Genomic DNA, 288,358 nt, shown 5'->3' with positions numbered 1-288,358 from the left:
ACATGTATTGCAAAGGCAACAGCTGTATGCCAGGCCATGCTTTCTCACCATTTGGTATGCTGCTTGTCGTAAGTATTCACCGATGAAAGAGGTTGTGAAATAAAAGAGCTAGTAGTAACTTACAATTTGCACTACTAACTCACTATACTGTGCTGTCCCATAACATTTTTGTAGAGGAGACCATGATACACTGTTATTCTCTTCAGAGTATGGAGGAAGGCCATGTGAATGAAATACAAAAATTGTATATAGCCTAGAAGGACTTTGTAGAAATAGTATATAGATGAGAGTTCTCTTTTTGTACTGAGTGAAGTGTAATAAGCCACTACCTGTGTGTTGCAGCCTGAGTGGTGAGTGTGGGTCTCCACTTGCTGATGGAGCACACTATCCCAAGTTGCAACCAGTTGAGGGAACTTTGCAGGACCACCAGAGAATACAGAAGCACACAACTTCAAGAATGTCAATAGAAGTAGAAAAGATATGAGAGAGACTAGTTGATTTTGAGTAAAGATCCATATTAAGAGTAATTGTCATGTAGTTGTGAATTGTAATTGTGTAAGTCTCTGGAAGAAAATACAGTGCTTATAGTAAAGTCAGTATCAGAAATAATTTACATAGCTAAAGATAGCAGAAACCCCACTCCCTTTCAGTGAAGCACTCAAACTTTGGAAAAGACGCACTGCAAGAAGTCAAGTTGAAACTGATCAGCAGGGCCAGCTCACAACTATTATTACAGGTGATCATCTATTCAGTGTTAGCCTAAAGCACATTCAACCCGCCAAAGACAAGGTGGTGTTACGTATGGTGAAGCATAGTAGCACCAGGGAACATGACAAACATGACAGATGTTGACCATTATGGCCAGGACAGAGTGTGGTAAGTGAATGAGAGCAGGTGAAGGGAATTTTGAAGAATGTAAACAGTTTTAAGTGACCAACTGACAAGGACAACCACTGACATTAGTTACAAATATACAAGACCTGTTGAACCATAAATAGTAGTCTTTGCTCACAAAGTAAGAAGAAGTCACTCACAGAAGGGAGAGTTAAGTTGTTTTTGACATGTAAAATTGCAAAGAAGATGGTGGCCACAAGTATTGGATGGCTGCAGTCAGTGCTGAAGACAGCATGCATAATTATGAGGCACACAGGTAGCTGATGATACTGCAGTGATGTTGAAAATGTGATCTATGAGTAGATGGTAATCTTGTAGGAAAAATACCTTATGAGTCTCCTAAGTAATAGCCAACATTCCAGTAAGAATGAGTCTGAAATTTCTTTACCTCCATACTATGGCCAATAACTCTTTCTTTGTTGTGGTATAATTTAACTCATGTTTGCTCAGTGTTCTGTAGGGAAATGCTAAGATATTGCTGTCTTCTAATGTCAGATCCCACTCTGCCTGGAACAATTCGCAAGCAAAACCATATTCGAATGCATCAGTACTAAATGTAAAAGGCTTATCCATTTCTGGATGTTCTAAAATAGGTGCCTCTGGCAACGCTAACTTAATATTATTGAATGCTTTTTGTTTAAGAAGTATTAATAGCCTTGGATTGTTCACAGGTTGCTCCCATATGTACCACCTATAAAATCCTGCTTCACCACGAAACAATCTCAATTGCTGATTGATACACATTCCTTTGCTTCCGGACACTCTCTGATAGCCCATATTCATTCTGGTTCAGGTTTTATCCCATTTATGTGTACCAGATGTCACACTCTTCTCTGCTGAAAAGTGATTTAGGATGCTTAATTGTAATACTTTTAATGTAAAACCTGTCCATAATTCTTGTTAACTGATTACAATGTTCATCCCATGTCTTTGATACTAGTAATATATCCTCTACATACATGATTAACTTTTTTAGCCTCTTCAGTTAACATACAGCTGGCAGTACATTACTTCTCTGTTTGTTCTATTGCAACATGAATTAGATTGTATTATATATATGACTGTCTATTGCCTTAATGGCCTAACAACAATAAAATCATTCTATTTTATTCTATTCTATTCTGTATGGATTTAAGTGCAATTACAGTTTCTTCTACACTGCAACCATGTGTCCAGTACGCTGGAAATTTTAGCTGCCTCCAGAATTTTTCCTCAGTGATACTTTTTTGGTACTCTGGGATACAATGAGGTGTTCTGTTCACTGCATCATGGTGGCCATTGCTGGTGACCTCTGTGCATATCTTCCAGAAATAAATGTAAGTACAAATGTTATACTCAGTTTTCTGTAATTATTTATCATAATTGTTGGTGTAAATAGATCAACAAATTATGTTACAATAACCTAACACTTAATTAAAATACTGTGCTTGTTTGAATTTTGACAGTAATTCATCAATACAGACTGGTCTGTTTCATTCCATTTTTATGTCATTATTCAACGTATGCATATTGAGGACTAACCTGACTCTGACAGTAGGTTTATGTACTACTACCAGGGGATTATTACGTATACTAAGATTATGCTCCATAACATCGTTTTCAAGCACTACTGTCTGTATATTCAGCAGCATAGGATAAAGTTTACAAAAAATGGAATCCTTTATCTTAAAGTATATATATGTCTCCAAGAACCCCTGTTTACCTGAAAACAGCTTTCCATACCATAACAATTTGGTATCAGTCCACTTCTTGTTTTATTAACAAATCTTATTCAAATGCTTTTAGCTTTATTTCCAAGTGTAACCAGAACTCTGTGCTTCTTGTAGCCACTAACCTTATCTCATATTTCCCATTACTTCTTACTCCACTATTCTTAAACAGTAGTGCATAACAATGATTGTTGTAATTGCATGTCAATTCTTTGGCTGTAAAATCTGAAATTACTTTATATGCATCAAGCCAAAAAACGCCGAGCAATAATTGAAAATTGACATAGTTGTTGATGTAGTTGTGGTCTTCAGTCCTGAGACTGGTTTGATGCAGCTCTCCATGCTACTCTAACCTGTGCAAGCTTCTTCATCTCCCATTACTCTCTGCAACCTACATCCTTCTGAATCTGCTTAGTGTATTCATCTCTTGGTCTCCCTCTATGATTTTTACCCTCCACGCTGCCCTCCAATGCTAAATTTGTGATCCCTTGATGCCTCAGAACATGTCCTACCAACCGGTCCCTTCTTCTTGTCAAGTTGTGCCACAAACTCCTCTTCTCCCCAAGTCTATTCAATACCTCCTCATTAGTTATGTGATCTACCCATCTAATCTTCAGCATTCTTCTGTAGCACCACATTTTGAAAACTTCTATCCTCTTCTTGTCCAAATTATTTATCATCCATGTTTCACTTCCATACATGGCTACACTCCATACACATACATTCAGAAACGACTTCCTGACACTTAAATCTATACTCAATGTTAACAAATTTCTCTTCTTCAGAAACGCTTTCCTTGCCATTGCCAGTCTACATTTTATATCCTCTCTACTTCGACCATCATCAGTTATTTTGCTCCCCAAATAGCAAAATTCATGTACTACTTTAAGTGTCTCATTTCCTAATCTAATTCCCTCAGCATTGCCTGACTTCATTCGACTACATTCCATTATCCTAATTTTGCTTTTGTTGATGTTCATCTTATATCCTCCCACTGTCCATTCCGTTCAACTGCTCTTCCAAGTCCTTTGCTGTTTCTGACATAATTACAATGTCATCGGCGAACCTCAAGGTTTTTATTTCTTCTCTATGGATTTTAATACCTACTCCGAATTTTTCTTCTGTTTCCTTTACTGCTTGCTCAATATACAGATTGAATAACATCGGGGAGAGGCTTCAACACTGTCTCACTCCCTTCCCAACCTCTGCTTCCCTTTCATGCCACTCGACTGCCATCTGGTTTCTGTACAAATTGTAAATAGCCTTTCGCTCCCTGTATTTTACCCCTGCCACCTTAAGAATTTAAAAGAGAGTATTCCAGTCAACATTGTCAAAAGCTTTCTCTAAGTCTACAAATGTTAGAAATGTAGGTTTGCCTTTCCTTAATCTATTTTATAAGATAAGTCGTAGGTCAGTATTACCTCACATGTTCCAACATTTCTACGGAATCCAAACTGATCTTCCCTGAGGTCGGCTTCTACCAGTTTTTCCATTAATCTGTAAAGAATTCGTGTTAGTATTTTGCAGCTGTGACTTATTAAACTGATAGTTCGGTAATTTTCACATCTGTCAATACCTGGTTTCTTTGGGATTGTAATTATTATATTCTTCTTGAAAAACACCAAGAAACCCTTTGCCTTCAAGATGTTACTTATGCTATTTGATGTTTTCCCTATAAAAGGTAATCTGCACCATTTCTTTTCCTGTTTGTGTTTTTCATTGGGGACAGTAGGGAACTCACTTACTTCTTCATCTATTTGCATAAAATGTTGTCAATGGTGTTGCGGTCAAATTTCTTGGGACATAGGGATAGAAAGGAAACAGTGGATCATGTGACAGAATGCTGCAAGTTTGTAGATTGTAGGATGTTGGGATGAAAATGTCAGTGAAAGAATCTTTTTGGTAAATTTTAAATTTATGGCTACTGTCTTGTGTCTTTAAGCTAATGTCCACAAAATATATCCTGGGGGCTCCTTTGTGATACAATTTTGACAGATTCTACATCATCTTTGCTGATGGTGGGTGCAGAGTGATACATGAATTGCCACAGTACTTAGCATCGGGTAGCATACACATCATCATGAGATGTGCAACTGGAATGAGTGGGAAGAGCAACACAAAGTGCTCTGACCAAATGACTATAATAAAAGTGAAGTGCTACAATGAAACATGTGATATGATGAAACACCATGGGCTGGTATAGATTAAGCATGTACTTGAAAGTTCACAGTCAACAGTCATTTGCACAAAGGGACATCGTTGCATGAAAAACTTTCATGATATGTTAAAATTGCTATGTCTTTGTGCAAAAGCACGCAAGCTTAAATCTATAGGATAGTGTATTTATAAGTACTGGATCATTCTATAGTTAGTAGTAATGCTTCAGTCACCACTTCAAGCTATTCACACTACTGGTCCAACACAGAAGGAAATTATGCTAACATCAATAGTAGTCTAGATGGTACTGAATTTGTCATCTAATAAATCAACGGTAGTATTAAGCAGATATTATGTAAGATGACGACACTAGAGAGAACACATTACATTACCATTATGAGTTACTTGTTAGACCTGGGGAAACCGTGAAATTTTCCGCTGCTGCAGTAAGGCCATAAATTGTAAACAATAAGAGACACTCTTTAACGAGAGTTGTACAAAAAAACCAGAGCAGACAAGGATCATAACCCTTAGTTTGAATACCAGAAGGACGCCAGTTATTGTTCCCTTTTGGGAAATGCAGTCAACAATGATTTAGTATAGAAAACTGTTGAGTGTGCAGTGAATTTCGACAAAGGCTGGCCAACCGATAATGGGTTCAACTGAGCTTGACATGACGAGGGCCTATAGAGAAAGGATGGATTAGCAGGAGTGAGAATCTGTCCTTAAGTGGTCGCACTTACATGTAAAAGCGAAAACGTCAACTAATAGCTACAAATGTTCAAAGCTATCTTGTTTGGAAACAGCAAGGCTCTGAACAGAACAAATAGCCTAATAACTTAGAATGGGTCAAGAAATATTCATATAGTAAGCATAACAGTTATATGTCAGTCCAATGAATTCAATCCTTTGTACACAAGCACCAACTGTATATACAAGCATAGCTAGACTCTGAACTGTGCGCATTTACACATTATAAATAACAGATAAGGCAGCCCTACAATGTAGACATAATATCAGATAATGGCATTGCACATTTATCATTATCACCAGTAGCAGGTAGCAGCACAAATTATTTAATATGCCATCATGATAAGTGTCTACATTGAGTGTGTCATTCCAGAAAATTACTACAGACATACACTTATACAGGAAGCGGTACGTAGTTAATAGTATATCATATTAATTTAATATATTGATTTTGTTGGCAATATTTCACTGAAAGTGTGATATAGACACAGTCTTGAATATAAAAAGTGTACATCTGTGCTTAATGGAATAGTAATTAGTATCAGTAGACGTGGAATCATAACATATGTAATTTAATTGTAGAATTATTAGTGCAGGAATGAGGTCCAGTTCCATTTACATTTACATCTACATTTACGTTTCATGTCATTTTCACTAAATTTCAACTGCACGCAACCTATCAAAGTATTTCAAAAAGAGCATTATCTGGTAATGATCTAACAGAGATCCAATTAGTTATCATTGGTAACTTCAGTGGACATGGTGGTGGGAGATGTGGTCTTGGCAGCTGCTGGAATATGCAAGGACCAGTTATGTTATGGCCATCAGGCAGAGAGAGCTGGTTTGGTTTTTCTGATTATGACCATCATAAAAGTTTAAATTATTAATGGAAAATGTCATATAAAGATGTGAAACAAATACTAACAAATAGATAGAGGAGCTGGCCAGTACTTACCTCAGCTCAGTACAGCCGATAGATACACAAAACTGAACTTTGTTCCTTCATCAGGGAGGAGAGATGGGAAAAAAGGGGAAGAAGGGAAAGTGGATTCAGTTACTCACAAACCAGGTTATGAAGCAACAGAAGAAAGGTAAGCATGGAGGGTAGCAAAGATGGAGGCATGGGTGTCAGAGGGAAGCCAAAGATATTCTACTGTAAGAGTTACAAAGCAAGGTTGAAGTAATGAAAATGGAGATTGTGAAGGATGGCAAGAAAGTAGGGACAAATCAGATGCCACTCAGACTGGCAACACGAATGTGCATTTCGTGGAACTGTTTCAGCGTCACGATTGGCCTCATCTTAATAGAGCCGTTGGGCATAATAACATGAGACTTGGGGGTGCGCTGATGACAGAAAGCATGGGTCACGTTTCGGTGGAGTCTATCAGCAGGACGGGTTTCACTGGACATGGCCTGCACCTCAACAGGTATGGGAAGGGGAGGTTGGCAAAGCTTATAGGTGACAGCATAGGTGGGGTTGGTTTGGATTACTCATGGGAAAATTCCTGCAGTAGTGGGTGTTAGAGCTGCACCTTTTTTTAGATTGAAGTCAGCTGACAGGTATTGCTGCTTAAGGGAAGTCTCTCTAACAAAGGAACCACTTTTGACAAAGCTTAGGTATCCGAGTAATGAGGGAATTAGTGTATTTCATCAAAATATGCAAGGTATTAGAGATAAAGTTAATGAACTGCTTATATATGTTGACTCTGAAATTATTGGTATATCTGAACAATACTTAAATAAGGAGATAATTCAGAGGCTTCCTTTACCATGATACAGGTTGGCTGGCAGCTTTTCGAGGAGCTTTTTGCAGTGTGGGGGAGTACCCATGTATGTGAAAAACGGCATCCCACTTGAGTCAATTGATGTTTCAAAGTACTGCATTGAAAAGGTGTTTGAATGTTGTGCAGGTGTGGTTAAATTTAACGGAGCTAAACTTCTAACTGTTGTTATTTATAGATCCCCAGACTCCGATTGCACAACATTTTTGCTAAAGCTAGAGGAAGTTCTTGGTTCACTTTATAGGAAACACAAAAAGTTAGTTATATGTGGTGACTTCAATATTAATTGTATAAGTGATTGTGCAAGGAAGAGGATACTGGTTAGACCTCCTTAATTCATATAATCTTATCAAACCATATTATTTCCAATGAGAGTGCAAGGGAACAGTAGAACGACCATAGACAACATTTTTGTTCATTCCTCATTACTAGAAGGTGTTAGCAAAAAGATGAATGGCCTTTCAGATCATGATGCACAAATTTTAACTCTAAAAGATTTTTGTGCTGCAACACGTGTTAAATATGGTCATCAGCTGTTTCAGAAAGATGATCCAGTTGCTGCAGAGACCTTTGTAAACCTTATCAAGGAACAAGAGTGGCAAGATGTTATAGTACTAATACAGTAAACGATAAATATAATGCTTTTCTGAAGACTTTTTTCATGCTCTTTGAAAGTTGCTTTCCATTAGAACATTCAAAGCAGGGTTCTAGCACAAACAGGCAGCCTGGGTGGCTGACTAGAGGGATAAGAGTATCTTGTAGAACAAAGTGGCAATTATATCAGAATGTTAGAAAAAGTCAAAATGTAAATGCAGCAGCCCATTACAAACAGTATTGTAAGGCGCTTAAAAATGTTATTAGAAAGGCAAAAAGTATGTGGTATGTAGATAGAATAGCTAAGTCTCAGGATAAAATTAAAACCATATGATCAGTCGTAAAGGAAGTGGCTGGTCTGCAGAGACAGGTCGAGGATATAGAATCAGTGCATAGTGGGAATGTCCGTGTTACTGATAAGTCGCATATATGTACAATATTTAATAATCACTTTTTGAATATAGCAGGTGAACTAAATAGAAACCTAGTCCCAACAGGGAATCATATAGTGCTCTTAAAAAAAAAGTGTTCTGAGACTGTTACCTGAAATGCTCCCCTATGATACTGACAAGAGGGAGATTGAGTTAATAATTAAATCACTAAAGACCAAGAACTCTCATGGATATGACGGGGTATCTAGCAGAATACTGAAGTATTGTTCTATGTATGTTAGCCCAGTACTTAGCCATATCTGTAACTTTTCCTTTAGGAGTGGTTGGTTTCCTGACCGATTAAAGTACTCGGTAGTGAAGCCACTTTTTAAAAAGGGAGACATTGATAATGTTGACAATTTTAGACCTATTTCTATGCCATCGGTGTTTGCTGAAGTTATCGAGAAGGTTGTATATACAAGGTTACTGGAGCATTTAAATTCACATAATTTGCCATCAAATGTTCAGTTTGGTTTTAGAAATGGTTTAACAATTGAACATGCTCAATTCTCTTTTCTCTGTGAGGTTTTGGACGGATTAAATAAAAGGTTGTGAACACTAGGTGTTTTCTTTCATTTAACGAAGGCTTTTGACTGTGTTGACCACAAAATATTACTGCAGAAGTTGGACCATTATGGAGTAAGGGAAGTAGCTTACAATTGGTTTGCCTCTTACTTTAAGAACAGAAAGCAGAAGATAATTCTCCACAATATTGACAGTGGTAGTGATGTTCAGTCCCAATGGGGCACTGTTAAGTGGGGCGTTCCCCAAGGGTCGGTGCTGGGGCCAGTGCTGTTTCTTATTTATATAAATGATACACCTTCTAGTATTACAGGTGATTCAAAAATATTTCTGTTTGCTGATGACACCAGCTTGATAGTGAAGGATCTTGTGTGTAATATTGAAACAGTACCAAATAATGTAGTTCATGAAATAAGTTTGTGGCTTGTAAAAAAATAATTTGATGCTAAATCACAGTGAGACTCAGTTTTTACAGTTTCTAACTCACAACTCAACAAGAACTGATATTTTGATCAGACAGAATGGACATACTATAAGCGAGATGGAACAGTTCAGGTTCCTAGGCGTTCGGATAGATAGTAAGCTGTTGTAGAAAGCCCATGTCCAGGATCTTGTTCAGAAACTAAATGCTGCTTTATTTACCATTAGAACAGTATCTGAAATAAGTGACACTTCAACATGAAAAGTAGTCTACTTCGCATATTTTCATACACTTATGTTATATGGTATTATTTTTGGGGGTAATTCTTCAGATTCAAAAAGGGTATTTTTGGCTCAGAAACAGGCTGTTCGAGCTATATGTGGTGTAAGTTCGAGAACCTCTTGTCGACCCCTATTTAGTAGTCTGGGAATTCTGACATTGCCCTCACAGTATACATTTTCTTTAATGTCGTTTGTTGTTAGCAATATTAGCCTATTCCCTAGAGTTAGCAGCTTTCACTCAGTTAATACTAGACAGAAAGCCAATCTGCATGTGGAATGCACTTCCTTGACTCTTGTGCAGAAAGGAGTGCAGTATTCTGCTGCATCCATTTTCAATAAGCTACCAGAAGAACTGAAAAATCTTTGCAGTAGCCCAAACTCTTTTCAGTCTAAACTGAAGAGTTTCCTCATGGCTCACTCCTATTCTGTCGAGGAGCTCCTGGAAGAGCTAAAAAATTAAGCAAATTCCACTGTTACATTGTTGATTTTCTTTATTTAAACTTACGACTTGTCACCTGAATATGTTTTTTTTATATTTCATTTTATCTGTTTCTAATATCATGTTATAATTTCATGTATTGACTCGTTCCATGACCATGGAGACTTCTCCTTAATTTGGTCCCACAGAACAATAAATAAATGAATAAATAAATAAATGAAGAATAAAACTCAACAGGAAGCTTGGGAGCAAACAGAAAACAACACATTTGCATGTTACAACTATCCCAGACTCAATTAGGGATGAGCTGTTTCACTCATTTAACAGTGCATAAGGTATATATAATTATACATGCAGTTGTTACGTATTACATGCTTAATATAAAAACATTCATGGGATACTTACATTTTGTGTTGTGGTGATCTTGATAGTGCTAACAGGACCGTAAAGAATAAGGAGGCACTTATAAATTCGCACCACAAGGTAATACAAATAGTCGGCATAATTTGAGGTGTGTGGAGTTTGGCAAACAGAAAGGGATCAATCAGTACACATAGGGATAGTAAAAAGCTAACGTAATTCACTTGGTTTTGTGTGAGTGTAATAGTAATTGTCATTTTTTTAGTTTTAAAATTTTCCAACAGATATAAATGGTTGCTTAAAATAAATGAACATCCAATTCTGTCAACATATTAGGTCGTTGCATTGCCTCTTTTTGTATGTGTCAATTCCACTGGGCATCGTGTGTAAAGCACGAATTTGGATATTCCTACAGACTTAATATTTTGGAGGCTGCTCTGTGATCCAATGTTGACACATTTTACGTCATCTTTGCTGATGATGGGTGCAGAGTGACACACGCATGGTTGCAATACTTAGAGTTGGGTACCAGACTCATCACCATGAGATGTGCAACTGGATAGAGTAGGCAGAGCAGCACCAGGTGCTGCAATGAAATATGTGATGTGACGTAACACAGTGGGCTGGTATAGATTATGCAAGTAAGGGAATGCTGAGAGTCAACAGTCATTTGCATAGAGGAACACCATTGCATAAAAAAACATTTCATCATAATATTAAAATTGCTATGTCTTTGTGTAAAAGTATGCAAGTTTAATTCTGTAGGATAATGTATTTATAAGTACTGGATCATTCTATAGTTAGTAGTAATGCTTCAGTCACCCCTTCAAGCTGTTTACACTACTGTTCAGAGACAGACAGAAATTCTGCATCAATGGTATGCTAAGTGGTACTGAATGTGTCATCTAAGAAATCAAATGTAGCATTAAGTGGAGATTTTGTAACATGGTGAGGCTAGAGAGAATAAATTACGATGTCGTTAAGATTTATCTGGGGAAAACCAGAGCAGCAAAGGAGCATAACCATTAGTTTGAACTGCAGAAGGATGCCAGGGATCTTTCCCTTTCCGGAAATGTGTTCAACATTGATTTAGTATAGAAAACTGTTGACTCTGCAATGTATTTCAACAAAGGGTGGGCAAACGGTAATGGATTCAACCGAGCTCAACAAGACAAGGGCCTATTGACTAAGAATGGATTAGGAGGAGTTAGAATCTGGCCTTAAGTGATAGGCATTTACATGTAAAAGCCAACAGGCTGGCTAACAGCTACAAATATCCAAAGCAGTGTTGTTTGGAAACACCAGGGCTCTGAACAGAACAAAAACTCGAATAACTTAGAATGAGATTAGAAATATTCATACAGTAAACGTAACGGTTATGTGTCAACCAACTAATGCAATCCTATGTTCACAAGCACCAACTGTAACTACAAACATAACTAGACTCTATACTGTAGGAATTTACACATTATACATAACAAATAAGGCAGATCTACAAGGTAGCCATAATATCATATAATAGCATTGTGCAGCAGTCATTATAAACAGTAACGACAGAAATTTCATTATTGTTATTATTTAATATGCTACGATGATAAGTGTTTATATCAATCGCCTCATACAAGAAAAATACTACAGACACCACACTTATATAGGAAGCGGTATGTAAATAATCATATGTCAAATTAATTTGACATGTTGATGTTACCGACACTATTTGATTGATGTGTGAAAAATACTCATTGTTGCCTATAAAAAGCATACATCTGTGCTTAAAGGAGTAATAATTAGTATGATTAGACATGGTATCAAATACTGTTTCATGTAACATACATAAATTAGTTATAGAATTACTAGTGCAGGAATGGGGTCCAATTCCATTTACATTTACAGGTTGTTTTCACTCTATGTCAAATGCACGAAATCTATCAAAGTGTTGCAATTGTGCATTATTTGGTAGGGATCCAATAGACACCCTATTAGTTATCTTTGGTGACTTTGGTGGTCATAGTGGGGGGAGATGTTGTGTTGGTAGCTGCTGGAAAATGCAAACAAAAGTTATGTTATGGCCATCAGACAGAGAGGGCTGGTTTAGTTTTTATGACATGAGATTGAATATTTGATTGTGACCATCATAAACTCATATTTTTTATGATTGGGAGTCCAGCCAACTCAGAGATTATGAACAGAGACTTGAGTTTATAGATTTGGCTGACAGAGCATGTGCATGTATTGCACTTTATATGGACTTTAGTTTATGCAGCTGAGAGTGGGGTTAGAAGACCTGGTGTATAAACACACTTACCATTTTAAGTGTATTAAGTGAAGACTACCATCACTCACATGCTGCCAGTTTTGTTGAAAATGGGACATTCTTACTAAATGACTCACTGCTTTGCTTCATTAAGGACCACAATTCAGCTCGAAGCCATGTCTTTCTGAATTAACCAGTTACATTAAACATAATTCCGGGGCATAGCGTATGTTATTACTGCAAATTTTTCTGATATGTTGCATGTAATAATGTTTAACTCACATTGTGTGTCTGCCCTCAATCGTTTGATGGCAAGATTACCAGTGCAGTGGACTGATTGGCCTCTATCACATTAAGGTGTTAAGAATGCTGTGTATGCCACAACCCTGAAAAACCTACGAGAAAAGATTTTGACTAACAGAGTCGTGCCTTGGGCCATACAGTTAAGTCATGAATGGGGTCTTTCTTGTCCGGAATGTGGTCTTAAATTTATTTAGTTCTGAATTTACAATCAAGAATGTGTTGTCTCTGTCCTGAGAGGTGTAGACAATTTTGAATAGGGGCATCGAGCTTAGAAAGATTCAGCAGTAGTAGTACACAGAGTTGCTAGTGATATTAAGCAGTGGAGGAGGGAAGATGATGGCACTATGAAAGTACATTGAATAAGTGTCATGAGCTTCAGCATCAGAGATCAACAGTGCAGAAATCAGCTACAACCATGAGAGCTTCAGCGTCGTCATCAACAGCAGATCTAGAATCGGCATAAATTAAAATCAATGTAGATGTTATGATTTAGTGTAAGTTAAATCAAATCAGAACCAAAATTGACAAAATTCCCAATGAAGAAGGCTGCGTGGATGAGAAAATAAATGATGTTAAAAAGATCAAGGGACCTAAATGTGGAAAAGATGCATGACCATTGAGGGGTGGTGTTAATTACTGTTTTCTAATGCAGAATACACTTTTGCAGAAAACACAAGATGTGATTCAGAATGTGTCTGAAAGGACTGTAAATTGCAAAATGGTCATTGGAAAAAATTCAGTGGGGTTTGGAGGAGACGAATTTGAAAGTAGATGTATTAGTGACGGATCAGGTCGCCACGTTAATAAATGCACCACGTGGTGGACCAGGATCTGAAATATGCTTTCCTAACAATGGAAAGTGCCATCTGACAGATCTTCTTGTAGCATGTAAAGACAGCTGCACTCCAGGAATTTCTGATGTGTGAAAAAGAAAACTAGTGGAAAAGCAGTTAGAAAGAAATGTGCAACAGTGGGAAAAACTGTTCAATGACTTGTTTAGCTAATATGAGGAATTTGAAAAATGTTTTGTAAATAAATCCTGGAGTGAGGCAAAACAGATGAAACTTCAGAACAAGTTCTTAAATGGACCAATTTACAGACATAGCAAAACATAAATGAGAAAGTTTTGTGTATGTGAAGTAGCTAAACCCATGCACAATGCTTGACTGCTGGATGTTCTAAATGAAATTAGAATGCTCAAGTGACAATTTCCAGAATCGATGCAATGGGACTTAATACACAGCCCAACCAACCCAGTAGCTAAATTCTTGGAATTTTTAGTGAAACTGGAAACCACAGGGTTTCACCAGCAGGCAAGGGAATGGGAACTACAATGTATATTTTAATTAGAACAAAAGGAATCAATACAATATATTTCACAGGAGTGTCAGTAATAATGGAAATAATTAATAAAGGGGGAACAATGAGGAAGAAATTTTAGACATCAAGACAAAGAGTAAAGGTCTAAACAACCAGCAATGCAAGGACAACATAACCACAATAGTAGAGCAGAAAACTAGATTTATCTGCATCTCAAGTCCAGAGATGTCAATTTAAAACAGCATGGTAAAGGACAAGATGGGTAGCATCATCATCATCATAATCATTTAAGACTGATTATACCTTTCAGCGTTCAGTCTGGAGCATAGTCCCCCTTATAAAATTCCTCCATGATCCCCTATTCCGTGCTAACATTGATGCCTCTTCTGATGTTAACCCTATTACTTCAAAATCATTCTTAACCGAATCCAGGTACCTTCTCCTTGGTCTGCCCCGACTCCTCCTACCCTCTACTGCTGAACCCATGAGTCTCTTGGGTAATCTTGCTTCTCCCATGCGTGTAATATGACCCCACCATCTAAGCCTATTCGCCCTGACTGCTACATCTGTAGAGTTCATTCCCAGTTTTTCTTTGATTTCCTCATTGTGGACACCCTCCTGCCATTGTTCCCATCTACTAGTACCTGCAATTATCCTAGCTAATTTCATATCCGTAACGTCAACCTTATTCATAAGGTACCCTGAATCCACCCAGCTTTCACTCCCATACAACAAAGTTGGTCAAAAGATTGAACGGTGCACAGATAACTTAGTCTTGGTACCAACTTCCTTCTTGCAGAAGAGAGTAGAACGTAGCTGAGCACTTACTGCATTAGCTCTGCTACACCTTGCTTCCAGTTCTTTCACTATGTTTCCATCCTGTGAGAATATGCATCCTAAGTACTTGAAACTATCCACCTGTTCTAACTTAGTTCCTCCTATTTGGCACTCAGTCCCTTTATATCTCTTTCCCACTGACATTACTTTCGTTTTGGAGATGCTAATCTTCATACCATAGTCCTTACATTTCTGATCTAGCTCTGAAATATTACTTTGCAAACTTTCAGTCAAATCTGCCATCACAACTAAGTCATCCGCATATGCAAGACTGCTTATTTTGTGTTCACCTATCTTAACCTCACCCAGCCAGTCTATTGTTTTCAACATATGATCCATATATAATATGAACAACAGTGGAGACAGGTTGCAGCCTTGTCTTACCTCTGAAACTACTCTGAACCATGAACTCAATTTACCATCAACTCTAACTGCTGCCTGACTATCCATGTAAAGACCCTTAATTGCTTGCAAAAGTTTGCCTCCTATTCCATAATCTCATAGAACAGACAATAACTTCATCCTAGGAACCCAGTCATATGCCTTTTCTAAATCTATAAAGCATAGATACAATTCCCTGTTCCACTCATAACAATTCTCCATTATTTGCGGTAAGTTAAAGATCTGGTCCTGACAACCTCTAAGAGGCCTAAACCCACACTGATTTTCATCCAATTGGTCCTCAACTAATACTCGCACTTTCCTTTCAACAGTACCTGAGAATATTTTACCCACAATGCTGACTAAAGAGATACCTCTGTAGTTGTTACAATCCTTTCTGTTTCCATGTTTAAAGATTGGTGTGATTACTGCTTTTGTCCAGTCTGATGGAACCTGTCCTAACTCCCAGGCCATTTCAGTTATCCTGTGTAGTCATTTAAGACCTGACATTCCACTGTATTTGATGAGTTCTGACTTAATTTCATCCACCCCAGCTACTTTATTGCACTGCAATCGATTGACCATTTTCACCACTTCCTCAAATGTGATCCTATTTCCATCCTCATTCCTACCTCATTGTACATCAAAACCTGAAACATTACTGATCGTATTTTCACCTACATTGAGCAACTCTTCAAAATATTCCCTCCATCTGCCCAAGGAATCCACAGGATTCACCAGCAGTTTTCCTGATCTGTCCAAAATACTTGACATTTCCTTCTTACTTCCCTTTCGAAGACGGCTAATTACACTCCAGAATGGTTTTCCAGCAGCTTGACCCATAGTCTCAAACCTGTTTCCAAAGTCTTCCCACGATTTCTTCTTGGATGCTGTAATTATCTGTTCGGCTTTGTTTCTTTCTTCAACATAACTTTCTCTGTCTACCTGAGTTCTAGTATGTAGCCATTTTTGATATGCCTTCTTTTTCCTTTTACAGGCTGCCTTGACTGTATCATTCCACCAAGCTGTTTGCTTCATCCTACCTTTACACACTACTGTTCCAAGACATTCTTTAGCCACTTCTAGTATTGTGTCCCTGTACCTTGTCCACTCCTTTTCCAATGACTGTAATTGACTACATTCAACCAACTGGTACCTTTTTGAGATCATTGTTATGTATTGTGCCTGATTTCCTTATCCTGAAGTTTCTCCACTCTTATCCTCCTACATATGGACCTGACCTGCACTTTCGGCCTCACAATACCAATTTCGCTGCAGATTAAATAATGATCAGTGTCATCAAAGAATCCCCTGAATACACGTGTGTCCCTCACAGCCTTCCTGAATTCCTACTCTGTTAATATATAGTCAATGACAGATCTGGTTCCCCTGTCTTCCCAAGTATACCGGTGAATGTTCTTATGTTTAAAAAAGGAGTTTGTGATTACTAAGCCCATACTGGCACAGAAATCCAAGAGTTGTTTCCCGTTCCTGTTGGCCTCCATATCCTCTCCAAATTTACCTAAACTAGATTTCTCTGCATCTCAGGTCCAGAGATGTCAATCTAAACCAGCATGGTGAAGGAAAAGATAGGTAGCAAATCTGAAAATATATGGTGAGTTACAAAGCAAGGTTGAAATAATGGGATGACAAGAAAGTAGGGACAAATCAGATGCAGAGTAATAGCAAGGAAAGAGAAATACATGGAAAAGATAAAGATGTATAAAATGACAAGAAAATCGGAGTAAAAGATTTATTTAATTCAGGGTATGATGAGGCTATTGGTAGAAAATATTGAAAAACAATATTGGTATCAGTTTCAAGACTAGAAGCTGATACAACCTTGGCAGAGATTGACGTAATCTCATCTCAGTTGATATATAATCCAACAGCAGTAATCACTGCAATGTCGGTTGTAGCTCAGTGGATGCGTCAATGGATGTTCAAGAAGGAAGTGGCAGTGGTTCATATGTTGTATTGACCGATGTAGATTAAGGTTGGTTTTGCGTTGACAGATGTAATTCATTCATTGTCAGAGGGAAGTCAGGAGGAGATTTTAGAGAATAAAGTAATGGGTGAGCATTGTGATAATGCTGGATTAGATGTGTCACAAGAGAAAATCAAAGCTTTCATTTCTATAGTGGATGGCTAGCCAATCATTTTACATTATGATAAAAGGTCAATGACAGTTATAAGCCAGACAAAGAGAACAGCTGGATCACAAAATTAATGCTGAGTAGTACATAAAGAAGGAAATGGAATACAGTTTTATGATTGGAGATCATATTTGAAAATTTTAAAATTGCTGTTACTGAAATTGTGGCAGAATAAATAGTTTAAGGTGGTGAAAGCACTTAACAGAAGGACACAAAAGTTAGTGCAAGAGAAGTGTATGATGAATATTTTTGTAAAAAATTGTGAAGTTGAAAAGATGTCCGTCAAATGTCTATGATGTGAATATCATGGGTCAGTCCCTAGAGCAAGGGGCGAGAACAGGTCCTAATTTGAGGAAATCGAGGGTTGCATTAATTCCAACGGAATACTCAGTTGTAGCTAGAAATATTTAAGCATATATGGAGCAGCTCACTACCAGATAATACACATTGTACAAAACTTTGGCAGATTGTGTGCAGAGGAAATGGAATGAAAACAGGCTGAAAATGTAAATGTAGATGTATATGTAAATGGAATTGGATCCCATTACTACAATAATAGTTCTACAATTAATTTAGATTTTTTACTTGAAACATTATTTGATACTGTGTCTACTGATACTAATTACTGTACCTTTAAACACATATCTATGCTTTTCATAGACAAGAATGTGTGGTTATCACACTTTCATTCAAATACCATTGACAAAATCAATGCAGTAAATTAATGTGTTATACTATTAATTACATACCACTTTCTTTATAAGTGAATGTGTGGAGTATTTTCTGGTATGGCTCAATTAATGTGCACACTCATTATCATGATTTTTTAAATAACAATAATGTAATTTCTGTTGCTACTCGTGATAATAACTACTGTGTAAAAGCATTATCAAATATTACGTCTACCTTGTAAGACTGCTATGTTTGTTATTTATAATGTGTAAAAGTGTACAGTGTACAGCCTAATTACGCCTGTAGTTACAGTTACTGCCTGTGTATATAGCATTGCATTCCAGAATGAGATTTTCACTCTGCAGCGGAGTGTGCGCTGATATGAAACTTCCTGGCAGATTAAAACTGTGTGCCCGACCGAGACTCGAACTCGGGACCTTTGCCTTTTGCGGGCAGGTGCTCCACCATCTGAGCTACCGAAGCACGACTTACGGCCGGTACTCACAACTTTATACTGGCAGAAGTAAAGCTGTGAGTACTGGCCGTGAGTCGTGCTTCGGTAGCTCAGATGGTAGAGCACTTGCCCGCGAAAGGCAAAGGTCCCGAGTTCGAGTCTCGGTCGGGCACACAGTTTTAATCTGCCAGGAAGTTTCAGCATTGCATTCCTTTGACAGACACATAACTCTTTGGCTTACTGCCTCAGTATCTCTCGACTCATACTAAGTTATTAGGGTGTTTGTTCTAGTCACAGCCTCGGCATTTCCAAACAGAACTGCTATGTACATATGTACCTTTTATCTGCCCTCCTGTCTTTTACACGCAAGTGCCTACTATTTAAGACTAGATGCTCACTCATGCTAATCCATTCTTTGGCCATAGGCCCTCGTCATGCCAAGCTCGGTGGAACCATTACCATTTACCAGGCTACACCCATATACTTAGCAACATCAACTGTTTCCTATAGTAATGCCATATTAAATGCATTTACCAAAAGAGAACCAAAGTAATGTCCTTCAGCAGTTCAAACTAATGGTTATGCTCTTATGCTCCTTTGCTACACTGGTCTTTCATACAACACTTGTTAAAGAGTGTCTTTTATTGTTTATGTTTAGTAGCCTTACTGCAGCAGTGGAACATTTACTTATTTCCCCAGTTTTACCAATAACTCTTAATGGCAGCATAATGTTTTCTCTCTAGTCTCATCATAATACAGAATCTCCACTCAATGCTACATTTGATTTATTTGATGACACATTCAGTACCACATATTATACCATTGATGTTAGCATACTTTCTATTTGTCTGACCAGTAGTGTATGTAGATTGAAGTGCCAAATGAAGCAATAGTAGTAAATATAGAATGATCCAGTACTTATAAATATACTATCCTATAGATTAAAAATTGAGTGACTCTGCATACCTTAGCACAATGAAGCAGTAACTTTACAAATTATCATGGAAGGTCTTTTATGCAACAGTGTACCTTTCTGCAAATTATTGTTGACACTCACTTTTCACTTATTTGAATAATTTATATCAGCCCATTACACATGTTTCATCATTGTGCTTAACTTTTATAATAACAAATTGTTCACAGCACCTGGAGTTCTCTACCCTTTCCAGCTGCACATCTCACGGTGATTAAGTCTGGTACCCAACAGTATGTACTGCAACAATGCCTGTGTCACTCTGCACCCAACATCAGCCAAAATGATGTAGGATCTGTCAAAATTGGATCTCAAAGCAGCCTCTACAATTCTATGTTTGAATGAATCCCCGAAGTCTGCGCACTGTACATCGTTCCCAGTGGAATTGACATGCTTGTTAGAGCCAATGCAAACCAGCTTAATGCTTTGACAGAACTAGATGTACATTTATTTTAACTAAACATTTATATCCCTTCATATATTTTAAACCTTACTTGATGACAATTACAGTTATACACATACAAAAACATTTTAATTACATTAGCTCCTCATCACCCCAACTTGAACTGATTGATTGCCCTTTCCCAACCTCCACATGCCTCGAATGATGCCAACTATTTGTAATACCTCCTGTCGTGAAATTTTAAGTTCCTCCTTATTCTTTCAATTCCTTTGAGCACTATTAAGATCACCATAACACAAGACATAAATATCCAATGAATATTTTTACATTAAACATGTATTACTTAATAATTTTATGCGTAATTTTATATCTGTTATTTACAGTAATGGTGAGTGAAACAACTCTTATGTGATGGAGTCTGGGGCAATTCTCACATACAAATGCAGCATTTTTTGTGCACTACCAAGCATCCCGTTCAACTTTATTCTTGCTATTCTGTGTTGTTCTTTTAATTTTAACTATTTTTTCATGTAACTTAACATCATGCTATACTTCATCATAAGATCAGTGCCCCACACAACATCTTTTATTGAGATGTTAGTGCAAGAAAAGTGTATGATGATTCTGTTTAAAAGACTGCGAAATTGAAAAGATGTCTGTGGAATGTCTATGATGTGAATATCAAGGGTCAAGCCTCAGAACAAGAACTGAGAAGAGGTCCTAGTTTGATAGAAATGGAGGGTCCCATTAATTGCAAAGGAGTACTCTTTGGAGCTACAAATATTTAAACATTAACAGGGATTTATGGCCACAAAATGTTGGTGAAGGTGATGTGATGTTTTCCTTATCGGCTGAGATAGTGGAGCTGTTATGTCAGAGGAATCAGATGAGTTGTTTTTGGAGGAGGATGAAAAGGGTGAGGTAAATAATTAAATTATATGTGTAGATGGTAAAGCAACTGAGAGTAATACAATGGAAGAAAAGACGAGTACATTAAACTCTGTCGAGAGCACTGAATCAGACTTTGAATGACGAAGTCAAAATAGATTGTAGTACAAAAAATCTAGACAGGTATACTAAAGATGAATGGTGTTTATGTAGTCAGAGTTACAGGCATCGGAAGGGTATGCCAGAGTTTGAAAAGGCTAAGATAAGGAATGAAATTGATAAGAGAACCAGGTGTGGAGAAATAAATTCATGAATTAATGGTAGGAGACAACAAGGCTCTACAGTTTTGCATGGGGAAAATGTAGACTGATGTAATTAATGAAATTTCAGTTCTAAAAACCAACTACATTCAAAGACAGATGAAGCTCATTAAAGTGGAGAGGAAGTTAGCTCAAATCAGAACCAGCATGCCACATGAGAAAATAAATGATGTTAAAAAGTCAATGAGGCTAAAAGTGGAAAAGATGCATTACTAATTTAGGGGTGGTGCTAGTAATTGTTTGCTGAAGCAGAATGCACTTTTGGAGGAAACTTGAGATGTACTTCATAATATGTCTAAGAGAACTGTAAATTGCAAAATGGTCTTTGGAAAAATCCAGTTAGGTTTGGAGATCAGCTTGAATGAGGTGTTAGTGTTAGTGTTAGTGTCGGATCAGGTCCCCATTATAATAAATGTACCATGTGGTGGACCAGGATCTTCAATATGTTTTCCAAACAATCGAAAGTCCCATCGATTTTCTTGCAGCATTTAAAGACAGTTGCACACCAGAAATGTCAAATGTGTGAAAAATAAAACTAGTGGAATGACAGAAGAAAGTGTGCAACAGTGGGAAAAATTGATGAATGACTTATTTATCAGTTATGAGGCACCTGAAAAATGTTTTGTGAATAAAGTCTAGAATGAATCACAATGGACAAAACTTTCTAACAAGTTCTTGGGTGAGCCAATTTACAGACACAGCAATACAATAATGAGAAAGTTTCATGAATGTGAAGAAACAAAACTGATGCACAAAACTTGACCACTGGGTGCTCTAACTGAAATTACAATAGCCGAGTGACGATTTCCAGAATAGATGCAATGGGATCTAGTACACAGCCCAAAAAAACTCAGTAGGCAAATTATTGGATTTATAGTGAAACTGGAAACTGCAGAGTTTCAACCGCAGGTGCGGGAATGGGAACCAAAATGTAAATTTTAATTAGGACAAAATGAATTAGTCCTATGTATTTCACAGGAACAGCATTAATTATGGAAATAATTAAGAAAGAGGGAATAATGATGAAGACAGTTTTAAACATCATGAAAAGGAACTAAGTTTTGAATGACCAACAATGCAAGGACAGCAGAACCACAACAGGAGAGCAGAAAACTAAATTACTCTGCATCTCAGGTCCAGAGATGCAGATCTAAGCCAGAATGTAAAAGGGAAAGATGGGTAGCGAATCTGAAAATATATAGTGAGTTAGAAAGCAAGGTTGAAATCCTGGAAATGTTAAAGGAGAGCAAGAAAGTAGGGAAAAATCAGAAGCAGAGTAACAACAAGGGAAGAAAAATACATGGGAAACATACATCAAATGACAATCAAATGGGAGTAAAAGATTTTTTGATTCAAGGGAGGAAGAGGCTAATGGTAAAAGACTTTGTAAGACAAAATCACTATCAGTTTTATGACCAGAAGCAGATACAACCTTGGTGGAGATTGAATGGAATCTTATTTCAATTCATATAAAATGCAGCAGCAGTAATCATTGTGATGTCAGTTGTAATTCAGTGAATCTACTTTTGAATGTTCAAGATGACAGTAATAGAGGTTCACATGTACTATTGATGGATGTAGAGAAAGTTGAATTTATGTCGACAACAGATGTAATTCATCCAATGTCAAAGAAAAGTGAGGAGGAGATTTTAGAGAATACAGTAGTGGATGAGGATTGTAATGCTGCTGGATTAAGATGTATCAGAAGAGAGAATCAAGGCATTCATTTCTGTAGTGGATGGTGGGCTAATTGTTTTATATGATGGTTAAAAGTCAATGAGGGGTTCTAAGTCGGACCCACAGACCAGTAAGAAATTATGAGGAAACTATTGTGTGAGATCATGAAATAATACTGAGAAGTACATAAAGGAGGAAGCAGAATACAGTTTTAAGATGAGAGATGGAAAATTTCAAAATCACTATTAATGTAATTGTGGAACAATAAGTAGGTTAAGGTGGTGAAAGCGCTTATTAGAAGGAGAGAAAAATTAGGACAAGAGAAGTGTATGATCAATTCTTATAAAAAGATTGTGAAATTGAAAAGATGTCCATGGAATGTCTATGATGTGAATATCAGGGGTCAGACCCTAGAGCAAGGGTGGAGAACAGATCCTAATTTGATGGAAATGGAGAATCTCTTTAATTCCAAAGGAGTACTCTAGTTTAGTTAGAAATGTTTTAGCATAAATGGAGTAGCTCACTACCAGATAATACACTTTTACAACCTTTGAAAGATTGTGTGTGGATGAAATAGAATGAAAATGCCCTGGAAATGTTTTACATTAAAACTTACTTGGTACTGTGTATACAGATACTAATTACTATTCTTTTAAGTACATGTCTAAGCTTTTCCTAGACAAGAATGTGTGTTTATTGCACTTTCATTCAAATACCACTGACAAAATCAATATTTCAATTAATCTGTTACACTATTAATCATGTACCACATCTTTTATATGTGTGTGTGGAGTAATTTCTGGTATGACAATTAATGTAAACACTTATTATCATAGCATATTAAATGATAATAACATAATTTGTGTTGCCACTCATGATGACTATTGTGGAATGCCATTGTCTGATATTATGTCTACCTTGTAATGCTGCTGTGTTTGTTATTTATAATGTGTAAATGCCTACAGTGTAGAGTCTAGTTACACGTGTAGTTGAAGTTGGTGCTGGTGTACATAGTATTGCATTCCTTCAACTGATATATAACTGTTCGGCTTACTGCATCAATCTTTCTTGTCTAATTCTAAGTTACTAGAGTGTTTGTTCTATTCAGGGCTTTGGCATTTCCAAACAACATTACTTTGGGCATATGTAGCTGTCCTCTTGTCTTTTACATTTAAGTGACTAACATTCAAGGCTACCTGCTCACTCCTGCAAATTCTTTGTACATAGGCGCTAATCATGCAGAGCTCAGTGGAAACCAATTACCATTTTCCAGGCTACATCCATATACAAACAATCTATGCTACATTTGATTTATTAAATGACATATTCAGTACCACCTAGCATACCACTGATGTTAGCATAATTTCTATCTGTGTCTGACCAGTAATGTCAGTGGTGAAATAAGCAGTACTACTAACTTAGAATGATGCAGTACTCATAAATACACTATTCTACAGATTTAAAATTAAGTGAATTTGCATCCTTTTGCACAAAGAAGTAGCAATTTTAAATACTATCATGAAAGGTTTCTTATGCAGTGGTGTTCATTTGTGCGAATTATTCTTGACTGTCAAACGTCACTTATTCGAATAATTTATACCAACCCAATTCACATGTTTCATCATAGCACTTTATTTCCATAATAGCCAGTCGGTCACAGCACCTGGCCTTGCTCTCCCTACTCTTTCCATTTGCACTTCTCATGGTGCTGAGACTGGTACCCAACACTTAAGTACTGCAACCATGCATGTGTTATCAACAGCAAAGATGATGTATAATCTGTCAAAATTGGTTCATTAAACAGTTCCCAGAATACTAAGTCCAAATGAATTCCCAAAGTTTATGCTGTGCACACCATTTCCAGCAGAACTGACACACATTGTAGGAGCCAATGCAAACTGCCTAATGCTTTGACAGAACTGGACGTTCATTTATTTTAAGCTAACATTTATATCCCTTGATAAATTTTAATCCTAACAAAATGACAATTACAGTTACACATACAAAAACAATTTCATTACATTAGCTTCTCATTATTGCTACTTGAACTGATTGACCTCTTACCCTTTCCAAACCTCCACATACCTCGAATTATGCCAACTGTTTGTTATACCTCCTGGTGCGAAATTGTAAGTTCCTCATTATTCTTTATATTCCTTTGTGCTCTGTTAAGATCATCATAATACAAGACACAAATATCCCATGAATATTTTTAAATTAAACATGTAATATTTAACAATTTTTTAATAATAATTGTATATCCATTATGTACAGTTATGGTGAGTAAAACAGTTCCTCTGTCACAGAGTCTGGGGTAATTGTAACATGCAAATGCATTGTTTGTTGTTCGCCACTGAGCATTTCGTTAAATTTTATTTTTGGTTTTCTAGCTTCTTCTCAAATTTTAACCATTTTTTCTTATAACTTAGCACTGTCCTAGACTTCATCAGTGCCAAACACATCATCTTTTATTAACTCTTTCACTATAAAGCAACTCATTATGAACTGAAATCAATGACTTTGCAGTTCAACTAACAAGGGAACCTCCCCATCACACCCCTCTCAGATTTTGTAATAAGTTGGCACAGTGGATAGGCCTTAAAAAACTGAGCACAGGTCAATCGAGAAAACAGGAAGAAGTTGTGTGGAACTATGAAAAAAAAAAAAAACTGAATAGTCCATTCGCAAGATATGCAACATCAAGGACAGTGTAAGCTCAGGAGCACTGTAGTCCCATGGATAGCGTCAGCAGCTGCGGAATGAGAGGTCCTTGGATCAAGTCTTCCCTCAAGTGAAAAGTTTAATATTTTATTTTCCGACAATTATTATCGGTCCGATGCGAGGTAATTGCGTCGTAGTATGGGGACGTTAAACCTAAACAAACATCGAAACACACGACGTCAGTCGACTACAGCGCACGGAAGAGAGAGTATTCCTGGTAACGAGGCTCCTTGGCTGGCAGTCGACTGCTCGCCACTTTGGACGAGAGTGCATTAAATAAGCGAGATGTATTCCGTGGGCAATATGAATCCAGCAAATATAGCTCGCAACTTCAATAACAAGGTCAATGAATATTTTCTGAACCCATACTACGGCGCAGTTACCTGGCATCGGACGGACAGATGGACTGATAATAATTGTCTGAAAACAAAAAATTACACTTTTCACTCAAGGGAAGACTTGAACCTACTACGTCTTGTTCCGAAGCTGCTCACGCTGACCACGGCCCTCCTGACACCGTAATTTCCTTGAGGCTGCATATCTTGCTCATGGACTACTCACTTTGTATATTTTTCTTATTTTTTTTGGAGTTCCACGCAGCTTCTTCCTGCTTTCTCGATTGATCTGTGTTCAGTTTTTCAAGGCCTATCCACTGTGCCAACTTATAACTAAATCTGAAGGGGGTGTGATGGGGAGGTTCCCTTGTAATATATCTTCTATTACCGACTTCCTCAACCCACTTTTTGCAAATCTAATTTTTACACCAGTGACAGTAACAATTCCCATTTTCTTGGTTTTTTGCCTATTTAACAAATTTTCTAAAATTGCTGACACCTTGCTCCCGATAAGTACATGTATTTTCTCATCACAATTATTGATTCCTATGCTCTTCCTCCAAACATTTTTTCCTTCATAGATTATTTTCTATGTCACTGTACTTCCAGTGCATACTTCTTGTCTGTCAAACAGTCTTCAGCCTTGTTATCTGGTTCCATTAATTCATCAAGTAATTCCTTCACTTCTGGTTCTCTGTCAGTTTCCCTACCTATCTTGGCCTTTTGAAAATTCCATATACCTATATGATGTCTGTCATTTTGACTACATAATCAATATTCCTCTTTTGTGTAATTGTCTAGATCTTTTGTACTCCCATCTAATTCGACTTTGTCATTCGAAGCCTGATTTGATCCTCTCGACAGAATGTAATGTACTCATCCTTTCTTCTATTGCATTACTCTCCATAGCTTTACCATGTACACAAAAAAAATAATTATTTACCTCATCCTTTTCATCTTCCTCCAACAACACTTCATCTGATTCCTCCAACCTAACAGTTTCACTAACTCATCTGATGAGGTGTTTGGTGGCTGCGGTGGTGGGCGATTTGCTCTTAGGAGCTGTTGGAAAATGCAAGGAATGGTTACTTTACGGCTATCAGATAGAGAGGACTGGTTTGGTTTTTCTGATGTGAGAGAGAATGTTTAATTATAACCATCATAAACTTGTATTTTTCGTGATATGGAATGGAGCCAGGTGATAAGATTGAGGTTGGTTGGTTTGTGGGATTGAAGGGACCAGACTGCTACATTCATCGGTCCCCTGTTCCAAAACCTTCAATCACCCACAAAGAATAAAAAACGAACAATAGACATGACAACAGATGACATAGGACAAGAAAGACGCAGACTGAGACAAGACAAAAGGAATTAAAATCACACAGAATGTGACAGTAGTTGGCCGACCATACGAGCAAAAAAAGGAAAAGCCAACCACCGAGAAACACACTAAGAAATCAGACTTAAATCGTAGGCCAGAGGCCAGAATCAATACAAAAAGGACAAACACTTAGATTAAGTGATAGAAGCTCCCCTGCCCGAATAATACACAAAACTAAGCCTGCCATAGCAGTGTCATCTTTTAAAAGGACAAGGAGCATATCAGGCAGCGCAAATGTCTGCCTGAGCACAGTTAAAAGGGGACAGGCCAACAAAATGTGGGCCACTGTCAAAGCCGACCCACAGCAACAGAGGCGGGTCCTCATGGCGCAGTAAATGCCTGTGTGTCAAGTGGATGTGGCCAATGCAGAGCCGACAAAGGACTACTGAGTCCCTACTAGTAGCGCGCATGGATGACCGCCACACATCCATCGCCTCCTTGATAGGACGCAGTTTGTTTGGTGTGGTCAGGTTGCGCCATTCAGTGTCCCAAAGTTCGAAAACTTTGCGGCGTAAGATCGCTCGCAAATCAGTCTCCGGGAGGCCAATGTCCAGCGATGGTTTACTGGTGGCCTGTTTGGCCAGGCGGTCAACATGTTCATTGCTGGGTATCCCAACATGGCCTTGGGTCTACAAAAAGACCACAGAGTGGCCGAATGGGCAAGAGTATGGAGGGACTCCTGGACAGCCATCACAAGATGAGAGCGAGGGAAGCATTGGTCGATAGCTCGTAAACTGCTCAGGGAGTCGCTACAGATAACAAACGACTCACCTGAGCAGGAGTGGATATACTCTAGAGCACAAAAGATGGCGACCAGCTCAGCAGTGAAAACGCTGCAGCCAGCCGGCAATGAATGTTGTTTGTGGTGGTCCCCTGGAGTGAGAGCGATAAGATTGAGAACAGAGACTTAAGACTGTATCTTTAGCTGATGGAGCATGTGATTGAATTTCATTATATATGGATTTTAGAAACCATATATAATGAAATACAATCACATGCTCCTTCAGCTGAAGTCTGCTTCTGATCGTGAGGTTAGAAGATCTGATGTATAAATGCACTTAGCAATTTGAGCATATTAAGTGGAGATTACCATCACTCGTGTGCAGTTAGTTAGGTTGGAAATAGCACATCCTTACTTGATGGAGCCACATTTTTATTTCATTAAGGACCACCATTCAGTAGGATGCTATATTGTTTTGATTAAATAAATTACATAAAATGTAAATCTGAATTGCAGCATACATTATTACTGCGATCTTCCTGATATTTTATCTTTAGTTATCTCTAACTCTTTTTACATGTCCTCCCTCATCCATTTGACAGCAGGATCACAGTATTTTGACTGATTGCTCACTACCATATCAGGGACCAGACAGTTTACGGCTCAACCCTGAGACATCTACGAGTGAAGCTTTTAAAGATCACCACGACCACCACCACCACGACCACCACCACTACCACGATTATCATCAGATGAAGTGTGACTTTCATATTTAAAACAGAATTAAGAAACAATTATTTCATGTAGACTTCACCCTGTTATTTAGGGTTGTGAATGGAGTCATCTGCTCTGGTGGCAAGATATGCAACAAGTTTCCACACAACATAAAGAAAGAAACTGGGAGTATCTACCAATTCAAAAGAAAATTAAAAAACATACCCAGTTACCAAACTTTCTACAAATTATCTGAATGCCCTAACATTAGGAGATGATAAGCTGTTGTCTATAAAGCAAGTATCAAAGTATGACTAAAAACTGCATAACAAGCAGTTATGTACTCTAAATAAAACACAGTAAATAAAGTTTTAGGTACATATTTCCTTTGAAATATACCATTATAATAAAGTAAATATTAAGCTACCAATATCAATAAGCAGCAGCAATATGGCACGACTGAGATGCCACCATCCTTTTGTTCAGAGAAGCATATTTCCTTCTGATTCAGGACATGTTATTAAATTTAAATGTTAAACATGGAAAGTGTTACACAGTGTAGTGATAAGTTAAAGCAGTATACGGATAAGGTTTCCACAATTTCTTTGACTTTTCTTAATTAACCTTTATCTTCACTCGTTTCATATCCCTGAAGGCTATCTTTCTTGATTGGCTCTATGAAACATGATGAAGAAATGAATGGAACTGGATTTACATTTATCCTCTAATTGTCTTTTGTGGATATGAGAAATCAATGAGCACCCCCCACCCCCCGATGACACCACTGGGCCTTGATTTTACTTAAAAATGCTACTGTAACCTGGTAATCACTTCCCAAAGAGTTTTGAGCTAGTTCTGATATTGCCTCTTTTGTGGCTATTAGCCAGCAATAAGATCTTTTTGGTCTTTGTAAAAGTTTTCTTCCCACGCAGACTGCTTGAAACTTCTTGCGTTCTCTGAATGCTTTTGTCCTCACATGTGGAGGAAACAATAGCTAGGCTGGAAACTTCAGAGTTTTAGGGGTCCATGTATCAATAATCAGTTTAAACTGGAAAAAACACATTTTGGAACTCTTAAAAGAACTGAGTTCAGGTGAATTTGCACTTCAAATCATTGCAAATCTTGGAGAGAGACAAATCAACACACTGATATATTTTGTGTATTTTCATTCAGTAAGATTATATGGGATAATGTTCTGGGTTAACTAATATTTGAGAAAGGAAGTGTTCATTGCTCAAAAACGTGACTGCAAGAATAATATGTGGTGTTTACCCATGATCAACTTATAGACATCTGTTTAAGGGATTAGGCATTTTGACTACTGCCTGAGAGTCTATTTATTCCCTCAAGATGTTTGTTGTAACTAGTCCACTGCAGCTGGATATTCATAATGATATACATAATTACAATATGATACACATAACTACAATATCAGAAGACAAAATTACATAAAATTATTCATTACTCCGCATTAGGCTTGTTCTTAGCACAAAAAACTTTGCTTAATGGTGCCACCAAAATTTTTGGTCTTTTTCCCTATGATGTAAAATATCCGACAGAGAGAAAAGTTACATTTGAAAATAAACAGAAAAAGATTCTTTACTTTATGTGAACTTGTAATGAGAATGTAGAATGACTTGTTACACATTATAATGATTAATTATACAAATGCTCCATGGAACATGTACCTAAATCAGTCTCCAAAGCAATGAAGCTATCAGAGACAAGTAGAATGAAACAAATAGATTTGGAGCATCACCTAGATCTTTGTACAGATTTAGAAAGCTTGACGGTGATCCACTGTTCTAGTCTAACCATAATATTACAACTGCAGACTGCAGCTCTCAAAATTGCCAACTCTTCTTGCACTACTATCAAATTGGCACCTAGTTTCAAGACAAGCTGCTTGTTTTCGAACACTTTGCTGCAGAAGAGACAGTCACTGTGTTTCTAGAAGTGACAATTAATGGTTGTCATGTATATTGCATTACAACATCCCATGCTGCCATTTCTGATGATTCTGTTGTAGTAGTAGTAGTAATCTGTGGATCATTTTTACAATGATATTGGGCATAACACGGTATTACAATTTAATAAAAGCAAATATATAGTACACATAACAGACATTTGCAAACTTACAGTACAGTATGGCAAGGATGCAACAGGTAGTTGGCTGTGGCCTTACAGTAGTAGCCACCTGAAATCCAGAAGTAAATTAGAGAAACCATGGAAAACCTGAATCACAATGGCTACATGAAGATTGGAGCCTCCATCCTTCTGCAACAAATTGTACACTTGTTTATTATAACACTCATGGTAATTGGTTAGAACGCTATGTTAAAGAAAGATAATGCACAAGGGATTTGAGCAAAACTGTTTGAGAATTAGATTTATGTTGGGGAAAATTAGTTACATAATTTAAGAGTAGCTTTTACGTTTAAATACTCCTCACATCACTATGACATTTATTTACGAGAGAATATGAATATTATTTATTGGTGAAGATTTTAAGACAGATGTAAATTCACTTGTCACAGAAACGGAGGTTAGGGTAGTTCACAGCTACTACACAGTCGTGATAAAATGAAGTAATAGTATTCAACTAGTAATTTTGTGGATACTTGCGTTATACTAAACTATAGTATAAATAGTACCGGCAACTGCACAAATCTACTGATATTTTCCTAAAACTAAATGCTAAAAGTTAGCTACAGCTTTGTTTTATTTATTTATTTAGTCCTTCAAATCCTATATGTATAGAATATATACAATGATATTGAACATGGTTAGGTATTTACAAGATAAAAATACAGTTTGTATTGCAATGCTAAGGACTAGATAGTCAGGTAATTTAGCACAGATTCTTAAATACAACAAACATCACAGGCAACATACAAAGTATAATATTAATAATGCATCTTTATTTTTGTTGTTTGGCTTTTAAATATTCTGTCAGACTGTAAAAGCAATGATCAATTAAATATGCCTTTACTTCAGCCTTAAAACTACAGAGTTTACCTATTGATTTAATATGTTTAGATAGATTATTGAAAATCTTTATCCCACTATGTAGTGTGCCTTTTTGCACAATGATGTTCTCACCTGTTTCACACGAAGGTCAGATTTTTGCCTTGTACTATGTGCATGTATATCTTCATTTTTTAATAAGATATCTGCGTGTCTATCAATACATTGTTTGATGAAAACTGATGTTTCGTAGATAAAAATGCAAGGAAGAGGAAGAACTAACAGTTTTTTGAATATGGGTCTGCACGATTTCGTATTGTTTACCCCTTCAATAATTCTTAGTATTCTCTTTTGCATACTGAAAAGTTTAATATTTGTTGTTGTATTGCCCCACAAGATTATGCCATATTTAATTACAGAATGCGCATAGGAGTAGTATACATTTAACAGGCTGGCTTTGCTGCAACAAGTTTTTAAGATCCGTATCATGTAACAGGTTTTGCTTAGTTTTCTTTGCAAATATTCAATATTACCTCCCATTTTGTGTTGTTCTGGAGCCAGAGTCCCAGAAATTTAGTGCTGTAAACACTTTCAAGAACTCTGTCCCTAAGTTCTATTTCTATGTTTGGGTGGTGTCTTCCTTTTACAATATAGAAGTTCAGTGCTACTGTCTTTTCTTTGTTTATAATTAGCTTGTTGTAGCTGAACCACTGTTCTACACTGTTCATTGTTTGTATAGCGGAGTCTTTTAGTTTTTCTTCTGTTTTGCCACTAATAAGGAAGTTTGTATCGTCTGCAAATTGGAGGGTAGTTTGGCAATACTTGTTGTACATAAGATCATTGACATTTTACAACGTCCATGCGACGTATTTTCTCCCTAACACATAGTGTTACTGTACTAAGTACAGATAAACTTGATGTACTGCAATAGCTGCAACTACGAAACTTGAAATAGCCGCGTCTAAACTAGAATTATGACTAACCAGAAAAGCAATTCAGTAATTAGAACCTTGAGTTACATTACAAACCTGTATTTTGCTGCAACCTCTATTCAAAACCAGTAATTAAGAAAAAAGTCGAATCTGCAGTGCTGAAAATTCAAAGGAAGAGTAACCTCCGTAAAATATAGAACAATTTCAATTCCAGCGCTTCGAACATTTCGCTCGTTTCTCGTCTCTCATTGGCTGCCGAAAACAGTCTTCTCATTGGCCTACGGGACTGACGCAGTGCCAACATATATAAATTGTAGTTGTTTCAAAGAAATTGCATTTTTTTGCGTGCACCGAGACGTAAAAAATGGACAAATCATGTAATATTTCAGGACACCCACTGAAGACGCCTTGTAAAAAAGGCGAAACGCATCTGGATGCATAAATAAAAATAAAAATTTCGAATTGCAGCATGCAAAAAAAAGGCATTTTCTTTGAAACAACTGCAATTTAGATACAGCTGCTGCGAAAACGACCACTGCAAGAAACTTGCCAACATCTCTGCTTGGAAAAAAGAAGTTCTTGACACTACCCTGATACAGACTATGACCCTAATATGAACTGGAAAACTGGCATGTTAGATTTTATTTCTGCCAAGCATCTGTTTTGCTCTTATTTAAGAGGAAATAGTGCCAAGTTTAAATATTCTTTGTTTTTATTACTTGCTGTAGTGTCCGTTCTTGTCACACAACTGAATATTAGCGTCCAAGCAGAGCTTGTTCTTGAAAAAACTTGTTCTTTAGCTGAGGTCCCGATAATCGCGACATAACCCGTAATTTTGCGTGACATAAACACAACAAATTCTATTCAAGTTTTCTTGATAGTGCAAAAATCGTTTAAAAAAGACAGCTACTAGTTTCATCAGTGTCTATTGTCGCAATAAAAGTGTAATTAAACATTTCTAAATCGTATTTAACTAACACATTTCGTATTGTTTACTAGTTAGATAGACGCGATCTAGGTCTAAATTTTCCGAGTTATAAACGTTTAAAAACCTGACCAAACACGCCTGATAACTTATATTCTCTAAAAGCAAAGTAATTACAAATTCATTCTTCTGTTTTTGCATCTCTAAATCAGTAGAAAAACAACAACCACCGCACATAAGATCTTTGTGTCGTTTTTTTTGCTTGCAGACATACAATCTCGCGACCTTGACAAATTTAAAACATTCTTTAAACTTAACTACTCTTTCGAAACTGACCATGAGTGAGAAATGTGGGAGCTGTTATAGGGTAGTAGTAGTAGTAGTAGTAGTAGTAGTAGTAGTTTTATTCATCCGTAGATCTCTTTTTACAAGGATATAGGACATGTCAAAGTATTTACAAGCTTAGATCAATTTACAATAAGCTAATTCGTATACACATTTATTTACAGACTTCTAGAGACAATCATTAGATTTTACTCCTGGTATACAATAATTTATTTACAAATAACTCATTAAATAATGTAATGCCACACTATTCACTCATATTTCACTATCAGTCACTGCACACACTATACACACATTGTTTCATAACACTTCACTCACTACATACACACACACACACACACACACACACACACACACACACACACACACACACACAGGTGATCCTTGGGCCATTTTATGTACTGCAAGTTCCCATTTGCTATCCTGAAAAACTGAGTCAGCATCCCTTCATAATGAGTGAGATGTTGAGCTCAGAAAGAGGAAGAGGTGTTAGTATTGTGCTATGCATAGCTTGAGGGGAGAGTGTCTCTAGAAAGGAAAAAAGAAGAAAAATAATAAAGTGAAGGTGTTATGTGGAATATTGGATGTTTTATAATCATCATTATTATTATTATTTGTTTGTATAACATTTTTTTATCAAACCCCTACTCTGCTTTATCTAAGTAATCCTTCAATGTATAAAATGTATTGCATAACAGGTACTTTTTAGTTGCCTTCTTAAATAAGTGTATTTTTGAAATTTCCTTAATCTCTTTTGGTAATTTATTGTACAGTTTTATTCCTTGGTAGAAAATGCTGTTTTGAGTTTTATGTTTATTTTTTCTTGGTAAATGTAAGTTGAGTCTATCTCTTGTTGCATGGTCATGGACAGAGCTGTTTGTGCAGTAATTGCCAATGTTACTTTTGATGTGTACAACTGACTGGTAAATGTGTTCACATGGAGCAGTTAAAATTCCCAGTGTTTTGAACAGATCTTTAAAATGAGCTCGACTACTATTTCTGGTTATTATTCTTATGGCTCTTTTCTGGAGTTTGAAAATTGTGTTCATATTTTGTGGATTTGTTCCCCAAAAAAGAATGCCATAGCTAAGAATTGAGTGTACATATGAATAATATGTAACTAAAAGACACTGCATGTTACACACAGATTATAGAATTCTAAGGGCATAACATGCTGATGACATTCTGTTTGCAAGTACCTTTGTGTGTTCGCACCACTTCAGCTGAGAGTCAATATTCATTCCTAGAAATTTTGCATTTGTTACACAGTCTATAGAGGTGCCATCTACATTTAATTTAACATTGTCATTTTTCCTCTTCAAACTGAAGTTCATGGCATTAGTTTTCTTTATGTTTAATGTCAATTTGTTGCTTATTGACCAATCGTAAACTTCCTTGAGAGTATGATTTGCTTTCTCGGTAAGTAGAGGGATTTGTTGCCAATCTTGTAGGAAATATTTTCACTGGGGGGGGATGCAGTGGGGAGAATGTTGGGAGAACAGAAGAGGCTCTCTCCTGGAACTGCAGAGTATGCAGTAGGAACATTTTGATTGGGGAGCAGGAAAGGAAAATCTGTGCCCTTCAGGCACAGTTGGAGGAAGCAAGGAAGGAACTGATAAGGATCAAGGGAAATAGGGGGGAGGAGGGTGGTTGGGAACTGGCAGCTGGTAGGAGGATAGGAAGAAAGAGAACGCGATCTGATAGTTTTATCATCAACACCAAAAATAGGTATTTGCCACTGCCAGAGTTAAGTGGAGAACAGCCTAAGGTAGAACGAGGAGCAGGAAATGTGCAGCACACTTCAACCGAGGCCAAGAAGCCTAGGAATGTACAAAGTGTTAGGAAGAAGAAAGTGCTGCTGCTAGGTAGTAGCCATGGGCGAGGTGTAGGCCCTCAGTTACAGGAAAGTTTAGGGGCAGCGTACCAGGCCACCAGTATCTTCAAACCAAATGCAGGGCTAAGTCATGTGATAGAGGACCTAGGGTCTTTATGTAAGGATTTTACAAAAGAGGACCATGTAGTGATAGTGGGTGGGGCGGGAAACAATTTGGACAGGTATGGGGCATATGAAATAGGTGGTGACCTGGACAAGATAGCTTCCCTGACTCATGGCACCAATGTACACTTTGTTGAGCTGTTCCGGCGTCGTGATCAGCCACGCCTTGATGGAGCTGTGAGGCGAATCAATGTGGGGCTGGGGATGGCTCTGAGGACGGCCAACTTTGCTCATGTTTCTCTGGTGCCCGTCGGGACTATCAACAGATGGGGTTTCACTAGGCATGGCCTACACCTAAACAGGACTGGGAAGGGAAGATTGGTACAGCTGATTTATGAAAGTATAGGGGGTGGATCTCAGGCCACACATGGTCAAATACCTGTTGTCATAGGTAGGAAAAGTAGGTCTTTTTTAGGATAAATCCAGACAACAGGTTCCCCTGCCTAAAGAGTATCTCTAGCAGTTCAAAAAATACTGAAACAATCACTCACAATACAGATTATAACACTTCAAAAATCACACATACCAGATGTCACAAAGAAAAACAAACCATCGGAAAGAGTAACATGGGGCATTTCACAGACTTAACAATCCTCCATCAAAACATGCAATCAATAAAAAATAAAATACAAGCATTAGAAGTTGAGCTCCAATCTTTGAACTGCACAGTAGTTTGTATTACTGAGCACTGGTGTAGAGACACAGAAATCCAACATGTAGTATTATCATTGTATGAAAGGGCAAACTCTTACTGCAGAACTACTTCAAGGGGTGGAGGATCATGCATTTATATCAGAAAAGGAACACAGTTCAAATCTAGACATGACCTCAGTACAGTAAGTGAAGACAAACACATTGAAATATCAGCTATTGAATTATCAGGGCTCGATATCACCAAGAAATTAATCATTTTGTGTGTGTATAGATCTCCCAGTGGTAGTGTGGACACTATTTTCAATAAATTAACAGAAGTTCTAGATAAAGTCTCAAGTACAAAGGTCAACATAATTCTGTGTGGGGACATAAACATCAACACTAATATCATAAATGAATCCAGCAGCACCTTCATAAATATCCTTCAAAGTTTTGGCATGTCCCTATTGGTCAATAGTGCAACAAGGGTTACTACAATGACTGCATCAGTAATTGACCATGTGGCCACAAATATAGACAGGGAAAAATGTGATGTAGCTGTAAAAGATCTCGGACTATCAGACCATCTCTGTCAAATAACAACAGTAAAATCAGGCATCGAATCATTCCCTAAACTACAAGCCTATAAACGACATCTATCAGAAATCAAAATAAAAGATTTTTCAAAAGAACTAGAAAAACAAAGCTGGGATGAAGTGTATAAGGAAACCAATGTGAATATGAAATTCTCCAAATTCTCCACATTGTTTAAATTGAACTTTGAAACAGCATTTCCAAAAGTATGCATGACTGTATCAACATCTCACAAAAACAGATGGATAACAGCAGGTATTAAGAAGTCCTCCCAAACACCTAAACACCTCAGTTCCATGAAAAAAATTCACAATGATACAGAATTCTTAAATTTCTATCATAGATACAAAAAGATTTATAGGAAGGTGCTGATTGCTGCAAAAAAGTCATTTAATGACAAAATAATATATAATGCAGAGAATAAAAGCAAAGCAGTCTGGGATGTTATAAAAAAGGAAACGGGGAGAGGCAAACAAACGCAGAATAACATACTGCTAAGGGAGGGGGATAAGGTAATAAATGATCCACAACACTTAGCAAACTATGTAAACGAGCATTTTTCAAGTATTGCAGAGAAGTTACAGCAAACATTCCCCAAAACAAATATAACACCTGCAAAAATTGTTGCACTAGATACAATGATGTTACTTCCAACCACAGAGAATGAAGTCAATAAAACTGTTCAAAAGCTAAAAAATAAAAAGTCAGAAGGCTTAGATGATGTACCAATGTGTGTACTGAAACAATGCATAGGGATTATACAAGGCCCATTAACAAATATAATAAATGAATCCTTCACATCAGGGACATTTCCAGAGCAGCTAAAACAGGCAAGAGTTGTACCTTTGCTTAAGAAAGGTAATGCAGAAGACATAGAAAATTACCGGCCCATTTCCCTGCTCTCAGCATTCTCAAAAATAATAGAAGCAATTATGAAAGACAGATTAATGAATTATCTGAATAAATACAATCTTTTAAGCAAATCACAGTTTGGTTTTCGAAGTGGCAAAAATACGGAGTCAGCCATAGTAGAATTCACAAAAGTTGTACTTAATGCTCTTGATAAAGATGAGTGTGTCACAGGCATATTTTTGGATCTTTCTAAGGCTTTTGATACAGTCGACCACAAGATTCTATTAAATAAATTAGAAGCATTAGGAATAAGAGGGGTAGCTAATGACTGGTTTCGATCATACCTAACAGATAGGGTACAAAGAGTAGAGATAACACATACTTCAAATAGATCTAAACATTTAGTAAAATACTTATCAGAACCAAAACATATTAATATAGGGGTTCCACAAGGTAGCATATTAGGACCAATACTATTCCTGATATACATCAATGACTTTCCCAGTAGTGTTACTCATGGTGAGAAAATTCTCTTCGCTGATGACAGCAATATTATAGTCACTGAGAGAACAAGAGAACTCCTTACCGAGAAAGCAAATGAAACTCTCAAGGAAGTTTACGATTGGTCAATAAGCAACAAATTGACATTAAACATAAAGAAAACTAATGCCATGAACTTCAGTTTGAAGAGGAAAAATGACAATGTTAAATTAAATGTAGATGGCACCTCTATAGACTGTGTAACAAATGCAAAATTTCTAGGAATGAATATTGACTCTCAGCTGAAGTGGTGCGAACACACAAAGGTACTTGCAAACAGAATGTCATCAGCATGTTATGCCCTTAGAATTCTATCATCTGTGTGTAACATGCAGTGTCTTTTAGTTACATATTATTCATATGTACACTCAATTCTTAGCTATGGCATTCTTTTTTGGGGAACAAATCCACAAAATATGAACACAATTTTCAAACTCTAGAAAAGAGCCATAAGAATAATAACCAGAAATAGTAGTCGAGCTCATTGTAAAGATCTGTTCAAAACACTGGGAATTTTAACTGCTCCATGTGAACACATTTACCAGTCAGTTGTACACATCAAAAGTAACATTGGCAATTACTGCACAAACAGCTCTGTCCATGACCATGCAACAAGAGATAGACTCAACTTACATTTACCAAGAAAAAATAAACATAAAACTCAAAACAGCATTTTCTACCAAGGAATAAAACTGTACAATAAATTACCAAAAGAGATTAAAGAAATTTCAAAAATACACTTATTTAAGAAGGCAGCTAAAACGTACCTGTTATGCAATACATTTTATACATTGAAGAATTACTTAGATAAAGCAGAGTAGGGGTTTGATAAAAAAATGTTATACAAACAAATAATAATAATAATGATGATTATAAAACATCCAATATTCCACATAACACCTTCACTTTATTATTTTTCTTCTTTTTTCCTTTCTAGAGACACTCTCCCCTCAAGCTATGCATAGCACAATACTAACACCTCTTCCTCTTTCTGAGCTCAACATCTCACTCATTATGAAGGGATGCTGACTCAGTTTTTCAGGATAGCAAATGGGAACTTGCAGTACATAAAATGGCCCAAGGATCACCTGTGTGTGTGTGTGTGTGTGTGTGTGTGTGTGTGTGTGTGTGTGTAGTGAGTGAAGTGTTATGAAACAATGTGTGTATAGTGTGTGCAGTGACTGATAGTGAAATATGAGTGAATAGTGTGGCATTACATTATTTAATGAGTTATTTGTAAATAAATTATTGTATACCAGGAGTAAAATCTAATGATTGTCTCTAACTAGAAGTCTGTAAATATATGTGTATACGAATTAGCTTATTGTAAATTGATCTAAGCTTGTAAATACTTTGACATGTCCTATATCCTTGTAAAAAGAGATCTACGGATGAATAAAACTACTACTACTATTACTGCTCTTGAAGGGCCGATCGTCCACACCATTTCGCCCAACAAATCACGTCTTGCGCAGTGCTGTCGTGACAAGCGTCCAACAAAAGTTCAGATACCGATAATGGGTAATCGGCGGTTAAATGTATCAGGAAACATATGACACAGTACACGAATATTGACTGTCCGTTGTCACTTTGTAGTGAGGAACGTCCTCAGCTGTGGGTAAGGAGATTAATTTGCAAATACGACAATGCTGTTTCTCAACCAGTCATGAATAAAAATGTTATTTTTTAGCTTCACGTTTCAGATATCTTCTGCGTCTTATCATTGTCAATAATTTACTAATTTACCATGAAACACGGAAAATGCGAATGATTTATATGGCAAAAACAAATTCCCACTCACTGTTAGAAAAAAAAACAAGAAACAAGATTGACCCATAAGAGAAAGAATTAACAGATGACTTAGTCTCACTGTCAGTCGGCTATAGGGTCTAAAAGAAAATTTACAAGCTAGTAATTTTAAGCGACAACTTTTCCAAACAAGAACGTCTTCAAAGAAAGCATATATGCCGACGAAATTCATTATAGTACTGGTACAGGCATATCCATGCCGGTCTTTTTTTCTCGCTGTTTCAGTTACTTTCAAGAGCGAAGGTAGAATTTATTTTTCTAGCAGTGAACTGTAATTTTTCGCACAAATTATAACGTACTTGGTGCAACCAGCACATTTATTTAGCATTGGGGGAGCTTCTTAAGTACTTTTCGTACTACATACCAGTAATGGGTTCTCATTTTCAAAAAAGAAAAGGCAACTACAGTTTCCAAGTTTGCAATGAATAAACCAGATGAACATGTAAAGAGCTTCTGCTTTAATTCGTCTGTTAGAATACCTGCCATAATCACGATTGTAACTTGATAGCTGATACATTTATCGATGCCTTTCAGAAAGCCAAGACAATTTTTGAAAGGAGCGCAGCTACATTACCCCTCGTGTGTATAAAAAGGCATGTAACACTACTCGCTGTGCTGTTATGCAAATCTGGCATGGACTCCCACTCCTCTCACTTTTTACTTTTATCATGCCCCGCAGATTTTCGATCGCCATGTGCCCCACCTAGTGTTTGGGCTCCACTTACCCTCACCCCCCCCCCCCCCCCCTCTTCCGCCCCCTGCATCCTCTGCCAATTTAAAAATTCCCTAGACTACTCCTTCATCTTGAAGACCCCCACACCATAAACTTGACACTGCCCACCCCCTAGCATTCTCTCCCCCCATTAACTGACTGTGCTACTCTGCTGTGCCTCTATCGCCACATCCCCCCAACTCCACACCTCCACATCTTCTCCCAATGAAAACCATAGAAAGGCAAGATACGGCATGATGAGATTAAAACAACAAAGCAGATTACCAACACATTAAAACTTATACCCTAGAAGCACTAGGTTGGAGGACATACAGGGACAAAGGACACGTGTTAAAACTTAGATCAAATGATAAAACCCACCCTCACGAATAAAACGTAAAACTATATTAGCCGATGAGGTGTTGTCAGATAAAATTAGCAGCAACGAGTCTGGTAACCCAACATTTCGTCACTGGGCAGCCAAAGTGGGACAATGCACCAGAATATGGGACACTGTCAACCGGGCAGGGCACCGTCACTCAGATGGGTCTTCGCGGCACAGGAGGTACTGTGGGTAGCCCAAGAGTGGCCAATGCAGAGCCAGCAGAGGACAACTAATTCCCTGCGAGAGGCCCAGGTGGAAGACCTCCACACATTCGTAGTCTCCTTAATGACACACAGTTTGTTGTGTGTACTGTTAGGTCATTGCGTCTCCCAAAGCTGAAAAACCCTGTGGCATAAGTCATAATGCAGGTCAGGTTCAGAGATCCCCTTCTCCAGAAGCAGATTCTGCGTACCCTGTTTGGCCAGCCTATCAGCAAGTACGTTACCTGGGATGCCGACGTGTCCTGGGGTCCACACAAATACCACTGAACAATGCGACGAGCCCAGGGCATAGATGGACTAATGGATGGACGCTACCAAAGGATGGTGAGGGTAGCACTGGTCGATAGCTTGTGGGCTGATCTAGGTGTTAGTACACAGAGAAACGATTCCCCGGGGCATGAACGGATAAACTGAAGTGCGCAAGAGTTGGCCACCAGCTCTGCAGTGAAGACACTGCAGTCATTGGGCAAGGCATGTTGTTCAAAATGGCCTCTGTGGACGTAGGTGAACCCAACATGACCATCAGCTATCGAGCCGTCGGTGTAAACCACTTCAGAGTCCCGGAACATGTCAAGAATCGTGCGGAAGTGACAGCAGAGAGCGGCAGGAGTAACTGAGTCCTTAGGGTCATGCGAAAGGTCCAGACGAAACTATGGCCTAGGGGTACACCATTGAGGTGTATGCGGACAGACCTGGATGGGAGGTGGTAAAGGGAAGGACTCCAGTTCAGACAGAAGGGATCACACATGAACCACAATTGCTAGCCCTGTCCTGGGCCACCGATGCAGGAGAGGAACTGTCATGGGTGGAAAAAGGAGATGGTAATTCACATACTAAGGAGGATTACGAATGTGTGCAACGTAAACGGCGAGCAGTTGTGCACGTTGGATCTGCAATGGAAGGTCTCCAACCTCCACCAGGAAAATGGTCACCAGACTGGTTCTAAAAGCTCCCGTCGCTAGACATATGCCACAGGGGTACACTTGGTCGAGCACATGCAATGCTGAGGGCGCTGCTGTACCATAAATCAGACTCCCATAGTCAAGGCGGGATTGAACAAGGGCTTTGTAGAGCTGCAGCAGAGTAGAACAATTTGTACCCCAGTTGATGTTGCTCAGGCAGCGGAGGGCATTGAGGTTCTGCCGGCGCTTCCGCTTAAGCTGACGAAGGTGGGGTAGCCAAGTCAATCAGGAGTCGAAAATCAGTTCTAAGAATCGATGTGTCTCCACTACAGAGAGTGGATCGTCATGAAGGTAAAGTTCTGGTTCCTGATGAACGGCACGATGCCAACAGAAGTGCATAACACACGACTTAGCAGCCAAAAACTGGAAGCCATAGGCCAGAGACCATGACTCTGCCTTGTGAATGGCTCCCTGTAGGAGCCGCTCAGCAACACTAGCGCTGGTGGAGCAGAACGAAATGCAGAAGTCGTCTGCATACAGAGAGGGTGAGACGGACGGCCTGTGTTGTGTCAAAACACACGAGTTACGCTCGCCCTTACTAGTGCTGAGCATCCTACCTGATAACTTAATAATAACACATGGTGGTTTCTGTAAATAAACAAGTATGATGTATTAAGAAAAAAATGTGTTGTAGATGATACGAGAGCGTCGACGAAAAAAACAGGTGGTGAGCGCTCGCGACTTCAGCGATGCAACAACTCGCCATCGCCGGGTACAGAGATGCTGCCTGAGCAATGCGCAGCAGCTGGCCGCTGTCGTAGAGAACCGACAGCAGCAACGAATAATTAATTAATTGTCAAAAGTTGGCCCTGCCTGTTTGTTAATTTTAAATGGTTCCTATGGTATGACATAAAGAGTTAGTTAGTTCCAATGTAGATCTCTCACCGACTAAGTGGACATATCGGTGTGCATCTAGGTCTGATAGTAGAGCGACCCACTGCATGGTGTAGTGAGGAACCGGAGCTGGCGGTTAAGGCTTGGGAGAGGGAAAGGAAACTTGATTGGTAGTAACAGTATTTTAATTTGGGTACAGTTCGCAGAGGCAGTGTGGCTATTTATTCTGTTAGGCCCCTGCTCATATACGTGGCTGTGACGGTTGTTTCCTCCCAATGCTGAGCAACGCAATATACAGAGATTTTGTGGGGTTTCTGAATAGTCTCTGGTGATGCACTGGTTTTGGCGAATTTAGGTGCACGAGCTATCAATTGATTATCGTCTTGTGGACAGTTCCGGTCGTAAAGTTTGCAGTGGTAAATTCAGCTTAAGCCTGGTTAGGGAGAGAAGTGGATTTGTAGGTGCTCAGTTTTTGGAATCAGTGGAACCTGTAGTGACCTATTTCTGACAATCGTTCCCTAGATGTGTACAGTGCTTCATAAACATTCCGAGAAGTGTTAATTTACGTGTTGTGATATAGTTATTCTTTGTCTTAGCTTTAGTTAGTTATTCCATGCTGTTCATGTCTACACAATTCATTCTTGTGTGTAGTGTGAAGTTATTGCTAAATATATGTGGGAATAAAGGAATTGTTTTCTCCAACACCCACAAACCGATTTCCTGTCCGTGTTGTACGATTAGTGGTCATGGGGCGCCCAGATGTAACTGGGTTGGTAGCCGGTTTGTTGAAGTGCTTTGGTAGTGGTTGATGTGTGTATCGATAAGGGAAAGCCTCAAACACATGTTCTAGTTGTTGTTTAAATACCCCTATCTTACAGTGGATCGAGAATTATCTCGAATAAATACGAACTGTTTCACAATATTGTGATAGAGTGCACCAGCAGTTGAGCGGATAAGCGACGAGAATATAAAGGAACCATTTTACAAGCAGCACGCAGCTAAACAAAAACTTGATTAGCCAAAGTGCCGAGTGGCCGAATTCAAGTAGGGAACTTACGGGTCGCGTATTGTCAACGCCTGAAGAGGTTCAGAATTGTTTTAAATTGTTACTTCAGGTTAGTTTTAAAATGGCGGTGGCTCTTAGGGTGTTTGTTGAATTTTGTTTATAGCTGAATTTCCGTGTTTTGATGGCCCTAGCACACTTACATGAATAAAAGTGTATTGAAATACCTAGAGACAATAAACTCAAGTTTTCTTGGGTTAAAAAAACATTATGTGTACTCAATTAGTATCTGGTGTGGGTATGTATATTTTATGAGAAAAGCAAAAGGTGAAATTCAGAGATCTTAATACTGCTTTGCAGGACACAAGTATAAGCTGGTATTTGTAAGGTTACCTCATCAAAAGTTCATTGATTGAGTGGATCCACGATAAATATATAGAAGGTACATATTCTAAACAGTTAAAATGATTTCATATATGGAAAGAGTGTCCTCAGTTAATGCAAGTAAAATTGAAGTTGTAATTCAATACGGAACAGTCATCGATTATACCTAAAACAAAGATTGGTAAATCGGTGGAGTACGTGAAATCGTGTTATTTACATTGCAACGCTGGGCGGAAAGAGATTTAGTGGTAGCATAAACTATTTTAATCCATATACATATCGGTAAAAACGTCTCAGTACAAACTGGTCATAACACAACGATATATGGAATAGTAATTTTGTAAGTAATTAAAAAGTTACCAGTCTTTTCCAGAGATAATGTACTGCGTTGTGAGAATTTCGTTGTGTGGGAGAACAACTGCAAACTAAATATGACATTTATGTCGACATGATATAAATAGGTACTATATTTAAAGAAATTTGTTGCTTTGATTTGACCAGTAGTTTAGATAACTAGACTTCTTATCTAAATCGGCCTATCTCGCAATTACTGCTTGATATTCGTGATCATTGTCATTAGAATGTTTGGATGGTCTATTCGTAGTGGAATCGTGTCATTGTTCGATCACGACGTTGTGTAAAGTAAGGGTGCTGTCTTTCATTATTCGATATTCGAGCCGGTTGCATAGTCAGTGGTTGAGGTTGCCGCAGTAGCAATTATACTAAGGTTCATCTGTCTTCAATTTGTTCCTTAAGAGTGCGATTATGGTATGAGCTAGACTTTGAGTAGTCACCAGGCGCTCCACTACGACTGGAATCTTCTAAAATAAGATAGCGATCCGCTGTCATAACATCGACTGTGAAATTAAAAACTGTACCTAATTAAAGCTGTAGTGGTCGATTGATTCGCCCAAGTATTTTGCGTGGCAGGAAGCCATGCATTAACGGCATAGCAACGTTGGTGCAGTACGATCCATTGTCGTTGTAAGTTCGATCTTGGGTATTGCCAGTCGGCGCGTTACAGTCTGTGGCGACCTTGGCGCAGGATGTGCCTAGTCTGAGGCCATCCTGAATAGCAAGACATAGTGAGAGAGGGTGCTGGATGACGGAAGTTTGTTCGTCGCACGTCGTTGTATTGTTAAAGGTTATTTTGAGGAGGTTTCCGCTGCTAGGAGACGGATTAAGTTGTGTACAGTTTTGCTAATCAGATTCAGCCGAGCCGAGCGGAAACCTAATCCAGACTTCGCTGCTGCTGAAGCAACGCTGCAGTGCAGACATCTCTTCAGCGAGACACCGCTTCAGCTGAGGCACTGCAGTAGCGGTATAGTCGGTACAGCTGAGCCGACACCGCAGACCAGACCTTGCTTCAGCCGAGATGTAGATACAGACACAACATCGAGCTGGAGGAGGCAGTAAAGCCTAAAATTGGAGTACTTTTTCTTTTATTAAGTTTTTTTTTCTTTGGTGGTAGTGATCAGTGTTGCGTTTTCGGAGGAACTATAAGACTTTTAGGACATGTTGTTATATACACAGGAACTGTGGTGTAGAGAGTGTTGAAGATCTTGGAAGGATAACTGTTGACATAGTTTGGTTATTTAAGTATACAAAAATGGATGGAAAATTATAAGACTTTTCGGAGCAACTTCTAGCTGGACAGAGGAAGTTTGGAGAAGAAATGAAAGAACTTAAGGAAAATACGAAAAGTACAAATAAGAGTTTAGTCGATTTGATAAGGGATGTTAATGAGTGGCGCGAAGAAGTAAGGAATGAGGTATTACATTTGATGCAAAAAGGATTAAGAAATGTCAGCACTTCCTGAGGAAATGGAAGAGTTGAAAGAGACTCAGCAAATGTCAGTAGGATTGGATATTAATGGTTTGAGTAAGGACCTTGACAGTCTAACAAGGGAATGGTCAGACTTGTCATGCCAAAACATGTATTGCTTATTTTAGCACTGTTATTTAACTGTGCAAAAGGTCCATATGCAAAATTGTAGCTGCTGACATGAACTGGAAGTCATCTAAAAAAAAATCACTAAAATGACTGTTTCCTGCTTGGCGCTTTCAGTGACGGCTGGCCACCCCTGGAAATGGCGAGTCGCGAGCGTTGTGCACATGGTTCTTATAGCGGCGTTCACTAAAGAGGAATATCGCTGCACGGTTTTGGTGGAAAGGGGAAACGAATATTCGTTTCTGTGGCATGCACGTCCTTTTAGTTTCTGGTGCGTAGTTCGAAACTGGTTAGAGATGTGAGAGATGTTCTGTACATGTTCATCTATACTCCGCAAGCCACTTTACGGTGAACATTCGAGCTCCCCTCACAGGTGATGGCGAACCCTGTAAATGTTTTGCTGCTTGCCATGCAGATATACCACAGACACCAAATGAAGCAATCAACAGAAAACACGCGTGAAGACTATGTGTTGTGCGACATGGTTGTTAAACTTCTAGACGAGCATGTAAATGGCGCAGACATGTGGCTAGAAACAACTGAAACACTCGATATTGCAGACTGTGAATCTACAGATGGCGAAGACACCGACGAAAGTTGCTCTCATGAAGACTCTTCGAGTGATAGAGCCACGTACCATCATGAATTATTTCTGAAAGTAACACCAGCAACTGCAATTACCTTATCAGACAAAGAAAAAGCGGCGACGTATTCGTTGAACGAAAGTGGTAAGAAACGCCTACGTGTCAGTACTGTTCAAAATAAGTATCGCATTGTGCGTACTGAACGTGAATTGTATAGATGGAAAAAGGAAGTCGACTGGAAATTGCGAAGGAGATAAATGCGCGACTTTTTGAGCAATTTACCGATGCCAGACAACAGTCATTTAGTGTCAGCGATACAACTTTGCGTGATTGGGCGATAAAGATTGCCATTGCGATAGGCGCTAAAGAATTTACAGCTTCTCAAAGTTGGATTAGTCGCTCCAGAAGATCACGTAAAATTGTGGCATGAAAAATAACAAAATTTGTATCGACAAACAGGTCGGAAAATAAAGTGACACAAATCGAAATGAGTGCACTCATCCATTCATACACTATAGTGCCCATAATTAGTCTGGATGGTTCATTGCTGCCTAAACTATATGTGTGTCTTCAAGAACCACCTGGACATTTGGACCACATGTCAAAATAACAATGTTCTACGCAAACAATCTTGTGGTAGACGCATCGAAGTCTGGAAAAATGGGAAATGAAAACGTTACACTTTTAATGCGTCATGCCTTTCTTCCGTTCTGTGGAAACAAATCTCCTTCTAGATTCGTGGTCAGGTCATAAAAGGTCTGATTCATTAAAAGCTGTATTTCGAGCCCACACTGACAAATAAGTAGAGATACTTCAGATTCCACCTGGCACGACGAACGTAATTCAACTTTTAGTCAGAGAATTTTTCTGTCAATGGAAGGCATTTTACAGAAAACTAACAGAGAAAATTATTATGTGCATAATCACTGTAATTTCCTGTCTATCAACGTGAAAATATTCTCAAGCTGCAATCAGTAGCACATTATCAATTTTCCTCCCCACGGATACAGAATTTGACTAAATATGCGTGGCACTCCTCGAAATACACTAATACTAGGACTGATTCATTCGTAACACCAGCCCAGTTTTGTCTACGGACATCTAACAACGTCTGTGATTCGTAGGGCAGTCATATGTCGTCTTTTCTTTTATGTTCTTGGTGCACAAAAAACCTATGTTTTGAACATTGTATCATTATTTAGCATTTTTGCTGTAATTACAAGAAATAAAATTTGGATGTGTTATAAAACGTATATTTATTTGTGTCTATTTCATAGCTATTTGGAAAGAATGTTGTAGATAACATATCAGCCATATTTGTCAACGATTGTTTAATTATCATACGATCGCTTTCACTGGGGGAATCGGCTCTCTCACTGCTATGGCAAGAGAGCGGCGCGTAGCTAACGCCACCTTGTCCCTAGATGGCGTTGGTATAACGTAGCGAGAGAGGTCAGGGTGGTACAAGAGGCAGTTATAAGCGCGGAAACCATGTGACAATAATGTCTTACTTCATAAAATTGTTTACAGACTTCCAGGTCATGTCAGCAGCTAAAATTCTGCATACAGACTTCTTGCAATGTTAACTCAGAGTGGTAAAAAAAGCAACACAGATTTCGACATGACAAGTCTGACCATTCCCTTGTAAGTAAGTCTGCGGATTACAAAATCAGCATCACACGGACTTGGATAGTAAGTAAGTTAAAGTCAATATTGGCTTCTCTGTCAGACGTTAGTGATATGATAGAGTGAAGCGATCCATGTGTGAGCCAGGCTGTATTCAGCAGGTAGATGTAACTTCAACTCCATGTAGTCGTGAGGCTAATTGGTTACAAGATAGTAGTGCAGATAGTAGTGTGATTCCTGAGTCATTAAATTCACAGCTGAACAATGGACAGGCCTGTGGAACCGAAACTACTAGTAGTGGCGATTTAGTGGAAGAAGTTCCAATGTTTAGGATATTAAGAGTAATGAGTCGAGGTGTTCGTCGATATAATAAGTTATCTATGGGTTGCAGCAAAAGATACAAAAGATAAAAGGTCAAAATTAGGTGGAGGCTGAGGGGTCCTTCAGAATCTTTTTCACGTAAGTACATTTTAGAACTACTGTGATGTGAAAAATTTGCAAAGTAAAGTGCCTATTTCAGAGCCTTGATTTGAAGGGAATATGTTTCAGCTTAGGTATTACATTAAGTTCTGGGTTATTTATTTTAGACATGAAGGCAACTAAACGACTGGTATGTGATACAATTAAATAATACTTACAAACATCTATGAAGCCTATATAAAATTTTCTTAAGCCTTTCCAAAGCTGAAACATCTTGTCTAGTGAATAGTGTGGGATGGCAAACAGTTTTCAGTTTTGGCTGGCTTTAAATATTACAGGGGGAGAGAGGTTGCTGAAATTAGCAGTCCCTCATTCAGTGGGTTCTTTAATACAGTATAGTTTTTTGTCTTAAGAGATTAAACAAATCATTGTTTGCTAGTACTGAGTGTGATCAGGTTCGAGTTCACATTTTTTTAAAGTGTTGACAACAGTCATCTAAACATGGTTCTTGCGAAGTTTTACACACTTCGAAGCCACCACAGTCTACACAGTCTCTTCTTTGCTTATCTGGTAGCACTCCATATTTACGACACAAATTCAAACAATTTTCTATGCTGGATAAACATGGAATTAGATTGTGAGAGAATGCGCTGAAGAAAGACAGCAACACCAGACAACCCACTCACTAAAGACATGAATCGCCCAGGTTTCCCTAGCAACTCACAAATACTTCACAGAGGTATGTAATTTAGAGAAACTATGGGAACAACGGGAAAACAGATAAAAATGGCAATCACAAATACATGATCACAACGCCCGCCACTGGAGTGCATGATCGATCTACGATGGCACTTTCGATATGTATCGTTTTGACCCATCGACTTCGATATGCAATCATTTTTCGAAATATCACTTTCTTTCGTGTAGGTTGGCTTTTCCTATCCTTCATAGTTTACAATTAAACTTTATATCTTTATCTGTCCATTACATGTAAACACAATTATCTTCTTTCAGGCTTTACTGCTGAGCAAAGACTTGACTGACATTGGTTGCAGGATTTGACTCTTGATATGAAATGCTAGAAACTTGTTCCTCACCTCAGTATATTTTCTGCATTGACATAACATATGGTTCATATCTCCCTGAGTAGTGTCATTACAGTCATCATATTAATATGATTAGGAACCTCAGATATTTTCAGCCGATGCAACTATCTAATGAAGCACCATCTGAAAGAAGCTGCATTAGATTTCAAAGTGGGGTAAATATTGGCAACATACCTTAAATGTTCCGAAATGTAATCCTGTGTACTTCAAGAAACTAAAAAACTCAGTATCCTGTGACTATAATATCAATGAGTCTCTGATTGTGTCGGCCAACTCACACAGATACCTGGGTGTCACTCATTGTAGGAATACGAAATTGAGTAATTACACGGGCTCAGTCATCGGTAAAGCAAGTTCTAGACTTCGGTTTGTTGGTAGAATACTGGGTAAGTGCAATCAGTGTACAAAGGAGAATACTTACAAATCACTCTTGTGACCAGTTCTAGACTATCACTCAAGTGCCTGGGATGTGTACTGAACAGGGCTAACAGGGGATGTTGAATGTATACAGAGAAGAAGGGTATGAATGGTCACAGGGCTGTTTTATCCATGTGAGTGCCACAGAGATACTGAAGATACTTTAAGATACTATCCCGAGAAAGTCTACTAAAAAAGTTTCATGAAACTGGCTTTAATGTACTATTTCTATTTGTTCATAGTCACCTCATTTGTGTAGTGAGCTTTGCGTCCATGTTTCCTGCCAGTATTTGAATGCCTGTTTCCTAATAAGTTGTCCATCTTCCATATAGAATAGCAGATGCAGATTCTTTCTCCAATACATGACAGCTTGAAGTAGCCTTTACATCCTGTAGGATTTTCACTTTAACACTGCCACCCGTGAAGGGTATACCTGAGCTTTCCAGCCCCATAATCAGAGGCGCATACCTTCTGGGCAGTCCTGCCAACAGAAGTGCCCTATCCATTTGTCAGCGATCTCAAACCCAATGTTTCTCAGTCAGTTCGATGTGGCTACTATTTTATTGACATATTCGTCTACACTCTTGCATTTGTCCAGCTGAGTGGTAAATAAATCACGTAATAATCCTATTTTCCTTGTAAGACCTCCATCCTCAAATGCACTTTGTAATTTGTCCCAGACTTCCTTCGTCATTGCAGCTTTTTCAACGCGAACATAATTCACTGGTTCAACTAGTAATATCAACTTCGATTTTACTTTCCTATCCTTACTTGAATAATTCTGATCTGTAGATTTCATTGTCCCATTCACCACATCCCATAGATCAACTAAACGTAAATACGCTTCTACTGCAAATTTCCACGTTGCGAAATTTGTGCCACGCTCATTTTAACAGTAACTTTTATCTTTCTTGATGAGAATAATAATATCAAAGAATAATACAATAGAGTTGCGTCCATCTTATAAGGATAGCTCGCACTTCATGCAAGTGTACTACTTGGAACTTTTCCAATACTATATCACTATTATATTATGTATATATTCCAGATGCATCGCTGGGCCCATAACCTGTTAGAGTCGACACAGGTGAATACGTAATAGCGAGTAAAACACATTTAGTGCCAGTAACTATATTTGCACTTCCCAGTAAAATATATTGAACACAACAACCAAGGAACATTTAATTACATATGCAAAATTCAGAGCGTACAATAGCACCAGAGAGGTCTGTTATTTTCCATATGATGCATTTTGCTGCCGTTTCACACGAGATATTTTGTTCACACAATTCCAACAGAACTGCGATGCAAATGTGACCAGACACGTTTGGCAGGATATATAGCTCATCATTTCTAAATAACTTATTCTCTTCATCATTCTGCATACACAGGTGACTAATTGTAGATTGAATAGCGTCCTTCAGTCATAACTCTGTTAATTTGGTATCTAAATTTCTAATAACTCCCTGCCGATGTGTTCAGCGTGCTTACTGATGTCTGTTTATGATGTGGTGGGTAGTCCTCTACAAACTAGTTTGCAGTCTCCCTTGTTGATAAATCAGTACAAATTCTGTTTTCCTCACTAACTTGAGATTTGTGATTTTCTGCTTGTCATCAGAATCTGAGGTAAATAGTACCTTCCCCAAGGCCAAAGGGTGGTATTTACCATTACCATTAAGTCCAACAACAAATACATAAAATAGCCTATTGCATCACTGTGACATCTATTATCTTTCTTTTGATCATTAATTAGCTTTGCATTTGTTTGTGAATGACCTTTCCTTGATATAAGCCTGTTACTCTTTTCTTGTTTACGTTGCATGCAACAGGGTGATACAATGAAAGTTTATTTTATTATTATATAATTAAACAATGATTTAGCACATGCATAAATTTTCTCTACTGTTGTTTAATTAATCTAAGATTAAACTATATTTTGCTTATACATATTTACCTTATTCAGGTAAAGACAGCTATTCTTTACATGTGTGTAAAGTGGGCCGCGCACTCACACATGTTTTGAAAACCGGTACTCCCGCTCAAGGGTCACTTTAAAATGTGCTCATAACAGTACAGGAGATACTGATATCATTCTGTTTAGAAAAATGCATATAATCATTTCATAAATAGCAAATAATCATAAGAAAGAGCCCATCGCTTCTACTACTACAGCACAAGCTTCTCTCGCAGCTAACTGAGAATTCATCAACTCCATGTTTTTTTTATTTTGTTGTGACTTTTCCCTGTGTGGTCTGAATGACGCAATGTCTTTCCCATCTTTGGAAAAAATTTCTTTTTCTGACAAGGTTGCTGATGTTTGGCACACCCCTGTTAGTTCACCATCGTATTGTGGGCTTTGCAATTCATCTGCTCAATGTTGGATGGACTTCTGTGAAATACATTACAAAAATAGAGTTAATTCAGTATCAATAATAAAGTAAAACAGAATATAAAATAACAAACAGGCAAATTGTGATCCATTTTGTTTAAAAATGTTAACATATCAGCCAGTGGTCATTCATTTCCTTTACTGGAAGAAGAACTTTCAGTACTTTTTCCTTTTCTCTACCTTTTTTGATGTGTGTCTTTTATAGTCCTCCATCTTTTCTTTGCAGTCTTCAACTATAAAACACAATACAGTCAAATAATTATGTATGTTAATATTCGTTACATGTCAAAATAATAGTAATTTTTAAGGTTACACCTATCTTATTTTTATTTTGTTTTTAGGTTTATGGCAACAGGGGGAAACATTCAGATCACTAGCATTTACATTCAGAATATCCCCTTCTTACATTGGTAAAATCATAGAAGGTGTGCTGCCAGTTCTATGTGAGAAGTTACTGCCATTCCTTTTGCCATCAATGTCATCTGACCAGTTGAAATCAAAATTTAAGGAACTAGAAGAAAAATGGCAATTTCCTAACCATGTTGGTGCCATCGCCAGAAAACATATGCGAATTTTTTTCCCCTGCACAGTCAGGCTCATTCAGAAAAACTACAAAACATTTTTTTCTCTACCGCCCTTTCTGCTGTGGTTAACGCGAACTACAAATTCATTTTCATTGATGTCAGGTCATATGGGAAAGAAGCTGACAGTGGAATTTTTGATAAAAGTAATATCAGGAAACTGTTTTCAAGTGGTAAGATGTTTCCTTCGCCTACTAAGCCGCTGGATTAGGACATAGTAGTGCCACATGTTTTTGTAGGTGACGAGGTATTTTGATTACATCCAAACATGATGAAACCTCTCTCTCTTCGAGTTGCTAGTACTGACAAAAAAAAAGCTATTTTTAACTACCATCTTTCACGAACTTGTAGAATTTCTGAAAATACCTTCACTCTGTTAAGTCTAAGTATTTTGCATAATTTATTTGCCAATCAGGCTGAAGCCAGAAATGACTGATAATTTGATTATTGTTGCTCGCTGTTTACACAGTTTACTTAGAGATGTATTCTTAGAGAAAAATAACGAGCCTCATTTTGAGTTAAACAGAAGTAAACCACTACTTACTGAAAATCTTGGACCATTAGCAAGCTGGTGGATTTTCTGTGCGAGATTCATTTGCAGAATACTTCAGCAGCCGTGCAGGTCCAAGGATAACACCGTAGCAAAGTGATCACGTTAACAGAACTCAGTAGGCTTTGAACTCCCTAGTGTTACTGAATAACCTTTAAAAATTTGTATGCACATTATAATAAATTGAACTTTTATAGCATACATGAGGTTTTGATATTCACATTGTGTACACTTTATTATAATAATAATAATTGAATATTATGTGGGATGATGGTACTTATTCTTGATTATTACAATATGCATATTTGCCTGACAACTAAGCAATAAACATTATGAATAAACAGAAGGTATATAGTACTTTCCTTGTTCTTTCCCCGAATTCCGCTATCTCTCTCCAAGCATTATCCTTCCCAGTATGGTCCTTGTATACTGGTAACGATACATCGTAGATACAAGGAAATTTAGAAACCATTTCTATCAGTTTCTCACCTTCTGCCACCGTGAACAGTACTTTTCCCTCAGACATACTGTCGTGTCCTCCTTTGTGGCTGTGTCTAGACTGCTCTCAGACCGGCTGGGTGTAGCGTCAGTTGCATGGAACTGACGCAACAAGGGACACAGTCCCGTGTCAACACCATCTGTAGCAGTACAGTGCATCAGGTGCTGCATAGGAATCCCACCTTAAAGCGACCAACTTTAAGAAATCTCAGTGTGAGACATTTTGTGGATGTGGGTGGGGACTGACGACAGGTGATTTGAGTGTCTTCATTGCACTGAAATTAGAAGTGAAATTTAAGTTATTAATGTATTAATTTACTTTTGAATTCATATTTGTGGTGTGAGTGACATTCTTTCATTAATTCTGCATTTTGATTTAGAATTCCATAAAAAATTTCACAAGTTCCCATGTTAAATTTTACAATGGGGACTGCATGTAGTGTTTCAAATTTAAGTGATGGTTTTTCCTATTTCACACGGCCATCATCAACGAAAATACTCGTTCGGTAGGTGCATTCATCCCTGGTAAACAGAGTAGACTCTGGGCGATGGCAAGATTTTATGTGTGGTATTTGCCGTTCGTTAAGATTTCGTACACCTTTAACCACCGTTGCTCTGTACTGTTCTAGATCTCTTCCCATCTCTTCATAACATCGTGGTCCACATAATGTGAGATGTAGCAAACTTTCACAAGTACACTACTGACCATTAAAATTGCTACACCACGAAGATGACGTGTTACAGACACGAAATTTAACCGACAGGAAGAAAATGCTGTGATATGCAAATGGTTAGCTTTTCAGAGCATTCACACAAGGTTGTCACCGGTGGCGACACCTACAACGTACTGACACAAGGAAAGTTTCCAACCAATTTCTCATACACAAAGAGCAGTTGACCGACGTTGCCTGGTGAAACGTTGTTCTGATGCCTCATGTAAGGAGGAGAAATGCGTACCATCACGTTTCCGACTTTGATAGAGGTCGGATTGTAGCCTATTGTGATTGTGGTTTATCGTATTGCGACATTGCTGCTCGCGTTGGTCGAGATCCAATGACTGTTAGTAGAATATGTTCAGGAGGGTAATTCGGAACACCGTGCATGGATCCCAACGGCCTCGTATCACTAGCAGTCGAGATGATAGGCATCTTATGTGCATGGCTGTAACGGATCGTGCAGCCACATCTCTATCCCTAAGTCAAAAGATGGGGACGTTTGCAAGCAACAACCATTTGCACGTACAGTTCGACGACGTTTGCAGCAGCATGAGCTATCAGCTCAGAGACCATGGCTGCGGTTACCCTTGACGCTGCATCACAGACAGAAACGCCTGCGATGTTGTACTCAGTGACGAACCTGGGTGCACCAATCCCAAAAGTAATTTTTTTGTATGAATCCAGGTTCTGTTTACAGCATCATAATGGCCGCATCCGTGTTTGGCGACATCATGGTGAACGCACATTGGAAGCATGTATTCGTCATCGCCATACTGGCATATCACCCGGCGTGATGGTATGGGGTGCCATTGGTTACACGTCTCGGTCACCTCTTGTTCACATTGACGGCTCTTTGAACAGTGAACGTTACATTTCAGATGTCTTACGACCCGTGGCTCTACCCTGAATTCAGTCCCTGCGAAAGCCTACATTTCAGGTGGATAATGCATGACCGCATGTTGCAGGTCCTGTACTGGCCTTTCTAGATGCAGAAAATGTTCGACTGGTGCCCTGGCCAGCACATTCTCCAGATCTCTCACCAATTGAAAACGTCTGGTCAATGGCCGATCAACTGGCTCATCACAATATGCAAGTCAACTACTCTTGATGAACTGTGGTATTGTGTTGAAGCTGCATGGGCAGCTGCATCTGTACACGCCATCCAAGCTCTGTTTGAGTCAATGCCCAGGCGTGTCAAAGCTGTTATTATGGCCAGCGGTGGTTGTTCTGGGTACTGATTTCTCAGGATCTATGCACCGAAATTGCATCAAAATATAATGACATGTCAGTTCTCGTATAATATATTTGTCTAATGAATACCCGTTTATCATCTGCATTTCTTCTTGGTGTAGCAATTTTAATGGCCAGTAGTGTAAGTTATCTTCTGCTATTGTTGTTGCTGTCGTAGGCATCTGCACCATTAACTAGCTGTTGGTAAGTGTGCTCTACGTCAGCCCATTTTAGACATTGTTTTAGCTCAGTCCAACGATATGTTTCGAATTCACTGTACTGATGAACATATTTCTGTAGGTACTGGATGCAGATGGGATAGAAGTAAATATATATAATATAGGATAAATTCTATTTACTTGTGCACTCTCCACAAGCTTTTGTATCTTATTTTGTATGCTCAGAGGAATATAATCGTTTTCCAGGTAGTTTGTCTATATATTTTTCAGAGCCATAAACAAATGAGAAACATCCCTTAAGCTAATTTTTGTCTCCTTCAATCATTTTCATGGAATCGTTAAATAATGCAGCTTGAACTAATACGAATTTTAGCTACAGCTCTGAGCATTCAGTAGAGAAGAATGCATGTAGTACAGCTGAACATTTTTCTTGCAATAAAAAGTAAACTTTCAATGGTACATACATTTGCAAGATTCTCTCAACTCCTGCAAAAGTGAGCCATCTTGTTTTACCAATTGTTTTACTATGTCCCAAATTTCTTTTGTACTATATCTCTGCCTCTTTGTAAAAATCTGTGAGAACTTCGTCATGTCTGTGTATATATGAAAGAATGAATATATCTTCATAGCAATATATTCGACATCCACTAGTAACAAACTTGATGATGTTTGTATAGCGTTGTATGCAATTTATGCCGAGCACCTCACACCAAGCTCTCTTCCGAAGTCCTCTAAGTCTTGTCAGCACAAAGTCCAGTCACTTTCTCTTGAAGCTGAAGTTTTGCAAGAATGTCTACTGAATTATATATAATGACTGCACTTACGCGATGTAAATTAAGGATATCTAATATTTTGACATTAATTCCAGTTGTAGGATGAACGTACTTCAGTTGCATTGGAAATATTTTCACGTCTTTATCGTTTGAAGTATCTGTACACGCACAGATAAATGGGAGATCATTAAGTTCTGTCTTCAGGCTGTCTAAAGAATACAGCGCAATCAAAATCTTTACAGTTGCCTAGCACTTAGTTTTGACACAGCGAAACTTCTTTTCAAATACTTTTTGAATTAATTTAGAAGTTCACTGATCTATAACTATGATTGTGACTTATCGCGTGGAAGGTCTACAAACACTTGCAAGTTCTTGATAGGCTTATATTACTCATCGGAAGTGTACTGCACCGTACTCAGGAAGATGTTGAACAGCTCTGTAAAAAAAAACTAACTCTTTTTGCAAGTCTTTCGTGGATTTACATCTTTGCTTTGTCGAGGTAGGCGGCATTTCTAAGTGAAACTTCATCAAACTGGCCAACACAGACAGACACAAGTTAACAATGTCGTGTCAACGTGCGGACTAATTTAAATCTCAAACAATCCCTTTTCACCGAAAGTCATGTTTGCAGATCGGTCCAACCTCAGTGGTTTAGCAGTGTTCGTTATTTTTTATGCTGTGTTGTATCACAAAACCCTTAATTCTATTTCATTTTCTTTTCTACCAATAAGTACCGTATTCCATGATGGCCTATGTAATTTGTTGTCAAGAACGCATGTTACATCTGCGTGAAATTCATTTGCCACCCACTGCCTAGTATGAGGCACGCGCAACTAGGTTGCTGGCACTAATGTCATCATTCACCCTCTCACATTCCCGTTCCAAGCAAAGCCAGGTGATTTCACCGGAATATCCCACACGTAACAGTTTAGTCGGTCAACTTTTCGAGGGAGCTGTACTGGTTCTAATGCTCTACTTCTTTCTCTTTCGTTTACTCTTGACAACGAATGCTATTGCATATAGTCAAACAGAGTGTCTGTATTGACAAGTCGATCGATACCTCCTAAGATGTATGGAAATTGATTGATTGATTGATTTATTCAGCAGCCATTTGATGTAATGCATTTGATACATGTTGTATCTTTACATATAGGCATTGTCATGTTTTACATTGAAGTTGAGAATACATTACAATTTCACATATACATCTTCAAATTGATACTATTATAAAAAGTGATAATGATACATGTTAAAATCCCATAGGTTAATAATCATTATAGTCTACAATTATACAAGTTTATAATCATACATTATTTATTCATACTTTTGCTGTAGTCGAAATATCCCTTTATTGAATGAAAAGGGTTTACTTATACAGCTTCAAATTAACAATATTATAAAAAGTTAATAATAACACATGTTAAAATCACCTAAGTTAGTAATCATGATAGTCTACAATTATACAAATTTATTATCATACCTTATTTATTCATACTTTTGCTGTAATCAAAGTATTCCTGTATAGTATAGAATGGGTTTTCTGTCAGTATTGGTTTAATACCTTTTTTAAATTCATTTATGCACTCTGCTTTTGTGATGACATTTGGTAGACAGTTATAGAGGCGCATTCCTATGTATGTAGTCCCTTTCTCATATCGGCTGGTCCGATGCTGAATTGCCCTTAGTTTCCAGCAATTCCGGGTTTCATATTGGTGTACCTGTTCGTTCGTTTGGTAGAGATTAATGTGTTTTTTAGTGAGTATTAGAATTCTGTAGATGTAGACATTTACTACCGTTAGGATATTTAGTTCTTTAAATTTTGGTTTGCAAGTGGCTCGCCACTTTTGTCTTCTCATTATGCGGATTGCCTTTTTTGGATAATAAGGATCTTTTTCATATTTGATGCACTCCCCCAAAGCTCAATTCCATAGGACATAATGGAATAGAATTGAGCAAAGTAATATTTTATCAGAGTTTCCATATTGACAATTTCACTTAGCTTCCTAATTGCAAAACAAACCGAGTTAAGCTTATGACATACAGCATTGATGTGCTCTGACCAAGACAGTTTGTCATCTATGTAGAGACCTAAAAATTTCGCACTTGTTACTTGTTCAAGACTGTTGTCATTGATTTTTAATCCTATCAAATTTTGTTTGGGTCTGTTATTTTTGAAACAGATAAAATTAGTTTTCTTGTAATTTGGTACTAATCTGTTGTTGCAGAACCAAGTATCAAGATAACAAAGAATCCCTTCAGTGTTTAGAGCACATTCTTCTAAGTTTGCACCCTTTATCACAATATTGGTATCATCAGCATAGAGGATGGCCTTATTTTGGATGCCACTGGGGAGATCATTTACATAAATCAAAAAGAGTAGTGGCCCAAGCACGCTTCCTTGTGGTACACCATGTGTAATTTTCTGTGTGTCAGAGTAAAATGTATTTCCTTTTTCATCAGATATTTCCACTTTCTGATATCTATTTGTCAAATATGAACTCAATAAGTCAAGTGCCGTGCCTCTGATCCCATAGAATTCTAATTTCTGCAGAAGCAATTCATGATTTACTAGGTCAAATGCTTTGGACAGGTCACAGAATATCCCTATTGTAGTTTCTTCCCTGTCAAAAGCATCTAGCACATAGTCAATAAGTTCCTTTGTAGCAGTAGTGGTGGACTTGTTTTTCTGGTAACCGTGTTGACTTCTGGATAATATTTTGTATGTTGTGAAGAACTTCATCAACCTGTTGTGCAGAATACGTTCAAAAATTTTTGCTATTATTGGTAAAATACTCACAGGCCTGTAGTTTTCTGGTTCTTTCACATCACCCTTTTTATATAGCGGTATTAATCTTGCTATTTTCAGGCTTTCTGGAAACACCCCCTCTGCCATTGATTCGTTGAATAATTTAGCAAGTGGCTTAGCTATAAAGGTAGAAGACAGTTTTACCAGCATATTTGAGCTCCCGTAAACATCCTGTGTCTTAGTGTTTTTCAGGTTGTTTATGACTCTAATTACTTCTGTTTCACTCGTAGGAAACAGGCAGATTGAATTACTTAATGTGATTAATGGAATGTGAAAATTACAAAAATGCGGGACACGTTAGGCGTTTTGCGGGACCTTTTTTTGTTAATTCCTCCAGTGCGGGATTAGAGGTTCCATTGATGGACGGTCCCGCAGAATGTGGAACAGTTGGCCGCCTTTAGCCTTATTTTAACACAAAAATATTCCACTCACAGTGACAGCAGATGTACTTTTGTGGGACGGTTGCCACGATAACGCAACATACAGCATAATTTGTTGGGCGCGACAGCGATCGTAATAGGTCGGTAGACAAATTGGTGCATATCTAAGTTCTTTAACAGCACAAAAGTTGATGGCAGAAATAAAATCCAACATGCCAGTTTTCCAGTTCATATCAGGATCGTGTCAACCACTCCTTTTTTCCAAGCATATATGTTGGCAATGCATCAGCTCCCTTAGCCAATGGGAGGACAGTTTTAGGTAGCCAGTGAGAGACGAGGAACGAAGGAAATATTCCGAGCGCTGGAATTGAAAGTGTTCGACGTTCTATACTGTGGTTATTCGTAGTTTCCAAGAATTTTCAGCTCAACAGATTCGACAATTTTTTTGAATGGAACTTGCGGCGAAATATAGGTTTGTAATGTAGCCTAAGATTCTAATTATTGAATTGCTTTCTCTGGTTAGCTGTGATTGTAGCTTAGACGTAACTATTTAATGTTTCGTATTGTCAGAAGTTAAGTGCGTTAACAGCTATTGTAATGTATTAAGTTAATCTGTAATTAGTAGATAATATTTATTAGTGAGAAAATACGCCGCATCGTCGTTGTATCCCACAGCTATAGATAAGTTTGAACATGTAGTTATACGAAAATATCAATAATTTTTTGTAATTGCAGGTACTAGTTTCGTATAACCCCAGTATTCACAAAAATACTAGTTGAATATCATCATATTACTTCGTTTTATCTCGATTGTGCAGTAGCTGTGAACTAACCTAACCACCGTTTCTGTGACATTAAACGATCTTAAAATCTAAATGAACAGTTTTCATATTCTCTCGTAAAATAACTTTCATTGTGGTGTGCATAATGTTTAAGCTTGAAAACTACTCTTAAATTATTGAACTGATTTGCCGCAAAATAATACTAATTTTCAAACAGTTTTGCACGAAAATCACTTACATGTTATCTTTCGTGATCATCCCAACTAAATACCATCAGTGTCATTATGAACAAATGTACAAACTGTTACAGGACGATGGAGACTCCAGTCTTGATACAGCCATCTTGATTTGAGTTTTCCATGGTTTCTCAAAATTAATTCAGGAAATTTCGGATGTTTCCTACCATATGGCCACAACGAACTACCAGTTCCATCCTTGTCATACTATACTCATAAGTATGCGAATTTCTGTGTATGTTAATTGCGTTATTTTTGCTTTTCTCACATGGTAATGCCATGTTATGTTCAGAGGTCATGGAAGAGTGTCACTTACGTAAATGCAGTGATTGTCACTTTTGCTACACAGAATTTGATAAACAGCCGCTTATCTTGGAACTAGATGCTGATTTGGCAGCAGTGCAGGAAGAGTTGGCAGTTTCGAGAGCTGCAGTCGGCTGTTGTAATATTAGGTCTGATCCAGACGCCTGGATTATCATCAAGCCTTCTAAATCAGTGCAAAGATCTAGGGGACTCTGCAAATCTGTTAGCTTCAGTCTAGCTGTCTCCAATGGATTCAGTTCTTTGGACACTGAATTACTTAGTTTCATGTTCCATGGATTATTTGTAAAATTAATTGTTATGATGTGGAACAAGCCAGTTTACATTCTCGTTACACATTCATATTATGCAAAGACACTTTTTCAGTTTGATTTCAAATTTCACTTTTCTGCCTGTTGGACATTTCATGTAAGAGGATAAGTGAAGAAAATTTTTGGAGGCACAGTTATACACTCCTTGTACTAGGGACAATCTTAATGTGGAGTAACCAATTAAATTTTTCTGTCTGGTACTGTAATTATGTACATCATTCCACCTGTTTTACTGCAGTGGATTAGTTACAACAAACTTCATGAGAGAATAAGTATACTATGAGGCAATAGTAAAAATGTGTAACTCCTCAAACAGATGTCTGGGACATGATCGTGGATGAGCATCACTAATTATTCTCACAGACTTTTTTGTGCAATGTAATGAACACTTTCTTTCTCAAAGATGAGTTATCCTCAAACATTATTCTATATGATATTAAATGAAAACACAGAAAATGTTAGCTTACTGATTTGTCTCTCACCAAGATTTGCAATGATTTGAAGTGAAGTGGAAATGTGGCAGAACTAAGTTGATTTAGAAGTTCCAAAATTGGTTTTTTCCAGTTTATTTCTCACCAAAATGGACACCTAAAAACTTTGAAGCTTCTAGCCAAGTTATTATTTCCTCCCCGCCTGAATGTCAGAACAAGTTAACAATCTGCAGAAAGTATACTGTAGCATTTTAAAGTTACATACAAGGTTCAATGATGCCATCTGTGATATATGCTCTTTAGGGAAGGTTCTTGGAAAAGATCATATGATAATAGGGGGTCCAGTCAACAGTTTGGATAGTAATACAGTAAAGAATGACAACAGGCACATTGTTGAAAATGCTTCTTACTAATGCGAAGATGGTCTCTCTCTTTGCATGTGGTGCACAAGTTGTTCTGCAGAATGAGTAAATGCAGAGCCTTTAAGATTGCTCACTGGAAATGGATCCGCAGTCCCTCATTTGGTTGCATCATACTAACCATTATTTACCTCTGACTACTTTTGGTAAGAGGCTACTTTCAGGTCTAATTGTTAGAAAACAACATCTAACCAGTGCAGTATCAGTTCTATTCCAGTGACTACCATTGTATTCTGTAGGTCATTTTTAGGATAACTTTACATGAATGACTGAGTTACAGAGTAAATATAGTTACCATTCAAACAGGTAAACCAAATACTGCTGTCTGGACAAAGCCAAGAAAGTTAATGAAGCAGGATTTAATGTATTTCCTCAAAACATGAGAAATTTTACTAAGAACTAATTTCTCAAACCTACACAGGATGGTAAGAGGATAGATGTAAATCCAGAAGAGATCCATTCATTTTTTTTGTCATGTTCCATAGATCCCATCAAGAAAGCCTTTACAGTTGTCGAATGAGGCAGGATATATGGTTTGTTAACAAGACAAGGAAATTGTAGAAACAAAACATCTCTATTGCTGTACCTCCAAATTATCATAACACTGCTTAACACTTTTCATGCTTATGTCGACTAAATTTAATTGAGTAGCTTAAATCAGAAAGAAATTTGCTTCTGTGAATAAAAGGCTGGTGCCATCTAAATTGCACTGTATAGCTGCTACTCATCTGGCATTGATAACTTAATGTTATGTATGTTAATGATATATTTCAATATGGTATGTGAGTCATTCTCCATCGTAACATTGGTTTGTTAATGACGGAGCATGACTTCTGAGTTTATGTATGTGACATAAAAGAATGATGAGCGAGACGTAGCAAGTATGCTTGATAATGGATTATGGCCGAAATTAGCTAATAGCACTACTTTGATATTAAAGGAAAATACAACCTATAGTGGACAATGTATTCTAATATTAATTAGTATGAAATTGGGTAATAAGATATTTTTCAATTATCTTCTGAATTGGCAGACACTCTAAGTTTCTTTATGTTGTATGGAAACTTGTTGAATCTCTTCCCATCAGAGTATGTAACTCTTCACAATTAAACAAGAAGGCAAAGTCTAATGAAAATTATTGCTTTTTAATTGTAATGTGATTGTGTAACTCACAGCTCAAATAATAATAATAATAATAATATGTTATTGTTGTTGTGGTCTTAAGGCCAGAGACTGGCTTGATGCAGCTCTCCATGCTACTCTATCCTGTGCAAGCTTCTTCATCTCCCAGTACCTACTGCAGCCTACATCCTTTTGAATCTGCTTAGTGTATTCATCTCTTGGTCTCCCTCTACGATTTTTACCCTCCACACTGCCCTCCAATACTAATCTCGTGGTCCCTTGATGCCTCAGAATATGCCCTACCAACCAATCCCTTCTATGTAGTCAAGTTGTGCCACAAATATCTGTACTCTCCAATTCTATCTAATACCTCCTTATTAGTTATGTGACCTACCCATTTAATCTTCAGCATTCTTCTGTAGCAGTACATTTCGAAAGCTTCTATTCTCTTCTGTCTAAACTATTTATTGTCCACGTTTCACTTCCATACATTGCTACACTCAATTCAAATACTTTCAGAAACGACTTCCTGACATTTAATTCTATACTCAATGACTCAATGTTAACAAATTTCTCTTCTTCAGAAACATTTTCCTTGCAATTGCCAGTCTACATTTTATATCCTCTTTACTTCGACCATCATCAGTTATTTTGCTCCCCAAATAGCAAAACTCATTTACTACTTTAGGCATCTCATTTCCTAATCTAATTCCCGCAGCATCATCCGATTTAATTTGACTACATTCCATTATCTTTGTTTTGCTTTTGTTGATGTTCATCTTATATCCTCCTTTCAAGAGACTGTCCATTCTGTTCAGCTGCTCTTCCAAGTCCTTTGCTGTCTGTGACAGAATTACAATGCCATCGGCAAAATTCAAAGTTTTTATTTCTTCTCCATGGATTTTAATTCCTACTTCAAATTTTTCTTTTGTTTCCTTTACTGCTTGCTCAATATACACATTGAATAACATCGGGGAGAGGCTACAACCCTGTCTCACTCCCTTCCCAACCACTGCTTTCCTTTCATGCCCCTCAGCTCTTACAACTGCCATCTGGTTTCTGCACAAATTGTAAATAGCATTTCGCTCCCTGTGTTTTACTCCTGCTTCCTTCAGAATTTTAAAGAGAGTAGTCCAGTCAAAAGCTTTCTCTAAGTCTACAAATGCTAGAAATGTAGGTTTGCCCTCCCTTAATCTAGCTTCTAACATAAATCTTAGGGTCACTATTGCCTCCTGTGTTCCAACATTTCTACGGATTCCAAACTGATCTTCCCCGAGGCTGACTTCTACTAGTTTTTCCATTCGTCTGTAAAGAATTCGTGTTAGTGTTTTACAGCCGTGGTTTATTAAACTGATACTTCGGTAATTTTCACATCTGTCAACACCTGCTATCTTTGGGATTGGAATTATTATATTCTTCTTGAAGTCTGAGGGTATTTCGCCTGTCTCATACATCTTGCTCACTAGATGGTAGAGTTTTATTAGGTCTGGCTCTCCCAAGGCTGTCAGTAGTTCTAATGGAATGTTGTCTACTCCCGGGGCCTTGTTTCGTCTCAGGTCTTCCAGTGCTCTGACAAACTCTTCATGCAGTATCATATCTCATATTGACCTACATTCTCTTCCATTTCTATAATATTGTCCTCAAGAACATTGCCTTTGTATAAACCCTCTATATACTCCTTCCACCTTTCTGCTTACCCTTTCTTGTTTAGCTCTTAATATTCATGCAAGTGGTTCCCTTTTCTCCAGAGGTCTCTTTAATTTTCCTGTTGGCAGTATCTATCTTACCCCTAGTGAGATAAGCCTCTACATCCTTACATTTGTCCTCTAGCCATCTCTGCTTAGCCATTTTGCACTTCCGGTAGATTTCATTTTTGAGACTTTTGTATTCCTTTTTGCCTGCTTCATTTACTGCATTTTTATATTTTTTCCTTTCATCAATTAAATTCAGTATTTCTTCTGTTGCCCAAGGATTTCTATCTGCCCTCATCTTTTTACCTACTTGATCCTCCGCTGCCTTCACTATTTCATCTGTAAAAGCTACCCATTCTTCTTCTACTGTATTTCTTTCCCCCATTCCTGTCAATTGTCCCCAAATGCTCTCCTTGAAACTCCGTACAACCTCTGGTTCTTTCTTTTTATCCAGGTCCCATCTCCTCAAATTCCCACCTTTTTGAAGTTTCTTCTGTTCTAATCTACAGTTCATAACCAATTTAAAACCTGGTTCCTGAATCTCTGTCTTACCATTATATAATCTCTGAGACCTTCCAGTATCTCCAGGTTTCTTCCATGTATACAACCTTCTTTTATGATTCTTGAACCAAGTGTTAGCTGTGATTAAGTTATGCTCTGTGCAAAATTCTACCAGGCGGCTTCCTCTTTCATTCCTTACTCCCCCTCCATATTCACCTACTATGTTTCATTCTCTGCCTTTTCCTACTATTGAGTTCCAGTCACCCATGACTATTAAATTTTCGTCGCCCTTAACTATCTGAGTAATTTCTTTTATCTCATCATACATTTCATCAATCTCTTCGTCATCTGCAGAGCTAGTTGGCATATAAAATTGTACTATGTGGTAGGTGTGGGCTTCATATCTATCTTGGCCACAATAATGCGTTCACTATGCTGTTTGTAGTAGCTTACCTGTATTCTTATTCATTATTAAACCTACTCTTGCATTACCCCTATTTGATTACGTATTTTTAACCCTGTATTCACCTGACCAGAAGTCTTGTTCCTCCTACCACCAAACTTCACTAATTCCCACTATATCTAAACTTTAACCTATCCATTTCCCTTTAAAATTTTCTACCCTACATGCCCGATTAAGGGGTCTGACATTCTACGCTTCAATCCATAGAACGCCAGTTTTCTTTCCCCTGATAACAATGTCCCCCTGAGTACTCCCCTTGCAGAGATCCTAATGGGGGAATATTTTACCTATGGAATATTTTACCCAGGAGGACACCATCATCATTTAACCATAAAGTAAAGCTACATGCCCTCTTGAAAAATTATGGCTGTAGTTTCCCCTTGCTTTCAGCCGTTCGCAGTACCAACACAGCAAGGCCGTTTTGGTTAGCGTTACAAGGCCACATCAGTCAATCATCCAGACCGTTGCCCCTGTAACTACTGAAAAGGCCGCTGCCCCTCTTCCAGAACCACATGTTTGTCTGGCCTCTCAACAGATACCCCTCCGTTGTGGTTGCACCTACAGTACGGCTATCTGTATCGCTGAGGCACGCAATCCTCCCACTAGCAGCAAGGTCCATGTTTCATGGGGAGGAATAATAATAATAATAATAATAATAATAATAATAAATTATTATTATATTTTTTTCTGTTCTCAGATGTTATGTCTGGTCAAAAAATGGAAAGTGACGCGGACCTTGATCAAGCGTGACTTCCTTTTAACTGTACGGTATGTGTTGCATTGCATTTAGGAACTTTCGGGTAATTGAACATGTATCAATAATTACAGATTTCTGTAGTTGTATATATAAGTTTGGATGTAGCTGTATTGCGTTTATGTACTGGTGGATATTGTGTGGCATGAATCCTGTAGTTGATAGTATAATTGGTATAATGTCAACTTCATCCTGATGCCACATGTCCTTTCAATTTTTTCTCTTGTTTTCTTTTGTATATTTGTTGTATTGGGTATGGATATTTTGATTAGTTGTGTTAATTGCTCCTTTTTATTGGTGAGTATGATGTCAGGTTTGTTATGTGGTGTTGTTTTATCAGTTATAATGGTTCTGTTCCAGTATAATTTCTATTCATCACATTTTTTGGTGCATACTTGTATGTGGGAACGTGTTGTTTTATAAGTTTATGTTGTAAGGCAAGCTGTTGATGTATTATTTTTGCTACATTGCCATGTCTGCTAGGGTACTCTGTATTTGCTAGTATTGTACATCTGCTTGTGATGTGGTCTACTGTTTCTATTTGTTGTTTGCAAAGTCTGCATTTATCTGTTGTGGTATTGGGATCTTTAATAATATGCTTGCTGTAATATGTGGTGTTTATTGTTTGATCCTGTATTGCAATCATGAATCCTTCAGTCTCACAGAATATATTGCCTTTTCTTAGCCATGTGTTGGATGTGTCTTGATCGATGTGTGGCTGTGTTAGATGATATGGGTGCTTGCCATGTAGTGTTTTCTTGTTCCAATTTACTTTCTTCGTACCTGTTGATGTTGTGTGATCTAAAAGGTTGTAGAAGTGGTTATGATATTGCAGTGGTGTAGCCGATGTATTTATATGAGTGATTGCTTTGTGTATTTTGCTAGTTTGTGCTTGTTCTATAAAGAATTTTCTTAAATTGTCTACCTGTCCATAATGTAGGTTTTTTTTGTCGATAAATCCCCTTCCTCCTTCCTTTCTGCTTAATGTGAGTCTTTCTGTTGCTGAATGTATGTGATGTATTCTATATTTGTGGCATTGTGATCGTGTAAGTGTATTGAGTGCTTCTAGGTCTGTGTTACTCCATTTCACTACTCCGAATGAGTAGGTCAATATTGGTATAGCATAAGTATTTATAGCTTTTGTCTTGTTTCTTGCTGTCAACTCTGTTTTCAGTATTTTTGTTAGTCTTTGTCTATGTTTTTCTTTTAGTTCTCCTTTAATATTTGTATTATCTATTCCTATTTTTTGTCTGTACCCTAGATATTTATAGGCATCTGTTTTTCCACCGCTTCTATGCAGTCGCTGTGGTCATCCAATAAGTAATCTTCTTGTTTAGTGTGTTTTTCCTTGACTATGCTATTTTTCTTAAATTTGTCTGTTCCAAAAGCCATATTCATATCATTGCTGAATACTTCTGTTATCTTTAGTAATTGGTTGAGTTGTTGATTTGTTGCTGCCAGTAGTTTTAGATCATCCATGTATAGCAAATGTGTGATTTTGTGTGGGTATGTTCCAGTAATATTGTATCCATAATTTGTATTATTTACCATGTTGGATAGTGGGTTCAGAGCAAGGCAGAACCAGAAAGGACGTAATGAGTCTCCTTGGTATATTCCACGCTTAATCTGTATTGGCTGTGATGTGATAGTATTTGAATTTGTTTGGATGTTTATTATTATTTTTATTCCTCTTGACTCTGTGATCTGATGTAAGACTTTCAAAGTTAAATACAGACTGAAATATTCCATGTCCTGAGCAGATTTTGATACCACCACCTTTCAAATTTTAGGCCTAAGCTTTTCCATTAAACCACCAGGCCCAGTGCAGTCTAGCTGAAGCTAATTTGGTTATCAGTGGCAAAAACTGTTCTTGAAGATGTATTCTTGTTGGAGTGTTACCACTGGTATTCGCTGCAACAGAGTACTTAACCAGGGTACCATTGCCGTGACTGTGACCTGTGAGTTGTATGTTCATAATTACCTCTCTTTCTGCACTCGTCACTCCTTGAAGTTGTATTCCTGCTATGCGTTAGCACTCGTAGCTATATTGAACTTCTTCACTGCCTGAAGGAAAACGCTGTAGTGCTGGAAAATTACGTTTGCCACCTACTGGCTACGAAATCTTGTAAGAATATCTTTTCAAGATTTTCCTGCATTTAACAGCCGCATAACACTTTTTACATATCAATTAAATATTCACACTTAAGCACTTAATAAACAAACTTGTCAACAGATGTATTGTTAGTATCACAAATCCAAGAAGTAATTAATTAATTCCCTACAGTCTTCTTTTGTTTTTCATTTTGGAATGGCAGCGATTGTCATCCTGACCTCTTCATGGCACTCCCAAGTCGTGACATGATAGTGTTAATGGCTCCTTCCCCACCAGTAAAACACTTGCCCTCCATCGCACCCTGTGGCTTTACTGTGCTTACATTTGGGTTTTGAATCTGCCTATAAATAAAAGATTCATCCACAGTATGCAGTCTTTCCTCTACCACTACTACCATAAATCAGGATTTCTGCATAACCATCTTCCATTGGCACAATAGAAAGGAAGTGAGACATGTTGCTACCTTCAATAGCAACATGTACCTCCACATTATCTACTTAGACACTACTCTTCCTGCTCATTTTTGCTGAATAAATACTTTATTTACTTGAAGTGCATAATCATAGAAAATAATTCCATACAGCAACAGCAAGTGAAAATATGCAAAAAAAGCTAACACACTTGTTTTTAGATCAATACAGTGAGAGATGCTATCGAGGACATAACACACTGAACTTAGCTTCTTGTTTAATTTATCTGCAGAAGCACTGCATTTTAACTTCTTAACCAATAGGACCCCAAGGAACTTTAAACACGACATGTTGTTCAGTGCATAAGTATATGTAGGTATATAATGAGACACTATAGGACAAGCACTGTTGCAAAAATTGTTAAAAATCTTAAATAAGAAATTCCCGCATGAAGAAGCATAAGAGAAGAGGGAATTTACCCAGTTTACATCTGGGAGAATGGCTAGGAAAACATCAGACATAAAATGATTACTAACAGAGTATATAAAGGAAGATACCATCAGTACAAAATAAGTCTGAGGTCTGAGATTACTGAACAACAATGGAGGCAAACACTCGTAAGTTGGTAGAGGAATAAAGAAGTGGAACCGTTTACCTATTTATATCTGCAATCCAATACAAGAATACATCATGAAATTTAAATACCTTAGTAACAAATTGCCACCAGCGCATTACAGACAATAGGATATGGCTAGTGTTAGTTTTACAGTGAATCATTGCATAATAATACTAGGATTATGTGAGCTAATGGTTTCTTTTTACTTCTCTGGCAACAGCTCTTTTTTTAAACAGATAAAAAATAAAGAAAGGAAAGGAGTAGGTGGGAAATCGTGTCTCCAAGCCAAACACGGCATTGCAATGGTGAAAGTTGAAACTTTGTGCCAGACCAGGAGGCAAACCAAGATGCTCAGGTTCTCCAGAAGAGTTGTTTTATCCATCCTGTCTGACTTAAACTCTCAACTTGTCACATCCTGCACTGCAGTATCTCTGCACTCGCACTGAAACATCTCATGAAACCATCATGCTTGATTATATTAACATGAGTAAGTGTTGTCTGCTGAGCCAGATGTCTGACTGACAGTAATTCTGCAGCATATATCTCTGGTTCAAGCTACTGAAACTTTCATTTATGGCGTATGGCATGTGATGCCACATTACAGTTCACACTTATATTTGGTACTTTGGTTGCTCAGTCTCTATTTTTACTGACAGACATTATTCATGCCTCCCCGTCTGTGTGCAAATATCAATACACCAAGGAACATGTGGTTTGCCATGTACGTAAATAAAGACCCTATGCATACAACAGTTCCTAAATAATTAGGTTTTTGGTGACAAATTTCCATGACAGTTTTGGCATCGCCTTTGAAATTTCTGAAGTAACCCTATGCAGCTCTTGTTTTTAATCTCGCAATCCAGTACCTGAGTCTCGGCTCTGGCACTGGCTGCAACAGTGCACAAGTGAAACTCGGGTGCTGTCTTAGTAATGTTAATCAACTCTCATCCACAGTTAAAAATGTTGTGTTTATCATAAACAGTTACAATGAGTCTTCACATTGACCATTGCTGGCAGTATTTTGCAAAATATCAATTTGAGTGTGTCCCCTCAAACTGATAATAGCATCACAGTAATAGTCTCACCAGACACTGCTAGAAGGCAGCAGCTTCTGCTAGCGGAACAGATTCATATGCTGGAGCAAGATGTAAGTGTTTTCCAGTGATTGCTCAAAGAAGTGACAAACAAAATGTTGCCTAACACCTGCTCAGAAGACAACAGCTACAGTAACAAGTGCTGTAGTACGTACGAATGAACTTCAGGCTGGTGTTGGTACCATGGGGAACTCAAGCGTGAAAGAGCATCTCTCCTTGCCCCTACAAATGACAATAGTGACTGGGTTTTACCCAGCTGGCCACTGTTCCTAGAAGCAATGCCTACCCTTCAACAATGACAAAACTGATGTTTGCATTTCTTTGCAACTTTTCAATGCTTTTGCGAACAAATGTGACCAACAAACAGCTGTTGCCAAATTAGTCAAGGGATCTGCTTTTACACCGAGCACTGGCAGTGTTGATATTTACAAAACTCAGGAGTGACAAAACATTCCAGGTACTTCTTGTGGGCCATGCTGATTATATGTCACAGTCACTTGTGTTCCATGCACATACTTCAGTGGGTCAGGATCAGATGTCAGAGTACTGCCAGTAATAAAGATGAACAAACATAAGCTGACTCTTGGCTTACAGGTGCTAATAACTCCAAAATTTCTACATTTGGGAAATGAACTGTGAGTGTGAGCCTAGGCTTCAGGTGACCATTACAGTGGAATTTCCTTCTAGCTGATGCCACATTCTTGGCATTCTTGGCATTCATTTCTTGCACCATTTTAACAAAGATATTTCCACATGGCAAGCACAAATCCGTATGGGATTTGAGGCAGTTTATGTATGGCTTGGTAAACCAAGCAGCTCGCATCCTCTGCACTACACCATGTCTCATGTCAAACCACATCATAGTGGGATTCACTGCTTTCCTGCACAAGATCCCTTGCCAACCAATGTAGATTCTAATGGTTGCAGGCCTCATGCCCATAACTACATCTCGAACGGTTCTCATATTTTAAAGTGTGCTTCATCAATAAAGGAAGGAAAAAGCAAACACTTCTACTGAATATAAACTGTCAAATTCCAAAATTTGTATGAAATACAGAGATTTTTCTCTGCCCCAGCTTGCATCAGCATCATGAGTTTCTCTGGTCATAGCTGCTACGGTTCAACCTACGCCTAGTTCTTTTATTTCACATAGTGCAAAATATCGCATTCAGACTACTCCCAGAGCTCCTGTAACTTTCAAGGCTCGCAAGCTATCATCATTACAACCTTGATCCACAGACAATATTGTGTTCTCAAACGTTACTGTGACTCAACATCATGCCCTTCGCACTAAGCCTATGACGAACGACTCCTTCATCTTCAACATCACAGCCTTTGCCACCACTGGACACTGTCCATAAATTACAGAAGCCATCACAAGTCTGTACCTGTGTCAGGTGCCACACTACAAATACTCCTAGGACACCAGCTCCACCCCACCAGTGGGGAGGGGGCGCGTGGTGGTGGGAGCTGTATGGCAACACTATTTACCAAATGCTAAGATAATTGCCGAAGGGATACAGCGTGTAACTCTTTTGTACTGTTGCCTTTGTGACCTGCCTTTGTCATACTTATGTGACTGATTTTTTTTGTCGTCTCATGTTGTATGTTTTCGTCTGTACGCAATAATAAATTGCAATATTTCACCTTTGGCTTAACTCTCCTGGGCTAATGTGTGACTCTGTCAGTTAAAAATGTGGAGTGTCAGTAGTAATGTATGCTGCATTCCAGATTTATGTTTTGCATAACTGATTTATTCAGCAAAATACAGCTTTCTACTGAATGGTGGTACTTAATGAAATAAAAATGTGAGTTTGTCCAGAAGAATGTCCCATTATCAACTTAACTAGCAGTACACAAGTGACGAATGCCTCCTTTTAGTATTCTCAAATTAGTAAGTGCGTTTATACACTAGTTCTTCCAAATCCAAGCCGTGATGCATAAACTAAAGTCCCTGTATAACAAATTACTGTCACATGTTCCAACAGTCAAAGTCACTCTCACAAGTCTGTTCATAATCTGTTTCTTGGCTGCACTGCTGATCAGGAAGAAAAAAAGTCTCCTATAGTTGTTAGCAAATGTCCACTCTCACATAAGAAAAAACCAAACCAGCCTTCTCTGTGTGGTGGCAATAACATAACCTTTTCCTGCATTTTCCAGCAGCTCCGAGGAGCACATCTCCCACCACTGTGTCCATCAGTGTCACCAAGCTTTAGCCAACTGAATGTCAAGTAGCTCCCCACCACATAATGCACTTTTTGCAATGCTTTGACACATCATTGTACTTGAAATAGAACGAAAATGAACTTGAGACACAAATGTAAATGGAATTGGACCACCATCAATACAAAAATAATTATGCACTTAATTTACATGTGTTACATGAAACAGTATTTGACACCATGTCTACAGACACTAATTATTATTCCATGAAACATAGATCTATGATTTAAAACAAATACTAACAAAGAGATAGAAGGGCTGGTCAGTAATTACCTCAGCTCAGTACAGCCGATAGATACACAAAAAACAACCGAAAATTTACGTTCCTAGCTTTCTTAATAAATTTTCCTTCATCAGGGAGGAGAGAGGAGAAAGAAAGGGAAGAGGGGAAAGTGGATTTAGTTACTCACAACCCAGGTTATGAAGCAACAGGGAAAGGAAAACAGGGAGGGTAGCAAGGATGGAGGCATGGTTGTCAGAGGGAAGCCAAAGATATTCTACTGTAAGTACTGTGCCAGCTTCAAACCAAAGAGGATGCATACAGAAGTAAAGAGGTATATAGTATAAAGATGTAGGATGAAAAGATGTATGAATGGCTAAAGAGGAAAGGGAAAGAGGAGAAGACTGAAGAGTAAATGGGAGTTAGGTTGTTTAACGTAGGTTCAGTCCAGGGGGATGACGGGATGAAAGGATGTGTTGGAGTGCAAATTCCCATCTCCGGAGTTCAGAGGGACTGGTGTTGGGTGGAAGAAGCCAAATGGCACATACGGTGTAGCAGGTTCCTAGGTCCCTAGAATTATGCTGAGATGTTGAGATGTCCAATACCCAGTAGCGGAGCATGCCCTCCAGCATAATTCTAGGGACCTAGGAACCTGCTACACCGTATGTGCCATTTGGCTTCTCCCACCCAACACCAGTCCCTTTGAACTGCGGAGATGGGAACTTGCACTCCACCATCAGATGCGGTCTGAAGAAGGTCCATCCACACTTCGACACGCTGTGCCTTCTGATCAGCAGTCAACATCCTTGGCACAAATTTTGTGGCGACACGATGCATGTCCAATTCATCAGTCAACATTCGTTAACATGTCCCATAACTAACACCCACTAAATCCACAAGGTCTCTAATGGTTCGACGTTGATCCACACAAACGAATTGTTGAAGTTGGGCAACAATGTTTGGCATTCTGCGGCTAACGGACCTTCCAGTGTGAGCATCATCTTCAACGTCTGTACAGCCTGCACTGTACTGAGCATGCCACTCAAACACACGTGTATGACTCCTGCTCTATCCCCCGAACACTTGTTGAATTATTGCAAGGATCTCCATAGCATTTTTCCTGTGATTTTGCACAGAATTTGATACACACACGCTGTTCTGTTCACAGATCCATCATAAAATCGCCACACACCAAACACGGAGTATTAAGAAAATCACTGTAGACGTGCAACATGTCGTCCTAACTGAATGCCACTCCACACACTGATTCATCAGATATGCAGCTCTCATCACCTAGCGGTGCAAAGATCTACTACTGCAACTTTCCAGTTGGCAGCACCAGTCCATAAAATTTTGTATTCCACCTCGTATTTGTGGAAGTGACTGGGAGACACCAGAACGTTTAAGATTGATTATGTAATAGTTAGACAGAGATTTAGGTATCAGATTTTAAACTGTGAGACATTTTCAGGGCCAGATGCAGACTCTGAGCACAATTTATTGGTTATGAATTGTAGATTAAAACTGAAGAAATGGGAAAAGGGTAGGAAATTAAGGAGATGGGAACTGGATAAATTGAAAGAACCAGAAGTTGTTGAGAGCTTCAGAGTGAGCATCAAGCAACGATTGACTAGAACAGGGGAAAGGAATAAAGTAGGAGACAAATGGGTAGCTTTAAGAGATAAAATAGTGAAGGCAGTACAGGATCAAATTGGAAAAAAAGACATGGCCTAATATAAATCCTTGGATAACACAATAGATATTAAATTTAATTGATGAAAGGAGACAACACATAAATGCAGACAATGAAGCAAGCTAAAGGGAATAAAAATGTCTAAAAAATAAGATTGACAGGGAGTGAGTGCAAAATGGCTAAGCAGGATGGCCAGAGGACAAATGCAAGGATTTAGATGGATCCACAGCTTTACTCTGCAAACCTTATGAGGTGCATGGCAGAGGGTACATCTAGTTGTACCAGTTATTAGGGTTTCTCACTATTCCATTCACGTATGGAGAGTGTGAAGAAGATTGTTTGAATGCCTCTGTGCATGCAGTAATTATTTTAATTTTATCCTCACACTCGTGTGAGCGAAATGTAAGGGGTTGTAGCATATCCCTAGAGTAATCATTTAAAGCCAGTTCTTGAAACTTTGTTAATAAACTGTATCAGGATAGTTTACGTCCGTCTTCAAGAGTCTGCCATTTCAGTTCCATCACCATCTTTGCATTAAAGAAACCTGTGACCATTTGTGCTGCCCTTCTTGTGCACGTTCAATATCCAGAATTAGTCCTGCATGATATTGGAGTTCCACTTCAAATCGCTATGTTTTATTTTTCGCTGATTGCATGTTTCAATGAAATTTTGTTAAGTGTATGAAATTAGTTGACCCAATGATTTATTTTCTTCGTTACACATACTAATAATGCCTTCTGGAGTGTCTGACTATCTGGTAAGTGCCTTGTCAAAAGTTTCTAAATTAATGGGACATTCTTTAGGCAGGGGAAGCTTTTTTGTTTTAATTGACCCTAAAACAAGCCATAGCTTGATGGGATGTCGCTATTTCCCTGTCCAATTGTATGTATACTGAATAGAGCTTTTAGCAGGTACAACTGTTAAATACAACATGTACATAAAGTCCGGTAACACTTCCAATCATTCTATTGCTACAACATTCTAATTATTTGACCGTGCCTTTTCTTGACAAGAAAATGAAATCTGCTGAAGCCATTTGAATTTCAACAATTACATTCAACTTGAATCTCAACAATTACATTCAACTAACTAAATTTTTTACAATAATTCTTCTCAACATACCTGAAATAATTTTTCTTACAGTTTGTGAATCAAATAATTACATTCCATAAATAAAAATACTTCTATCGAAGTTAAAAATTTTCTGTATTTGAACATGCGGTATTCAATATGGCTATTTCAGCATGTATGGGATGACTAACGGATTTTAATAGTTATCTTGATTCCTTTGGCAAATGACAGTAATAAAGTCTAGTTTTTGTTTTTGATCAGATCCTCAATAGATTCTTCATGACAAAGACTGAGAATGTCTTCATTCTGGGGCATAACAAAAGCCTTAGCAGTAGGCCTACTCACCAGTCTCCAACTTGTACTATATACGGTGTCAGTTGTGGGGATAAGCATGGCTACACAGATCCCAGACAGAAGGCAGTACCCCAGAAACTCCAGAAACAAAGCAGACTGACCTGTACCATAGCCACACTTATAGTTTAGGTTCAAAGGTGACGATTTGGTTGTGAGTTGGTGATGCCAATGAATGTGAATACAGAGTCTTACTAGTGAAATACTGATATGTAGGCTTGATGCCTAGATTAGGTTGAAAGGTGAAAGACTGATTTGAGTTGGTGAATCAGTACTGAAGGTTTCAGTTAATCCAATAGGTATGCCAGTTGATGGTGTGTGGTCTCGTCAGACCTTCAGTGAATTTTTACTGTGACTGATGGTTTAGGCCTACTGCCCAGTTTCTTGCCTTAACTCAGTCACTGTTTACAGAGATGGGCTGTGCTGTGTTTATTCCAACTGATTGGAGAAGTCAAATATTGTAGTTTTTGAGATTTATTAAACATTAGTTTGGCACCAACTCATCTGAGTGACTGGAAAGAGGTATATAAATATTGAGCAGTCAGTTTAACTGACCAGAGACAGGAGCTTATTCTTTCTTATTTCTCACCACTCCTTCCAAATACATCAACATCTATACTCTGCAAACCATGTGAAGTGCACTGCAGAGCATATGTCCCAGTTATTAGGGTTTCTTCCCATTCCATACATGTATGGAGCATGGGAAGCAGGATTGTTTGAATGCAATAATTATTCTAATCTTGTCCTCACCATCCCTATGTGAGCAAAACATAGAAGATTGCAGTATATTCCGAAAGTCATCACTTCGAGATGGTTCTTGAAACATTATTAGTAGACTTTCTTGGGATGGTTTACGTCTATCTTCAAGAGAGTTCCAGTTCAATTCCTTCAGTATTTCTGAGATGCTTCCATGGATCAGACAAACCTGTGACCATTTGTGCCACCCTTCTCTGGATACGTTCAATATTCCCTGTTAATGCTATACGGTATGGGTCCCAGACACTTGAGCAGTATACTACAACTGGTCGCGTAAGTGGTTAATAAGGAATCTCCTTAATAGATTGATTGCACTCCCCCAGTGTTCTGCCGTTAAACTGAAATCTATCACCTGCTTTACCCATCACTGAGCCTACACTCGGGTATTTGTGTGAGTTGGTCAATTCCAACAATCACTCACTGAAATTATAGTCACAGGCAACTATATTTCTTTGTTTCGTGAAGTGCACAATTTTACATTTCTGGACATTAAAAACATGTTGCCAACCCTTACACCATTTTGAAATATTATTGAGATCCAAATGAATATTTATGCAGCTTTTTTCAGACAGTAGTTAATTATGGATAACTGCACCATCTGCAGAAAGTTTGAGGTTTCTATTGATACACTCTATGTATGAGTATTTTCTCAGTGATGGCATGACAACATTAAGGGGACACTGCAAACGGTCAGTGGGTCTGTTGTTCACATACCACACTGGCGTCTCAATCTTCCATTTTGCTCTCGTGAAGTCCAATAAGCCACAATACAATATCTACCATAATGATAATACATAAAAGTGTATGTCTTTGCAAACTAAATCTCATAGATGAGATACAAGTTAATTCATTGTTTCACTCAATAAATGTCAACATGAAGGAGCGTTCAGGAATGTGCAACAGGTCAAATTATTCATTAGGTGACAGCAAAAGCCACTGCAGACAGCTTCTGTAGACTATACCAGTTAATTCTATATCATTCTTTTTATATAAAAAAAAGCTACTTTAGGGAGAAAAAAAGCCATTGCTAGTAATAGACACAAAGCAGTTACTATGAAATTCCTCCACTCCACTACTTGTAAACTCTCAGTTTAAAACATTACTAGGGCTAGAGTATGAGGTACAAGTTATGTAATGGACTTTGCATTAAAATAAATGTGAAAGAATAGTCCATTATGAAATATAGGTTCTCTTAACAAGGCAAAATGCGTTAGAATATCGTGCAAATGCAAACATTAGGCTACGTTACAGGTCAATCTGTTGGCATAAATTTTATTTGGTTTTCATATTTATTAGCTTCACGAATTCACTACAAAACCCTTAATTCTATTTCATTTTCTTTTCTACAAATAAGTACCGCATTCCAAGAGGTGTTTTATATTTCGCTTTCAAGAATGCATGTTACATCTGTGTGAAATTTATTCGATGCACAATGGGTAGCACGCAGCAGTATCCTGCTCCAAGCAAAGCCAGATGATTTCACCTGAACATCCCACACGTAACAGACTAATAGGTTAACTTTTCGCGGGAGGTGTACTGGCTAAAAAAATCTTATTCTGTATTTCTTTCTCTTTCGTTTGCATTTGACAACGAATGCTATTGCTGTATTGCATATAGTCAAACAGAGTGTCTGTATTGACAAGTCGATCGATACTTCCTACGAAGCAAGCAAATAAGCTGTGATTGATGGAATGTGAAAATTGCAAAATAGCGGGACATGTCGGGCGTTTTGCGGGCCTTTTTTTTGCTAATTCTTCCAGTGCGGGATTAGAGGTTCCATTGATGCACGGTCCCGCAGAATCTGGGACATTTGACCGCCTTTAGCCTTACATCATCACAAAAATATTCCACTCGCAGTGACAGCATATGAACTTTGGTGGGACGGTTACCACGACAACGCAAAATACGACATAATTTGTTGGGCGAAATAGTGTGCGTGATAGGTGGATAGACAAATTGGTGCATGTATAGGTCCTTTAACAGCACAAAAATTGATTGGCAGCAATGAAATCCAACATGCAGTTTTTCAGTACATGTCAGGATCGTGTCAACCACTCCTTTTTTCCAAGCATATATGTTGGCAATGCGTCAGCTCCCTTAGCCAATGGGAGGATAGTTTTAGGTAGCCAATGAGAGATGAGGAACTGAGGAAATATTCCGAGCGCTGGAATTGAAAGTGTTCGACGTTCTATACTGAGGTTATTCGTAGTTTCCTTGAATTTTCAGCTCAGCAGATTCGACAATATTTTTTGGATGGAACTTGCGGCGAAATATAGGTTTGTAATGTAGCCAAGATTCTAATTATTGAATTTCGTTCTCTGGTTAGCTGTAATTGTAGCTTAGACGTAACTATTTAATGTTTCGTAGTTACAGAAGTTCAGTGCGTTAACAGTTATTGTAATGTATTGAATTAATCTGTAGTTAGTAGATAATATTTATTAGTGAGAAAATACGCCGCATCGACATTGTATCCCACAGCTATAGCTAAGTTTTAGTGTTTAATTTTACGAAAATATCAATAATTTTGCGTAATAGCAGCTACAAGTTTTTTGTAACGTCAGTATTCACAAAACGAATAGTTGAATATTATCAAATTACTTTTTTTATCTCGATTGTGCAGTAGCTGTGAACTAACCTAACCACCGTTTCTGTGACAATAAACGATCTTAAAATCTAAATTAACAATTTTCATATTCTCTCGTAAAATAAGTTTCATTGTGGTGTGAATAATGTTTACGCTTAAAAACTACTCCTAAATTATGTAGCTGATTTGCCGTAAAATAATTCTTATTGTCAAACAGTTTTGCATAAAATTCCCTTACGTGTCATCTTTCATGATCATAGCATGGCAACCAAATACCATCAGTGTTATTATGAACAAATGTACGTACTGTTGTAGGAGGATGGATGCTCCAGTCTTCATACAGTCATCCTGATCCTAGTTTTCCATCATCTCTCAAAATTAATTCAGGAAATTCCGGATGCTTCCTACTATATGGCCACAGCCAACTACCTGTTCCATCCTTGTCATACTATATCTGTAAGTATGCAAATGTCTGTGTATGTTAATTGTTTTATTTTTGTTTTTCTTAACTTGTAATGCCATTTTATGTTCAGTATTCGTGTACGAGTGTCACTTCTGTAAATACAGTAATTGTCACTTTTGCTACACAGTATTTGATAAACAGTGGCTTATCTTGGAAGTAGATGCTGATTTGGCAGCAGTTCAGGAAGAGTTGGCAGTGCTTGATAATGAATTATGGCCAAAATTAGCTAATAGCACTATCTTAATAAAGCACAATACAGCTTATAATGTACAATGTTTTCTTTTATAAATTAGTAGAAAGTTGGGCAATGGGATATGTTTTTAATTTTCTTTTGAATTGGCAGACACTCCAAGTTTCTTTCTTTATGTTGTATGGAAATGCGTTGAATCTCTTGCCACCAGAGTACGGAACTATTGGCAATTAAACAAGAAGGCAAAGTCTACTGAAAAGAATTGTTTTTTAATTGTATTGTGATTGTGTAACTCACAGCTCAGCTAATAATAATAATAATAATAATAATAATAATAATAATAATAATAATAAAGACAGACTGAAATATTCCATGTTTTGATACCATGACCTTTCAAATTCTGGGCCTCAGCCTTGCCATTGAACCACCAGGCCCAGTGCTGTCTAGCTGACGCTAATTTGGTTATCGGTGGCAAAAACCATTCTTTAAGATGTATTCTTGTTGGAATGTAACTGCTGGAGAGTAGTTACCCAGGGTACTATTTCAATGAATGTGACATGCCAGTTGTATGTTCATAATTACCTCTACATTAAGTCTTTTCTTGCTGCACTCATGTCACTCCTTGAAGCTGTATTCCTGCTATGCGTTCGCACTTGTAGCTATATTGTATTTCTTCACCGCCTGAAGGAAAACTCTGTAGTAGTGCAAAATTATGTTTGCCACCTACTGGCTACAAAATCTCATAAAAACTTATTTTCAAAATCTTTCTGCATTTACCAGCCACATTACACTTTTTACATATCAATTAAATATTCACATTTAAGCACTTAATAAACAAACTTATCACAAATCCAAGAAGTAAGTAATTAATTAATTCCCTACAGTCTTCTTTTGTTGTTCATTTTGGAATGACAGCGATTGTCATCCTGACTTCTTCTTCTTTGGCTTCCATGGCACTCGCACCACGTAGAACTCATCTTAATATCTAAGATTTACAATCTTCATTTATCTTCGGCATTCATATTTTAGTATATCAGTTTTCTCTGAGTTGTTCATGACACCTTCAAGGGATAAATATTCACGTCAAGCAAGTACTACTGCACTCACCATACCATACATTGCTTCTGCTATGCTGTGTCACTGCATACATACTGTCTGCACAGATCACAGATTGGGGCATCCACAGTACATTTTTCACACAGCATAAAATGTTTATCGAAGACAAGACCATATTTCACCAGGGTGAGTGCCCTCAGTGGAACACAGGTCTTTGTCATGAATAACCCATGTTATAGTATGTTGTTGTTGTTGTCGTCTTCAGTCCTGAGACTGGTTTGATGCAGCTCTTCATGCTACTCTATCCTGTGCAAGCCGCTTCATCTCCCCCAGTACCTACTGCAACCTACATCCTTCTGAATCTGCTTGGTGTATTCATCTCTTGGTCTCCCTCTACGATTTTTAACCTCCACGCTGCCATCCAGTGCTAAATTGGTGATTCCTTGATGCCTCAGAACATGTCCTACCAACCGATCCCCTCTTCTTGTCAAGTTGTGCCACAAACTTCTCTTCTCCCCAATCCTATTCAACACCACCTCATTAGTTACGTGATCTACCCATCTAATCTTCAGCATTCTTCTGTAGCACTACATTTCAAAAGCTTCTATTCTCTTCTTGACCCAACTATTTATCGTCCATGTTTCACTTCCATACATGGCTGCACTCCATACAGATACTTTCAGAAACGACTTCCTGACATTTTAATATTATACTCGATGTTAACAAATTGCTCTTCTTCAGAAACGCTTACCTTGCCATTGCCAGTCTGTATTTTATATCTTCTCAACTTCTACCATCATCAGTTATTTTGCTCCCCAAATAGCAAAACTCCTTTACTACTTTAGGTATCTCATTTCCTATTCTAATACCCTCAACATCACCCGACTTAATTTGACTACATTCCTTTATCCTTGTTTTGCTTTTGTTGATGTTAATCTTATATCCTCCCTTCAAGACACTATCCATTCCGTTCAACTGCTCTTCCAAGTCCTTTTCTGTCTCTGGTAGAATTACAATGTCATCAGCGTACCTCAAAGTTTTTATTTATTCTCCATAGATTTTAATAACTTCTCTGAATTTTTGTTTTGTTTCCTTCATTGCTTGCTCAATATACAGATTGAACCTGCCTCCATAGTAATACAACTGAAAATGTGGTCATGAGGCATACATAGCCTTCAGTGGTTTCTATACAATTTTCCATTGCATTCCTCTGTAGTTTTGAAGTCCTGTCTGTGTACAAATTGTGTGAAACCACCAATGCCTGTGGCCACTTCTTCCAAGAAGGGATGGAGGAGAACGATGTAGAAGATGGCCAGCCAGTCTGGGGTACCAGGAGTAATTCAGTAATACTTTATTGACAAAATTAAGTTTTCTTTCATGTCCTGAAGTGGCACGCTACTACAAGCAAAAGTTCCCACAGTTCCTACGTGACAACCCAGCATGTCCTTCAAGGCAGAAACACTTCATTCTATGAGCTCCCTGCAGAATCCACTAGCGTACCACACACTGCATTTACCCAATAGAGAACATAATAAGCAAGTCAGGTGTGTGGTCGCTGGAGTATCTCTGACAGCATGGCACAGTGTAGGTGCTGTATTGGACTTCTGCCTTCAAACACAGCTGATGGCTTGTGCTCACACCCTCTGGCCCAACTCACCTTGAGTTATTTTGGTTATACTGACACAACAATGAACCACTGTGTCTCAAATATCCCATTCTTTTTGTTTTATTCATGCACACCCTGACTGACATGTCCCCTCCCCCCTCCCCCCACTTCCCCCTCATGGTAAGAATTTCTCTATTTGAGTACCAAGAATGTATTAAGTTTCAATGCTCCTCTTTTATGCCTGCACAGAGATGTCCAAATATGTCTGAATGTCTGTGGAGCAATGGGAGCCCATTCTTCGTCAAGATCTGCAACCAGAGAATGTTGTTGGATATTGGGCACTGGGGTCTGGAGCGAAGTTGACTTTCTAACTCATCCCAAAGGTCCCCTTTTGTTCAGATGGGAACTTTAGGCATCATTCCATGTCGGGAATGTTATAGTCCACAAACAATTGCTTCGCAAATGCTGCTTTATGGCAGGGTGCTTTGTCACGATGGTACATTCAATCACTGTCTCCAAACCCCTGCTCTACTGAATGCAAAGTACACAGCTCTGTAAAATGTCTTCATATCCTTCGACATAAAGCATTTTCTAAAGCTTTATAATCACAAGAAATGTCCCGATGCTGTAAAACACGCTCCTCCACAATTCACTGTTGGTCCTATACTTCATGATGGGTAACATTCTCCAGTCATTCACCAGACGTAACCTGTTTCATCAAATTGCCACCGGGCATACTGTGATGTTTAACTCCAGATCCCTTATTTCCAGTAATGTTGCTCTTAACACAATATTGAATGTTGCTTAGCACTGAGAATAGAAACGTGTGGCTTATCAGAAGCTGCTAAACCATTGTACACCATTATTTTTAACTTCCCACATACAAGTCATTGTGGTATCTGTGCTGCTGGTAGCATGTTGAAACTCATGAGTGACTCCTTTCATTAATTTCATACAGATTTCTTAAAGCTGCTCTCCACAGTGCTCAAAAGTCCCTATCCATCCGTAGATGAAGTCTGCCTGGTCTTGGTTTAGGTGTGGGTTGTTCCTTCACATTTCCACTTAACAATAACTCACCAACAGTCAACTTGGACAGCTTTAGAATAGTTGAAATGCACCTCATGGATATGTGGTTTAGGTGACATCCAAGGATAGTCCACATTGAAAGTCACTCCTCTTTCTGCCTCTAATTGTGCCACAGCATCGAATGGTAACATGTCTGATCATTGTAGTTATTCACTGGGCCAGTGAGACCTGGAGCTGCCGTCGGCATCAGTGCATGTGCCTGATAAGAGTTGAGTCACCTCGTCCCAGCCCCCTTTTGGTACTGCTGGCGTTTTGACTTGAGGATAAAGGTCTGCTGGGTGCAGTTTGCAACCAACCGGCAGTACACCGTGTGGTGCAGTTGGTAGCCATAGCCACAGCTCTGTTCTAAAATATTCATGTATTGCTATACAGAGTCGGCAGAAATCACAAGATTGTCTCAAGAGGAAGGTAATACAAGCAATCAAGGCAATAGGCAAATACGTGATCACCATTCGAAGGATATTCAATGAGAAAATTTCATGTTGCTTTGGTCTTGAAGCTGAACATTTCTTTCATGCAGTTCTCTACACTAGTATATCCTGTGTAACCCTCTTTATTACTACATGTACATACATATTCTGAGAACCATTGAAATGCATGGCATAGAGTACTTACCATGTACTACAGGTCAATGTTCCTTTCTATTCCATTCATGTATATCGTGCCCTTATTAATCTTTAATTAGTGGTATAATTATTCTAGTCTTGTCTTTGCACTCCCTGGAGGAGTGGCATATATTAGATGGCTTTTATAAGATAATTGTCAAGAATCGGCTAATTCAGCTTTCATCATTTTACTTGGTGCTCCCCATAATGCAGTCTACATCCATCAGAATCTGCATGCAGTAATCAAGCCTAGGTGACACTGCAGAATTTTGACCCTCACTTTATCCCACCGCTTTGCCCCTCCCAATTAGCAGACTGCCTACCTGATGTGTTCTAAGTAGGACTGTTGATATTTTTAAAAACATCGAGAATTCGATATATCAATATTTAAAAATATATCATTATCAGCCCTCGATATTTCAAAAAAAAAGTATCGATATATTGACGGAGAAAATATTGATATACTGGCCTATAAGAATATTGAATGCACACTGGTTTTAGAGCTATATATTTAAGTTTTGATTTCTTTAGGATTAAAGGAAATGACTAAAAATTCTTAATTCTGAACCAGAACTTTCCAACTATTATTAAGTATTGATTTATTATTAGATATTCTGTACTTCAGCAAGTCAGCAGCCTGCTTAAACACCTTAGAGCAGGGATTTAAAGGAAAATGAGCATGTTCACACTTGGCGATAACCACTTTGTAGTAATGGTAACTGCATAAGGTGTCTGATGGGTCTCTCATTGAGTTTTGTTGCACATTGGAATTGTCCTGAACACGTCATGTTGAGTTCCCTGGTTTTTTATTTGTGCAAATGCCAGCAACCTATCAATTGTAGTGTCAAAATTGCATGGTGAAGTTAAACATTGCAGTTTCTGTTGGTAGTGCCGAGCACCGTTACGTCAGCGTTTCTCCTCCCACATCTCCACCCATGGAAAAAACCAGTCTTGTCATTTAGATTTTTGTTCTATATTTTCAACAACTGTTTTTTGAAGAATGCCAATATGAAGAAATAGCACACTAGTGGCGTTAAAAAATGAACTGTGCTTTGGAGTCTTCATCAAACTGAGAAAGACTGGACGTGATGAAAGCTCAAAAAGTAGTAAGACTCATTGACATTGTGAAAGTAAAATTATGTTCTACTATAGTTTCAAAAGAATAACTTCAAATATTTACTGAAAAAAAACATGAAATAAAAATATGGGCACCTGATATTGCCATTTTGATATTGAAATATCAATGAAAAAATTATCTCCGATAAATATGGATATTTTTTGGAAAAAGTATTGATATATTGATATTTCATCAACAGCACTAGTTCTAAGAGAGTCACGTATGTATGGTCACTTCTCACTGCCCCAAATAAACACCAGCACAATACTGTAACAGTTCTGTGCAACATACCACCCAAAGCTATATGTATAGCTCCATGGGATCAGCTGTTCATTAACCCTGCTTTCACTTGTTTACATTTAGTTCTTCTTTTAAAGTTTAAGAGATCTGAAGTATCATGACTCTGGCTCCAGCCACGGTATCCAATTTATTTTTCTGTTGTTTATAACATAAATTCGTTACCTAGTGGGTATGCCATTTCTGGCGTGTGAGTGAGTTTGTAATATTTCACCTTATTTTGTTGGTGTTATTAACTATCCTGATATGTAACACCAGGTGTAATACTTGCAAGTATTTTGTGTTCTCTGAATTGGTTTACAGAACATACTGTCATGCAAAGCCAACTGTAATGCTCTTATGCCATACTGTTAATAATAGGCAATGTAACAAACAGAAATAGTTACCTATCCGGACAGCAAAATCACAACAAAAAATGTAATAACCATGTGTGTTGACCTAAGGAATAAGCATCAGACTTTCACTCGTTTCTTCAAATAAGTTATTAGTTCAGAGGTATGGCAAATAACAGTAGTTAGACTACTATTCTGCATCGATAACAATATATGTGGTTGGTGGTACAATATTATTCATCAGTCTAATTAGGCACACATACTGAAGCTGAGTAGGACAACCCATAAGATTGCAACTGCCTACATACCTAACAGACTTCACTGTAGATTTAGGTAAAATATGGTTCAGCAATACAAGAAAAGTTCAGCCGCTCGAAACGAAACTACAGTACCCAATTGCTTAAGCAAACAGACTGATTTCCTGAAAGCAAAAACAAATTTTGGACAGGGGTGGGTTCCTACATCAACATATTTGGTACTCAACATTTCATTGATTCACAATAAACTGTTTAACGCCACCATTTATCACCATTAATCATTAACTTAGTATTTCCTTTCACTAATACATAATGTGAAAGCAGCGAACAATTTATCTAATGTGGTCTTGAATCTGGCATAACCTCACGTAATCGTTTTAACACAGAAAATAATAGCAGTGTTTATTATGAAATTCTCAGTTATTCTTTCCATCAACTATTTCACTGATTTGCCAACAGTGTATTAAAGATTTCACAGTCTTGGCTGAATACAGGTCACTTGGCATTTTCATTTACCAGGTTAGGATCCTGCTTGGTTTATGAGCAGCATAAATTACCAGGTGGACGCAATTGTTAATTTGGATGATGGTTATTATTCTTAAAGCACATTTCAGCTTCCTGGCACACACTATAATACATAGCTAAAATGTCGTACCCTGTAAGATGTGATCAGCGACGGTGGTGTTGGTGGCAACAACTGCGTTAATATCAGAACAGCCAAGAGCAGTTACCCATGTCGTCTTATTTCCTCTTCATAGTGATGATCCATCTTATAATCAATAGCCCGTTTTTCTCCCCATACCAGGCCGTGATAAACTGCAGTTTCCAACCGAGGTAAGCTGCAACAATATGGTGCACTCCACACTATGCTGGTGCTGTACGTGCTCGATCACTGGCCACCTACTGACTTTGTTTGCACTCGCCAAAGCGCGCCCTACGTTTCCGCTACCACCTTTATCTACGCTTACACAGCTTTCCGTTCGTGACGCAACCACTCCATCTTTTATACTACACATATTGGGTACAGCCCTAAGTGAGTGCCAGTAACTATTACATACATAATTACATTGTAGCACCTTTTTATATTTAAAAATTATAACAAATAGATATCTTTACAATATTTAAAAGTAAATATGAACAATAATGTCACACATGCCCCTGTTTCAGTAATGTTTTAATGTATACTACCGTTAAGCATTACTGAAACAACCAAAGTTACGGTTGTTCATATTTGCTTGACTTCAAGACCTCAATTTTTTTATGTACCCTACATAAGCAATAAATCTCTTATACTAAATATCATACACTTTATAGTTACATAATAAATACACATAATCTCATGAAAAATAGAAATGGTTTCATACAAATACTGTACTTACATATCCACACAAGAAGTACCTATGATTACAAGAAATAACACACCTTCTGTCATATAAGAAAATATACATAATTACACAAAAAATACGTAGTCACATTGCAAATACACCTAGTACAGTGTAACATTACTTTAGCAAGAAACATCTATGTACCCTTCATGCGTTGTTTTACCTAAACTATATGCTTTCATACCTCTATTGCTGCTCCCAATATGGGTTACTATGGCAGTCTATTATTTCCACAAATTGCTGTTTCGCGCCTTTTGGCTGCCTCTATGTTTCAATGTACTGGCAGTCCCTTTTAACATTTTACTCCTCACATTTTAACTGACCAAGCAATTTCGTGTCACACCTGCTGTATACCTCATTTGCAGTGCTTTATCGGTGATACATTCTTATTTGCTTCATATAATTAGGCTCAATAACATTATATACATCCAATTTGTCTCAGAATCTGAAACTGACATAGTTGTAGTACATATAAAACACATTACATAAATTTTACACTTTTCTTTCAGGTGTCTAACATTATTAATTAAGAATTGTTTACCCATTTCTGACCACATATCTTTTAAGATCGATAATATTTCTGGTACCTAATGGTTTCTTCGTCTTCGGGTATATTAGGTAATAAGCATTTGGGTGCGGTATCACTTTTATTTCGAAAGGTCCTTGGTAAACATATTTGAATTTAGATATTTCATGGTTTGCCTCACTAGACTTCTTGTGTGTATTTACGAGTACCAGTTCACCTATATTGAACTTTACACATTTTTATCTCTCATCATGTCTTTTAGCTCCCATTTCTGCTTTCCTTCTCAACCCTTCTCTTGCCAAGTCCTTCTTTTTCTCTAAACTTAAGCCTTGGTTTGGAGGAAACTATTGTTTTGTCAATTACAGTCTTACTTTTGTAACCCAACATGATCTCTTCAAGGGTAAAACCAGTTGTCATGTTGTAATGAATTCATAATTTTCTCAAATTTTGGAATAAATTTTCCCTGTGTATGGTGACTTTGGTGACAGTATGTTCTGCATAGTCTACCTAATTCATGCATGTATCGTTCTATGGAACTGTTCTGGAAATGGTATGCTGATAGATGTGTTACTTGTATGTTCCTCTGTTCCATACCTGTTCCATACAGTCGAAGATCTTGTATGAAGCGTAGCACGACGTTAACACCTTTGATGAGACGATGGAAAATTCCCGCACTTTGAAGCCCAGCTTCAAGAGGTCACGTGTGGATTGTGGGGACCAGATTCCCCTCCAGCTCAGGGTGACTGTGGCTGAGGAGAAGACAACACCCTGGACGCCAGGACGAAGGCAGAGGACAGCATGCCTGATGGACGACGTGTTGTACTTCGCCGCCTTCAGCTGGTGACACCAGTCGAGCCGGAGGTAATCTCCGACTATCTGGGCGTCGACAATGCGGTACTCAAAACTTCTCCCAAGTATCCAATCCAAAGCACGAATATATACTGACACTGATGTGTTCAGTCCGAATGGCAACAGTTTATAGTGGTAACACCTTCTGGTGAAGAGAAAAGCGGTATACTTTCTCGATTTGACACTGAGCTGCACCTTCCAGCAGCTAGCAGTCGTGTCAAGGCTGGATAAATGGCTTACATTATAGAATTTCTGTAGCATATCGTCGAGAGATTCAGGATGATCAATTTCCTTTTTCACTATTTTATTCAGTATCCTTGCATCAATGACTATCCTCACTCCACCATCCCGTTTGGCCACAATAAAAAGCGGGTTACTGTATTCGCTATTACTATGCTCAATAATTCCCCATTCTAACATTTTGTCGATTTCTGCTTGAACTGCCTGTTTCTTTGCCGCAGGCACAGGATAAGGATGAACAAAAAACGGTTTGTGTGGTAGAATTTCCATTCTGTATTCAAAACCTTTTATTCTACCTGGTTCGTCCGAAAATACTGTACAATTTTCTTCCAAAATTTGTAACAGTTCCTCCTTTTGTCGTTGATTTAACTCAGGTATACTGTTTACTAGGTTCTTAATTTCTCCCAACATCTGTTCTGTACTCTTCATGCTTCTCATATGGTAAACTTCAAATAGTTCAGATAACCCTTTGTTATCTGTTTCTATCTCAATCATCATAGATGTAAAGTTCACTTCTAACTTCTCGTTCGTTTCCTCAAAACCGATATCCAAATTTACGTCCTCGTTGGTTATCCTAACTATCTCGTTAGCACAATTGATAATCACCTTTCGTTTGTGCAACCAATCCACACCTAGGAGTACTTCAGTACTAAGTTCTTCAATTACTAGAAAGTAATGTGAAAACGTTTGTCCTTTTATCTTAAAGTCGATCAAGGTTTGTTTCTTTACCGGTTTGTTTCTTTTCCCAGTAGCACATACAATACGTATTCCTTGGACAGTCATTACTACTATTCCAGGTTTGTTCTCTGTGTATTCATAAAACGACTTAGACAACGCACTGACCTGCGATCCTGTGTCTAATAATGCTCCTAACTTACAACCATATATCTCAATCGGTATAATGGTCTGTTTCTTAGGCTTCTCTTCTGTATCGCCTTGTCCTTCCCATAACAAGTCCTCATCCACCATTGCATCTTCCCACGAAATGGCGTTCATTTCCTTTGATTGTACGTCTGGCAGCTCTTTCTTCCTTTTGATCGGAAATTCCTTCACGATCTCCTCCTGCAATGCCGGACATATTCCATCATTCAGGTCTCTCTTGTCGTTTTTGGTTCCTTCATCTGTAAATTCTTTCTGTTCTACGTTAGCATCAGTTTTCAGCAACTTTCCGCATGAAAGGTTTTTGTTTTCTGTTCCTACTGCCTTTATACAACAAAGTTCTTCCGATAGTTTTCTTACTTCAATTTCGGAGTCACTCGAATAATTACTGTCTTTGACTACTTCCAAGGGAGCACTTTCTATATCACTTCCAGGCTCTAGCAAGAATGCTTGTCGTAACTTCTTGGTAAATCCAAGTCATTACTAGTCTCATAATCCATGCATTGTTGGATTCTTTAGAGAGTAGTAAGATCTTCCTCCTTATTTTCCTTTGCAGTTCTCAGGTCTTTACTAACACAGAGTTTGTTTTCATCCGAACTACTTCCTACATCTACGGCAATGACATCAGCTTGCACTTCAAATACACTGTAATCCTTGTGGAGTTCAATTAATCGCATGCATTCATTGTCTTTTAATTCAGGCTTATGGCTGACAGCAACACTTTCCTTCCTTCCATGGCCGCGGAATGACTCATCAGCAACATGTAAGATTCTATCTTTCAAATTGCAGCTAAGTACGGCTTCCTCCTTTTCAGCCACTCGTGTTCTTTGCACGGTGCTTTTTGTTTCGTTTAAATTGGCAGCTTGCGAACTCTGCACGGCTCCACTACAGAAACTTTCCTACCTTCCTGCTGAGTTCCCCGTTTAGCGCTACTTTGTGTATCTTTACATTGCTTCAGGCCGTCATACAAATTGCTCATTTGTATATGCCATTTACCTATTCCTTCGGACGAATTCTCCGTTTCCTTTGCCTCCCATTGTCTATCGCCTGCCTGAAAAATTCCTGCTGCGAGTGAAACTCCTTCCACCTGCTCGTCTACTACTTCAGCTGATTGCCTCGCCGGGTTCCTGACTGACTCTATTGCGTCCTCTGCCGTCCGAACTGCTTGAGAGAACTTGCATTCTGCCGTGGCTACTGGTAAATGCGCAGTAGCGCCATCACTGCGCTCTCACCTGTCAAATTGTGGCAGAATCTTCACGCCATCCGTTGCTGCGCGGCGACTGTTCCAGCTCGCTTTAGCACAGCGCTGCAGTACTTCTGCACTGCGATCATGATGTTGAAAACCTTTCTTGCATCTGGGCCATTTTTCTTTACCACGTCCATCCGACTCTTAACATTCGCGGACTCGTTTTTCGAGCAGCTTTCTGCTGAATAATTGCGCGATCCATTTCTTCTACCATGTCTATTAAAATGACCTCTTCCCCTTCACACCATATTGATTTGATAACGTTCGTTATCTCTTTTGTCATCATGATGCAATCTTTGGTTCCTATTCCCATTATTTCTATTCTGGCGGTTATTATTGTTTTCGTGCCAATGGTCCTCATCATTGACCTTTTCCAGAAATGCTGAGAATGATTTGTGGTTGCTACCCACATATCTCTTAGAATCTTCTGGCAACTTCTTCCAGAGTTCCCAAATAATTTCGGAATATGATCTGCGATTTCTTAAATGAGCTAACGTACTATACCAGGACTCACAAAATTCTTTCGTGGTCATTCGGTTGTTCCTTTCAAACATTTTGACCATTACAAACTCACGTCATAGGCTATTTTGTATGTTGTCGGACCAGTATTCGTCCAAAATTGTTGCCTAAACGTACTGAAGGACATTTCTTCAATACTCTGGTTTATGCCCCATCTTTTAGCATCTCCTGTTAATCCACTAATTAAGATGTTGATCTTTTCCTGATCGGTGGTATTTTCAGGAAAAACCCTATCACAGTTTTTTATGAAATCCACAGGGGATAATCCGCTGTGTTTTTTGTAAGGGCCGAATTTTTCTTCGCCCTCCAATACTTTGCTATGACTTACTCCGTTTACTATGTAAGAGATGTTGTTCTTAATTTGATTTGCAAGGTTGCTAACCTTCTCCTGAATGCAAGTCGTGTTATTACAGTATTTTGCCTGGCACAGTTCTATCTGTTTCTTTAGCCCTTTTTCAGTTTCTCAAACAGTATTTCTCAGTTGAGATATCTGTTCCTTATTCGTCTCAATGATGGTTTTCTTCGCTTGTGAAACCTCCTTTTTCACTTCAGCTTTAACCATAGGTTCGACATGCTCATCTATTTTCTCTACTTCTGTTTCAAACCTAGCATTGATTTCAACGATTTCAGTTTGAATGTTACTAACATCTTCCTTCAGATCCTTGTCACTTTTAATATTTATTAATTCCTCAGTAAGAAATCCTATTTTATTTTTTACCTTTTCTATATGTTCTGTTTGTTTTTTAAGCTGTCTATCTACATATTTTGTGTGTTCTCTAAATTGTTGTTTTGTGTGTTCTTTAAGCTGTTCATTCTGAGATTTAATTTGTTCAGTTTGCCTTTGAAGCTGTTGTTTTGTTTGAATTTTAAGCTGTTCACTTTGGGATTTGATTTGTTCACTGAAAGTTTTGGTCTGTCTCTGTATGTGCACATTAATGCTGTTCAACAAAGCATACCAATCTACTTGTGATTGTGCTTTTTGTTCTGTCATTTCCCTGATCCCTGTCTTCCTCTTCAGAATCTAACTTTTCTTTCTTTATCTGGGATGGATTTAACAACATAAGTCTCACCTTGAAGATATACCTGCTGAACCTCTTTTTCAACCAGTGAGAGAGATTCATTTATGTTTTGCTCACTATCACTGTATATAGAGCTTGTTTCACTATCATCCTCCTGATTCACTTCCATGTATTGCATTGCCTTATCTTTATCCATTTTTAACAATTTCTTAAACCACATGTATTGTTCCTAATGACTGTAACAGATCCGTGCCTCTTAACTTCCTGTACCTCTCTCAAAAGTCCTGGCACGCGGTGCCAAGTGTAATATTCCTCCTTATTTTGTGTGTGTTATTTACTGTCCTAATATGTAAAACCAGATGTAATACTTGTATGTATTTTGTGTTCATTGAATTGGTTTACAGAACATACTGTCATGCAAAGCCAACTGTAATATTCTTATGCCATACTGTTAATAATAAGCAATGTAACAAACAGAAATACAGTTACCTATCCAGACAGCAAAACCACAACAACAAATGTAATAACCATGTGTGTTGACCTAAGGAATAAGCATCAGACTTTAACTTGTTTCTTCAAATAAGTCATTAGTTCAGAGGTGTGGCAAATAACAGTAGTTAGACTACTATTCTGCACCGATAACAATATATGTGGTTGGTGGTACACTATTATTCACCATTCTAATTAGGCACACACACTGAAGCTGAGTAGGACAACCGATAAGATTGCAACTCCCTACATACCTAACAGACAGATAAAAGATGGTTCAGCAATACAAGAAAAGTTCAGCCACTCGAAACAAAACTACAGTACCCAATTGCGTAAGCAAACAGACTGATTTCATGAAAGCAAAAACAAATTTTGGACAGGGGTGGGTTTCTACATCAACATATTTGGTACTCAACATTTCATTGATTCACAATAAACTGTTTAACGCCACCATTTATCACCATTAATCATTAACTTAGTATTTCCTTTCACTAATACATAATGTGAAAGCAGCGAACAATTTATCTAATGTGGTCTCTGAATCTGGCATAACCTCACGTAATCATTTTAACACAGAAAATAATAGCAGTGTTTATTATGAAATTCTCAGTTATTCTTTCCATCAACTATTTCACTGATTTGCCAACAGTGTATTAAAGATTTCACAGTCTTGGCTGAATACAGGTCACTTGGCATTTTCATTTACCAGGTTAGGATCCTGCTTGGTTTATGAGCAGCATAAATTACCAGGTGGACGCAATTGTTAATTTGGATGATGGTTATTATTCTTAAAGCACATTTCAGCTTCCTGGCACACACTATAATACATAGCTAAAATGTCGTACCCTATAAGATGTGATCAGCGATGGTGGTGTTGGTGGCAACAACTGCGTTAATATCAGAACAGCCAAGAGCAGTTACCCATGTTGTCTTATTTCCTCTTCATAGTGATGATCCATCTTATAATCAATAGCCCGTTTTTCTCCCCATACCAGGCCGTGATAAACTGCAGTTTCCAACCGAGGTAAGCTGCAACAATATGGTGCACTCCACACTATGCTGGTGCTGTACGTGCTCGATCACTGGCCACCTACTGACTTTGTTTGCACTCGCCAAAGCGCGCCCTACGTTTCCGCTACCACCTTTATCTACGCTTACACAGCTTTCCGTTCGTGACGCAACTACTCCATCTTTTATACTACACATATCGGGTACAGCCCTAAGAGAGTGCATTACACACATAATTAAATTATAGCACCTTTTTACATTTAATAATTATAAAAAATAGATATCTTTACAATATTTAAAAGTAAATATTACACACTTTTTCTTAATGTGTACATTCACTTTAATCTTATCATTGAGTTTCAGTATCGATTTCGCTTCAAACAAGATCTCTACTTCTGCTTTAACAGTTTCCATAAACTATTTACAATTTTTTAAAAAAAGATATGAACAATAATGCACAACTTAGGTGAGAGTCCCAGTACTAGATTATGTGAATATAGACTTAATTTCTTTTCTAACAATTGGAATAAGTGAAGTATTTACTGTCAATAAGAAATAATGATGTACTCATCGAAGAAGTAGCCTTTTGTTTGCTGTCTGATATAATGTTTAATAAAGATATGCTGGCCCCAACTCCAGGCACTGGTCTGATCATCATGGTGCTTTACCAGGAACAGTATCTTACTGGAGTTGTTGTGCTGCTATCTTCCTCTGACTTTTGAACCACATAATCAGGCACTTACAAGAGGACTTGTAGTGTAACGAAGACTCCAAAGCACATTTCAACTTGGAATTTATTGTGAGAGGTTTAAGAAGGAATATCTGGAAATAGGCATATGTAGTAATTTACAGTTAAATGACTACACGAAACTAGTAATAGGAAAGGCAAATGCCAGACAGATTCATTGAAAGAAACCCAAGAAATCACAAAGGGTGTAGCTTAGCTTAGAAAACAGCAGAGATGTTGATCGCAGATAGGCGCAGCAAAAAGACTATCTCAATATAAGCTTTTGGCCAAGGCCTTTGTTGAAAATAGTGCGCGCGCGCGCCCACACACACACACACACAAGGCAAGGCTGCAGTCATGCTTGTGCAAATTGTATTTTTGTGTGTGTGTGTGTGTGTGTGTGTGTGTGTGTGTGTGTGTGTGTGTGTGTGTTGGCCGATAGCTTATGTTGTGATAGTCTTTTTGTTATGCCTATGTGCAACTCAGCATCTCCGCTATATGGTGTGTAGCAACTTTCGTTTTCATAATATTACTACATTCCATCCTGGATTTTCCATTGTTTGATTTTAGCTTAGAAAACATTCATTCAATCAGCACTGGAGGACTGCTTGTCAATTTGGGACCCACAGGCATCTACAAGGGAAGATGAGGACAAAGGACAGGTTGTCGGCTCTTAGCTCTCTAAAATCTACAACACACTTTTCTTATGCACTGCAGAATTCTCTTGCACGTATAGAAATAGTTGTTTGATTGTACTAAACCATGGTTTAATCTACATTGTTGCTATTATTATTGTTATTATGTACTATTCTGCCTAGTGGCACATTGACGTCAGTATATGGAGAATTTCTGACATCAATGTTCCCTGTCTTGAGCTTGTTCCTTTAGTTTGCTGCATCTCCTTTCATCTTTCATGTCATCCAGATATTGAATTTTTCTTCTTCCTCATCTTGTATTTCATTTGATTTCCCTCCAATGACATTGTATATGAGCTCCTCGTGTGTGAGTGTGTCCGATCCTGTTGAACTTCCTTTGAATAATTGTATACAGAATAGTTTTCTTCTCTACTGCTCTCCTCTGTGTATAATCGTTTGTCACCGAACTGCCCTCTTGATCTTCCGTATTATTCTCCAGCACTACACATTAAATTTTTCCAGATATTTTTTTTCTCAATTCCTCTCATGGTCCACGTCTCTGCTTCAAATAGCGCAGTGCTCCAAATTTCATTTATGCAGTGTGCATCCTTTGTCAGTGAGCTTCCCAAGCATTCCAGCTGCATCACGTTCTCAATTTTAGTCAGTTATCCTCAAAGGTTTTTCCCGGTTTGTAATCCCCATCACTTCTGATTGCTCAGTGTTGATTTCCATTCCATATTTTGTTCCAGTATGAACCAATTGGTTTTTGATTTTTGGTGAGCACTGCCAGATCATCTGGTGTTGAGGATTAGTTGTTCTATCCTGAAGTTTCCACATCTTTTCAAAGCTTTCCTCTCACCAGCCATTCTCCTTGCAGGTTGAAGAGACTCTGTGATTGACAACATCCTTCTCTTACTCCTCTTCCTATTTCCATATTGTTAGTTTCTTCATAGCTCAGTTGCATATTTATTATTTGCCTCACGTACTAGTTGAGACTTAGTCTCTGGTCTCTCCAGTGCATTCCTATCTCCTTACAGACCTTCATCAATTTTGTCCATTTGACTCTGTCAAAGGCCTTCTTCCAGGCTATACAAGAAGCACAATTTTTTTTTTCATTGACAGCCAAAACTTTAATAAAACCCTCAGTGTGCCAATGATGTCCCTGATTTCTTTTCATTTCCTAAATCCAAACTGATCCTCTCCTATTACTTCCTCAATTTTGTGTTCCATTTGCCTGTTGAGTAGTCTTGGAATGATCTTCACCATTTGTGAGATCAGACTAGTAGTCACTAAATTTCTTGGATTTTGGTTTCTTCTCAAGAGTAATCATTGTCATGTGCAGTTTTGTAAATTTTGTTGATGCGTTGCGTCATCAGCTTCAAACCTCTGTTTCTGATTTCTTTTAGCAAAACCACTGGTGTGTTGTCATTTCCTGTAGCTTTCCTCCCCTTTAAGTACTTAGTTGTCTTCTCTGTTTCCATTGTCAGTATGCTGGACCCTTTTTCATCTTTATCAGTAGCCTTCTCTGTCCCTATTTTGACATCTCCTGGACAATGTTCCTTACCATAAAGTTTTTACAATTTTCCCCATATTTTCAGCATGTGTATTTGTTCAGTAACTATATATCATTTACAGTTTTACTCTTTTGTTCTCGCTCGTCCCTCCCAGTTCCTTCATTTTCTGGTATATGATGTTGTACCTTCCTCTTCTTTGTAGTTGCATTAATTCATCACACATTTCTTCTGTGTACTTTTCCTTCATTTTGTTTCTTTCGTGAGTGCATTGTTAACTTTTCTGTATTTATCTTCATTAACATTTTTACACTTCCTCCTTGCCTACATCTTTTTCAGCATCTCAGTGGTGATCCAGCATTTCCTTACTCTCATTGTTTCGCTCGCAACATTTAACGTGTTCAACAAAACCAGAGTAACATTTTGCCACTGCACTTCTATGCTTGCATTTTCACCTCACACTTCACTAAATTGTTGATCCAAGAATTCTCTTACTGCTTTATTTTTCTCTCGGTGCTTTCTCAGGTCCCATCCCTGCTTTCTCCTCCCTCACTGTCCTATCCTCTTCAGCCTTGTACTGATACCTACAACCCAAAGGCCAAGATATTAACTGACATCAACAGGCAGCATAGTCTTGGTATCTTCTATGCTGCTCCAAAAACCTCTGTCAAGTATGCAGTTATCTGATATCTGTTAATCACCGGGGCTCTTCCGTATGTACAGTTTACTCTTCCTTTTCTTGTATTAAGTGTTCATCACCACCAAGTTGTTTCACTAACAGAATTCCACCAACATCCCTCCTCCTGTAATTTCTTCTTCCTAATCCATCTGTCCCATGACGTTTACGTCACTACCTTGCCCAACCACACTATTCCAGGCAACCATGACTATGGTGTTTACTCTTCCTCTGCTTCTGTGCAGATGATGTCTCCTATTCATAGTGCCTTTTTCTTCCTTTGTTGTCGTGGTCTGATATTGGCACGTACTCTTGAACTACTGCCCAGGAGGATCACCACTCTTTGGCGGGTTTGTGCTTGGCTACCTCGGGGCCCCAGCCTTTTCAGTATCTTTTCCCTTCCATGCTGCATGTCTATCCTCATCCTGTTCTTTTTCCCCTCCCATGGGGAGCATGCCTGGGCTGGTTTTGTAAGTGTATTCTGCATTTTTGGTAATCAATATCAGATTACTCTCCACTGTTTTTCATTGCTTTCTTCTTCCATCGTTCACCTCCTATTCTTCCTCCACTTTGGCATGTGAGGTTCTCTTTTCCTTCTTCCTCTCTGTGTGCTCCTGAAGGCTGGCCCATGCATCTTATGTGTAACAAGTGACTGGATAATGCATTATTCCCAGCTCCAGCCCCAGATCGACAGGTAGGGTTCACACGTACCCTCTGGTACAGGCCAGGCCCTGGGAGGGATTATTGCCTGAGCTGCAATCTTCCCAAATTGCCTATTTGTCCCTCTATCAGGTGTTCAGGGAGTGTGATCTGAAGTGTAAACAGTCACCTAAAGTGGGTGCAGCCCCTTCTGAAGGGGGTCCACAGTTGGAAGGAGCATGCTGGCAGAGATGCAGGAAATCGTGGGGGGATTTTCTGGCAATGAGCCAATCATCTTCACTGTCAACAGTTATGAAACGTAAACAAAATGAGGCTAACAATTCACAGACCCTCCCAGCTGCCCCACAGTTCCTTATGGTTTCATGTGCTGAAGACATCAGACATTCACCATTTACTATTCAGAAATGTGATGATGCAGTTCCTGGCCCTTTCTCTTGTACAAGCAATGACACTTTGCTTTTGGAAACTACATTTGACTGTCAAGCACAACAACTGCTTGCAGCTTGACTCCTCCATGGCCAAAGTTGTGTCAAGGCCCATCGAACACTGAATTCTTCACGTGGTGCTATTTGCACTAGGCTGCTCAATGGTCTGATGGAGGCAGAAATCCAAATGTACCACAAACATTGTCTTTCTCACATTTGATAGAGCGGTTCTTCCATCAAAGCTCGCAGTCAGACCATATATTGTGAACCTGATGTGCTGCTACCAGTGTCAACGCTACAACCACACTCGAGAGCCTGTCGACACCCAGCCAAATGTGTAACCTGTAGTAGGGATGCTCACAAGGGTGATTGTCCCTCTCCTTCTCCCCACTGCATCAACTGCACAATGGCGACCATGTGGCTTCCTCCTGCAGTTGTCCCCTGTACCTCGATGAGCGGACTGTCCAGCAGATAGGAGTGAAGGAAAAAGTGCCTTACTTGGTCACTTGCAAGATGTTGGCTAGTTGGAAATCCTGTGTTCTTGCGACGTCTCATTCCATGAAGGACATGGCCATGCAGACATGTGACCTCAAATTTAGCTCCGTGGTTGTGAAATCGCCCAGCATCATGGTAGCTTCCCCTCTCCTTCTCCAGCTGTGCAACATGCCACCAGACTATTGCCTCGCAGAGTGAAGTCACCAGCTACACAACTGGCATGCCTGAAAGAATAGAAGAATACTCCCCCTGAAAGTAAGTCTTCATGGGAGTATTCCTTCTGTTCTAAGTCCCTCCAGCCAACCAACATCTGAATCTTCCTCTGCCAACCGGAAAGGCCCAAAGAAGTCAAACAAAGGTAAATGGTCTTCTCCTTCGCCGACTCAAAAATCCCCTTCAACAGTGTCACCATGTGATACCCTTGTCTGGCCGACCTCCGTGTTGCTGGTGCATACTACTGATTTGTATGCCCTGGACTGTGCAGGCTGACAGAAGGAGAAAGCCGAAGCTTCTGTAGTCCTCACGGAGCTGGATCCTCCAGCCTCTGTGCCCTGCAGCAGCGAGTCTTCGAAGGCTGTCACTCAGTGGTAGGTGATGTTGCACCCCTTCATTTTTTCCTTGTCATTGCTCTCCTTCAGTGGAACTTCCATGGTCTTTGATCCAACAAAGAGTGTTTACAGCTGCTCTTAGTATTGCAGTGTCCACTTGTTCTCTGCCTTCAGGAAATAAAATTGCGTCCTCACGGCCTTTTGGAGCTCCTGCATTTTTTCCTGGTCCATTTTGACCTTCCCTCTCAGGGGGCGAGTCATGCTCCTTATATGGGATGACGTTTATGGTCAATCCATCTCCCTGACTACCCGGTATCAAGCTGTTGAAGTTTGCCTTTTCTTCCTCACTTTTCACATCCCTCCATCATTGGATGTCACCAGGGCAGACTTCCTTCAGCTTATTGGCAGCTACCTCATCCCTTTCTGCTGCTGCAAAGTGACTTTAATGCGCACCATCCCCTTTGGAGTTCTCCCAGAACCTGTCCGAGAGGTGACCTCTTGGCTGACTTCAATCAACTTAACCTCTTCTGTCTTAACATAGGAACACCCACATTCCTTTGAAACTTCAGACACACCTATTGCCATTTGGACCTTTCCTCGTGCACTGGTCCGCAGCTCGTTGTCTTGCGGTTGCGTTCTCGCTTCCATAGCATGGGGCCCCGGTTTGATTCCCAATGGGGTCTGGGATTTTCACCTGCCTCGAGATGAATGGGTGTTTGTGTTGTCCTCGTCAACTCATCATCATTCATGAAAGTGGCAAGATTGGACTGAGCAAGGGTTGGGCAATTTGTACGGGTGCTGATAGCTGTGGAGTTGAGTGTCCCACAAATCAAACATCGTCATTATCATCTTCTGCACTCCCCAGCTTGCCCATTGTCTCGAGTTGTCCATTCTCTCCGACACTTACTCGAGCAACTATCTCCCATGTGAGACGTGCTCTCCATATTTTTAACCATCATCCTACAATGGCCAACTGAATTCATTGTAAACAGTTGTCTGCACAGCGTTGTATTCTTCAGGATAGCAAAATTGCTAGCTGGATTTCATTCACTAGTTCTTTTAACAGTTCCACTCCCTCTTCTGTTCTGTGAGCCAACCTCCAACAGCTCTCTGGGACCAAATCCATTTCCCAATTTCTGGCCCAACAGTAGCAGACGATGTCATTGTGGATTCTATTGCTATCTCCAACTCCTTGGATGACCATTTTGTGGAGATTTTGAGCTCCTCCCCCTAACACGCAGTCTTCCTCCATCAGAAATGAGCGGAGAATGTGCGGACAACACCCTTCTCTTATCAGAATCGTGAATGCTAGAATGGCGCCTTTACTATTGAGGGAGCTTGATCATGCTCTAATTTCATCCCAATACTCTGCCCCATGACCAGATAGTGTTAACATTCAAGTGTTGCTGCAACTTTTTCTTTGGCGAGCACTTTCTGTTTCATATGTACAACCACATCTGGGCAGAGGACACCTGTCATACCCATACCCATACCCATACCCATACCCATACCTAAACCCATTAAGGACAAATACCTTCATGTTAGCTGCCATCCCATCTCTCTCACCAGCTGTGTTTGCAAGGTAATGGAACAAATGATTCATGCCTGGCTGCTATGGTGGCTTGAGTCTCGCAATTTACATACCACTGCATGGTGTGGATTTCGAGCGTACCATTCTGCAGTTGACCATTTTGTCACTTTGTTCACACGTGCCATTAATGGTTTTCTGTGGGAATCCCAGACTGTGGCCATGTTTTTCGATCTGTAAAAAGCCTATGATACCTGCTGGAGGACTGGTACCCTCCATACTCTTTACATGTGGGGCTTCCAATGCCTGCCTGCCCTGTTTTCTTCAGGAATTTTTAAGAGACTGGGTTTTCAATGTATGTGTCTGTTGTGCCTTGTGAGACACCTTTATCCAGGAAAATGGTGTGCCTCAGAGTTCCGTCCTGAACGTCGTTCTCCTTGCTATTGCCATTAGCCCTATAATGGCTTGTCTCCTGCTGGGCACCTCCGGCTTCCTGTTCATTGATGAAATTGCTATCTATTGCAGTTCTCCATGTACCTGTCTCATTGAGTGACGTCTTCAGCAGTGGCTTGATCATCTTTACGCATGGAGCATTGACAGTGACTTTCACTTTTCCACTGACAAAACAGTTTGTATGAATTCCTAGCTGCGCAGTTGGTTTCTTCCACCATCTTCACATCTTGGGTCTTTTGCTCTTTCGTTTGTTGAATCCCAGGGGCTCATGCTTGATAGGCAACCCACTCTATGTGGCCCCTCAATGGTACTTCCTGAGGAACAGATCGAACCACGGTCCTCCATTAGAACCAGTCCCTTGTCTGTTCAAAACTAGACTATGGGTGTTTCATTTATGTAGTTGCACATCCACCCCTCTTGTGCCATCTCAATACCATCCATCATTGTGATGTCTGTTTGGCCACTGGCGCCTTTTAGACTAGCCTGGTTGAGAGTCTGTATGCCGAAGCTGCCGCTGTTCTACTGCTGTGACTTTCTCCTCAACAGGTATGCTTGCTGATTGCCAGTATGGGGTGCATCCCTTTTCTCTGTTTCCTCCTGCAGTTAACTTTTGGCTCTTGCTCTGGCAATTTAACTTCATGTTACCCGGCAATTTAACTTCATGCTACCTGCAAACTTTCACGATGGTTGTAAATCCTTCACCTCCTTGGCTTCGTGCAGCAGCCTGAGTTCACCTTGGCCTTCATTAGCTTCCTAAGGACACTACTCCATCCTCACTCTATCACCTTCAGTTTTATGACCTTTCAGAACTTCATGATAGTATCTTTGTGTAAAGTGATGGCTCTCTGACTGACTGTGATGTCGGGTGTGCCTTCATCATTTTCACAGATGGGGTTGGTATCAGCTTCTGGAACACTTATCAGTATTTACACCAGAGCTCTTTGCCCTGTATCATGCCTTGCAGTACATCCAGCGACACAGGCTCTTCAATGGTGTCATCTTCTCTGCCTCTCTGTGCCCTTCAAAGTCTCTGTGTGCTGTACACAGTCTATCCCTAAATGTAATGGGTACAGGATAGCTGTCACTTGCTCAATCTTGATGGAGCCATTGTGATGTTTATGTGGGTTCCTGGTCACATTGGTCTGCAAGGAAACAAGGCTGCTGAGCATGCTACCAAGGCTGTAGTCCTTGTACCTCAGCCTGTTAGTTGTTACATTCCCTCCAATGATCTCTGTGTTGCTGTCTGTCAGCAGGTGGTGTCACTTTGGTGTCACCACTGGTCCTCCCTTCATGGAAGCAAGCTCTGGGTTATTAAGCCTCACCCAATGGCTTGGATGACCACCTCTCGGCCTTCTCACCGTGAGGAGATCATTTTAGTAGGTTGCTTATTAGGCACTGCCTTTTGTAGCCATCACCATTGTTAAGTGGCGCTCCCCCATCATTTGGTGCTCATTTGCACTCAACGTTTGATGGTCCGCCATTTCCTGATGGAATGCCCTTTTTTTTTTTAAACCACTTACATTCTTGTTTGTGTTTGCCATTTGAGTTATCAACCGTTTTAGCGAACGACATGAGGGCTGTTGACTCCATTTTACTTTTTATCCGTCATAGCAGTATGGTGAAGGTAATTTAATTTTTAATTCATGACCTCTGTTTCTCTATGGTGTGTTTTATAGAACTTTCTCCATTTTTTAGTTGTCTTCTCTTTCAGTGATTGGGTTTGACGTATAGTCATTTTTAACTCCTCTTTTTGTCTTCGCGTTCTACAGTTCTGATGGGTGCGCATATGACTCTAGTTGATTTTGCACCCTAAAACAAAACAAACTACATTTGAACTATCAGAATGTCCACTGGTTCTGCACTTGTTTCCACAAATGGTAAATGATCACTATGGCACACCACTTTAATCACACTTAGCACTATTTGAATCACTGTCACTATTGCTACACTGTGTTAAAAGCTTTTTCCACCTGAACAAAACATAACGTACTTACCTGACAGTATTTCACAACTATTTAACCACCTCACTTTGCTTAAACACATTATGTTCACATCACATTTCTCGATTTCTTTCTTCAGATTTTCCAGTTCCTCTGCTGTTTGAAGTGTTCTTATTAAAATGGTCATCTCTTTTGATGACACCTGAAATACTGCCAACCTGGAGATCTAAATTGGGAGGGGGCCACATATACCTCCAGAATTTTTTACTCTAGGAAATGCCATCATTATTCTCTGGAAACATAAAAAACATAGAGATCTTTAATTTCCTTACCACGTCACAGTGTCGTGGCTGAAGAACCAGACTGTGATTGGTTTCACCCTTGCACCTTTGATCTTGGTCAATTTAAAGTGTCGTGTACTTGGTGAATCGTGTCAGTATGGTGTCTGCCGCTGCCTGGTACCAGCCTACCCACATCACCAGCTGCCCACCCCGTACAAAATTGACATTAGCTTATAGAGTTGCCTCTTCTGCAATCTCTTCATCTCCTTTCTCACTTCTTTTGAGGTCTTCACTGTTATCCTGTCAAGGAAACCTTACAAGTGTGACCCATTACAAACACAATCGTCTCTTCCACTTCCTCGTACATGTCCTTATCAAGCTGCAGAGCAGTGAGTGTCCAACCTCCAGCAAGTGGATTCACCTACCATTTCCCCCCCTCTCCTCCCTCATGAGCACAACACAGATCTGGATGTACACCTTGCCAACATTTGCAGGACATCCGACCAGCACTACTCAATAACCACAGTAGTGTTACATACTTTTTGCCCAACTATAAACTAAACCATGCTTCATATATGGTTGCAAATGCATCTGTTGGAAATACAACATGCTATTTACTGTGCTAGAAGTGAAAGAATGAAATTTTCCATGAACATGTAGAGAGAGAGTGATACCATTCTGTAACATATTGACAGAATTGCTCAACAATACATCAAACTAGGTACTGCAGGATTGTGTTAATGCAATTCTAGGGCATTCAGAGTTTGATCTAGTGTCCAGTTTTAGTGCACATTTAGATGATATGTCACAAACATCTAGACAAAATACTGGTTCTGGATTACACTTGGCATCAAGTATCCCAAACATTTATCTTTCAGCTCACAATTCTTCAACATTTTTCATGTTGCTCAAACTTAAAAAATAGAAGACATTGAAATAATGTAATCCATTGATTAATATGATAAGAGATAAATTTCTGTGAGCAAATAATGTGATATTCAACATGTGGCACAAATAGTTTTATATCCTTTCGTTACCGATTCCTCTCCCCTAATGAAGAAGCTCAGGTTATGAAACTGATATACATATATACCTACATAATACATAAAATATATATTTGTTATTGAGAAAAAAACAATCTCCATGATAATAAGATCAGAAAGTGATGGCAAATACCAAAATATCCCTATTAGCATATAGACACCAAATACAGTCAAATTCTTTGAAACACCCCTGGACTATGTCAAATGGTTAGCTAGTATCCATGATGGTCTGATGAAGGGTCACTGCATTAGGAATGTTGCTGCATATGCTTATTGTCTTACGCGGACCCACAAATAATGGTCAGACATCAGCAGAACATGTAGACAGTACCACTAATCATCACTGACATATCCAACTGCTATCACTAACATTTTTTTTTTGTATCGTGTTTGACAGGAAGCATCTTAGTCGATCTGTGACCATATTTAGCAGTGGATGGAAGTACACTAGTCTCGCTCATCAACATAATTTTTATTAACATCTTATCATTACACATTTCAGGACTCCCCATTATCAGATTAGTCAAAATCCCAACAACAGTCCAACAGATCATCAGTACCCAAACTCAGTAACATTATCCTCTGCATTTCTGATAATGTGATTGAAATATGCTGAAGCCTCATCTTCAAATTTTCACTAGGCTAACCTGCAGGAAGTCTTTGAGTGCTTTCAATATATTTCTTGTAGATAGCTACCTACAATTTCAGCCTACATTTTAATCAGAAACTCCAACTGGTGTTTAATATGAATTGTTGTGACAAAAGGATTATCATCCACCCAAAAAATTGTTCACAAAAATTTGCTATCCCATTTATTTCAAATATTGGCTCATGTGTAAACAAGACAGAAGACACAAACTGTGGATTAGCAGTTGGTGGGACAGATCAATAGCAATAGTTCTCTCATGGCCTACTACTGGTGGGGAAAAGATACTGAAGACCATACACAAAACTGTTTGTTATGTACCCTCCATGTGGCATAATGAGATGTACAACATGGTACACCTGTCTCCGCCATGGTGACAACTGAATCCTCCACAATCTGATTTGTGCATTCATTTTTGTCACATCTGCTAGCAAGTCTTAGCCCAACTTGATGCACCATTTGTGTTGCTACTGATCTTATCTCAGTTATTTTATGATAAACAGCACTGAAGGTTGTCTTCTATCCAGAAGCACATTTTCATACAGCCTTGTGTACATTACCATTCACTTGGCCTCGCATAAAATCATATTTACCTGCTCGCAAAATGTATATCCCGATGGTTGACCAGAACATTTATCACATAGTTCACTAGTACCATGTAAGTGAAAGAATCAGTGCAGACTAATATAAAAAGTATACAAATGTCTTACTTATTTCCGTGTTCCATGCACCATAATTTCATTCTCTCATTATGATATGCAATGAACCAGTTTCAAAATTCTAGCACTAAAAATGGAAAGTATGACAGTGTACAGGCTGTCCAAATCATCTGTTAAATTTGTTACATCATTAAGTCGGTGGTTAACAATTTTTCATGGCTGAATACCACACTCCTTTCTGTACAACACAAAGGCTGAGAAGCCGATAAGTAAACTCAGTTCTGTTTTGAGCCTCTGTTGGCTTCCCTGTTTCATTTCTCAAAGCTACCAATTCATCTTCTACTGCATTTGTTTCCCTTGTTCTTGTCAATTGTTGCCTAATGGTCCCCATGAAACTCCCAAGAACCTCTGGTTCTTTCAACTTACACTGACCCCCATCTCCTCAATTTCCTACCTTTCTGCAGTTTCTTGATTCTTAATATACAGTCAACAGCCAATAAATTGTCTTCAGAGTTCACATCTGCCCCTGGGGAGTCTTCCAATTTACAATCTGTACCCGAAATCTCTTTCTTACCATTATATAATCAATCTGAAATCTTCCGGTGTCTCCAGGTCTCTTCTGTGTGTACAATGTTCTTTCATGGTTTTTAAGCCAAGTGTCAGTGATGGTTAAATTATGCTCTGTGAAAAATTCCGCCAGGCAGCTTCCTTTTTGATACCCCTAAAGTATGTTAATATTTTTCCAAAACACCCTGTAGATGGCATTAGTGTTAATGTTTATTTCCTGATTGATCATTTTTTAGGAAAAGGATATATTGGCACTTCACGAATTATTATAATTATTGGTGTCCATCAGAATTATTGCAAGTGTGATGCTCTGTTTTGTTTCTAGCTCAGGTTTCCAATTTTCACTATCAAAATTACTGGCACAATTATGAATAAATTGCTCCTGCGGAATATTTTTTATCTACATTTCATGACTTGTTAACATCATTGTTGGATGCTTCCTGTATTTAATATAAAAGAAAAACTGTATGATTTCAGATCATCAAGACAAAAAAATGAATAATCATACTAATACTTATTCTTGATTAATATTAATTATTTATGAATTCATATCATTATCGTAAAAATACTCTAGGTTTGGCAAAAAGCAGAAGTGTTGAGCTGTCGATAGGCACATGCAAAAGAAGGAAAACTTATTAGCTTTTGGAGTTATCGATTGATGAGCTACAGTAAAATACAAAAAGACCCACACTCTTACACACATTCATACGCATGCATATGTACCCACATGGTGCCAGCTAGACTGACAGTTCCAATGCTATTTTGCACCAGGTGACTGGCTGTGGTGGTGATAGTATTGGGTAGAGTGGGTACAGGGAGAGGCAGGCAGGAGGCACAAAGAGGGGCTGGGATGAGTGGTTAGCAGTTTGGAGGGAGGTGGCCAGATTGCCATTTAGGAATTTGGGAGGAGCAGTTGCCAAGTATATGGGTTGGTCCAATTATAACTGGTGTTGGGAAGCAACACATGCTGGAAGTCGCATGGGAATGCAATAAGGAAGAGGGTGTCAGGACAGAGAAAGGGCAAACTGTTGGATGGAGTGTGTGGGGACAGGAGGGTACCTGAGTTTGGGGTCAGGACAATTGCAGGAGCTGAGGATGTGTTGTAAGGATAGCTCCCATCTGTGCAGTTCAGAGAAGCTTGTGGCAGAGGAAAGGTTCCAGAGTGCATAGGTTGTGAAGCAGCCATTGAAACTGAGCATGTTGTGCCACTGGGCAGTCAATTATGTTCTTGACAGCAGACTGGTAGTGGCAATTCATCCTGGTAGACAATCGGTTGATAGCCATCCCAACATAACAGGCTGTACAGGGCTTGCAGAATAGTTGATGTATGAAATGGCTGCTTTCATAAATGGTCCAGCCTCTGATGGTGAGGATAAGCACTTGACAGGACTGGAGGTGCCTGGTGTGGGTGGATTGGGCAGGTCTTGCAGTTTGGTCTGCCACAGGAATATATTCTTGTGGCAAGGGCTTCAGAGTGGGGGTGGCATAGGAATGCACTAAGGTGGTGTTGTGTAAGTTGGGTGGCTGATGGAACACCACTTTAGGAAGTGCAGGAAGTATTTTGGGTAGGATGTCTCCCACTTCAGGAAAGAGTGAGAGATAATCATAGCTCTTGTGAAGGATATGATTCAGTTGTTTCATTCAAGACTGATATTGGCTGATGAGGGAGATGCACCTCTGTGGCTGAGTGGTGGTTGGTGGTTGGTGGTTGGTGGTTGGTGGTTGGTGGTTGGTGGTGGTGGTGGGGGGGGGGGGGAGGATTTGGGGTATATAAGGAAATGGCATGGGAAATCTGATTGTGGACTAGGTTTGGTGGTGGGGGAGGGTATTGCCTGTCTAAAGACCTTTCTGAGACCTTAAACGTAATGGGGAAAAGAATTCTTGTCACTACTGATGTGTTGTCCACAGGTGGTTAGGCTACATGGGTTGGATTTTTGTGGTGTGGAAGGTGGTGACATCAACAGTGACAAATAGGGGTTCAGGAGGTAGAGGGGCGAGGATGGTGGAAAGATGGTGAAGGAAGTGGTTAGTATCATTAATGTGAGAGGCTAGGTTTCTGGCTAGTGGGTGGAGATAGAATAGAATAGAATCTTTATTGTCACATGACATGTTATATACAATCATTCGATTGAAACATTGGTGACTCGTCAATGAATAATTCTATGCCTACCTAAGTATACCTACAACAACTACAACAAGATACATTAAAATAATGCATTGTGGATGCTCCTACAAGCACATAACAAGATAAGAAGATAATTACATGTTAGAGTTCTTCCTTTTTCTTAACATTTCCACAGTGGTTTGAAATCATTCTTTTAAAGTATTTATCATGTTTGTTTCTGGAGTTTATAAATATAGACATACTCCAAAGACCACATACTTTCTTAATAGTATTATATATGTTTACATCTAGATATTTAGATACATAGTTTATAAGTATGGACACATATAAAAAGAACATATACCTCCATTAAAAGGGAACATAAGCATACACATCGAACATAATGTAGAACAAACAGGAAAACCAAGCACATGAATATCTCCTACTTGCCTTCCTCGTTTATAAAATCATCCACACTGTAGTAGCATTTGCTTTTTAAATACTTTTCAATGTTTGCACAAGTGAATTCTAGCTTGCAGTCCTTCAACTTTGAACGGATTTTATTGCCAAGCTTCAAAGCCATATAATATGGCGTATTTTCAAATAATGTTAACCTGTGGCAAGGTAACATGTAATCTTGTTTGTGCCTTGTTCCATAAGAATGTGAAAATGAGTTTCCCTCAAAAAGATGTGGGTTTTTTAAACCAAAGAGAAGTGTTTCGTATATAAACATGGAAGGAACTGTCAGTAAGTCGAGGCTTGCAAATAAGGGTTTGCATGATTGTCTATTGTTTGTTCCAGTCATAGCTCTGATGATTTTTTTCTGTAGCTTGAACACTCTGAGGAGGCTTCCTTTTTCAACTCCCCAAAAAATTTACCCATATCTTACAAATGATATAAAATATGCATGATACACAATTTTCCTAACACTTAAGTCAGTTACTTTGTTCAGAACCCTCATTGCGTAAACAAAACTATTTAACCGTTTCAGTAAGCAATCCACATGATTAGTCCATGTCAAGTTTTTATTTATGGTCACTCCCAGAAATTTGACAGAATCTGCAGTTATCAGTTCTCTGCCTTCATAACTTAACTTTGTCACATATTCAACAGTTTTTTTGGTCCTGAATTGTACAATTTGTGTTTTTGTTAAGTTTAGTTTCATAGCATTATTATTTATCCAACTTTCTAGTTCTTGAAGAGTCTGTTTTGTTTTCTGTGTTAATTCTTCAGTGTTTTTGCAGCAGACTACTGCTGTTGAGTCATCTGCATACAGAATCGTATCTGAAGTTGTTGGTCAACATGAGCAGAAATTCTTCCAGAGGGACCACAATAGCTGTCTACAATGGGCCACCCAGGATTGTTGGATTTGGGGATTATGTGGAAGGTTGCTGTTGGCGTGAGGAGCAAGATGATTTTGGGTGTGCAAATATGTTCCATAAAAGAAAGAATGATGCCTGGATAAAGTTTGATGCTACATTCCACCTTTCAGACGAAAAACATACAAAATTTGTTTTGCTGCAAACAAAACAGTTGTATTCTTGCTTATTCCACCTCCACACAATTGTGCTCCGTTAAATAGAAAGTGGGCAAAGAGCAATGTCCCTGCAACCTAAAAGTGCACTGTTTGTGTATTCTTCTGGTCATGACAACATACAATAGTAGATTAACAGTGATTTATTTAGCTTATCACTCATTTCTGTAACTTTTTTGGAGACTGCTTTAAATTTATCTTTTTATCTGATTAGTATTTAGTGAATACACGTAATCCCGATCTCCATTTTTCTTCTACTGTCATCAAAGAATTTTCAACGTATCTGAAGTGCATGTACTGTATAAAGGGCCAGTTCAAGAACATTTTTCTGCACAAGTAACTTATCGTGCTCCTCCCCCCTTCCCTCACATTTGCCATTGTGCACTTTCATCCGTCTCATTTTCCACTACTAATTTTGATATACACTACATAAAAAGTTTTGCACTTGGGTTATGCTGTCAGCTTGGTGCCCCAGGCATCTGCTATTAGTTGTGGTACGTGCTGTACAGAATTCTTATAGCTATGATGCTGCTGGCACCTCTCCCAGTTTGGCACTCCAGCTCTCTGTTTGTGTCACCTGTGTCTTGAACTGGTCCTATCTGCATAGTATTTGTAACATAATTGTTAATAATTAATGGAAAATCTCATATAAATATGTGAAACAAATACTAACAAAGAGAGAGAGGGGCTGGCCAGTACTAACCTCAGCTCAGTACAGCCGATAGATACACAAAAAACAACCGAAAATTTACGTTCCTAGCTTTCGGAATAAATGTTCCTTCATCAGGGAGGAGAGAGGGGAAAGAAAGAGAAGGGAAAGTGGATTTAGTTACTCACAACCCAGGTTATGAAGCAACAGGGAAAGGAAAACAGGGAGGGTAGCAAGGATGGAGGCATGGCTGTCAGAGGGAAGCCAAAGATATTCTATTGTAAGTACTGTACCAGCTTCAAACCAAAGAGGATGCATACAGAAGTAAAGAGGTATATAGTATAAAGATGTAGGATGAAAAGATGTATGAATGGCTAAAGAGGAAAGGGAAAGAGGAGAAGACTGAAGAGTAAATTGGAGTGAGGTGGTTTAGCGTAGGTTCAGTCCAGGGGGATGGCGGGATGAAAGGATGTGTTGGAGTGTAAGTTCCCATGTGCGCAGTTCAGAGGGACTGGTGTTGGGTGGGAGAAGCCAAATGGCACATATGGTGTAGCAGGTTCCTAGGTCCCTAGAATTATGCTGGAGGGCATGCTCCACTACTGGGTATTGACATCTCCTAGGTGGACAGTTCGTCTGTGTCCGTTCATGCGCTCAGCCAGTTTAGTTGTTGTCATACCAATGTAAAAGGCTGTGCAGTGCAGGCATGTCAGCTGATAAATGACATGTGTAGTATCACATGTGGCCCTGCATTGAATTGTGTACGTTTTACCAGTAGTGGGTCTGGAGTAGATGGTTGTGGGGGTATGCATGGGGCAGGTTTTGCAGCGGGGTCGGTTACAGGGGTAGGAACCGCTGGGTAGAGAAGGTAGTCTGGGAATATTGTAGGGTTTAACAAGGATGTTACGGAGGTTAGGGGGGCGACGAAAGGCAACTCTGGGTCGTGTGGGGAGAATTTTGTCAAGGGATGATCTCATTTCAGGGGTTGACTTGAGAAAGTCATATCCCTGGTGGAGTAATTTATTGATGTATTCGAGGCCAGGATAATATTGGGTGACAAGGGGATGCTTCTGTGTGTTCTGAGGGTAGGAACATTGTTGTTGGACGGGGAGGAATGTATTGCCAACCTCTTCATGGGACGCATAGAGGAGGCTTTCCTGAAGACCCAACAGCTGCTTCCCCTGGCCTGGTATAGGTTTATAGATGACATCTTTGTGGTCTGGACTCATGGTGAAGAAACACTCCTTAATTTTCTCCATAACCTCAACTCCTTTTCGAAACTGAATTTCACCTGGTCCTTCTCCAAAAGCCAAGCCACCTTCCTTGGTGTTGACCTTCATCTTGTTGAAGCTCACATCCACACCTCTGTCCATATCAAACCCACAAACAAACAACAGTACCTTCACTTTGATAGCTGCCATCCATTCCACATTAGATGCTTCCTCCTTCCCTACAGCCTAGGTATTCGGGGCAAACGTATCTGCTCCAGTGACGAATCCCTCAACAATTACACCAATAACCTGACCAGTGCTTTCCTCTCCCGCAACTATCCTGCAGACCTTGTCCACAAACAGATCTCCCGAGCAATACATTCCTCCCCGTTCAACAACAATGTTCCTACCCTCAGACCGCACAGAAGCATCCCCCTTGTCACCCAATATTATCCTGGCCTCGAATACATCAATAAATTACTCCGTCAGGGATAGGACTTTCTCAAGTCAACCTCTGAAAAAATTCTCCCCACACCACCCAGAGTTGCCTTTCGTCGCCCCCCTATCCTCCGTAACATCCTTATTAAACCCTACAATATTCCCAGACTACCTTCTCTACCTAGCGGTTCCTACCCTGTAACCAACCCCGCTGCAAAACCTGCCCCATGCATCCTCCCACAACCACCTACTCCAGCCCCACTAGTGGTAAAACATACACAATTCAAGGCAGGGCCACGTGTGAAACTACACGTCATTTATCAGCTGACATGCCTGCACTGCACAGCCTTTTACATTGGTATGACAACAACTAAACTGGCTGAACGCATGAACGGACACAGACGAACTGTCCGCCTAGGAGACATCCAATACCCAGTAGTGGAGCATGCCCTCCAGCATAATTCTAGGGACCTAGGAACCTGCTACACCATATGTGCCATTTGGCTTCTCCCACCCAACACCAGTCCCTCTGAACTGCGCACATGGGAACTTACACTCAACACATCCTTTCATCCTGCCATCCCCTTGGACTGAACCTACGCTAAACCACCTCACTCCAATTTACTCTTCAGTCTTCTCCTCTTTCCCTTTCCTCTTTAGCCATTCATGCATCTTTTCATCCTACATCTTTATACTATATACCTCTTTACTTCTGTATGCATCCTCTTTGGTTTGAAGCTGGCACAGTACTTACAGTAGAATATCTTTGGCTTCCCTCTGACAACCATGCCTCCATCCTTGCTACCCTCCCTGTTTTCCTTTCTCTGTTGCTTCATAACCTGGGTTGTGAGTAACTAAATCCACTTTCCCTTCTTCCCTTTCTTTCCCCTATCTCCTCCCTGATGAAGGCACATTTATTCCGAAAGCTAGGAACGTAAATTTTCGGTTGTTTTTTGTGTATCTATCGGCTGTACTGGGCTGAGGTAAGTACTGGCCAGCCCCTCTATCTCTTTGTTAACATAATTGTTAGACATTTTCTGAATAGAGAATAAATATTTTAAAAATTAAGTTTGCAGAGATGGCCAGTTCGCAGATAACGTCATAGGACCCTCTAGTGAGTTTAAAGTGAGTATACAGCAATCATTTCCAACCTCTAATGATGTGTAATTATCTTAAACATATAAACTATATGATGATTGTTTTTCTTTCCTCCTTCCATTATTCTCACTGCATCATTTTATTGATCTACAATTTTCATAAAATAATACCACATAATGAGATAGTTAATTATAAACAGGCTGAGTATCTGGGGCAGTTATACAATGCTTCGTAAACCCAGCATTAACTACATACTCACTGACACCCCTACCTAGCTTGTTGAGGGCATGGATGAGCTTGCAAGCAGTATTACAGTCTTACAGGTTCCATAAACTCTACAGCCACCTCTGGAACAGGGCACTCAACCCGACAGCCTCAAGCTCTCGCCACACCTCATAGCTGCCCACTCTGGCCCATTCATCAGTGTCTGACTTCAGGGACCTGTCTTCAAAAGACGGTTAGTTGAAATGTCAATTAACAGTTCACTGAGTGGCCCTGGTGAATGTTGAAAACAGTTGTTGGTGCACAAAAAGCACACCTAAGGCACAGAAGGTATCAAAGTTGTTTATGAATAGTTGCAGACAGCTGTTACATCAATCTGTTTACTGTGCTACCTCTTACAAACTAAGAGATAATCATTGGGGCCCAAAACATCAACTTAAAGTACACACTAGAAGTCATAAATGAGGGAAAACTTAAGATGTGCAGTTGAAACACACTATCCAAAACATATACTAGAGTAGTAAATGTATCGAAGTATGGTTTTCACTAGGTTATAGCAGACAATGTGGTGAATTTTCTGATGTAAAAAACAATTTTTTTATGTTTTTATGCCAAATTATAACACTAAGGTATCATCATTAGTTATGCTGTATATCAAGGGAGATGACTCATGAAATGCATTTCATATGTAACTGTCAATACAATGCAGTTTGATGAAGTGTTTCTGTTACCTTGTACAACATTCAGTCAATTCATATTAGCTATACACCATATGGAACTATTGTTTTATCACTTAGTGCACTAATTTTCACTGACTGTGCATGTTATCAATAAGATACTGTGTATGTAACTATGTTCCTACATATTATCAGCCTACATATTATAGTTCACTATGGTTAATGTTTCCTGTAAGAAATTAGAACGTAACTGTGAGCATATGTACATATCACTTCAAGTCAGTAATGTACCATACATAAAAAATGTATTAAAATGTACTTTCTTGTACTCCACTTACATTAAAACTAAAGAGTGTTGTTTCCCTCAAAGGTCACAGTGTTACAAAATGTAAGGAGGAGAAAATTCAGATACAAGGGAATACAAAAATATTAGTTGCTACTTATTAGCACTTCATGACTGACAATGCTAATGTTGTTGTAATACACATAGTATACTATTGCATACAAAGTATAGATTGCTGAGTTTTTATATATGACTGTCATAAATGATCAGAGTGTCATATGATATACAACATGTATAATTTCATTTCATTTTATTTTATTATCATCTTTCTCTAAATCTTTGATGTGATTTAGGAATTGTCACAAGTTTAATTAACTTGCAAAGTACATGTAGTACAAACATAACAGAATGCCACTTAAATAGCTATTTTCTATGAATTTTTGAGAGTACAACATTTGTCATGAGCATGTACTTAAATGTTAAGACAATAATTTTACACGCATTCAAAGTACTCATCTACGTTATAGAAACTTTTTCTTAAAAGGTAATTTTCATGCTCTGTCTTAAATTTTACTTCACCTGTTATTTCCTTCATTTACACTGTTTACCCCAGAATACTATACCATAAGACACAATAGCAAAATACGCTAATCTAGCTCACTCTATGCTGCATACTCTACATATTATCCTCAATGTGAAACATGCCAGATTGAGCCTGTGGGGTAAATATTTGTTACGCTCTTTCCAGCTTATGTTTTGATCGATGTGCATGCCCAGTAACTTGATGGATTGCACGTTCTCCTTCTCTTGCCACTCAGTTTTAACAGGACGTTATTTCCTTCAGTTGCTTTGCCATATTGGTTATAATTTGTTTTAATTAAGTTAAATGTTAATTTGTTTGCCTTAAACCACTGGTGTATATATTTCAGGACTATGTTAGTTGTGGTGGATAGTTATTTTTATCATCACTTCTAATTATGCCCATGTCATCTCCAAACAACATAATTTTGGTAGCAATATTTATTTATTTATTTATTTTATCCATCTTTCAGCATTAACATGCAATCGATGTCGTCAGAAGAGTTACAGCTATTTGTACATGTATGTTTTACATTCCAAAATATTACATAGTATAAATATAGCAATGTTGTAAACTATTAGCTTACAACAGCCTCTACACCTAGATCCATACATAACAGTAAGCCATAATTTATCAGCATTAACATGCAATCAATGTTGTCAAAAGTATTATAGCTATTTGTACATAATGTTTCATATAACAAAAATATTACATGGAAAAAAATGAGTGTTGTACCCTATTAGCTTATAGCTAGCTGCCTCTACGTCCATAACTATACATAACAGTAAGCCTTAGTTTATCAATAAGTTAGATCATATTTACAACTATTCTGAAATTCTTCTACACTGTAGAAAGTATTTTTCTTCATCCCCACTTTGGTTTTAGTTTTGAAAATATCCATTGAAACCAATTGAGCCTGTACAGGTAAAGTGTTGAATAATTTTATGCCTATGTATTCATAGCTAGATTGGGTTTTCTTAAGCCTGGTTGTGGGTATATCAATCATATTTGTTTGTCGAGTATTGTGTTGATGAACTGATTTCCTTATAGTGTAGTGGTTTAAGTTTTCTTTTATGTTTAATGGGCAACAATATATGTAAAGAGGTGGGACTGTGAGAATTTTTAAGTCTCTAAAATAAGGTCTACATGAGCTCTTGTTGTCAGTGATTCCGTAAAAACGTCTAATTGCTTTCTTCTGCCAAGCGAAAATTTTTTAGGCTCCTGGAGAGTTACCCCATAAAAGAATGCCATATTGTAGATGGCAATGAAAGAACACACAGTATGACTGATGCAATAAATCTTGTGCAACACTTGTGTAGTTTGGCTAGTCGGTAGATAACTCGTGATAGCTTTCGACATACATAATCTGTATGTGTGTCCCAAGTTAATTTTGAGTCAATGTGTATTCCTAGTAGTTTAAAAGATGATAACTCCATGTTACTGTTTGATAAACTGTAGATTATCTTGACAGTCTTTTCATGGTTCATAGATAAGTCATTAGCTTTAAACCAGATATTAGATATTTTGAGACCCTCTTCACTTTCCTCCTTCAATATGTTTATATCCTTTCCAGAATTAGCTAATGTTGTGTCATCAGCATAGAGGATAGATTTACAGGGTAAGTTATTCGGAAAGTCATTTACAAACTATATAAATAGTAGAGGGCCAAGCACTGAGCCCTGAGGAACACCTCGTTTTATACTTAAGTCTGTAAATGTTGGTCATTATGCTTTACTATTTGTTTTCTATTGCTGAGGTATGATTCAATTAGTGAGAGTTCCAAGTGTTTGATTCCATAGCAACATACTTTATCTAACAATAATTTGTGGTTAACTGAGTCGAAAGCCTTACTCAAGTCAATTAGCATGGCTTCAGCAGATAATTCTGACTCAAATATGCTTAGTACAAAAGAGATAATGTTTTCAACTGCTTTGACTGTTGATAAGTTTGACCTGAATCCATACTGAGAATCATTTAATATATTATTGTCTGATAGGTGTATGCATATTTGCTGCAGTATACAATGTTCTATTATTTTTGAGAGAATAGGCACAAGTGAAATTGGTCTATAATTATTGATACAGGACTTGTCGCCCTTTTTGTATAATGGTATGACAACTGTTTTTTTGAGACATTCTGGAAAGTGTCCACTCGAGAGCATCCAGTTTATCAGTATGCAAAGAGGATATGATATGAGATCTAAAAGTTTTTTAATTACATAGTTTGACAGGCCAAACACATCTTCAGATCTAGAGTATCATAATTTAGAGGTTGCTTTAATTATATTCTCTCCATTTACAAGCTGACACTACGTTTGTAATGTTTTGTTGAAAATTTCTGCCAGATATGGGGTGAGAAATAGGTGTATGTGTTGAATTGGAATTCTGGTTGCTGTGGGTTCGAAGGCTGATTGGCAGAGTTGACAAAAAAAGTGATTGAAATCATCAGCAGTGACGTTAGCAGCATTTGTGTTGTCTTTGTAGTTTATATCCATACCTAGCTCTGCTTTTATCACTTTCCATGCAGCCTTACATTTATTGTGTGATTTTTAAATGAAATCACCATTTGCCTTACACTTGGCTATTTTAATTTCAGATCTGTATTTTCTTTTCGGGTTTTTGTAAGTTTCTTTATCTACTGCTCCCTTTTTGACCTTATCGTGACAAGTAATTTCCAATAGTGTCAGTTTTTGTAATTGGGGTGAAAACCACTTCTGTAAAGTTGAGTGGCTAGGTTTCCTAACTTTTTTGTTTTTTAACCAGTGGACAGCATGTGTGGAAGATTTCAGAAATGATTTTGAGGAATGTGCTGAAGGCTTCATCAACATCTCTGGAGGAATGTATAACAGTATTCCAATCTATAGACTTAAGTTCTTCTCTATACTTGCTAATATTTGTATCTGTAGATAGTCTGACACACTGAGTTTGTTCCTCGTCTTCTTTTGGTTTTTTAGTAATTAGTTTCACCCATATACCTCTATGGTCTGTCAGGTAATAGACATTAAATAAGCCTAGCTCAAAATCACATTTGTTATTAGATTGTCAAGACAGGAGGAGTGCCTTGTAGGACTTTCATTAGCACAAAAGAGATTATAGGATCTTAACATGTTTACTAAATTAACATTTCTGGCTGTCATTTTCCTAATGTCTATGTTTAGATCCCCAAAGATTAAAATTTTCTATTTAGTATATTTTTGTATACTGATCACAAGTTTTTCTAAACGTTCTATAAATTGTTCTACATTACTTTCAGGTGTGTGATATAAAGACACAGTTATGAGCTGTATACTAGGTATAATAAAAGCAGCTGCTTCAAAAGCACCTTTAATGCATAGGTCACTAACTTCAAGAACAGAAAATTTTAAGTATAGATCATTGCTAATATATATGGATGAACCCCCATAGGATTCACTGGGTCTGCAGAAGTATGTAGTTAATCTGAAACCTGACGGTACATACAGTTTTATATCCTCTTCCTTTAACCAATGTTCATTTATACATAAAATCATTCTTTTGGTACTTTTTAATAGTATACCAAGCTCATCAGCTTTATTTTTTCAGAGACCTGGCATTTAAGTGCAGAAATAAGACAGAGTTACAGTCGCAGGAGGGGAGGAGTACAGTATTATGGGGCAATGGAGAACATTTGTTTTTTTTCAGCTCTGGAATCTATGTTAGGTGGCAGTTGGACTTCCTTGGGCTAAACCATAAAAAATCTTCATTTCTATGCTTGGAAGTTTGTTTCACTTTACTGTCCACAAGTTTTACAGGAACATGTTTTCCCAAAACATTTGGTATCACTTCATCATGAGACAAAGATAATACTTTACTTACTGTGACTGGTCTATTCTTTTCTGCTACTCTTGAAGGTGATGGAGGAGGAGCTGGTACTGTTTCTGCTGTTGGTGAAGTTGGTTTAGTTGCTGCTGGTGGAGGAGTTGTTTCTGCTATTACTGGTAAAGGAGTTGGTTCTGCTACTGCTGGTGTGGGAGATGGTGCTGCTGCTATAGGGACTGGTTCTACTGCTGGAGGAGTTGCTTCTGCTGTTGCTGATGGTGTTTCTTCTGCTATTGCTGGTGAAGTAGTTTGTGCTGCTACTGCTGGTGAGGGAGATGGTGTTACTGCTGTAGAAGCTGGTTATAATGCTGGAGGAGTTACTTCTGTTGTTACTGAATGTGGTTCTTCTGACGCTGCTGTTGATTCTACTTCTGTTAGTATTGCTTCTTTAGGTACTTCTGCTGCATTTTCTGTTAGTGTATCTGATTCTGCATTAGTCACTCCTAGAGATACTTTCTGTGATGATGATACAGGTACCACTGATGATGTTATTGGTAAGTATTGCAGTCTTTGAATAATTTCCATCAGCTTTAATGTAACAAGTTGCTTTCCAAGGCCATTTAAGTGCAGCCCATGAGTAGTGTGGAATCTGCGTCCAATGGTATTAATATTAACAACAGAAACATTTCTATATTGTTTGCATATACTGGAAAAAAGTTCATTGGCGGCACTAATTTCCTTGTTTACACACGACCAGGACATCAAGTCGTACCGTTGTGGTTTATTTACGAGGATAACGTTTGTATGACTTAGTTCAGATAAGCACTTGTTTAATTCGCAGCAGGCTTTAGATGTATCATTTTGATAAATGTCATTAGATCCACCAAAGAGGACAACAAAATCTTTCAAAGACAGCTTTTTTATTTCTTCAGAAAAAAACTAGTTTTATTATTTCTGAGAGGGGCGCCCCAGGCATTACAAAGCTCATCGATTTCACGTTTGAAGCTTTATTTATGCGTGAGACAATACCGCGGCTGTGGCTACCGCCTAAAATGTAAAGTTTTGGAACATGGTCGGGAGTTTTAGACTGATGTTTTCTTTCGCACTCGCAACAGGTTACACCACTGTTTGTGTTTTTCCCGCACTTTCTACAAACATAAACAACAGAACTGTTATTAACAAAAGTTACAGTATCTTGAGGTAAAACACGAAGCCTCTTTGCTTCTTTTTCATACTGTTCGTGTTCGTGATGTTTTATAACTGAAAACTCTTCCAGTAGAGCACTGATAACTTTGTCTTTGGTGTTTCTCATATTAGGTTTTTGGCCTAAGTTGCCTTTGAAACAGCTATTGCAGAACCATAGTTTCCTTTTAGGACTGACATTAACACACGAATAATGAATATTTAGATTGTCATTTATATAAACCAAGAACAATAAGAGCCCAAGAACACTGCCCTGCAGGATGCCTATTTCCCCTTTTTTTGCATCTGAAACCCATTTTAGTTTCTGGTTATTGTGGTCCGAGATGATTTCTGTGACCTGAGTTTTGTTTTGAAGGTAAGATCCAAACCATTTACACACAACTCTGCTTACTCCTATTGCCTCCTCCTTGTTAAGCAAAATGTGGTGATTTACTGTATCAAAGTCTTTTGATAGACCTAAGTCAATTCCCACTACACATTTTTTGTTGTCAATATTCCTAACAATGTCATCAGTGTTGGCATGGTTGGCTGATTGTGTGCTGTGGCCTGAAAGGAAGCCATGTTGCATGCAGTTCAGAAGTTTGTATGTATCTAAGTAACTTATGAGCCTGATTTTTCACTAATGCCTCTAAAATTTTGGAAAATGTTTAGAGAATGGAAATTGGTCTGCAATTTTCTAAATTATATATGGATCTCCTATATTAAACAGCTGTCTAACCTTGAAGATTTTCAACCTCTGCAATGACAAATTGGCAATATGTACCAGGGGCTTTATAATTTGTTGGGTAACTTTTTCAATTACTGACACTTCATACACACCTGCAGACATTTTTGGTTTTAGACTATTTATCACCTTTACCAAATGCAAGAAATTAACATCTTCGAAACCAGCCAGTAGTATGTGTTAACTCCCACGAATGCAAATGAAATATTAAAGTTATTGCTTGATGACACAGGTACACTTAAACAATTGTTATTAATGTAATTTTCCAGAGTTTCGTCTTTTAATTCAACATTTTCACAATTTTTGAGTACTATTCCCTGATCCATGAGGCTATTACCTGTTTCCCTTTTTATTATTTCCCAAGTAGTTCTTGATTGATTGCCCGATTTTCTTATTAATATATCACTACTTAGTAATTTTGCTTTTACTATTAACTTTCTATATATATCTTTTTGTAGTTTATTACATGTTCTTCAAACTTGGGGTCAGTTAACTTTTTCATTTTAGAGTTAAGCATTTTCATTGTCCTGGATGAATTTCTAATACCTGTCGTAATCCAGGAATTAGTTTGTAAATACCTGTATGAGTTTGTTCTGACAAGATTTTTCAGAAAATGCATTTCAAACTTTAACATAAAGAGGGAAAAGAAAACATATGCAGAATTTGTGCTTGATTGTAACAATACTTTTGCCCATGATTGGTTAACCAGTGTATTTACGAAATGACTGCAACTGTTAGAGGAGAAATTTCTGTTGTACATTTTATGTGAAGCATCTTTAGTCACTGGGGCTGTGAGAATATCAAGGATTATTGCATTGTTGTTCGATACTCCTAGGCTGACAATAATTACATCTTTATCTGTAGTTCCTAGATTTCTGAAGAAATTATGAGACTTTCCGAAGAGTTTGTTACTCTTGTAGGGCTAGTGATGTACTGATGCAAGTTGAAGCTCTGTAGAACATTCAGGAACTGATCTTGCCTTTTCAGTTAACTAATGTGTTATGTATGCAAACTCTCTGTATCATTTTTCATTTGACTTGTGGACATAAAACAGCTATGTAGTCACCAGTATTAAGTGTGTGTCTGCATGGAATGTTGGAATTAGATTGTACATGTAGAACATGGTGTATAAATGCATCACATGTAAGTAATTCGTTGTACGTCTGTACACTATCAGCAGCAATACTTTCTGTATCATACTTTTAATTTCTATGTCTTTGGTGGATGTTATGCTGTATAATGCCATAGGCCATGTTAACTGTTTTAAAACACTTTGTTAGTAGGTGATGTATTACGTGAATTTTCATAAGCACTAATAGGTGATGTGTTATTAGGTGACTTTTCATTAGTACATACACCAAGTAGTATTGTATTGACAGTGAAATATGAAATGCATTTCACAGGTTATCTCCTTTTGTACACAGGATACCTCACAATGGTCTGAAGATTGAAACTGGTCATAATATCTCAGCAGCTCTTGATGGTGGAACTATGACATTATTTAAATAAAACAATAGAAAATCCAGAATGGAATGTGACAATATTATGAAAAGGATAGTTGCTACTCACCATATAGTGTAAATTCTGCGTCGCCGATAGGCACAAGAAAAGGACTGTCACAAAATTAGCTTTTGGGAAACAAAGCCTTTGTCCAAAATACGCTCTCTCTCTCTCTCTCTCTCTCTCTCTCTCTCTGCTGACACAGTCTCTGGCTTCAGCTCTGTCTCTGTCATCTATTTTTGGTGAAGGCCGCCTTGTTGGCCAAGAGCTTATTTTGTGACAGTCTTTTTGTTGTGCCCATCTGCGCCTTAGAATCTCTGCTGTACGGCAAGTAGCAACTATCCTTTTCATAATATTGTTACATTATTAAAATACATTTATTGTGGTTGGGTATTCCCTTTCCTTTTCAGACATCATTGGTAATTGTACCCTTTGTGTAAGCTGAGGCTGAATCTTGTAATGAAAGAATTGTGATAGCATCAGATATTTTGCAGTGTCAGACTCAGGGTGAGCTCACTGTCAGTAGTTAGAGAAGAAGAGATGTGAGAGTTGATCTACATCCACACTCTGCACAGCACTGTGGAGTTCATGAGAGAAGGTACTTCACACTGCTCCAGGTAACGGTAGTTCATTCCATTCCACTTGCATATGGTGAGTGGGAAAAATGCTTAACATCTCTTCAGCAAATTTGCATATCAAACTCTCATAAAACTGCTCAAATTTATGTCAAATGCAGACAGTACACACTGCAGTGAAGTGGCAACAATTTTCCAAAACAAATATGCTGCCAAAAGTTTTAGAACACACAATTGAAACATGTGCATGTTGGTTGACTATGGAGACCTATTATTCATGACTCATGCAAACTCCCAGAAATTCTCAAAGATACATGGTACCTTGAATCATGTAGATACATCTTGAAATTATGTAAAACATCAAGTAAAAGCAGAAATGTATGATGACATGAGCTTTACCCAGAATACTGAATGTTCAAATAACTTCTGGGACTGCACCCAGTAACATTATTGACAACCATAAATATTTCGACATTTTAATCTCCCATCATTTTTATGGGATGTGTACAGCAGTTTAAATCCTCAGTCATCAAAACTGTCACAGAAAATGAAGTTTGGCAAAAGAATGTCCTGGATTGCCAGTAGTGGTGTTAGCAGTTTTCAGTTTGAAGTGCAAATGGCTACAGGCGAAAGCAGTAGCAATCTACAGAGCTGAGGTGTTTCCACAGAGACAAATACCAAATTGCATTATGTGACTGGGTGAAGGAGATGCACAAATCAGCAATACTGAGCCCACTGCAGCTGCATGGGATCATCTTTTATTGACTATACTACAGCACCATCACACAACCAGTGGTGGTGGTGGTCATCAGATGTTATCAGTAGCAATATATTAACCAACAGCAGGTAAGCAAGGAGCTTTAATCCTGTCCCTCTGTTGTTTCACCAGGACGACAGCAAGATCCCAAGCATATTTCAGACAAATACATTCCATATCTATTTTTGAAACATGTAGTTTACAGCAGAGTATACAGCAAGGGTTCTTTTTTTTCTGCATTCATAATCCAAACCTACATGCATATATTTGAATAAAATCAGTCCAAAATATGTGGAGTTACGACAGAAAGAGGACCTTTAAGTTATGTGTGAAATGTTGGAATCTACATTTGCGAAGTAAATATATCTGACATGTGGTCTCAACATACACACAGAGGAAATACCAGAAGTCACCTTACATATATGTAAACATTCACAAATTCTGCATTAAGCCTAGATCCTGTCACCACCTACACAACTTTGCCAAAGACAGACAGAATAGTATTTTTTTTTTCCTTCTACTAAAAACGGAGAAATCTGTGAAGGTAATAAAGCATATCTAATGTGCCTCCACTTTGCTTGTACAATACACAGCCACATCCTGTCACCTGTTTTCCTTCCGGGTCATGTCGATGTATCCCACATGGTCTGATGACTAAGGCTGCTGCTACTGCCATTGACTGCTTAGTGTGTTTCCCATCTTGACCAGCTACTTCTGCAGGTGACACAGCTCTTCTAATATGTAGCCCCACATCTCCTGAATGCGCTTCATGATGCTATGTCTTACCACCTTTCAGCACTGCTCTGGCTCGTCATGTTGCTCAAGGGCAAGAATTTAACCAACTGCTATTGAAACTGTTTTCGGTCAAAAGACACACAGATTTGTGACAGTACTCCTGTCAGCATGTACAGAGGCTGCAAAAGCTTAGGCTACATATAAGTAACCCAAAAATGTGACATTTGGTTTGGCGTTTGGGTCCAATCACAAATAGTCACTAGAATCCTATCACAAATAAATAGAGATCACTGGTTAACAGTGAATTATTACAAATCAAAATTGGGCAATAATTATTAATGAAGAATTGTAAGCAAAAATGCACAACATGGGGGGTTACAAGATCAAAAATATTACACTGCTGATGGTTGGCTAATTAGAATGAACATGGAGGCAAAGTATGGGAATATTCAGTTGACTGACCGACTGATTTGTTCATCCGTAGAATTTAGTTTGCACACAGTTTTAATACAACACAAGTTTTCAAAACAGAGCACCCAACAATGTAGAGCAGAGGATTAAGTCTGGATGTAATTGCCAGAGTACAGCTGTGAGGGCACCATGAAAAACTAATGTTTAGCTTTTATAGCAATCTGTCAAAATGGAGACAAGCTTCTCAACTATATCATGGGGTTCCTTCAAATTAGCAATGGTTCATATACTGATATGCAAACACAAGTGTTGCACATCAGTGTGTTTCTGCAGCAGAGTAGCACTCTACAAGTCATACCACACCATTACACAGTGCCACCATGGTAAAACTTCCTCCCTGACTAAGCTGATGGAAGGATGTGTGAAATGGTCATGTGGTTTGCTGTGTTTCTTGTCCACTTTCAGAAGCTCCTGTAGACACGTATTGTGTTGGTCATGTCCAGTGACAAGTAAGTAGTCAACTCAAGTTCTTAAGTACATTCTTGTAATTTTTTTGTTTCTAAAAAGAACAAACACACACACAATTAGAACAGGAAATGTTGGCTCCCTTATTTGCTGATAATTGCAAGTTGAAGACAATGAAAGAGAACAAGGAGCCAAGAAATTTTGGGCAACTGGAATTACTTTTAAAAACATTGTAGTAGTGTACATCAAAAGAATCTCCTGTCAAGGGGCCGGCCGCGGTGGTCTCGCGGTTCTAGGCGCGGAGTCCGGAACCGTGCGACTGCTACGGTCGCAGGTTTGAATCCTGCCTCGGGCATGGATGTGTGTGATGTCCTTAGGTTAGTTAGGTTTAAGTAGTTCTAGGGGACTGATGACCACAGCAGTTGAGTCCCATAGTGCTCAGAGCCATTTTTCCTGTCAAGGAAATGGCCATTAGAGGCTGAGCATAAATGTATCTGAATGCAAGAATCCCATGGCCTCTGGAGAGCTTCTGCGAGTGGTTATGTTATCAGCTTTACATACAATTATTAATGCATATTTTGTAGAATAAATATACTTTATGATCCTAAGTCATTGACAACACACAATGGTCACGGTAGCACCTGATTCCAGAATAGCTGCATTAGGTAGGGTCTACGAACTACTCCAACGTGACCTTGTCCCCAAAACTTAACTCGTAACGAGATCCCTTCGAAGCAAATTGTCATAAAGATCGTACAACAATAAGAAATGTTACAGTTCATGCAATAATAACAGATATGACCATAATGTCTTGTTTTTTCTGTTCTATTTAAACTCCCACGTTCCATCGTTACCCTTTGATGAACAGATGGTTTTGGTTGCTCGACACCAACATTCAGTGGGAATGATACAGTGTTTTGTAATTGACTCTTCTAGTTTAGCCATCGCCCTCCACGAATGTATGTTAGGCGCAAGACAATTACACTTTTCTCTCCGATTCGCTATTAAAAGTTCGCGTAAAAGTTAACGTTTTTCTCCTTTTCATAAATTGTTTCAATACCGCGTCCCTCGTAGGATGCGTATAGCTTTATACCGGAATTGACCGCCCTGTAGGTGCTATCCGCGATTTCGTGTAACTAAATGCCCTTTTGTTACTTCGATCGTATATCGGAGTTATTTAAAACTCGCCCCTAAACTTTCTCACAACGCACAATTAGCTCGTCTTTACTTGTTTATTTCTAAGAGTAAACAAAAAAATTACGCCGTATCATCGGCTTCGTCGATATAAAGCAAGACACCTCAATATGCCCAATTTTACCTTTCTTATAGGTTCGTCTATCTTACTCATTAATTTACTACATATTATTTCCAATAACAATTAACAGGTATCGCCGTTATATTTTAATTGTATTCAAAAGCATGTTATTATTATGATCGAACACATCGCGCGGCAGCGTTTTTGACGATAGCCTTACACTTGCCCAGTTTTTATTCATGCAATATTATATATTAGTGGTATGCAGGAAATTGCGTATCTGTTAGAAATCACAGTGATTGAGAAGTCACAAATATCACGGTAACAACTTTACATTATCTAACTGCGATTTCAGTCGCAAGTAGCATTTCACAATAAACGCCGTGAGCCATCTGTTGGCCGAATTCCATACTGCTTTTTGCGATTTCAGTGACAAATCGCAACTAAGAGTCGCAAGTAGCAACCAAAAAGCGCAGATAACATTCTTTTCCTAGTGCTATCTGTTGAACGACGTACGTACTTTGTTATAAGAGCCTTCTGCCTCACGAGATTGGTGTGCGTATGAAGGATTTATTTCATTAGTGGTGCAGGTCCATTTTTGTTCATTTTGAAATACAGAGTCGTGAAGTTAAATGAGCGCTGAAAAGTCTACAGTTGAGATACCAGACATGTTCAAGCATATGGCTTCTTGCTAGAAATGAACCTTTATTAATGTTCGTTTGGATCATTAATTTCAGAAGCATTATAGACAGAAAAGTGGAGGTAATGGACTTGTACCAATATTGAAATAAGCCCTTCACATTATATGACGACATGCACATTCAGCATCAGTTATGATTGGTAAAACACAGCTGTGACTCTGAATGTATTATATTAATAAGAAGCAACATTGCCTTTTTCTCCTGAAAATATCAAGTAACGTAACAAATGTGATTCTGCTTCCAATATGACAATTTTGGTTAATACTCCACATGTCTACAGGACTTTGCAATGTTAACACAGCAGAACTCAGACATCTGTATAAGTGTAGTGAAATGAAAACAGCATTATTGAGTCATATGAATGCCTCACTAGGGATAAAAGTTTTGCCCTTGGTGTTCTACATGGCAACTTCACACGCGAACTTTTTGCCAACACTACAACCACGTACATAAGTAAGCTTTTCCTGTGTTACTTTCAAGTACTGAAAGCTATTCCTGATTTAACTGGAAGATCCGTACTCCCCACTTTCATATCAACTGCCTGAGCTATAGAATATGCATTTTGAGGCTATGTTACAGGTCAGTGTCACACCAAGATTGGGGGGGGGGGGGGGGGGGGGGGGGCGGCGGCGGCATGCCACTCTTCAACTAGTGTTTACCAGTGGCGGAAAATTACGGGTATAGGACGGCTTAAACATGTGGTAAATGAGATTTTCCATTATTCGCTGTATTTAACATTTATTATTCCTTTAAAATCGCATAACAACTTCAATAAAACAGTTTAATCACTCATCTACACACTTATTACAATTATGTCACTTTTAAACTGCAAATCCTCTAAGAGCTGTCTTGAATCTTCACGAGTCTCTCTCAATAGCCTTGATGTGGATAGATAGTTCTGACTCTTGATTACTGGTTGCTGTACCTGTGTCTGCAAATCACAAGGATTATTAAACAATTTTTGCTGTCACTAATTACAAGCAATATAATTGACAGAGTAGATTGCTAAAATTTGCTTCAATGAAAGCCACTCAATGTGGTATATTTCACATTTGCAGGAACGATCTCACTGAAGTAATTAAGTCCATCGAAACACTTAGAAACTAACCTCATGTCTGACGAAAACGGTCAAAAGACGCAGTGGCTATTTCTCCAGATCTGTTGACAATGATATTTTGATTTATCAATTTACTAAGTGACTGAAATGTAGTTCGGGTACATGCAAACATAACAATATGTTAGAATTCCTTTTCTAAACACGAACTATTACGCTACTGTATGGCTACTTACATATTAATTACACTATTAATATTTTCACAGTTGTTTCTTTAATACATAATTAAAGCCAATGGAAGAACAAACCTAAAACTTACTTACCAATGACAGATTTGTTGAGATGCAATTTTCTGTGTGGGCAGATGTAACTTTTTCATACGGTGGTAAGTAGCAGAAGTCACAAAAATAGCAATGGCGGAGGGATACGCGACCTACGTTCGTTAACTGCGACAAATCACAGTTAAGAATAGCAGATACTAAAAAGTAGCATTCACAGAAATCACTGATATCGGAAAATCGCAGTTTAGCCCATCACTATTATATATAAATATACAGACAGGGCCGAAAGATCGATCTCTCTACTGTAACCAATGGAGGCAAATACGCTATTCTACTTCCGTTACATCTACCTTGACTCGTATTGTTACATCGTTCGAATTTTGTACATCATACATTTCTAAATAAAGCTGCCCACAAACATTTTTCAGCTTAGTATTAAATTTAGCTTTCACATGTCACTCAACAATAATGAATGGGTAAGTCATAAAAACTTCGGTAGCATCAATATCCACACTTTTCTCGGCTCAAGTCAATGTACCGGGTGATAAGTGTGTCTAGGTGAGCACAATATTATTTTTGTGCAATGAAAACTGTGAAACATGAGCTATCACCGGCCTGCGTGGCCAAGCGGTTCTAGGGGCTGCAGTCTGGAACCGCGTGACCGCTACGGTCGCAGGTTCGAATCCTGCCTCGGGCATGGATGTGTGTGATGTCCTTAGGTTAGTCACGTTTAAGTAGTTCCATTTCCAGGGGACTGATGACCTCAGCAGTTGTCCCATGATGCTCAGAGCCATTTGACCCATGAGTTATCGAAGAACATTATCTAATATGATATTACTGAATGAAAATAATGGAAGTACTGTCAGAAAAACCAGTCAATAAGTTTGACATAAAGACTTGCAGTGACTGAATTGGAAAATGGCTGAAATGCATTGTTTAAGAGGTTTAACATTCCCCTGCCCCAGTTTTCCTGTCAAAACCAGAACGAATTTCAGTGACTGCAAGTGAGGCCACTGGATACTCAGCACAAGTTCAATCTTGAGAAGGAAACCGGTCATATCGTTTGCAAATCATCTTAATTTCCACTTTAACTGATTTGGGGAAACTGGAGAGAAACCTAAATCTTCTACAGCCAGAGTGGGATTGGGATATTCATCCTCCCAAAACACTTCCCAGAAGTGTAGGGATGCAGGGTAGAATGTTGACGTTTTGACAATATTCTCCAATCAGACGTTGGAGAGTTTCAGGAACCAGCCATGCATTGTTGTGTGCAGTGTTTATTTTTTTTCATTCCGCTGATGTGTATATCATACCACAAATTCAATACTGCAGAGTCTTTTAACATAATAGAATTTTAATAGGTCTATGCAAGGGTAATCATTTTGTATTGCACCACTTTTGGATGGTTAACCGAGGATTTTCTATTACATTGTTTACTTTATCAATTTTCAAGAACAGTATACAGATCGTTTTTACACAGCATGTTTTCAAAACACTTCAGTTTCCAAAGATGTGTCGTGTATCTACAATATATTATTAAGCGGTCTGCGAAACACAGGCCAGTTTCACCCAGTTGCCACAAAGTATTTATAAAAAAGTTTTACGTTACCAGAAGATGATTTTCGCTCTACTGCGGAATGTGTGCTGTTATGAAACTTCCTGGCACATTAAAACGGTGTTCCGGACCGAGACTCAAACTTGGGACCTTTGCCTTTCGCAGGCAAGTGCCTTACCGTCTGAGCTACCCAAGCATGACTCACGACCCACCCTCACAAGTGTAATTCCGCCAATTCCTCGTATCCTACCTTCCAGAACACTTACCCGCACAAGGCGAAGGTCCCGACTTCGTGTCTCCGTCCGGTACACAGTTTTAATCTGCCAGGAAGTTAAAAATTGTACGTTAATTGTCCGAACGGGCCCTACCGAGCAGTTACAGTCACTTCACAGTTTTCCATAGAATTTAGCTAATTGTGCCTGCTGATATTACAGAACTAAACAACTTCGAGATGTCTGCCGACAGACACGTCGTTGTAATGCTCGAGTTTCTCATAATCTCTTGTCGATTGCGACTGCCTCTCTTGTTAACATATTTTGCTTCCCCATTTTATATCACATCAATATTAATAACTTGTTGTATGATGCAGCACTCTCAGGAAAGTAATTTATGAAATCTTTCGAATCCGTGATTCTGATTTCAATCAGTAAATTAACATGTGGCCATTCGGTCCTCATTTCATCCAGCATCAAATCCATTTCCTGTTTTTTTTTTTTGTTTTTTTTCCGTTGCTTGCGAGCTGTAGGAAATACAACTACAACACACGTTTTTGTCAATGTTATTGATAGTGAGAGGTAGCTTCAATATATCGAAGGTTTGACAAACCAGTATTGTCAGGCCCCTTAATGCTGACTGTAAATGTTTAACTATAATTGCAACAGAATTAGTGTAATTTTTTCAGTATCTTCTGTTATTGCAGTAAACATTATGCCTTTTGACCAATGTTGAACTTTCACAAAATATGTTTATTTCTGCAATCAGAGAGACAGTAAAATCAGTGTGCTTCAGCAGCAGAACTTTGTAACTGCACAGATTCAACATCATTCATCCAGTTTCAAAGATAACTATGTAATAACTGTTACAAAAATATTCAAAATAGCGTTTTACTTGTGTACATACCTTCATCAAGAAATCCCAAATATGTAAACGTAAAACAGGTAAGTATAAAACATCTAAACACACTTTAGTTATGTCAATAGCGTAATCCCAGTTCTCATTTGTTGCTCGTTGGAAAACAAGCCTTTTGTTCGACAATATATGAGCGAAAATAGGTGTTCAATGTGTCGTAAAAGAAACTTAGTGTAGACAAGACTACAATATATAGCTATCACTTCCACTCGACTTGCGATCGTCTACCTACAATTTTAAAATTTAAATAACTCTTAATGATATATTAACTTACAATGTGATTGTAACTGACTTCATAAACCACATACGAAAGAGGGACACGAACCGCTACGTTGCTTAGCATGCGGCTATAACATAGAGTGCTGCGCGTCATCAAAACGGATCACTCACTCGAGACTGGTGGCAGGTATAGCTGTTCTACCACCGCTAAAAACGGTTTAGATATGTTGGTTATATTTTGTACATAGCAACGTATGTCCTAAAACCCACCAAATGTAAACTGGCCGGTGACTATAGTCCCCACTTCTCATAATATTTAAGGTGGTTTACTTATTTGGGAAGTAACACAAAAACAAAGGGCAAAAATGAAAGTAAAAGTTTACTATCAAGCTGTGATGTCAGACTAGTTAGCTCCAGAATCGAATGTGAAAGACTGCATAGTGGAGAACACATGCGAATCCCAAACCAGTGTTTTTTAAGCGAAAAGTGTTTCTGAGGAACCATTTACAGAGACGGGTATAGATTTGCTTTAAGTACAGAAACGAATTATTTTGAAGCACATTGAATGACTTCAAATTAATGTAAATAGCAGCGCGCTAGTTGGCGTCTCGTGCCACGCATAACTTTGGTGCGCCGCTCGTTGCGATAAACGGACGTGGTGTGGACCATAAAACGACGTGGCCACGCCACATCTCTGAATTGTTCCATTTGTTAATACAGTGGTAGCGCGGCGTATGGGGATCAACCGAGATTTGAACACGAATATCCCCCTCCTCAGTCCAACACCGCTATCCCGGGATGGACTATGATCGCGCGACGCGAAGGCAGTTTCTCGGGAAGTTGACAGTGCTGCGCTCTCTGAGAAATTGCGCAAACCTTCCGTACACGAAGGTCGTACTCGTCTTACGTACGTGCCCCAGAAGTTATTCGATTTATCTATGGCTCTAAAATAAACAAACTAATATGTAACATCACTCATTGGTCAAAGCCGCCGAGTTATATGCCAGTCTTCAGTGGACTCCACACGCCAAGCACCAGGCAGGCACGAAGAAGTGTGTTGACATAAGTTTTCAGCCAAAACCACCCTCAGAAAAGAAGAAAAGCACACATACACACGCATTGCTGTCTCCGGCTATTCTGGACAGGACCTTTTTAAAGCGATATGAAAAAGGGGATGAGATGATGCCCCCCCCCCCCCCCCCCCCCCCAAACAATCAGAGCGATTACGTAACCTTGTGTTCTGCAGGGAGGAGAGCGTTATTGAAGTGGCTCGGATGTCGGAGCGTTTGCGATTTGGAAGGCAATGGAAAACAGAAGAGAGAACACTAAGTAAGGCAAATCGAAAGTCAAATGGCAAAAATAAAACCACTACAATGAAAGTAAACAGTTCAACCATATTACGTGTGCATAAAACAAAATATTGCTCGAACGGATCCACTTACGAATGAATGTGATTCCTTTAAACTTTAGATTACAATCAGATCGATTAGTACTCCCATAAACAAATAAGACTGGCACTTTTTGTGAAAAACAGTCGAAACTGGACGCGGTCACGTCAAAGTGACGACACGAGGAAGTATCACCGCTGTGAACCAAATATATTTTGGCCTGCTTAAGATGGCAGACGTCTGCTTCAAGTTTATGACATAATAACTTTTTTGTTTTTTCCTTCATTCCATCCCCATGGTTTCCAATGTCTACGCAGCTTTACTCCCTGGAAAAGCGCCTTCTGCTAGCTAAAGCACACCAAGGCGATGGGGTGGTTTCCAATGCTATGTATTGATTATTGGCTCCGAGCATTATGGGACTTAACTATTGAGGTCATCAGTCCCCTAGAACTTAGAACTACTTAAACCTAACCAACCATAGGACTTCACACACAACCATGCCCAAGGCAGGATTTGACACCTGAGCCCGTAGCGGTCGCGCTGTTACAGACAGTAGCGCCTAGAACCGCTCGACTTATTGAAAATTGTTATCAAGCTGTCTACGATTGCAAGTCGGAAGTTTAAAAATTTAGTATGGGTAGCGAAATCCTAGAAAGACCAGTTTTTCGTTTCTTGTTTATAATGAAACGAAGCTAGTGCGCCAGGAAGATCCAAAAGCCACTAACGTAGGGAACTATGATTTGCAGGTGCGATATGGTAAACAAATTTTACTGTTGCTATTTTTAAACAGTAAAATTATGTGGTCTCATCAAGGATCTGGATACTGGGGGAAAAGGTTTGAAATTCATCTTTTTACTTTTATTCACATTTATGTCGGCTTCTACTAGAACTGATAGTTGACAACGAGGAGTTGAAATACAGTTTCCTTCACAATGAGAAATTGAAACAGAACAATCAGTTACCAAAAAGGCTCGTCAATGTAATCTTTTTAGGGAAAAAGGAACTGATAAGACTGAGGTCACAATGAGAATTAATGATTTCAATAGTGAGATTTATGTGGGATTTCTAAACACACTAACGGACATATTTCAATCTGGTGATCAATTAAGTACTAAGACATACAATGGAAGGTCAGTATGAGTGGACATTTTGTGATCTTTACACGAAAGTATCAGATAAATACCTTACAGCCTTCTTCAGACATTGCTAGGACCATCTTATTAATTAGGTACCTCAATAACCTCTAGTCCAACAAAGAGGTTAGTCTTGTTCAGTGGCCCTAAATCTCTGCATCCTTCTTCTCTTATTCCCCTTAAAAGATGCACGAACTTTCGGTTTTCATGTCCAGAAAGCTTCCATCAATATCCGATGCACTTCGTGGCATTGATGGATTTTGAACATGACTGTGAAAGCGGAGACTTCGAAAACTTGGCTGAAATGTATTTAGATGATTTTCTGGCGTGTTTAAGGATTTCAAAAATAAATTTTTAATAGAAGTGTTGTCGAACTTGCTGGAATTTTCATGTGTACCGTTCATCGCGCTCCAGTCCAAGATTGTTGAGATTTTATGTTGCAGTAACAAAATAGTGGACTTTCAGCACCAGCTGTATAAGGAAAGAGAACTTTGAACCTTTGTAATCGTCTGTTTTCGATAAAACTGGGGACAAACTTAAAACCAATAAAATAATGGATGAATCACTTGATAACTACTTACAAACACTGTATTTCGAAATTGTAGATAATGTAAGCAAATAAAAATTAGATACCCATCTTTTGCGAAATTGTAGTACTTTCCATTGATCAATCTATACAAAAACGAGCCTTTTTTATGAAAAAAAAAATTACCGAAAAAGTACTAGCATTTTATGGAGATCTATTAAATTTCACAAAGAAGGGTTGCTGTGCGTTCCGGTATATCGGAAGTATTACCGTTCATTTTCTCCCATTTGTACCCGACTAAAAATAATGTCAACATTTCAGGAGACCGTTGTTTTATGGAATATGAGATTTGAAGAGCCTTTTAGCGACCAAGCCCACCTCGGAATAATAGTCTAAAAACTGTGGAAGAAAAGTAGAGTTACTTCCTCAAAGAAACAGAAAGTCGTGAACGCAAATGCCAACATAAAATTTGAATATTTGTTTTCGATTCCGGCACAAGTCGCTGCTGTGTAAGAGTATTTTTGCTAATGTCCACAGTGATTTGATGAAAGAATTTGTACCAACTACTGCTGCAACATCTTTCATGTAACTGTGCAATAAACAAAATGCAGCTATATGGAACAATTTCTTTTTTTTCATCGCTACATCCCCCTCTCAAGAGAGTCCTGGCTATATATGGCAACTCTGCATAGAATGAACTTCCATGTTTTCTAGCAATTAATCTGCAGAGTAGCTTAACATAAATATGCCAGCTGACTGGGCTCATTCAACATCTGCTGAGTCATTCTTACTGTGCTACACAAGCCCAAATTGGCATGCATAAAGTAATACCCAAACCTCCAGATGTCACACATACATTCAGATCGGTACCAAATGTTTTGTGTCTATAGAGTATCAACCAAAACACTGGCTTAGTTTGTGCTGTGGTCCAATAGAAGATGTGTAAGAGGTAATTAAAGACAGCCGGCCGGAGTGGCCGTGCGGTTCAAGGCGCTACAGCCTGGAACCGAACGACCGCTACGGTCGCAGGTTCGAATCCTGCCTCGGGCATGGATATGTGTGATGTCCTTAGGTTAGTTAGGTTTAATTAGTTCTAAGTTCTAGACGACTGATGACCTCAGAAGTTAAGTCGGATAGTGCTCAGAGCCATTTGAAGCAATTAAAGATAACGCCTAGAACTACCGAGTATTGGGAAATGGTATCTGTGCGCTCTGGATCTCATCACTGGCAGGTGACCTGGTAGTTGGCCAGACCATTGTTCTGTAAAGTTTTCTTTCGCTGTCGAATGCAGAACATGTTACATCAATGCCCTCGCTGGGAATAGTTAAAAGTGATAGTGTATTGACTTGATGGAAGGAGGGTCATTGTTGGTTTTACTAAGTACATAATCAACTCTCAATTGTCTGTCTTACGTTTTCTGATACATTAGAAAAATATTGTTCACGTTTATCGTTGCCAAAAACTTATTTGTAATTAAAGTGGTTTAATCAAATATTACAAAAAAATAAAAAGCAAGACTGGAATTCTAGAAAAAAATAAATACAAACGGAAAACGTTTCAGAAATGAAACAAACGAACTCAACACAGAAATGCCATTAAAACAAAAATAACTATCTAAATGGAAAACTGATAGCGAAACGTAATGGAATTTAAAGCATACCTTATATCTACTATATATAATTGAACTGAATAAATTTTATTGTTAAAAACAATAAAGAAGGTCGGAATTCAAAATCTACTGATGACGTATTATTATTACAGATTAAGCATGGAAAGGTTACACGGGAGAACTTTTTTTTTTCTGACATTTAAAAGGGAGTTTTGGAATTTGTAGCAATGTTCTTTTGGCAGACTTCTTTCGCTACGTTATTTGAAAGTCGCAAATCTATAGCATATATTTGTACAGATAACAGCAACCCATCTCTAAAAATGTACCCTACAGGTTTGCAACTTTCGACTAACGAAGCGAAAGCAGACTGCCAAAAGAACATTGCTGCAACCTTCGAAACGTGCTTTATATATGTGGAAAAAAAGTTCTCTCATATAACAGTTTCACGCGTAATGTGTGGGGAAAAAAAAAGCAGTCGCTATCCGTGAGTTGCCAATTCATGACCTCTCATACTACGGTCTGACGCTCTACAAACTCGGCTACCAGAGATTGTAACATTCGGAACTCACAGATACGATTTTCTTATATACTGTAATTCTCGTGTTACTTTTAATTACCGCTTACGCCTCTTCTACTCGTCGACAGCACACAGCCCGCACTAAATCCGTGCCGGCCGCGGTGGTCTCGTGGTTCTAGGCGCGCAGTCCGGAACCGTGCGACTGCTACGGTCGCAGGTTCGAATCCTGCCTCGGGCATGGATGTGTGATGTCCTTAGGTTAGTTAGGTTTAAGTAGTTCTAAGTTCTAGGGGACTGATGACCACAGCAGTTGAGTCCTAAAGTGCTCAGAGCCATTTGAACCATTTTTACACTAAATCCGTGTTTTGGTTTATACACACAACGTTTGATACGGATCTAAGTGTCTGACATCTGGGGGGGGTTTGGGTGTAAGCTTCACCTCCACTGAGAAATATTTGCTTTCAGAGCTGCGAGGTCATGATAAATCCAGTTTCAAGACGTGGCCAAGACATTCTTGCAGAAAAAACAAAGAGTGGAATTAGAATTCAGATATCCCATGCTGTATCATTTCTTGTGACAAGCAATGGTATCTTTCTGCCAACATTTAGAAAAGAAAGAAATGCTTGAGTCTAAACAAAACAGCAAATGTCCGCACAAAGACCAACTTAAGTCTAGATGAGGGCTAGCGCCGGTTCCGCCGGCACTTATCTACTGCTCATATGCGCAATTTAATAACGCAAGAGTTTAGCTTAGCCAAGGGATGATTCTTTGAAACAAACAATGAGAGGCGAGAAGAGATGCAATGTGCACCGAAATTGAAGAGATTGTTTTGTTTGCCACTTTTTAGGTGAAGAGATTGTTTTGCTTGCCACTTTTTAGGTGTGTAAGTGGCTTACAAGAGAAATATTTTGTGATTATGACATCGAATGCTATAGACTGCTGCAGGTGCATTAATTGCAGAGGCATGAAAAAGTAATATGTGGTGGTGAAATGACCACGCAATGGATCTACGTGAGCACACTAAATGGATCCATGGAGAGAAGGGAGGTGGATCAATGTTTATTCACAATAGAGTCACACGTTCGATATATTAATAAACATTGATCCACCAACCTTCTCCCATGTTTTAATCAAAAACACTGAGCCACATATCTCCTCCCATGATTTAATTAAGAAGCACTGATTCACTTAGAGTGCTCGCACAGTAACACAGAGCAGAGAAATATTTCACCACTTTTTCGAATATGTCAGTTTGATACACTGTCCTTGGTTTGCAGATACTAATGCAGCTTAAATAGCTGGGACTCAAATAAGGTGCAATTAAATTTATAACTCTCGTTTACAACCTTCCAAATGTATTACTTCGAAACAAGTCTTCTGCCTGCTGCTTTCACATTGGCTACACAGTATTAACAGATGACACCGTCTTTTGTTCCCATCACACGAAGCGTTGAAAACATTCCAAGACGTAAAGTGGAAGTACGTCACGTTACTCAAGACTTTCATCCAAGGACCTGTGCGCATCCACAAAACATACTTCGATTTGCTTCCCGGAAATATTACTATCACTGCCGAGATTTATCATCAACAACTGAGATGTCTAGCAGGAGCAACCCGAGAACGACCAGGAAGACTGCTTTCAAAGCTTCTCCACGATAATACCTGCCCGCATTCTGTTAGTCTGATAAAAGATGTGATGTGTTGGGAAGTCATTCCGCACCCATCTCATTAATCGGATCTTGCGCCCTCAAATTGTCACCTTTTTCACTTTGTCGAACGACCTTCCTTTCTGCATGAAAATGCGCTCCAAACATAGCTCGAGGAGTTATTCGTCCCAAACTACATGGTTTCTACAGTCGCGGAATCAAAAGATTACCCCAGCGTAACAGTCCTAAATAGTGAAGAATATATTATTTATGACCGAAGTCTATGTTATGTTTATTAAACTAATGGACAAACACTACGAACTTAAGTACGTTAATTTCTCTCTCTTAATATTTTGCTACAGGTTTAACGTTTCTCTCACACTTTCGGCAACACTGAGATCAGGAAGGTAGCGCCCGTGACTTTAAATAAAGAAGCAGTGTAAACCCATTATCAGAGCTGCAACACCGACGGTCGTTTCGACGACAAATCGAAATTTGGATTCGTTTAGTTACCGCAAAGCAATGGATCGATAGGCACTGTTAAAGCGTGAACAAGTTCATCGCAAAAAAAATGCAACAGCGCCACGGACACTGGCGACAGTTCGCTTCGCGCGTTGCGACTAATACTGCTGAATACGGCATTGTCTGAGATTCTGCTTTGCAAAGCAGGTCATAAAGGAGCATATTATTTATTGTCAATTTGTAGAAGCATCTTGGGGCGGCGGTAAGGGGTGGGGGCATAGACCCCCCCACCCCAATGGTGCATCATATCAGGTGGCATACAATGACTTCTACCCCCATGAACCATGGACCTTGCCGTTGGTGGAGTGGCTTGCGTGCCTCAGCGATGCAGATGGCCGTACCGTAGGTGCAACTACAACAGAGATGTATCTGTTGAGAGGCCAGACAAACACGTGGTTCCTGATGAGGGGCAGCAGCATTTTCACTAGTTGCAGGGGCAACAGTCTGGATGATTGACTGACTTGGCCTTACAACACTAACCTAAACGGCCTTGCTGTGCTGGTACTGCGAACAGCTGAAAGCAAGGGGGAAACTACAGCCATAATTTTTCCCAAGGGCATGCAGCTTTACTGTATGGTTAAATGATGAATGAGTCCTCTTGGGTAAAAATATTCCGGAGGTAAAACAGTCCCCCATTCGGATCTCCGTATGGGAGACTATTTCTATGATATTTTTAAAAGTAATTCCCATCTCGCAAAAATTACAGATTCTTGAGCAATGCCGTGTGGAACTATGTTGATGTGGTTTCTTCTTTCTTCATGAATCTGGCTATCTAGCATGTTTTGATGTGTATGTCTGTCAATTTTTTCTGCTGTTTCCCCATCTTTTGTTGCCTTGGTGAAGTCAGAATATAACTGTAATTTATTCTCATTGATTCTTCCATTTTGTTCTGTAAGCCTGACATCTTTTGAGATATATTGTGTTAGAAATTTAGTCAGTATTAATTTTTTTTTCTTTGTTTATCCTCATGTAACTGATGAAACAGTTCTTTGTTTCTATTTCACTTGTAGCCTAGGAATAACAGGTCTACAAGAAATTAAAAATATGGTACAAACAGCATCCACAACAAAATTTTACAAAGTTTATCATTAAGAAATTTGAATCTTCTATTTTATTTCTAATGTCTGCATAGTCTTGAAATAATATAGAGCACCTTAAAAATGTCTAAAGAATTTATCATTAATTTTTTAACTTTGTAATATTACTTTGCACATAATAATTTGTTCTCTTTCATTGCCTTCAATTAATATGCGCTTATCAGCAGATAAGGCAGCAGAAATTTCCTATTCTAATCATGTGTGTGTGTTTTAGAGACAAAATAATCACAAGAATATACTGAAGGACTTGAGTTGACTACATTCTTGCCACTGGACACGACTAATCTGATACGCGTATACAAGAGCTCCTGAAAGTGGACCAGGACATACACCTAACTACCTGACCATTTCACATCTCCTTCCATCAGCTTAGTCGGGAAGGAAGTGTTACTAACCTGCTACCCTGTCATGGTGTGCCTTTACTTGTGGACTGCTAGTCTACCACAGAAACACACAAATATGGAGTGCTGTTGGGTGTGCAGTACAACACACGTTGCTAATTTTAGGGAACCCCGTGATTTAGGTATAAAGCTCTAGTCCATTTTAACAGACTGCAATAAAAGTATAAAACATGCTTAAGAATTTTTTATTTTTTGGGCCCTCACAGCTATACTCCAGCCAGTACCTCTCTCCCACCTTACAAAATTCACAGAAATTCTATTACATACTCTGTTGAAGTAGCACTCCTGGAAGAAATGATATTGAAAATACATGGCTTAATCACAGCCCAGGTGATTATATTTCCAGACTGAATGCTCTGCTCTGCTCTGCTATGCACTGTAGTGTATGCTGTTTTGAAGCTTTGTAGTGTATTAAAACTGTGTGCCGTAATAAATCTACAGATGAATAAATTTATCCATCAAGTATTCTCAGTCTTTGTCAGGATTTTAATTCTACATAGCCAACCACATTTTGGAGCTTTAAATTCCCTGTGTTGTGCATATTTTGTTTACAATTCTTCATTAATAATTATTGCCCACTTTTGATTTGTAATAATTCATTGTTACCAATTATATTCATTTATTTGTGATTGGGTGCTAGTGAGTTTATTTGTTATCAGATCCAAATGCAAAACCGAACCTCAGAATGTATTGCTTTAAAGCCTTTGCAGCCTCTGTGCATGCTGACAGGAGTACAACAACGATTCTGTGTGTCTTTTGACCGAAAACAACTTCAACAGCAGTTTGTTAAATATTGGCCCTAGAGCAACATAATGAGCCAGAACAGTGGTAAAGGGTGGTAAGGCACCATGTCACGCAACGCACTCAGGGGATGTAAGGGGCTAAATGTCAGAAGAGCTATGGCACCTGCAGAAACAGCTGGTCAAGATGGGAAACACACTGAGCAGTGACCGGCAGCAGCAGAGGACAATGTGAGGCACATCCTCAACATGACATACAAACACCACAGGTGACAGAGGATGTGGCTGCATATTGTACAAGCAAAATGGAGCCACGTCAGATATGCTTTGTTGGCTTCACAGATTTATCTGCTTTGAGTGGGACAAAACAGTACTACTCTCTTTACCTTTGGCACAGCTGTGTCAGAGGTGATAGGAAACTTGTTAATGCAGAATTTGTGCATGTTTACATATATGTAAGGTGACTTCTGTTATTTCCTTTGTGTAGATGTTGAGACCATGTGTCAGATATATTTACTTTGTAAATGTAGATCCTAACATTTCACATATAATTTAAATTTCCTGTTTATGTCCAAAACCCAGTTATTTTTAGATTGAATTTATCAGTACCTATGCATTATCATTATGCACTGCATATTTTTAGATGAATTCAGTGGGTGGTGTGGGTACTTATTGAATTGTCTGCTGTAAACTATATGTTTTATAAATAGATATGGAATGCATTTGCTTGAATTATGTTTGGGATCTTGTTGTCTCCCTGGTGAAACAACAGAGGAACAGGATTAAAGCTACTTGCTTACCTGTATTTGGTTAATATATCACTACTGATAACATCTGATGACCAGCACCACAGGTTGTGTGATGGTGCTGTTGCAGAGTTGATGGTCCCAGACAGTTGCAGTGGGCTCGGTGTGGCTGATTTGTGCAATTACTTCACCCAGTCAGATAATGCAATTTTGTATACATCTTTGCAGAAAAACCACAGCTTTGTAGATGGCTATTATTCTGGCTGTAGCCATTTGCCCTCCGCACCTGAAAGCTGGCAACACCACTTCCGGAAATCCGGGATATTCTTTTGCCGACCTTTTTATTCTCTCACAGTCTTAGAGACCGAGGATTTAAATTGCTGTACACATGCCATAAAAAGGATGAGAGATTCAAATGTCGAAATATTTGTGGGGTTCAATAATGTTACTGGCTGCAGTCCCATAAGTTATTTGGACATTCAGTATGCTGGGTAAAGCTCATGTAGTCATACATTTCTACTTTTACTTGATGTACTACATAATTTCAAGATATATCTATATGATTCAAGGTACCATGTATCTTTGAGAATTTTTGGGAGTTTACATGTGTCATGAAAAATGGGTCTCCATAGTTCACCAACATATGCATGTTGCAATTGTGTGTTCTACTACTTTTGGAAGCATATTGGTTTTGGAAAATTGTTGCCACTAAATTTCAGTGTAGGTACACACATAATTAAGACAATATTTCCACATTCTGCTTGTTTTAAGGGCATTTTCGAAAGTTAAATATCAAAATGTAGCTGCAGTTCTTAGGAAATCAGCTGCTGTGATGTAGTTGTTTTCTGCACAAATAATGTTCCTTAAGTTTCCCATCTTGAAGGCAGTGTGTATTGTCTGCATTTGACGTATATTTGAGCAATTTTATTAGAGTTTGATGTGGAAGTTTGCTGCTGAGGCATTTAAGCAATCTTCTCACTCACCATATGCAAATGGAATGGAATGAACTACCAGTACGTGAAGCACTGAGAAATACCATCTTCCATTAAGTCCGCAACGCTGTGCAAAGTGTGGATGTAGATCAACTCTCGCACCCCTTCTCCTGTAACAACTGACAATGAGCTCACCTTGAATCTGACACTGCAAGCTTCCGCTGCTGTCATAATTCTTTCATTACACGATTCATCCTCAGCTTACACAAAACGTACAATTACTGATGTTTATGTCTTTCTATGCCATCACTGAGTGGTCTGTTTAACTCAAAAGGAAAAAAAAGGGAATATGAAACCACAATAAATGTATTTTGATAATGTAACAGTATTATTAAAAGGATATGTGGTGCTCACCATACAGTGCTGATGCCGAGATGCAGATAGACGCAACAAAAAGACTACACAAAATAAGCTTTTGGTCAACAAGGCCTTTGTCAAAAATAGATGACAGACACGCACACACACAAATGCAGCTCATGCACACAGATCACAGTTTCTGGCATCTTCTGACAGCTGAAGTCAAAGACTGTCGTCATATGTGAGTGTGAGTCGAGTTTGTGTGCGCGCGTGTGTGTGTGTGTGGGGGGGGGGGGGGGGCATCTACTATTCACAAAAACCTTGTTGGCTGGAAGTTTATTTTGTGACAATCTTTTTGTTGTGCTTATTTGTGATTCAGTATCTACACTATAAGGTAAGTAGCAACTATTGTCCTCATAATATTGTTACATTCCCTCCTCGATTTTCCATTGTTTTATTAAATAATGTCACAGTTCTACTATCAAGAGCTGCTGAAAATTTACGACCAGTTTCAATCCTTAGGCCATGTGAGATATCCTGTGTACAAAGGGAGGTAACCTGTGAAATGCATTTTGTATTTCACTGTCAATACAATGAATCTTGGTGTATGTGCTTATGAAAATCCACATGGTAACATGTTACCTACTAACAAAGTGATATAAGACAGTTATCAAACAACATAACATCCATCACAAGTCATAGAAATTAAAAGTACAACACAGAAAGTATTGGAGCTGAGAGTGTACAGACATATAACCAACTACTTAAATACGATGCATTTATACAATGTTACCTGCTGTCAAATTTTGAAGTACCTTACATTGATAATAATAACGAAATGTAGCAGACACTGTCAATGTTCATTCTATGTATACAACTAATTCCAACATTTCAAGTAGATACACACCTTATACTGTTGACTATACAATTGTTTTACTTCCACAAGTCAAGCCAAAAATGATACAGACAGTTGACATACAGAAATATGTATGTTACGACCCCGATGACTAACATCCTTACATTATACATGATCTATATCATATGCTGCTCTGCTCATTTATGACAGTCGTAAATAAAAACTCAGCAATCAATACTTTGTATGCAATAGCATACTATTAGTATTACACCAACATTAGCATTGAGTCACGAGGTGCTAATAAGTAGTGACTGATGTTTATGTATTATCTTTTATTTGAATTTTCTGCTCCTTACATTTTATATGCATAATGTTTTTCTTACACTGTGACCTTTGAGGGAAACAACACACTTTTGTGTAAGTGGAGTACAAGAAAGTACATTTTTATGCATGATACGTTAGTAACTTGAAGTAATATGTATGTGTGCTCACAGTTAGGTTCTGATTCCTTACAGGAAACATTAACCGTAGTGAACTATAATATGTAGGCTGACAATGTGTAGGAACATAGTTACATACACAGTATCTTATTAATGATAACATGCACACTGTGAAAATTAATACACTAAGTGATAAAACAATAGTTCCATATGGTTTATAGCTAATATCAATTGACTGAATTTTGTACAATATAACAGAAACCCTTAATCAGATAGTATTGTATTGACAGTTACATATGAAATGCATTTCATGAGTTATCTCCCTTGATATACAGAATAACTAATGATGATATCCTGGTGGTCGAACAATGATGTTTTCTCAAATGCTTACAAGCTGTGTGGTACTGCCATCAGAAAATACACAATAAAAGTATTTTGTGTACAACAGTATTGTTATGTTCCCCTTATGCAGTATTCCCAGACATACTATGTCTGCTTGTGTCTGTGTATGTGTGGATGGATATGTGTGTGTGTGTGTGTGTGTGTGTGTGTGTGTGTGTGTGTGTGTGTGTGTGTGTGTAGCTGCTTGTGTGTGTGTGTGTGTGTGTGTGTGTGTGTGTGTACCTATCCTTTTTTCCCCCCTAAGGTAAGTCTTTCCGCTCCCAGGATTTGAATGACTCCTTACCCTCTCCCTTAAAACCCACATCCTTTCATCTTTCTTTTTCCTTCCCTCTTTCCTGACGAAGCAGCCGCCGGTTGCGAAAGCTCGAAATTCTGTGTGTGTGTTTGTGTGTTTTATTCATTGTGCCTATCTACCGGCGCTTTCCCGCTTGGTAAGTCTTGGAATCTTTGTTTTTAATATATTTTTCCCATGTGGAAGTTTCTTTCTATTTTATTTATATCATCACGAAGAATATTATTACATTATTTATGCACCACAATTGTGATTATGGCTTATAATGCCATTTTAAAATGATAGCTATAACAACATAAACTGCTTAAAGACCACTTCAACTAGATGTAAAAATATACTGTTCTTGAAATATTTTAGCTGCTACTTCTCCTCACTAAGAAATACATCCATGAATAGCTACTTCAAGAAAAATAGCATGTGTATCCACACATACCTTAAACAAGCTGAAGAAGATATGCAGACCGGCCTTGCATGTGTTATCAATGATCAATGCTTGCATTTTGATACACTTTATGGTGAGGTAGGAAGAGCTACAATTTTTGCAAAAAAATTTCTCTCTTTGTCAAATATTTAGTTAGACTGGTCTTCAAGCAATTTATGTTATTACAGCTACTTCTTGGGTAATCTGAAGGGAACTTTTAGAGTCTTGTGTGCTTGCATGACCTATGAGGAGAAAGTGGTGGACTGCTCAACTTCTTCCACATTGTAAATGGCATTGTCTCTAGAGCTATCAACCACACACTGTTCACAGCTTAAACTCCGTGTAGTGTGAGACTGCCCATTCTTTCAACACATAAACCTACTACAGTTTGTGTGTTCACTAGTATGCGTGAAGCCCATTAGCCTTTGTTGAACAATTATAACAACAGGACAGCTTGTTTGGGGAGATACTCGGATTTTCACAATTAGATGACAGTTGAAAATGTGGATACAGTTTTTGTTTATGATCAGTGTCGTCCAACTTTTAGAGCAGTGGTACTATCCTGTACTGAAACGTGTCCCGATTGTGCCAATCCCACACGATCTTCATTTGCAAACATAATGATAAATTCAAGAATCGCATTTTACTCTTCATATTTCCATCCTTGAAGAAAGAATAGTAATACATGAGAGAAAAGGAACTTACATTGTAATTGCAGTAACACAAAACTAACATGTCACCATTTGGAAGCTCTAGCGTATGAGAGGAATTAGTCAAAAGGAGTGTTCTATGAATAGCTCATCCCGTCCCATTTTACCATTTCCACCTTTTATTCCATCAACAGTTTATGTGACTGTTCTGGAATCTATGAATGCAGTGTTTCTGTGTAAGATTTTGTTCATGGATGAAGCATCATTTACAAATCATGAGAAAATAGATTTTCACAATATGCACTATCTGTCCACTAGAAAATCCACACAGGTTGAAAGAAATGGATAAGCAGTTACCTTGGTCACCCAGTATGCTGTGCAAACTTTATAGTAATCATATCATTGCTCCCTCTTTCACTGACAAGAATTTTAAATGTATCTGGCTATGTAGTCCCCAACAGAAGTTACTAGGAAACATCACAACTGAGATAAGGCAATCCATGTGTGGTACCAACATTACTTCCTGTTTCATCCAAATAACTACAGCTCTTAACAGATCCGGAACAATTAAGCAACATTTTGAGCACCTGATATGACTTTCATAATGATGTACACTCGAACCATAACCAAATTAAGAGATTACTTACTTTTGGAACAGTACGGCAGATGCTGTTATCTTGATACTAAGTTCCACACACTATGGGTTTGAAATACCCTTTGAAGCCATAGAAAAAGATATATAGATCCATTTAAAAATAACTAAGTTAGTGTCATAATTTGGCAGTAATAAACATTAAAAATTTCTTATGTATGTCAGAAAATTCACCACACCACTTGCTATAACTTAGTGAAAACCATACCTTGATATATTTTCTACTTTGGTGTATGTTTTGTATGGTGTGTTTTAGCTACTTCATCTTGTATTTTTCCTCATTTATGACTTATCCTGTGTAGCTGAGGTTGATGTTTTGAGGCCCAATAATGATATCTTAGTTTGTAACAGGTAGAACAGTAAACAGATTCATGTAGCAGCTATTTGTGCATATTCCAAAACTACTATGATACCTCCTGTTCCTGAGGTTTCTTTCTTTTTTTTTTTTTTACACCATTACTTTTTTCTATATTCTCCAGCTCATATCATTTGGTGAACTGTTAATCGACATTTAAACTTACTGGCTCTTGAGGACAGGTCCTTACAGTCAGACATTGATGACCCTGGAGGCAGCTGCACAGTTTGGAGAACTCGCAGGACTGCAATATCACCCGCAAGCTCGTCTGCGCTCTCAACAAGGTAGGTAGGAGGGTCAGTGAGTGTGTGGCTGTTGCCGGGCCTGCAAAGCACTGCAGAACTGCCCCATATACTTGGTGTTTTTGTAATTAACTGGCTCATTATGTGACATTATTTTATCAGAATTGTATATTAATAAAATGATGCAGTAGGAATAATGGAAGGGGGAAAGGTAACTACTCACTGTACAGTTTATATGTTTAAGGCAATTTCTCACCATTAGAGGTGAAAAAAGAGCTCTGTAAACACACTAGCAAGTACTATGACATCATTTGCAAACTTGCTGTCCCCATAAACTCAGTTACTTAAGAAAAACTTGTTCAAAACTGCTGTAAATTGTTAAAATATTTAATCTCTATTCAGATAATGTCTAACAATTATGTTACAAACACCATACAGAAAGGACCAGTTTAAGACACAAGTGACACAAACTGGGGCTGGGGGTGCCAAACAGAGGCACCACAACCACAACTACCAGCATTCTAGAGAGGACATATGACAACTAATAGCAGATGCTTGGGGCACCAAGCTGAGAGATGCAAGATTTGTATGTATAGTGTATTACAATTAGTAGTGGATACTGAAACAGATGAATGTGGATGATCAGAAATGTGGGAGAAAGTAGGGGAGGAAGGGAGATAATAAGTTGCTTGTGCAGAAAAATGTTCTTTAAACAGCCCTTCATACATGTATTTCATGTATTTTAGATAATTCATCAAGTCCGTGATGACGTACAAGAAAACTGGACGCAAGGATTAAGTGCAATTGCTTTTTGGTTACAATGATGTTGCTTTGGGCCCAGTTCTTGTCTAACGGAGCACAATTGCATTCTGTGGTGGAGGTGGAATGAACAATAATACAAGTATTTTATTTGCATTGAACAAATTTTGTATGTTTTTTGTCTGAAGGGGAGACTGCAGTATCAGACTTTATTCACACATCTTCTTCCTTTAACGGAGTCTATCTGCACACTTGAAATCATCTTCCATCTCATCGTAACAACACCTCATACATCAAGCTTCCACATAATCCACAAAACCTACAACGCTGGATGCCCCATTGAATCTGACTATTGTGATCTCTCTGCAAGAATTTCTGCTCTTGTTGACCAGTACCTCCAACAACTTGCCTGAAACCTAGCCTCTTACATTGACAATATTAACCACTTCCTTCACCAACTTTCTACCATCCCTATCTCTTTATCTTCTTAATCCCTACTAGTCATGGTTGATGTCACCACCCTACACACAACATCTGTCATGCCCATGACTTTGCCACGATCATACATTACCTCTCCCAATGTCCTTCAAGACTCCAAACCTCCCATCTCTTTCCTCATATACCTTACCAACTATATCCTGACCCACAGATACTTTTACTTTCAACAGAAAATTTACAAACTTATCCACAGCATAGCCACGGACACCTGCACGGAACCCACCTATGCCGACATATTTATGGGCCATCTAGCGGAAATCTTCCTAGTGTCCCAAAAGTTGCAATCCCTAGCTTGGCTCAGATTCATTGATGATATCTTCATAATCTGGACTCAGGAACATGACACCTAATCCACATTCTGTCACAACCTCAACAATATTTCTCCCATCTGCTTTGTCTGGTCCTCCTCATCTCCAATGGGCCATCTTTCTGAATTTTGACTTCTACCTTTCTGATGGGTCCATCCACCACTTTGTTCACATTAAACCCATTAACCACCAACAATTCTTGTATTTTGATAGCCGCCAAACCTTCCATACAACAAAAATCCATTCCATACAGAATACCCAACTGTGGACAACACATCGGTAGAGAAAATAACTCTTTTGCCCAGTACGTTTAAGGCCTCGCAAAGGCCTTTAGACAGGCAATACCCCCAAACCTAGTCCACAAACAGATTTCCCATGCCATATCCTTAAATGCCCCAAGGTCTCCCACCATTACCACCAAGAACCAGCCACAAAGGAGTGCCCCCTCATCAAACAATGGAATAACTGAATCATATCCTTCACAAGGGCTTTGATTATCGCTCACTCTGTCCTGAAGCTGGGAACATCCTACGAAAATCCCCCCGCACTTCCTAAAGTGTGTTCGATCACCCAACCAACCTACACATCATCTTAGTCCATTCCTATGCCACTTCCACTCTGAAGTCTTTACCACAGGGATATGATTCCTGTGGCAGACAAAAGTGCAAGATCTGCCATCTGCCCAATCCACCCTTACCAAGCACCTCCTACTCCAGTCCTGTCAAGCACTTATCCTCACCATCTGAGGCCAGGGCACCTATGAAAGCAGCTATGTCATATCAACTCTGCTGCGAGTTCTGCACAGCCTTTTATTTTGCGATGAATGCCAACCAATCATTCATCAGGATGAGTGGCCACTGCCAAACTACTGTCAAGAACATAGTTGAACAACCAGTGGCACACCATGCTCAATTTCAATGGCTGTTTCACAACCCAAGCCATCTGGAACCTTCCCTCCACCACCAGCTTCCCCGAATCCACAGATGGGAGTAATCCTTACAACACATCCTCTGCTGCTGTAATCATCCTGACCTGAATCTCGGGTAACCCACTATCCCCACAAACTCCATCCAACAGTTTGCCCTTCCTGTGTTCCTCTTCCTACCTTCTGCCTCCCTCTCCCTGTATCCGCCCCACCCAATACTATCCCCACCACAGCAAGCCCCTCTGGCACAATATAGCACTGGTATTGTCAGTCTAGCTGGCACAATGTGGGGACATAGGTATGTGTGTATCGGTTTGTGTTTATAATAGAGGGAAACATTTCACGTGGGAAAAATATATCTAAAAACAAAGTTGATGTGGCTTATCAAACAAAAGCGCTGGCAGGTCGATAGATACACAAACATACACACTAAATTCAAGCTTTCGCAACCAACGGCTTCTTCTTCAGGAAAGAGGGAAGGAGAAGGAAAGACGAAAGGATGTGGGTTTTAAGGGAGAGGGGAAGGAGTCATTCCAATCCCAGGTGCGGAAAGACTTACCTTAAGGGGAAAAAGGACAGGTATACATTTGCACACACACACATATCCATCGGCACATACACAGACACAAGCAGACATTTGTAAAGGCAAACAGTTTGGGCAGAGATGTCAGTCGAGGCGGAAGTACACATGCAAAGATGTTGTTGAAAGACAGGTGAGGTATGAGTGGCGGCAACTTGAAATTAGCGGAGGTAGAGGTCTGGCGGATAACGAGAAGAGAGGATATACTGAAGGGCAAGTTCCCATCTCCGGAGTTCTGACAGGTTGGTGTTAGTGGGAAGTATCCTGATAACCCAGACTGTGTAACACTGTGCCAAGGTGTGCTGGCCGTGCACCGAGGCATGTTTAGCCACAGAGTGATCCTCATTACCAACAAACACTGTCTGCCTGTGTCCATTCATGCGAATGGACAGTTTGTTGCTGGTCATTCCCACATAAAAAGCTTCATAGTGTAGGCAGTCAGTCGGTAAATCACGTGGGTGCTTTCACACGTGGCTCTGCCTTTGATCTTGTACACCTTCCGGGTTACAGGACTGGAGTAGGTGTTGGTAGGAGGGTGCATGGGACGGGTTTTACACCGGGGGGCGGTTACAAGGGTAGGAGTCAGAAGGTAGGGAAGGTGGTTTGGGGATTTCATAGGGATGAACCAAGAGGTTATGAAGGTTAGGTGGATGGCACCTAACACACGAGAAATGCAATATGGCTAAGCAGAAATGTGTAAAGAATAAATGGAAGAATTTAGAAGCATGTAGCACTAGGGGAAAGATAGATTATTACATACAGGAAAATTAAAAATGCATTTGGAGAAAAGAGAAGCAGCTGCATGACTATCAAGAGACCAGATGTGAAACCAGTTTTAGCAAAGAAGGGAAAGCCGAAAGGTGGGAGAAGTATGTAGAGGGCTTACACAAGAGAGATGTAATTGAGAGTAGTATTATAAAAATGGAAGAGGACATAGATAAAGATGAGACTGAGAAGAATTAGACAGAGCACTGATAGACCTAAGTCAAAACAAGGCCCCGGGAGTTGACCACATTCCTTGAAAACTACTGATAACCTTGGGAGAGCCAGCTATAACAAAATTCGTCCATCTGATGCGCAAGATGTACGAGGCAAGAGAAATACCCTCAGGCTGAAAAAAGAATATAATAATTCCAATTCCAAAGCGAGCAGGTGCAGACAGGTGTAAATATTACCAAGCTATCAGTTTAATAAGTCATAGTTCCAAAATATTAACATGAATTCCTTCCAGAAGAATGGACAAACTGTTAGAAGCCAACTGTGGAGAAGATCAGTTTAGAGTACAGGGAAAAGTATGAATCCATGATGCAATACAGATCCTACAACTTCTCTTAAAAGATAGGTTAAGGAAAGCCATACCTACAATTATAGCATTTATGGACTTAGAAAAAGCTTGTGACAGTGCTGACTGGAACACTCTCTTTGAAATTCTGAAGTTAGCACAGGTAACATACAGGGTGCAAAAGGCTATTTATAACTTATAGAGAAACCAGAAAGCAGTTGTAAGAGTTGAGGGGCATGAAAGGCAGGCATTGGTTGAGAAGGGAATGAGACAGGATTGTGACCAGTCCCCTATGTTATTAGATTTCTACATTACTGACAAGTAGTAAAGAGAACAAAAGAAAAAATTGGTGAAGCAGTTAACATTCAGGGAGAAGAAATAAAAAGTTTGAGGTTTCCTGATGACTTTGTAATTCTGTCAGAGGGAAGAAAAGAATTAGAAGGGCAGTTTAGTGCCTTGAAAGAAAGATAAAAGATGAACATCACCATAAGCAAGAAAAAGAATCATGGAATCTGGTGAAATTAAATCAGGTGATGCTCAGATGATTAGATTAGCAAAAGAGACACTTAAAGTAGTACATAAGGTAGATATTTGGGCAGGAAAATAAGTGATGATGGCTGAAGTAGACAGGATATAAAATGTAGACTGGCAATGGGAAGAAAAACATTTCTGAATAAGAGCAATTTGTTAACATTGAATACAGGCTTAAGTGTTAGGAACTCTTTTGTGGATGTGTTTGCCTGGAATATAGCAATGTATGGAAGTGAAACATGAACAATAAACAGTTTAGACAAGAAGAGAATAGAAAGTTATAAGATGTGGCTCTAGAGAAGAATGCTGAAAATTAGTTGGGTAGACAACATAATTAACAAAAAGATACTAAATAGAATTGGTGGGAAAAGAAATCTGTGGCACAACCTTACTAGAAGAAGAAATCAGTTGATAGTACACTTTCTCAGACATTGAGCGATCACCAATTTAGTACTACATAGAAGTGTGAGAGATAAAAATTGTAGAGGGAGACCAAGAGATGAATACAATAAGCACATTCAAAGGGAAGTAGGGCGCAGCAGTTATTTTGAGATGAAGAGACTTGCACAGAATATAGTAGCATCGAGCGCTGCATCAAACCAGTCGTTTAACTGAAGGCCACAACAACAAGTGGTACAACTCATCAGCACCACCAAGTATGCAGATGACCTGCTGGTGTTAGCCAAAAATCAAAGACAAATGCAACATGTAATGAACCAGCTGGTGGATACTATAAGAAAATACAGGATGAAAGTCAACACTGAACAATCAAACTGACGAAAATTGAGAATGTGATGCAACTGAAGTACTTGGAAAGCTTGTTGACAAAGGATGCCCAATGCACAAGTGAAATTTGAGCATGGATTGGTGTGGTTAAAACCACATTCAGCAAGAAGAGCACTTGGCTGACCAGCAAGTTGGGCATGGAATTAAGGAAGAAACTGAGGAATTGCTACATCTGGAGCATTGTGCTGTATGGAGCAGAGACATGGACCATGAGAAAAATTTAGAAAAAATACCTGAAAAGTTTTGAAATGCAATGCTGGAGAAGATCAAGAAGACAGATCAGAGACAAATGATTATATACTGAAAAGAGTAGTAGCGAAGGAAACTGTGCTGTATACAATTATTCAGAGGAAGTCCGACAGGATCAGACACATACTCACACGTAACAGGCAAATACAAAATTTCATAGGAGGGAAATCAAATGTAATACAGGATAAGGAAGAAGAATAATTCAATATCTGGATGACACGAAAGGTAAAAGGAGGTGCAGCACACTGTAGGAACATGCTCAAGACAGGTAACATTTGTGTCAGAAATTCTCCATACAGTGACACGGACGTGCCACTAGACATAATACAACATAACAACAACAATTAGAAATGTGTGTTGCAGATTTTAAGAGGGGTAACAGCCGCCCACCCATCCTTCATACTCTTCTTCCCTTGTAGATGCTCAAACTGACAAGCAGACCTCCAGTACTGGTCAAATGAATGTTTTCTGGGCTACCCCCTTTGTGGGTGGACTACACATTCTCAGGATTCTTTCAATGAATCCATCTGGCATTTGCCTTTCTATTACTAGTTTTATGAACTCAATCAACTTTAAATTACTACAGATGCATATTCCCAGATATTGCTTCTTAAACCTATTACAATAAATTCCAAGTTGAACTGTGCTTTGGAGTTTTCATTAAACTGTTGGTCTTCTTATAAATACTTGGTTAAGTAGTTCAAAGATCAGAGGAAGATAGCAGCACAGCACCTCCAGTAAGATACTGTTCTTGGTAAAGTACTATGGTGTTCGGACCAATGTTTGAGTTGAGGCCAGCATATCTTCGCTTAACATTATTTCAGACAGGAAACAAAAGAACATTGCTTGCTTAGATGAGTACATCATTATTTCTTATTGGCAGTTGACACTTGCCTTATTCCAATTGTGTAAGGAAGAAAAGAAATTAAGTTCATAATCACATGAGGTAGTATTCAGGCTGTCACCTAACTCACTCACATTAGAAATGGCACACTCACAAGGTAATGAATCCATATCACAAACGGCAGAAAGACAAATTAGAGACAATACCTGAAGTCAGAGTTGTCATATGCCAGAACTCTTAACCTTAAAAGAAGAACTAAATGTAAACAAGTGAACTGGGATTGGTGGACAGATGATCCAATGGAGCTATATGAACAGCTTCGTGTGGTACGCTGCAAAGGAGTTGTTGCAACATTCAGCCATTATTTATTTGGGACAGTGAGCAGTGGCTATGCACATGTCACTCACTTATAAAAGATCAAGTAGGCTGTCTGGTAATGGAGCAGAAGTATGGTCGTGGGGATAGGGTGAGGGTACAAATTCTAGAATGTCACCTAGGCTTGATTACAGCACGCAGGTTTGGATGGATGTAGGTTGCTTTGAGGAGAGCACCAAGGAAAGGATGAGAAAGCTGAATTGGCATATGCTTGAAAATTATCTTGTAAAGGCTAACTTACATAGTATCAATAACCACTATTAAGTGAAAAATCTCAGAATGTGCAACAACCCGCTGCCCTCCTCCTAATGTATCACTCCTCTAGGGGCTGCAAAGACAGGACTAGAGCAATTATAGCACTAATTATAGACTAACAATGGCACTACATACATGAATAGAATGGGAAGGACCATTGACCTGTAGTGCATGGTAAGTACACTCTGCCATGCACTTCAGTGGTCTGCAGAATGTAGTAATACAGAGGATAGACTAGTGTAGAGAACTGGATAAAACAAGTGTTCAAGATTCAAGACCAGAGCAGCATGAAATTTTCTTATTGAACATCTCTTGAATGCTGATCACTTATTTGCCTGTTGCCTCTATTGCTCGTATTAGCTTCCTCCTGGTACTTACATGACAATCTTGTCATTTCTGCTGGCTTTGTTCTAAAATATTCATGTATTGTTATACAGAGCTGTGGCTGTGGCTGCAAATGCACCAAATGGTGTACTGACTGTTGTTACATAAGGCACCAAGTGGACCGTGATCTTCAAGTCAAAAGGCTAGTAGTACTGATGTTGGCATCAACTCCACATGCCACTGACCTGGTGAGTAACTACGCTGATCAGCTCTGTTACCGTTGGGTGCTGCAGCACAATCAGAGGCAGAATTCTTCACAAGGGGAGATCACAGAGACTTCCAACATGGACTAGTCATTTGACATCACCTGAGTTACAAGTCCATTAGGGGCATTCCAACCCTTCTAAAGGTGGCCCCCAAGTCTACTGTTGGTGAGTTTTTGTTGAGTGGAAATGTGAAGCAACAACCACAGCTAAACCAATACCAGGCAGACCTCATGTACTGATGGATTGGGACTTTTGAGCACTGTGGAGAGTGGTTGTAAAAACACTGTATGAAAGTAACCAAAGAAATCGGTTGTCAGTTCCAAAGTGCTGCCAGCAGCACAGATACCACAATGACTTGTGTGTAGGGAGTTAAAAATAATGAGGTACAATAGTTTAGCAGCTCCTGATAAGTCACACCCTTCTATACTCAGTGCTAAGCAACACTTGATACAGTGTATAGAGTGACAATACTGTAAACCAGGGCTCTGGACTTACAGTTTAGGTCTGGCGAATGACTGGAGAATGTTACCCACCACAAAGTGTAGGACCAACAGTGAAGTATGGAGGAGGCAGCGTTATGACATCGAGATATTTCTTGTGATTAGAGTGTCGTCCCATTATTGTGCTTAAGAAAATGCTAAATGATGAAGGATTTTACAGAGCCTTGTATTGCGTACAGTAGAAGAAAAGTTCAGAGACAATGATTGTTTGTATCAGCATGACAAAGCACCCTGTCATAAAGCAGCATTTGTGAGGCAATTGTTTAAGGACTGTTACATTCCTGGAATGGACTGGCCTGTCCAAGGTTCCCATCTGAACAAAAGGGGATTTTTGGGATGAGTTATAAAGTCAAATTTGCTCCAGACCCCAGTGCCCAACACCCAACTACATTTTCTGGTTGTGGATCTTGAGGAAGAAGGGGCTCCCATTCCTCCACAGACATTTAGACATACTTAGACACCTCTGTGCAGGCATGAAAGAGGAGCAGCATGGTCAGGATATGAGAGGGGGTTGGAGAGGCGAGTTTTACAAAATTAAAGAATGAAACTCATTGAAATTTAATACATTCTTGGTACTCAGAGAAATGCTCACCTTAGCAGCCCGTCAAGGTGCAGCATGAAACAAATAGAATAGGACATGTGAGAGGTGGTGGTTCATGATTGTGTAGCTGGTGGCAGGTCAGGGTGAACTGGGCCAAAGGCAGAGTGCACACTACAACCACTGTTTGAAGGCTGAAGCCCAAGAGAGCATCTACACTGCGCTCTCCTCTCCAAGATGTTCCAGCAACCACAAACATGACCTGCTTCTTATGTTTTCTATTGGTTAAATGTATGGTGTGGCATGCTAGTTTATTCAGCAGAGAGCTGATGGAATTAACTGCTTCTGTCTTGAAGGACAGGTTGCATTGGCATGTTGGAACTGTGGAAACTTTTGCTTGTAGCATCTCGCAGCTTCAGGGCATGAAAAAAAAAAATTAATGTTGTCAATGAAGTGTTAATGAATTACTTCTGGTAGCTGGCCATCTTGTACATCCTTCTCCTCTCTCCCTCCTAGGACGGAGTGTCCACATGCATTTTTGGTTCCACACAATTTCTAGACAGACATGACTTAAATATTATGGGGAATGCCATGGCAAATTGAGAAGTAGATATCCTTGATGTTGGGAAGCACCTTAAATCACTTAATAAAAGTGAGGCCTGTGGTCGAGATCGTATATCGGTTAGGTTCCTTTCCAAGTATGCTAATACATTAATTCCTTACTTAGCAACTGGATACAAGTGCTCACTTTTCGAAAGATCAGTCCTAAAGGCCGGAAAGTTGCATAGGTCACACCAATACATAATAAAGGAATAGGAGTAATCTGCTGATTTACAAACCCATAACATTAAAATCAATTTGCTGTGGGATTTTGGAACATATACTGTGTTCAGATACTATGAATTACCTTGAACAAAGTTATTTATTGACAAATAGTGAATATGGATTAAGAAAATGTCATTCTCATTAGACAACTAACTCTTGATTCACAGTAATGAGTGCTATCAACAGTGGATGTGAAATTAATTCCGTATCTTTAGAATTCCAGGAGGCTTTCAACACCACGCCTCACAAATAACTCAGATTAAGTGCCTACACAGTATTGCCTCCATTGTGTGGCTGGACTAGTGATTTCCTGTCAGAAAGCTCAAAGTTCATAGTAACTGACAGAAAGCCTTCAAGTAAAATGGAAATGATATCTGGCATTCCTCAAGGAAGTGTTATAGGCCCTCTGCTATTCCTACAGTATATAAATGATGTAGGAGACCATCTGAGCAGATCCCTTGAATTGTTTGCAAATGATGCTGTTATTTACCATCTTGTTAAGTCATCAGATGATCAAAACCAAATGCAAAATGAATTAGACAAGATATATGTGCAGTTTGAAAAGTGACAATTCATTTTAAATAATGAAAAGTGTGGAGTCATCCACATGAGAACTGAAAGTAATCTACCAAATTTTGGTTACACAATAAATAACACAAAGATAAAGCCTGTGAATTCAAGTACATACTTAGGGATTACAATTATGAGGAACTTAAAGTAGAATGATCATATCTATAATGTCCTGGGGAAAATGAACAAAAGACTGTGGCTTATTGGCAAAACACTTACAAAATGGAACAGATCTACTAAAGAGACTGCCTACACTATGCTTGTCTGCCCTCTTCTGGAGTGCTGTAGCATGATATGCGATCTGCATCAGATAGGATTTGCAGAGAACACTGACAAAGTTCAAAGAAGTGCAGCTCATTTTGTATTATCTCAAAATAGAGGAGAGTGTGCTCCAGATATGATATGCAAATTGTGGGTGGCAATCATTAAAACAAATACATTTTTGCCCCAATCACCTCCATACCCGGTAAATGATGTATGCAAGCAACCGGTTGCTTGAAGTTTACTGCAATAAGCCTCGACCAGGTTTCAATACAATATACCACTAAGGGTATCTTCTTCAGAAAAGGTAAAGTTGCATTACATTAAAATTATAAGCTTATAATGTGTGCTGAACTGGTAAAGTTAAATTATGGATAAAGTCCTCCATGGAATACAGCTAAAAGTTTTACACAGGTTCAACTCGTTATAAGAGCAGACATTGAACACTGATTTATTGCTGCACATTTCCTGCATTGTGCATGCAAGGACCATGGCTTGTTTTCCTGACAGGGGGATTCGGATGTCAAAATCCTCTGTGATTTGTTTATGATGACATTATAACCCCACCAATCGGTGTCTGCCATTTTGTAGTGTGGCAGTGACATATTGTTGAGCAACTACAGCAGCATGTCAGTAAAGACCTGAAGATGACGAATGGCTGTATTGTTGAAATATTGTGCAGCTTTCACAACATTATCCAATGCAATGCCCATGAACCACTGAAGCATATCAGATTTTATTACTATGAAATCTTGAATAATTGCCTCATTGGATAAACAAAGTTAACTTGTAATAAAAAGCCATAAATTCAACTAAATACCTAAGTATTACAATTATGAACAACTTAAATTGAAAAGAACACATAGAAAATGTTGTAGGGAAGGCTAACCAAGGGCTGCGATTTATTGGCAGGACACTTAGAAAGTGTAACAGCCCTACTTAGGAGATTACCTACACTACGCTTGTCCGTCCTCCATTAGAATACTGCTGCGTGGTGTGGGATCCTTACCAGGCAGGACTGACGGAGTACATTGACAAAATTCAAAGAAAGGCAGCACGTTTTGTATTATCAAAATATGGGAGAGAGGGTCACAAAAATGATACAGCATTTGAGCTGGAAAACATTAAAAGAAAGACGATTTTTCGTTGCAACAGAATCTTCTCACAAAATTCCAGTCACCAACTTCCTCCTCCAAATGTGAAAATATTTTATTGACACCGACCTACATAGGGAAGAATAATCACCAAGATAAAATAAGGGAATTCAGAGCTTGTACGGAAAGATATAGGTGTTCATTCTTTCCATGCGCTATACGAGATTGGAATAATAGAGAATTGTGAAGGTGGTTCTATGAACCCTCTGCCAGACACTTAAATGTGATTTGCAGAGTATCCATGTAGATGTAGATACTAAAATGCATATTCAGGCCTTATTTACCAAGTACGAAGGTTTACTAATAACGACAAACGTTATTATAGCTTCTACTGCATTGTGGCGTCAGACTAGGGGCTTGAACCATGAGGTATTGAGGTGTTCAGCTGGTGCAGCTTTCCTATGATCATTTGAACTTGACAATAACAAACCACATTTAGAAAACACAGTTTATGATGTCAGCACCAGCAACGGTTGCTATATGCATGTAGGCATTGGGAGGGGGAAAATAAGGGTGGCACCACATGTATTGCAAAGGCAACAGCTGTATGCCAGGCCATGCATTCTCACCATTTGGTATGCTGCTTGTCGTAAGTGTTCACAGATGAAAGAGGTTGTGAAATAAAAGAGCTCTAGTAGTAACTTACAATTTGCACTAGTAACTCACTATACTGTGCTGTCCCATTACATTTTTGTAGAGGAGGCCATGATACACTGTTATTCTCTTCAGAGTATGGAGGAAGGCCATGTGAATGAAATACAAAAATTGTATATAGCCTAGAAGGACTTTGTAGAAATAGTATATAGATGAGAGTTCTCTTTTTGTACCGAGTGAAGTGTAATAAGCCACTACCTGTGTGTTGCAGCCTGAGTGGTGAGTGTGGGTCTCCACTTGCTGATGGAGCACACTATTCCATGTTGCCACCAGTTGAGGGAACTTTGCAGGACCACCAGAGAATACAGAAGCACACAACTTCAAGAATGTCAATAGAAGTAGAAAAGATATGAAAGAGACTAGTTGATTTTGAGTAAAGATCCATATTAAGAGCTATTGTCATGTAGTTGTGAATTGTAATTGTTTAAGTCTCTGGAAGAAAATACAGTGCTTAAAGCAAACTCAGTATCAGAAATAATTTACATGGCTAAAGATAGCAGAAACACCACTCCCTTTCAGTGAAGCACTCACACTGAGGAAAAGACGCACTGCAAGAAGTCAAGTTGGAACTGATCAGCAATGCCAGCTAACAACTATTATTACAGGTGATCATCTATTCAGTGTTAGCAAAAAGCACATTCAATCAGCCAAAGAGAAGATGGTGTTACAACTGGTGTTATGTACAGTGAAGCATAGTAGCACCAGGGAACATGACAAACATGACAGATGTTGACCATTATGGCCAGGAAAGTGTATGATAAGTGAATGAGAGCAGATGAAGGGAATTTTGAAGCATGTAAACAGTTTTAAGTGACCAACTGGCAAGGGCAACAACTGACATTAGTTACAAAACAACAAGACCTATTGAATCATAAATAGTGGTCTTTGCTCACAAAGTAAGAAGAATTCACTCACAGAAGGAAGAGTTAAGTTGTTTTTGACATGTAAAATTGCAAAGAAGAGTGGTGGCTGCAAATATTGGACGACTGCAATCAGTGCTGAAGACAGCAGGCATAATTATGAGGGACACAGGTAGCTGACGACACTGCAGTGATGTTGACAATGTGATCTATGAGTAGATGATAATCTTTTCGGAAAAACACCCAACTTATGAGTCTCCTAAGTAATAGCCGACTTCCCAGTAAGAATGACAGGGCTTGATGGTTGGTATAAATTATAGTTTTATATCTCCAAAACAGAGTCTGAAATTTCTTTATACTCCATATTATAGCCAATAACTCTTTCTTTGTTGTGGTATAATTTAACTCATGTTTGCTCAGTGCTCTGTTGGGAAATGCTAAAATATTGCGGTCTTCTAATGTCAGATCCCACTCTCCCTGAAACAATTCGCAAGAAATTCCATATTCCAATGCATCAGTACTAAATGTAAAAGGCTTATCCATTTGTGGATGTTCCAAAATAGGTGCATCTAGCAACTGTAACTTAATATTATTGAATGCTTCCAATTGTATTTTGGTTTTTGTTTAAGAAGTATCAATAGCCTTGGATTGTTCATAGGTTGCCCCCATATGTACCGCCTATAAAATCCTGCTACACCTTGAAACAATCTCAATTGCTAGTTGCTACATATTCCTTTGCTTCAGGACACTCTTTGATAGCACATCTTCATTCTGGTTCAGGTTTTATCCCATTTATGTGTACCAGATGTCACACTCTGCTTTGCTGAAAAGTGATTTAGAATGCTTAATTGTAATACTTTTAATGTAAAACCTATCCAAAATTCTTGTTAACAGATTACAATGTTCATCCCAAGTCTTTGATACTAGTAATATATTCTCTACATACATAATTAACTTTTTTAGCTTCTTCAGTTGCCACATACAGCCAGTGGGACGTTACTTTTCTGTTTGTACTATTGCAACATGTATTTATTGTATTATACGTATGACTTTGTCTATTGCCTCAATGGCCCAACAACAAGAAAATTATTCTAGTCTATTCTGTTTGGCTTTAAGTGCAATTACAGTTTCTTCCACTCTGTAACCATGTGTCCAGTATGCAGGAAATTTTAGCTGCCTCCAGAATTTTTCCTCAGTGATACTTTTTCGGTAATCTTGGCTACAATGAGGTGTTCTGTTCACTGCATCATGGTGGCCATTGCTCGTGACCTCTCTGCAATATCTTCCAGAAATAAACGTAAGTACAAAGGTTATACTCTGTTTTCTGTAATTATTTATCATCATTGTTGTTGTAAATAGATCAACAAATTATGTTACAATAACCTAACACTTAATTCTTAATTATTTCCAAGAGTAAACTATCAAGTTTAGTCAGCTGGACACAGGAAAATCTCTATTTGGATGATTAGTGACTAAAACCTACAATTACAGTGCTCATTTATGATGTCCATATACCATGCCATTATCAAAAACTATTTGAAATAATACAAAAATTTTGTTTGGACCTGAAGAGGTTAGTAGATCTTTACCTAAAGCTGCATGCAAAACTCTATTGAATGTGGCCAGTGAACTATTTCATCCAACTGGTAACACTTTAAATACAAACACCTTCATACAAAAATCTGTGTATTTTCTTCAATTTTTGTCAGTTATGACCTGCCAATACCCCAAGGTGAGATCTATGGAATTCAAATACTGTGCTTGTTTGAATTTTGACAATAATTCATCGATACAGTCTGGTCTGTCTCATTCCATTTTTATGTCGTTATTCAACGTATGCATGTCCAGGACTAACCTGACTCTGACGGTAGGTTTATGTACTACTACCAGGGGATTATTACATTTACTAAGACTATGTTCAATAATATCGTTTTTGAGCAATGCTGTTTGTATATTCAGCAGTACAGGATAAAGTTTACAAAAACCAGAATCCTTTATCTTAAAGCAATATATATGTCTCCAAGAACCCCTGGTTTATCTGAAAACAGCTTTCCATACCATAACAATTTGATATCAGTCCTCTTATTGAAACTTCCTGGCAGATTAAAACTGTGTGCCGGACCGAGACTCGAACTCGGGACCTTTACCTTTCGCGGGCAAGTGCTCTAATGACTGAGCTACCCAAGCACGACTCATGCCCCGTCCTCACAGCTTTAATTCTGCCAGTACCTCGTCTCCTACCTTCCAAACTTCACAGAAGCTCTCCTGCAAACCTTGGAGAACTAAAGCCGTGAGGACAGGGTGCGAGTCGTGCTTGGGTAGTTCAGTCATTAGAGCACTTGCCTGCAAAAGGCAAAGGTCCCGTGTTCAAGTCTCGGTCCGGCTTACAGTTTTAATCTGCCAGGAAGTTTCATATCAGCGCACACTCCGATGTAGAGTGAAAATTTCATTCTAGCCACCAACCTTATCTCATATTTTCCATTACTTATTACTCCACTATCCCTAAACAGTAGTGAATAACACTGATTGTTGCAATTAAATGTCAATTCTTTGGCTTTAAAATCTGAAATTACTTCATATGCATCAAGCCAATCAATGCCAAGCAATAACTGATAATTGACATTGGGCACTTCTAAAAGTGTTTGCAGAAACATAAAATTCCCCAGGATTAAAGGTAATCTTACATCTTGTTTGTACTGTTTTAGAAACTTTAATACTAATGATGTATACTCTAGTCAATGGAAGTGTATAATATACCATCTGGGGTCTTACATCATTAATAATGACTCTGAAGACATAAGATTTCACTTCATGAGTCAACATGCTCTCTTTTGATGGTTTATTTCTCCCAATACTATTGATTTAAAATTATTCACATTGTGTTCTAATTGTTGTTCTTCTAAAATCCACTCTTTCACTTGAACTGTTTGCATAAAAGAAACCAGCTTGGCACATTCTGGATCACAGTCCAGGTTCCAGGACATTGTCCATTTTCCACCACTATCACTGGTTATGACACTATAATTGCACTGTTCTGTGGATTACTATTGGTTACAGAATTTGGAACCAGTGTGTGCTTGTTTGAGTTTATGGATAAGTGCTAACTTTCTTGCCCCTTTTGTGGCTTATTTTTGACCATCCAACAAACATTCATTTCTATATTCTTTTGAAATCTATTGTTATTAGTGTCTGCTATATTTGTGTCATCATTTTGATTCATGCTTGATTCTCCATGACTAAAATCACCGTGCTCTTTGTTCATTGCATCTAGACTTTCCACAAATGTCAACAAATCATCTATTGTGGAGCATCCCCTGTACAAAATCTTCTTTTCAAAACCTATGTGAGGTGTATCTCCTCTATCGGATTATCTAAACATTTTGATTGTGTTAGATGTCATTCAATCCTAGGAACTGTTATAGTATTTGGTATTAAACAATTCTAACTTAACTTCTCTTGAATTCCCTGCAACCAGCATTTTTTCTTCAGCTTTTCCTGAAAATTGGCCCAGGATGCAAACTTGTCAGAATGGGTTATTCCTCATTCTGCCACATCATGTACTAAATTACTTAGTGCAAAGTCTATCCATTTTGTGTCTTACCATTTTTGTGGCAAGGATCTTGAAAATACATTCAGAAAGTATGTTGAGAGCACATCCCCATCTGGCTTGAACTTACGAAAATGCTTTGAGAAATTCATGGTACTCCCTAATTGCAACTCTTCTAATAGATTTAGGTTTTGGGTACTAATCGCTTGTTCTCCTGACTTTAGTGCTTTATCAGGGGCATCCCATAATTTTTAACTTCCCCTTTGCCTAGTAGTATCACCCCCACACGTGTAGATACTACTCAAATTTTCAGTCTTTTCTTGAAACCTTTGGTCTACTAAGCCTGTATGCTTTCCTCTAAACTAGTTGTAGATTCATTTGACACAACAGTGTCACCAGACCAGCATTTTGATATGTGTGCACACCTCAGATTCATTCCTTTACATCTTTATGTTATTGTTCCACAAATTCTCTGACCTTCACCACATTTCCATGAAGCTCCTTAACATATTCATCTAGTTCCTTCCACACTAAGATGTACTGTGATGAAATCTCTCTGTATATTTCTTCAGAAAAAATCATTTGTTGCAGTTCTGTAACATGATGACCTTGCTCCTTGATGACTGTGGTCACCTCTTCCTTCCGTAGCCTAAGAATTTCGTCAATAATTTTATGTAAATTTTGGATTTCCTCACTTAACTCAGTTATTACTCTTCTGTTACTTCTTTTCATTTCTTTGATCCTTTGGAAGTGTTGTAACGGTTTTTCATCTCTCATTCTAGCAGCTTCCTTCTCTCTCTTTCTAGCCTCATCCTGAAACACTAGGAGTCACAGGAGATTGACTGATTCCATTTTCCTTGTAATTTTAGGCATACACTAAGTCACCAGTTGAATAACGACTGAATCATTTTATGACATCTTTCACAAAATACTCACTTAAACAATACTGTGTTCCATAAAGATATGCCATTCCAAACAAATGGCACTATGAAAACTGCTCATCCAGAGTGGTGAGAGGAAACTGTGTCACAGTGTCAACAATCTGCATCACAGTGTCGCGGGACTGAATGGCACAGTAGTAGGCAGTTGCACAACATGCAGCTTCTTGTGTCACACCACAGCAGTTCATTGCACCCGTTCTTGGCTTAACGTGAGCAGCATCAGTGTCGCCACGGCTTTGTCAGCATCCTAACTGTGCACGCTGTCTTGCAGTACCGACTACAGCTATCCGATATTTGTAGCCACCTTCTTCTTAGTAGTTTTATGTATCAAAAACTCTGTCACTTCTGTCAGTGACTTCTTATTTGGCAACCAAAAATCACTCTTTATGGCTACTAGCCTCTTGTTATTTTGTAACTAATGTAGGAGGTTGCCCTTGGCAATGCCGTATCTCTTAAAATTGCCCACTTTAACCCTGTTTACATTCTTCAAAATTCTCTTCTTCTGCTCTCATTCACTTGCAGCAGTCTGTCTAACAGTCGACATATGTCACGTTTATTATGTACCCTGATGTTGCTGGGCTTCACCGTACTTAACGCCAGATGTAATGCTGCCTTCTCTTTGCTTGCTGGATTCCTGTATGTTAACACTGGAGTGATGGTCACCTGTAGTAATAGCTGTGATTTGGCTGCACTGGTCAGTTCTTCCTACTTGACTTCTTACAGTGCTTCTTTTCCAAAGTGTGAGCAGTTCACTGAAAGTGAGTGGGGTTTCTGCTATCTTTAGCACTGTAAATTATGTCCCAACAACGACTTTGCTTTAAGCACTATTTTCTTCCATAATTACACATTTACAATTCACAAGCACATGACAATAACTCTTAATCTGGACCTTCACTCAAAATTAACCAGTCTCTTTTGTGTCTTTGCCACTTCTACCGACGTTCTTGGAGTGGTCTACTTGCGTATTCTATGATGGCCCCTCCAAAGTACCCTCAAATGGCGGCACCATGCAATAGTGTGCTCCATTAGCAAATAGAGATGCCTGTTCATTGCTCAGGCTGCTACACACATAGGTAGCGCCTTATCTCACTTGATTCTGTACAAAGAGACACCTGTTGTCAGTGTACAGTTTCTGCAAAGCCCATCTAAGCTATATGTAATTCTTGTATTTTGTTCACGCAGCTATCCTCCATACTTTGACAAGCCTAAAGGTGTGCAATGGCCATTTCCATGGAAATGTTACCTGACACTGCTGTTCAACTATTCCCGTTATCTTACTGCTCCTACTGAAGGCAACATTAGAAAGATACCAACATAAAAATACAGGCATCGTAACACTTGTGCATTTCACTTCCACATTACTTCCTGGGCAGGAGGCTTCCCTTTTCCGTCACATTAATTCATATTCATTATGAATCATTACATCTAATGTATGTGATATCTTCATATCAATATCACTCTACAACTTCCACCTACATCTCTGCTCTACAGAAGTTGACAGCAGAATGCAATACGGAGGAGCGTGTGGTCAGCACATTGCTCTCCCAGCTGTTTTGTAGACTTTCCAGAAGAACCATTTACTTCACAATTGAGGAGCTCCTCAAGTGATATCTTGAGGCTGAGTGCACCCATACGAGTCCTTCAACAGAGGAAAAATCCTTGGCAGCACCAGGAACCAAATTCGGATCCTCTGCATGCAGTATTCTATGCTGACCACTCAACTATGGAGGCGTACAGCAGATTATAAGTGATGGCATCATCATGTTAATCATAATTCTTCATTAAATTACTGTGCCCGGTAAATTATCGTTGTGTAATCCCTCATCAGCACTAGCACTGAGTTCCAGTTTATTTATTTAATGTAAGACATATCACACATCTGTAAAACATGAAACAACACTTGCAAAATAGAAGACATTAGCTGAACACTGCAGAAGTAGGAGATATAAATTATAAGAGAAGGCAGAGAGAAGAAGGTTCAATACTTTCATCTCACAGTCTGCTAGGTCACACAGCAGCCTAACATTTCCAGGTGCAAATCGTAGCAGTGACTTTATGGTGCACCTCCAGACCAAGTGCCACTTACTTCCACTAGTAATCTGATGGACACAGCCAGGTTTGGGCAACATAAAGAATATGGCTTTCCTTTCAGGTCTTACATGCTAGTGTAGCATCTGTACCTGGTCTTGAAACGAAAACTCATTCCTACCCAAGCTTTAAAAATCAAATATCACTTCTCGGTATACCAATGGTTGTGGTTCCTTGTAGGTGTGGTGTAGAGTCACAAGGAGTGGAAAACACAAAGTAAAAATGAAATTGAACAAATACTATGACTAGTTAGTACACACTGTTTGTGCTAATGCACATCTTCCCAGCTACAAGGTTCTGGAAGAGATACAAAGCTCTATCAATTTTGAAATCCTCCTCTGTCTTGATTTGACTGTCCCTGCTCACAGTGTAGGTTACTACCACAGTGACCAGTTTCTTTACAATATATGCAGTAAGGGTCATGGGATGCACCAGCTGTATGTCCCGGTCACTTTCACCTCTGGCAGTTTAACTTATTTGTAAACACGTGGCACAGGTCATTACTGCCTGATGAAGTCAAAACAAATTGCTCAACTTTCTCACATAATAGCACAAGCTGAACTGCCTCGTACAAAGTGGAAGGTGATGCCACTTTGAATTCACCTCCAACCTGCAGATTGATACTGTTGGCAAACAAATCTATTGCTCTTGCCTCCACTTTCTCTCTTAATACACCATTTCCAGTGAGTCTGACTCCAAGGAATACAAAATTGTACAGATCCTGAACTATGAACATATCAACTCAAGCCTCTGTCTCAGGGTACAGAATTTATTTCTTGCCTAGCATGGAGAGCTGCATCAAACCAGTCTCAGGACTGAAGACCACAACAACAACAACAAGACAATCACCATGTATGTATCACTGAACACTGAACACTGCTGGTTTGGAAAAGAATAATCTGCCGGATAGCTTGAAGTCAGATTGGGAAGTTTATATTTGTAAGGTCCAATTACTAACATGTTGCAGATAATGGGGCTCTACAGTTCAGTATGGGGAAAATGCAGACTGATCTATTAAATGAAATTTCAGTTGTAAAAACCAACTACATTCAAAGACAGATGAAGGACATTAAAATGGATATAGACGGTGTAATTATGAGGAAGTTAGCTCAAATCGGAACCATAATGTACAAAATTAGAGATGAAGTATGCCTCATGGATGAGAAAACATGTGATTTTAAAAAGTCAATGAAGCTAAAAGTGGAAAAGGATTCATTACTAATTCAAGGGTGGTGTTAATAATTGTTTGCTGAAGCTGAATGCACTTTTGGGGGAAACACGAGATGTACTTCACAATATGTCTAAGAGAACTGTAAATTGGTCTTTGCAAAAACTCAGTTGGGTTTGGAGGAGATGAGCTTGAAAGTAGATGTGTTAGTGATGGATCGGGTCTTCACTATAATAAATCTACCATGTGGTGGACCAGAATCTTCAATATGCTTTCGTAACAAAGGAAAGAACCACCTGACAGATTCTCTTGCAGCAGGTAAAGACAGCTGCACACCAGGAATGTCTCATGTGTGAAAAATGAAACTAGTGGAAAGCAATTAAAAAGAAAATGTGCAACAGTAGGCAAAATTGTTAAATGACTTGTTTACCAGTTATGAGGCAGTTGAAAAATGTTTTGTAAATAGCTTCTGGAGTTAATCAGAACCGACAAAACTTCAAACAAGTTCTTAAATAAGCCAATTTATAGACACAGCAATAAAATAATGAGAAAGTTTCATGTATGTGAAATGACTAAACTGATGCACAAAACTTGACCACTGGATGTTCTAACTGAAATTACAATGGTCAAGTGACGATTTCCAGAACTGATGCAATGGGACTTAATACACACCACAACCAACCCAGTAGACAAATTCTTGGATATTTGTAGCTTCACCAGCAGGCAAGGGAATGGGAACTACAATGTAAATTTTACTTAAAACAAAATGAATCAATCCAAAATATTTCACAGGCACAGAAGTAAAAATGAAAAAGTTAACATAGGGAGAATAATGAGGAAGTAAATTTTAGACAACATGACAAGGAGTAAAGGTTTGAACAACCCACAAAACAATGGCAACATAGCCACAACAGGAGAGCTGAAAACTAGATTTCTCTGCATTTCAGGTCCAGATATGTCAATCTAAACCAGTATGGAAAAGGAGAAGATAGGTAGCAAATTCGAAAAATATAGTCAGTTAGAAAGGAAGGTTGAAAGTATGAAAATGGAGATTGTAGAGGAGGGCAATAAAGCAGGGACAAATCAGATCCAAAGTAATAGCAAGGAAAGAGAAATACATGGGAAATATGTATCAAATGACAAGAAAATCGGAGTAAAAGATGTATCTGATTCAGGGGATGATGAGGCTAATGATGGAAAACTTTTGAAAAACAATATCGGTATCGGTTTTGAGACCAGAGGCAGATACGACCTTGGCAGAGATTGACCGTAATCTCATCTCATTGAATCAGACTTTGAATGATGAAGTCGAAATAGATTGTAGTACAAAAGATCAAGACATAAATAAAATAGAAAGAAACTTCCACATGGGAAAAATATATTAAAATGTGCCTATCTACCGGCGCTTTCCCACTTGGTAAGTCTTGGAATCTTTGTTTTTAATAAAACATCTAGACAGGTATACTAAAGATGAATGGTGTTTATGTAGTCAGAATTACAGGCATCAGAAGCGTATTTCAGAGTTTGAAAAGGCTAAGATAAGGAATGAAACTGATAACAGAACTAGGTGTGGCGGAATTACTTCACGAGTTAATGAAAGGAGATAACAAGGCTCAAGACTCTTTGACAGAGGAGATGAATATAGTGCAGGTGCACAAAAATAGAAAAGAATCCATGAAGAGAAAAATGTTTGGAGGATGAAGAAACAGAAACTATTCAGCCAGTCTTAGAAATCGATGTTTCATCTACATCTACATCTACATGACTACTCTGCAATTCACATTTAAGTGCTTGGCAGAGGGTTCATCGAACCACAATCATACTATCTCTCTACTATTCCACTCCCGAACAGCGAGCGGGAAAAACGAACACCTAAACCTTTCTGTTCGAGCTCTGATTTCTCTTATTTTATTTTGATGATCATTCCTACCTATGTAGGTTGGGCCCAACAAAATATTTTCGCATTCGGAAGAGAAAGTTGGTGACTGAAATTTCGTAAAAAGGTCTCGCCGCGACGAAAAACGTCTATGCTGTAATGACTTCCATCCCAACTCGTGTATCATATCTGCCACACTCTCTCCCCTATAACGCGATAATACAAAACGAGCTGCCCTTTTTTGCACCCTTTCGATGTCCTCCGTCAATCCCACCTGGTAAGGATCCCACACCGCGCAGCAATATTCTAACAGAGGACGAACGAGTGTAGTGTAAGCTGTCTCTTTAGTGGACTTGTTGCATCTTCTAAGTGTCCTGCCAATGAAACGCAACCTTTGGCTCGCCTTCCCGACAATATTATCTATGTGGTCCTTCCAACTGAAGTTGTTCGTAATTTTAACACCCAGGTACTTAGTTGAATTGACAGCCTTGAGAATTGTACTATTTATCGAGTAATCGAATTCCAACGGATTTCTTTTGGAACTCATGTGGATCATCTCACACTTTTCGTTATTTAGCGTCAACTGCCACCTGACACACCATACAGCAATCTTTTCTAAATCGCTTTGCAACTGATACTGGTCTTCGGATGACCTTACTAGACGGTAAATTACAGCATCATCTGCGAACAGTCTAAGAGAACTGCTCAGATTGTCACCCAGGTCATTTATATAGATCAGGAACAGTAGAGGTCCCAGGACGCTTCCCTGGGGAACACCTGATATCACTTCAGTTTTACTCGATGATTTGCCGTCTATTACTACGAACTGCGACCTTCCTGACAGGAAATGACGAATCCAGTCGCACAACTGAGACGATACCCCATAGCTCCGCAGCTTGATTAGAAGTCGCTTGTGAGGAACGGTGTCAAAAGCTTTCCGGAAATCTAGAAATACGGAATCAACTTGAGATCCCCTGTCGATAGCGGCCATTACTTCGTGCGAATAAAGAGCTAGCTGCGTTGCACAAGAGCGATGTTTTCTGAAGCCATGCTGATTACGTGTCAATAGATCATTCCCTTCAAGGTGATTCATAATGTTTGAATACAGTATATGCTCCAAAACCCTACTGCAAACCGACGTCAATGATATAGGTCTGTAGTTAAATGGATTACTCCTACTACCCTTCTTGAACACTGGTGCGACCTGCGCAATTTTCCAATCTGTAGGTACAGATCTATCGGTGAGCGAGCGGTTGTATATGAGTGCTAAGTAGGGAGCTATAGTATCAGCGTAATCTGAAAGGAACCTAATCGGTATACAATCTGGACCTGAAGACTTGCCCGTATCAAGCGATTTGAGTTGCTTCGCAACCCCTAAGGTATCTACTTCTAAGAAACTCATGCTAGCAGATGTTCGTGTTTCAAATTCTGGAATATTCCATTCGTCTTCCCTGGTGAAGGAATTTCGGAAAACTGCGTTCAATAACTCCGCTTTAGCGGCACAGTCGTCGATAACAGTTGTGACAAGAAAATACGTACACTTACAGGTTCTGAGAGCAAGGTATTGTCAATGTTCAAAATTTGTTACATAGGCTAATGACCAAGATATTGGTAATTATTTATGTCACTGGTGTAAAAACTAGAACTGCAACTGTTGGGTTCGGCATACCCGTAGCAAAAGAAATGTTAGAAGAATTGCAAAGTCATTGATTTCAGTTTACAATGATTTGCTTTATTGTGAAAATATTAATAAAAGATGCTGTGTTGAGCACTGATTTTATGATGAAGTATAGGATAGTACTAAGTTATAAGAAAAAATGGTTAAAATTCGAACAAGAAGGCAGAAATGAAGAATAGAATTCAACAGGAAGCTTGGTTGCAAACAAAAAACAACACATTTGCATGTTATAACTATACCAGAGTCAATTAGAGATGGGCTGTTTCACTCATTTAACAGTGCATAATATACCAGGTGATCGAAAAGTCAGTATAAGTATGAAAACTGAATAAATCATGGAATAATGTAGATAGAGAGGTACAAATTGACACACATGCTTGGAATGACATGGGATTTTATTAGAACCAAAAAAACACAAATGTTCAAAAAATGTCCTACAGATGGCGCTTCATCTGATCAGAATAGCAATAATTAGCATAACAAAGTAAGACAAAGCAAAGATGCTGTTCTTTACAGGAAATGCTCAATATGGTCACCATCATTCCTCAACAATAGCTGTAGTCGAGGAATAATGTTGTGAACAGCACTGTAAAGGGTGTCCATAGTTACGGTGAGGCATTGACGTCGGATGTTGTCTTTCAGCATCCCTAGAGATGTGGGTCGATCACTTGCGACTTAAGGTAATCCCAAAGCCAATAATCACACGGACTGAGGTCTGGGGACCTGGGAGGCCAAGTATGACAAAAGTTGCGGCTGAGCACATGATCATCACCAAACGACATGCGCAAGAGATCTTTCACACATCTAGCAATATGGGGTGTTTTCTTTCTTTCTAATAAAACCTCATGTCATTCCAAGCATGTGTGTCAGTTTTTACCTCTCTATCTACATTATTCCATAGTTTATTAAGTTTTCAAATTTATACTGACCTTTTGATCACCCCGTATATACAATTATACATGAAGTTATTAAGTATTACATGCTTAATATAGAAACATTCGTGGGATAATTACGATTTGTCTTATGGTGATTCTGATAGTGCTAACAGGACTGTAAAGAATAAGGAGGCACTTATAAATTCGCACCAGAAGGTATTACAAATAGTCGGCATAATTTGAGGAGTGTGTAGATTGGCGAAAAGCAAGAGGTTAATCAGTACAAGTAGGGATAATGAGAAGCTAATGTAACTCACTTGTTTTTGTGTGTGTATAATAGTAATTGTCATTTTTTTAGTTTTAAAAACTTTCAACAGATATAAATGGTTACTTAAAATAAATGAAAATCCAATTCTATCAATGCATTAGTTGCATTGCCTCTTTTATGTGTCAATTCCACTGCAGATGGTGTGTAAAACACGAATTTTGAGGATTCCTACAGACTTAGTATTCTGGAGGCTGCTTTGTGATCCAATTTTGACACAGTCTACATCATCTTTGCTGACAGTGGGTGCAGAGTAACACACACATGGTTGCAGTACCTAGCATTGGGTACCACACTCATCACCATAGGATGTGCAACTGGAAAGAGTAGGCAGAGCAACACCAAGTGCTACAATGAAATATGTGATGTGACGTAACACAATGGGCTGGTATAGATTTTGCAAGTAAGGGAATGCTGAGAGTCAACAGTCATTTGCATAGAGGAACACCATTGCATAAAAAACATTTCATCATAATATTAAAATTGCTATGTCTTAGTGTAAAAGTATGCAAGTTTAATTCTGTAGGATAGTGTATTTATAAGTACTGGATCATTCTGCAGTTAGTACAAATGCTTGGCACCACTTTAGTCTATTTGCACTACTGGTCAGGCACAGACACAAATAATGCTAACATCACTGGTGCGCTAGGTGGTACTGAATGTGTCCTCTAACAAATCAAATGTAGCATTAAGTGGAAAATTTGTGACATGGTGAGGCTGGAGAGAAAACATTATGCTGTCATCAGGATTTATCTGGGGAAAAGTGGGAAATATTTCACTGCTGCAGTAAGGCACAGAAATGTAAACAATAAAATACACACGTTAACGAGTTTTGTATGGATCACAAGAGCAGCAAAAGGAGCATAACCATTACTTTGAACTGCAAAAGGATGCCAGGGATCTTTCCCTTTCCGGAAATGTGTTCAACATCGATTCAGTATAGGAAACTGTTGACTGTAATATGTATTTCGACAAAGGGTGGGCAAACAGTAATGGGTTCAACAGAGCTCAATAAGACGAGGACCTATTGACTAAGGGTGGATTAGGAGGAGTGAAAATCTGGCCATAAGTGGTAGGCATTTACATGTAAAAGCCAACAGCCTGGCTTACAGCTACAAATGTCCAAAGCTGTGTTGTTTGGAAACACCAAGGCTCTGGACAGAACAAATACTCAAATAACTTAGAATGAGACTAGAAATATTCATACAGTAAACATAACGGTTATATGTCAGCCAACAAATGCAATCCTATGTACACAAACACCAACTGCAACTACAAGCATAACTAGGCTCTATACTATAGGAATTTACGCATTATACATAACAAATAAGGCAAACATACAAGGTAGAAATATATCAAATAATAGCATCGCACAGCAGTCATCATCACGAGTAGCAACAGAAATTTCATTATTATTATTTAATATGCTACGAAGATAAGTGTTTATATTAATTGTTTCATACAAGAAAAATACTACAGACAACACACTTATACAGGAATTAGTACGTAGATAATTATATGCCAAATTAATTTGACATATAATGTTGTCGACAGTATTTGATTGAATGTGTGAAATTTACACACTGTTGCCTATGAAACACATACATCTGTTCTTAAAGGAGTAGTAATTAGTATGATCAGACATAGTATCAAATACTGTTTCATGTAACGTATATAAATTAGATGTAGTATTATTAGTGCAGCAATGGGGTCCAATTCCATTTACATTTACAGGTTGTTTTCATTCCATTTCAACTGCATGAAATCCATCAAAGTGTGCAAAAAGTGCATTATGTGGTAGGGATCTAACAGAAACCCCATTAGTTATCTTTGGTGAGTTTGGTGGACGTGGTTGGGGGAGAGGTGTGTTAGGAGTTGCTGGAAAATGCAAGCACAAGTTATGTCATGGCCATCAGACAGAGAGGGCTGGTTTGGTTTTTCTGACATGAGACTGAATATTTGATGATGACCATGATAAACCTGTATTTTTATGACTGGGAGTCCAGCCAACTCAGAGATCACAAACAGAGACTTGAGTTTATGACTGGCTAACAGAGCATGTGCATGTATTGCACTTTATATGGACTTTAGTTTATGGAGCTGAGAGTGGGGTTAGAAGAGCTGGTGTATGAACACACTTAGCAATTTAAGCATATTAAATGAAGACTACCATCATTCACATGCTGCCAGCAATGTTGAAAATCGGACATTCTTACTAAATGACTCACTGCTTTGCTTCATTAAGGACCACAACTCAGCACGAAGCCATGTCTTTCTGAATTAACCAGTTACATTAAACATAATTCCGGGCATAGCATATGTTATTACTGTAATTTTTCTGATATGTTGCATGTAATAATGTTTAACTCACATAGTGTGTCTGCCCTCAATCATTTGATGGCAGGATTACCATTGCAGTGGACAGATTGGCCTCTATCACATTAGTGTGTTAAGAACGCTGTGTATGCCACAACCCTGAAAATCCTACGAGCCAAGATTTTGACTAACAGAGTCGTGCTTTGAGCCATACAGTTAAGTCACAAACGGGGTCTTTCTTGTCCGGAATGTGGTCTTAAATTTATTTAGTTCTGAATTTACAATCAAGAACGTGTTGTGTCTGTCCTGAGAGGTGTAGGCAATTTTGTATAGGGGCATCGAGCTTAGAAAGATTCAGCAGCAGCAGCAGTAGTAGTAGTACACAGAGTTGCTAGTGATATTAAGCAGTGGAGGAGGGAAGATGACAGCACAATGAAAGAGCACTGAACAAGGGTCATCAGCTTCAGCATCAGAGATCAACAGTGCAGAAATCAGTTACTACCATGAGAGCTTCAGCATTGCCATCAGCAGCATATCCAGAATTGCCAGAAATTAAAATTAATGTAGATGTTATGATTGAGAGGAAGTTAAATAAAATCAGAACCAAAATTGACAAAATTCCCAATGAAGAAGGCTGCGTGGATGAGAAAATAAATGATGTTAAAAAGATCAAGGGACCTAAAAGTGGAAAAGATGCATGACCATTGAGGGGTGGTGTTAATTACTGTTTTCTAACGCAGAATGCACTTTTACGGAAAACACAATATGTGATTCAGAATGTGTCTGAAAGGACTGTAAATTGCAAAATGGTCATTGGAAAAAATTCAGTGGGGTTTGGAGGAGACGAGTTTGAAAGTAGATATATTAGTGACGTATCAGGTCGCCACGTTAATAAATGCACCATGTGGTGGACCAGGATCTTAAATATGCTTTCCTAACAATGGAAAGTGCCATCTGACATTTTCTTGTAGCATGTAAAGACAGCTGCACACCAGGAATTTCTGATGTGTGAAAAATAAAACTAGTGGAAAAGCAGTTAGAAAGAAATGTGCAACAGTGGGAAAAACTGTTCAATGACTTGTTTAGCTAATATGAGGAATTTGAAAAATGTTTTGTAAATAAATCCTGGAGTGAGGCAAAACAGATGAAACTTCAGAACAAGTTCTTAAATGGACCAATTTACAGACATGGCAACACATAAATGAGAAAGTTTTATGTATGTGAAGTAGCTAAACCCATGCACAACGCTTGACTGCTGGATGTTCTAACTGAAATTAGAATGCTCAAGTGACAATTTTCAGCCCAACCAACCCAGTAGCTAAATTCTTGGAATTTTTAGTGAAACTGGAAACCACAGGGTTTCACCAGCAGGCAAGGGAATGGGAACTACAATGTTTATTTTAATTAGAACAAAAGGAATCAATACAATATATTTCACAGGAGCATAAGTAATTGTGGAAATAATTAATAAATGGGGAATAATGAGGAAGGTATTTTAAACATCAGGACAAAGAGTAAAGGTCTAAACAACCAGCAATGCAAGGACAACATAACCACAACAGTAGAGCAGAAAACTAGATTTATCTGCATCTCAAGTCCAGAGATGTCAATCTAAACCAGCATGGTAAAGGACAAGGTGGGTAGCAAATCCGAAAAACAATAGCGAGTTACAAAGCAAGGTTGAAATAATGAAAATGGGATGACAAGAAGGTAGGGACAAATCAGATGCAGAGTAACAGCAAGGAAAGAGAAATACATGGAAAAGATGTATCAAATGACAAGAAAATCAGAGTAAAAGATTTATTTGATTCAGGGTATGATGAGGCTATTGGTAGAAAATATTGAAAAACAATATTGGTATCAGTTTCGAGACTAGAAGCTGATACAACCTTGGCAGAGATTGACGTAATCTCATCTCAGTTGATATATAATCCAACAGCAGTAATCACTGCAATGTCGGTTGTAGCTCAGTGGATGTGTCAATGGATGTTCAAGAAGGAAGTGGCAGTGGTTCATATGTTGTATTGACCGATGTAGATTAAGGTTGGATTTACATTGACAAATGTAATTCATTCATTGTCAGAGGGAAGTCAGGAGGAGATTTTAGAGAATAAAGTAATGGGTGAGCATTGTGATACTGCTGGATTAGATGTGTCACAAGCGAAAATCAAAGCTTTCATATCTATAGTGGATGGGGAGCCGATCATTTTAGATGATGATAAAAAGTCAATGACAGTTATAAGCCAGACAAAGAGAACAGCTGGATCACAAAATTAATGCTGAGTAGTACATAAAGGAGGAAATGGAACACAGTTTTATGATTGGAGATCATATTTGAAAATTTTAAAATTGCTGTCACTGAAATTGTGGCACAATAAATAGTTTAACGTGGTGAAAGCACTTAACAGAAGGATGCAAAAGTTAGCGCAAAAGAAGTGTATGATGAACATTTAAAAAAAAAATTGTGAAGTTGAAAAGATGTCCGTCAAATGTCTATGATGTGAATATCATGGGTCAGTCCCTAGAGCAAGGGGCGAGAACAGGTCCTAATTTGAGGAAATCGAGGGTTGCATTAATTCCAACGGAATACTCAGTTGTAGCTAGAAATATTTAAGCATATATGGAGCAGCTCACTACCAGATAATACACATTGTACAACACTGACAGATTGTGTGCAGAGGAAATGGAATGAAAACAAGCTGAAAATGTAAATGTAGACGTATATGTAAATGAAATTGGATCCCATTACTACAATAATAGTTCTACAATTAATTTAGATTTTTTACTTGAAACATTATTTGATACTATGTCTACTGATACTAATTACTATACCTTTAAACACATATCTATGCTTTTCATACACAAGAATGTGTGGTTATCACACTTTCATTCAAATACCATTGACAAAACCAATGCATTAAATTAATGTGTTATACTATTAATTTCATACCACTTTCTTTATAAGTGAATGTGTGGAGTATTTTCTGGTATGGCTCAATTAATGTGCACACTCATTATCATGATATTTTAAATAACAATAATGTAATTTCTGTTGCTACTCGTGATAATAACTACTGTGTAAAAGCATTATCAAATATTATGTCTGCCTTGTAAGACTGCTATGTTTGTTATTTATAATGTGTAAAAGCATACAGTGTACAGTCTAATTACGCCTGTAGTTACAGTTACTGCATGTGTACATAGCATTGCATTCCTTCGACTGACATTTAACCCTTTGGATTACTGCCTCAGTATCTCTCATCTCATTCTAAGTTATTAGAGTGTTTGTTCTGTGTTTGTTCTAGTCATGGCCTCGGCATTTCCAAACAGAACTGCTATGTACATATGTACATTTTAGGTGCCCTCCTGTCCTTTACACGTAAGTACCTACCATTTAAGACTAGATGCTCACTCCTGCTAATCCATTCTTTGGCCATAGGCCCTCATCATGCCAAGCTCGGTGGAACCATTACCATTTACCAGGCTACACCCATATACTTAGCAACATCAACTGTTTTCCTATAGAAATGCCATGTTAAATGCATTTACCAAAAGAGAACCAAAGTTATGTTCTTCAGCAGTTCAAACTAATGGTTATGCTCTTATGCTCCTTTGCTACACTGGTCTTTCATACACCACTTCTTAAGGAGTGTCTTTTATTGTTTATGTTTAGTGGCTTTACTGCAGCAGTGGAATATTTACTTATTTCCCCAGTTTTACCAATAACTCTTAATGGCAGCATAATGTTTTCTCTCTAGCCTCATCATAATACAGAATCTCCACTCAATGCTACATTTGATTTATTTGAAGACACATTCAGTACCACATATTATACCATTGATGTTAGCATACTTTCCGTTTGTCTGACCAGTAGTGTAAGTAGATTGAAGTGCCGAATGAAGCAATAGTAGTAAATATAGAATGATCCAGTACTTATAAATATACTATCCTATAGATTAAAAATTGAGTGACTCTGCATACCTTAGCACAATGAAGCAGTAACTTTACATATTATCATGGAAGGTCTTTATGCAACAGTGCACCTTTCCGCAAATTATTGTTGACACTCACTTGTCACTTATTTGAATAATTTATATCAGTCCATTACACATGTTTCATCATTGTGCTTAACTTTTATAATAACCAATTGTTCACAGCACCTAGAGTTGCTCTACCCTTTCCAGCTGCACATCTCAAGGTGATTAAGTCTAGTACCCAACAAAAAGTACTGCAACCATGCCTGTGTCACTCTGCACCCAACATCAGCCAAAATGATGTAGGATCTGTCAAAATTGGATCTCAAAGCAGCCTCTACAATTCTAAGTCTGAATGAATCCCCAAAGTCTGTGCTCTGTACATCGTTCCCAGTGGAACTGACATGCTTGTTAGAGCCAATGCAAACCAGCTTAATGCTTTGACAGAACTAGATGTACATTTATTTTAACTAAACATTTATATCCCTTGATATATTTTAAACCTAACTCTATGACAATTACAGTTATACACATACAAAAACATTTTAATTACATTAGCTCCTCATCACCCCAACTTGAACTGATTGATTGCCCTTTCCCAACCTCCACATGCCTCGAATGATGCCAACTATTTGTAATACCTCCTGGCGTGAAATTTAAGTTCCTCCTTATTCTTTCAATTCCTTTGAGTACTATTAAGATCACCATAACACAAGACATAAATATCCAATGAATATTTTTACATTAAACATATATTACTTAATAATTTTATGCATAATTTTATATCTGTTACATACAGTAATGGTGAGTGAAACGGCTCATATGCGATCGAGTCTGGGGCAATTCTCACATACAAATGCAGCATTTCTTTTTCACTACCAAGCATCCCATTCAATTTTATTCTTGCTATTCTATGTTTTTCTTTGAATTTTAACCACTTTTTCATGTAACTTAACATCATGTTATACTTCATCATAAAATCAGTGCCCCACACAACATCTTTTATTGAGATGTTAGTGCAAGAGAAGTGTATGACGAATTCTTATAAAAAAATTGTGAAATTGAAAAGATGTTCGTGGAATGTCTATGATGTGAATATCAGGGGTCAGACCCTAGAGCAAGGGTGGAGAACAGATCCTAATTTGATGGAAATGGAGAATCCCTTTAATTCCAAAGGAGTACTCTAGTTTAATTAGAAATATTTAAGCATAATTGGAGTAGCTCACTACCAGAGAATACACTTTTACAACCTTTGAAAGATTGTGTGTGGATGAAATAGAATAAAAATGCCCTGGAAATGTAAATGTAGGTGTAAATGTAAATGGTATTGGACCCCTTAACTGCAATAATAATTCTACAACTAACTTACATATTTTACATTAAAACTTACTTGGTACTGTGTATACATATACTAATTACTATTCTTTTAAGTACATGTCTAAGCTTTTCATAGACAAGAATGTGTGTTTACTGCACTTTCATTCAAATACTAGTGACAAAATCAATATTTCAATTAATCTGCTACACTATTAATCATGTACCACATCTTTTATATGTGTGTGTGGAGTAATTTCTGGTATGACAATTAATGTAAACACTTATTATCATAGCATATTAAATGATAATAACATAATTTGTGTTGCCACTCATGACGACTATTGTGGAATGCCATTGTCTGATATTATGTCTACCTTGTAATGCTGCTGTGTTTGTTATTTATAATGTGTAAATGCCTACAGTGTAGAGTCTAGTTACACGTGTAGTTGAAGTTAGTGATATATAACTGTTTGGCTTACTGCATCAATCTTTCTTGTCTAATTCTAAGTTACTAGAGTGTTTGTTCTATTCAGGGCTTTGGCATTTCCAAACAACATTACTTTGGGCATATGTAGCTGTCCTCTTGTCTTTTACATTTAAGTGACTAACATTCAAGGCTACCTGCTCACTCCTGCAAAGTCTTTGTACATAGGCGCTAATCATGCAGAGCTCAGTGGAAACCAATTACCATTTTCCAGGCTACATCCATATACACAGCAGCATCAACTGTCTCCTATACATTTCCTACAAGATAACTGTCCTTGACGTCCTTGAGCAGTTCAAACTAACTGTTACGCTCCTTTGCCACTCTGGTCTTTCATACAACACTTGTTAAGGAGTGTTTTACTGTTCATAACTTTTAATGACAGCATAATGTTCTCTCTCTAGGCTCATCATGTTACAGCATCTCCACTCTATGCTACATTTGATTTATTAAATGACGTATTCAGTACCACCTAGCATACCACTGATGTTAGCATAATTTCTATCTGTGTCTGACCAGTAATGTCAGTGGTGAAATAAGCAGTACTACTAACTTAGAATGATACAGTACTCATAAATACACTATTCTACAGATTTAAAATTAAGTGAATTTGCATCCTTTTGCACAAAGAAGTAGCAATTTTAAATACTATCATGAAAGGTTTCTTATGCAGTGGTGTTCATTTGTGCGAATTATTCTTGACTGTCAAACGTCACTTATTCGAATAATTTATACCAGCCCAATTCACATGTTTCATCATAGCACTTTATTTCCATAATAGCCAGTCGGTCACAGCACCTGGCCTTGCTCTCCCTACTCTTTCCATTTGCACTTCTCATGGTGCTGAGACTGGTACCCAACACTTAAGTACTGCAACCATGCATGTGTTATCAACAGCAAAGATGATGTAGAATCTGTCAAAATTGGTTCATTAAACAGTTCCCAGAATACTAAGTCCAAATGAATTCCCAAAGTTTATGCTGTGCACACCGTTTCCAGCAGAACTGACACACATTGGAGCCAATGCAAACTGCCTAATGCTTTGACAGAACTGGATGTTCATTTATTTTAAGCTAACATTTATATCCCTTGATAAATTTTAATCCTAACAAAATGACAATTACAGTTACACACATACAAAAACAATTTCATTACATTAGCTTCTCATTATTGCTACTTGAACTGATTGACCTCTTGCCCTTTCCAAACCTCCACATACCTCAAATTATGCCAACTGTTTGTTATACCTCCTGGTGAGAAATTGTAAGTTCCTCATTATTCTTTATATTCCTTTGAGCTCTGTTAAGATCACCATAACACAAGACACAAATATCCAATGAATATTTTTAAATTAAACATGTAATATTTAATAATTTTATAATAATAATTGTATATCCATTATGTACAGTTATGGTGAGTAAAACAGTTCCTCTGTCACAGAGTCTGGGGTAATTGTAACATGCAAATGCATTGTTTGTTGTTCGCCACCGAGCATTTCGTTAAATTTTATTTTTGGTTTTCTAGCTTCTTCTCAAATTTTAACCATTTTTTCTTATAACTTAGCACTGTCCTAGACTTCCAGTGCCAAACACATCATCTTTTATTAACTCTTTCACTATAAAGCAACTCATTATGAACTGAAATCAATGACTTTGCAGTTCAACTAACAAGGGAACCTCCCCATCACACCCCTCTCAGATTTTGTAATAAGTTGGCACAGTGGATAGGCCTTAAAAAACTGAGCACAGGTCAATCGAGAAAACAGGAAGAAGTTGTGTGGAACTATGAAAAAAAAAAAAAAAACTGAATAGTCCATTAGCAAGATATGCAACATCAAGGACAGTGTAAGCTCAGGAGCACTGTAGTCCCATGGATAGCGTCAGCAGCTGCGGAATGAGAGGTCCTTGGATCAAGTCTTCCCTCAAGTGAAAAGTTTAATATTTTATTTTCAGACAGTTATTATCTGTCTGCCCGTCCGTCCGATGCGAAGTAATTGCGTCGTAGTATGGGGACGTTAAACCTAAACAAACATCGAAACACACGACGTCAGTCGACTACAGCGCACGGAAGAGAGAGTATTCCTGGTAACGAGGCTCCTTGGCTGGCAGTTGACTGCTCGCCACTTTGGACGAGAGTGCATTAAATACGCGAGATGTATTCTGCGGGCAATATGAATCCAGCAAATATAGCTCACAATCAATAACAAGGTCAATGAATATTTTCTGAACCCATACTACGGCACAGTTACCTCACATCGGACGGACAGATGGACTGATAATAATTGTCTGAAAAAAAAAAATTAAACTTTTCACTCAAGGGAAGACTTGAACCTACTACGTCTTGTTCCGCAGCTGCTCACGCTGACCACGGCCCTCCTGACACCGTAATTTCCTTGAGGCTGTATGTCTTGCTCATGGACTACTCAGTTTGTATATTTTGCTTATTTTTTTCGTAGTTCCACGCAGCTTCTTCCTGCTTTCTCGATTGATCTGTGTTCAGTTTTTCAAGGCCTATCCACTGTGCCAACTTATAACTAAATCTGAAGGGGGTATGATGGGGAGGTTCCCTTGTAATATATCTTCTATTACTGACTTCCTCAACCCACTTTATGCAAATCTAATTTTTACACCAGTGACAGTAACAATTATCAATTTCTTGGTTTTTTGCCTATTTAACAAATTTTCTAAAATTGCTGACACCTTGCTCCTGATAAGTGCATGTATTTTCTCATCACAATTATTGATTCCTATGCTCTTCCTCCAAACATTTTTCCCTTCATAAATTATTTTCTATGTCTCTGTACTTCCAGTGCATACTTCTTGTCTGTCAAACAGTCTTCAGCCTTGTTATCTGGTTCCATTAATTCATCAAGTAATTCCTTCACTTCTGGTTCTCTGATCAGTTTCCCTACCTATCTTGGCCTTTTGAAAATTCCATATACCTGTATGATGTCTGTAATTTTGACTACATAATCAATATTCCTCTATTGTGTAATTGTCTAGATCTTTTGTACTCCCATCTAATTCGACTTTGTCATTCGAAGCCTGATTTGATCCTCTCGACAGAATGTAATGTACTCATCCTTTCTTCTATTGCATTACTCTCCATAGCTTTACCATGTACACAAAAAAAATAATTATTTACCTCATCCTTTTCATCTTCCTCCAACAACACTTCATCTGATTCCTCCAACCTAACAGTTTCACTAACTCATCTGATGAGGTGTTTGGTGGCTGCGGTGGTGGGCGATTTGCTCTTAGGAGCTGTTGGAAAATGCAAGGAATGGTTACTTTACGGCTATCAGATAGAGAGGACTGGTTTGGTTTTTCTGATGTGAGAGAGAATGTTTAATTATAACCATCATAAACTTGTATTTTTCGTGATATGGAATGGAGCCAGGTGATAAGATTGAGGTTGGTTGGTTTGTGGGATTGAAGGGACCAGACTGCTACATTCATCGGTCCCCTGTTCCAAAACCTTCAATCACCCACAAAGAATAAAAAACGAACAATAGACATGACAACAGATGACATAGGACAAGAAAGACGCAGACTGAGACAAGACAAAAGGAATTAAAATCACACAGAATGTGACAGTAGTTGGCCGACCATAGGAGCAAAAAAAGGAAAAGCCAACCACCGAGAAACACACTAAGAAATCAGACTTAAATCGTAGGCCAAAGGCCAGAATCAATACAAAAAGGACAAACACTTAGATTAAGTGATAGAAGCTCCCCTGCCCGAATAATACACAAAACTAAGCCTGCCATAGCAGTGTCATCTTTTAAAAGGACAAGGAGCGTATCAGGCAGCGCAAATGTCTGCCTGAGCACAGTTAAAAGGGGACAGGCCAACAAAATGTGGGCTACTGTCAAAGCCGACCCGCAGCGACAGAGGCAGGTCCTCATGGCGCAGTAAATGGCTGTGTGTCAAGTGGATGTGGCCAATGCAGAGCCGACGAAGGACTACTGAGTCCCTACTAGTAGCGTGCATGGATGACCGCCACACATTCATCGTCTCCTTGATAGGACGGAGTTTGTTTGGTGTGGTCAGGTTGCGCCATTCAGTGTCCCAAAGTTAGAAAACTTTGTGGCGTAAGATCGCTCGCAAATCAGTCTCCGGGAGGCCAATGTCCAGCGATGGTTTACTGGTGGCCTGTTTGGCCAGGCGGTCAACATGTTCATTGCTGGGTATCCCAACATGGCCTGGGGTCTACACAAAGACCACAGAGTGGCCGAATGGGCAAGAGTATGGAGGGACTCCTGGACAGCCATCACAAGATGAGAGCGAGGGAAGCATTGGTCGATAGCTCGTAAACTGCTCATGGAGTCGCTACAGATAACAAAGGACTCACCTGAGCAGGAGTGGGTATACTCTAGGGCACAAAAGATGGTGACCAGCTCAGCAGTGAAAACTGCTGCTGCCAGCCGGCAATGAATGTTGTTTGTGGTGGTCCCCTGGAGTGAGAGCGATAAGATTGAGAACAGAGACTTAAGACTGTATCTTTAGCTGATGGAGCATGTGATTAAATTTCATTATATATGGATTTTAGAAACCATATATAATGAAATACAATCACATGCTCCTTCAGCTAAAGTCTGCTTCTGATCGTGAGGTTAGAAGATCTGATGTATAAACGCACTTAGCAATTTCAGCATATCAAGTGGAGATTATCATCACTCGTGTGCAGTTAGTTAGGTTGGAAATAGCACATCCTTACTTGATGGAGCCACATTTTTATTTCATTAAGAACCACCATTCAGTAGGATGCTATATCGTTTTAATTAAATAAATTACATAAAATATAAATCTGAATTGCTGCATACATTATTACTGCGATCTTCCTGATATTTTATCTTTAGTTATCTCTAACTCTCTTTACATGTCCTCCCTCATCCATTTGACAGCAGGATCACAGTGTTTTGACTGATTGCTCACTACCATATCAGGGACCAGACAGTTTACGGCTCAACCCTGAGACATCTACGAGTGAAGCTTTTAAAGATCACCACGACCACCACCACCACGACCACCACCACTACCACGATTATCATCAGATGAAGTGTGACTTTCATATTTAAAACAGAATTAAGAAACAATTATTTCATGTAGACTTCACCCTGTTATTTAGGGTTGTGAATGGAGTCATCTGCTCTGGTGGCAAGATATGCAACAAGTTTCCACGCAACATAAAGAAAGAAACTGGGAGTATCTACCAATTCAAAAGAAAATTAAAAAACATACCCAGTTACCAAACTTTCTACAAATTTTCTGAATGCCTTAACACTGGGAAATGATAGGCTGTTGCCTATAAAGCAATTATCAAAGTATGACTAAAAACTGCATAACAAGCAGTTATGTACTCTAAATAAATCACAGTAAATAAAGTTTTAGGTAGATATTTCCTTTGAAATATACCATTCTAATAAAGTAAATATTAAGCTACCAATATCAATAAGCAGCAGCAATATGGCACGACTGCGATGCCACCATCCTTTTGTTCAGAGAAGCATATTTCCTTCTGATTCAGGACATGCTATTAAATTTAAATGTTAAACATGGAAAGTGTTACACAGTGTAGTGATAAGTTAAAGCAGTATACAGATAAGGTTTCCACAATTTCTTTGACTTTTCTTAATTAACCTTTATCTTCGCTCGTTTCATATCCCTGAAGGCTATCTTTCTTGATGGGCTCTATGAAACATGATGAAGAAATGAATGGAACTGGATTTACGTTTATCCTCTAATTGTCTTTTGTGGATATGAGAAATCAATGAACACCCCCCACCCCCTGATGACAACACTGGGCCTTGATTTTACTTAAATATGCTATTGTAACCTGGTAATCACTTCCCAAAGAGTTTTGAGCTAGTTCTGATATTGCCTCTTTTGTGGCTATTAGCCAGCAATAAGATCTTTTTGGTCTTTGTAAAAGTTTTCTTCCCACGCAGACTGCTTGAAACTTCTTGCGTTCTCTGAATGCTTTTGTCCTCACATGTGGAGGAAACAATAGCTAGACTGGAAACTTCACAGTTTTAGGGGTCCATGTATCAATAATCAGTTTAAACTGGAAAAAACACATTTTGGAACTCTTAAAAGAACTGAGTTCAGGTGCATTTGCACTTCAAATCATTGCAAATCTTGGACAGAGACAAATCAGCATGCTGATATATTTTGTGCATTTTCATTCAGCAAGATCGTATGGGATAATGTTCTGAGGTAACTAATATTTGAGAAAGGAAGTGTTCATTGCTCAAAAACGTGACTGCAAGAATAATATGTGGTGTTCACCCATGATCAACTTATAGACATCTGTTTAAGGGATTAGGCATTTTGACTACTGCCTGACAGTCTATTTATTCCCTCAAGATGTTTGTTGTAACTAGTCCACTGCAGCTGGATATTCATAATGATATACATAATTACAATATGATACACATAACTACAATATCAGAAGACAAAATTACATAAAATTATTCATTACTCCGCATTAGGCTTGTTCTTAGCACAAAAAACTTTGCTTAATGGTGCCACCAAAATTTTTGGTATTTTTCGCTATGATGTAAAATATCCGACAGAGAGAAAAGTTACATTTGAAAATAAACAGAAAAAGATTCTTTACTTAATGTGAACTTGTAACAAGAAAGTAGAATGACTTGTTCCACATTATAATGATTAATTATACAAATGCTCCATGGAACATGTACCTAAATCAGTCTCCAAAGCAATGAAGCTATCAGAGACAAGTAGAATGAAACAAATAGATTTGGAGCATCACCTAGATCTTTGTACAGATTTAGAAGGCTTGACGGTGATCCACTGTTCTAGTCTAACCATAATATTACAACTGCAGACTGCAGCTCTCAAAATTGCCAACTCTTCTTGCACTACTATCAAATTAGCACCTAGTTTCAAGACAAGCTGCTTGTTTTTCGAACACTTTGCAGTAGAAGAGACAGTCACTGTGTTTCCAGAAGTGACAATTAATGGTTGTCATTTATATTGCATTACAACATCCCATGCTGCCATTCCTGATGAATCTGTAGTTGTAGTAATAGTAGTAGTAGTAGTAGTAGTAGTAGTAGAGGAAGAAGAAGAAGAAGAAGAAGAAGAAGAAGAAATAGTGGTGGTGGTGGTAGTAGTAGTAGTAGTAGTAGTAGTAGTAGTAGTAGTAGTAGTTTTAGTCACTCATGGATCATTTTTACAAGGATATTGGACATAACACGATATTACAATTTAAGAAAAATAAAGTAGTACACATATACAGACATTTGCATACTTACAGTACAGTATGGCAAGGATGCAACAGGTAGTTGGGTGTGGCCTTACAGTAGCAACCACTTGAAATAAATTAGAGAAACCACGGAAAACCTGAATACGATGGGTATATGAAGATTGGAGCCTCCATCCTTCTGCAACAATTTGTACACTTGTTTATTATAACACTCATGGTAATTGGTTAGACAGCTATGTTACAGAAAGATAATCCACAAGGGATTTGTGCAAAACTGTTTGAAAATTGGAATTATTTTGGGGAAAATTAGTTACATAATTTAAGAGTAGCTTTTAAGTTTAAATACTATTTGCATCACAATGAAATTTATTTTACGAGAGAATATGAATAGTATTTATTGGTGAAGATTTTAAGACTGATGTAAATTCTCTCGTCACAGAAACGGAGGTTAGGTTAGTTCACAGCTAATAAACAGTCGCGATAAAATGAAATAATCTGATGGTATTCAACTACTAGTTCTGTGGATACTGGCGTTATATTAAACTTTAGTATATATATATATTACCGGCAACCGCACAGAACTACCGGTATTTTCCTAAAACTAAATTTTAAAAGTTAGCTACAGCTTTGTTTTACAACGTCGATGTGACGTATTTTCTCCCTTACACATATAATCTACTAAGTACAGATAAACGTGATGTATTGCAATAGCTGTAACTATGAAACTTTAAATAGCCGCGTCTAAACTCTTAATTGTGACTAACCAGAAAAGCAATTCAGTAATTAGAACCTTGAGTTACATTACAAACCTATATTTCGCAGCAACCTCTATTCAAAACCAGTAATTAAGAAAAATGTCGAATCTGCCGTGCAGAAAATTCAAAGGAAGGGTAGCCCGGAGTAACCTTTGTAAAACGTGGAACAATTTCAATTCCAGCGCTTCGAACATTTCACTAGTTCCTCGTCTCTCATTGGCTGCTGAAAACAGTCTTCCCATTGGCTACGGGACTGACGCAGTGCCAACATATATAAATTGTAGTTGTTTCAAAGAAATTGCATTTCTTGCATGCTGCACATCGAAATTTTTATTTTTATTTATACACCCAGACGTAAAAATAGGACAGATCATGTAATATTTCAGAACACTCACTGAAGATACCTTGTAAAAAAGCCGAAACGCATCTGGGTGCATAAATAAAAATAAAAATTTCGATGTCCTGCATGCAAAAAAGGCATTTCCTTCGAAACAACTGCAATTTATTTACAGCTGCTGCAAAAACGACCACTACAAGAAACGTGCCAACATATATGCTTGAAAAAAAGTAGTTGCTGACACAGGCTGTGACCCTGATATGAACTGGAAAACTGGCGTGTTAGATTTTATTTCTGCCAAGCATCTGTTTTGCTCTTGAAGGGCCTACACACGCACTAATTTATTGTCCGGGCGATCATCCACATCACTTCGCCCAACAAATCATGTCTTGCGCAGCGCTGTCGTGACAAGCGTCCAATATAAGTTCTGATACCGGTAATGGGTAATTGGCGGTTAAATGTATCAGGAGAGATATGACACAGTACATGAATATTGACTGTCCGTTGGCACTTTGTAGTGAGGACCGTCCTCAGCTGTGGGTAAGGAGATTAATTTGCAAATACAATGCTGTTTCTCAACCAGTCATGAATAAATGTTGTTATTTAGTTTCACGTTTCAGATAGCTTCTGCGACTTATCATTGTCAATAATTTACTAATACCATGAAACACGGAAAATGCGAATGATTATATGGCAAAAACAAACTCCCACTCACTGTTTAAAAAAAATTTAAAAAAGAACACGAAAAAAGACCGATCCATAAGAGAAAGAATTAACAGATGACTTAGTCTCACTGTCAGTCGGCTATAGGGTCTAAAAAAAATTTACAAGTTAGTAATTTTAAGCGACAACTTTACCAAACAAGAACGTCTTCAAAAAAAAAAAAAAAAAAGCACATATGACGACGAAATTCATTATGGTACTGGTACAGGCATATCCGTGCCGGTGTTTTTTTCTCGTTGTTTCAGTTACTTTCAAGAGCGAAGGTAGAATTTAGTTTTCTAGCAGTGAACTAATTTTTCGCACAAAGTATAACATACTTCATGCAACCAGCACATTTATTTAGCATTGAGGGAGCTTAAGTACTTTTCGTACTACATACCAGTAGCAGGTTCTCACTTTCCAAGAAAGAAAAGGCAGCAACAGTTTCCTAATTTACAATGAATAAACCAGATGAACATGTAAAGAGCATCTACTTTAATTCGTCTGTTAGAATCGCTGCCGTAATCACGATCGTACCTTGATAACAGATACATTTATTGATGCCTTGGAAAAAGCCAAGGTATATTTTTGAAAGGAGCACATCTACATTACCTTTTGTGATGTGTATAAAAAAGTGATGTAACATTACTCTCTGCGCTCTTATGCAAATCTGGCATGCACTCCCGCTCCTCTCTCCTTTATTATTATTATTATTATTATTATTATTATTATTATTATTATTATTATTTTTTTATCATGCCCCACAGGTCCTTGAATGCCATGTGCCCCATCCAGTGTTTGGGCTCCACTTACCCTCCCTCCACCATCCCCGCCCCCTGCATCCACTGCCAACTTAAAAATTACCCAGACTACTCCATCTTGAAGACCCATATACCATAAACTCGACACTACCTACCCTGTAGCTTTCCCTCCCCCCATTCACTGACTGTGTTACTCTGCTGTACCTCTATCTCCACATCCCCCCAACTCCACACCTCCACATCTTCTCCCAATGAAACTTTAACTGCTTTCCTTTACCCAACCAAGAAATCCATCCAAACAGATCTAATAGATCCCTACCACCATCCCATTGTCAGGGCAATATTCCCTTCCAGTCCTCTCCACCCACTTCCTAAGTCTCAATGTTGATTCTGAGCACTCCCTCCCACTTCACTCTTCCCCAGTCCTTCCTCCAAACATCCACCCACAGATCTGTTTTTATATTTTAATTAATCATCAAATCTACCTTTAATATATTAACTTACACAGCTGATAATCTGTCTTTTTATTGTTCAAAATGTTTACTCATAACCATTTCTAATCTTTCTTCTTCTGATCTAAAATGTGTCCCCAGATCTTAAAATTATAGGAGACATCATTTATGCAATGTATGTAAATAAATACTCCTCCTCCCCCTCCACCCGAATCATCAGTCTTCCTATTTATTTCTGTTTCTTCTTCTATCATATCTCCAGGTAAGTCCTCCCTCCACACAGATCTTCAATGTACTCTTTCCACCTATTCACTCTCTCCTCTACATTTAACAGTGGAATTCCCATGAACTATTTCTTCTGTTACCCACGTTTTCTTTGCAGTTATCTTCCTAGCACCTATGTTTTTTTTCTCTGACTTCTGTGATTGCCAATTTTAGAGATGTCCATTTCTCTTCAACTGAGCTGCCAACTTAGCTATTCAGTATTACAGTATTTATAGCCTCAGAGAACTTCAAGCATATCTCTTCATTCCTTAGTACTTTTGTATCCTACTTCTTTGTGCATTGATTCTTCCTGACTGGTCTCTTAAACTTCAGCCTACTCTTCATCATCACCAAATTGTGATCTGAGTGTATATCTGCCCCCAGGTACGTTACAGTCCAATATCCAATTCTGGAATCTTTGCTTGTCCATGATGTAATATAACTGAAAGATTCCTGTAGCACCCAGCCTTTACCAAGTGTATCTCCTTCTCTTGTGATTCTTGAGCAGAGTGTTCACTGTTACCATCAGAAATTTATGCCAGAACTCATTCAGTCTTTCTCCTCTCTCATTCCTATTAACAAGCCCATTTTCTTCCATAACCTGTTCTTCTGCTCCTTCATCTACAACTGCATTCCAGTCTCTCATGACTATTGATTTTCATCTCCTTTTACATACTGAATTATCCATTCAATATCCTCATATACTTTCTCTATCTCATCATCTTCTGCTTGCAACATCGGCAGGTATATGTTGCTGTTGGTCTGCTGTCGATTCTGATGAGAATAACCCTATCACTGAACTGTCCATAGTAACTCATCCTCTATCCTACTCTCATTATTCCATTTTCTGCTGCTGTTGATATTACCCTATGCTCGTCTGACAAGAAACGCTTTTCTTCTTTCCATTTCACTTAACTGAACCCATGATAGCTATATTGAGCATTGGCTCTTATCTTTTCATATTTTCAAGCTTCCCTACCTCATTCAAACTTCTGAGATTCCCTGCCCCAACTTGTAGAAACATTATCCTTTTGTAGGTTATTCAATCTTTTCCTCTTGGTCACTTCTCCATTCGTAGTCCCCTCACAGAGACATAAATTGGGGGACTATTCTAGAATCATTTGCCAATGGAGAATCATTATGACACTTTGTGAGTTGCAGGCCACATATCGTGTGGGCATACATTACCTGTCTTTGATGGGATGGTTTCCATTGACCTTTGAATCCACATGCCACTAATCGTTGTTTCTGATTTGCTTTACCATGATGTATTTCCTGAACACCTGTAAGTAACGCTGCAGATTTCAGGAATAATTTTACACAATAACTGAATTAGAGATCTTGCTATGTTCTGTTAATAGCTAGAAAACTTGATACATTGAAGAGCTGCTCCTCACAGCTTCTCTTATCACTGTACCAGTATTCTTTTTCATTGAGTGTAACTTAATGTGCTTTAGCAGCTTAGAAAAGCATCTCTCACCAAGCCTTCAATAATTCCAGAAAGCATCTATTCCAATTCCTTCACTAATGTGGGTAAGTTAATTTCTTTCTTTGATAAAATAGTTTCTTTTCCCACAGCTTTCTGTAGCCGCTTCAGTCCTTGTCAGTTCTAAACTAATCAATGTAAATACAAATTGCATGTACAGCCTCTCAGTGTATGTTTAAATGAAATTCATAATGGGACCCTGAAATGGTACAGTTCAGGCTTGTTTTGTTAAACCAAACAATAAGTTAAAGCAAGAACTATTCTTTTTAGAAGGCATTCCTGTTCCCTAAATTTTGTGAACACCAAATAGAAATAAATGTCTTGTTGTATTATTTTAAGGAAGAATAGGGAAGGAACATGTACACATAATGGTGAAAGAATAAGTGTACATAGGTCAGCCAAAATAGTATAAACACCTCATCTACAATACAATACATTCATCCTGTATTTTCCATTACTTCATTTACAATATGCATTTTTTATCTCAACAGTAAAGCCTATCTCAAATAGAATGATATGTTATGAGCTTACTTTCAGGCTTCATCAAGTGCTAGACCACTTCCCTGCATGGAGCATGCCATGTTTTTGTGTGACAGCTCTAATATTGCTTGGAGGTCTCTAGGGCATGCAGTCGGGTTGACTGGTCATTGTAGAACGAAGTTTCGACAGCGTAACGTGCCATCATCATCAGGTTACTCCTGTTGACTGATGTCCTAGGCCGAAGGGTGGTGTGGTATATATACCTGTCGCCTCTCCCCTCCACTGACTCCGCGTATGGACCTAGGGATGTGCAGACCGTGGTGGTGGGGGTAGATTGCGCTGACGAGATGACTGATGGGCGTCAGTACACATGCCGCCTTCGGCGGGTGTGGTGACCCATTTCCACTGCTCCTGCAGAACTTTTATTGCTGGATTCCACGTTTGGCTGAGTTAAATCCGTTGTCGTTGTTAATAAGGTTCTCATGCAGCCAGATTTCAATTGCTTCTTTGTATACACAGTCCCAAAAGCGGGGTGCGTTGTGCAGGACTTCCGTGTTCTTGTATTTCATGCGATGATTTTTCTTGAGGCAATGTACTGCGATTGCAGATTTTGTAGACTGTTGGAGATTGGTGTGTCGTTTGTGTTCAGTACACCTTTCCTCGAACGTGTGAATGATTTGCCCCACCTATAGTTTCCCACACTTGCACGGTATGAAATAAACTCAAGATTTCCGGAGTCCTAAATCGTCCTTCACTGTCCCTACAAGGGACTTGCTCTTTGGCAGTACACACGTTTGATGTTATGACGTCCTAGAATCCTGCCTATTTTACCAGATACGTTGCCCGCATATGGTATGTAGGCTGTCGCTTTCAGTGGATCATCATCAGGGGCCGGCTGTGGTGTGGTTTTCTGCTTGAAGGTGCGTCGAATTTGGCGGTCACTATAGCCGTTCTTCTGGAAGGTGGTCTAGTTCTGGTTTTAAGCTTCCTTCATCGGAGATCACACGAGCTCTGTGAACCAATGTCTTTACTACTTCTTCCCTTTGTGGCGGGTGATGACAGCTGGAGGTGTGAAGGTACAGATCCGTGTGGGTTGTCTTCCGGTAGTCGCTGTGTCCCAGTGTTCCATCAGGCTTTTTCCGTACCAGAATATCCAAGAGTGGTAGCTGCTCGTTTTTCTCCACCTCCATGGTGAACTGAATTTGGGTGTGGATAGAGTTCAGATGTTGTAGGAACAGTTGGAGCTTCTCTTCCCCGTGAGGCCAAATGACGAAAGTGTCATCAACATATCTGTAGAAGACTGTTGGTTTTAGTGGTGCTGATTCTAACGCTTTCTCCTCAAATTCTTCCATGTACATGTTGGCCACCACAGGTGACCGAGGGATACCCATAGGTACGCCGTCTGTCTGTACGTGGTAAAGTCCGTCAAAAAGAAAATATGTTGACGTGAGCACAAAGTTGAATACTTTCGTGAATGTGGCCCCATATTTCTTCTCAATAAGATTCAGCAAATCCTTGGGTGGAACTCTCGTGAAAAGTGATACAACATCGAAACTGACCGTAAGATCTGAGCTGGCCAACTTGAGTTTCCCCATACGTTCCACAAACTGAGCCGAGTTTTTGATGTGGTGCTCACATTTGCCAACCAATGGACTCAATACTGCGGTCAAGTGTTTGGCAAGCTGGTATGTTGATGCTCCTATAGTGCTCACTATCGGTCTCAGAGGAGTGCCAATCTCATGTACCTTTGGAAGTCCATAGAGTCTTGGTGGTGCAGCAGCACGTGGCCGAAGTTTCTTCGCTGTCTCGTCTGTAAAGGTACTTCGAAGAAGTTCAATCGTCTTGCGCTGTATCCGACTGGTTGGATCCATCATCATCTTCCTGTGAGCAGGGTCGCCAAGATCTTGTACATTTCCTCTTTGTATTCTGCTGCCGTTAGTAGAACGGTTATGTTCCCCTTATCCGTTGGGAGGACGACAATGTCTGAACCATCATGCAGAGAATGCAGCACGGCCCTTTACCGTCTGGAGGTGTTGTGTTACGGCAGCGCAGCCCTGGCGAGTGTGCGGCACGTTTCTCATCGTAACTCTTCCACTGCGTCCGGTGGCAGCTTGGAGGCGACTTGTTCCACTCCGCTGATGATTTCTGTGACAGGGGTTGCTGCTGGTGTTGGAGCAAAGTTTAAGCCTTTTTCTAGGGCAGACAACACAGCGTTGTCGATGGTTTTCCCTGTATGATTCGTAACTGTGCATTTAGTCTCCTGTTTGGGCTGTTTTGATGTAAGCCAATCAAATTTGATGCACGGTTATGGTGAATGAGACAGATTTTCTGTTACTGCCTCTGGAAGAAAGTCAGTGTGTACACAAAATGTCTGCTGTGGAGGACCTTATCTGAGATGTGGAGGCAGACTTGCCTGTCGCTATTCGAGGTGCAGTCATGTGTAAGTTATGGCTCATGTCAGCACCAACGCCTCTCGCAAGGGTTCTGAGGGCATCCACAGTTCATACAGGTGGCTGGCAGAGTTGGTGAAGACTGCTGGCCTCGCGGGGGTGATGGAGGGGGTTCCAAGCAGAGCTCGCAATTTGCGCCATTGTTCCCAGAGTTGATACGGGTCTCCAAGTGTTTGTAGCAAAGCTGCTGAATCTACTGCCCTCCAGGAAATTTCTTGCACTCAAATTATACTTTGGTTTGAGAGCTGGCTGAAACCCATAGTGGAAAGCTCTGAGGTATATAGTGATTTGTGGAATGTATATCAGAAAGATTAGAGGCCATGGGATGGGGAGTGTTGACTGGAGTTGACGAAAATATTGTCTCTGTTGAGGTCAAAGTTCAGTGTGACAGTGAAGTTACCTGGTCGCATGTAACAGGTGTAGGTGAAACCAAGTTAATCGTTGGATATTTTTACCAGACACTTGATTCCAGTGTGACAGTTCTAGAGTCATTCAAAGAATGTCTATCGTCAGTAGTGCACAAATACTCCAGATCAAGCAATATTACACTACCGGTTATTGAAACTGCTACACCAAGAAGAAATACAGATGATAAACGGATATTCATTGGACAAATATATTATACTAGAACTGACATGTGATTACATTTTCACACAATTTGGGTGCATAGATCCTGAGAAATCAGTACCCAGAACAACCACCTCTAGCCGTAATAACGGTCTTGATATGCCTGGGCATTGAGTGAAACAGAGCTTGGATGGCGTGTACAGGTACAGCTGCCCATGCACCTTCAACACGATACCACAGTTCATCAAGAGTAGTGACTGGCGTATTGTGATGAGCCGGTTGCTCAGCCACCATTGACCAGACGTTTTCAATCGGTGAGAGATCTGGAGAACGTGCTGGCAAAGGCAGCAGTCGAACATTTTCTGTATCCAGAAAGGCCCGAACAGGACCTGCAACATGCGGTCATGCATTATACTGCTGAAATGTAGGGTTTAGCAGGGATCAAATGAAGGGTAGAGCCACGGCTCGTAACACAATTGAAATGTAACATCCACTGTTTGAAGTGCCGTCAATGCGAACAGGAGGTGACAGAGATGTGTAACCAATGGCACCCCATACCATTGCACCAGGTGATACGCCAGTATTGCGATTACGAATACACGCTTCCAATGTGCGTTCACCACGATGCCACCAAACACAGATGCGACCATCATGATGCTGTAAACAGAACCAGGATTTATCCGAAAAAAAAGGACGTTTTGCCATTCAGGCACCTAGGTTTGTCGTTGAGAACACAATCGCAGACGCTGCTGTCTGTGATGCTGCGTCACATGGTCTCCGAGCTGATAGTCCATGCTGCTGCAAACGTCGTCGAACTGTTCTTGCAGATGGTTATTGTCTTGCAAACGTCGCCATCTGTTGACTTGGGGATTGAGACATAGCTGCACGATCCATTACAGCCATGCGGATAAGATGCCTATCATCTAGACTGCTAGTGATATGAAGCCGTTGGGATCCAGCATGGCGTTCCGTATTATCCTCCTGAACCCACCGATTCCTTATTCTGCTAACAGTCATTGGATCTCATCCAACGCGAGCAGCAATGTCGCGATACGATAAACTGCAATCACGATAGGCTACAATCCGACCTTTATCAAAGTCGTAAATGTGATGGTACGCATTTCTTCTCCTTACACGAGGCATCACAACAATGTTTCACCAGGCAACGACGGTCAACTGCCATTTGTGTATGAGAAATCGGTTTGAAACTTTCCTCATGTCAGCACGTTGTAGGCGTCGCCACTGGTGCAAACCTTGTATGAATGCTCTGAAAAGCTAATCATTTGCATAACACAGCATCTTCTTCCCGTCAGTTAAATTTCGCGTCTGAAGCACATCATCTTCGTGGTGTAGCAATTTTAATGGCCAGTAGTGTAGTTGGAGGTGACTTTAGGCTACCAAGTACAGACTGGTATGTGTATGGATTCATTAGGGGGAGGGGGGGGGGGGCACAGAGAGAAAACTGTGTGAAATGCTTTCAAATGTGTTTCTGAAAACTGTCTTTAATGGCTATCATGGAAACCCACACAGAGTGGAAATATATCAGACCTTGTAACTACAAATAAGCTGGACCTTATTGACAATGCAGTATAGAAAGAGGGACTAGCAATCATGATGTCATTATAGCATCTATGGTTACAAAAGTCAATAAATCAGCCAAGAAAGCTAGGTGAGTATTTCTGCTAGACAGAGCAGATAAGCATTTGTTATCGTCCCACTTAGACAGTGAACTGACATCAATTTATCCAATAAGATGGGCATAGAAAAATTATGGGCAAAGTTTAAGAAGACTGTAAATCGTGGTGTGAAGAGTTATGTGCCGAGTAAGTGAATAAAGGATGGAAAAGACCCACAAAATCGTTAAAAACGAAATTCGGAAAATGCTGAGGAAGCAGGGGCTGTTGCACTCTCGGTTCAAAAGAGAATGCATGAATGATGACAAGCAAAGGTTAGTAGAGACTCGTGCATCTGAGAAAAGATATGGGCACAAAGCATAGAACTACAACAACCATCATAGCTAAGCAAAAAACGTGACAGAGAACCAAAGAAAATTCTGGCCCTATATGAAATTGGTAAGTGGATCTAAGGCTTCCATTCACCCCCTTGTTGCCTAGTTTGGTGTGGTAGTTGATAACAAAAGAAAAGCCAAAGTTTTAAATTTCATGTTCAAGAAATTATTCACAAGCATCCCTGATGTAGAGAAACAACTGAGCAATTTGAAAGCAAATAAATCACTGGTATCCCAGTTGGATTTTACAGTGTACCCTATGGTGTTGGCCCCTTACCTAGCTTGTATTTATCATGAATCTCTCACCCGGCACCAAGTCCCAAGCAACAAGAAAAAGTGCAGGCAACTCCAGTATATAAGAATAATAAAAGAATGGACAACAGAATTACAGGTCAATATTGCTAACTTTGGTTTGCTGCAGAATCCTTGAACATATTCTCCGCTTGAATATAATAAACTTTCTTGAGACTTTCTTGAGACTGAGAAGTATGCCCACGAATCAGCATGGTTGTAGAAAGCATCGCTCGTGCAAACTCAGCTTGGCCTTTTCTCACATGACATACTGTGACTTATGGGTGAAGGCCAACAGGCAGATTCCATGTTTCTAGATTTCCAAAAAGCATTTGACCCAGTGCTCCATCACATACTGTTAATGAAGGTAAGAGCGTATGGAACAAGTTCACAGATATGTGAGTGGCTCAAAGACTTTCTAAGTGATAGAACCCAGTATGTTGTCCTTGATGGCGAGTGTTCATCAGACATAAGAGTATCACGAGTGCACCCGAGAAATGTGATAGGGCCACTGTAGTTCTCTATATACATAAATGATTTGGCAGACAAGGATATGCAGCAATCTGCAATTGTTTGCTGATGATGCTGTGGTGTTCCGGCAAGGTGCTGAAGTTGAGTGACTGTAGGAAGATACAAACAACTTGGACAAAATTTCTAGTTGGTGTGATGAATGAAAAATGTGGAAAAACTTAAGTTAATGCAGAACAAACCTGTAATGTTCGGATATAGTATTAGTAGTGTCTTGCTTGCCACAGTCAAGTCATTTAAATATCTGGGCATAACATTGCAGAGCAATATGAAATGGAATGAGTATGTGGTAGGGAAGGTGCATTATTGAATTTAGTTTAGTGGGAGAATTTTAGGAAAGTGTGGTTCACCTATAAAGGAGACTGCATATAGGACACTGGTGTGATCCATTCTTGAGTACTGTGAGAGTGTTTGGAATCTTTATCGGGTCGGACTGAAGGAAGATATTGTAGCAATGCAGAGGTGGGCTGCTAGATTTGTTATTGATAGGCTCAAACAACATGTAAGATTTAAGAAGATACTTTGGGAACTCAAATTGGAATCTCTGAGGGAAGGTGGCTTTCTTTTCAATAAACACTACTGAGAAAATTTAGAAAACTGGCATTGAAAGGTGACTGTTGAAAGATTCTACTGCTGCCCACATACATGCACGTAAGGGCCATGGAGATGAGATAAGATAAGAGAAATTAGGGCTCGTACAGAGGAACATACACAGTCATTTTCCCTTGTTCTATTTGCGAATGAAACAGGAAAGGAAATGACTAATAGTGGTACGAGGTAATCATTGCCATGCGCTGTATGGTGGCATGCAGAGTGTCAATGTAAATGTAAACGTATGAGGGCATTTGTAAACTAAGGTTACAAGGCATGTACCTTAGTATGGAATGTCCACTGGGGAAGTTCGTACCACTGCCATGAAGCAGAAAGCCGGTGGAAGGAACGAGCATTCCCAACAATCAGTAGCTAGTTGATTAGCATTGTGCTGACTGTTGGAAATGAGTGTTCTCATTCCGGCTCCTGCCAAGTGCGATGCGCATGCTGTAATTCGCTACCTAAATGTTAAGGGCATGAAAACCACTGCAATTCATCGCAAAATTGTTTCAGTTTATGGAGCGGATGTAATGTTAAGGCAGCATGTGATGGAATGGGTATGGAATTTCAATCTTGTATGGACAGAAATTCACAATGAAGACAGCAGCAGAAGGCTGTCTGTTGTGACTGATGATGTGGTGCAGAAAATTGAAGAACATCTCGCTGATGGCCGTTCAACAATTGATGACCTGCATGCAGCAGTTTGTCCAAACATTTCACGAACTGTTGTTCATGAAATCGTAACTTATCAACTACATTATTGCAAGTCGTGTGCACGATGTGTGCCCAAGATGCTTACCGAAAGCACACAAAATCAACAGTCAGTGACACAAATTTCTTGACTGGTTTGAGACTAAAGGCGAGGCTTTTCTCAACCCTGTAGTGACAGGATATGACATCTAGGCTTATCATCGTACTCCAGAGAGCAAATGACTATAATGCAGTGGCACCATACTCATTCTCCTTCAGCCAAAAAATTCAAATCTCAGCAAACTGTGAGGAAAAACATTGGTGTCAGTGGTTTGAGACAGGAAAGGGGTTCTGCTCATTGATTTTTTGGAAAGAGGTGAATCAATAAATGCTGCAAGATGTGAGCCCATGAAGAAACTCTGCAGAGCCATAGAAAACAAACGTCACAGGATGCTGACAATGGGAGTCTGTTTCTTTCATAACAATGTGTGTTCACACACTGATCAAGCAACACAAGAGTTGTGGACTTAATTTGGTTGGGGTGTTTTATGCCGCCCTTCTCACAGACCTGATCTCACGGTTAGTGACTATCATGTATTCATTAAATTGAAGGAACATGGTTGTGGAAAACACTTTTCCAATGACAACAAGGAGAAAATCGAAGTGACCAACTGGCTGAAAAAGATGGCGGGAGACATTTATGAACCTGGAGTGAAAACACTTGTTCTATGGATGACAAAATGTATTGAGGTAAATGGTGATTATAAGGAAAAATAATCCAAGACCTATACTACAATTCATGAAAATTTTATGAAAATAAATAACTTTTTTTTGTACTCAAAAAATTCTTGTAACTTTGCTTTCTAGATTAGCCTCATAATTTTAACATGCAAATTAGCATTCGCTGATCGCTACTGAACACCATGCTGAATTTTATTCTTTCTTTTCTACCCTCTAGTTCAAATCTTAAACATTTTTTTCTTATAACACAGTTTTATACTTCATCATAAAATCAGTGCCCAACACATATTTTGTTAGCCCCTTCACAATAAAGCAACTCATTCAAAACTGAAATCTGTCGCTTTAAAATTCTACTAGCATTCCTCCTGTTACGGCCTTGCTCAACCATCTTTTGCAGTTCCAATTTTTACACCAGTGACTGGAAAAATTAACAATTTCATGTTCTTATGTCTATTTAAAAAAAGAAATTCTGACACAGCTGACACATTGATCCCAGTATTGATAAGCACATATATTTTCTCGTCGCAAACATAGATTTCTATGATTGGCAATACATTTTCAGTTCCCTTAATAGATCATTTTCTATGCTTTCCTCTTTAAGTGCATTAATTTTGTCTGTCAAACAATCCTGAGCCTTGTTATCTCCTTCCATTAATTTATTAAGTAATTCCTGCACCCTAGGTTCTCCTTTTTTCTTATTAAGTTCCCTACCTGTCTCGGCCTTTTCAAAATCCCACATACCTGTATAACGTCTGTCATTTTGGGTAAGTAATCTCCACTCCTCTATAGTGTAATCATCTAGATCTTTTGTGCTCCAATCTAACTCGACAGTATGACTCGGCAAACACTGTGACCTAGTTTACATCACATTATATGTGCAGTGATGCTAAGCTGATTCTGTGTATATTTTGTGATGGTGCCACTATGGCTTTATTGTATTAGGATAACATAAAACTGATATGAAGATGGTCATTGTTGACTGAAACCAGTAGTCCAATTGATTGTGCTAATTGACAAAAATAAAAATTGATTTATTCTAATACCTTTACTTGTGTCGTAGATGCAATCAATTTTAGTAAAGTTGTTTACTATGCATGAAATGCACCTTGTTTAGTTAGGAAAAAAAGAATTAGGTGCCCTTCTAAATGCAGCAATTTCAGAACAACTCGACTCTACAAATGGTAGTGCATATAAACAAACCGTATCAAACAAATAGTTTCCAAACTCACAGTGCATGGAAAGCACAGAAGTCTACCGCCAGAAGATTAGAGGTTCGTGTAATAAAGTAAATGAACTCTATGTCAACGTGCAAGACAACAGAAGTACAGATCATGCCCACATAGTGTGCTTCACAGAGCATCACATACTGTTCGGGAATGGAAAGACTCGTATAACCTGAGTATGATCTTAGTTCTTTATACTGCAGAAAACAAAGAAAAGGAGGTGGTGTTGCTATTTTCATAGAAATCTGTGTAAACTGTAATGCTATCTATGAACACACTTTTTGTTTAGAGCAACTCTTCAAAGCACATGCCACTGAGTATTCTGTAAGCAATTCTACTATCTTAATTGTAGCAATATACAGGGCACCCTCAGGCAATCTCAACCTTTTTTTGAAGTAGCCTGACTTTCTCTTACATCACCTATTTAATTCTAAAAGAGATGTCGTACTTCAATAGACAGTGTATTTGTAGAGCACGTAAATCTGGACAGTAAAATACTGAATGGCCCCTCGGATCAGAGACTCACCATTCAAAATATGATTACTTGCCACAATAAAATTGAGCTCCAATGGAAGGTAGTCAGGCCCGTAAATGATTAAACAATTAAAGCCTTTAAGTTATGCCTCCAAAATGTAAACTAGAATCACATATATGGTGAAACAGATGTCAGTTCCAAATATAATGTGTTTAGCAGTGAAATTGCATCATTTGAAGTTTCCTTCCCCAAAAAATATTTATAGGAATTGACCTGAAGAAATCACAAGAAAATTGTGGATCACTGATGGGATAAGGATATCCTGCAAACACAAATGTGAATGGTACATCACAGCAAAACAGTCAAGAAATCCTCACCACATAAATCTTTATACAAAGTACTGTAAAATATTAAGCAAAGCAATTAAACACTCAAAAAGTTCATATTTTAACACCAAAATCAACCAATCCTTTAATAAATTCAAACTAATCTCAGACATAGTCAGGAACAAAACAGGTGTCAGCAGTGCTCATAAAAATGTAGACTTTGTTTTAAATATTGATAATGAACATATAAGCAATCAAGAGAGTTGCAAAATCTTCAATGACCATTTCATAAGTGCTGCTACACAAATAGGCTGCAATGTCTCTTTAGAGAGTCCTATGAATATACTGAAACACCAGTTTCCCAGTTCATTAAGTGAAATAAGTATTTCTCCCATAACCAGAAATGAGGTAAAGAAAACCATTGCATCATTAAAAAGCAAAGGCTCATCCAGTGTAGATAATATTTCCTGTAAACTGCTGAAAGCCTGCTGTGATCAACTGTCCATAGTTTTAGCCCACATATTTAATGCCTCTACATATCAGGGTGTCTTCCCCAATGGAATGAAGTTTACTACAGTGAAGCTTCTCCACACAAAGGGGTCCACTACATCTCACTATTGTCCTATCTCTCTTTTGGATGGTCTTGCAAAAGTCCTCGAAAAATTACTTCATTCCAGAATGTGGTCCCTCAAAAATTTTAATGTTGTCAGTAATAGTTTGGTTTCTGAGAAGGTATGTCCACTACTGCCGCAATATTTTCATTTACAAATGACATATTGGAATCCCTTAATAAAAAAAAAAAAATGAAGTCAGTCAGGATCTTTTGCGATCTCTCCGAGGCTTTCTACTGTGTGGATCACAAAATACTTGTTGACAAAGCAACTATGACATCGGAGGGATTGTGGGAAAGTGGCTACTATCTTTCCTAAATGATGAGAAGCAGAAGGTAATTCTTGATAGGAGCAGCATAGCAGGTAAGGGAGGAGGCGGAGTCCGACTGTGGCACTGTACTCCGTGGAGTCCCTAAGGATCAGACCTCGGACCACTGCTGTTCCCTATTTAAATAAATGACCTACCTTGTCATACAAAACATGCAAGTTTACTATGTTTGCTGATGATATTAGTATCGTGATGAACAACAAACAGTCCACTGACATAGAAGCCGAAGCCAACAAATTACTTTGAGAACTCTTAACCTGGTTTGGAGCAAATTCACTGACAGCAAAACCAGTTACATCCACTTCAGCTTTGACCACAAAGTCCCACAAGAAATTCCTATCTTACATGACAGTTGGCAAATACAAAGAGTAAATTGCACCAAATTCTTAGGTCTGGTCATAGACAGTAAGGTCAGCTTTCAACATCATATCCTCCAAACCGTGAAACGTTTGTCCTGTGCTACTTTTGCCATTACGACAATCTCAAAACCTGGAGACGTCAGTGTCACAAAATCTACTTACATTGGGTACTTGCTCTCCATCATGTGCTATGGCACTATCTTCTGGGGCAATCCACATTCATCAAACAAAATCTTGTTGCAGCACAAAAAAGTGGTCCAAATATTGTGCAGAGTACACTGGAAAGTCTCCTGCTGAATCTGTTCAAGAAGCTCAGGATACCTGCGATGAAATCCCAATATATTTACTCCATCATGAGTTTCACCGTTGGCAATACTGCCCATTATGAAACCAACGAAATGTTCCACAATCACAAAATCAGGAGGAAGGCTCATATCCATTGTGAACGTAACAATCTTAACTCACGTGCAGAAAGGGTACGGTACTCCCGTGTTAAAATTTTTAATTCACTGCCAAGCTTCATCAGCATCTACGTAGTAACAAAGCATCATTTAAACATAAATTAAAGACACATTTATTTGAGAAAGCCTTTTATTCGTTCAATGAATTTTTCAACATAGAAGCATAAGATTTGGATATACCTTAATTATTTTTTTCTGTTGTAATTTTATATTATGTACTTTCCCTGAAACTGTTTTCGTCCTATGCCTGTTTTTGTAAAGTAAACACTATGTTGTATGAAAATAGACCTGTACATTCTTTAAATCATTCCACATCCATGGGTCTCATATGCATTAGAAAACCTAAGGAATAAGTATATAAATAAAATATATATCCACAACTTCACATATCAACAGTTGCAGTTGATCCCTAAGTCTTCAGTTCTCAATGGTTCACACATAACAAAGCGGCTTGATAAATTAATATCAAAACAAAATTTGAAAATAAGTTACAAAAATCATTGTACGTATGTGGCGCAGATTTGTCCTGCATAACGTTCAATGTACAAACATTTGTAAATTCACAAGTTATGCACCAACTCCTGGTAGGTTCTGAAATATAATCAGGCAGCTACTGGTTTTGGTATATAAAATCGGTAGGGTCAGACAAGGTAACTGGATACGATATTGAAAAGTTTTCACTTTGGTTTGAAGTAATTTCTAGCTTGCTAAATTTAAATGACTATTTTTGTAATTTTCACAGATAATAGACCTGAAATGCAACTCTAGCAGTGGATTTGTTAATCTGTTGATTCTAATGGACAGAATAAGTTTACATTTACCCTGTGCGGCCCGTGCGCAAAAATATAAGGCTAAGCTTCCCCCCCTCCCCTTTTGTTTTAACAGTGCCAAACACAAATTCGTCAAGTGGTTGTAGTGTGTCAGATAAATCAGTCAGGAAGCACACTAAATTAAGGTTATTTCATACACCCATTTCCACTAATCTTATACTGACATGACTAGCATGACCACCAAATATCAACACACACTTCGATTGAGTAATTAGTGATTTGTTTGACATATTTGTTTGTGATGGACAAAAGCTGTGATGAATTACTCATAAAACTTGTGCTGTATATACTCATTTGGAGAAGCAGCATGAAGGTTCCCAGGGTAAGTATTACCCCAAGCCCAGACTCATTACACTGTAGGCAAAGAATGATTTCTCATTATCTTTTGGCCCACATGTTTAATAGAATTATTCAGTTCATTGTATAAGGCACAAACTACAAATGGATCTAGCATTCTTTCTGGACTCTTGAAAGTGCTAAGGTTTCTTCAAATAAATAGAGAGATTGTGTTTTGTAAAGGTCTGATTCAAGTCCTCACCAGCATGACAATCTTCAAATGGAATCTTCCATGTGTACTGGTTAACATAGTGTTGTACCAATGACCTAAGTTCCTCTGCCGCATTTAAATTTCTGCACACGAAGGTAAAGACTTGGCCAGTGTAGCATCAGTATTTGTAGGGAGAGTTTAATGCTCGCCAAGATATAATTTATCCAGTGATACGCCTAAAGAAGAAATAAGAATAAAATAATGCAAGGGTTGTATAACGGGTCAGATTTAACTTCTGTTTATTCTTTAATTGTTGACCCTCAGAAAAACGTCATTTCCACCCTATAGACTGATTTTTGGGACAACAGTCTGCTTCTACTTCCCTAAATGTTTTAACCTTATTCACATCATCATGTGTAGCCCTTGATACATTATTTACGGAGAAACCAGCATCTGAACACTTTTTGATATAGCTCCGTAGCATTTTTCAAGATCTGATATGGAATACCATAATCCTACTTTCTGCACTCTCCATTTAGTATCTGTACCCAACTACTGCAATTCATAATTTTTAGAGGGCAAATTTAATATGCAATGGTTCTTATTTAGCTTGAAATCACGCACTTTCATTGTTATAATCTAATTTGGGAATGATAAAATATTGTGTGTTTAACTTGCCAATAAATAAAGGGAAAAAATACAATATCCTTCCTTTCTGGAGCTGTTACACACATCCACATAAAAAGCTTAACTATTAACAAAATTTAACAATAAAAAGAGAAAGGGAAGTGATGTCAGGATACAAAATGATGGCTGAAACTATGCAGTCTACAATTGCAACAAATGTCTCTACAGCAAAATTTTATGCCTGCTGTTTCCAATTACCGCTAGTTTACAAATACCCTATCTGACCCTACCTCAGTCAGTAAATGTTTTTTCTCATTTGTTTCATTCCTTTGTCTACAAAGAAAATAGTTCTATAAGCCTACTCTTCCCATTAAGGGCTAGTCAAATGAGTTCACACATTGGAGGAAGGCAAGGGCTTGTTCAAAAAGAGCAAGCTACAGTAGTGATCAGCAACTCTTTCTGTAATGCAAATACACTAAGGCAGTGGCTATTAGACCATATATTCATTTTTTTTAAAACTGAGTTACAGACTAAATGCTGCTTTGCACATAAAGGGGGTATATTGAAACAACTATAAGAAAACATTTTCGGACTTTGAAATTGTATTGATGACACATATACTAAGAAACTCGCTGCAGAATTTGCTTCACTAGACTTTTTTTCCTTGACTGATGCCCGAAGGAATCTAAAAAGTGAATAGAAGTTGTGGTTGAATTGGTTCAATGTCAAACTGACGACACTACGCCTACTCAAATTAACCAAACACTGGATACAACAGAAAATATGAATGTGAGATTATCTATCATTCTTCTTAAATGAGAACTTATCAAATTGTTTAAAAAATTAATAAAATAGTAATGACCAGGAGGTGCTATTCTTATGTATTGTCTTCCGACATTTGCATCAATTAACCACTACAAAGCTTTACAGGATTTTGTTTAATTCACCAGCAACATTTTGGTAGTGCTTAGCCATTGCTTTGCACATAGTTGATGTACTACATATACATCAAATTAGTTGTCGGAAGTTCGTGGTAATACTTTCTGGGGACTGAGGAAAACTATTATTTTTTCAGCAACATAATATTATGTGGTGAGGAAAATAAAGCAATGACGTAAGCTTCGTTTCATGTTATCAACAAATATTTTATTTTCTAATACAACAAAGCATACATACAGCTCGTTTATATGCTTCTAATCTTCTTTATTTCTTTGTACACGGAATCCTTCTGAACTGTAAGAGAAACAAATTATTAGAAAATGAAAATCCCAGGGCATCCCCAGTGTAACAGACAGTGAAATACATACTGTATGGATCAAAATATATTAATTCCATTTTGTCCGCTAAGCGTTCTCTTATTCTCCTTATTTTATGCCCACTTACGACGCTTTCCAGGAGCACCATAACGTGCCTGGCAAAGAGACAAATACATCATTTTAAGAAGGGAACTGCTATTTCACTAAATTATCCAGCGAAACAAAAGTGTCTTAATCCTGTTAACTGCATCTAAAATCGAATGCTTTCGACTGCTTACTTGCTCTTTACTTTCTTCAAAAGAACGTTTGTCAGGTACATATTATCAAATCAGACACACATTCTAAACAGCACACATTGCGGATATTTATCTCCAACCTCCAAAACGTTGTTTATTTTCTACGTGCAGTGTGCACCTATCGCACGTTGCGCCAAACGGCCAAAGTTTACATCACAACTTCGAGCCTTCGACCATAGATACTATCTTCGACCATAAATATCTATAGCATCTATGGTTGAAGCATCACAAATAATTACTGAATGGCTCAGTGTAGCCAAAGAGGTAACATGCAGGCCGGTTTGAATCTCGCTTCTACACAGACGTCTAGCATAGACCACATATAACATAAATACATATTTCATGTACAAAAACCATATGTTACTATTGCTATCTGTCCTTATTGTGATAGGCACGCTCGATTTTCTGATACACGAATATTTATATAAATGTAATTTTGCTTCAAACTCCGAATATGTTGAAGATGAAACTTCCTGGCAGCTTAAAACTGTGTTGAAGATTCTTGCCGAACGTGGCTCAGTAGATAAATTCTCCAATTTATCTACTAAAATTGAGATGGCTTATGAAAAGAAACAAATCCTCTTTTTGTAGATGTTTCAGGAGGCTATGACAACGTATTACTACAAGTCATACTGCAAAAATTGTTAAATGTGGATGTATCTTCTGACGGTGTCAGGCATCAAACCATTTTTAAATGAGCGTTTTCGATACGATATCGAACTACACGCCCTAAGAACTATATGTTACACCAAAGATCTAGATACTGTTTTTTCCATCAGTCCTTTTCCCTTGCGAAAACCAAACTGCGATTTTGGAGGAAGTTTCCTCCTTTCAAGCCACAATTCCAGTTTAGTTTTAATTACTTCTCAAGTATTTTACCGAGATGAGATGATAGTGCTATTAGTCTAAATAATTTATCATCACGGAGATCAGCATTTGTTTTTGCGGTTGGTAATATAATTTGTGTTGTCCAATCAGGGATGAATTCTTCCTTCAACCATAAAATCCCAGGGGAAGATTGAGGAATGTACTTGAATAATTTCTGCAGCTGTGCGTATGTAACTGGCTGGCATAGGAACTGTAGCCAGCAGTTAGAACAGTGAAAAGTTGGTGCACTGTTGGTGGACACGGTCTATCCGTGAATGCTTTCAAACAAGTCCCACGTATCTGAATGCAGGATTTTCGTGCGAAAATCAATGTCTTAGTTCTTTATACTGTGCCACGCCCCAAATGTTTTCGACTGTTTATCATGCTCACACTGTAAGTTCGCTAATGAGATTCCCCCTGAAGTTACTAATATATATTGCTGAACTAACACAGAGCTTCTTGAGAGCGTTACTTGGCTTTTATTGTTTAACTGCATCCACAAAACACAATCAAATTAGCAGTCACACAAAAACTCACAAAACAATTCCAGAAACCAAAACAAAGTGGTCAAATACATAAACTAAGAATAATCAAGGAACAAAAGGGGTTCCGTGCGCAGTCATACTCCGCTGCGTTGGAACGCCTCGGATTTTAGCGCGACCACTCGAAATCACTGTCATTCGACACACAGCATCCTTGCTTAAAGTGCAGAGCACCTGGGACATATGGGTACTTGAAGCGTACCCGCCGACCTGCTCTTGTATGTCTATGCGGCACTCACTCGGGCGATGTCTGCTGACTGAATGGTGGAGGTACAAGAGAAATTGTTTACTCTGATATCCTCGGTGCTGGCTTGACTCTTTCTATTGGCATCACTGTTGACTTCCCATTGTAGGAGATTTCGATCGTATGCCTGCTTCGGCGCAAAATTTCGTAAGGCGCCAAATACAGATGTTGTAATGGTGGTTTGACGATGTATAATCTCAACATAATCTGGGTACAACTGCTCAAGTCTTTGTGCATGAAAGTTGGTTGATGTCCATTCCTAGTGCGTGTAATTGTGCTCATATGCGACACTTGTCGTAACTGCACAATGAGTGTAGATGATGTGTCAAATTCTCCTGTCGTAGGGCTCATGTCTTCTATAAAGTCCGCTGGAACGTGGATATTCTGGCCATACACCATTTCTGCGGTAGATGTGCCTAAGTCAGGCTTGTAAGCAGTCCATAAACCGAGCAATACCAAAGGCAGAGCCTATGTCCATTTACGTTCATGACACATAAGAGCTGCTTTTAAAGTCCAATGCCATCGTTCGACCATATCATTACTCTTGCGGTGATAACTGGTAGTTTTGAGATGGTCCATTCCACACAGCTTGGCTAACTGTTGCAATAAAGTTGACTCAAACTGTCCGCCTCTATCTGTCGTTACATGTACAGAACACCCAAAATGCACTATCCACACGCACATGAAGGCCTTTGCTGTCGTTTCTGCTGAAATGTCCACTATCGGAACGGCTTCTGTCCGACGGGTATATCGATCAATTACTGCAAGAAGGTAGCGAAAACCATCTAGGCCGTAATGGTCCCACCAAGTCAAGATAGTCTGTTGTCACAAATGGGTGCTTTCTACCTGTAGAGACATCGCACGAAACTTCGAGGATCGAGTTCGGTAATCTAATTTGCACTAGATGGAGACCTGTATTCTCATTCAAGAGGAAATGCTGCAACTCTGCATCCTTCTCTTGTGCCATTTCCAACTCGCGACACATAATAGTTTGGGATAAGCCATTTATTTGGGAAAGATAATCTGCTGCAAAATTGACTGACCTTGCTATATTCTGTATGTCGGTTGTGAATTGAGCTATAAATTCAACCTGTCTGCGTTGCCTTGGAGAACTGTGTTTGCCTCGCTGTTTGAAAACAAACGTTAAGAGTTTATGGTCTGTGAAAACGGTGAAATCTTTGGGCTCTACTGACGTTCTGAAATATTTGATTGCCTCAAAAACCGCCAGCAATTCCCGATCATATCCACCCCAATTTCTTTGCCACGCATTTAATTTTTTGGAAAAAATGCCAAAGGCTGCCACACAAAAGTAACATATTTTTGCAGGACTGCGCCGATGACTACATGACTTGCATCGACAACAATTGCCAAAGGTGTGGTCGGATCAGGGAGTGCTAGAAGCGTTGTGTCAACTATACATTGCTTCACTGCCTCGAACGAGCGTTGCATTTCCATGGACCACTGAATTCTGTGATTACCTTTAGCGCTGGTACATGCGAGTACTGCTGTCAATGGCTCCTGTTTCTCCGCCGTCCCTGGTAAGTACCACCTGTAGAAATTTACCATTCCTAGAAATCTTCGTAATTCTTGGCATGTGGTCGGGGGTGATACATTCTGTAACGCTTACACCTTCTCCGGCGTTGGAGTAATTCCTGCTGCGGTAACTAAATACCCTAGGACACACTTCTTGCAGTTAATGGTCGCACCATAATCACCTAGAGGTGAAAAACCTGTGTCAGATGATTCTTATGCTCAGTTGTAGTTTTAGATACTACATGCAATAACTGCATGCATGCAGTGGTGCCTCCGATATTATAAACACGAAAATTAGCAAACAAGAGATAGTGACCACAAGAATGGAAGGGACTCGATCACGTACAAAACTTGGACGGCAGGAAGACGAAAGCAGCGGAGTTCAAGCAACTCTAATTGAAAGTTCATCCGTGCCGTCTCGTAACAGCAGCGAGTCGGAAACAGATTTAATGTCATGGGTGGTTCAACATTTACCACCGTTTTGGTCACAGAACCTAAAAGTTTGGTTTGCACAGGCAGAAGGAAATTTCCTGTATAGTGGAATAACATGAAATCAAAGTTCGCCTATGTGGTAAGTCAGTTGGTCCGAAACTACGCATCTATGGTTTACGATATAATTGACAGCCCACCATCTGAAAACTGTTTTCAACACCTGAAGTCAGCGTTAATGCAACGGGTTTCCTAGTCGGTCGAGCAACAAATCGAAGAGATGGGAGGAAAGACGCCTTTGCAATATCTCTGACGCCTGAGAAGCCTCGCAGCGGACACAGAAATGCCAGACTCAATGCTGCAAGTGCTGTGGACAAGTCACCTACCTGTATCAGTGTAAACCATCGTACATTCACGCATGGAATCAAATTGAGATAATCTGGCTGACCTAGTACAGTAAACAATTTCACTTCCGCTACCTCCAGTCACAGAACTTCCACGATATTATACAGTAGCGTCAACTGAAATGGCCACAGCAACACAGTGGAAGTACCATATAGATATACAGGACGACTTGCAACAGTTGTCAAATGCAGTACAGCAACTGTCATGCCAAGCAGAGACATTAACGGCGCAGCATGAGCAAACGGTAATTGACGATAAAGAGAAAAAAATTCAGAGACTACTGAAAACGTTTTCTCAATCACCAGCTAGGAACAACAGCCCTAGCCCACGTCGACGTCAATTTTGTTGATATCAGGGGTGTTTTGGTGAACGTGCAACACGATGCTCACAATCGTGCAATTGCTCAAACTTCTCAAGAGGCTGGCAATAGGTGCGACCGGCTGCGGGAGGTATTTACAGCGCCAACAAAACAGTTCATTCTCGCACAGACTCTTTGTGGCAGACAAACATCCACGGTGCAAGTTTCTCATAGACACGGGACGGATGGCTCCTCACACCCACACAAGATTTTAAATGTTGGTGTGAAGCCCATGCCCTCACAGTTTTCTGCAGCAAACAACTCGGTGATTAAGACATTTGGTGAAATAATTGTGCCGTTAGATTTCAGACTGGAAAAGAGATATCAGTGGCAATTTATTGTAGCTGATGTAGCAGAACCAATAATAGGAGCAGACTTCCTCGCGAATTTCAGCTTGCCGCCTGATGTCAGGAGTGGCTGTCTGATGGACAATACTTCCGGTTGCAGCACAAGAGGCACCCAGGCACCTTATCCCACGAAACAGGTGCGAGAAGCATTCGTCACAAATGAGTTTACTCTTTTCTGAGATTGTTACACCACAATATAAGAAGAAAGATGTGAAACATAATACACAACAATTCATCAAAACCATACCAGGTCCACCAACGTCTGCACGGCCATGGAAATTACCCCCTGACCGCCTAGTAATAGCAAAACAAGGATTTGAGAAATTGTTGAAGGAAAACATGATCCGTCCGTCTGACAGCCAGTGGGCTTTGCCGTTGCATTCTCGAGAGAGATAAAACGTAGAGACCCTGCGGCGATTTCCGGGCACTAAACACAAGGACAATACCAGATAAGTACCCGGTACCGAATTTACAGGAGTTTAACATTTGCTAGCAGGATTACATGTGTTCAATGTAGTAGATTGTGCGAGAACTTATATGCAAATTCCAGTGGCGGCAGACGACGTCCCAAAGACAGCTATAACTACCCCGTTTGGCCTTTTTGAACACATGTATATGCCTTTTGGACTTAAAAATGCAGCCCAGACATGGCAAAAGTTTATCGACGAGGTTTTGCGTGGCCTGCATTTTTGTTTCGCTTACATTGACGACATTATAGTATTTTCTAAAACTACAGCCGAGCATAAGGATCATCTGACACAGGTTTTCAACGTCTCAGTGATTATGGTGTGACCATTAATTGCAAGAAGTGTGTCCTAGGACAAAACCAAGCGACCTTTTTAGGGTACTTAGTTACCACAGCAGGAATTACTCCAACGCCAGAGAATGTGGAAGTGTTACAGAAAATATCACCCCCGACCACATGACAAGAATTACGAAGATTTCTAGGAAAGGTAAATTTCTACAGGTGGCACTCACCAGGGATGGCGGAGAAACATGAGCCATTGACAGTAGAACTCGCAGGTACGAACGCTAAAGGTAAGCACAGAATTCAGTGGTCTATGGAAAAGCAACGCTCGTTCGAGGCAGTAAAACAAGGTGTAGTTGACGCAACGCTTCTAGCACATCCTCATCCGACCACAGCTTTGGCATATGTTGTCGATGCAAGTCAGGTAGCCATAGGTGCAGTCCTGCAACAATGTGTTACTTGTGAGTTGCAGCCTTTGGAATTTTTTTCCAAAAAATTGAATGCGCAGCAAAGAAATTGGAGTGCATATGATCGTGAGATGATAATGTTATTATTCTAAATAATTTTTCATCACAGGGATTAGCGTTTGTTTTAGCGGTTGGTAATATAATTTGTGTTGTCCAATCAGGAATTCATTCTTCCTTCATCCATAATATCCTTGGGGAAGAATGAGTAATGTTCTTGAATAGTTTCTGCAGCTGTGCACATTTAACTGGCTGGCATAAGAAGTGTAGTCACCAGTTAGAACAGTGAAAAGTTGGTGCACTGTTGGTGGACACAGTCTATCAATGAATGCTTCTAAACAAGACCCACTTATCTAATGCAGGATTTTCCTGCTGGCGAAAATCAACGTCTTAGTTTTTTTTATACAGTGCCACACCCCAAATGTATTCAACTGTTTATTCATGCTCACACTGTAAGTTCGCTAATGAGACCTCCCCCCCCCCCCCTGCCTTTTTCCGCCTGAGTTTTACAAATTCCAGGATAATTGCCTAGAGAAAAAAATCTTCCATAAATATTAAGTGCAAGTCGTCTTCTGACAATTTCCTTAGAGCTGTCTGCATTCCACCATGATGAAAGGTCTGTTATTCACAGCCCACCAACTTTTTCTTTGGGATTAAATGTCCCTCTGCACCCAGTGTTGCATTTCTTAGGTCATAACACAGATTTTTCACACTGATGAATACACAACTTTATGTGCTTTTTGAAGTTGGTTGGTCTTGTACACTTCCTGTTGAGTGTGTTTGGCAATGCTAGGAGAGCACTGTGTAATGTCTAGTGCTGTTTGTCTTTTAAAGAGTATTAAGGTGGATGAGTCATCATTTATTGCAATTAGTTGGCTATCTGTTTTGCTATCAATAAGTTGGCACCTTCTCTGTCTGTGTAAGCACTGACCCAATTCTTGCAGTGGGAGCTGAAATAACCAGATATAACAACTAGCATATTTGATAGACAGAAGACTTTATTCTGTGTTTCAGCTTCTTTTGTATTACTTTGTGGATTATAATCAGACATTATAGAAAAAGTATATGAGATGCAAAGAATTTTAATAGCTCCTGCTTGTGAATTTGAATTGTATGACTGTAGATCTACATTAGTATACGGTATCCTGTTATGAACCAAAATTGTCGCACCACCTTTGCCATCTAATCTATCAGGTATTGTCAAAGTATATACTTTGAAAGTTATAGGCAGAGAAGGTTGGAACCACATTTCTGATAAGCAGGTCACCATAATCTTTTGTCAATGAAGTTCATTTTCCAGGCTGATTTTGTGGGGCATAGCAGATCTTGCATTCCACTGTAAAACTCTTACATCCCTGATTTTGTATGTAGTGATCTAGTTAGTTTCCTGCTGAAAAACTTTATCTGGAAAGGATTATTAGATAACAATTCATTATCATCTTGGGGAGTATGTTGTACTTGATAAGGATTATATCCAATATGAGTTCCAGTTAATTTTCTGGGGTCAAATCTTACTTCCTGCTTTATGTACCTATTTGGATTATTATTACACTTGGAAGAATTGACTTTTGTTTTCCAAGTCTGCGTTTTTGTCTAATCAAAATTTTGTTGCCTGTTGGTGTTGTAGTTAGGTTAGGTTAGGTTAGTGTTGTTTAACACCCCGTCGACAATGAGGTTATTAGAGACGGAGTGCAAGCTCAGGTTAGGGAAGGATGGGGAAGGAAATCGGCCGTGCCCTTTCAAAGGAACCCTCCCAGCATTTGCCTGAAACGATTTAGGGAAATCACGAAAAACCTAAATCAGGATGGCTGGAGACGGGATTGAACCATCATTCTCCCGAATGCGGGTCCAGTGTGTTAACCACTGCGTCACCTCGCTCGTTGGTGTTGTAGTAACTGGTGGGTTGCTGGTGATGCAGTGGATGGAACTTCACTTCAGAAGATTTGATTTACATGCTACCATTGTTATGTTCAAAACTCCACTTATAATATTACACTGTCAAATTAATTAAAAAACAGGAGAAATGCCACAGAGTTTAAAGACGTGTGATAAAATTGTAATTTTGAGGAGAGGTCCATATAAACAGCTGCCAGCGGGCTCATATGGATGCACAGAGCTGATATTATCTATAAGCAGCACCATGTGGCAGATTGCAGTACAACCAGTGAGAGAAAACAGCTGACTCTACCCATAAAAAATTGTTTTGCGGCCTTCAAGCTGCCAGATTCTCACACGCACAGAGTTAGAGTGGAGGTAGACTCCATGTGACTGGAGTATTGTTTGTGGTCGGTTCTTCAATCTTTTGCAAATTGTTGCAGTTCTGGTATCTGTTTCATGTTTATGCTTCATCGTTGATTGTAAGACAAACATTTTACTTATACAAAATCACCTTTGCTTGTAGAAGTGGTAAAGAATTACAGTCAGTTGAAACATGAAGCTTATAACTGCCATTTATTCAGATGTCCAGTGAATCAGAATCTGATTTTCTGTCGAGTGACGAGGAGTGGGAAGTGTTACATTGTAAAATATAAAAAATAAATAAATAAATTTAACATTTTAGTGTGCAGTGTCATATGAGAGAGCAGTTAAGTGAAAAATTCAGGAACTGTACCTACTATAAGTATCAGGCAGCTGTTTCCACTACAGCACATTCTGATGTCTTTGTGGTTCACTGGCCACTAAGTGGCAAGTTTTATAGAGAGATGGCAGACAGATTTAACATTGGTTTTGATTCTTTGCACCATGTGATAGAAAGACTGACTTACATTGTTAGTGGTTTAGGAGTTGACATTAAAAAGTGGCCGTCTGCTGAGGAAAGGGCACAAATTGAGGCCAATTTCTAGGGGAATAGGATGCCTGGTACGATTGGGGCAATCGATGGGACACACATTAGAACAGACAGTCCTCTACAAGATGCACAGTCATATCTGAATTGGAAAAATTATCTTCCATGCAACTACAAATATGAAGGACATTTCATAAATAATTCACACAGATTTTTTTTTACTTACACTTTTTTTCAATATCTATTTATAGTCCTTCAATATTGTCTCCCTGCTTCTCTATGACTGAATCCTAACGTCTCAGAATCTCTATTATTCCACCCAGGACACCACTTCTGTTCATCTGTTGAACGGCTCGGCTAACTGTGGTAGAAAGCTCTTCCAAAGACAGATAACAACTTTCATGCACCGTTTTTTTCAACTTCAGAAACAAGTCAAAGTCTGGTGGACTCGTGTCCAGTCTGTAGGGAGGATACGGCAACACTTCCCATCCGTATTTGTGCGTTTTCTGGGCTGCTACATTGCCGATATGTAGACCAGCATCGTGGAGGATGACTGGCCAGCCTCGAGCAACTGAGATCAGATTTTGTGCTTTTGTTCTACACAGGTTTTGCATGGATTTACAATAATACACATCTGTAACACTTGTTCCATGTGGGACTCTGTCATGATCATTCCTTTGTAATCATAATAAAAAATAATAATTTGCTTGAGCTTTGACTGAGTGTGTGCCAAGTTTTTTGGACGTGGAGAATCTGAAGCTCTGCACTCACTGGACTGCGATTTCAACTTTGCTTAAAAGTTCACGTTTCATCAATAGTGACAATTCAACACAAGGATTCTTGACCTTCACGGTAAAATCATTGTTTGAGCAAGGTTGCAATGACCAGGTGTTTCTGCTTCTCTTCAGCAGTCAGTGTGGGACCCATCTCGCAGAAATTTTTCTCTCCTTCAAATCGTCTATCAGAATATGGTAATGATGCTGGGGGGAATTCATGTGGCTTCAGTGAGTTCCTCACAAGTTGCACTGCCACTTTTTTCTGGAGCATCTGCCACAAGTTTCATGCTTTGTACATCCATTGATTTTTTTGACCACCACGAATACAATTAATCCGATGTGAAACTTTACCCACCACAAACTTCACTTAATACACTGTGAATTACTGTCAGGTTTTTACTGTGTTAAGTTTCAATCTCGATGTAAGACCTCCGGTCTTCAACACTAATAGTACCCGAGAGCCCTGTAGGATTCATTTTTACCTCTCAAAAATTTATGTAAAAACAAAAAAGAAAAAAAAATTAAAAAAAGAAACAATAACACATACTTTTTCCTCAAGTTCCCAACTACAACTGACATAATTTTCATTGTTGTTGCATCAAAAATTGATAGTAATATCAACCTGTGCATTATTTGTTAAATGTCCCTTGCGGTAAGTGATTATGATTAATCAGGGTCGTTTAAAGTGGAGTTACAATTTGGTTCTTGTGATGAACAAGAGTGGAATGTTAAAAAAATCTCTCATTGGTCTGGAGAGAAGGGATACTGTTTAACAGAACTTCCATATTCTCTGCCATAAATTATATATAAAAAATATAACATGAACACTGTTGTTAAATTATTTAACAACAGTATCTTACCCTCTGGCACATCTTCCTCACACTGTACGCAGTTGCTGCTGCCACACATACCAGCTGCTGATACACCACTATGTGTGGGAATCTCAGCAAAAATAGGATGAAAGATGGTTAAGCAGAGCAATCACTAAATACGGCTTTCTACATTTTCATAGTTGCACATGTGCAGTAATGCGTGTTTCATAGCATTTGAAAATAGCTCTCAGGCAGCTGCTAGAACAGAGCTGAGGTCACCAAAATTGTAATGCTAGTCAAATTACATACATCACTTTTTTAAAGAAGGGAGGAGGGAGGAGGGGGCAGCTCATAAAATCACAGTTCCATGTTTAAGCACCAGTACTGCAACATTATATTTAACTAAAAGAACCACCAATATCTACTAATTTTTATGCCTGTAGTGAATTTTGTCCAACACCTATATCTGAATTTAGTACTGTAATTGATCATTTGACGCAGGTCCTGTGCCACAGATCTCAAGCACTTGGAATGTGTTTCTGCTAGGAGAGCAAATGTATGTATGTGTAGTTGGATCTGTAAAATCAATGACTGTGCAATATTGATGGAAGCGATACACTGTATAATCTGGATAGTCATCAGACTGAAAGCTAATAAATATTGGAGTGACCAACATAAAAGCATTCTTACATAATTAAGAGACAACAGAGAAAATTACCATAAGGAAACCTTGAGAAAGTAAAGAACATGGGAAACACAATGCAACTTTAAGAAAGCAGTGCAGCAAGTGACAAGTAGAAATCTCACTTGCATACATGTAGTCGCCTAGCTATCTTGCAACATCAGGGTTTTGTAATGCCTAATTTGTGTCTCATGAGAGCACATATGATCTCCAATTGCAGCTTGAAAATTACAGCTGTAAATACTTCACTTGTACTGTTCGAGTACCAGGGGATACCTTTTGGCATAGCAAGTGTTCCACTTACGTGGATGATATAATTGTCACTGGAACAAATATGGATGAATACAAAAAAAAGTTTGAGCATGATTTTCAAGTGAGTAACAGAAAACTGCATCAGATGCAATAGAAATAAATGTGAAGTGTTCAAAAACAATACCAAGAATACCAAAGCCACATTATTTGTACAGGTGGAATCCAACCATCCGAGGCAGGTTTGAAAGCAATAAAAACTTTGTCTCATCCAAAGAATATTCAGGAAGTAGAATCTTTCATTGAAAAAGTAAATTACTACAACAAATTCATGACAGGATTTGCTGAAATCACCGAACAACTGAATCAACTTAAAAAGAAAACTGCATAATTCAAATTGAACAAGCGAGAAGGTGCAGCATTTTTAAAGCTGAAGAAAGAAACTTACCGTAATCGATTAATGAGGAGAATATGTGTACTGAAGGATAGATTCTACCTTAACCTAGGTGGAACAGAGATGACCTATAGAAACAGAATGATTCGTGCACTGTCCTGTTGCTTATCAATACTGGCCTGCATGAACTCTGTGGTTTGGGCTCTGCACTTCTGCTCCACATTCTTGTATCTCAGCAATTTGGAAAAATTACTCATAACAATTCCACAGTAACCCTTCTTTCATTGTAGTTTCAAGACTTGTGACTTGGGAGTCTGTTCGAACTTCCTTCCTCTTTTCACACTGTTTTTTTTTCCCTTAATTAATTACTCTCATGCTAAGAGATATACCCAGTTGCCCTGCTTTGAGGACTCCCCAATACCACTGACCCAGCCGTGGACACAGTAACTGCTTCATCTGTGCTGTAAAATTCCGGGCATTTCTTAGACACAGGTGCTATATCAGTTCCACCTGTACTGTACAATAATCCTGTAACTTCCCAGCCACAGGCATTATAACAGCCTTACCTGTGCTGTACTTAATTTTTGTCCAGTCACAGGTGCTATAGGAGCTGCACCTGTCTCATACAATAAAAAATCCCTTTAATTTCTCTACTTTCACCTCTCTCCCAACCACTGGCAGATTTTTTTCTGCTTGTCACATTTTTTATTCAGTCAACTATTGCTGGTGGATCTAGCACTATCTGTCCTTTCCCAAACACTACACCATCTAACTCTGACATTACTGAATAAAGTAGGGAAAGGATATAGGGAATGAGACGAGTGAAATTATAGAAGTTCGTGCTGATACTTACATATCTAGTTCTCCCTGTCAAATCACTGCTCGCAGTCTTTTGCCACCGACGTACTGCGTATTTTCTCAGTCCTCGACAATTCGTCAGTCTCCAGACATCTCGCTCTGACAGCGAATGTAACAGATGCAGCAGAATCGTCCCCACTGGGCACCAAAATGTAGTCAGGGACAGCTGCACGCAAACTGGAGTTAACGTGCACAGTATTCTGACGAGCGGTGGACACGTACACAGTTCTTTACCTACTCATTTGACTTCACTCCTCCAGAAACGTGAACAGGATTTTAATTATTCCATCCAGCTAGTTCAGTCACTACAGTACATTACCTCAGTCACTACAGTACATTACCTTCTTCACATAATATTCAGTAACCAGCGGCAGCCACAGTAACGGCCAGCAAGACAGAGATGAGCTGCTTACTCGGCAGAGCGACAACCCGGTCTGCCAACTCGGCAACTGTGATGCAGACCCTACACGGGTCTCCGTACGACTGTGGAACGAGGTTGGCCGGGAGCAAGTTCAGTCGTAGTGGTAGGCTGTGGCATCCCAGCGGCCCGGGGCGCCCGGCTGCAGTGGACCGACAACTGGCGAGAGGGGTCCGGTGTCTCGCCAGTGTCGGCTGCTTGAGCTGTGCCGGCAGGCAGACGTCACTTGTTCGCAGCAGAGTTACGGTGCCAGTGCTGACACGCAGACTGCGTGTCACTTACTGTCCAGCTGGCCGACAGTGACGGGCAGTTCCCGTGTCCGCAAATACTGCTCCTCAGTGCCAATCCACAGTAACTGTGGTGTTTCTCGGTTACGTAGGAAGTTCCGGAGTGTGTTGACGTATGGAAGGTGTGGTGTAACTGGCAGTATTTTCACCGAGCTGCTCCAGTTTTGTGACGTCCGGTGCTTGCGGTCTGACGACACAGGAGCGGGTCACACAGTTCGACGAGCGATGCCTGCCGTCCGGCTCCGGCCTCGTCACAGTTCTGCGATCTGACTTCTGCTTTGACTTCCCTTATAGTTTTGTTCCATTACAGAAGTTTCACATCAGCAATTAAATGTATGCCAAAAATTTCTCAAATAATATGTCAAGTCGATCACTGTGGATGATTGGCAGTGTAATCGAAACAGCAGAAATATGTAGTATACAATAAGACTGTCTTACGGGACAGTCAAAATACATCAAAACCAACTCCAAAAATTCTGCATCATGAAAAATAATGGGAAACACAAAAATGAAAACAAATGAAACTTAGTTTGACTGCCTCCCAAACTGGCAGCAGATGGGGTGAAACTGGACCATTGCCTCCTGAAGCACCAATATGAAGGCAAAACTAAATCGAAGCCCTGAATTTCTTAAGTATGTAAGCCCATACAAAAACACATTTGACAAAATAGTTAAACTAGCAAAACGTACTGTGAATGATAACTTCATTTCAGATGCGAAAAACAAATCAAAAGCTGTTTGGTCTGTTATAAGAATTGAAGTTGGCAGTGAGGCAGAGAGAAAATGCCTTTGTAAAATAGTGATAAATGGTAGAGCTGTTACAGAACCCAGTGCCATTTGTGAATCATTCAATGACTTTTTCATAAACTTTAACAAATTTGGTGACTACTCACCACCAAAAACAAAGCCTAATATGACAGACAGCAATTGCCCATGTTTTAAATTTTCTCATGTTTTTATCTCAGATGTCTTCAAAATCATAATGTCCCTAAAAAATTCAAAATCTGTGGGGTGGGATGAGGTCCCCACTAAAATAATAAAAATAGTCCATGTTACAGTATTGCATATCCACTCTCTTTCATAATCAACCAATCTTTTGATGAGGGATGTTTCCCAGATCGATTAAAATATGCAAAAGTTCAGTCCATACATAAAAAGGCAAACAAGATGAATTGAGCAACTATAGGTCAATCTCACTGTTACCAATTTTCTCAGAAATATTTGAAAGAGCTGTATGTGATCAGATCGAAAATCACAATTCATCTAACAGCATTATCTTAGTCAATCAATATGGTTTCAGAAAAGGCTGCAGCACAATCCATGCAATAAATGAATTAGTCACAAAAGTCAGCAGATGTCTTGATGATAGAATGCGTGTGTCAGGCATCTTTTGTGACCTGTCCGAAGCCTTCGACACAGTAAATCGTGACCTGCCTCTCCAAAAATTGGCACGCTATGGTTTTCAAGGCAAATCTCTTAGCTGGATGTCATCATACTTGGCAAACAGAAAACAAAGAGTACTTATTAACATCAACAGCAAGTAATTTCTCTCTGGCTGGAAACACACTCATTTATGTGTTCCACAAGATTCAATATTAGGGCCACTACTTTTTCTGTATTATATTAATGATATGCCATGTCAGGTCCAGTCTGATACTATCCTCTATGCAGATGACTCAACAACTGTAGTCTGTTGTAAAAATGAGGTAGACCTAATTTGTCATATAAAACAAACACTTGGGAAGTGGAGGCATGGGTCAAAAACAATAACTTGACATTAAATTTTACAAAAACAGGAATTGTTCATTTCACCACAAAACAATCTGCACAGGCTATAAGTGAAATAAGGTACATGGACAAAAAATTAAAGGCTGCAGACTGTGTCAAATTCCTTGGTGTGTTAGTCAATAAAAACAGTTAGGGGGTCACCATGTGGACAACATACTGGGTCGACTGAATAGCCTTGTATATATTATGAATATCTTGTATAGTATTACTGATTTAGCTGTAAGAAAAACTGTATATAATGCATATTTTGTTTCAGTCATTAGGTACAGTATAATTTTCAGGTGGTTTGAAAAAACAAATTTACTTAGAGTTTTTAGACCACAAAAAAGAATCATCCGAGTGATGGTGAGAGCAAAACCAAAGCAACATTGTAAACCTTTATTTGTAAAACTAGGTCTAATGTGCATTGCAAGCATGTACATCTCATGAAACTCTCACTTTCACAAAAAGAAACCCACAACTTTTTGAGGGCAACTGCTTCTTGCATCAGTATGATACTAGATATAGGATAAGCTACATGTTACCTACCCACTGATTAAAATCATATGAAAAAAGCCACATACTATAGGGGCATGAAATTTGTAAATAAAATATGGAAAGATATGGATGACCCAAATGTAAAAGGTACCAAAAGAGACCTGGAAAAATATCTGAAAGATAAATGTTACTATAGTGTAGAAAATTTTGTGAATGACACAACAATGCATTATAACTGTAATTAAAATATCACTTTGAAAATGTTACACCATATGTATTATTAGTTTATTGTCTACTTTTAGTATTATAAAACTGACAAGTCACCTATGTCACAATCTTTGATTGTATAAGGCAGGTTATGTGACACTGAAAATGGAAAAGGAAAATCTGATAAACTTTTCTTGCAACATGTAGAAAGAGTTGCACACTAGAAATGCATTATGTGCAAGAAATAAAACTAGTGCAAATGCAGAGGGAAATGTGCAACAGTGGGCAAAATTGTTGACTGACTTGTTTACCAGATATGAGGTATTTGAAAACATATTTTGTGAACAAATTTTGGAGTCAGGCGAAACAGATGAAACTTCAGAACATGTACTAAAATGAGCCAGTTTACAGACATGGCAATACAAAGATGATAATGTTTTGTGTATGCGAAGTGGGTAAACTATTGCACAAAACTTGACCTCAGGGTGTTCTAACTGAAATAACAACACTCAACTGATGACTTCCTGAATAGATGCAATGGGAATTAGAACACAACCAAACCAACTCAGTAGGCAAATTCTTAGAATTTATAGTGAAACTGGAAACCACAGGGTTTCACCAGCAGGCAAGGGAATGGGAACTACAATGTACATTTTAATTAGAACAAAAGGAATCAATCCAATATATTCCACAGGCTCAGCAGTAATTATGAAAATAATTAATAAAGGGGGAAGAATGAGCAAGAAACTTTTAGACATCATGACAGCGAGTAAAGATTGGAATGACCAGCAATGCAAGGACAGAATAACCACAACAAGACAGCAGAAAACCAGATTGCTCTGCATACAGGGCCAGAGATGTTGATCTAAACTAGCATGGAAAAGGACAAGATGGGTAGCAAATCCGAGAATATATAGCAAGTTAGAAAACAAAGTTGAACTTATGAAAATGGAGATTGTAAAGAAGTAAAATAAAGTAGGGAAAAATCAGATGCAGAGTAACAGCAAGGAAAGAGAAATACATGGGAAATATGTATCAAATGACAAGAAAATCAGAGTAAAAGATTTACTTAATTCAGGGGACGATGAGGCTGATAGAAAACTTATGAAAAATAAATAAATAAATAAATAAAAATTAAAATACCTCTTTGAAGATGTTACACCATATATATTATTAGTTTATTGCCTATTTTTAGTGTTATTATATATAGTGTAAAACTGACAAGTCACCGATTTCACAATCTTTGATTGTATAAGGCATGTTATGTGATAATAAAAATTGAATTGAATTGAACAGGATGAAAACGGATCCTGATGTACTTCAGGAACAGAACCAGCAAATATACGAATTGAGTAGATATCTACCAAACAGGAGATTGATGAGCATTCATCAAAATGTGGTTCGCTAAAGCCCATCCTCAAAGTAACTGTGGAGGAAATGCTATATTTGAATTTCTTTACATTTTTATAGAATTTCTGTGCATATAAAGAAGTACCATGACTTTCAGTTTTGTTTTCAGTTATTGTTTATTTCCTCATTCACATATATAACAATATTATTGTTCAGAGTTACTGCTTTCTGTGTCATGTTAATAAGGATATTGGCTGTTTCAGGTATTAAAGCTAGTGTAGCCGCTGGCCAAAAGATGTATTAAAGTATTTCACTAAAAAGTTATGCTGGACATGTAAACACTGATATAATTGTCTCAGCGTTATGTATACGGCACAAATATTTACAAAAGACCTCCAACATGTATACTAAAAATCACTGGCTTGACTATGAAGATACAAATAATGAAAAATTATGGGAAGGAGACTGACAGCAGCAAAGTACAGTAATCCAGCATAATAAAAATTCCAAAGACAACAAATAGAGAATGCAAAAAATGTTTGAAATATATTTACTGAATACTTCAGTATACCTTTCCAAGAAACAAATGGTGAATTTGTTCAGTGATGATTAGAAGTAGGGTGTAAATAAGCACAAAACTTTCTCATAGCCCATCATTGTCATCACAACCACACGTGTCTTCACCCCACTTGATCACTCTGACCTTCACATTTAAGAACATCAAATACTCATAGTATCATAGGGATGGCAAACACAATTTATTGGCACCACTTATGGAATGCATAATTTCTTCTACCTATGATGAATACGGAATGCCTACATAGCATTTATATCATTGCTGCTAACAAAAACTGACATCACACTATTCTCATTTTATTTATCTTTCTCCATTCTTTCCTGTATGCAGCTCTCATATTTTCTATTTTCTTTTTCCCCAGCAAATCATTTGCAGCAGATTCCACTGCCCACAGTATTCCCGGTAATCTTTCCAATACCCAATTTTGCAAATCGTTGTTGCAGTACTATTTACCTGTTGGATCAAGCATGTGAGATACGTCACTTTCTTGGAACTCAATCACAACACCTCACTCTGGAATGACAGTTACCACTGCTAGGACTCGTGATGTTATGGTAGGATGCTCTCAGCGTGACAGGTGATCTTTTCGATCAAACTACACTACAGACAAACAAATGTGATGAGACGAGACCCGAAAAGCATTCTGTCACATGACATGCATATGCACCAGTAAATTAACACTATAAAATCAAGGCTAAACAACAACTAATTTCACTGGCAAGTCCTTTCTTTAAGTGAAACTGTATGTGATTAATAAATGCTAAGAGTGGGAAATGAACTGGCTCACAGGAACTTAATGACACACACATTGGCCACCTTAAGTGGGCCTGCAAAGCTTAATACGGTAACCTTTAGAAATAAAAGCTCAGATTGCCCGTAGAGGACATATTGACATGGATTAACTGTAATCATAAGAAAATTAAACACTTGCTAGTAATAGCTAATGAACTAACAATCTGCAAATACATCAATATTATGCAAAAGCAGAGCACATGCTTAGTAAGAGGCATCAAATGAAATCAAACACACATAACATCACACATAACGTCTTACTGTACCAAGAGCGATCACAATCACAGTTAACTAAGCGCTCTTAATAATAAGAGTACTTAACTGGGTGGTTGATGCTGGGGCGATTTTGTGAAGATGTCAGACCATCACTTCGCAAGATCTTAACAGTGTGTCCCTCCAAGAAAGTGGGCACATCCACAGCTCACGAGGTTGCCAGAGAATCCAAAGAGTTGGACAACTCCTGCCGCCTCCAGTATAACCGTGTGACAACCACCGCCCGGCCTCAGGCATGCACTCTTTGCTTCTACTGTCAGCCAATCACCAAGTTGCGCACCGCTGCCTTCCGTTCTCAAAGCATTGTTCTCATTACTCATGGTTGTGGTGAGGTTAGGAAATGAGTTTAAATACAGGGCTACAAAATGTTTCATCTGCAGTTCAGTCATTGAATCAAATGAAATCAGCTGTCTACAATCCCGCCATTCCTTGCGGCTGCATTAGACATTAAGAGCATTTGTGAAATAACTTTCATTATTTGTGTGTCAGCTATAACTGAGCACACAATCTAACATAACAGTCGCGACACTCACTGCTGTAAAAGTTGTTACCGTTTGACAGCTGGAGAGACACTAGCACTCCAAGCGGTGAGAAAGGAGAACGTCAGAAGCATTGTAAGCTTAATGTTTGTATCACTTCCCATTCCTATGTGATTTATGAAATATTAGAATTATTTTTCTGCCTCCAAGACCTGTGTAATATCAGATAACACAGATGTTTCTAAAGTGATTCTAAAATAAGAGCAAATAGGGATAAAAATCATGAATCCAATGGCAAGCTACAACACATTGTGAAGAAACACTTGTGACATTGGATAGAACTGCAGCTTACCACATAGATATCAAAGGAATACAAACACACAGATTCACACGTAAGGAGCACAGACATGTACATCTATGTCATTCCTTATTTGTCGTTCCTTAGGTCTACTGTGTTTTAGTCTTTGTTGCCTGTTGCCACAAGTAAGACCTTCATCTAATTTATTATTCTAAGTCGGACAAGCACCTGCCAAATATTGGGAGAATTATGCTGTGCATGTGAACCTCAAGTCCTCAAAGCCAATAACAATGTCAGAAGTGCTGCCATATGTTGATTGTGCCATCAGACACTTTTTTATCCAATGACATATTCTCTAGTTTATTATTATCAGAGAAATGCTCTACCTTCTGTTTTAAAAGGTGGCATTTGTTGTCACTTATCCCACATTTTATTCATATGCCTTCCACATACCTCTGTAATGTATGCACTAATGGAAACATAAAACATTTTGACAAAACCCGTAAGCCTGAGTGCTGTAATATAATGAAATAGGAGCAAACAGTTTATTTTCATCTTTCCACCTTGCAGCACATTTCTCCTTCATTGGCATGCTAATCTGGCTTAACGACAAGTCAAGGGCATCTTTTATTTAAATAATGGGATCCTATAGTCTTCAAAATTTGTTTGTCGTTTTTCACTTGATCCCTCTGATACAGTTTCTGTTGCTGTCTGTACACTTTCCTTGTCCTGTAATAGTTTTGCACTATGTCTAGCAATCTGCACACTCCGACACTTCACATGATTTTGCAAGACACGAAAAACTGCACGTAATCTAACCACTTCACCATCAAAACAGGTTTCTGTTGACAAATCAGATAAACTTGGCACTGATATATGGAGAGTTGAGCTGGCTGCTTCTGTGCCACAGGAGTGTTTTACAGTTTTAGGCGGATTGCCGAATCTTTGTGGCAGTTTCCTCTTCATCATCAGTTGATGTGGTTTATTAGGGATGTCAAACAGTGTAGGCATTGCACTCCACACAAGTTTATTACTGTCTGCATTCATGAACTGGTTTTGTTCGAAGTGTAGCAAACAAAACACAATGTTATTATATAGGTAAACAGGGTATATTTTCATAAGATCTTCTCATCTGCTATTCACTAGCCATTTTATGCTCCTAAAACAAAACATTAATAATTAATACACAAGCAGTTTGCAGGCGAATCCTGACGCCGCCCTTTAGTGACATGAGGGTGTCTACGTCTCACTGTCCTTAGGAAATCTAAAAAAGGCAGATGTGGTATCTTCTTGTTGTTGTTGCACAAGTTTATTGCTCTAGATGCCCCTGGTTGTAAAAAAAAATACCATTGTACAAACCAAAATAAACACATACTACATGCTTTCCCTTTCATGATCACGCAGAACTCAACAGATTTACTTACTGACTGCTTGGAGCACTGCTGGCACAGTAGGCAACAAAATCGAGGTGAAGTGTCGTGACTGTTAGACTGTGTCGAGCAGTAGCTGGCTGTGAATGGGGGTGACACAGATAGATCTAAGTGTATTATTATGTATTGATTTGAAATTTACTGTTATTTGTAATGGTTATTACCGTTCCGCTGCCTTGTGAAATACTGGAACATTGCAACCTGAAAGTACTACCAGCTTCCAAATAACAAAGCCAGTGCTAACATTAAACTGCTGTTGGTTGGTAATTATGCTATTATAGTAGTGTGTGCCTATTTTTAATTTGGAACAACACTAGCAGATGGATCAAAATTGATTTCTCCTCTTCAGGACCCTCTGTACTCCCCCAACCCCCTTTGCTTAAGGCCTCGCTTTGGGTAACGCTTCTCAAACCACCATTCACAATATTTTCCCGTGACCTGTTACAACTGTGACGTCACGTTCATCAAAACGAGGCACACGAAGAAGATGTGTTGAAAGCACTTTGTTGTTACAAAATGTTGCACAGTCTTTGGCACATTCTACTGTCAGCAGACACCTGTGTGCGCACTGTGCTTTGTTGCTGTAAATGGCACATTTTGTTTACAACTCAAGTTTTATTTTGGTGTTACTCTGTCATTTAAATTTCATTGCTCTAGTGTTATTCTGCAGTACCAGGCTAAAGTAAAATTCTTTGTCGAATTCTCTCTTCTGATCAGCGAGACTTCCAAAAATTTAACTGAAAATGGAAATAATGAAAAATTCCCGGTTTTTCACCAGATTTCCCCCTATTGTCCTGTGGCATATACAACCTGCCCGACATAAAAATTGATAGAACTCAGTCAAATAGTAGGAACATCTTAAATTGTTGCATTCTATTCTAATTAGAACAGGCCTAGCCACACAGCACTCTGGCTGCCATCCCAGATAGCCCAGTGGTGTGTGGTGGGGGCTGGTGAGGAGTGGAAGCAGGGGGGGGGGGGGGGGGGGTGCATGGCGGGGAACACAAACAGAGAGGCCGACGGAGCATGACAGTTGCTGAGCAGTCTGCTAACAATAGTGCTTGCATCAAAATACGTGTATGTCTGCACTAGGGAAGTATAGCTTTCACACATAAAAGTCCCACCATGGGGCTCGCCAGCCTTTGGCGGGTTCGTGCTCGGCTACCACAGGGCCCCAGCTATTGCAGCATTTTTCCCCTTCCGTGCTGTGTGTCTGTCCTCTCGCTATTTTTTTTCCCCTCCCTTGGGGAAGATGTCCGAGATGTTATTGGGAATATTCCGAATTAGTCTGTCGCTAGTGTAAGAACAGTCTCACCTATTTTTTCACTCCCTTTTTCCTTTTTTTGTTTCTCTTCTCCTCTCGTTCCTCCGCTTTTCAGGTTCCTCTCTTTCTTCTTCCTCCCCGCGTGCTCCTGAAGGCCGCCCCATGCATCTGACACATAACAGGTGGCTGGGTAACATGTAATTCCCAGCCCCAGGTTGACAGGTAGGGTTTGCACCTACAGCTCGGTTCAGGCAAATCCGTTTATTATTCAGAAAGGTGTTGATGCAACTGCCAGACCTGTGAAATACTGCTCTCGTTTATGGAATGGTACTTTGCTCTTGCAGACTACTTCTGATTCTCAAGCGCAACAATTGCTCGCTGCCTCGCTTCTCCGCGGCTACCCTGTTTGTGTCGAGGCACACAGAACTTTGAATTCTTCGCACGGTGTCATTTACAGCAGATGCTCGACGGTCTAACCAAGACCAAAATCCGATCTTACCTCTATGATCAGGGTGTCATTGCCATCCATCGTGTAATGCTAAAGGTAGATTCTTCCTTAGTGCCCACCTGCACTCTTTTCCGCACCTTTGATAAAGTGGTGCTGCCATTCGAGATCAAAGCAGGCTATAAAATTATCACAGTCCGGACATACATTCCGAACCCGACGCGCTGCTACCATTGCCACACTAGAATGTCTAGTCGACACCCGACCAAATCTGTAACCTGTCGTAGGGATGCACTTGAGGGCAACTGTCTGCCTCCTTCTCCCCGCTGTATCGACTGCAATGGGGGCCACGCCACCTCCTCTCGGGACTGCCCAGTGTATCTCGACGAGCGGGCTGTCCGAGAGGTCCGAGTAAAGGAAAAAGTGACTTATCCATTCGCTCGCAAGTTACTGGCTAGTCCCAAACCCTGTGTTCTCCCATCTGGCACCTACAGTTTTCATTACCCCACTCTCTGTGAAGGACACGGCCACGCAGACGCTGAAATTCAGCTCTGAGGTTGTGAAATCACTCACTGTCAATGTAGCATCAGCATCCCCTCGTTCACCTGTGCAACAAACAATCAAACTCTCACCTCGAGGGGCAAAGCCGCCAGCTACACAACAGGTAGGCCGGAAAGGAGAAAAGGAGTACTCCTGTGTAGACTTCCTCTGTCGCTCCAGCCAAGCAACACCCTGGTCTTCCTCTAACCGGAAAGGCTCAAAGAAGTTCACTAGAGGCAAACAGTCTTCTCCTTTGCCAACTCAAAGATCCTCTTCGACGGCCTCTGTATCACTGGTGCACACCACCAACCGTTTTTCAGCATTGGACTCCACAAACTGACCTCACAAGCAAGCCGATGCTCGTGTGGACCCCACGGAGCAGGATCCTCCTGCTTCTGTGCCCTGTGCCCTGTAGCAGCGGGTCTGAACTGGCTGACTCTCCTCCATCTCTTCATTGTGACCATCCTCAAATGCTGCTCGTATGGGATGACATTCACTGTCCATCCATCTCCCTGAATACCCATCTTCAATCTGTTGCAGTTCACCTTTTCCTTCCCCACCTGACTTTTTCCCTCTGTACCATTTACATCTCTCCGTCATTCGATGCCACCAGGCCAGACTTACTTAAGCTTGTTGGGCAGCTACCTCCCCTGTTTTTGCTGCTCGGTGACTTTAAAGTGCATAATCCCCTTTGGGGTTCTCCCAGGACCTGTTAGAGAGGTGCCCTCTTGAGTGACCTACTTAAGCAACTGCCTTAACACTGAAGAACTCACTTTCCTTTCTGACGCCTCGCACGCCTATTCCCATTTGGACCTATCATTTTGCACTGTCCATCTTGCCCATTGTCTTGAGTGGTCCATTCTTTCTTACACCAACTCGAGCCGTCATTTCCCACGTGTTATCCATTTTCTGACTCCTACCGCATCCGTGTGCACACCAAAATGGCAGCTTACTAAGGCTGAGTGGCAGCTTTACTCCTCCGTGGCGTTCTTCGAAGAACAAGATTTCCCCAGTTGTGATGACCAGGGGGCATATCTCACAAATGATATCCTTACTGCTGCAGAACGTTACATTCCTAGCACTTCCTCTTTACCACATAGTGTCCCAGACCCTCGGTGGACTGAGGCACCCTGCAACGCAATTTGTGCACGGATAAGTGCTCTCCGTGTTTTTAACCGTCGTCCTACAATGGCAAACTGCATTCATTATAAACAGATGCGTGCAAAGTGTTGTCGCATTCCTTGGGATAGCAAAAGAGCTAGCTGGATTTCACTCACTATTTCTTTTAACAGTTCTACCCCTTCCTCTGTCACATGGACCAACCTCCGACAGCTCTCTGGGACCGAGATCCATTCCCCAATTTCCGGCCTGACAGTAGCAGACAATGTTATCTTGGACCCTATTGCCATCTTCGACACCTCAGGCCACCATTTTGCGGAAGTTTTCGAGTTCTGCACCCTGTCACCCTGCCTTCCTCCATCAGAAACAAGCGGAGGAGGCTCGGGTAATACCCTTCTCTTTTCTGAATTGTTAGTGCTACAATGCCGCCTTTACTATGAGGGAGCTAGGTCATGCTCTCAGTTCATCCCGATCCTTCGCCCCAGGACCAGACACCATCCACATTCAGATGTTGCAGCACTTTCTGCTTAACATGTAAAACCGCATCTGGGCAGGGGGCACATTTCCCGGACACTGGTGTGAAGCCACCACCATACCCATACCCAAGCCCAGTAAGAACAAAAACCTTCCTTCTAGCTACTGCCCCATCTCTCTTGCAAGGCGATGGAATGTATGATTCATGCCTGGCTGGTATGGTGGCTCGAGTCTTGCAATTTGCTGACGAATACACAGTATGGATTTCAAGGGCGACATTCTGCAGTTGACCATCTCGTTGCTTTGTCCAACAATGTCATGAATGATTCTCTGTGGAAATCCCAGACTGTGGCCATGTTTTTCAATTTGAAGAAGGTTCTACAACACCTGCTGGAGAACATATCCTCCACACTCTTTATATGTGGGGCTTCTGTGGCCGCCTGCCCTGTTTTCTGTGGGCATTTTTACAAGGCCGAGTTTTCAAGGTGCATGTGGGTTCAGCCTTGTTGGACACCTTTATCCAGGAAAATGTGGTGCCTCAGGGTTTTCCTGAGTGTTTTCCTCTTTGCTATTGCCATTAATCCTATAACAGCCTGTCTCCCACCGGATATCTCGGGCTCCCTTTCTGTTGATGATTTTGGCATCTATTGCAGTTCTCCACATACCTTTCTGACTGAGAAGCATCTTCAGTGAAATCTTCATCATCTTTACTCCTGGAGCATCGGCAATGGCTTTTGCTTCTCCACTGACAAAACAGTCTGTATGAGTTTCTGGCGGCACAAGTGGTTTCTCCCACCATCTTTACATCTTGGGACTGTTGCCCTTCCGTTCATTGAAACTATAACAATTCCTGGGCTTTATGCTTGATAGGAAACTCTTTTGGTTCTTCCAAGTGTCGTACCTGGCAGTCTGCTGTATGCAGTTCCTCAATGTCCTACGTGTCCTCAATGATACTTCCTGGCGTGCCAATCGAACCACCCTCCTCCGTTTGTATCGGTCCCTTGTCCATTCGAAACTTGATTACAGGTGTTTCAATTATGCGTCTGCACACCCATCCCTCTTACACCGTCTCAACACTATCCACCACGGTGGCATCCGTTTGGCCACGGGCTACTTTTACATCAGCCCGGTTGTGAGTCTGTATGCTGAAGCTGCTGAACTACCACTGTCCTACCACCGTGACTTTCTCCTCAGCAGATATGCGTGCCATTTGTCTAACATGCACGGTCAACCCTCCTACACCTCCTTCTTTGATGATTCTTTTGATCGCCAATATGGAACACGTCCCTCTTCTCTGCTGCCTCCTGGAGTCTGCTTTAGGCACTTGCTACAGCAGCTTAACTCTGCACTACTTGCAACTTCCCCAATGGGTGTGAACCCTTCACCATCTTGACTTTGTGAAGTGGCTCATATTGACCTCAGCCTTCATTCCCTTCCTAAAGACACAACTCCAGCCTCGTTCTATCACCTTCAGCTGCCCGATCTTCGCACGGAACTTTGCTGTAGTACCTTTGTATACACTGACGGCTCTCAGACTGACCGTGTGTCAGGTGTGCCTTTGTCATTGGCATCCGTGTCTTTTGATATCGGTATCTACAGTGTCTAAAGCTGAGCTCTTCACCTCGTATCAGGCCATGGAGTACACCTGGTGACACAACCTTTTCAATTGTGTCCTCTGCTCAGACTCACTCAGCACTCTTCAAAGTCTATGTGCACTGTACACCGCCCATCCCGTAGTGCAGCAGGTCCAGGAAAAGTGTCACTTGGTCACTCTTGTCGGAGCCAGTGTGATGTTCCTGTGGGTTGCCGGTCCTGTCGGTCTGCTGGGAAACAAGGCTGCTGGCGCTGCTGCCAAGGCTGCAGTCCTCATACCACAGCCCACAAGTTCCTATATTCCCTCCAATGACCTCCGTGTTGCCGTCTGTCAGGAGGTGGTGTCCCTTTAGCATCACCAAAGGTCCTTCCTTCACAAGAATAAGTCCAGCTTATTAAGCCTCTCCCAGCAGCTTGGATGACCTCCTCTCGGCCCTCCCATCAGGAGGTCATTTTAACGAGGCTGCGTATTGGGCACTGCCTTTTTAACCATTGTCATTTGCTAAGTAGCACTACCCCACCATTTTATACACATTGTGCCCAAGTTTTAACTGTCTACCAGTTCCTGATGGAATGCTCATTTTTTAACCGTTTATGTTCCGGCTTGGGTTTTCCGTCTGATTTATCGGCCTTTTTAGCAAATTACGTGCAGGCTGTTGACTGCATTTTACTCTTTATCTGCCAAAGCAATATGGCAAAGGCCATTTAATTTTCAGTTTTGGACCTCTGTTTCTGTTTAGTGTCTTTTTTAGCCCTCTCTATGTGCCTGTTTTAGCTGTCTTTTATTATGTCAACTGGGACTGACTTATAGTCGTTTTTTACCTCCTCTCTGTCTTCGTGTTCTATAGTTTTGATTTGGGCACTTATGACCCCAGTTGTTTTTTGCACCCTAAAGCAGAACAAAAGCAAAACAAGTAAAAGTCATAATAAGCATGATTTAAATTACATAGCTATGGAAAATAAGGTACTAGCTACTGTTTGGAGTATTCAAAAATTCCAATCATTTATTTGGGGATCAAGATTAATTATTTACACTGTCCATCACGTTTTAGCATTCTGGACAGAGTGTAGATTATTGCACAACTATTTAACGAAGTGAGCTTTGTTTTTACAGAATTGCAAATATATGCACTGAAAAGATTACCAACTGGTGTCATTTTTTCGCCTGATTTCACTTCAAGTTTTATTAAGAATGAGGCTAGAACATTAGCCGTAAGAATGAAGCAGGAACTAAAACGAGATGAACATTTTAGCATTAAATTTCAGCAATGCAACCAGGCATTGTTGATACCAGCTGAGGCGGTGTTATGGACGATAATTGACAGTACCTTGTTCTGGAGATTAAGTAATATTGTATCTGGTTAGTAGGGTGCAGCCTGAACCAGTCACTTCGATTAAATATCTAGGAGTAACGTTGCAAAGTGATACGAAATGGAATGAGCACATCAGGTCAGTAGTAGGAAAGGCAACTGCTTGACTTCATTTTATTGGCAAAATTTTGAAAAAGTATAGATCATTCATAAAGGAAGACACTGAAGTAATTCGGAGACAGGCTGCTAGATTTGTTAGTGGTAGATTTGATAAGCAATATCACAGAGATGCTTCAAGAACTCAAATGGAAATCCCTGGAGGGAAAACAATGGTCTTTCCACAAGGCACTGTTGCACAAATTTAGAGAACCGGCATTAGAGGCCAACTGCAGATTGATTCTACTGCCAACAACACACATTTCGCATACAGACCATGAAGATGAGATGTAAGAAGTTAGGGTTTACACACAGACTTATAGGCAGCTCTTTTTCCTCACTCTACTTGAGAGTGGAATAGGAGAGGAAGTGACTAGTAGTTGTACAAGGTACCCCCTGCCATGCACCATATGATGATTTGTGGAGTGTGTATGTAAATGTGGACTGGGTTCAGTTCCCATCATCCCCTTCATTTGTTTTTATCATGGGGTCTATCACAAAACTTTGGTTACATTACTGAGAGTTGTTCTCAAACAAGTATTGGTCTCGATGACTTAGTACATGTACTTTTCAACAGTTATTGACTTTGAAATCACTGGTGTGCTCTGTTTTCACTGACACTATTGAAGGCAGACAGAATTTTTTAGGCAGCATATTCTCATGTGCAGTAGCTACAAGGTTCATTGCTCTCTAGTTAATTCATTACGTACATTACAAAATAGAAGGGTATCCTTTTTCTCTATAAATCATTGATAAGGGAGAAAATAAAGTGTAACCAAGTGGCATGAAATCTATAAACAGTTTGTACAGGAGCAACAGTAGCAAAATCAGAGATTACCTAGAATGCACATTTTGGTGCTATTTATGACAACATATAAAAAAAGTTTTGGTGATGAGTGCAGTTGCTGATGGCGAAGAACATCTGTGGAAAAGTGTGTTATGCGAAAGCCTTCCAGGTACCAGGAAATAGAAGTGAAGCTGAAATATAGATGTCTACAACAATTGAACCAATAAAGCAAGGTCCATTTATTGTTTCATATAGTGGTAAAGAAAAATGAATAGGCAATTGTGAAAAATATGGAGTTTAAGAATAATGATGCATCAATGATAAGTGAAGTTGGAATGAAGTAATAATGAGAAGTAATGAGAAATGTATTAGGTACGGCACTAATGGTTAGGGAGACTGTCTTTGCAGTACCCCTCACAACTGTGGTGAATGCACCCCTCCAGTTAATTGTTGGGAGAGGAAGTATATGACGGAAATTACAGGCATGTAGTTATTTTTTACACACCGTGTCTATTATTATAGTTCCAGTTTTGAAACATTGTAGAAAGAGAACCAGTGTTCACAATGATGTCAAATTTGAATAGCATATTATTGGTGCAGGAGGAGACATCGTGGTGGGAAAAAAAAGGAAAATTTGAGCAATGGATGGTGCTGGAAGTATCAGAACACGAACATCACAAGACAAGCAGAACACGGCTCATCCTCAGTTTGCACCTGAGACGTGACTGTCTCCGTGAAGGATCATGTACTGCTGCTAAAACTTTTTCACAACAACAGTGAGTGCGTCCCAGTGGCAATGCAGATGTTTTGAACACTCAGGTGTGGAAAAAAGGCATCATTCCAATGCCTGCTCAGTGTATGGAAAAAATTATTACAAAATTAGAAAGGACAGGTTCTTCCGAAGTGCAGTGTTGTACAGGGAGGAAAGCAGTCGATATGATGTCTGTGGACACAACACTGCAGGAGGGATTGGCAAGTGGTGGTGATCAAAATGTGCAGTGCACTGGAAATGGCCCGATCATTGGACATCCCTGGCAGTGCGTCGTACAAAATCCTATGAAACATACTGCATTGCTAGCTGTACAAAATCACTTGTGTTCAGGACCTGCTTCTTGCTGAGCTGCAAGTAAGACAAATGTTCATTCTGTAATTTCTTGCTCATGTTAGTGTGGACAGCTAGTGGCCACAGAACATTCTGTGTACAGATGAAGCACATTTTCATCCCCAAGAATGTGTCAACACGCAGAACTGCAGAATATGGGCAACGGAAAATCCGCACATATATCAACTGGTACCATTTTATTCTGGTGTGTGTTGATGGCATCCTTTATCGTAGGGCCATATTTTCTCAAGGAGATGAGTCCTGCTGGTCCTGGTCCTGTTTGCCCGTACTGTCATTGGCAAATGCGATGAGAGTCTTTTGTGCACCAACATCATTCCAAACCTCCAATAGTGTGGATGTGTGGGTAGAATCATTTTTATGCAAGATGACGCTCCTCTGAACATTGCACAGCCAGTGAAGTGGCTGCTGCAGAGGGACTTTGTAAACGCTAGAATTCTCAGCCGGCACTTCCCTACAGCCTGCCAGTCCAGATCACCCGATCTTAACTGTGTGACTTCTGGTTGTCAGATCATCTGAAAGATGTATTCAGTGCTACAATTATAAATGTAGCTGAAATGAAGCACGCATTGTACAATGCATTCCAAACGTGACTTCCAAAGAGACTCCGTTCTGTTGTGGAATGTGCTGTTTCTCAATTTCACCTTGTGGCAGAAATCAGTGGAGAGCATAGTGAACACATCTTGCACCAGTCTCACAACTATTAGAAACTGATGCCATTTTGCTGTTCATGCAGTTTTTTGGCCATCTGGTAGTAAAATTTTCATTACTTTTCTTTCTCTCTCTCTCTCTCTCTCTCTCTCTCTCTCTCTCTCTCTCTTTTTTTTTTTTTTTTACTTGACTTTCCTCCTGCATCAGTAATATGCTGTTGATATTTGACATCATTATGAGTAGTGGTTCTCTTTATACAGTGCTTTCAAACTGGAACTTGGGGTGAAACGTACGGTACACTTCGGGTAGTTGTGCGTGTGTATGTATGTGACATCCACGTTAGATCTGTTACTCGAAGTCAAATGTTACATTTTTGCTTATTATTGTAGATAATTACAGTTGCCATTCTAAAAGTTCTCACGATCTAGTCAGCTATTCTGTTTCAAGGCCGTGTACGCACTTGATTTCGTCAAACTTCTTCTTCCTCCAGGGCAACATTGACAGAATAAAACTTCACTGCTCAGCACTAGTGAAATAATCAGTTTACTTCTTTCTTCAGTGATTCTTCTATATTTGAGAAACCGAAGTTAAACATACAACAGATCAATTTTATAATAATGTTCTGAACAATGAAAATCACATAACTCAACATACACTGAAGCATTTCAAGCAATGTTTACTGTCAGAGTAAGTTAGTTTAAAGACAGTCTTCATTTGTTGTGGTCCTTGAAAATGTCGGTCTGAGGAGTTCACCGCACCTTCCATATGTACCATCAAAGCACCATACGTCATCTGCAGCAAATGAACTTTTTTTTCATATTTTGTTGAGGGTTTTGGCCACTGTGTGTCCATATAGTGTACCATCTGCCATGTGCCATCTGCACATACAGATACGAAGGTGCACCCAGTGAACATTGTTCCCCTTCGTTTATGCTACATCGTGTTAACATAGGACATGCTCATTTTCAGCTAACATTATGTGAAGAAGCTTCTTTGCTGTACTTAGAAGCCAACCCAAATCCTTTATCACTCCAGTTTTGTTTTGTTGTCTTACACTATATTATGTATACTCAAGTTCATTTCCTCTAAATTATTTTAATAACTTCACCTCTAGAGGCTATAGCTTTGCTTATCACAGCTGTACAGAAATATATTTCCTGAAAATACTTAATTTTATTCTACAGTTCTTTCCACAACAATTAAGACACTCATCAATATTCACAAGGATAGTTTTTTAGTGTCAATATTTTCCTCAATCTAAGAGTCCTGCCTGTTAATACCAATCTCATATATCGCTGTGTCTCACTGCCCGATTATTTGTTGTTACCCTGGCACATGTTAGCACATCATTTCCTTTACTACTATCTGATCCTGTGACTCGTTCTCCTCTCAAGAGTGACTGACAGACTAAATTGTGCCAACAAAAATATCTTTCTGATTGTCAATGTCTTATCATGAACTCTTTATTCTCCGGGACATCTGTGTATACACATTAACAAGTTGTCTTACAGTTTCATCTTCAGAGCACTGATAAAGTAATCTCAACAGACACCTATTGAAAAGAATAAAGAAAGGAAAGTTTAACATGTGAAGAAAAAATACAGTTAATCATAATTTGTTATCATCATTGTACTATTCATCTGTGCTACACCTACCCTAGAAGAATAATACAAACTTCTTTATTCTATAGGATGTTGATGAAGCATAAAAAAATAGTCCTATTAGAAAAAAATTAAAAAAGTTTTGTATGACAAATGTATTACGCTATAAACTTACAACATGTTTACAAAATTTTTCTTCAATGCTTATACTAATTGGGATTTGTGAATTCATTCACAAAAAATGACTTTCTCTGTTGTTGATGTTAATTTGAGTATATATTTGTTTGTACCTGGTAAGATAGTGCTCCACAAATCTTATTCTAAGTATAATTCATACAGGACAAGAGCCCAATACACACAAAATAAATATGGGATGGTGCATCTCTTAATCATATAACCCTTTATCTTGCCCATTGGATGGATCTACCAGAAATGCCATCTTAGAGTGAGGAATATTGATTATTTTGTAAAGTTCCTCATAATGATGAAAAAATTTTCCAGTTTCCTTTTTCAAATTGTGGCTCTGATGATGTGATTCTGCTAGTACTCCCTCCTTTATTGTTTTGCTAGAGTTCTCACTTAATTACTGGTGTAACTTATAGATAAAAAAGTAACAGTGAAACCGACTTCTGGACCCTCTGTTCTAGTTAACATATTCATGAGTGGTAATTGCGAAAGTGCTTCAGGTACTGTATTTAATGACCTTCTAATATAATGTACCTCTACAGGAAACTCCTGCAAAAATAATACCCATCTCATTAGTCTACTGTGAAGGAGTTTGCTCTCCATTAAGAAACTCAAAGCCTGGTGGTCGGTGTATATTACTATTTTTGAACACCATATGAGAATTTGAAACTTTTTTAAGCTCCATACAATAACTAGCAATTCCTTTCCCACAGCTGTATAAAGCATTTGACTCAGTGTCACATGACATACTCACCAAAAAGTTAAAATACTATGGCATTGAAGATGATACACTCCGTCTATTCAAATCTTGTCCAAGCAATAGGTTACAACTTGTATATGCAAATAAGCAGAGGTCAGAAATACTCCCTATAGAAAGAGGAATACCCCAATGCTCTGTTCTTGGACCTTTTCTGTTCATTGTCTATGTTAATGACTTCTTGAATTACATACCATGTAAGAACATACTATATGCTGACGATATGACATTAATAAGTTCAGGAGAGAACTTACAGAGTGTACTGGACAAAAATAGAGAAATGATGAAAATGGCTAATTACTGGTGTCAGGCTAACCAGCTGTGCATAAATCAAACAAAAGCAGAAGAAATAATATTTAATCTCAAAGTAACTAAAAATGAAAACAAAACAGTGAAATTACTTGGACTAATCATAGACCAAAAGCTCTCATGGGAAGGACAAACCGATTATCTATGTAGTAAACTAGCACAAGTACTTTTCTTATTGTATATATTGAGAAACAGTGTGAGCAAGCAATTGCTACTTCACTCATACTATGCTTTTTTTCATTCCCTGGGGTAACTCCCCAGGGGCTGAATGTATTTTCAGATGGCAGAAGAAAGCAATCAGGTGCATGTACATATATAACTGTTTAATATATGCCAGAGAAAATCTGAAAACATTGAACATGAGATGTGATGTGCATGCACACAGTACAAGAAACAGTCGCCTGCTGGACTTGCCTTCCACAAGACTTGCTGTAGTCCATAATAACTATAAGTACCTCAGCATAAAATTTTTCAATAAGTTACCATGCTCAGCTCGTACAGTACAACTAAGTAAATATAAGAATACATTGCAAACCTGGCTAAAAAACAACGAATTCTATGCAACTGAAGAATTCTTAGAAACTACATCAAAATATATGTTTTACCTAAGTTATGAAGAAAATGTTTTGATATTATATGAGCTTGTTATTTACTGTGATTCTTTTCTTACGTGTGTATTTAATTGTTATATAAAACATTGTTTTACATAATGATGAAGAAAAGGTCTTTAGTTCCTTGAATATCGTACTGAAACTAAAACGCTCTGTAAACTTTGACGAAGCCAATTGTATGAAAAATACTGAAAGAATAATAATAAATAATAAATAATAATAATAATAATAATAATAATAATAATAATAATAATAATAAATAATAAATAATAAATAAATAATAAATAATAAATAATAAATAAATAATAAATAATAAAAATATTCTATTCTATTCTATTCTAATTCATTATTATTAAGACTTCAGCTAGCAAAGCTATAGTATTGTGTTCTCCTTGTGCTGGATCCCATTCCCCCTGAAATGGTTCACAACCTAATCCATATTCTGGAGCACCTGTTGCTAACTTTAAAGATTGATGCAATTTTGGGTGCCTAAGTTATTTAGCATCTAATAAGGAATATTTAATTATGTTAAAGGCTTTAGCCCTTTCCTCATCCCATTTCTATTAGTTCTTTGTTTAAGCAATGACAATAAGTGTGGATCATTCATGGACTCATCTTTTACGAAATGCCAGTAGAATCCGACCAAACCCATAAATGAACATGACTGCTTGCCATTTCTTGGCTCTGGGCAATCTTCAATTGCTTGTATTCTTTCAGGGTAAGGTTGTATCCCTTTTACTCCAACTATATGACCTAAAAATTGCAGTTAATTTCTACCAAAGTGAAACTTTGCAAAGTTAATTGTAATACTGTGGTTGCATACCCATGGTAACGTTTGAGTTAATAATTCACAATGTTCCTCCCATGATTTTGATATTAACAGCAAATTGTTTACGTATTTTATTAAATTTTGAACTTAGTCATCTCCTAGTGCACTGTCAAATTCTATTATGAAAACAGATACTGATGTATTCAAACCAATTGGAAGCACTTGTAGCAGGTAAGACTTCCCTTCAAACAGAAATGCTGTTTATGATCTTGAAGTTTAATGCAATTTCACTTGCCAGTACCTGCCTTTGAGATACATTGAACTAAAGAAATCGGCTTGCTCAAGTCTGGGTAGTGATTCACCTATTCGTACTGGTCAGTCTCTTTTTGTTTCGTTGTGTTTGTTTAATGTGTGAGCATCTAATACTAAGTACACCCCACCAATAGCTTTCTTTACTACCAATAATGGATTATTGTATACACTTAGACTACATTCAGTGATCTCCTTTTCGGTCATTCTTTGTCTCTCTTCCTGTGCGTACTTCCATAAACTCATTGGAATAGCATGTTTCTTACAAGAAATGCCCTATTATCTTTTATTTTAAACTTACAGACATAATATCCTATTGCTCCTGACTTATCAGAGAAAACTTTATTTTTAATTGGTTCAAATGGCTCTGAGCACTATGGGACTTAACTGCTGAGGTCATCAGTCCCCTAGAACTTAGAACTACTTAAACCTAACTAACCTAAGGACATCACACACACCCATGCCCGAGGCAGGATTCGAACCTGCGGCTGTAGCGGCAGCGCGATTCCAGACTATTGCCCCTAGAACTGCTTGGCCACTCCGGCTGGCTATTTTTAATTAATATATTATAGAATTCCTGCTGTTGTTCTTTTGCCAGAATATCTAATTTAGAAGACTTTAACTGTAAACTTTTGTGGATCTCAACCATTTTGTTTACAGCATTCTCCACTACTAGTGTTTTAGCAGCAGCTATCAAATGTATCTTGGTTATCTCTTTTAAATCCTGACTAATTTCTTTTGTTTTACTCTTAAATGGTACATTGCAAGAAATAGTTCTTTTCCTCCACAGTACTCTTTTAGTATCAAAATCAAGTCACACTTTATGTTGTAACAGTAAACCAAGTCTGAGTAATAAATGCAAATTTAAATGAGGGATGATTAATAAGTTCTGGTATAACACATAACAGTTTGCTATAATCAGTAATCTTGTTTCTTCTTGTATATGTTTATCTTTACAATCTGTTATGCCTGTTACATAAACATCAGTTACTGATAGTATTGGACATTTCTGTTTACTACGAATCAAAGACATAAATTCCTCTGACATTATTGATATCTCACTACCTGGATCGAAGTGAATTCCTACCTCCATTTCAGAATTGTTCCCACAATTATACATTTTACTTGTTTCCCCTCTACTGATGTTTCTTCTTTTTAGAAGCTACTTGAGTGTGGGAAACCCCAACAACTGCAGAGGCCAGCCTTCTGCCAGTTACATACAGGGTTCTCTACGAGTTGAACAGCAAGCAGATCATTTGATTGGTGAATATCAAGCAGGCTTTTGGAAATGAAGATCATGTGCTCACCGAATTTGGTGTCTGAAGACAATATTAAGGATAAGTTGAAGTATTGACATGTACATCATCTTTGTAGACTTTCAGAAGGCATGTGATTCTGTTGAAGGGCAAACCATTTTGGCCACATGAGAAGAGTTATGGGTACTATTCTTCTAAATTCCCACAGACACATTATCTAAAGTGAAGCTTCCTGGTGAAATGTCTGACCCTTTTGAAGTACGCACAGGAGTTCAACAAGGAATGGCCTCTCCAAGCTTGTGTTTTGTATTGTGTTAGACAAATTCATCAGAGAATGAGGGAAAGAAATCAATGCTATAAACATTGGGATCTCGGGATAAGAAATCAAAGTGAAGTTACACGCTATAGTACAAAAGAGGGCCTCAATTATCATAAAAGATAATCCATTCTGGAAAATGTGCATAAAAATATCGAAAATTCCCACTGCAGATGAATGGGACAATGCCATATGTATCTTCTTTTAAATATCTTGAGGGAATCATTGTACCACCTGGACTGACAGTAAAATCGCTTTAGAAAGAGCCACCAAACTTCAGAAAGAATACAGAATAATACGGAATCACTACAGTAACTGAGTGATACCCCATAATACAACACATTGGCATTATGAGGTACATGTTACCCAAACCGCCTCTGAAACTACATCTCGAAGAGGCTATTGAGAAATAGATGAAATTGCAAAAGAAGAGGGAAAAATATGCCACCGACTATCGAACATAGTAAATGGATTAAAAGAAAAACTGCTGACCTATACATGGCAATAGAAAAGTTCACAGACAGAATATGCAGAAGACGCTCGAAGTTCTATGGTCATATCTGCAGAACGGACAACACTAGATTACTCAGTATAATAAAGTCAATAAACTAAAAATCATTCAATTAGAAGAAGTTAAGCACGACTTATGAGAAATAAGTGCCACAGAAGATACCACAGAGAATGGTTCAAATGGCTCTGAGCACTATGGGACTCAACTGCTGTGGTTATCAGTCCCCTAGAACTTAGAACTACTTAAACCTAACTAACCTAAGGACATCACACACATCCATGCCCGAGGCAGGATTCGAACCTGCGACCGTAGCAGTCGCACGGTTCCGGACTGCGCGCCTAGAACTGCGAGACCACCGCGGCCGGCCACAGAGAATGCAAAGCATTTGGAATCCTAGTTGCAAATCACACATTCTCAGAGAAAGCCCCTGGGCTGGAGTGGCCAAAATGCTGACACGAAAGCAGTCAGGCAATTGTGCCGTAGCCTACGTGACAGCTGTGCACAGGTTTGACATGTGCAGGCAGGGTCAGCCACACGGTTCACACGTGCACAGATTGTGTGTAATAGGGCCGACCAGTGGGTAGCCTAGACAGCTCCATTTACGTGACTCAAACTCGCACTGTCACCAATATTTCTGACTACGATTTCAAGACACTACTACGAGACGTCGTATTTCACCGTTTGACCGATACTAACATTGCCGACTATAAAGCATCCGACACCGGGAAGAAGACTGTACGATGGAATTTTATTTATAGTGTGTTTACATTATAGTAGGAAGGATACACAACTAAAATTATGTGTGATGTTTGGGTATATACAGTCAATCCTGAGGTGCACATAGTAAGAAATTTCCTGTACAGAGCTACCGTCTGGAAGAAACAACAACTCTAACCCGGTCAAACCGAGCTGGGACGAGATATGAGAGGTACGTCATTCCGTGCTGCTCCCATTCTACGTCACAGGAGCGGCCGACGAGGACGGTGTATCAGACGTGCGGGCCGGAGTGACAGTGAAATGCTCTGTGTGGCAAACCGGTCATCACGGGACTAGTGACGCACCCTCGTGTTGTCACGTCGGAAGATAACAGCAGTGTCCCACAACCAGTCTCGATAGGCCAGAGTCGTGTCGCTTCCGATTCAGTCACGTGCCCATAGACATTTTCCTTCCATTCTCCTGACAGACATTCAAATGCTATTTCTAAATTAGGAATTGCTGTGTAATCTTTCCTTATACACAGAACGTAGGTGACACTACTCCTACTTATTCCGTGCAGTTGCGCCAAAATACTTTATTTAAGCACAGAGGAAACTTCGAGCTCATTTGACGACTGTCACTTGCCACCTCTGTGGCGTAACAGTTCTAACACCCAGCTGTACACATCCGTCAAGTCAGGGTGAGCCGCGGTGTCTCACAGATTCTGTTCCCCTGGCAGTGTCGTTCCTTTCTGTCCCCACAGGCCCTGTACAGGGTAGCAGTGCATTTGCGTACCACACGGGGAGATGTGAGTGACCGAGTGCTCCCGTACGAGTGCTCGTGTGGCCTAACAGTTAAAGTGGCTGCTTTGAGGGTAAGTGGAAGTGGCTGCTTTGAGGGTAACTGGAAATCTGGGTTTCAACCCAACATATCATTTAATGTCACTGTGTCTTCACTTGCAATGCAGCAAGCTAGAACGAAAGCTGCTCCTGTCTCTCCTCTACTGATAGATCAACATTTATTTTCTTACACTGATGTTTCTCACAGAAAACGTTTACCTACATCTATATCTATATCTACGCTCCACAAGCCACCACACAGTGCACGGTGGAGGGTATTTCTGATCCCACTATCGGTTTCATTCTTTCTGTTCCATTCACAAAATGCGTGGGGGAAGAATGACTGTGGGTAAACATCAGTACCAGCTCTAATTTCTCCAATTTTCTCATCCCGATCATTTCGTCAGACGTACGTGCAAGTAAATAAAAAGTTGTCCGAAACTTCACAGAATGAGCTCTCTGTGAAATTCGACAGTAAACCTCTCCATGTGTCACGACAACTCTCTCGTAGCATATGCCACCGGAGTTTGTCGAACGTCTGCACAGTGCTCTCACACCTAATGAACAACAGTCCCGTGACAAAACACACTACGCTCTCTCGGACCTCCTCTCACAGTCTATTAATACAACCCGGTACAGGTCCCAGGATCACATGTAGTACATGAGAATCAGTTACATAAAGTGTCAAACAAGCCACTTCTTTCGTAGAGGAATTGCATTCTCTCAATGAAAGTCACCCTGACTTCTGCTTATCCTAATATTACTTCTATAAAGTCTTTTCGCTTTAGGTCACTTCGGACAGTTACTTGTACACATTGTACAGCAGTTACTGTTTCCAGTAATTTGTTGCCAACAGTGCAATCTGTCACTATTTGATTTCTCCACGTATTTATGTGCAATCCAGTACAATTACTTGTGCTCAAAGAACTTTCTGCCTCCTCCACCTAGAGCCTCAGATAATGTGCAGAATGAGTGGCTTATGAGGTTTCTACATTTACATCTGTACTCTGCAAACCACTGTGAACTGCACAGCATGGGGTACATCGCATTGCACCAGTTATTAGGGTTTCTTGGCATTCCGTTCACGTATGGAGAGCAGGAAGATCTAAATGGCTCTGTGTGTGCTGTAATTATTCTAATCTGGTCTTCACAATCCCTAAGTGAGTGATAAACAGGGGATCATAGTATATTCCTAGAGTAATTATTTAAAGCCAGTTCCTGAATCTTTACATGTAGGCTTTTTTTGGGACAGTTTACGTACATCCGTCCCCCCCGAAACTGCCCCCGGAGCAAATACCCCGGTTTTCCCCCGCCCTCTAGTTCCGCACCTGTTGGGCATAGGTGAATCTGGCAGCTTAGGGGCACCATTTTTCGGATAGTATCTGACTGCTTGCTGCTATTGCTTATACAGCTAACTACAACATTTATGTAGCTAGAAGCGGGAGAAGGTACTACTCATACGCGACTCAACTGCATATGCGCATAAGCTCTCTCGCAACCGCTCAAAAGAATCTAATGTAAACAGTTGTGACGTCACGTTCATTGGAGGCAATCTGTTGTTATGAAACACTGCATAGTCTTCCTAAAGCCTCTGACACATTTTGCTGTTGGCAGACACTTGTCTGAGCAGTGTTTTGTTCTTGTATATGGTGCATTTCCTTTGCAACTTAAGTTTTACGTTCGTGTTTTATTGCTGCAGTATTATTCTGCAGTAGCGATATACGGTAATATTCTTTGCTAGAGTATTCGTTCTTACCAGTCAAAGTTTCAAAAATTTAACTTATAACTAAAACAATGAAAAATTCCCGGAATTCTAGAAAATTCCCGGGTTTTTCCCGGATCTCCAGGTTGTCCCGGGTCGTATACACCCTGTTGTAAATTGGAACAGTTACATTCAAAGAGGGTGCATGTGTTTTCTTGGCTTACAAGTTTGGAAAGAAGAATAAAAATTACTTCTTGATACATACATATTCCACAAGCCACCATATGGCACATGATCATACCAATACTAGTCAGTTCCCTTCTTTACATGAATGCATGGTGTGTGTTCTTTTGGACATGAGACCTAATTTCTCATACCTTATCTTCATTGTCCTTATGCAAAATTATTGTCAGCGGCAGAAAAATTGATTTACAATTAGCGTCAAATGCTGGTTCTCTAAAGTTCCTCAATAATGTCACTCAAAAAGGATGCCGCCTTCCCTCCAGGAATTCCCCTTCCAGTTACTGAAGCATCTGCGAAATACTTGCTTGTCGTTCAAACCTACCAGCAATAAACCTAGTAGCCTGCCTGCAAATTGCTTCAATTTTTCTACATTTAGAGCCAGCTGCTGTTCATCACACTGAGTAGAAATTTTGTCCAAGCCATTGCAGTGTTACATGGCTTTATGCTTAATTACAGGCTTACTATTTTATCAGTTGATTTGTTTTCACCACATAATGCCCGCTGTTTACGTCCTTCTTCGTTGCTGAGCGATATACCACTTTTCGTTCTGATGCCGCAACTCTTCCTTTCCTATATCTTTACTACCTTTTATCTATATAAATGATGAACTATTGATTTTGCCATTTAACAACTTTTTAATAACTGTGGAAGTATTACAGTCATTGGGTCCCACCTAACCTGTCACCCGCCTATACATTTTACGTGAACCTTTTTAAGACTCGATCGATCTGTTTACAAAGAGAAAGCAGAATATCTCTTCCTCTGACGTTGTCCAACAACGACCTAAGAAGCTCGACGCTCTCACAGCACAGGCTCTTCCACGGCTCGCGGTAGTTTGCAGCATTTGTTTTATTCCTTGCCCACTTGCCCCTACATCGAACTTTCATGGTGATCATTGGGCAACGTCTTCCATGTTATCTGTAACATAAATAAACTTTCTTCCCACAGTATTTCTGAAAACCCAAAAACAAACTTTAAGAACATAATAATAATAACTGTTCTTACAATTATATCTAAAAACAAAGATGACGTGACTTACCAAACGAAAGCACTGGCAGGTCGATAGACACACAAACAAACACAAACATACACACAAAATTCAAGCTTTCGCAACCAACGGTTGCTTCGTCACGAAAGAGGGAAGGAGAGGGAAAGACGAAAGGATGTGGGTTTTAACAGAGAGGGTAAGGAGTCATTCCAATCCCGGGAGTGGAAAGACTTACCTTAGGAGAAAAAAGGACAGGTATACACTCGCACACACACACATATCCATCTGCACATACACAGACACAAGCAGACATTTTCATGTCATAATTGAATTTTGTGTGTATGTTTGTGTGTCTATCGATCTGCCAGTGCTTTCATTTGGTAAGTCACATCATCTTTGTTTTTAGATATATTTTTCCCACGTGGAATGTTTCCCTCTATTATGTTCTTACAATTATTCGCATAAGTCTTGGTCGATTTAATGAGGGGTGGGACAGGCCTAAGCCTTGTGACACCACATCATCTTGTACCTTCCTACAGTCACTCAACTTCAACACCTTCCAGTACAGTATAGCATTGTCACCAAACAACTACCCCACAAACCATTTACATACAAAGAAAATAATAGTGAACGTTTCACACTTCCCTTGTCTCTGATGAACACTCATCATTGATGATGATGTACTGAGTCCTATTCCTTAAGAAGTTTGTGAGACACTCACATGTCTGGGAAGCTATTCTGTATGCTCATACTTTCATTAACAGTCTGCTGTGGGCAACATGTCAAATGCTTTTCTAAAATTTACAAATATGGAGTCTACCTGTTGCCCTTCATTCATAGTTCGTGAACACAAGAAGAGGACAAGCTGAGTAGGTCATGCTTTCTAAAACCATGCTGATTAATGGTCTCAAAGAAATTTGTTTTATTCAAAGAGAGAATTTGTTCAAGGATTCTGCAGCAAACCGATGTTAACCACTTGCTCCGGACATGGCACTGGGCGAGAGATCCACGATAAATGAAAACTAAGTAAGGGGTCGATGCCGGAGCCTACTGTTTGTAAAACTGAACTGGGTTCCATTCTGACCTGGTGATTCATCTGTTTTCAGCTTTTTCAGTTGTGTCTCTACACCAGGGATCTTCGCTATTACGTTGTCCGTATGCAAGTCTGACGGTCAAATAACAGTATATTTGTACGATTCTCCTTCACGAACGATTTTTTAAAATGAAAAACTGTGACTTTCATTTTGCTATCTTCAATTGCCACACCAGACCATTCAACGAGCCTGCTCGGTAATTTTTCATAGATTCGGGATTTTCTCGGTTCTCGGCCAGATCTTTTGATGAAGTATGATGCTGGTAGTAGTTGTACGCTTCGTGCACAGGTTTTTACACAGATGCACGACACTCTATTAACCTTTTCTTGTCATCACTGCAGCTCTCTTTTCACCTGGAGCACAACTGCCTCTGCTTCCCCAGCATTTTTCTAATTTCATAGCAAAACCATGGTTGATCTTTTCCATCCTTAATCCACTTACCACACACATACTTTACCAGACTGCAATTTACAGTATGTTTAAACTTTGTCCATAATTCCTCTATGTCCACCATAACAGAACTAAGTGATGTCAGTTTGCTGTCGGCCCTTTCTAACAGAAACACTCTACCAGCCTTCTTGACTTATTTATTAACTTTCATAATCACAGTCACTGTGATAACAACACGATCAGTAGCTTCTTTCTCTATACTGATGCCATCCTTAAGACCTGGCCCATTTGCAGCTACGAGGACTAAGATTTTTTCGTGGCATGAGGGTTGCTGAACTAGCTGCTCAAGACAGTTTTCAAAAAACTGTGTTCAAAAGTACTTTGTAAGACTGTCTGTCTGCACTTCCTGCAGTGAACCCATAGACGTACCAGGCCACAGTCACTGGTTAAAGTTGCCTCCACCTAGTGTTGTGGCGTTTAGGTATGTACGTGCCTCAGACTTTTTTTCCTCAGTCTCACTACAACGGATGGGACGTTTGCCTGCCGGCCCCAGATGTGAGGAGCTGGCCACAGTTTGCAAACAGCTGAATGCGATTTCGGCTACGGTCAGTCACCTTCCGGCTGCTGCCTCGTTTGTAGCAGTGGCGGAGAATCTGGTGCATCACACGGGACACCTTGGGTGTCACTCATTTTGCCCACCCTGCTGCCAAAGTACCTTCCTAGTGTACCCAATGCGGCAGATCCACCGTCACAGCAGGGTGAGTGGCAGACAGTAACGCACTTGCGTCGCCAATGTGGAGGCCGGCTGTCTAGCCTCGCCCATTCACCCTGTGAGTGAACAGACGGCCATTTCATAAGCAGGGTCCGAGCAGGCACAGGTGGGCAGGGGCTTAATAGCTATCGGGAGCTCCAATGTTAGCGGCTTTGTGGAGCCCTGTTCAGAACCGGAAAAAAAGTCAACGTGCACTCGGTACGTCTGCTGGAAGGCCTCATCTGAGACATGCAGGAGGCCACACCTGCAGCTGGCGAGCACGCAGGGTGCAGTAGTCTGCAAGTTGTGGCTCACATCCACACTGATGACACATGTCGCTCGGGTACTGAGGCTGTCCTCAGCTCGACAAGAAGAAAGAGACATTGCATTTTAGATCTTCCTTCGGTCATTACTGTTTTCATTCTCATAGAGAATGTCTGCTCCTGGGCAGTCGAGACACTGACAAGCTGCGATGTTAAAACGTTAAATTCCCCGCCGCCGGCAGGTAACAGCATTTACTCACTGTCGCACCTTGCCGATTACTCGCACTGCATGGGTCTCTGTTTACCTCCGCACAGATACGAAACGAAATGACTGTGCACAGTACGTGTTTCACGTTTTATTCCCTACCTGATACTACTTTTCTGTTTTGTCACCATCATCTTTCCTTCTTGTAAATAAACAATGAGAAATGTCGTTTGCCTAAATGACACGTAACACTACAGCATCTCTCTTCTTGTACCACTGGAGGTACACAGTGTCAGATTTAGGTTAGGATGCAGACAGGGGATACTTACCGAGTAAGTCAGCACGTGCAGATAAGTTACCTGCAGAGTGGTGAGATGCGGACAGCTGGCAGACAGAGCCTCCGAGGCCCCGGGTGAAACATCCTTGTCCGGGATCACAGTCCACAGGTGTGGCACGGAGGAAAATGTTGTGACGGCCTCCTCTTCGGTCGTTTTGTAACTGCGTGTAGAGCATGAGATTTGACTTCAGTTTCAATTGTACGAGTAGAACATTCTCAGAAATAACATTAAATATGGCACTATCAACACAATTAGATCCGTTGCCGGCCCAGTACGGTATGAGAGGGAAATTAAGATCTCTTCACTTTTCACACTGTGTAACAAACTCATTTGTAACGGCTCACCTGAGCTAATGAACATACAAGAATATTCCCATTAAAACATTACTACACACACACACACACACACACACACACACACACACACACACACACACACACAAAAAAAAAAAAAAAAAAACAAAAAAAAAAAAAAAACAGGAAGCACTCCCCACAATTAGACGATATTTGGTGACACTTTCACAGTATAACCTACACCAAAAGATTTTCCATTGCTTATCACTAACAAATGTTCTTTGTCATACTGGGATAACCACAGCTGCAGATGCAGCAGCAATGTGCAGAATTCAGGCTTGCCTATGTGTGTTTTATTGTATACAAACAGTCCATTTTCAAATGGTGTTGTTAGCAGAATTTAGCAGAATTTTGTAGAAATAAGATGGTTGTAATACACAGTCATCTAAAAACAACATTAGCGCACCCAAAAAAAAAAAAAAAAAACGCGTCATAACAGAGGTGGTACACAAAAATAATGCAAACAACCCACTGTTCGCCGGCTGCGGTGGTCTCGCGGTTCTAGGCGCTCAGTCCGGAACCATGCGACTGCTACGGTCGCAGGTTCGAATCCTGCCTCGGCATGTGTGTGATGTCCTTAGGTTAGTTAGTTTTAAGTAGTTCTAAGTTCTAGGGGACTGATGACCACAGATGTTAAGTCCCATAGTGCTCAGAGCCATTTGAACTGTTTGAACCCACTGTTCAAACTGGGAGACACTCGATCTAGAAACTGTTAAAGAAAATATTTTCTTCGAATAATTGACAATGCTATTAATGGTGATGCATTAGTGTTACATATGTTGTTTTCTATACTTCATCTTTAGGTTTAATCTCACACCTCAAATGTATCACATCAATATATGGCTTGATGTGTATTAATACGACCAGTGGGCTTTTTGCAATCATTTTTGTGTTGTGGCTTCCTCCAATTTCTCCCATACAGTTTTGCTTGTTTTTAGTATTGGTTATGACATGAGTTATGTTACTGTATTTTATTTTAGATGTGTCACTGTACTTTATTTTAGACACATTATGCTACTGCTGTTTTAATTTAATAAACTGAATGGTGGAATGGCCTTATTTCTCCTACTTATGCTCATGCATTTTATTGTCGTGCGACTTCAAAATTAATTTGTAAGTCACTTTATTCATTAAACCAAACAATTCAAAATCCACGTAGGAATATCAACAACATAGGAAGGACTCCACTAGCTGTCAGATACATCCACCTACAAACCTTGCCCTAGTGGCCTTATTCCAGAAATCCAGCAGGATCTCCAGTCTCTCCTTGAACCCTTAGGCCCGTCCCAGAGCTCTCCCTGGAGTCCATCTCTCTGCTCACCCTACCCCCCCCCCCCTCCCACTCTTCTACCTTCAACAAGTCCATAAACTCAACCACCCAGGACGCCCCAATGTGCTGGTCGCTGTGCCCCTACTGAGAGAGAAACTCTGCTCTCATAGTCCGACACCTTCAGCCTATTACCCAGAACCTACCCTCCTACACAAAAGATACTAACCATTTCCTCCACTGTCTCTCCACAGTTCCTGTCCCTTTACCACACTGTGCCCTGCTCATCACTATTGCCCTTTACACTAACATCCCTAACACGTATGGCCTCGCAGCTAATCAGCACTACCTTTCCCAATGCCCGACAGATTCCAAACTGACAACCTCCTTCCTAGCCACGCTGACCGACTGTATCCTCAGCCACAATTAATTCTCCTCTGAAGGCATTACCTACAAACAAATCCAGGGCACGGCTAGGGGCACCCGTGTGGCCCCATCCTGTGCTAACCTATTTGTGGGCGATCTAGAGGAATCCTTCCTAAACACCCAGAATCCTAAACCCCTCACCAGGTTCAGATTCACTGATGACATCTTTGTGATCTAGATTGAGGGTGAGGACACCCCATCCTCATTCCTCCAGAACATTAACAGCTTCTCCCCCATTTGCTTCATCTGGTCCTACTCGACCCAACAAAGCCCCTTTCTAGATGTTGACCTCCACCTCAAACATGGCTATATCAGTACCTCTGTCCATATCAAACCTATTAATCACATGCAATACCTGCACTTTGACAGCTGCCACCCATTCTACACCAGAAGTCCCTTCCCTACAGCCTAGCCACACGTTGTCGTCACATCTGCCGTGATGAGCGGACCCTCTCGAAATATACCGAAGGTCTTACGGAGGCCTCGACAGACTGTAATTATCCTCCCGACCTCGACAGAAACAAATCTGCCATGCCTCATCTTTCGAGTCCCCCACAACCTTCCAATGTCTCACTGTCCGGCCACACAGGATCGTTCCCCTCGTAACCCATTACCGTCCAGGACCGGAGCAACCGAATCAAATTCTCCGCCAAGGTTTCGACTACCACTCGCCGTGCCCTGAAATGAGAGATGTTCTACCCACTGTCCTTCCCACCCCTCCTACAGTGGTATCCTGCCATCCGCCAAACCTACACAATATACTCGTCCATCCCTAAACGACCCCTGCTCCGAACACCTTCCTGTAACAGACCTAGATGCAAAACCTGTCCCGTACATCTTCCCTCCACTACCTACTCCAGTCCAATCACATACATCACCATTCCCATCAGAGGCAGGGCTACCAGTGAAACCAGCCATGTAATCTACGAGCTAAGCTGCAACCACTGTGCCGCTTTCTTTGTGGGCACGTCAACCGATAAACTGTCTGTCCGCACGAATGGCCACCGACAGACTGTGGCCGAGAAACGAGTGGACCACCCTATTGCTGACCACGCTGTCAAACATGATATTCTCCATTTCAATGACTGCTTCACAGCCTGTACCACACAGATCCTTCCCACCAACACCAGCTTTCCTGAATTGCGCAGGTGGGATCGTTCCCTGCAATATATCCTACGTTGCCATAACCCTACTGGCCTCAACCTTGGTTAGTCATTTTTCTCACCCATCCAGCTCACTTTCCAACAGGCTTTTTGTTGTGTCTATCTATGACTCAGCATCGCTGCTATACAGTGAGCAGCAACTATCCTTATTTGTTTTATGAAGAGAGCATGTCAGAGTCAAGCATGCTGACATTTGCATTAAATGAATGCTACAGTTTTTTCAGATATAACCATCCAGATATGGTATGTCACAAGAAATTAGTATTCTTTTGGGGGGTCTTCTTTCTTCTAGATCAAATAACAGCTCAAAATGTTCAAGAAAAGAAAGAACCTAGAACAATTTAATTCAGAGATGAATTATCAGTGTTGGGTTGTCCTGCCCCTTATAACAGTGAAGCCCATCATCAGTCACTGAAGCTTCAAACAATATTAATTCAATGCAAATACATAAAGAGAATATGAATACTGATTCAGCAGAAATATGACACAATCTGTTTTTGAAACTTGCAGCAGTATTAAAACTGCCTGCCAGAATGCCGTTCGAACCCTCACTGTCTGGGCACACCTCACGAATCGTCACCTGCGCTCACAGCTTTGCTCCTGCCACTATACCTCACGAATCGTCACCTGCACTCACAGCTTTGCTCCTGCCACTATACCTCTCGTAAGTCCCAAGTTTTACACAAGCTCTCCTACATAACTTTAGGCCGGGAATAATCCTCTATCCTACGGCTGAGCCATTTCTCTGAAATTCCCTTTCTTTCATGAGTGTGGTCTCACAAAGTATCCACCACAATTTTGTAAGCTCTGAAAGTAGGAGAGAGGAAATGCCAAAAGTGAAGCTGTGGGTACAAGTCGTGAGGTGGGCCCAGATAACCCAGTCGGTAAGTCTACTGCCCACAAAAGACATTCTGAGTTCAGGTTCTTCTCTGGTGCACAGTTTCAATCGTCCGGGAAGTTCCAAAATGACACCATCTCGATGTTCGTACTGCCTCAAATTGGAATTAAAAAAAAGACTGATGCCATCTTCTTCATACAGCCCCAATCACTGCCCAGTGAGGGGGGAGGGGGGGGGGATAACACCCTCATTAACGATTTCCCACATTTGTGCATGTGAATCCTGCCTTCTGGGTGACATCACAACCGACATCAGTTGCAACAATTTCAAACAAAAGTCACCTGGCTGGCACTAAGCTCAGATGCCATACACAGGAAGCAGACATCTCTCCCAGCAAACTGTCATCTTCTGATGAAGAAGACACTGTTACTCTTCAAAACTTACCTTCGATCTGACATAGTCCGAACACCGTCAGTCCTAGATACCTGAAAATGGCCGAGTACAAAATGTGTCATATTTCAAACAATAAAGTCATTCTATTTTTGAAGCACAGCTCTTTTATTGGTGACCAATCTAGTCTTTATGCGGTACTACTGTCGAGTAACACTGAATTGTCTTCTTACCCGACAACGTACTTCTTGTCGACCCACAAGTGAGCATCCTGGGCCAGAATTTTCCAGCGAGGGCACACCTCTTGTAAAACATCAACGTTTTCACTGAAGCTAAAGTACGAGAAAATCTCCAGCATCAGTTCGTCTGGAAGGTCATCAATAGTGGTGCCTGTGCCGGCAAGTTCTGAAGTGCTTCTTCCCGTTCGTAATGGAGTATCTCCTTCTGAGTGTCTCCTGTTATTCAGTTCAAGTTTTGAAACCGGCAGCACATCTGACATGTTGGCCCCATGCACAGTAGACTGGCATGCTCTGATGTTTCCAATGGCAAACCACAGGAGCTCATGGCAATAATCTGTAACTACCAAAACAGATACCGCAAAACATAGTATAACTTCATATTTTAAAACGTACACAGAAATGCTGTGCAACATAACTCCAAATGAGGTTGTATTACATTCATTCAACATAAATACACAGTGGTACTGGTTACACCAATTGGACATACCATTTCTTTTCCTGTCATACACTGAGGACTCACCAGTCAATGTACAATTTGGCTCTGAGGCTTTTTACTTACCGAAGATTAAAGCTTAACTGTTATATCTGCTGTAAGGGTGTGACCACTTCACTCATGCAAGTTCTGCAGAAAAAAAAAATAAATAAAATAAAATAGAAATTTTTAAAAGATCTAGGAATGTAAAATGAGACAGGACACACATTAACAAAAGACAAAGAAGCTGTAGAAACTAGGTCTGTATACTACATTAACAGCAAACTATCACTATACTGCTTAATACTGCCCATAAATATGGCAGCTAAAATAAATGAAGTAAAATAGACAGAAAGCTCTACTTTGAAACACACTGCTGCTTCCTTAATTATACTTAAAGGCATTGGTTGTTGGTAGTTTAATACTTATCTGGTTACACCAGTAATTTTTGCAGAAAATAATTTCCTAGATTTGTTTGTACACTGAGGTGACAAAAGTCACAAGATACCTACCAATATCATATCAGACATCTTTTGGCCGGAGCAGTTCAGCAACTCGACACAGCACGGACTCGACAAGTCCTGCTGTGTTGAGTTCCCTGCAGAAATACTGAGTCTTGCTGCCGGTATAGCTGTCCGCAATTGCGAAAGTGTTGTTGGTTCAGGATTTTAATTGCGAAAGTGTTGTTGGTTCAGGATTTTGTGCACGAACCTATCTCTCAATTACATCCCGTAAATGTTCGTCGGGATTCGTGTCGAGTGATCAGGGTGACCAAATCGTTTGCTCGAACTGCCCAGAATTGTTCTTCAAACTAATTGTGAACAATTGTCACCCAATGACATGGCGCATTGTCATCCACAAAATTTCCATCATTGTTTGGGAACCTGAAGTCTACGAATGGCTGCAAGTGGTCTTTATTGTCTTTGTTGTCTCACATGACTAGTTTTGGTGGCACATTACTGCCATCCTCACGCCCCACCGCTGCCAAAAGAGTATTAGATTTCCTTGGCGTATTTCTTGTAGAGTCCTGGTTACTAGTACATCTGGGTTAGCTTTCCTCAGGAGTGTCTACTTGACACTGTGTTGTCTCCAATGCCCAAGTAGCTCAACATAACCAGGACCCAATCCCTTTCATGTAAACACAGCCTACTCCATTACAAAACCACCACCAGCTCGCACATTGCCTTGTCGACAGCTCGAGGTCTTTGTGAGGTCTGCATCACACTCAAACCCTACCGTAAGCTCTTACCAGCTGAAATCAGGACTCATCTGATCAGGCCTCATTTCTCCAGTCATCTAGGGTACAACTGATATGATCACGAGCCCAGGAGAGGTCCTGCCAGCCACGATGTGATAGCAAAGGCACTCGCATCTGTCATCTGCTGCTGTAGCCCATTAATGCCAAATTTCACCGCACTTTCCAGACTGAAACATTTGTCATAAGCCCCATATTGATTTCTGCAGTTATTTTTGGCAGTGTGGTTTGTCTGTTAGCACTGACAACTCTACGCAAATTCCACTGCTCCTCATCCTCAAGTTGAGGCTGTCAGCCACTGCATTAACTGCAATGAGAAGTAATGCCTGAAATTTGATATTCTCAGCACACACTTGACACTGTGGATACTGGAACATTGAATTCCATAATGATTTCCAAAATGAAATGTTCCACATGTCTAGTTCCAACTAGCATTCCACATTCAAAGTCTGTTAATTTCTGTCATGCCGACTTAATCCCATCGGAAACTTTTTCACATCAATCACCTCAGTACAAATGATGGCAAAGCCCCTTTTATGCCTGGTGTACATGATCCTATTGCCATCTGTACATGTGCACATCGCTATCCCTTCACTTTTGTCACCTATGTGTAGTCATGTTTACAAAATGTAATTCACTGTCATGCAACCTTACAATGAATCAAGCCGGTTGCAATCTAGCCCAACTAAGAAAAAGCTTTTTTACTTCAAAAATAAATAAATAAAATAAAATAACAAAACAAAATAAAATAAAAACCCAATAAAAGACAAATGTACTTAATATACAAAATGTTGTGTAGTTAGCTTTACACAGATTGAAAAGAGCCATGATATTTACAGCAATAAGACTATTTTATTAATATTGTTTTATGACTTTTCTTGCAATATAAGATACACAATTAAATAATGTTTACACTTCCCCAAAAAGAAAACTTTAATCTGAACTACAATCATAATGAACGAAGAGTACAAATAAGTCCTTTTTGAAGCATGTAAATATTTATAGCTCTTCACTAATTTCTCAGCTCTTTTCTCTCCTAAATTATTTCTTAATTTTTACCAAACAAGTCCATCAGTGGAGAGGATTCTCTCAATGGATGCAGTGCAGTCAAGGCAAGAAATGAGGCTTTTCACAAAAGTAATGTATACTGTTGGGAAAACAGTCAGAACCAGCAATTCTAAAATGATGTAACACTTCGTTAATCCACTCCGAATGCATCTCTCTACAAGCCAATTTTCCTGCATTTCTTCTTGTTCAGCAGTTAATTTTCTCACTCTGAATCTTACATCGACCTTATTAGCAAGGTACTGAAAGAGTTCTTGTGCTTGCTCCTTTCGTTTCATTATTACGTTCTTAAAGAGTTCCAGGTCAGGACTTTCTGAGAGATCAATCCACAATTTGAGAGCCTGTGCTTTTTTTGTGTCGTCTGTTCGTGAAAGGTATAGAACTTGACAAACTACAGACAGTTTTCAGAGAAGATGAGTGGTATTTTTATAAATTACAACATTATCCAAAAGTGGAAAAACCAGGATGGAATGTGACAATATTATGAAAAGGGCAGTAAATAGTGGAGATTCTGAGTCACGAATCATCATTTGCTCAGGGTCTTTGTCCCACATGAATGTGGGATCAGCCTTGTTACTACGGATTTGGCAACATTAGTGTCAGAAGGAGGCCGCAAACCCTTCCTGTCACCACAGATGATGAGTCACAAATAGACTCAACAAAAAGACTGGCAGAAAGTAAGCTTTCGGCCAACAAGGCTCGGCTTTCTTCGGAAACACACACACACACAATGACCACAGTATCTCACTGCTGAGGCCTAAGTGGGCAGAGACCCGGGTCATGTGTGTATGAGGCATGTTTGTGTGAAATTTTGTATGTGTTTTCTGACAAAGGTCTTGTCAGTCTTTTTGTTGTTCCCATCTGCAACTTAGCATTTACACTATGTGGTCAGAAGCAACAATCTTTTTCATAATACTGACAACATTATCCAATACTTTGCTAATGTTACTAGCGGCTTCTACAGAGTGTTCTGTTACAATTTTTACATATTTAGAGAATTATCAATAAAGGTGCATAGGCAATCATCACAGGAATTCCACCCAGTAGAATTTCCAATGTTCGGTTACAATTTTTACATATTTAGAAAATTATCAATAAAGGTGCACAGGCAATGATGCCAAGAATACCACCTAGTAGAATGTGGTATCTAGTGTGTTTAAAGTGAACTATTTAGGGTCAAAATGAAACAATCCCCCAAAAAACTCCTAACGACAACCCACTAGGATGGTTTTTTTTAAAGCAAAATGCTCAAGTTTTACTCAACCCTGCAATGAACATTGCTGTTTGCCATTTATCTAATAGAACTTTTCTATCCTCAATTATTCTTCTTCTTCTTGTGGCTTCACAACCTCATGTGGGTTTTTACGTTCTTAATAGTTTCTGTCCATTCTCCTCTCTCCTTTACTTTCTGTCTGCATCCTCTGATTCCTAGGACTCTGATGTTCTCATCTACATTATCGAGCCATCATTTATGTGGTTTGCCTTTTAATCTTCTGCCTTTTGCTTTCCACTGGAAGACTTCCTTTGTAGTTCTCGTTTCATCCATCCCTGGGACATGTGCCAGCCAGGCTATTCTTTTACTTTTAATTAGAGCTTCAATGTCAGCTCCTCACATGAAACAATCCAACTCAGAATTGGTGCTCACTTTTCAAGCACCATCATTATTTTGGATACCTCCATAAGTCTTCCATGGTATTCTTTGTTTAAATACCACGCGTTGTCGTTTGTCAGTGTCGGTTAGCGTCTGTACTTCACATCCGTGTGTAAACACTGGCCTAATCATAACCGTTTATATAATCATTTTAAGCTGTCTGTTTACCACCCTAGATGTCTTTAGCTTCTTAAAGGTATGGTAACACCTATTGCAACTTAAAATGAGGACTTTTATTTCAGTGAACTTGGAATTTACTTTATTAACATTAGCCCACAAGATATTCAAAATCCTCTACACATTGAAAATTAAAACCTGTTGCTGACCAGCTGTCCAGGTTATTGTCCCCTGTTCTATGGAATTTCATATATTTAGTTCTTGAGTCATTTATTTTTGGCCCCCTATGTGGTGTGCAGCTACTTGAAGTTTCACCATTACTCTCTCCAGTGACATTCTTTGTCTACTAATAACTGCAACGACATCAGTATGCGCGATCCTTCTGTCTGAGCGTCTAGATATTTGCAATTTTCAAATTACTGAATCAAAGGTCAAACTGAAAAGCACTGAGGAAAGACACTGAAACAACATTGATTCCGCATCCACTCTCACCATTGCCTCAGAACCTGTCAAGGTTGCCTTAAAAAACAAAATATATTTAGATAGTATGCCAAGCAGTTTTATATATTCTAACATTTCTTTGCTAATTAGACTATTGAAGACTTGCTTGAAGTCTGGGTACATATTTGTGAGTTGCCTATTATATGGTACAAACATTCAACAGGCAAGATCACATAAAAGATGTGTTAAAACTTTGCTGTTACCTTCAGGTCTGCAATAAAGTGCATATACGTAATATATGTCTCGCAATACGAGTTAAGACACAATACTTGAGATAAAAGTTTTACTTTGGCATTACAGAAACTGGAAGTGGAAATGCACATTTGCATGTTGTTGTTGTTGTTGTTGTTGTGGTCTTCAGCCGAGAAACTGTTTTGATGCAGCTCTCCATGTGACTCTATCCTGCGCAAGCTTCTTCATTTCCAAGTACCTACTGCACCCTACATCCTTATGAATCTGATAAGTGTATTCATCTCTTAGTCTCCATCTACGAATTTTACCTTCCTTCCTGCCCTCCAATATTTAAATAGGCGACCCCTTGATGGCTCAGAACATGTCCTACCAACCAATCCTTTCTTCTAGTAAAGTTGTGCAACAAATTCCTGTTCTCCCCAATTCTGTTCAGTACCTCCTTATTAGTTTCGTGATCTACCCATCTAATCTTCAGCATTCTTCTGTAGCACCACATATTGAAAGCTTCTATTCTCTTCTTGTCCAAACTATTTATCGTACATGTTTCACTTCCATACATGGCTACGCTCCATACAAAAACTTTCAGAAATGACTTCCTGCCACTTAAATCTATACTCAATGTTAACAAATTTCTCTCCTTCAGAAATGCTTTCGTTGACATTGCCAGTCTACATTTTATATCCTCTCTACTTCGACCATCACTGCAGTTATTTTGCTCCGCAAATAGCAAAACTCATCTACTACTTTAAGTGTCTCATTTCCTAATCTAATTCCCTCAGCATCGCCTGATTTAATTTGACTACATTCCATTATCCTTTTTTGCTTTTGTTGCTGTCTGTCTTATAGCCTCCTTTCAAGACACTGTCCATTCTGTTCAACTGCTCTTCCAGGTCCTTTGCTGTCTCTGACAGAATTACAATGTCATCAGCTAATCTGAAAATTTTCATTTCTTGTCCGTGGATTTTAATTCCTACTCCAAATTCTTCTTTTGTTTTGTTAGTTAGTTAGTTTCGTTTAATACTTGCTCAATGTATAGATTGAATAACATCAGAAACTGGCTAAAACCCTGTCTCTCTCCCTTCTCAACTACTGCTTCCCTTTCGTGTCCCTCAACTCTTATAACTGCCATATGGTTTCTGTACAAATTGCAAATAGCCTTTTGCTCTGTGCATTTCACCCCTGCCACCTTCAGAATTTGAAAGAGAGAAGTCAAATCAACATTGTCAAAAGCCTGTGGAATTCAAACTGATCTTCCCCGAAGTCGACTTCTACCAGTTTTTCCATTCGTCTGTACAGAATTCATGTTAGTATTTTGCAGCCATCAGTTACAGCGATTTTGCACTTCCTGTCGATCTTATTTTTGAGATGTTTGTACTCCATTTCACCTGCTTCATTTACTTACAATTTTATATTTTATCTTTTCATCAATTAAATTCAATATTTCTTCTGGTACCCAAGGATTTCTACTAGCCCTCATCTTTTTACCTATTTGATCCACTGCTGCCTTCACTACTTCATCTCTCAAAGCTATCTATTCTTTTCAACTGCATTTCTTTTCCCCATTCTTGTCAATCATTCCCTGATGCGCTCTCTAATACTCTCTACAACCTCTGGTTCTCTCAGTTTATCCAGGTCCCATTTCCTTGAATTCCCACCTTTTTGCAGTTTCTTCAACTTTAATCTACAGTTCATAACTAATAATTGCAGGCAGAGTACAAATATGCCCCTGGAAATGTATGACAATTTAAAACCTGGTTCCTAAATCTCTCTCTTACCTTTATATAATCTATGTGAAACCTTCCAGTGTCTCCAGGCTTCTTCCATGTATACAATTTTCTTTTGTGATTCTTTAACCAAGTGTTAGCTGTGATTAAGTTATGTTCTGTACAAAATTCTACCAGGCGGCTTCCTCTTTCATTTCTTCCCCCTAATCCATATTCACCTACTATCTTTCCTTCTCTTCCTTTTCCTACTGTCAAATACCAGTCCCCCATGACTATCAAATTTTCGTCTCCCTTCACTATCTGAATAATTTCTTTTATCTAATCATACATTTCTTCTATCTCTTTCTCATCTGTGGGGCTAGTTGGTATATAAGCTTGTACTACTGTGGTAGGTGCAGGCTTCCTGTCTATCTGTGTGACAATAATGCATTCACTATGCTGTTTGTGGTAGCTCACCTGCACTCTTTTTTTTTTTTTTTTTTTTTTTTTTATTCAGTATTGAATCTACTCCTGCATTACCCCTATTTGATTTTGTATCTGTAGCCCTGTTTTCACCTGACCAGAAGTCTTGTTTTCCTGCCACCAAACTTCACTAATTCCCACTATGTCTAACTTTAACCTATCTATTACCCTTTCTAAATTTTCTAATCTACCTGCCTGATTAAGGAATCTTACATTCCATGCTCTGATCCGTAAAACGCCAGTTTTCTTCCTCCTGATACTGACATCATCCTGAGAACTCCCCACCTGGAGATCTGAGTGGGGGACAATTTTACCTCCAGAATATTTTACCTAAGAGGATGCCATCATCATTTACCCATACAGAAAAGCTGCATACACCCGGGCAAAATTACGGCTGTAGTTTCCCCTTGCTTTCAGCTATTCACAGTACCAGCACAGCAAGGCCATTTTGGTTAATGTCACAAGGCCGGATCAGTCAGTCATCCAGACTTTAGCCCCTGCAACTACTGAAAAGGCTGCTGCCCCTCTTCAGGAATCACACGTTTGTCTGGCCTCTTAACAGATACTCCTCCATTGTGGTTGCGCCTATGGTATGGCTATCTGTGTTGCTGAGTCACGCAAGCCTCCCCACCAATGGCGTAGTCCACGGTTCATATTTTAATACCTTAAAAATATTTTTATAAATATAATAGAGGGAAACATTCCACGTGGAAAAAAATATATTTAAAAACAAAGAGATATGACTTACCAAACAAAAGTGCTGGCAGGTCGATAGACACACACAAACAAACACAAACATACACACAAAATTCAAGCTTTCACAACCAACGGTTGCTTCTTCAGGAAAGAGGGAAGGAGAGGGAAAGACGAAAGGATGTGGGTTTTAAGGGAGCGGGTAAGGAGTCATTCCAATCCCGGGAGCGGAAAGACTTACCTTAAGGGGAAAAAAGAACAGGTATACACTCGCACGCACACACATATCCATCCGCACATACGCAGACACAAAAAATATTTTTGTTTTACGTGTACATGTTACAATGAACTTCATGCCAAGTTGTCACGTGGATAAAAATCCGTAAATTATAAAAGCTTTGTCAAAACTAAAATGTTTAAAAACATAAAGCACCTTTTGCAATAGGTCATGTGCTCATAGATGCTTATTACATCACAAAAACACAGTACACAGTATTGCATCTGTTTATATAAGTGGAGGATTGGGAACATCTATCCCCGGGCAACAACAATGCAAAACTTGCAGTGTATAGGTTTGGTAGATACCGACATGATATGTAAAAATCTTCCCAGGTAGACAATTTAAGCCTTGATGTTTAATATTCACAAACACCTATGTATAACAGCACAGAAAGCACATATTGTGTAGCAAGCCTCATGAGACAAGAAAGATCCACAGTTCAAGCACGACACATATAGAACTGTCCTTTAGCTGGACAGAGTTTTACCTCAAAAACTTGCTATAGATAGGTGCAAGTCATATTCTGCTGTGTCCGACTGTACGTACGTAGCTGTTATACTATAATATGCAGTAGGTAACTGTAGGATTACAACTAAAGAAAAGAACATAGAAGTGAGCAAAAAACCTTAGCACATTAAAACATACCAGTTCAGTCATTTAATATAAGGAGTCTCAACAGAACTTTACACTGGGTAACATAAGGGATACCGACAATAAAACAATGCATATGGCAATTTGCTAAGGTGGCAGATAACACAGAAATAAGAAAACAGAAACACTCTGCCAGAGCTGAGCATGACACTTATGCCAGCTGGCAACAGGGCACACTGTACAGTGGCCAGCTGCGGCTGCCGATGTGACGCAGGACCACAAGGAGAGGTCGGCCAAACTAATTTGGAAAAGCACAGTGGGCGGGTTTCGGGCCACCCGTGTTGCCATCGGTGCGTGGATAGGCCTTCTTCAGAATTAACCCGGGCGACGGGTCCCCTGCTTAATAATGTCCCCATTAGTGGAGGAACTTCTCCAATCGGCTCACAAAAGAAAGATTCTGTAAAGTAAAAAACTTGATTACCGGGCATCAGAATCAGAGAGAGGACTTGAGGGCAAGTGACTCTGGAATGCCTGTAGTCCTAATGACCTTCCATAAAAATATTCACAAAATAAAATACAGCAGTTTCAAGTTGAACTTCAATCTTTAAGTTGTACAGTAATTTCCACCACAGAACAACCGTACAGAGATGCAGAAATCCAACAAGTAACATCATCCTCACACGAAATGACAAGCACTTACTGTAGCACTTCCTTAAACAGTGGACGATTAAGGATAGATCTCAGAAGGAATCGCAGATTAAAATTGGACACGACTTCACCGCAGCTAGTGACGAGACATGTTTTCGAATGTCAGGTACCAAACTAACAGAGACTGGCATTTGCAAAAAGGAATACTCATTCTTTGAGTGAACCGATGAACTACGGGAAATATTGACACCGTCTGTAATAAGTTGACTGAAGTTCCAGACTAAGTTCAAACCCCAAGAATGTAGACATAATTATAAATGTGAATCTCACAGATGAAAGTTGTAGCAATCTCATAAATACTCTTCACAGTTCTGACAGGTTTCCAGTAACAGATCAGTCAACAGCAGAACGAGGGTAACGGGAACCTCAGGACCAGTAATGGACCACGCGGTCACCACCTCACCATCCTTCAGAGTTGAGCTGGGCACGAGGGGCCGGTCAGGCGTGCCCGGTGCACACTGGGTCAACTCGGCTGCCAGCCACCACCCACCACCGTTGTGCGCAAAAATCACCAGTCATTCAGTTTAACCCCAGTGCAGAATCGCTTCCCTGTCACTCTGTAACAGTTTACACTCCAACCGTCTTCACTCCACTCGCGGACAGTCGACACGGCTACGAAAGAAAACGTTGTATTTGAACGTGTTTATTGTTTTACTATTAAAGTGACTGTGTTTTTCTGGCATTCTCAGTCGTGTGTGTTACTACACAAGTGACAACAAGTAAGGTCTGTTATTCACGCATTTTGTGCAAAAATGTAGCCACAGATAAGTCCTCGGAGGTCATTCTTCAGAGTTTACTCCGGCTGCAAATGTGCGTACCGGTGGTGTTTTGAAATGCAGCAAATGGGGGAATGCGATCACGCGTGATGGGGTGTCGACAGGTCCGTTAACGAGGGCTCGAACTTTGCTAGTGTACACATGTACATTCCATACCTGCTATGAAACTGTCAACATGCGGGACTTGTATGAAAAATACCTTCAGCAGTTCTTTACAGCCTCCACCGTAGATGTTTTTTTTTTTTTTTTGTCACGTATCTCCCCACAAATGTATCACTTGTCACAGAAGTCAGTCTGCCTAAAGGATGTGTATTCTGGCATTTGACGAAATATTTTATTTGCTAATTCCTATTACTGTAGTGTACTCATTCGATATCTGTCACAGAGGAGTTTTATAGATACACACTACAATCCCGTCAATCCTGTCGCACTCGGGTTGCATTACTGCTGAATCTCAGGAATCTTATGCCAATAGTAAAATTAGAGATGCTATTGTACGTGCTGCCCCTGATTAGGGGGTTCACCAAATAGCACTGCAGTCTGAAGATCCGTCTGAGAATAAATACTCGAGATAATGCAAGCATTTGAGGTATCTAATGCTACTCGCCGTCAATTAGATTCTCGGTCCGACATAGTCACTGTCAGTTCAGACAGCGACAGGAATACGCATTACGGTACGCATTCGAAAGACGTCGTGGCAGTGCACCGTGGCCGACTACCACACTCCGTGGCAGTGGCACAAAAATGCACGCGTGCCTCCTGCCCTCCTTATTTTGTTTGGCATGATTCAGTGGTGTAACCAGGTGGGGGAGGAATGGGGGGTGGGGAGGTATATCACTCACAGGGGGCCACTTGGTGAGGAGCAATAAATGGTCTCCGAGACAAACAAGCTCTTCTGGAAAATATATTATTATTAGAGTAAATTCTATATTTTACATTACTATCTGTATGCGAATAAAGTGCTGTGCCTTGGGCACTGACCGGTTCGGGGAGGGGTCAGGCAAATAAAGTGCTGTGCCCCAAGTGGCAGTTACGTTCACTACGCCACTGACACGAGTGACCATCTCGTCTGTGATGTAGGGCATCACACTGCCTTTGTAATACTAAAGGTCACGTTGCATATGTGTGCAATGCTCAGTCATCTTTAGCGTGCAAAGAGTCCTGTTGTTGTAACTTATCAGTATTGTACTCCTTACTTACTTTTGGGTTCTGCAAATTCCAACGCCGTGCATGACTTATCTATGTGGGAGAATTGTTGGTGCCATCAGATTGTGTGAGTAAAGTCGTTATTGAGCTCTAGCATGTGGCAGTGATGTGCATCACATCGTGTATAAACAGTGTGAAGAATTTAGCAGAAAGATTATTACAAGTTGAAAGTGTTATATCGCAATATAAAAGAAAAGTGTTTCAGTTATTTTGCAAAAAGGCACACGGAATTGATTACGAGATTTATGAATGGCACAGTGTCATGATTGTGAATCAGTAACTATAGTGGAGAAATATATTGATAGCAGCATGTGAATGTAAATCTAAATGTAAATGTGAGTGTGGAAATGCCGTGTAGCAGTGGTTACTTCAGTGTGGATCTGAAACTAACTTAACACGAGACTGGCCGCACATAGCCACTGTTGGAGAAGTGTGTTATGTACTAGAGGGCAAAACAAGACAGTAATTTGACTTGTAGTCTTATTATTTCAAGGTGGTATTTTTCATTCTTTAACTGAGTGACGAATATTGAAAACACATAGGAGACCTGTATTTGTTTCAGGAGAACTGTCAAGTGACAAACTCAACTCCTAGTGTGTCAAAATATACATTATCGACCCGAAAATATCATTAAAAGGAATCTTCATTTAAGTTTTCCTTCCTCCCCTTGTCTTTCTCAGTGTCCAATCCAGACATTGTTGTTGTTGTTGTCTTCAGTCCTGAGACTGGTTTGATGCAGCTCTCCATGCTACTCTATCCTGTGCAAGCTGCTTCATCTCCCAGTACATACTGCAACCTACATCCTTCTGAATCTGCTTAGTGTACTCATCTCTCGGTCTCCCTCTACGATTTTTACCCTCCACGCTGCCCTCCAATGCTAAATTTGTGATCCCTTGATGCCTCAAAACATGTCCTACCAACTGATCCCTTCTTCTAGTCAAGTTGTGCCACAAACTTCTCTTCTCCCCAATCCTATTCAATACCTCCTCATTAGTTACGTGATCTATCCACCTTATCTTCAGTATTCTTCTGTAGCACCACATTTCGAAAGCTTCTATTCTCTTCTTGTCCAAACTAGTTATCGTCCATGTTTCACTTCCATACATGGCTACACTCCAAACAAATACTTTCAGAAACGACTTCCTGATACATAAATCTATATTCGATGTTAACAAATTTCTCTTCTTCAGAAACGCTTTCCTTGCCATTGCCAGTCTACATTTTATATCCTCTCTACTTCGACCATCATCAGTTATTTTACTTCCTAAATAGCAAAACTCCTTTACTACTTTAAGTGTCTCATTTCCTAATCTAATTCCCTCAGCATCACCCGATTTAATTTGACTACATTCCATTATCCTCGTTTTGCTTTTGTTAATGTTCATCTTATATCCTCCTTTCAAGACACTGTCCATTCCGTTCAACTGCTCTTCCAAGTCCTTTGCCGTCTCTGACAGAATTACAATGTCATCGGCGAACCTCAAAGTTTTTACTTCTTCTCCATGAATTTTAATACCTACTCCAAATTTTTCTTTTGTTTCCTTTACTGCTTGCTCAATATACAGATTGAATAACATCGGGGAGAGGCTACAACCCTGTCTCACTCCTTTCCCAACCACTGCTTCCCTTTCATGCCCCTCGACTCTTATGACTGCCATCTGGTTTCTGTACAAATTATAAATAGCCTTTCGCTCCCTGTATTTTACCCCTGCCACCTTTAGAATTTGAAAAAGAGTATTCCAGTCAACATTGTCAAAAGCTTTCTCTAAGTCTACAAATGCTAGAAACGTAGGTTTGCCTTTTCTTAATCTTTCTTCTAAGATAAGTCGTAAGGTCAGTATTGCCTCACGTGTTCCAACATTTCGACGGAATCCAAACTGATCCTCCCCGAGGTCTGCATCTACCAGTTTTTCCATTCGTCTGTAAAGAATTCGCGTTAGTATTTTGCAGCCGTGGCTTATTAAACTGATAGTTCGGTAATTTTCACATCTGTCAGCACCTGCTTTCTTTGGGATTGGAATTATTATATTCTTCTTGAAGTCTGAGGGTATTTCGCCTGTCTCATACATCTTGCTCACCAGCTGGTAGAGTTTTGTCATGACTGGCTCTTCCAAGGCCGTCAGTAGTTCTAATGGAATGTGGTCTACTCCGGGGGCCTTGTTTCGACTCAGGTCTTTCAGTGCTCTGTCAAACTCTTCACGCAGTATCGTATCTCCCATTTCGTCTTCATCTACATCCTCTTCTATTTCCATAATATTGTCCTCAAGTACATCGCCCTTGTATAAACCTTCTATATACTCCTTCCATCTTTCTGCCTTCCCTTCTTTGCTTAGAACTGGGCTGCCATCTGAGCTCTTGATATTCATACACGTGGTTCTCTTCTCTCCAAAGGTCTCTTTAATTTTCCTGTAGGCAGTATCTATCTTACCCCTAGTGAGATAAGCTTCTACATCCTTACATTTGTCCTCTAGCCATCCCTGTTTAGCCATTTTGCACTTCCTGTCGATCTCATTTTTGAGACGTTTGTATTCCTTTTTGCCTGCTTCATTTACTGCATTTTTATATTTTCTCCTTTCATCAATTAAATTCAATATTTCTTCTGTTACCCAAGGATTTCTAGCAGCCCTCGTCTTTGTACCTACTTTATCCTCTGCTGCCTTCACTACTACATCCCTCAGAGCTACCCATTCTTCTTCTACTGTATTTCTTTCCCCTATTCCTGTCAATTGTTCCCTTATGCTCTCTCTGAAACTCTGTACAACCTCTGGTTCTTTCAGTTTATCCAGGTCCCATCTCCTTAATTTCTCACATTTTTGCAGTTTCTTCAGTTTTAATCTACAGGTCATAACCAATAGATTGTGGTCAGAGTCCACATCTGCCCCTGGAAATGTCTTACAACTTAAAACCTGGTTCCTAAATCTCTGTCTTACCATTATATAATCTATCTGATACCTTTTAGTATCTCCAGGGTTCCTCCACGTATACAACCTTCTTTCATGATTCTTAAACCAAGTGTTAGCTATGATTAAGTTGTGCTCTGTGCAAAATTCTACTAGGCGGCTTCCTCTTTCATTTCTTAGCCCCAATCCATATTCCCCTACTATGTTTCCTTCTCTCCCTTTTCCTACACTCGAATTCCAGTCACCCATTACTATTAAATTTTCATCTCCCTTCACTATCTGAATAATTTCTTTTATTTCATCGTACATTTCTTCAATTTCTTCATCATCTGCAGAGCTAGTTGGCATATAAACTTGTACTACTGTAGTAGGTGTGGGCTTCGTATCTATCTTGGCCACAATAATGCGTTCACTATGCTGTTTGTAGTAGCTTACCTGCACTCCTATTTTTTTTATTCATTATTAAACCTACTCCTGCATTACCCCTATTTGATTTTGTGTTTATAACCCTGTAGTCACCTGACCAGAAGTCTTGTCCCTCCTGCCACCGAACCTCACTAATTCCCACTATATCTAACTTTAACCTATCCATTTCCCTTTTTAAATTTTCTAACCTACCTGCCCGATTAAGGGATCTGACATTCCACGCTCCGATCCGTAGAATGCCAGTTTTCTTTCTCCTGATAACGACATCCTCCTGAGTAGTCCCCGCCCGGAGATCCGAATGGGGGACTATTTTACCTCCGGAATATTTTACCCAAGAGGATGCCATCATCATTTAATCATACAGTAAGGCTGCATGTCCTCGGGAAAAATTACGGCTGTAGTTTCCCCTTGCTTTCAGCCGTTCGCAGTACCAGCACAGCAAGGCCGTTTTGGTTAATGTTGCAAGGCCAGATCAGTCAATCATCCAGACTGTTGCCCCTGCAACTACTGAAAAGGCTGCTGCCCCTCTTCAGGAACCACACGTTTGTCTGGCCTCTCAACAGATACCCCTCCGTTGTGGTTGCACCTACGGTACGGCCATCTGTATCGCTGAGGCACGCAAGCCTCCCCACCAAGGGCAAGGTCCATGGTTCATGGGGGGAGGATCCAGACAGACTGTAATATTACTGTAATCCAGACATTAATATTACAGTAATGGTAATACGCATGAACCCTATCACCCATTAGCTTGGAGCTGAAACAACTAAACTGTGTTGCGGGAAGTGTTTATCCATTTTCATTGCTGTCACACTCTTTGCACTGTACAACTTTATTTAGGATATAACTGTTATTTTTCCCTGCAGTAATGGAAGGTCTTTCAAAAATTGCTTGTTTTGAGTCATAAATCACGGTCGTGGCAGGTCAGAGAGAACGCCTTCTCGTTATTTGACCATAGTCTTTCCATTCAGTTTATTAAAAATTGTTTAGCTCTACTTATAAAATTCTTTAATTTGCTTTATCGTAGCAGGCAGTCCAATAAAAAAATATTTTTGGTATATAACTTACACTTTTTTGACAGTGTCTCTGTGAAAGTCACTCACGTCCTTGTTTTGTAGCTATGAATCTGGTTGTTCAATGTTGAAAATTCCTGATGAGTTTTCAGAAAGTACACATATTTGTATGTGTTTAACCTACAAAGTGCCATTATTTTAGATTCTTTGGATATTTTTCTGCATGGTTCTCTACTGTGAACTCCTTTTATTATGAGAATCATCTCATTTTTGGGTCTATAGAGCAAAAGCTGAATCTCATCTACCAATAATCCTTAAATGCCTTAGCAACTCAACTAGTAGTCAAACTTCCCAGACACACACAGCATTCAAAGCGTAGCTCCTCTTCTGAGTGTCCATCACTAGTTTTTTATAATCAGGCTTACAATCATGATTACTCCAGTATACTTACTAGGACACAGAAATTCTTTTTCATTTTCTGCTGTATAGTCCAAGAAATTAAATGCAGTGCTGCAGAGTTCACTTTTTGTTGTACTTTCTGCCTCACTAATTCCTGAAGTCAGTCTTCCAAACCATACAATGAGTTCTCAGTGCTTACTCCTTCATTAAATTCTTCACTTGGCTCTAACACCTTTACCCATTCTCAAGTATGTGAGATTTGATTTTTTGAAGACATCAAGACTAATCGTGTATTTCTACACACTGCTCACTTATTTAGTTTCTTACTAAGTCACACTGTTTATTTACTTCAATCTGTAATTCCTTAGTTAAATTCAAAACATCATCGCACTGTATTAATACTAGAAGTCAAGTCTGCTTCCACTGTTCCTAAACTAGAAATCTTAGCACTTTGTGCTTTTTGATCTTTGTCTTCAACTCCTAAAATTGTGCAAAAAAGGCTATTACATTTGCTTCTATATTTCACATGAGCACCAACATTCAATCTTAACCAATAAATAAATAAATGCCATATTTACATTTAAAACTGCTTCACTAACATCACTTCTTACTGAACCTTCTGCACCATTTGAACGGCTCGGGAACATAGCAGAAAATATTAGTGCAGTTTACCAGATGGTGAAAAGAGCTCACTGCACTACGATGTCGGCAATTGGCATAACGTAGCCACGTATCATGTCGCAGAACAGCATCACAGCCGGTCTGAGGAGATGTGCCGCTGTTGGAATGATTATCACCTTTTACAACAGCACCCCGGACTGCCGAGTCAGCCAAACACAGAAAACCATCGCAGCCAAACAGCAAAATCATCTTCTATTTTCTTGTCTATTTAAACTTGAACACAGTTGCATTTACTGCTGTTATCTGAGTTTGTACGAATAATAAAGTTAAATTTCAATGTTTCCTTTTTTGTTTGACTTTCTTAAATTCTTCTTTTAAAAAGTTATTTAAAATTGCTTTTATTCTCATAGTTCAATTTATTACACTAAACTGTGTCCAAACAACGAAAAATTCAGGATGGAATGTAACAATATTATGAGAAGGAAAGTTGCTACTAACCATATAGCGGAGATGCCGAGTCGCAGATAGGCACAAGAAAAAGATTTTCACACTTAAAGCTTTCGGCCAATGGCCTCAGTCAACAATAGACACAAATATGCGCACACACACACTCGTGCAAATGCAACTTACACATACGACTGCAGTCTCAGGCAACTGAAACCCCACTGCGAGCAGCAGCACCAGTGCAAGGTGGCAGTGGTGACCGGTGGGGGAAAGGAGGAGGCTGGGGTGGGGAGGGGGAGAAATAGTACGCTCGGGTGGTGAACAGTGAAGTGCCGTAGGTTGGGTGGCGGGCAGGGGAGAGGTGGGGAGGGTTGCGGGGGAGGTGGGAGTAGCAGAAAGGAGAGAAATAAATAAAATAAAATAAATTTAAAATCCAGCAGGACCTCTAGTTACTACTCATATTCTTAGGCCCATCCCATAACCTCTCCCCGGGGTCCATCTCTCTACACACCCCTACCACTCCCCGCACTCCTACCTTCTATGTGCTTCCTAAAATCCATAAACTCAACCACCCAGGATGCCCCATTGTAGTCACTTAATGTGCACCCACTGAGAAAATCTCTGCTCTTGTAAACCAACATCTTTATCCTATTACCCCTTCCTCCACCGACTCTCCACAGTTACTGTCGATTTACCACACGGTGCCCTGCTCGTCACTTTTGATGCCACCTCCGTTTACACTAACATCCGTAATGCTCGTGGCCTTACCACTATTGACCACTACCCTTCCCAATGTCCGATTGATTCCAGATCTACAACCTCATTTTTACTCACCGTGACCAACTGTATTCTCACCCGTAAATTCTTCTCCCTTGAAGGCATTACCTACAAACATATCTGGGGTGTACTGCTAGCACCTGTATGGCACCATCCTGTGCCACCCTATTCGTGGGCCATCTAGTGGAATCCCAAACCCCTCACCTGGTTCAGATTCACTGATGACGTCTTTGCTATCTGGAACAAAGGTGAGGACACCCTTTTCACTTTCCTACAGCACCTCAACAACTTCTGCTCCATTTGCTTCACCTGGTCCTACTCCACCCAACACACAATCTTCCTAGATGTTGACCTCCACCTCGAAGATAGCTACATCAGTACCTCTGTCCGTTTCAAACCTACTAACCACCAATAATACCTCCACTTCGACAGCTGCCACCTGTTTGATACCGAGAAGTCCCTTCTGTACAGCCTAGTTACCTGTGGTCGTCGCATAAGCAGTGACGAGCAGTCCCTGTCGAAATATACCGAGGGTCTCACTGAAGCCTTCACTGACTGTACCTGTCATCCCATCCTTGTACAAAAACAAATCTCCCGTGTCTTATCTTTCGAGTCTCCCACCCCTTCCTAAAGAATCACTGTTCGGCCACAGAGGAGCATTCCCTCTTAACTCAGTACCACTCAGGACTAGAGAAACTGAATTGCATTCTCCACCAGGGTTTGGATTACCTCTTGTTGTGACCTGAAATGAGAAATGTCCTGCTCACTATCCTTCCCCCTCCTCCCACAGTGGTATTCTGTCGTCCACCAAACCTACACAATGTACTTGTCCATCTGTAGACAACCCCTGCTCCCAATCCCTTACCTCATGGCTCATACCCCTGTTCTTTTTCTTCCGTATCCGGAAGCACCAATTATATCTTCCCTTCCCAGTAATTAGCAACGTAGGTTGCTTTCTCATTGACTTTCAAAATATCGTCTTTAGTGCATATTATAGACATATTTGGGAAAATCAATAGGTGGTCCAAGTCCTGTATTGCTCTGCATTCACACTTATCGCTATCACTGTAGCCCCATTTAAATAGTTTTGATTTGCACCCAGTTACTCCAGTGCGCAGCCAGTTTAATGACCTCCAAGCCGTAAAAGGTAGTTGAAATCCTGCAAATCCCTTCTCAAGTAGTTCCATTGTGGAGTGCAGCACCGTTTCTTCCCAAAGAGATAGCCCCCTTGCGACGGGCTTGGTGGCGAGCTCTTCAGTAGTTTCAATGAAACTCTTGCAGGATTTCAGCCGGACACGTTGTTTTCGGTGCACATGCATCGGGTGTTGAGGATTATTCTTTTGTTGTGATCTTCCAATCTCGGCAGCTACTTGTCTGTGGATAGTGGGTGGTGCTATACCTATGATGGGATAAGTTTTGTCTTTGGGAGTTGGTTTGAGGCATCCTGTGGCAATACGTACAGTTTCATTTATGGTGACGTCAATTTGCTTAGTATGAGCAGAGTTCCTCCAAACTGGCGCCACGTATTCCGCTGCTGAGATACTCAGCGCCAGAACCGTGGTGCGAAAAATGTGTGGTTGAGCTTCCAGCGATGAACCTGTTAGCTTCCGCAGTATGTTGTTCCTGGCACAAACCTTTTTTTTAGAGTTGTGACAGTGCTGCTTAAAAGTAAGTGCTCTGTCCAATGTTACTCCCAGGTATTTTGGGCTGTTTGTATGCATCAGCTCTTTCTCTTGCCACATGACTCGGAGTTTCCATTTGGCTTGTTTGTTTCTAAGATGGAAGGCGGCTACTTGAGATTTACTAGGGTTTGTTTTGAGATTATTGCCTTCGTAATAGGTAGCAAGTTCTGTTAAGGCTCCTGTGACATTCTCCTCCACTTGTTCAAAGGTTTTATCCTGTGTGGCCACTGCTGCATCATCGGTATAAATGAACATTTGTGTCTGGTGGCTGATGGGAAGGTCGTTCGTATAGATGTTAAATAATATTGGAGCCAAGACACTACCCCATGCAAGTCCATTTTTCTGTGTCCTCCATCGGCTGTTTCTAGATTGTAAGGTTACATAGTAGCGCCTGTTCTGTAGCATGCATTGCACGAACACAGAAAGGGTGTAGTTCTTAGTGACATTATACACTTTCTGGGTAAGCAACTTATGGTTAACTGTGTCATATGCAGCACTGAGATGATTTTCCTGGTTGAAATCCAGATTATTCGTTAATGAATGCTTTTTCCACATAATCAGCTATGCGATTTGGGATCATTCGCTCCAGCACTTTAAATAGATGACAAAGCAGTGAGACAGGCCAGAAATGTTTAGCTTCAGCTGAGTCTTTCCCTGGTTTTAGTAATGCAACAACCCAAGCTTTCCTCCTCAGTTGAGGAATTTGCATTGTTACAACACAGTTATTCATTAGCTCTAGGATCCATGCTTGTACTCTCGGTCCAAAATGTTTAATTTGCGCAGATCTCAGATCATCGAGGCCAGCAGCCTTACTGTTTTTCAAATCATTGATGGCGTCTTGTAGCTCCTGAATGAAGAACGGGCGAGCTAGGAAGCTAATCTCCTCATTCAATTTTCTTTTGATTTTGCCATTCCTGATCTTCCTTTTAGTTTTTCCGTTCATGAGCAGTTGGTGAGCTATTTGATCAGGTGCAACTTCACTGTAATTTTGTTGTCGTTCTGTTGGGTCGTTGCTGAGACTTTTGAGCAGTTTTCATGCCTTCCTACTGCTGTGCTTCATATCCGTCTCTTGTAGGAGGTTGTACCACTTTTCCACCTCACCTGCCTGGATCGTTTCCTCTGAGAAGGGGTCCTTATTGTAAAGTTCTTCATACTTTTTCAGAGCTTCCTTGCTGCTAACATTGAGTCCAGCAATATACTGAATGCGGCACTCTCTATGTATGTGCCATCAAGAGATTTTCTTGATGAGGTCTATAAAAATTTCATGGTTTAATTTCCAAGATCTCCTTATCAAGGTCCTCTGTGAAGAGTTCTCAATGAGCTTTTTTGAAGTTGAAGCAATTCTTGAAGGGCATTACATCTGATCTGATTACTGTTGTAATGCAGGAAGTTATTGCTCTGTGTTGCGATCTTGGAATTGGGTCCTCAATTTGCTTTACAGTTTGCAGGGATACCTTCTTGGAGACAAAGATGTTATCTGGATTATATCCTCATTTCCATCTTCCGCTGTTAAATGATGCAGGCAACTTTGGGTCACGTATCAATTTCAGTCTAGTCTGGTCTGCCCAGATCTCCAGCATTTCACCATCATCTTTTGTCTCTTTATAGCCCCGAGCGAGACCGTGACAGTTAAAATGTCCTAGTACAACTTTAATATTTTTTGAATGGAAATTTCCAGGCTCCGTAAATTTGAACCTTGCACTGGGTGGTTTGTACACGGATGTTACAGTACATAAATGTAGCTCAATCGTAAAAATTTCTATATTTTCTTCGCAGGTCAAAGCACAGGAGCAAACGTGTGAGTTCGGTTTCCCAAATATAGCGCTTCTATACCTTTCGTGTGGTCTCTCGAGAACTAATTTCATGCCCTGTATTTTTGGTCTATGGCTAGTTGGTGCTCTGTGTGTTTCTTGGAACACTAAAACATCACAGTTGTTTCGTTTGCACATGTCAGATAATAAAATTTCTTTATTTACAGATAAGCCTTCAATATTGCACAAAGTTGTCACTAGTGATGGTCTTGATAAAGTCCTTTTTTGGGGCTCTTCGGAGAGCTGTTTTGGCATCTTTGGTTTTGGTGCTCCCTGTAATAGACATAGATGCAAGACTTGTCCCATACATCCTACCTCCACCACCTACACCAATCCGGTCACTAAAATCACTTATCCCATCAAAGGAAGGGCTCCCTGTGAAATCAGTCATGTGGTCTACAAGCTAAGCTGTAACCACTGTGCCGCATTCTACGTAGGCACGACAACCGTAAGATGTCTGTCCACGCGAACGGCCACCGACAAACTGTGGCCGAGAAACGAGTGGACCACCCTGTTGCTGAACGTGCTGCCAAACGTGATATCCTTCATTTCAATGACTGCACCACAGCCTGTGCCATAGGGATCCTTCCCATCGACACCAGCTTTTCTGAATTGAACAGGTGGGAACTTTCCCTGCAAAACATCCTACATTTCCGTAACCCTCCTGGCCTCGACGATCGTTAGTCACTGTCCTCACCAATCCAGCCCCTTTCCTGCTCCCACTCCGGCACTACACAGCCCTCATTCCACCACGACGCCCAGTCTTTTTCTTCCTTTTTTACCCCCCCCCCTTTCTGTGTGTCATTTCTACTGTGGATTTTAACAAGAGTATTATTTTTTTTCTTTTCCCATTATATGTGTTATCCAGAGTCCAGCTGCTGTAAAATCTAGCTGAATTTCTCAGATCTGTTAGCCTATTGTTTTATTTGTAAGATTTGTCATCACAAGTTGTAAAATTCTGTTTCCTTGCATTCAGAAGCTGTAAAACAAATAATAAATTCATTTCATTATGCTGTCAATCGGGTAAAGTTCTTGACAGTCTCCTCTGACTGTGTATTTTTTATTTATGCAGGTTCTGATGATTCTTCTTTGAGTTTTGAGGAGCAGATCTGTTCCTCTCATGTTTAATTTGGAATAGGTTTTGCAAACATAAGTGCCTTAGAGTTACAGTTTTATAATGTGGGATCTTAATGTCTGTTGACAAGCTTTACTTATTATTACAAAAAGAGAATTGTTGGTTACGTTAGGTTACAGGGTTTCGTGTACATAATATCAGTTTTCTTGAATGATATTTTATGCTATTTTTAAGGTAATTTTTTGGACACTGGTGATCTGGGCATGAAGTTCTTCCATTTCTAGATTTAAGAGAGTTACATCATCAGCAAAAGCCAGGGATTTTGTTCTTATTGAAGTTTTGCTCCAATTTTAATTTTAAATAGGTTTTCTTTTTGCCAAATCTTCATAATGTAATTGAGGACTACATTTAATAACAGGGGGGATAATCCATCACATTGCGTAAGACAAGTTTTTATGGTGAAAACTGTTCAGATTTCTTCCCTGAATTTTACCATGGAATCTATGTCAGTTAAAGTTAGTTCAATGATTTTATTAATTGGAACAAGGGCCATATGGTTTGAGTATTTTCAAAACTGTGGATATATGAATACAATCACATGAATTATTTTAATTTTTTTTAGTGAAACAAGGGCTGTTAATTTCTGAACTTGTAGTAACTTATTCTGTTATTAGTTTCAGGCTGAGAATTCGGTATGGGTGGCTTCCGTACAGGTGAAATCCTCTTTGGTATTCTCCAAGTTGTGGTTCCAGAGTATTTTTGATCTAGTTTTACATTATATGGGGGGAAAAAATTTCTAAGTGCGATCCAGAAGGATTACTCCTATGCAATTACCTCAGTTTGTTTCAACTCATTTTTTAAATAATGCACAGATTGTTCGTGTGCTCTGTATATGAAAAGTGAATCTTTTTTGTTATTAATAAGAATATGAAGAAACATTTTTGTTCAAAAATGTATAATTATATCCTCATGCGATTAAATTAAGGGTATCCAATGAGATGCGAAATATACCTAGAAAATACTCACAAAAAAAATTATTTGCATTTGAGTGCTGTTAGATAATGGAAAATATGGGTTGAAATAACAACATAACTATTAGGATAAATTGCAACTCACCTTATGGAGGGAGGCACAGCACCCATAGGCAACACAGGCCACGTGTACGTGTGAGTTGTGTTCCTCCGTCTGGAAGAGGACTGCGCCCATAGGCTGCAAATCTAGCAGTCAACTACCCGTTGTTCAATGGTCTCTCTCATGGTGAGTAGTAATATGCCCTAATATTTATTCAGGCCACAGCTTTCAGCTGATACACATCTACAGCTGGGCAAGTTCAGTGTTTACCTTTTCTTGTGTCTTCCTCTAAGTATATTTCTTAACTTTCGTCCACGTTTTTCTGTTTACGAGCTTTAATCTCGTGCTTTGTAAGTGTAAATTCATTCAGTCTGTAGTGCGTTAGTTGCTCACTGAGCAGCCATCTACATAGCTCATTAACGCATCGGCGTCCGATGGTGACACATCAGGAGGGTAGCAAGCTGCATATCTAAGATTCCATCTGCTACATCTACATCTACATGACTAATCTGCAATTCACATTTAAGTGCTTGGCAGAGGGTTCATCGAACCACAATCATACTATCTCTCTACTATTCCACTCCCGAACAGCGAGCGGGAAAAACGAACACCTAAACCTTTCTGTTCGAGCTCTGATTTCTCTTATTTTATTTTGATGATCATTCCTACCTATGTAGGTTGGGCTCAACAAAATATTTTCGCATTCGGAAGAGAAAGTTGGTGACTGAAATTTCGTAAAAAGGTCTCGCCGCGGCAAAAAACGTCTATGCTGTAATGACTTCCATCCCAACTCGTGTATCGTATCTGCCACACTCTCTCCCCTATAACGCGATAATACAAAACGAGCTGCCCTTCTTTGCACCCTCTCGATGTCCTCCGTCAATCCCACCTGGTAAGGATCCCACACCGCGCAGCAATATTCTAACAGAGGACGAACGAGTGTAGTGTAAGCTGTCTCTTTAGTGGACTTGTTGCATCTTCTAAGTGTCCTGCCAATGAAACGCAACCTTTGGCTCGCCTTCCCAACAATATTATCTATGTGGTCCTTCCAACTGAAGTTGTTCGTAATTTTAACACCCAGGTACTTAGTTGAATTGACAGCCTTGAGAATTGTACTATTTATCGAGTAATCGAATTCCAACGGATTTCTTTTGGAACTCATGTGGATCATCTCACACTTTTCGTTATTTAGCGTCAACTGCCACCTGACACACCATACAGCAATCTTTTCTAAATCGCTTTGCAGCTGATACTGGTCTTCGGATGACCTTACTAGACGGTAAATTACAGCATCATCTGCGAACAGTCTAAGAGAACTGCTCAGATTGTCACCCAGGTCATTTATATAGATCAGGAACAGTAGAGGTCCCAGGACTCTTCCCTGGGGAACACCTGATATCACTTCAGTTTTACTCGATGATTTGCCGTCTATTACTACGAACTGCGACCTTCCTGACAGGAAATCACGAATCCAGTCGCACAACTGAGACGATACCCCATAGCTCCGCAGCTTGATTAGAAGTTGCTTGTGAGGAACGGTGTCAAAAGCTTTCCGGAAATCTAGAAATACGGAATCAACTTGAGATCCTCTGTCGATAGCGGCCATTACTTCGTGCGAATAAAGAGCTAGCTGCGTTGCACAAGAGCGATGTTTTCTGAAGCCATGCTGATTACGTGTCAATAGATCGTTCCCTTCGAGGTGATTCATAATGTTTGAATACAGTATATGCTCCAAAACCCTACTGCAAACCGACGTCAATGATATAGGTCTGTAGTTAAATGGATTACTCCTACTACCCTTCTTGAACACTGGTGCAACCTGCGCAATTTTCCAATCTGTAGGTACAGATCTATCGGTGAGCGAGCGGTTGTATATGAGTGCTAAGTAGGGAGCTATAGTATCAGCGTAATCTGAAAGGAACCTAATCGGTATACAATCTGGACCTGAAGACTTGCCCGTATCAAGCGATTTGAGTTGCTTCGCAACCCCTAAGGTATCTACTTCTAAGAAACTCATGCTAGCAGATGTTCGTGTTTCAAATTCTGGAATATTCCATTCGTCTTCCCTGGTGAAGGAATTTCGGAAAACTGCGTTCAATAACTCCGCTTTAGCGGCACAGTGGTCGATAACAGTAACATCGGCACTGCGCAGCGAAGGTATTGACTGCGTCTTGCCGCTTGTGTACTTTACATACGACCAGAATTTCTTCGGATTTTCTACCAAATTTCGAGACAATGTTTCGTTGTGGAACCTATTAAAGGCATCTCGCATCGAAGTACGTGCCAAATTTCGCGCGTCTGTAAATTTTAGCCCATCTTCGGGATTTCGCGTTCTTCTGAACTTCGCATGCTTTTTCCGTTCCCTCTGCAACAGCGTTCGGACCTTTTTTGTGTACCACGGGGGATCCGTTCCATCTCTTACCAATTTATGAGGTATGAATATCTCAATTGCTGTTGCTACTATATCTTTGAATTTGAGCCACATCTCGTCTACATTCGCATAGTCAGTTCGGAAGGAATGGAAGTTATCTTTTAGGAAGGCTTCTAGTGGCACTTTATCCGCTTTTTTAAATAAAATTATTTTGCGTTTGTTTCTGATGGATTTGGAAGAAATGGTATTGAGCCTAGCTACAATGACCTTGTGATCACTAATCCCTGTATCAGTCATGATGCTCTCTATCAACTCTGGATTGTTTGTGGCTAAGAGGTCAAGTGTGTTTTCGCAACCATTTACAATTCGCGTGGGTTCGTGAACTAACTGCTCGAAATAATTTTCGGAGAAAGCATTTAGAACAATCTCGGAAGACGTTTTCTGCCTACCACCGGTTTTGAACAAGTATTTTTGCCAACATACCGAGGGTAGGTTGAAGTCCCCACCAACTATAACCGTATGAGTGGGGTATTTATTTGTTACTAGACTCAAACTTTCTCTGAACTGTTCCGCAACTGTGTCATCGGAGTCTGGGGGTCGGTAGAAGGAGCCAATTATTAACTTAATTCGGCTGTTAAGTATAACCTCCACCCATACCAATTCGCACGGAGTATCTACTTCGACTTCACTACAAGATAAACCACTACTGACAGACACAAACACTCCACCACCAATTCTGCCGAATCTATCTTTCCTGAACACCGTAAAAATTTCTGCAGAACTTATTTCAGGCTTTAGCCAGCTTTCTGTACCTATAACGATATCAGCTTCTGTGCTTTCTATTAGCGCTTGAAGCTCAGGGACTTTTCCAGCGCAACTACAACAATTTACAACTAAAATTCCGACTGTTCCTTGATCCAAGCACGTCCTGTAATTGCCAAGCACCCTTTGACATTGCAGCCCATCCCGCACTTTCCCGAGGCCTTCTAACCTTAAAAACCGCCCAGTCCACGCCACACAGCCTCCGCTACCCGTGTAGCCGCCAGCTGAGTGTAGTGAACTC

General features: G+C 39.3%; 1 protein-coding gene and 2 long non-coding RNA genes across 3 annotated transcripts; 1 reads left to right on the top strand and 2 right to left on the bottom strand.

Moving 5' to 3' along the window:
* Window positions 1–30,542: 30,542 nt before the first annotated feature.
* Window positions 30,543–32,954, bottom strand: LOC126293612 (uncharacterized). Its single transcript, XR_007552320.1, has 3 exons — window positions 32,845–32,954; window positions 30,989–31,126; window positions 30,543–30,891 (listed from the first exon to the last, which is right to left on the bottom strand). It is a non-coding gene; the product is annotated as an uncharacterized LOC126293612 (long non-coding RNA).
* A 28,492-nt stretch (window positions 32,955–61,446) lies between these two features.
* Window positions 61,447–113,566, top strand: LOC126293611 (uncharacterized). The gene is made up of 4 exons (XR_007552319.1): window positions 61,447–61,620; window positions 68,123–68,193; window positions 81,626–81,766; window positions 112,622–113,566. It is a non-coding gene; the product is annotated as an uncharacterized LOC126293611 (long non-coding RNA).
* Window positions 113,567–130,899: 17,333 nt separating this feature from the next.
* On the bottom strand, window positions 130,900–261,275 carry LOC126293259 (uncharacterized). The gene is made up of 5 exons (XM_049986375.1): window positions 261,010–261,275; window positions 260,831–260,871; window positions 191,545–191,673; window positions 150,254–150,421; window positions 130,900–131,099 (listed from the first exon to the last, which is right to left on the bottom strand). The coding sequence occupies exons 1-5, from the start codon at window positions 261,273–261,275 to the stop codon at window positions 131,026–131,028; spliced, it is 678 nt and encodes a 225-aa protein (XP_049842332.1). The 3' UTR covers window positions 130,900–131,025.
* Window positions 261,276–288,358: the final 27,083 nt, after the last annotated feature.

Source organism: Schistocerca gregaria, chromosome 10 (assembly GCF_023897955.1).
Source record: "Schistocerca gregaria isolate iqSchGreg1 chromosome 10, iqSchGreg1.2, whole genome shotgun sequence".
Lineage (NCBI taxonomy): Eukaryota > Metazoa > Arthropoda > Insecta > Orthoptera > Acrididae > Schistocerca > Schistocerca gregaria.
This window is presented reverse-complemented; position numbering and strand designations above follow the sequence as displayed.

What these genes read in the sequence shown, in the direction of transcription:
- LOC126293259 (XM_049986375.1), bottom strand. Translation starts at nt 261,275, where the DNA reads ATGTCAGATGTGCTGCCGGTTTCAAAACTTGAACTGAATAACAGGAGA. An exon ending in GACAAGAAGTACGTTGTCGG is followed by an intron (nt 260,872 to 261,009) that starts GTAAGAAGACAA and finishes GGCCATTTTCAG; the next exon opens with GTATCTAGGACTGACGGTGT. An exon ending in CGGACTATGTCAGATCGAAG is followed by an intron (nt 191,674 to 260,830) that starts GTAAGTTTTGAA and finishes AAATTGTTGCAG; the next exon opens with AAGGATGGAGGCTCCAATCT.